The 288,358-nt window shown below is 35.0% G+C and overlaps 1 protein-coding gene across 1 annotated transcript; it reads right to left on the bottom strand.

Annotated features, from left to right (window-relative positions):
* Positions 1-53,415: 53,415 nt before the first annotated feature.
* Positions 53,416-286,875, bottom strand: Top3beta (DNA topoisomerase 3-beta). Its single transcript, XM_090414786.1, has 16 exons — positions 286,390-286,875; positions 276,591-276,668; positions 274,647-274,769; positions 255,510-255,677; positions 227,239-227,373; positions 208,719-208,831; positions 191,221-191,421; positions 174,691-174,774; positions 156,098-156,218; positions 129,089-129,271; positions 122,367-122,576; positions 89,095-89,312; positions 79,531-79,711; positions 69,569-69,765; positions 58,398-58,503; positions 53,416-53,743 (listed from the first exon to the last, which is right to left on the bottom strand). The coding sequence occupies exons 1-16, from the start codon at positions 286,612-286,614 to the stop codon at positions 53,504-53,506; spliced, it is 2,583 nt and encodes an 860-aa protein (XP_090270912.1). The 5' UTR covers positions 286,615-286,875; the 3' UTR covers positions 53,416-53,503.
* Positions 286,876-288,358: the final 1,483 nt, after the last annotated feature.

The raw sequence follows: 288,358 nt of genomic DNA, 5'->3' as shown, positions 1-288,358 counted from the left end.
CATTCGAGTTCTTACCTCCTGTTCTTTTTTCTTCTTTTTAAAGACTGGCACTTCTCTGGATCAAGTGAATCCCTTTGTAAAATAGGCATAATATTTCTTTGAGAAAAGATTTATCTAATTTTACAGTGCATATTTTAGGTACTTATAAAAATAATATTGGGATCTAACATAATAGATAACAATGGAAAATAGACTGCGCATTTTTGAAGATCTACATATTCTTGTCAATTCCATGAAAATATGAATATTGTCAACACTACTAATGTGCATATTATTTTCTCGGTCAACTTCATGGCAATTTACATATCACGTGTCAATCTCGTCTTAAAAAAAGTTCACTTGATATAAACAATTTGCCTCCTCATGCGCAGTACGAGAAGAGCAGGTGGACATTATTGTGGACTTCACATCTGTGGCCTATCTGATTACTACATCGACTTCTGTACGATGCATTGGCGTGGAAATAAGTCAAAACAGCAAAAGCCAGAGTAATTCTACCGAAGATCAAAGATGAATCTCAGAAATTATGCAAACTGTCTTCCAATGGGAGTACTGCAGATATTGTCATCACTCTTCGACCGAGGGTGCTGAAGAGTCCTATCACGTGTAACAATTGCCGATATTTGCACTGTGGTAAGTCTGTTTATTTGAATCTCTCACTCTCATCATTCCAAAAATGAATCTTCTGCGAGATTTTTGAAAGAGTTTATCCTATCCTTATAAACTAACTACCGTTTGTGAAATGAAAGTGCTAATGATGCAACATAGTCCACCTTGACCTATGAGCATTTCACTCAGCTCGCTATTGTGTTATTCTTCGCATGCAGATCGTACCGGATGCCAACAACGACCTTCTGTGATATGTAATTATGAATTACAATAATTTCAATGGCAAGAAGTGTTTTGAATACGATGTACACACCGAATGCGAATAAGCATTATGTTGCCCTTCCGTCCAATTGTGGTCTTTTCAGGAAAAGGGAGGAGAAACATTGAGAGAATATTGTACTGTGAGTGTGGACCGATTATGTAACACAGCGAAGGTGAAAGAATTGATGCACTCAAAAATAACTATGACAAAAATCATCTTTCCAAGCCAGAGACCTCATCTTATTAGGCCTATTTTTAGATTACCTCATGAATGAGGGATGCCAAGGTCCCTGGAAATGAAGAGAATTGTTGGATTCGGTTCCAATGTTGGATTCAGGAGGGATTCCAAGGTCCCTGGAAATGAAGAGAATTGTTGAATTCAGTTCCAATGTTCATTGCAGAGGATTTGTTTTAGTATTCTATGTAAGCTATGAGTCGGCTCCAAATGAATCAAATGAATATGGTCATCCAAAGTACAAACATTAGAACTGTGTTGAATTACTGCTGAAGCAAGATTATTATATCTGTTTTCGAGCTGAATACCAGTTTTGTTGGATGAAAACCCTGAGTATCCAGTAAGAAAAAATCCTGCTATCTCTGCATGAGACCTACTAACTCACTTTCAATTGAGAAGTCCTTAGTAAGGTTTTGTTTTCTAGAAGAGATTCGAACCAGGTGTTTCAAGCGGAGGTCGTCGTGATTACAGGCTGAACTATTGCCCAAAGGATCCCTGATATGTAACCCGGAAGAGTAGAAAGGACTCAGTTAATTAAAAAAAAAAAAAAGCGGTTACATAATATGAAGAGACAATTTAGAAGAAGAATAAAGACATTCATATTTGATTCTATCAAATATTTATTCAGACAATGCATGTTATGTAGCTACATAGGATTGTAGTATGGTTAACTTGGATGGTTATCAGAAATTAATTCATTGCAAACAAAATATTTCTTTGCAATATCATTATAGAATTAATCCATTAGGATTCATTGAAATTAAATAAATTTAATATACTGTATTCTATATCGGTGTTTCTCAACCTGTGGTCCGCGACGATGGAACAGGTGGTCCGCAGGCAGACTTAAATAAATAAATATATATATATATATATATATATATTAATTATCCAACAAAACAAATTAAAATTGAATAAAGAAGTAAAATTACTGAAATAAAATGGATACTTAAAAAACTAACAAATAGCGACAGAATGTTCATTCCATGACCAGTAATAAAAGAGGGGTGAAGTGAACAACAATATGGTTTTATTGCTTCCGCTTTCCCTTGCTGTTTTGTCAGATTTCAAGTGAACATGTGTTATCCACATTTCAACCAATGGCTTGTTGTTTATTGATTTTTATTATTGAAGGTTTCCCCTCCTTCAACCAAGGCTCAGTATATCTTCAGAAGTACTAAGTGATACTTGTACAAAGTGTGTCCTGAGGTAACCCCAGTATTATATATATTTTTCGGAAACGTTTTTTTAATAATGGAAAAGTGGCTTAGAACTAGGACTTTGAAAAGAAGGGCAAATGAAACAGGTGATGCTAACCCTAATTGTGATAGAAGTGTTGTAACGGCGAGTAAATCTGATGCTATTAAAGTAGAAGAAACAAGCAGTTCAAAGAAAAAATACAGTAGGAAATATAACAGTTCATATTTGAAATTTGATGAAAGTCAACAGAAACCTCAATGTGTTTTGTGTTATGAAGTGTTGTCGAACGAGTGCATGAAACCTGCGAAACTCCGATGAGATTTAGAAACTAAACATTGCGATGTGAAAAATAAGCCAATAGAATTTTTTCAGCGACGCTTAGGGACATTAAATCATGGGAAAGATATAATTTCAGCCATGGGTTCCATTAATAGCAAAGCACTGCTGGAAGCATCCTATCTTTTAAATTTGCTCATAGCGAAAACAATGAAACCTCATTCTATCAAGGAAAATTTACTACTTCCAGCTATAAAGATGTGGTAAATCTATGTTTGGCAACAAGTTAGTAAAAGATGTTGTGATTCCTCTTTCAAATGATATTTCTGGTCGCAGAATTAATGATATTGCAGGTGACGTAGAATCTCAGTTAATCGAAAGAGTTAAGAGGAGGCCTTACAGTATTATGCGTTAAAAATGGACGAGACTACTGATGTTACAAATGATGCGCAGTTAATATGCTACGTAAGATATGTGCATGATAACAACATTCATGATGATATTCTGTTTTGTAGAACTTTGTCATCTCGAACAACTGGAGAAAAAAATATTTCATACTTTCAATAATTACATAATACACAAAGGGATCCAGTGTGAAAATTGTGTAGGCGTCTGTTCGGATGGAACTCGCGCACTTAGGCAGGCATAGCGGGGTTGTTTCTAAGGTCAAGGAAGTAACTCCGGATATAATTGGGTGCATTGTTTGATACATAGGGGAGCGTTAGCCTCCAAAGGAATGCCACCAGAATTTAAAACTGTGCTATACAACGCTGTAAAGATAGTTAATTTTATTAAGGTTCGACCTTTAAATAACAGGTTATTTTCTGTACTCTGCGACGAAATGGGCAGCGAATATATACAACTTTTGCTTCATTCTGAAATTAGCTGGCTTTCCAGGGGCAAAGTACTAACAAGCTTATTTCAATTAAGGCATGAAATTTTATTGTTTGTAAATGAACGAAATTCTGATTTTCTTTCACTCCTTGTTGACGAAGCATGGTTATCAACACTATCCTATCTTTCGTATATTTTTTCACAATTAAATGAACTAAATTTCTTTCTTCAGGGAAATTCTTTAACTGTTCTTGATGCCTACGACAAAATAAAGGCATTCGAGAGAAAAACTGGTGTTATGGATTAGTTATGTAAAAGACAGACAATTTGCACCTTTTCCAACATTGGAATCCTTTTTGGTGGAAAATGATATTTGTGTTGATTCTGAGTTTCTGGAAAGGGTTTGTGACCACCTCAAAAATCTGAAACGGAATTTTAAAAAATATTTTCCGAATAACTTTTATAAGAAATTTCTGTGGATTCGCGATCCATTTCAGTCTTGCGGTCATGAGAACGACCTTTCGTTATCGAAAAAAGAACAGCTAATTGAGCTTTCAAGTGACAGTGGGCTTAAAATGCAATTCCGTGATCTTGGTTTGACTCGATTCTGGATCTCGTCTTCAGTGAGAAGTGAATTTCCCGAATTATCTGAAGAAGCACTGAAAATCGTCATGCAGTTTTCTACAACCTATCTCTGTGGGAAAGGATTTTCATCCTCCTCCTTTTTATTCTTAGAATAAAAAAAAAATACAGAAATCGTCTTAGTGTGTGCCGATCTTCGACTGAAGTTGACCAATATTAAGCCAGATATCCAAGCAACTCTGCAAGGGCCGAGAAGCTCAACCATCTCATTAAAAGTAAGTAGTAACATAATTACATCATATTATGGGCACAGTTTTTCCCAAAACAAAACCCATAGGTTTTGTTTTAAAAAAATTACATAATTTAGTGGTCCGTAGAATTGTTTTAGCCATTTTTAGGGTCCTTGGGCTTAGAAAGGTTGATAAACGCTGTTCTATTATGATAAGACTCCATTGCTTAGAAGCATTTGAAATACTTCTTCGTACTCTTTTATGACTGGCTACGAGAATATATTACTGGAGAATTTAAACACTCAATTTTAAATGTTTCAATTTTATTTTATTCATTTCATGTTCTATAAACACGAAAGCTGTTATAAACATGACATTGATTTTATTTCTAGTGGTTTATAATATTAAATAATATGATTTGTGAACAGGATGAAAACTGAGTGGAAAAAATAAAAAAATGTCAAAATTTAAAACTCATAAATTTTCTATCACGCTTAAAATAAATAATAAAACAAAAGGTTTATTAATAATACATCCTTTCCTTTAGAACCCGGATTTCCAACCTGTGGGTCACGACCCCAAGAGGTCTCAAAGTGTTTTCTGGGGGGGGGGGGGTTGCCGCGGTTATTTTTAGCTGCAATTATTTTAATAGGAAATTTCGAAACGAAGGTTTCAACACCTATTTATTTCAATTTGGCTCCACCGCAATATTCTACTAGTAGTTATAACACTGACTGATTTTTTGATAAATGAAGGGAAGTGACTTAAGGTCCACAGCGCTCGATACTTAAAAAATATCAGAAGCCCGCCGTGTTCATACATATTAAACGTTTTATATTATTTTAATTATTTGCTATGGCATGCCATTAAATGTTTTCAAACTATTGAAAAACATAAAGTAATACGTGCAACAAAAACCCACTCTAACGTAATCCTTAGCTATTTTTAACATTTCTGAGTAGGATTATACACTAAAAGTGAGAATATTGAGTGAATGGTACACTATAGTTTATAAGAATGCTCTTGATATTCTGAAAATTCTCAACTATAAATTCATTTGTAAAATATACAGTACTCCTACTGTATATTTTACTATACATTCTCGCTAGGGCGTTGTTGTTGTTATTATTGGGGGGGGGGATATTATTTTTCATCGTGAAAAATAATTCCGACTATAAATTTGAACACTGAATGTAGAAAAATGTCTTCTTGTATTATAATACAGGAGAAAATTATATTTAAATAAAATTTTGTCTACACTATGCCGAGAATACTTATAATGCAAATATTAAGAGTCTATTTTCTGAATAAGAATGTAAACTCCAGTAAAGTTTTATCAAGTTTAATTGCCAATTTTAAGAATATATATTATAATGCTAGTCTTGGTAGCGTGCAGTCACTTCTATCCGTGCAGTTATTTTGATTCAGTTTCCTTCCGCTTGCACGCGCTTCATTAATATTTCCCCATATGGGAAACTTTACTTCTGATGTTGCTAAAAGTGTTAATATAAAAGAAAAAGATAACGATTTCGCTAGGGCGGTGTTCACTTTCTAATTTTTTGTCGTCGTTTTCGTGTGTTGTGATTTGTTCCGTTTTCTTGAAAGGTCAATTGTTATATCCAACTTGTCCAAACTACACGTGGTAGAGTAGTTCCACTTGTACATTGTCATTTCACTTTGTAGTCTCGTGCCAAAGAGAAAATTGATATCACTGAATTGACAAAAAAAAAAAAAAAAAATAATAAACCAATCTAAAATTTACATTGTATTTTATAATGATTTACACTGAGTGAGGGAGAATGTAACTCTTTAAAGTTTCATATTATTATTTATCAACAACCAAAATTTCATTTGACGGCAATAATCATCGCTATTAGATAAATAGTTTTTGACATCAAAGTTTCGTTCACTCTCACAGTATATCCTTTGGTATCACTTCAGGTTCTGTGGTACACCGATGAGGTATGGGAGAAACTCCTGAAAGTAGTGTATCTCGTCGAAAAGGACAGTAGACCAATTCCTGCATCGATTGCCAGCTCCTTCTTGCAGCGTCTAAGACACAACGAACTGTATGACACCTTGGGATATCATGTGCTAGTCGTGGCTGAACGTAAGTAAACCAGACATACAAAAACTAGTACAGTCGCTTTTATCAGAAAATCTAATCTTGTCATTCGTTAGATTCCAGGTATCATGTCCTTCCTAACCTTTTCAGATTCCAGCAGATATCCTGGCCGAAGTGCTCATCTTTAGTGATGCGATAATCGCATCGTATTACAATTAATTTAAACCTTTGTGTAAAAACCTACATCATGTTCATAAATCTTCTGACATGAAATCATCACAGATTTCCAATAAAACATTTCTAAAGAATTTCCTCAAGACTCTTTCGTTCCATATTGCGCCGAGTTCCTCCCACCATCTTTTTCTTTGTTGTTTATTTAGCACATTATTTTTGTTGGTATTATGACTGTTTAAGAGCTGTTTCAGAATTTTGCTGTATATAGGATATTCTTAGTTCTATTACTGTCTGATATTAAATCACTGCATTCAGAATCTTCGTAAAACGAACTGATGTATGGGTGGATCCCAACTGGAGTATATCTACACGACTTGTAAAGAAGCCAATGGACACCATAGTGTCAGGAACAAACAGCCATGGCACTCTCCTCAATAAGATGTAGTACCACCTTTCGTTGCGATGATTGCAGCAATGCTAAGGGACATGCTTTCCACAAGCGTACGATTGCGATCAATGGGAATTTTGAACCATTCTTCCTGTAGGCTCATCCCACAGATGTTCAATAGGGCGGACAGGGGTTTGTGGTGGCAGGTCAAGTGCGGTGAAGTTTGTCCACAAACCACTCAGTTACAGCAGCAGCCGTATGACACTGTGCATTGTCTTGCTGAAAGAGACAATGGTCACTTCCCTAAAAACTCCACAAAGCAGGAAGAATTGCATTGTCCAGAATGTTCAGATACTTCTCGTAGTTCAGTGTTCGTGGCACTACCAACAGAGATCTGAAGCCAAACCAGAAAAAACAGGACCATACCATTACACTGTCACCTCCAAATTTTATAGTTGGGAGATTACGCGCTTTGGTATGGCACGTTCAACAGGCATGCGTCACACCCTCGTGTGACGCATGCCTGCTGAAAGTGCTTCCATCTGCTCGGTAAGGTGGGTAGCGTGATTCGTGTTATGGAGAAAAGAACATTTAAGGTTTAAATGAATTGTAATACGATGGGATTATTGAATCACTAAAGATGAACACTTCACTCAGGATGTACACGCTCTTTGCACCACTGAAGATGACGCTGTTTTAGTTCGGGTAATGTGGGGCTTGCATATTGCGGTACCATTGAAACCCATGTTGTGACCCTCGGTGCTGAATTTTTTTTTTTTTTTTTGTGTGTGTAGATTCGTGTTTCAGTCGATGCCCGAAACGCTGCATTCAATGTATCGGCCGATGAATGGCAGTTTTCACATATTATCCTTTGTAGTATCCTTCCATCTGGGTATGTGATCACTGATTGTTTACCTGGGATGGCCCAGTTTGTCAACAATTTGTCGAACAGATAGGCCTGTAACATGGCATTTTATCACAACGCCTCTTTCAAACTCCGTCAGTTGCTTTCTCGCAGCGATTTCACCCGGACACAGCTGCACTGACTTGGGAACATCATATTCCTACAATTTATACCGGCTACAAACACGTGACTAGTTACGTGGCATGATGCACCTTTCCCATAGGGATGTCGTTGACTTCTTTGTAAGCAGTGTATTTGTTTGGTTCTCTTCACAGATACAATTTCTGTGTTTCAAGATAGTTTCTCGGCATAACGGATCCTAATAAAGTGCATTTAGAAAAACAGTGCGATATCAAGTTCTTTCAGATCTGAAATTAGAAAATCATGTTTCTTCAGAAACTCAAAATCATCGCGACTGGTCACAGAAGGTCTACAGGATGAAAAATTCGCTTCCTGGTATTTTCGATGCCTGTTATGGCAAGCTTTTCTGTTCCACTTCCTGGTAGGAATTCTTTATAAGGTTTTTCCATATAAAGGTGAGTTAGCCAATCTCATAAGGAATGGCAGAGTTTGTCCCACAAAGAGAAAAAACACTAGGAAGAAAAACAGAACATGTACAGTTATAAGCATAGTCTTGATTATGATTTCAAATAAATACAACTCCCTCCCTTTAGTTTATCGTGCAATTATCTTGATATTCAACCGGTTTGGAGGTTGCGATTTGACCATAAAAGACTATTGAACCTTAAACATAAGGGGAAGATTAGATGAACTTGACATATTGAATTCAATCCAGCGTGTTCGTTTAATTACCTCAAAAGATGTGGGTTCGAATCCTCCCACTGTAGCATGAAAATTTGCGGATAGCTTTACAAAGTAAATGATTTTCATCACTCGATGTGAGACCACTGCCCCGCTTATCAAAGACGTGAAGTAATAACTGCAAGTTAGTCTGCCCAAAGTGGACTAATGGTTAGATAAATAAACAGTAGTCATCAGAACCTAATGGAAATTAAGTGGGGGAGGAGGATCGCTCTTTTTTCATGTGTTATGTTTTCATGTATTCGTTAATGAGAAAAGAAATACTGCTCTCCTTAACTAACTTTCATGTCATCTCCCTTCCACCCGCAAGTCTCTGAAGACATACATTGGCATAACAGGTAAGCCCTTGGCAAATAGTGATAAAGAGAACCTTGCTCTGTAGATAAAATATTATTTTCTTTTATTCATTATATCATTATTAACGTGAGAGTAACTTATTAAAACTAACAAGCTGAGCATATCAAATGATTCAGTTTTAATCTCATTCAGTAATTCAATTTTAACTTTTTATTATGATATATATATTCGAAGTGGTTTATGTAAATATTTACGATATTTCTGAAAGTTTTACTAAAATCATATTGTATTATCATTCGCAATTTAGCTTACTTTCAAGAGGAGAAGGCGGCGTGGATTACGTATGCCATTGTGTTTGGCGTTGTGGAAGGAATCTTGCTAATCTTCTGTTGTTCCTTGTGGATTTACTGCATCAAGTGCCACAGAAGAAGGGCGCAGGCTGATGAAGAAAACCAACAGAATCAACAGCAGCAGCAATATACTTACGGACAGCAGAATAGGCGACAGGTGAGATATTATCTCGATAGTAATCAACCACATGAAAATTGAAGTACACGCCAACAATAATCAGAATAAATTGCTTTTTGTTTTTGATGATACATAAACTATAAAACGTTTTAAACGTTTTTTTAATTTAATTTTAATTTTTTAATTTTGATTGTTATTTTAATTTATAATCAACATAAAAATACACACGAAACACTAAACAAGTTCACAATTTCTACATCGTTCCACAAGTGGACTGCGTGCAAGCAATGGACCACCATTGATTTGAACATTACGGTGACACACTTACAGAACAATTCAGCCTATGATGGTTATCATAATTATTCCTCTAAGTGGTGATTTATTCCGAACAGTGCTATTTAATGAAGTGTTTCGTTTTGCATACGCCTCTGCGAAAAAAAGACTGCATAGTTGGTTATCGTGTTTCAGGATATTTATATAAACAGATTCAGGTATTATCTGCTTGAATGAAATTATTTAGCAGCCATTCTTATATGTACTTTTCGAATTGTTAGGTTGGCCTACATCCACTTATCTACCTTGCGAAGCTTTAATTCGCTACACCTAACTGATAGACAGAATGTATTTTGATTTCTGTTAATGAGTGATAAACTTACACCAAACACCATTTTCCCCTGGCGTTCTTTTTTCTGCATTTGTATAATCAAGTCACCTTATTTTTAATGCAATAATTATTTGTTGGTCGAAATTAAGCTCAACTTTTGTATGTTATTGGATTAATTTGTAATTATTGAAATCGTTATTATTAATAATGCGGGGCATGCAAATGAATTTAGTTTGAGAATGGGCACAGAACAATTGACTGACCAAACGACTGAACAAGTATAAAACAAATTATAGAATAAAACTGCCTTTCAAGGACAAAAATTTGTAAATATATCCATGACAACTAGTAGAAAATACAAATACGAAACAATCATATACATCGCATTTTATGCCTAATTCTGATCCGAGTTTGACCTTGCTCTGCAGAAGATCTGGGTTCAAAAACCTGGTATGGCATGGAAAAGAAACACAACTGATGCTAAAACCACCATTCACATATAACTTATTTTCAACTCGTTTTCTCATAACGTGAAGATGATATTAATCTAAATCTTCTACTCAATATGCAGAGAGTGCTCTGTATACTCTCCGTCATGTGCTAGCTGTTGTGTTCTATACACTTGTAGTGGCGTATGTGTATTTCTTAGCCAATAAGAGGAATATTTCTGAGCGAGACTAGATGTTCTATAATCGCATAAAGTAGCAAGATTATAAGAAACATAATTCTAAAGTGTATTCAAAAGTACTATTTTGGATATCGATATTGAATAATCATATCTGTTTAATGTATAATAATAAATTTGCTGTACTAAGAGGTCTTTCAGGGCCCATGACTTGCGCACGTTAGATTTCATAACCATAGTTTTTAGATAAAGTTTATTCTTATGCCTAAATATAGTCATTCCTGAATTTACGACATATGTGACTTACGACAGCTATCCAATTAACAAAGAGTTATCTCTACCTTCAAGGCATACTATTTAAGAAATGCTTTTATTCAGGCCATTGCTGCTAATGAGGATGAGAATACTATGAGACTTCTGAAAGAATACGATATCTTGCAGATGCAGCATCGAGTAAGGTGATAGCAGAGTGCATGATTGGCGTTTGGAAGAAGCTGCTGAAAATACATGTTCATACTTTTACAGTTTGACAAAAACAATCCCTTGTAGGGGATTGGTTACGAAATAGCTAAACAGTTGGAGGTTGACAATGAAGATGTAGAGCATTTGTTGGAAGCTTGTATTCTAATTAATACATCACCTTTGAAGAAGCACGCTTTCTCCTTATTTTCCCAGTTGATTATTTTACTGGTGTGCATAGACTGTACACTCATAGCTTATTATTTACTGCAGTACAGTACCGCATATGGAAATTTTATTTCTTACGCTGTATTATTACACAATAAACGGAGTAAAATTATTTAAAAATATAATAAAACAGACTTACACATTTTAGTATTCAGGTTTTCTCCAAACAGTGATTTCCGCTTACGATGGGATCGTCGGAAAGGCACCCTGTTGTAAGTCGAGAACTGCGTGCGTACGTAAGGGGGGGGGGGATGAAAAACACGAAGTTTCAGTAGGAAAACCTTCCCACCACCCCGTATAAGATCAGCTAACTTATCTTCAATTGAAAAGCAATTTCATTTTGACAAAGAGCGATACTTCTCTGCGTCATATTCACTATGGCATACATGTAACACAAAGTCCAATAAACTAATATTGACTTCAACCCTTTGTTCGCAGATTCACAGAAACTTAAATGATTTAAACTTTATTTCAGATATTTGAAGAGGGTCAACTCTCTCTTAATGTAGAAGGTGGCCTTGAAGGAAAAGGAATAAAATCTGCTTCTTCATTGCCAAGAAGACGTGAGGATTCTGGATTCCATCGTCCTTTGCCTGAAATTCAAAAACTTGATCTTCCGCAAAAAAGGGAGGCCAAGAGAACTTCGAAACGAACGAAGCGGAAATACATGAAACAAGAGTAAGTTCAGAAAATGTTTTGTTCGTAACAGCATGTTGAAAACGTTGTTTTCCTCCTTGTACACTCTGAATTTTATTTTGAGGCTGTTTTGTTGTATATTTTGCTTCTGCTAACACTTTCCCAATATTAATTCAGCTTTATTTCCTTGTCTGATAAGGTTCTTCCTCTTCAAGAATCTAAAATGTTCATTCACATTAATTCCTCTTTAATCTCGTCAAAGTTTGATACTTTTTAGCATAAAAAAAAAACACGAAAGATTTTTTTTTTATTTATTAACTGAGTAACTGCACATCGAAACAAGACCTCGTATTATTAACTAAAAATACTGTTTTTCAACTATGTCTACAGGATACTCATTACACAACTCCTTAGTGTGGTTTAAGCAAAGATATTCATCGAAATCTTTTTCTTTTTTTTTTTGTATTTAATGTTTCCGTTAAAATAACTAAAGAGTACTAAAGGTGTATGCATGAGTAAATGCCCATCGATACTTTTAATTATTAGTTGATTCTAAATTAGAATATTCTTCTGCAATGTGTACGTACTATTTCCTAGTGAGATTGAAGATTCATTCTTCGGCGTTGAGCCCAATTTAATATGTATGAACAGAACGTGAGAAGTACTCTTGTAAAAAGTTGGCATTTATTCAATGCGGCTGGAAATGCATTCACTTTGGCATATTTATTTTTTCTTGCGATGATCCCAATGTGCTGACCACTGCTATTTATAAATGTATTACTTAGTCATAATCTTTTTCTTACAGTTCCATCATATTGTAGGTCTCAGTCATTTATTTAATGAAACTACCTTTCAGTTAATTTTTTCAGAGAATTTTTAAATCTTGCAGACTCACATCTCCGGTATATCGCTTTTTTATATCTGTCAGTCAGCCATCCTCTTATCCACGCTAATATTCCATAATCCAAACCCATATTTTTCAATAATTATGCAACAGTCCGCCATACTGTATTCTGTCAAAAGCTTTAGCAAAATCCAACAGTATCATGGTATACCCATTCCCTTTGTCTAGTTCAATGGTAACATTTTCATAGAATGTAAGTTGATAAAACATGACTTTCCCTTAGTAAATGGTGTTCATTGCAAAGTAGATATTCGCTGTTAATCCATTTCTGAATGCAAGCCCTTACCAATTTTTCGAAAATCTTCACCATCACTTTTGAGGTACTAATCGGCGAATAATTGGATACATGGAATTATCATACATTCCTTCCATTCCTGCGAAATCTTCCCTGTTCTGAGACTCATATTAGACAATATCAGTCTCTATTGCTGAATTCTTATTGAGTTTGTGCAACAGCTCTAATATCTCGTCCTCATACACCTGCGTTTCTTCATTCAGTGAAGTGGTAGCAGTGAGCTCAATGTTGCGTACACCAGGATGATTTTTAACAAAATGGGCACTCATTAGCTGAACAACCCCTTTTGCATCTGTAATTAATCTCACGCCATCTGGATTTAGAAGAGTTATTCTTTCATATTCATTCTTTCTTTGGCTTGCAGCATATCGATAGAATTCTCGTGGGTTGTCTTTAGCATGCAGTTTCTTTTCATGCTCAGACTTTGCTTTCTGTACAACAATTGTGCCTATTTCTAGCCTGCTGCTTATAACGTTCATAACGGACGTCATCCATATGCAAACGGTATTCCTTCCACATCGTCCTTTTCTTGCTTAATCTCTTGCTTAATAAGATTACACATACATTTGACCCCTACTCTATTTATTCTTCGAACTCTCTTGACACATTCTAACATCACACCATTTAAGTATTGTTTAAATGCTTCCCATGCACTGTCGATATTCTTTCCATCCAGCAACCGATCCCATTCCACTAAACTCAGTATATTCCTCAGTTGGTCCTAATTTCCTGCTTTGTAGTTCAGCATGTAACCTTTTCTGAATGGAACATTCATAAACTTAGTCAGTTCCCAAGTGAGTACCGCATGACCACTGTCACCAAGAGAAGACAGAATAGTTACATCTGTAACTGAAACGCCCTCTGACACTATAACCAAATCACTCTTTGACCTCGAGTTCCTTATGTCACATGCTGCTTGAGGAAGTTGTCCCACAGCAGCTCAATAAATGCATTTTTATTCTTCTCATGAGATTCTACTGCTACCAATCAATTATTATTATTATTATCATATCATTCTTAACATAGTGTTAAGAAAAAAAATTCAGGAACACTATGTTAATTTTGGGCAACAAAAAAAAAAAAAAAAAAACGAAAAGGAAGAAAGAATATCTTAGCATTTTAAAGAGATTTTTGTTTTTCAAAATACTTCGAAAACTGCAGCTATAGCCGACATATATTGGTTGCAAAATCAGTTATAAACGCTTTGAATACTTAAAAAGTATTTAAAGTGTTTATAATGGATAATGACAATAAAAAAAACATATTCAAAACAACAAAGGAAAAAAAAAACAGTAATTCGTAAAAATTGTCATAAATTGTGAAATAAATGAGTCATTTCCTCTACATTCAAAAGTAAGAAGAAATAATCTGTTTAAAACTTCCGGTAAGATAGAACAACAGTTGCGGATGGCAACAGATAATTCCATTTCCTCAAATCGAAACATACCAATTGCTCTCTCTCGAACCTAATAAAAATATCTGAGATAAATGATCACTTTTCTAATTCCGTTGTACTGTTATTCTTCAGGGATCAGTTAGTGACGGCCGAAACGCAGACAGAAGGCGTTGACAATCAGGGATTTGACGGTCACCTTGCTGTTCCTGGAACTTCCAAGTTATCGACAGAGTCGAAAGGGAAATGTTCGAAGCGCAAAAGTCCACGAAAACCATTAGGGGAACTAACAGACGATATGGGTAAGATTGATAAACATCTACTGTAGTTGTTTGTGTTTTGGCAAGAAAGATTATCGTATAGTGTACAATGAGCATTATAAAGTAAGTATTACATCTAAAATGAAAGAGATCGTTGTATTCTTTATGCTTTGGAATAAAAGAGTGAGAAATATCCGTTGGGTTCTGAGGAAATTAAAAATTGTACATTCGCCATGCAGAAGTATTCCAAGTATGCCGAGTGATTATTAGCCTTCCCTCCATGATTTAAATTAATTCTAATACCGAAAACGAAATCTTTCTTCCTACCATAGTAATTTTACGATCAATTGGATGAAACTTTCTCCGACAAGCTCAGTTTAATGGTTTATGTATTTTACCTCATTTTACAAATAGGCATTTTTCAATGACCTTACAGCGCATCGTAAATGACTGCCGAACATGAAGACAGATAGCCGAATCATTTGAACCCGTGGATATGGACTCAGGCTCCTCTAATTTATTTTTTAAATCTTTGGATTTTATTAATCCGATAATTTATTAAGGTGTATTAATATTAGAATAGAAATGATTAATACTGTTGTTTTCTATTGCTCATTTAGAACTTTAAATATTATTTTTTTCGATTCCTCGATCCAATTTACTCAAATATTCACAAACAGAAATAGTTGCCGCGCAGCTGTTGGTTTAGTTTTAATTTTCTACACGAAGCTATGTAGAAATGACGATGGATGTAAAAATGTCCCGTAGTCGGGCAGGTTTAAAACATATTAAAAATAGAGCGTTAGTGTTTCAATATGATACTGAACGTTTTATTTTTATAATAAAAACCTTAAATTCTTCTAAAATTACAAAATATGACTGAAACTAACATATTTCCATAGAAAATGCGGATCTTCAGAATTCACCAGAAGATTTTTTCGATTATGTTCCCTCTTCTCCAATACTACCTCCTCCTCGTCCTCTAGTGGACAAAGGCATCTGCACAGCAATTTCCGGTAGAACAGATGATCCGGTTATGTTGCCAGTACATCCACCAGGAACTGGGTAATGATAACAAATTTACCTCAAAAAAATTTTTTTCGAATTTATATTTTTACTATTAAGAGCACAAATCCATATTTTATTATTTATTGCTCGGCTATCATCACATCTAGAGCCTCCGTAACTGGGTGTGTTTCGAAGAAGCCCTTTGGTTTCGAATCCCCCCTTTAGAATGCGAAGAACTCTTATGTGGGCTTTTCAGCTGAAGGTAGGTAAACGGTTTCATTAATGGGCTTTCCTTCCCACCCAGGTTTAAAAAAAAAATCCATCTTAATTTAACGCAATTTACCATTTCACCCTAAAAGTGTTGATTATGGATCTTAAAGGCCTATGAGTACTGCGGATTATTATTATTTTCATGACATCTCCACCAAGTATTAAATAGGCACAATTATAAATAATCATGTTTCCTAATTGCCTCTTGTAATTAAGGACGGCAAACAGCAATATCCAGTTCGGCCATTGTAGCCATACACCTGAGCTCAAGAGAACCGGTTTTGGTCCACATTTCTCATGGTTGAATAAGGCCTTGTTACTTTCTTATGTTTTTTGTATTAAGGTAAAATTTGGAATGATTTCTGACATAATACTGATGAAGAGTGGGATATCAGAACGTGTTCATCGTGTATATTGGCAAAGCGATGGATAGCGTGTTTAGTTCGCAGTTCATCTTGGAAAACAGTAGTAATAGGTGGAGATAATCTTTAGAGTTGAGTGTTTTTTATATCACACCGAGAATTTTTTTTTTAATAATTTAAAGTGAGTTATAGTACGTGCTTCAATATATCAGTTATTCGCATAGTCAACTCTTCGGTCTCCTAAACCGGAAAATTTGTAATTTCTACAAAAAAACGCCGATGTGCTATAGGCTTTACAACCTTTTGTGTGTGTGTGGGGGAGGGGGTATATAAAGTTTTAAACAGGCTATGGATTTGAATTCTACCTTAGAAGAGCGGAATTTGAACCCACAGCCTGTTAGGTGGGAGAGATTGCATCTTCTGTTATTAAGACCATTCTTCTTGTTGTGGGTTATTATGGTCTCCCACTTTTCGCCTCTGACTGAGTAACTATCCTTTTCTAGGAGAGTCAGCTCTTGTCTATCAATATTTTAGGTCATAAAACTGAACCAAGTAGTCTAAAAGGTGACTCTAGGCTTAATGTTACCCGTGAATGCTTTAGCATGTTCACACCTGTGAATTTGGGAAAGTATAATTGCTGCGCAACCATTTTCATCAAATGACATCCGACTACAGTAACCCCTCCTCCCTGTGAAGTTCTATTAATTCTTCCCTTTTGTTCATTGTCGAGCGAACCGCTGATTGGCTTCATCAGCGCCAAAATGCATAACACGTAGTTGCATCAATTTTCCTGCAATTCAGAGATGTCTCGTGTATGTTGAATTAAGCTGGATATTTCTAGCTTTTTATGAGAAAGTATGTATCTAGTGAGCACGCGTGAATGCCATCTCGTTGCTAGTTTGTTTTCGGTTAGGTTTTCAGTTGAATACAATGCGTCTTTCTCTCTCTCACAGCCCACTCATCACGCTATGCACTATTATAGCTATTCTTTACAACTCGCCACTGGCGTAACTGGGGCAGCATGACCGCCCTTCCTTTCCCACTGTTCTTCAAAGGAAGTTTTGAAGGTCATATGCGGAAAATTATTCCGGTTAATTAAGTTTATTTCATTGAAAAATGAAAACAATAACGACAAGAATCACCATAAAAAGTTATTAAGAAATTTTTAAATTTAATGTAGTTATTTTTTTTTCCCATCTTAGTCCAGATTTTTTATAACTTTAAATTGTCAGTGCTTTCATATAAGATCAATGCAATGCTTATAATACTAGGCCGAATATGGTAATAAAAGAAACAATTAACCTTTTTTTTGTTCCATCTCTGTAGCCGATCATCATCACCGGCAGTGTCTAGAGCTGAAACTGTGAATAGTGACAGTTCTAAAGTGGCCCTTCTGGGAGGTGATAATGATTTTATGGTAAGTTTCTTATATAGAAAACTATTACAACTTCCAAATGTACTTTTAAAGTGTTGGACTAATAAAATGTTATTTCTCAGAATAGTCTTTCTTGAATTATACTTCAACCATTGACTGAACCTACTTTTTATTGTTTGATGTCGCAGAAGCAGTGTATATACAGGGTGTCCCAAAATTCACGCAAGATTTAAATTTAGCGCCATTTGTGCGGTAAAGTGTTGCCAACGAGAAAAAAAAAAGCGTGACAGCTGAAAGTTCAGGGTTATTAAAAATGACCACACACACAGCGAAGAGAGTTCGTTGAATGGATTATGGAACAACAACAAGTGGGTGCTTATTTTTCGAACAAAATCATCTTCAGCGATGAGGCTCATTTTCATCTTGATGGCTTCGTTAATCGACAAAATTGTCGCATTTGGGGTTCAGAAAATCCACGAGTGATTGTTGAGAAACAAATGCATCCACGTCGTGTCACTGTTTGGTGCGGATTTTGGGCTGGAGGCATCATCGGTCCTTTCTTCTTCGAAAATGCGGCTGGTAAGGCAATAACAGTTAATGGTGCTCGCTATCGCGACATGAGAATCCAGTTTTTTGTGCCTAAATTGCAAGATATGGATGTGGACGACACGTGGTTTCAACAAGACGGTGCCACATGCCATACAGCCAGAGAAACAATTCAATTACTGCACGAGTCATTTCCTGGTCGTGTAATTTCCCGTTTTGGTGATCAGAATTGGCCGCCCAGATCATGTGACTTAACGCCGTTGGACTTTTTTCTTTGGAGTTTTTTGAAGTCTAAGGTGTATGCTAACAAGCCCACGACCACCCACGCCTTGGAGGTAATTGAGCGCTGTATCAACGAAATTCAGCCACATTTATGCAAAACAGTCGTGGAAAATTTCGACAAAAGAGTGCGTATGTGCCAGCAAAGCCGCGGAGGCCATTTACCCGATATGCTATTCCATGCATAACCCTATACTGTATACTTTATGAATCAATAAGAAATTACAATTTTTAATTAAAAACCCGTGTTTTCTATCAAAATTACTTCTTGCGTGAATTTTGGGACACCCTGTATATAATCTTTAAGGAGAGCGTGAAAAGAAAAGAAAAAAAAAAACTGCATGCTTCTTAGGAAATAACTTGGAAACATTCCCCCCCCCTCCCCACTCAGGAAGAGTTTTTGTAAATGTTTGTCCTTATATAAAGATAATTACGCAAAATTATAATGCACAACCGTACACAGTGCAATAGTATAGTGATGAACATGCAGTACCGTCGACAGGGTGTAGCATAGAGGCAGCCTGCCTCACGGGGCGACTTAATAAGGGCGCTCGTTCAGCCATATTGCGGTAAGCGCCGTCGCCACGCTACCAATTCCTGTTAGCGTAGCAAGTGCGTAAAGAAGTTTTTTCAAGCTTAAAGTGATTAAAAATTATTTGTGAGCAGCAATGACCCAAGAGAGATTGGTTGGTTTAGCAACTATATCGATAGAGGAGGACATAGCTTATAATCTAAATTTAGAAGGGCTTATAAATAGTTTTATTGTGCGATATCCCCGTTAGCAAACATTTAATTAATATTATTATGTAATCGTTTTGCATTAATGTTTCTTTTGTAATAAAAACAAAATAACAATTAGAGATTTTCTTATATTTTTCAAAATCTCTAATTGCTTATAATCTTATAATCCATCAGGGGCGATATTTAATTGTTTGCCTCAGGGTGCGATCTAATCTGGCGACGGCCCTGTGAACATGCATTTTAAAATAGAATAAACGTCAATACTAATTAGTAAGATATAGAATTACAAACATTTTTAACAGTGTGACATTCGTTTTAGGTAGGTGATACCATGTCTGATACTGATGCAGAAGCTGCCGAAACTGAAATGCAGTTAGGAAAAATGAGAAGAAGAATCAGTGCACTTCTAGATGATGCATTTGCTCTTGCTGGACCACGGCGGATCTACAGCAGGTGAGTCATATTACATGTTGTACCAGGAAAAAAAAAAAAAAAGATAAAAATATAAACTGAAAATCGTATCTATACATACAAACTCTAAATTTTATTTCATCTGGATGATGGTATTTTACTGTTTTCTTATGGTCGAGGCTGCTTATTTCTTTTCTTTCTTCAAGAATGCAATCTTTCCAGTGTTTGCTCGTACTGCGTGGCGGTTGTGAAAGTCTCTCCCATTAGAACGTTCCGGTCCTCGATAAACAGAACTGATGTTAGCTGACGTCGCTGGGATTGCAATAGCTGCGTCTAGTATCAGTGGCGCCTTCTTAGTGCGTTCGGGAAAATTATACATGCTTTTTGGTCGGAGGACTTTTCAAACGAAGGCGAATTAGCCAGTCTGAAACGGAAATGGTAGAGTTTAAATCCCACTTTTCGGAAGGATTAATCTTTGGCAGCTAACAGACTCAATTCACTCCCTCTTACGGCTTTAAGTTGCCTTTTTATGATCATTTCTTTTTTTACATATTCTTCTGAGTATACCACTAATCCTTAGTCATTATTAAATTGTAGTCACTACTTATATCCCCGATTTATCGCTGATGTGTTCTTTCGACTGAATATTGTCCTCTATCGTGTAATTGACAATAAGCATATGCTATTAATAATGAATGAGCCACGAGCTTCTTTTTTTTTTCCCTGAGAATAATTGCAGTTTTGTGTGTTTTTTTACTTTTTTCACACCTAGAACAATAAACAGTGTTAGACCATCGCAGGATATGTTTTAAGTGATTTGAAAACGATATTTTTTTATATTTATGAAATATAACATTAAACTGAGATTAGTCTGACAAAGCTAGGTTAATTATCCAAAGACGTTAAGAAATTTTATATCTTCAGCTCTGTGACCGAAGATTTCACGTAGTACTGGTAACTGCTGCTGAAGTTTAAAATGATACTTTTAAATTGTATAAATCGTTAACGTTATATAATTTTTTTTAAGTATCTCCATATCATATTTTACACTGACTACTGTCGTTTTTTTTTTTAATTATAGCTTACGGAACAAAAAAGTAACTCCTGCTGTCAGTGCCTTCCCCCGTTGGACCAGTTTACGGGCACCAGGTGCCCAAAGACCACAAACAGCTCATTCCAGTGGAAGCATACCAAGAAGGTGATACTGTAATACATCATTGAAGATAGCTACAACTAACCGGAGTTGCAAAGTTATAAATATTTACTAAATATTGTGTCAAATAATTATTAATGCCTATTAATAAACAGCCATTTTTCCTTTATTATGAATTAAAAGTTCTGATGCCATTTCCACCATTAGGGAAGAAACCCATTAGTTTTCCATTAGGGGAAAAAAACAAGCTCGAGTTTGGTAGACGCACTTCAGCAATCATAAGGTCTACACACAATTCTTAAAGAATTCAACATTGTTGATTCTTGACCACAAGGATTAATGAGAATAAACTATTATTTAGATATCGGTCAAGTGCAGGTGAATAACTATTTTAATTACCAACTAGTTTCGCCGGCTTATGCTGTCGGCTTCATCAGGGTACAATCAGGAAAGCAAAGAAAAATTAATATCTTATTTAATTAATTAATTAATATATTAATTTTTCTTTGCTTTCCTGATTGTACCCTGATGAAGCCGACAGCATAAGCCGGCGAAACTAGTTGGGAATTAAAATAGTTATTCACCTACACTTGACCAATATCTAAATAATAGTTTATTCTCATTAATTCTTAAAGAATGTTTATTTCATTCTTTAAGGATTGCACGTACAGTTATGGAAGCATTCCATCTAGTAATTTTCATCCATCGTCTAGTAATGATAATTCTATTTTGGGTCTTTCGCATATCCATAAGGGCTTGTCAGATTAGTAATATAAATCTTTAAAATTCCATAGAATTACTGTAGTAAAGAATATACTTAATCACTCGAATAAACTTCTGGAAATTATTGCAAGAATATATATATATATATATATATATATATATATATACGTAAAATAAATTTAAGGAGAGACCCGATGTGTTTGCAAGACAGTAACATGGAATGTCTATATCTCCTGTAGATGGCAGTTCCTTTTTTTTGGGGGGGGGGATATTTTACTCTCTGGAGTCATTAAAACCGTGTACTATTTAAATGCTTGATGTGCTTTACCGCTCATATTCTAATTAATAATAAGCATATGGCAGAATGCCAAGGTATCAAATGCTGAAGATATAAATATGAAGGTGTGAGGCCATTATGGTCACACTTTACATATCAAATTCTTGACAGGTACTCTCAACAAGTGTATCTCAACAAGTACGATCGTACTACATAATTAAGTTTACTCCATTATCAGTTTATCAAAAATTTTCTTCCAATCAATCACTGTGTTAATTGTTAGGATTCTAACAGTATCAGCTCTTTTATTTCAACCTGCTAAAGCATCGCAAATGCACTATTAACTCAATTCACCTAGATCATGATCTTCTTTTAAGTATTTTTTCTGTTATCAAACTTTTCTTTGCTGACTTGACATTGCTAATTTTCAAGAATATGATCTCAGCTCAATGAGCTAATATCTTCATTTTTCGCGTGATTCTTTCTAATAGCTTCATTTTTACATTATTTAAATTAAGTGGATATTGAATCCAACATTATTTCAAAGCCGAATAAGAAACTCTAAGATAGGAAATCTAAGAGTTTCATGCCGAATATAGAAACTATAAAGTTTCGGCGAATCCAAGCGTAAGCCAACACGTGGTTCATGCTGGAGCAACTCGTAGTAAAGGTAGAATAAGCTCCGAGCACTGTCCTTGTGTTTTACATTATGGGAAAATACTATCTCCTAAGAGATGCATGATATTATACATTATGGGGGGGGGAGGTCATTACCCAGACCGGTTTCGACCCTTCTTGAGGTCTCATCAGTGAGTAAGTAGACCCAGATGTAAATGCAGAGGTTATTCTTTACCATACGAGTTGCCAAAACTCGTATGGTAAAGAATTGTTTGGCAATTTTTTAAAGGGAAAACCTAATGGGTTTCTTCCCTAATGGTGCAAATGGCATCATCAATAACAGAATTTACTAAGGATTTAAGAAAATCATTACTAGCGAACAGAACTTTTAATTAAAGAATTTTTGGCAACTCGTACGCATCACTTCAACCTCAGTATTTACATCTGGGTCTACCTACTCCCTGATGAGACCTCAACAAGGGTCGAAACCGGTCTGGGTAGTGACCTCCCCCCATAATGTATAACATGATACATCTCCTAGGAGATGTGTTTTACATTATGGGAAAATACTAAGGACAGTTATCGGAGCTTACTCCACCTTTACTACGAGTTGCCCCAGCATGAACCACGTGTTGGCTTATGCTTGGATTCACCGAAACTTTATAGTTTCTATATTCGGCATGAAACTCTTAGATTTCTTATTCGGCTTTGAAATAATGTTGGACTCAATATCCACTTAATTTAAATAATTTTGCATCGCCGAAGTTAAGCCTTTTTGGCTCTTTATCTCAATCATTTTAACACGATTCTGCTGCTGATGCCATTTGTTCACTTCCCTAATATTTCTTAGAACTTTCGTATGCGTGTTGTCTAATTTGGATAAGAATGTTTTATTTCTAACCCAATTCTCATATCCGTAAGTTAAAATTGATTTGAAAATGATTCTGTATCCTGCTAGTTTAGTATTTCGGCTAATTTCTCTATAACAGCTATATGATAACATGTATTATTTAAATAAGAAAAAAATAAAGGAACTTAACAGTGCACCTTGCTTGCAGTGCGGAAACGCTGCCAGATACCTCAACTCCAGAAGCGCATATCCGTGCTTTTACTGCCACTGGCCATCATCAACCATCTATAAATAATGTCCCACCTGAAAGAAAACTTCCTGTTCATCCCAAAATGGTTTGGTCTATTCATCAAGCAGGAGACGAAATCCGACAGTTACCTATTAGCTCAACCTTTCAGGTAAGGCTTTACTGCTGCTACTAATAACATTAAAATCAATAGTTATGGCACGATGGTATCAAAAAATAAAGCTAAGTTCTTTAATTAAATCTTGAATGATAAAAAGCTTTTAGTTTTTCCTAGTATTACGTGAAGTAGTATTATTATGCTAAATCGGCCCATGCCGTCTCAGAATAAAGTTTTCATTTATTGCTGCAGTTAAGTAAAACACTTCTTCGACTTAATGTTTTTCAGACCAACAAAATGGCGATAATTCTATGGAACGTGGTCTAGACCAGTGCTTCCCAAACTTCTGGATGTCAGGGCCCCCTTTGCAAAAATTAAAATATTTCACGGCCCCCCTCAAAAAAAATTCGTAATAGAGAGATATATTATTATAATATTTATTGTATTTATATTCAATACAAAACATACACAGCGAATATTGCAAAAATCAAATGCATATATTACATTTTTTGCCTCTTACCGTTTGGTTCTGAAGATGATGCGGGCTGTTCTGGTAAAATATGAAATACTGTCCTTTTTTTGAGTCTGTTTCTGATTGTTCGCGGGAATTTTTTATCAGCCACTTATCCATCTCAGGGTTAAATTTTTTAACGTAAAATAGATCAAATAATATCACCGCTTACCGATGCTGGCACACCACAGACTGATAACATGAAATTAGTGAATATTATCTGAATAAGGGAATCCCCGGACCAGGAACATTTTTCTCTTTTGTGACTTTTCTCCCTTTAAGGTAATTAAGCCTAACGCGAAACAGACAGCAAAGGCAGGTTATTAAAACGTGCATATGATTGGTGCGGTATTAACAAAAGATCGCGCAACCGAAAGATAAAAGCATAGCTGACAATTGAGTTGAAATGCTAACTCTCTTCAACCGAATTCCATATGTGAGCCTGCCATAACATTCATTATATATATGTATTACTTAGTTTTAACACTTTTACGAATTTTAACACGTTCGGTTGAATTTTATTACTGCCTTGGGAAATCGAACTCACACACATCTAATTAATAACAATAGTTTTTAGTTAGATACTGTGTTTGCCCATGCAACATATGGTTTTGTTTCAGTCTATACAGCATAGTTTCTGTATGAGGGGACATGTGATTCATTAATTAGTGTGTTTTTATCCCAGTTGTCTCTAATTGCACTATTTGTTGAGAAATATATTACACAGACTCCTCATGCCTTATTCACTGGCATAATAAAAGTACTTGTTTTTATTGCCTCTGCAGTATAGTGGCTGTTAGGGAGGGCTGTTGTTTACCACTGCAAGCGAGTTACTATCTCCCCACATGAACTTGTTTAAGCTTTTTTTCATGTGTGGTATATGCGAAACTTTTATTGGTAACAGAAAACTATCTCGGATGACAGTGATAATATAAAATGAGTTTTGATATGTATATAAAGTCAATATCAAGAGTCCCTGATTAGGAACGCGTGATGAAAGGGACAGGAAGATTTGGAACTTCCCTGGAGAGCATTCGAAGTAAATACAATTAATCACTGCTTTGAAATGAAACATATGAATAAGCAATATTTACTAATATTCATTAAGCGCCGAAATACGCAGGAAGCAAAGTTTGTGAGCCAACACCAATGTGTGAATTTTTCCATTAAAATATAAAAAATAACAAAAAAATAAATAATAAATAATAAAAGTTAAATACGTTTCTTTTAAAGTAAAAAAAAAATCTACTTAGTCTTAAAACATTTTAAATTTGTTTTCATTATTTCACGGCCCCCCTTAACAAAACCTACGGCCCCCAGTTTGGGAAGCGCTGCTCTAGACTATTGTGAGGATGAGGAAAAATTTCCAGTTTAGTTAAATTGTTTCAATGGTTGTATCAGCTGATGAGTTCGAGCATTGTCATTATGCAAATAAACATCTTTTACTGTAAATGAAGTTTTGAATCCTTCTGCCAGTTTCTATACATTTTTTTCGGATTGTACGCTTTTCCATACCATGTTGACATTTTCCTAAAAATCTGGATGGCATTACCAATTCTGATCTCAAGTTTGATAACGCATTGTTCAATGACGATAACATTGGAAATCGAAGCTGACATGTTTCCCTCTCAACAGTACAAGGCTCAATGAGCACATGAAGACTTTAATCTAAATGCATAGCAAATATGATGACTTCGAGAGTCTGTTCTCAATGCTGTGTTCACACAAATTGTTTCTATCTTCTTATTTCTCATTCTATTTCCCGCTTTAATTTTAAAAACTAACTTTGTAATAAAATATTAGTCGAATATTACATTAGAAACAAAAATATTAGCCAAATCAACATACACCTGGTTGGAGTATGCTACTTTTACAGATACTCCAGAGTATCTGTCAAGGTAATATTAACAATTATTTATAATAATGGATTAGTTGCCTTGTAATATCTGTTTTACTAGTATTATCTAGTTACACTACATTAAATTTTTATACTGCGGTTGTGTGTGCAATACATTCTAAAAGTTCTCAGCACTGAAATTTTGAAGAAAACTTCTTAGCCTGTAATTATAAACTTACAGCATTCTGGAAATGTTTCAAAATTTTCTTGTGACTTTCACGAACACACCCAGACATTAAGACACCAGAATCTGTAATGTTTTTCTTCCTCTCTTCATTTCTGAAATTGCTAGTAATTGAAAAAAAAAAATCCCGTCTACAGGAATACTAGATTGTTTTGTATACCATTTAGCAATCAGTTGTTATAGTCTTAAGAACTAAAATATCAATAATGGAAATTACTATGCGTCAGAGTGGGTTATTACAAAAAAAAAAAAAAAAAAAAAAACATATTCTTACTTACTCTTAAAGGAGTGTCCACTGCTCAGCAATTGCTTTGTAATCCCTTCTCCATCGTGCACATTCATCTCAGGAACCTTCTTACTTGCATCGCCTCCAGAATTCCCCAATCTCCATGAAAGTCTAGGCTTTGTATCTCCAGTTTTCTTAATGGTGGCCAATTCATCACTCTCTTGGGCAATCTCTCCTATGGTATCCGTTGAACTGGGATTCCTGTAGAATGTCCGGATCATAATGCACAATACTCAGCTTAATAGCATTTCGGATTTGGTTGACGCGATCATTTGCATCTTTTTCCCATGTTCCAGGCTTATGAATAATGCATCCCGAGTACCTGAAATGATTTACTGCCTTAGCTTTACCGACTAGGAGGTCTAAGTCTCTGCCTTCTTCACAACTACCAAATATTTTGTAGTTGGTGAAGTAAAATTCTGTAAAATGGACTTTTAAGACTTTCCATGCTGTAAACATCGACCAGTTTCCTCATCATAAAATCAATGTCATCCCGATCTTGAGCAATTATCCCTTCATTGTCTGTGAATGATAGTGAATTAGTGACACCGTCTCCAATCTCAGTTCCCAAAACTCTACATTAAGCATGGCAACATTGAATCAAGGCAGGTCTTAATCAGCATCATTGACATTCCACATCCTTATCTCAGGCCTTGGATGTTACAAACTGAGCTGATACCAGTTCCACACACACTTAACGGCTACTCTACATCTAAAAGTATCACACTAATGATTGAATCACTCAGATTCATCTTCGTCGATCTCTAGTCTGCTAATGGGAACTGAATCATAGGCTTATTCGAGATTCACAAATATCAACTGCGTATCCTCCTCTTTGGCGATTCTTTTTTCTCTCTTTATTTTATGATGGAGTATATCATCGATATAAGACTTTCCAGCCTGTTCATTTCACATAAAGCAGGCAATATTCTTCTGTAATCTGTATTTATAATTTTATTTAATAACCCACTAATGGTATCACGCGAATGCTTCTGTAATTTTGAAGGATCGTTTTTATTACTCTAATGATTTATATATGATAATAATGATAAAAGTATCAACTACCTTCATTCGCAAAGAATAAATGGAAAACTAGAGCAAATAAAAGAAAATGATGATATAGAGGATAGAATGTAATAATTCAAAAAACATATTAATCAATGCAGCAACAAAATGCCAAAAAGTAAATGGAAGAGGAGAAAGGGAATAAGAAACTGGGAAAAAACATCGAAGCAATAATCAAAGATAAGAAAGAAGCATATAAACAATGGATAAACATAAAATGACTTAAGTCAAAATTAATTATAAATACAAAAGAGCAATAGCAAAGAAACATGGGATAACTTCATAACAAAATTGGAAAGAGATCTTACAGTGAAGAGACCAAATACATGCAAAATTCTATTTTGCATGCAACTTGAAATAATCAAAGAGAAAACCTGGATAGTAAAGAATCTAAAACTGACAAGATATACAACAAAGCAAATCAGGAAAATCCCTTGGAGAAGATGGAATAAATATAGAACTTATAAAATATGCAGGCATCCTATTCATCAAACGACTTTTAAAATTATGTAACAATATCTAGCAGCAAGAAAAAACCACAAAGTTAGAATAAGGCAATTATCATCCTACTATATATAAAAAAGGCGATGGAGATGTGCAACTGTGAAAACTACAGAGGAATAAGTCTTCTAAATGCTAGTTATAAGTTACAAGCACGAATATTAACTTCAAAACTTAAATCATAAGTAGAAGCAGGGCCGAACCGTGCGGTTGCGCACCGCACAAGGGCGCTTGAAGATAGGGGCGCCATTTCACCACGAGAAATAATAAAAAAAAATATAAATTTTCTTATTCTTAAATTATATCGTTTGAAGTGAAACGTTATTAATATTACCACAGATTTTATTTCACAGAGTAAGCATCAACTCAGTGAAAATTTTATAAATATTCTATTTTTTTAATTATATTTTTAGTGGAAACTGTTAGTTTAAGACAAATCGTGAATTCATTCTTATACTGTGCTTTGCCCAGTACCATCGACGGGATGTAGCATAGAGGGAGGCAGCCTGCCTCACGGCGCTGCTTAATAAGGGTGCACGCTCGTTCAGCCCTATTACGGCAACATGATATTTTACAAAAATACAGCGTTTAGTTTACCAAATAAAAAAGGCGCCATTTCCCATTGACAGTTAAATATGTGCTTATTATATTTTATTAATAAAAAAATTATAGTCATACATACTAAAACTAAACACTTTAGAACCCAATTATTAGATACTTAGGAAACAACCCATAAAGTATCATACGATGTGAATTTCATAAACTTTTATGGTCTCTCTCTCAATATATATATATATATATATATATATATATATATATATATATATTAAATTATATTATGCATGAATTCTCCTACTCAAATTGCGAGTCTCTATCGTCCCGAATTTCACATTTGAGCGATAACTCGCTCCCTGCAGTAAACAATAGCCATCCCCAACACCCATTATACTGCAGAAACACGAAAACTAATTAGTTTTATCATGTCACTGGATAAGGTTCACAGACATCATTTGCAGACTGTAATATATTTCTCAACAAATAGTGCAATTATAGACAACTGGGAATATAAACACTAACTAATGAATCACATCTTTCGTTCAACAGAAACTGTTATATACAGCAGGTGCAACATATGGCACTATTTTGCTTGACACTAATCCCGTCATGAACGTGTTAAAACTAAGAAATATATAGTGAATGCATTTCAGATATTATGGAAATCGGTTTAAGAGAATTAGCATTTCAATTCAATTGTCAGCTTGTTTTGTTTGGGTCGAGCGATCTTTTGTTAATATCGCGCCAATCATATGCACTTCTTAATAGTGGCTTTTTCTCTATTATACTGGCCTACAATCGCGCACATCTTTCACTTCTCATTAGTAATTTGTCAAGGATTGTTCATTACGTATCTCAATTTTTGCTTGATATAATGGGAAAGAAGATGACTCCATTTGGGTAGATAACTTTGATTGCACACAAGGAAACCGCTCTTGAGGACAGAAGAAGTGATGAAGAATAGAAACTTCTTGGTAAGTCATACCCATTTTCAGTTTTTTTTCCTGAAAACTTTAGTTTCCGAAAATCTCCACATATATCTCGCAGCACGATTTTTTAATCTTTAATTTTGGGAAAAAAGTGCGAGATATAGTCGAGTAAATACGCTAATTTTTTTAGCTTTCAAATTGTTAAGTATGGATCATTGGTTAAAGACTGGATTTATAAAACGCACAAAAGAGATCAATATAACATATATAGAAATAAGCAATTTCACTCCTCTCATTGATGATAAATTATTTATATTAAGTAAAAATGTATAATATCTTTCTAAATTTTTTTCTATTAAAAATAAATCATATTTTTTTTGTTTAAATGTATATCTAAAATCAAATAAAACAGACATTTACAATGAAATATATTTTTATTTATTATTATTATTTTGAAAAGGTACTTGTTAATAATGGAAATTAAAGAAGGGGTACACGGATATCTGAAGTTTCAGAAACACTGATCTCTCCAAAAATATTTAGTCTGAAACATAGGTGTATATTACGATGTTCGTTTTCTTAAATTCCGCTTCGAATTTGGATAGACAATATAGCGTCTATCGAAATATGCACTTCATACATTTTTTTTTCTGCGTCATTTCAATTTTGAATTCTGTGTTTAAGTGAGTGTATTCTGTGTTTAAGTGACTTTGGACAATTTGACTTCGATTTTAATTGTGTACTTATTTTTGGATTTTTGATAGACAAATAAAATTTTAAAGATAATAGTTTATAAATTCTAAACATATTAATCAGTTAAAGGACCATAGCTAAAAATCCCGTATGTCAGGCTGACGCGGCTCGAATTAAATTAATAAACATAGGTTATTTATGCTATAAAACTCTTTAGATGATTTTTGTTTACACATACTGCAATTGGACCTTGATACTTTTTTGGTGTATATTTGCATCATTTCATTTTGTGCGTTACAGTAACAGTGTTACTGTGCAGTTGCCTTTTGTTTTATAAAATATATTTATTGTTGTTTAGTAAATTTTTTTGTGAATTTGGATTATTATTCAGGTAAAGTAAGTACATGTATTATATTTTTGCTAAGTTTGAAAATCAGTTAAATTGTTTCATTTTAGTTATCTTATTTTGAAAACAAAAGATTTTTATGTTATGTTGGGTAGATGTCTAGAAAATAAATAATTTTCAATAAGAGATATATTTATATATTTGTTCTTGTTCTGGTTGGAAGACATTGGGGTTGGGGTCTTTTTACCAATTTTTTTAATATTCTAGAAATTTCTTAATTATTAAACAATTATCAGAATGTAAAAAATATTAAATAAATATCACTGAGAAATCAATCAGTGACTAATATCTCTACATGTTAATTTTCAAAAAATATTTTGAAAATTAACATGTAAATACCTAAAATTAACATTTTAGGTATTTATGTTATACCTAAAATGTAAGCATATTTATTATTCAAAACATTTTGAAAAATCAAATTCTGTAATAAAAAAAAAAGTCAGTCTTGGGCCATTCACCTTAAAAATAATAGTCTGTTAAAAAATAAGTTTAAGGGAAAATTTCAAAAATTATTTATTTTGGTGGACAACTTTTAACGCTCTTCTCATTTTAAAGTTTAACCAAGTGTGTTAACATCTAGATGTCGGAAAAAAAGCCAAAGAAGTTATCTGGTGCACAAAACAGGAAAAGACAATTGCAGCGAGTACAACTGGAACATAAATTGGCTGGATCGCTGAATAAATTTTTAACTTCAGGATCACATAAAAAACGAAGAACAGAAAATTCTGACGAAGCAAGTACTCCATGTAGCTCTACTACAGAAAAAGAGAGGACTCAAGATAACTATGAAGAAACAAATGCTAGATGTGAAAATGAAACTGGCCTGTCTACAGAAGTTGCAGCAGAAGAAATATTGGATTCCGATTCAGCGAAACACGAAACTTCAAATTTTACTTTAAATTTTAATGTTAATGATCCAGCTACTTGGCCGAATCATATAACTACCAAAGTTAAATATTGTTTAGTTGAGCATTGCCTGCGTCAAGTAGTTGATAAAGAATTTCCCCAAAAATGAATCTGGCCGCAAGTTTCCCGATTCATACTATTATCGAACTTTAGCAAATGGAGAAAAACTTTTAAGAAGTTATTCAGTTTATTCAGAATCGCGAAATTCGGTTTTCTGTTATTATTGCAAAATATTTGGTAGTCAAAATTCCCAACTTACTAACGAATTGGTTGTAACGATTGGCAACATTTCAGTCATATACTAAAAATACACGAGACAAGTTCCGCGCACATTAAAAACTGTTCAAAATACAGCGAACTTAAAATGTCATTGATTAAGAAATGCATTATTGATTGTACACAACAAAGATTATAACGAAACTGAGAAAAAATATTGACAATCTGTTATAGAAGGTTAATCTACATAATACAATATTTATCAAGGCAGTGTATAGCTTTTAGAGGTTCTTCACAAAAACTTTTTGAAAATGATAACGGCAATTTTTTAAAGTTAGAGAAACTGTCGCTAAATTTGATTCGATAATGGCAGAACACTTGCATCGCATCCAAACATCACAAAAAAGGAACATTGCTCATTATTTAGGTGATAAAATACAAAATGAAATCATCCATATAATTTCTGAAGCTATAAAATAAAAAAAAATTAGAAATGGTTAAAGAGGCGAAATATTATTCATTAATTCTTGACACTACTCCGGATATAAGCCACACAGAACAATTATCTATTGTTATTAGATTTGTTAATCAAAATAAAGATACAAATATAGCAGAAATTCATGAACTTTTTTTGGTTTTCAATCTGTAGATACGACTGGGCAAGGACTATTTCAATTTATAAAAAATCATTTAAAATTATTGAATATTAACATTTCGGATTTACGCCGCCAAGCTTATGATAACGGTTCAAATATGGGAGGCAAACAATAATGGACTGCAGAAAAAAAATCCTTGAAATAAATTCAAGGGCTTTTTTTTTATTCCGTGTGCTGTTCATTCATTAAATTTGGTAGTTAATGATGCAGCTAAGATATCCTGTGACACTGTAAATTTTTTGGGGGTAATACAGGAATTATATAATTATTTTTCAATGTCTGTGAAGCGTTGGGCTATATTAAAAAAACATATTCGTGTTTTAAATTTGAAACCGCTTTTTGCTACAAGATGGGAAAGTAGAGTAGAAGTAATAAAGCCACTTAAAAATAATAGCAAGGAAATTTACCAGGCTCTTTTTGATATTACGGAAGATGAAAATAAAGATATCGATTCTAGAGTTTAGGCAGACAACTTATTTTCAAAGATTTATTCGTTTAAATTTATTTGCTCTGTTCATGTTTGGTACGAAATCTTAAGTCTCGTAAATGTTACAAGCAAAATAATGCAGAATCCGACATTTGATATAGGAAAAATTACAGAAAATCTTGATTATGTTATACAAGAATTAAATACTCGCCAAACAGACTAATATTTTGAAAATATTATTAGAACTGCAAAAAAAAGTAGCAAACGATCTTAATATTGATCCTATTTTTCAAGACATTCGCAAAAGAACAAAAACAACAATGTTTGGTTATGAAGCATCAGATGAGACAACGCAACTCAAGTATACTTGCATAAATCTCGCCAGGAACACTTCTGAGTGTTCCTGGCGAGATTTATGCAAGTATACTTGAGAAACGGTTGAGAAGAATTGTGAAAGAAAAGCTGGATTCAGGCCAAATAGAGGCTGTCAGGATCAGATCTTCACTTTACGATAGATAATGTGATCCATATAGATAATGTATTCATTATCTATATGGATCACATTATGAAGGAAAGTGTATTAAATCTGATATCAAAATTGGAGATGTTAACGTCGGCTCTTTTTGCTTTATGCAGACGATGTTATACTTCTAAATAAATCCGCTACAAGTCTGCAAGATTCCCTGACTAAATTGAATAACTGTCGTAATAGATATGGTATGAAGGTCAGCAATAACAAGATAATGAAAATAGGCAGAAGCATTGAAAATGTCAACTGCGTTGTGAATGGAAAGCCTGTGGAACGAGTAAAACATTTCGGCTACTTAGGCACGATTTTTAGTGAAATGGTAAATTAAATATGGAAATGGAAAACAGAATCAACAAAGCTGGTATGGTAGGAAGTCAATTGAATAAATCCTTATGGAATAAGAGAGAAATCAGTTGTAAACACTAAATTAGCTGTATACAAGACAGTGTTCAAACCAGTTTTAACTTATGGATCTGAGAGCTGGGTCAAAAGTAAAACATTTGACCAAAGACTACAGATATGAGAGGCATGAACAGATGGCATCAATGGCAATATCATATTAAAAATGAGGATATTAGGAAAGAACTTGACAATTTCAGCATCCAGGAATGCATTAGCAGAGCTAATCTCAGGTGGTATGGTCACCTAAACAGAATGGGACAGGAAAGATTAGCAAAACAAGTGTTCTCTGTGAGGTTGGTAGGAAAAAGACCCAGAGGAAGACTAAGATATAGGTGGATTGATACAGTGAAAAGTGCCTTAGACGATAGAAATATAAGATCTGATAATGTTTTAGTCTTGAGAAGTAACAGACTGATTTGGAGGAAAATTGTAGATAGGAAGTTAGTAATGATGTAAATATTTCATGTAGTACTATCATATCCTATACACCCCTTGAGGGTACATGGCAGGAATTTGATGCTGATAAATGAAATAGTAAAGAAATAGAAGGAAAATATAAAACGTACATTTTATATTTTCGTGGAACTATACTTTATAACCTTTTGTTTGCAGATGACCAAATAATCATATCAAGTAATGAAGATGAACTCTAAAAATCAATATACTTGTTTAAATAAGTGCAAAAAAAAAAAAAATGGAATGCAAGTATCAACAGACAAAACAAAAATCATGGCTTTTAAAGGACCCCTTCTAGTTAGAAGTAAAATAATGATTGAAAATAAAACTTTAGAATAAATTATCTGTTTCAAATACCTTGGATGTGCTATATCCCATTCAAAAGCTGACATTAACATCAAAATTTCAAATTTTCTAAAGATAACAGGAATTATAAAATATTATCAATAATATTTTCAAACCTAACTTTCAAAAGCATACAAGAATAAGAGTTTATAAAGTTTTGCAGAACCTTCTGTACTGTACAGAAATGAATTATGACCATAAAAACTGGAGAAATGAAATGTCTGCAAAGGACAGCAGGCTATACTCTCTGGGACAAAAGCACAGCAATGTGTAAAGAACTAAAAATAGACTCAGTATTGGACAAAATATATGAATACTGAAAGAAGTGGACTGAACATATTGAAAGAATGGACAGTTCAAGACAACCCAAACAAAATACTCGGACACCACCCAGTTGGAGAATAGAGAAGTCAGGGACGACCAAGAATCAAAACTTCTTCTAGAACATGATTTAATATTCTTATCAGCTGATTACCTCCATACTTCCTCAGGGACACCTGCTTTCTCATTACATGTTCTTTCCGAGGCATCTCGCACATCAAAAATGGATCACTAACTCCTGTACCCTCAAATCACCATCTGTCTCTCCTTGGATGTATTCAGAAGATCCTTAAAGTGTTTCATCCAGGCTGTCATAAGTATTAACCTCATTAGATGTGATCTATGGTTTGTTCTCATGGGCCTTACCTTAAGGTCCTTCATGACTATCAGCTGCCTCTGTGTCAAACTATCATGCCACATTTATCTTAAAAGATCAATCGTGTCTCTAGCAGTTTAATAGTAGTAAATTATATTTAGTTTTCTCTTACATGTGTGAAGCCATTATTTAAAATTATATTAATTCGTGTCTCTAAGAGACAAGATTTGTTTACGTTATGTAAAATAAACATGAATATTCATCATCTCTTTAAATAAGGTTTTAATGTCAAGTTCAAGCCTTGTTTAAAGTTCTTTTCTTCATTGATTATAATCTACACTCATCAAGAGTTCAATTACAATAAAGAACTATCAAAGAATTTTCATGAACTGTTTTTGGACTTAGATCTTCAGAGAGGACCAGAGTTCGAAACAGCTCATAAGCCACTGAAGCCATTAATCAAAAGCACTAAAACAAAAGGAAATTTATGGGCTTTTGTTTATCAAATGCATTGTGGAGCAAGTAATGCAATTTTTTTTTACCGCATTTCGTAAATTATCAATGACTTAAAAAATTTTTTTTTCACTTTCTTACTTAGCTATAAAATAATGAATGCACATTATTCTTTCTTTGAATATCAAGCTGAAACATCTTAGGTTATTTTACTTCATAAAATTGGATAATTTATTGAAATATGTATCATTATTCTATAATTTTATTCTGTCATAATAGACCCAAGACTATCCATATCGTCCATTTTCTGCACCGCCTATTCAAACTTCAAGCAACTCTTCACCAAATCCCAGTGAACCGATGCCACCAGGTAGTTCAAAACACAGAGCAAGACCAAGAACTGCATTTGCCGTTTCATCTTCATTACCCATGCTTGATACTCTTCATGAGATTCCACCATCACGTGCAATGCACACAGGCGGTTTTACCTCAGAACTGGATTTGTTTCGCCATGGAAACCGAGGATTAACTCTCCCAGAAGATGACTTTGATGAAATCGATGTCATCAGTGCACTGAAAACAAGGGAACCTGTGGAAACAGTGATTCAGGCTATCAAGGATGAGTTGAGAAAGTTTAATAGTACGCTACCAGGAACAAACCAAGAGAGTTATGCGTGAGAGACTATTACATCCTCAAAGCGAATTTTTATAGCTGTTGTGAAGTAACTTAGGATATTTTAATTAATGCAGAAGATTTTTATAATGATAAAAAAAAAACTCAATATATTTGTACATATCAAAATGTTATAAGAGTTGGTGCAACAGGAGTAAAACTCAAAGGTGTAACTTAGTTATAACTAATTTATATATTTAAATTACGCAATGCTGTAAATCATAATTTCCTTTTTTTTTTTTATCATAAATCATTATAATTTTATTTAACTGTATTGGAAAAAAATATGAGCATTTTACACATACATTTTATGAAACAAAAGAATCATATTTATTTTAAAACAAGGTAAGAAGTGTTAAAAATGTTTCGAATTGATCTCTAAATGAAGCCGAGATTTCCCAAGCAGAGGTACTTTATACATGTCATATAAAGCTTAGGCTCACTGCGTTAGAATCTGCTGGTTAATTCGCACCTTTTTAGTAATTTTCAATGGCCGGAATTAATTCTCAACGGTAATTTTAGCAAGGAAACCTTTTTTTGGCAATTAAGTAGCATATACTTTAAAATATTACATGAGACTGAATGATTTCATTAAACGTGTCCAAATGTCGTTTCTGTACAAACCACCATTCATGTTTAATGCTTAGGATTAGTTGCTATTAATGGCTGCTTTGAAAGGTTGGATGAAAGGCATGATTACCTCATTCCTAATCACATTTTTCTTTTTTATATCTAGCTAAAACAAGCATTCCCAAATATTAAACATTTCAAGTTTTATATAAATTAGTTCTAATCATGAGGGATTTTTTTTTTTTTTTTAAGGAGGCGAAGGAATCGCACACAATGATGTGGTTTGCGTTGTGCAGAGAATTTCAAGTTATCAGCCAGATGTTAACCTGGAAAGAAATGAGAGACAAAATTGTTCATTTAGGTTTTTTTAAAAAAAAAAACATTTAATTTTAACACCCATCAACGATTTGCTGTAGTATCCTTGGGATGATAATGCTATATTAACTTTATTTAACAATTTAACTATAATCTTAGGTATACAAGTGGATGAGAAAAAGCGGGGACAGTTTTATAAACTGTTAACGAAGGCGAATCTTTGCTCAAGTCTTACTCAAATCTTTGATAACTGCATACATTCAACCTTTGTTTAATTCCATGAAGCATTGTTTTCGTTAATTCCTTGATTTGTTTCTTACTTTTGTATCTGCAACAATGTTTTATATCAGTTCATGATCGGCCTAAGAATTGGTAAATTATGGAAATAGTTAATTCACAGAATTCAAAGGAATTCTGTGAATTAATTTTTCTTTCGATAAATTAAGAATTTTACTTCAGAGATTATGAGAGGGGTGGGGAGTAACTCTTCAACATCCATAATATTATGTTACAGGCAGATGTATTTCCCTTATAGTTTTGAGTCAGTCGATGAACTACAGAAACTTTTTTGAGGTCTTTTTTTTGTTTTTTAGCACAGATACGTGACGCTTTACCCCTCCAGGAAACATTTTTTAATTTTAATATATATATATTATGCTGTTGCCTGCATAATTATTCCTCAAAGTTTTAAAAAATCTGCGGTATCCAGAACTCGATCAAGAGAACTCGGTCGCCTGCTGATTATCACATCAAGTTAGTGCTCAAGAGTTCCACTTGGTGGGAAAAATTTGCACTAGCTCTGATTACAGAATAAACTGAGTGCTAGTAATTTAGGATGAGTAACACACACACACACAGGGTGTTTCAAAAGGGGACGATATGCAACTTTGAATGACAATAGAAGGTAAATAGCAATAGATGAACAATTTTTATTACCGTGCAAATGTAACGTAACACTTGAAGTTTCAACACAGACAGTTAAAGCCAATATGAGGGCCTCCAATAATTCTGCAGACGTCCCATCTGTAATCAACTTCCTACACATGTGGCAGAGCACATCTGGCGAAATTTCAGCAATGTCGGCAGTAATTCTGAAACGCAGCTCATCCAAATTGGCTGGTAGTGGTGGTACAAACACTCGATCTTTCGCAAAGTCCCACAAGAAAAAAATCTACCAATCCATCTGCCTGGAAAACGGGTGTTCTGTCAGGTAATGAGGATGTCTCCGTCTTGCTGGAAATGTAAGCATCTATTGTCTAATTGTGGTATTAGGTACCCTTGTAGCATATCCAGATATGCACCACCAGTAATGGTAGACTCCGGAAAAAAAAAAAAAAGAAGGGTCCATACACATTCTTCTTGCTTATGGTGCAAAAAACGTTAGCCTTCGGGAGGCCTGAACATGTTCTACGATGGCGTGTAGATTTTTGCTTCCCCAAATTCTGTAGTTGTGTTTACTTGCCCACTTATGTGAAAAGTGTACTCCACTGAAAACAATCGTGTCCAAAAAAAATCATTTTGTTCTATCCTATTGTTCATTTCCATACAAAAATCCTGGCATATCTTCTCATCATCTTTCTTCAAATGTCTTAAATGCAGATACTATCGTAAAACACGACAGTCACGTGTGGAACTCCAATTTGACGAGATGCCAGTCTGGTTGACTTTCCAGGACAACACTAGATGGCGTGATGTATCACGCCATCTGGTGTTTTCATTTGGTAATAAAGTTACATGACCAAAAATTGATTTCACTATATTATGACTTTCACTCAGCTTTTATACATCTTCCAAGTTATTTTCTGTTCCCCTGCAAAGTTGTATAATATAATACACCCTTTTGAAACACTGTGTGTGTGCGTGTGCGTGTGCGTATATATACACCTTTCATTTTCACATATTTATCTATTGTCACTTCTTTTCAAAAGGCTGTAAACCTAGATAAATTAATTAGTACTATGGGTGGAGTAGAATATTTTTTCATCCTTTTACAAATGTTTATTTTTTTTCACATATTCTGGATACCCTGCTCAACAGGCAAAAACATAAAACTTTTTCAAGCCACTTCAGGCCTCTAATAAGCTGAGCAGGGATCTCACACAAGGCAATGAAATTCATCTTCCAACAAACATCCATGGCAGAATTCGAAGCACTGCTTATTTGCTAAGAATGGGCACATTAACTACTCAGAGAACCAGGCTAACAATGGATAAGCTGCATTTAAAACATCTTAAATTTCTCAATTTGTCACATTTGCTATGTGACAAATCATGAAACTGGGTTTGCATGCTCGTATATGGAGCCAAAGCTCATTCAAATAGCCCTATTAGCACATTTTCATTTAATATAAAAAATTGCAATACTAAAATCAAGAAATATTCATTCATTGTTATACACATTGCAAAATGAGGTTTTATAACAACTATTTGACCTCCATAGAATACTGTTTAGCCATGGTTGGATGTCCACTCTTGCTAATAAGAAATCCAGGAAATATCCTGCACTTATGCTATATGACCTTGTCAGTTTATGCCTTTGTCATATTCTACCTCCACATCTTTTTTCCCCAGGCTTTCCCCATTACTAATATTCCATAATTTTGATTTTCCCATAATTACTTGCTTCTCAATCATTTACTGCTTCATCATCAGCCTGAAGTGTGGAAAGGCAGCAGGAGTAGATGATATTATTACGACACCACCTCGAGGGAGGGCACCTACCCTACAACTCTCCATCTCCACCAACTACAACGAACCACACAATTTATACCAATGCCATCTACTTCCCACCAATGCCACTAGTATTTTCAGATAATCACAACATCTATATTCGACCAAAAATGCTCAAGTATCGAGGTATAAAAGTCTTGCAGTGGTTGTACTGCATAGTTCAGAAGGACGAAATCCAGATGATTAGAGTAGAGCTTTCATAGTAGTACCCATATATAAAAAGGGAAATAAAACAATATGATAATTACAGAGCTATTTCCCTACTGAGTATTCCTGGTAAGATTTATGCAAGTATACTTGAGAAATGGTTGAGAAGGATCGTGGAAGGGAAGCTTAATGAAGAACAAGCTGGATTCAAGCCAAATTTTCACTTTATGACAAATAGTTGAGAAAGATAGTTGTTGAAAGTTATACCACCTTTACGAGTTGCCACAGTCCTGAAAATACTTCAGGCACAAACTTTGTTTGCTTACACTTGGATAAAGGATTAAACCAAGTATATAATTTCTTGGTATCTTTAATTAATAGTTGATAAATCATGGGAATACAACAAAGATCTGTATTTAAGTTCAGAAGACTTGCAAAAGGCATATGACAAGGTTCCAAACACTTCAGTTATAGGGTGCCAATGGGGCATTATATCAAGGAGTAATTAGTCTTTATTTGAGTTGTAAGTCAGCAGTTAGAATTGAAGGAAGTACCGGAAGATGATCTGATGTTAAATCTGGTGTCAGACAAGGATGTACATTATCTCCTCTGTTATTCATTATCTATATGGATCACAGCATGAAGGAATGTGGTATTAAACTTGATATCAAAATTGGAGATGTTAATCTGAGCTCTTTACTTTATGCAGATGATGTTATACTATTAAATAAATCCAGTACAAGTCTGCATGACTAAATTGAATAACTGTTACAATCAAATTGCAATTGATAAAATTGTGAAAGTACCAGTGGTGGTGGGCCGTAGGTATCATTGGTGTAGTTGCGATTCATCGTAGAGTAGGTACCCTCCCTTGATGAGTCTTTGAACTCCCTGGAAGTGTCACATAATAATAATAACAAAATCAGCAATAACAAGACATAGACAATGAAAATAGGCAGAAACAATGAAAATATCAGCTGCATTGTGAATGGAGTACAACCTATAGAACAAGTAAAACATTTCAGCTACTGAGACATGATTTTTAAAGAAGGTGGTAAATTAAATATGGAAATAGACAACAGAAAAAAAAAACAAAGTTGGTATGGTAGGAAGTCAACCGAATAAATTTATATGGAATAACAGAGAAATTAGTCAAACCACTAAATTAGCTGTATACAAGACAGTATTGAAATCAATTTTAACTTATGGATCTGAGAGCCGAGTCAGAAGTAAACACTTGACCAAAGACAGATATGAGAGTCCTACGAAAGATTAGGGGCATGAAGAGATGGCATCAATGGCAATATCATATTAAAAATGAGGATATTAGGAAAAAACTTGATGTTAGCAGAGCTAATCTAAGGTGGTATGGTAACTTAAACAGAATGGGACAGGAAAGATTAGAAACAAGTGTTCTCTGCCCAGTCGGCAGGAAAAAGACCAAGATATAGGTGGATTGATACAGTAAAAAGTGCCTTAGAAGACAGAATTATAAGACTTGATAATGTTGGAGTCTTGACACATAACAGATTGATTTGGAAAAAAATTGTGGATAAGAAGTTAGTAATGATGTAAATTTTTCATGCCGTACTGTCATAATATCCTGTACACCCCTTGAGGGTACATGTCAGGAATTTGATGATGATGACGACAATCTTGTGATAGTTATTAGTAGCATAGTAAGAGCAGAAATTCAAATATATTTGAACCATACTTTCTGCAATGTTAACATTCACCTGATACCTATTCAAAAATAAGAACAATCTTCATTCCATTAGTATTGATAAAAAGCTACTGATGCTATTCCTGAACAGTTGCACACTGGAGGAGAAAGTGACTGTTGTTGCTTTAAATTAAAGCAGTAGCCTTAATTTTATTTAGCTGGTTTGCTTGTTGTGGGATGAAAAACCCATCTCCAAGATGGTATTCAAACTCAGATCTTTCCAACAAAGAGCATCAAAGTTACTGAATTATGGATTCTCCACACTATATAAGAAAGGATCTTTCAAACAATAAGGTAAGGAAAAGGGAGAAGGGAAGCTGATTGCAGCTGGAATAAACATGAATGTGGAAATTGTTGTGGTTCACATCATTGTCTTTAAAGGAAATGAGAATTATTGATACTAGTTAAGTAGAATATCCCACCAGAAGAAAAGGTATAAGACAAAAACAGATAGTGCGTAATAGATTGCAGAGAGTCAGGCCAAACTGGTCTCTTCAAAACAGAATCTATGATTTCATTGAGGTGAATTTTATTGATGATCCATCCATAAATGTGGCAAAAGTATTTTAAGATAACAAAAGTTTGGACAAATGATTTGCAAAACATAAAATGAATCAGTGATTTTGTAGAAGACAAAGCTATGATCTAAACACTAGAGCCTAAAGGCCACTAGAACAATTGCCTATTCCATCTGAATATTATCAGAGATTATAAGACAAGTGCATTTTGAAGATCCCCCCCCCCCCCCCGCGGATAATTTATGGCATTCAAATATATCTGATTTAACTTTGTTGTCAGCTTTACAAACTGTATTCAATTTGTCCTTGTATATTACATTTGTTAGTCCTTTAACATTCTCCAAAGTTTTTTCATTTGTTCCAAACTAGATAACCAATTTGTTTCGATGTGATCTATCAAATAAAACCATTATATTCTTTACTCAACTTATCAGCATATTGTTCATGACTGATTAAAGAAATCATGTTGTCTTTCTCAGTTTCCAAATGTGCCCCTAAATTTCAACTTTTTGCCATATCTAGACTCTTTACTTCTCATAATACAACCTTCTGTTTCTAAACTCAGTTTAAACTTAGTCTCAGTTTTGCTAGCAATAGAATGTGGGTTTGAATTCCACTGTGAAATGGATGTTTAGAAAGAATTTCTAATGGTAAGGTATTAACATATGCAAAACCACCAATTACTTAATGGAGGCCTGGGAAGTGTCTTGAAATGCAACATTGTCTGGGCAGGATTCCCACAGCTAGTACTAATATGTACCATAGGTTTTACCTCTTTATAAGTATCATAAGTACAAGGTACCATAATTCCCCACTTATCTATCCACATTGCCAAATTAATCCTCCTTTAGATCAAAATCATTCCTTTTTCAATCTTCCCAACTTCATATCATCTGCACATAGCTGAATATTTCTCTCTCTAACCAAACAACAGAGTATCATCATTACATAGGCTGAATAGCAGAGCTGTGTAGAAGTTCACATCACTTCCTCATGTTATAAGTTGCTCTGTACCAATCTCATTATAAGCCACCATTCCCTCATGATAACCCATATGTTAAGGGCGCACGCGCACACACACACATATGAAAAACAGTAAAGACTTCACTGACTGCCCAATCTGGCAATCAGTAGTCTATAAACATAACCCCACTCTAACTTTTGGCATTTTTGAATCAAATGTGATGTATCCAAGATAAAAGAAGCATATATTTTTTTTAGTTTCATTATTTTCCTTCCTTTTCTTTGATTCATTATGAAAATACAGAAAATAAACTGTGACAATAAAACTACTTCTCATACTTCTTCATTTGTTCTATTTTATCTTATCCATGTAATAAAACTAAAATAATATTTAATGTTCTTCAAACAATACATGGTACATTACCACATAGGACTGAATAGCAAAGGGCGAAAAGAATTTAACCCACCTTGAGATCAACTGAACTTTTTTGAATAGATGAAAATATAATTATTTGGTATGTGATAAGGATTTTCAGAACCCATTTTATTGTACTTTCAATAATGTGTTTGTAATATATTGCTATATGGCATTGAATTATAATGAAATATTAATTATAGTTTGCTTTTTTTTAAAAAAAAATGTTTTATAAATTTCTACAACTTGAAAATTAAATTTTGCTAGCTGATACTTATAAAAGCCTTAAATTTAATATTTGAATTTAAATGGTTTTGTAATAAAAGTTTTGTATACTAGAATCTTTGAAAGATATCTTGTATAGAAATAAAATAGATTGAATAAATGTACTGAAGTATATATAGCTTAATTGTAATACAGAAAAAACTGTCTTCTGATTTGAAAATATACTGTGAATTAAAAAAAAAATTTTATCCATACAAATAAAGGGAATATACAAAGTGCCACTTCATAAATACTAGAAATATGTGCAGTAATGCAATTTACAAGCATCTCTCTGTAGTGCACCCAATAGTGATAACAGTTGCAAAAAACCAAAGTTCAAATTTTGCCTAAGAAGTTTTTTCAATTGAAGGTGAATTAGCTAGTCTCAGAAAAAGATGACTAGATTTCTCTCTCTCTTAAACTCAGTTTAAAGAGTCCTCCCTCTACCAAAGACAGGTTTATAGAAAACAGTGTTTTCTTGGGTGACATGACACTGAGCGTAATACATGAAGAAAGATGGGATGACATAAAAATATGGTTTTTAAATAAAATAAAAATTTAGATACAAGAAGTAATTTGGGATGGATATTGTTGAAGAATTGTAAAAGGTTGGAAAGAGCATGCAGAAAACTGTCTATATACCTCAGCCATACTTTGAGCTTTGATGTAAATTAAGTGCCGACATTTCAAAAGATTCCATATAAGTCAGCAATGGGAAGCCCATTGGTACACCTTCAAATTTGTTTAAAGCTGGTTATTCCAGCTAAAATATATCCTGGTTTAAGGATAAAAGTGTAAGTGCAAAAACTTTACCTTGTAGGGCAAAGCAAATTTCATCCTCAGGACCTGCAATGCATCTGGAACAACCAGGTTTACTTACATGTTTTGAAGGGAATGGTTACAGCACAAAAAAAAAAAAAAACTCCTTAAAAAAAAAAAAAAACAATCCTCCCTTTCCCTAACGACATACACACCATATCCCTACCTCTACATTAAAGGCACAACAGATAAAGCGAACTTACTCCTAAAACAAAGTCTCCACTTTCCTTAGGCAAATTAAGGGATGCCAGGATCCTCTCACCTACCCAGGTGTCTACAGTATCCCCTTGTTAATGTGTGATCTAGTATAGACAAACAGGACACACCATAGTAAGAAGAAATGAACATAAAAAATATATTCAGTAAGGACAACCCAAAAGCAGACTTCTGGGTTGTCCTTTGCATTCAAAGCATGTAACTCAACATGCTTTGGATGACCTTTTCATGGTGGGAAAAAAAAAACAAGCTATTACACAGATCTCAGTTTAACTTGCACTGTCCATGGAAGAAGTTCATATGCTATAGAACTGAACTATATGATGGCTTAATTCTACATAAAGTTTGGTGCACCACCTTATCCATCTATCATAATCACAGAACATCACTGCAGAGAGCCACTGTTGCCCCTCCATACATGTGACTTGTTGTTGTTCTGAAGGTCATCTGAATTTTAGTCCTTGCTTGAGTATCTTTAAATTTGCTTTTGATAATGCTAGCTTGAGTTAGTAAAATGTCAGGTTCTAAATATTTAGTTTATTTAGTAAGTTATCTGTTTTATTCCTTTCCTAAGTATTTTTAATTTCAGAAACTTGAACATGAATCACTACAACTTCAGAAATCTGAATAATGAAATGTTGTGAACATATTGCTTAAAATGACAGATAGGAACATTTATCTCTCTTACCATCTCTCTGGAGAAGATGGCAAAAGAGATAAATGTTAGAAATATTTGGAATGAGGACAAACTTGGTGATATCGAAATTGAAAGTTTATTTTTCGCTTGGTTAGGCTATAATAAATTTAGTTTAATCCATTATCCAAGTGCAAGCAAACAAAGTTTGCGCCTGAAAATATCTTAAGGACTGGGGTGAGGTAATACAAAACACCAGGCAACTTGTAGCAAAGGTGGCACAAGCTAACATCACTCCTATCCCAGTATCTCCATAATGCAAAACACATCTCCTTGCATATATGTATAATGTTATGCATTAAGGGAAGGGCCACTACCCAGACTAGTTTAGACTTTTATTGAGGTCTCTTCAGTGGGAGCTGAGTATCTTCAAATTTGCTTTTGATAATGCTAGCTTGAGTTAGTAAAATCACCTCTGGGCCTGGCTCAAACTGAAGAGACCTCAATAAAGGTCAAACTAGTCTGGGTAGTGGCCCTTCCCTTAATGCATAACATTATACATATCTTCAAGGAGATGTTTTGCATTATGGGAGATACTGGGATAGGAGTGATATTAGCTGGCTCCACCTTTGCTATGAGTTGCCTGGTGTTTTGTACTACCTAACGCCAGTCCTGAAGATATTTTCAGGCTTTATCTAAGTGTAAGCAAACTTTGTTTGCTTACACTTAGATAAAGGATTAAACTAAATTTATTATTGGTGATATCATGAGCTACTCCCATTGAATGGGAAGGGCATCTAGATGTTTCCAGTATATGTGTGTCTAGAAAAACTTCTCTGGGACATGGCAAGCAACAAAAACACTTTCTCTTTCTATATGTGAAGAGCAACAATATATTACCACCTCTCACCCCTGTGATCAACAGGGGTGAGAGGTGGTAATATATATCCCCTTGCCCCATAGATTTTATCATTTAACAAAGGTGCTTTGCGTAATCAAGGTATATACATATACCACTAGTGCAGTCACAAGGATGATATGTCGTTATCCCTTTGGCTCTAAAGATCCGTATTCAATGTCTGAGATGCATGAAACCTCTATTTCACTTTAAATAAATGTGAGTTAGCTGTGGAATTTTGGAAGACTTGGTGTTCGGCGATTTGTTGAATAGCTCAACACCAAGACTGAGTCTAAAAAGTTCACAAAAATCATTTTATTTGATAAACTAAAAAATATTTATCATCATCATCAATTTCTTGATATGTACCTGCAAGCTACTCTGACAGCACTACATTAATAAGTTTATATTATTATTAATCTTTCAACAATTTTCCTCCAAATTAATCTATTGCTTGTGAGCATTCCAATATTGTTGTATCTAACATATTTTGTTAGATACAACAATATAAAGCTAACAGTCAGAGACCTGTCTAAAATCTGGAAGGATGGATCACCATGGAAACAAAGTTGAGGATTTTAGATGCAGTTGTTTTTCTAACAGCGACTTATGGATGCAAGACTTGGAACCTAAAGAAGTCAGATAAGAAATGGATATCTGCTTTTGAGATGTGGTGTTACAGAAGGCTGTTGAGGATATCATATACTGAAAGGCATACAAATGAATGGGTGTTAGAAAAGATTAGTAGAACTTTAAGGATATTGACAGAAGAAAGTTAAAATATTTTGGACACATAGAAAGGATGGAAGGAGGACTTCTCAGAACAGTAATAGAAGGTAAAGTTCCAGGAAAAAGAGGCAGAGGTAGACCGTCAATGAGATGGATGGATAGCGTGTGTGGAGTGACTGATCTTCAGAGAGTTGAGGCTGCCAGAAAAGCAAACAACAGGACTACATGACGAGGCCTGGTGGAACATCATCGAGCATCGGAGTGACCATATGGTATCTGTAGATGCCCAGTGAACATAGAGAGAGAGAGAAACATTTTGTTCTTCTAAGGCACTTCTGACACACATAAAAGGCCACAAATATCACAGTAGTGCCATGTGAATAAATGGAGAAATCTGTTCATGTTTTGCTTGAACAGCTGAAAGTTGTAATCTTTAGGGAAAGCAGAGTGTACAGAGACTGTTCCAAAGAACAGAAGAAGATGGATGAAAGAGGAGGAAGTGAAGTTGGTGTGGTGAGTTTCAAGATGAACTGTAAAGGGGTGTTGGTTAGCAGTGGCTCATGTTCTAATGATTTTGGAGAAATAGTAGTGGCCAACTGAGCAGAGTCCATGAAAGCATCTATAGAAGAGGCACAAGGCAGAAACTGAACATCTGTGAGAGAAGGATTGAAGTGCATATATGTGAGAAGGATCATTAATTATAATTAACTGGATTGCCTCTTCTGGATAGAATCAAGCAATCTTAGAAAGGATTTTGGTGTAACACCCCAAATATGGGAGCAATATTCCATAGTTGGGCAGACCTGGGATTTGTATAGAGCAAGCAGGTGTGAAGTAGTTTCTTGTGCAGAAAAGTACAAGTTTTTTTTGCAGCTGAAGAAGCTATGCGAGGATGGTCTGAAAAGGTCTTGGCCTCAACCATAGATGGCAACACTATCGGCAAGATTTTTTTTTTCTAAGGTACATCTGTCATAAGCATCCATGTGAAATTGCAAGTCATTCGATCAAGTAGTTTGTTTTATATAGCTGTCCGAAGCAAAAGTGTTGTCTGTATCCCTTGAAAAGGATAAAATTGAGGTATCATGTGGTTATAATCGTGCTGTTCTCCTTCGTTTTCGACAATTAAGAAATGAGCTGCCAAGTTTAAACGTGGCCACACCAGCCTTGAAGATGATCTACATGAAGGACATCCAAAAAGTGTAACACCACCAGAAATCATTGAGCGAGTGCATGATATGGTATTGGATGAATGGCGAGTCAAAGTGGGTGAAATTGCTGAGACTATAGGCATTTCAAAAGAACATGTAGGATATATTTTGCATGAAGAGCAGATCAAAAACACACTCAGATGAACATCTCTGAACAATGTTTAGAGTGTTTTAACAAGAACAAAACTGATTTTGTGTGTCGATTTATTACTATGGGTGAGACTTGGATTCACCATTACACACCAGAATCCAAACAGCATCAAAACAGTGGACAGAAGCCAGTTGTTCAGTGCCAAAGAAGACAAAGTCGGTTCCATCAGCAGGAAAGGTCATGGCATTGGTGTTTTGGGATGCTAAAGTTTTGTTTATTAATTATCTTGAAAAGGGTAAAACAATAACTGAGGAATATTATTCCAATCTTTAAACAGCTAGAAGAAAAAATTCGTGAGAAAAGACCCAGTTTGCAGAAGAAAAAAAAATCAAATTTCATCAGTACAATGCACAAAAGTGTTTTGGCAATGGGAAAATTAAGGGATCTGCACTATGAATTGTTGAAACATCCACCCTATTCCCAATATTTGGCTACCTCTGACTTCTATCTCCTCCCAAAACTAAAATTCTTCCTTGCTGGTCAGCGTTTTTCTTCGAATCAAGAAGCCCTTAATTCGAAGTTTTTATTCGAATCAAAATACCCCTCTACAGATTACAGCTGTAGATGGGTATTTTGCAGATCGTACTGAGAACCACTACAGGGATGGAATAATGGCACTGAAGCATCACTGGAATAAATGTATTATTCTTAAGGAATATTATGTTGAAAAATAAAAATAATTTCGAAATTATAAATTCGTTTTTTCATTGTTAGGCCAAGAACTTTTCAGACCACAGTCGTAATTGAAATATGATTGTGCCAGGAAAGATCAGAGATGCAGGTCAGTCCAAGAAAAATCTATCATGTTTGAATATCTCAGTATTATTGAAGGTAAAGGGGGGGGGGGTATACGAGCTCTTTCTTGTGACATTGAAGTCTACAATGCTATCCTTGTCCCAATGGGATATAGTAAGGAGATCAGAGTTCAGGTAACAAATCACGGTGGATCATGAGAATTCTAATACTTGAGTACTATAAGGTTTGTCAAGTGAAAAGGAGGAATGGAGTGTATCGTCATCAGCAAAGCTATGGATAGGATTGGAAGCCTGTGAGAGCAGGTCATTTATATACAGGAGAAAGAGAGTGGTGAAAGAACAGAACCCTGTGATACTCCCACATTGGCAGGGAAATCTGAAGAGAGGAAACCATCTACCATGACAAATAGTGAACAACATGTGAGAAAGTTGGCAATCCAGTTGCAGTGTGTGTGGAAGGAAGACCATAGGATGGCAGTTTAAGTAGGCTGCTGTGTCAAACCTGATCAGATGCCTTTGAAATGTCAAGGGCAACCACATGAGTTTCTCCAAATTTTTCCGTGGCTTGAGTGTGGGGTGGTGAAATCAAGATCAGCTGTAGATTGCGAGTGGCAGCATGCATACTGCATCGATCCTCTGGGTCTTCTTCTCGGTCTTTTCCCTGCCATTTTGGCATTATACACCTGTCTTGCTAATCTTTCGTCTCCTGTTCTGTTTAAGTGACCATATCACCTTAGATTAGCCCTGCTCACACTTTCTTGAATGCCAACAATGTCAAGTTCTTTCTTAATGTCTTCATTTATAAAATATAAAGTCATCTGTTTACCCACTCCCCTAATTTTTTTTCAGAACTCTTATATCTATGGTTTCTAATCTTTGATGAAGTGCTTTATTTCTAACCCAACTCTCATATTCATAACATAAAACTGGTTTGAACACTGTCTTGTATACTGCTAGTTTAGCATTTGGCAAAAATATTTGTTTTGAATATAATTTGATCAAAAGTAATTTAAATAAATTTTAATGAAACTGTTCTAGTGTATTCCTCCCCTCCACTGAGGAACTCAAGAAGCTCAACAGGGGAGAGGAATATACACCTGAACAGGTTTTCAATGCTGATGAGATGGCATTATTCTGGAAGAAGATATCTCAGCAAACCTATATAGCCATCAAACAGAATAAGGCTGAACTTCTGTGTTTAGAATACAAAAAGTTAATGTTATAGTTTGAAATAATGCACCATGCCATACTGCAAAGTGTGGGAAAATCCAAATTCAATATCATGTGTCAGAAGTGTAGAAAAGTGTAAAAGTAGTAAACATTAAATCAAGGAAATTCAAATTTCTTGTGATTATTAACATATACAAAATTCAGATTCAGACTTGTCAAGTTTTAGTTCAAGTAGTGAGTCAGAGTAAAAATTAAAACACACAGTGAACCTAAGTGCTCAGATCCGAAAAAAAACCCTAGTTAACTGGTCTCATATGGAACATAATATACTAACCTCATACAAATATGAAGTAACCGAATCCTTGAAGATTAAAGAAACATACCATCATCAATAAGTTAAAGCAATATTAGAATCCTAATAACTGTTAATTTTTCTAGTGTTTCTGCATTAAAAAAGCAGATGGCATTATACAGATAAGTTATGATTGATTTTCAAAACAAGGATCTACCAAAATTATGTATCTCCACATTCTTCTTAAATACAACATAGCAGGCAAAAGCTGTGTCAGAGGGAAGGATAAGAAAGGGTGGCTAAATGACTGTAGTCATGTTATGACATGTGGTTGCAGGGTTTCTTGTTAATGGACTTTAGTCAGGTTGTCGCCATGAAATGTCACGTTAGTCATTAATCAAGTGGTATGACTGCAGCATAATTAGAGCACCCAAATGTGAAAGATTTTTTTTAATTAAAAAAAAAAAAAAAGATTCTAGTAGAGTACACTGTATAACTACTGAAGGAAAGAGACAGGGGTGTTAAGAGTTGTACATCTCTCCCATCATGTATCAGTGAATTCTCTTAACCAAAAATTCAGAATATCCATAGTCAGAGAACTCATGCCCTAACATTAGCTTCCATAGACTTTGTGGAAGGTCTGCTACACAGTTTGAGGCAATTTTTGCTAAAGTCAAAAATCACCTCAAACAATGACCAGATCCATGTTAGACAATAAGCTCATAAAGCTGTGGTAGAAGTGATAATTCACAATATACACTGTTTAAATAAATAAAATAATATAGTGTTTCATCCCATTTAAGTGTGGTATTCAAGCATGTGGATGAACACCAAATGTTATATTGACATTCTGCATTATCTATAGTCGTTGTGCTGTGAAATCACAAAGGCTTGAAATGATAATTATTATTATTATTTGACACCTCCAGGGAGTCAAGGACTCATCGAGGGAGGGCCCCCTGCTCTACGACTCTGTCTCCACTGCTCAATCCACCAACTGACTGCAACTACACCAACGCAACCTACTGCTGACCACCACCACTAGTATTTCCACAGACACTAACAAACATCCATGCCCACGGCGGGATTCAAACCCGTAGCCTTTTGGCTGGAGAGCGGATACGCTAACCACTCGGCCAGCCAGGTCGGCTGGCCGAGTGGTTAATGCACCTTGATATGTTGCAAAATGTGTGGCAGAATGGTTACAACTGTGAGTGCAAAGGTTAGTTTGTAATATCTGGAGAGTACCTTTGTAAATTAAAACCCTTGCTGTAAGCAGGAGGACCAATACTTCCACTCTGCTATTCCAAGAAACGACTATGCTTTGAATTAACACTAAAATACTTTTGCAGTATAACATGGTCTATTACATTTCAAAACTCACTGAGTCATTTCAAAAAATCCAAAACTCAAATTAACATTCTGCACAATTTTGTATTTGATGTTCCTTTTACCAAGCACTACAACAAGGAGGGTTTAGTCTAAAACAGGAGAACATCCCCCCACTCACCCACTGTAACATTATACTAAATTATACAGCTATCAAAATTATTTGATAATATAACACAAACCAAAAAAGTTATCTTCTTGGTTACATCAATATTTCTTTGTCATGGTGCTGTCTGGGTATGTAGAATAACATAATACTGAAAAAATACACTGTAGATGAAAAGTTAAAAGCATTTCATGCTATTTTTTAAAGAAGTACTAGGTAATGTTAATAGTTATCAAGATAAAGAATTTGATAAGAGAAAATTTGCATTTCTCAAGACAAAATGTTAATCTTTGTACAACTTTTTAAAGCTCTTGTCAAAAGGTTTGTTCAAACCTCAAATTAAAAACATTCATGAAAATGACTGCTTAGTAATCACTCAAATGATTCTAAACCTGTTTCTGAATAGCAGATCAATGTGCTCAGATATATGCATAAGTTTTGCAAGGATAGTAGAGATTGGTACAAGCAAAGTTTTTACTATAGCTCAAGTGCCATAGTATGTTCAACAGACCTTGAATACTTTATTTGAAGCAATTTTTACATAATGTTTACTAGTGTTAATGAAGTCAGATTTGAATGAATGTACCTTTCCTGAAGATAAAGGAATGAGTGATGTACAGCCATGTCTCAAGCCTCTTTCATGTCTGAATGTTGATGAATTTTCAAGCATGAAAATTCATCAACATTTTAGCATGATTTCTTTGCTTGTTCAGATACACAGATTGCATATTTTGAACTCTGACACTGTCACCATCCCAGCTGACTATTATTTTGTGTTCCTTCAAAAATCATTTGAGTTTAGATATATCCTTGAATTTACCAGGATGGCTAAGAGACGTCAAGGCCAAACTGCAGTGGATATGCTGAATGCTTTACTATTTAAAAAAAAAAAATTACAAATTGATCAATAAATGCGAAGTGAAACATATGAATAAACAAAGGTAGTTCTGCATGAAAAATGAAACTTTGCAATGTAAAAAAAGTAATTTATTGTACATATTTATACAAAGAAGGATCCTATAAAACAGTTTATGACAAGTAGTTCTCATCAAAGAGAAATCAGACAAAATAAGCAGCTAACTGAGCCATTTTATCTTTAGGTTTACTTCTTCCTCTTCCTCTTGATCTACCTCCTCTTCCTCGACCTCTTCCTCTGGCTACTCCTCTACCTCTGTTAGGTGCTGCAGGATTAGGTCTCATCCTTAATGCCTGCTGATGATCAACAAGTGTGGCAAACTGTGCTTCACAGAAAATACAACCTGTTGTTTCGCTACTTCCATTTGCTAGTTTAGTCTTTTCCTATCAAAAAGAAATTTAAGATTCTGAATTGACTATTTCATTCATTATAACAAATTAAGATGATTTTTGGTCAAAAAAAACAGCTAATGCCTTTCATAAGTAAGGCACCCTATCTAGCTTTTGGAAACTGAGTGGGCAGTTCAATCTCCACCAGTAGTCAATCAGAGATAGCTGGCCAAAGATTATCACCAATTATAAGTGGCAACTGACAAAGAGGTGCTGCCATCTCTGTGCCTAACCCTAGCAGGATATGTCCAATATAGTGTGAGATCTACAGTCAATTTTCTTGAGTTTGTGGACCGAAAAACCCACTTGCCCATGTCAGAAATCAACTAACTTGGAAGCCAGTCAAAGAAAGGGCTTAGAAAAGTCCAAAAGTCTACCTTTGGACCTCACAGCACTTCCACTGAGCTACACAGGCCTTGATGGTTTGGTTGATATATATACCATCTGAGAACAGTATATTTGAACAAATAAAGGCAATGAAAATCTTCAGATATAAATAAAGTAAAGAATACTTCTGTATGTTTTTTCCCTTTAATATTAATCAGGATGTGTGCTTTCTATTAATAGTTCATTAATAGTTCACATAATAATTAAAATCATTTCAAATAAAACCAAGTGTTAGATAATTTTCATATATATTTTCTCATAGTAATTTATACAGTATAATATTGTTGTGGAATTAATGATATCAACAAATGAAGGGTGCAGGGGAAACACAACTTCAGTCCACGATATTGACTTCCAAAAAAATTGTAATTAAATTAACCTTGTTGTCAAAATGCAACATAGCATAACAAAATAAAAAAATAATAGATATGGTACAGTCATGTATATTAAGCATAATTAATTTAAATAGTACTTAAAAATTAAAAAAACAAATGGCAATAGGTTGAATTCACAAAAACTGGACTGAAGTTGTTTTTCCCCTGTACCATTCAAACGTATGGACAGGTTATCAATAAAAACTGAACTTACCATTTTTATTTTATATTGCAATACACATTCAACTGAAAGTGCACTGTTTAATACACAAAATGAACAGAAGATCTACCCTACATACCATACACTTCTTCAATGCGTTCATCATCATCAAATTCCTGACATGTACCCTCAAGGAGTGTACAGGATATGACAGTACTACATGAAAAATTTACATAATTACTAACTTCCTATCTACAATTTTAATCCAAATCAGTCTATTACTTGTCAAGACTCCAATATTATCATTATCAGATCTTATATTTCTATCGTCTAAGGCACACTGTACCGTATCAATCCACCTATATCTTGGTCTTCCTCTGGGTCGTTTTCTTGCCAACCTGGCAAAGAACACTTGTTTCGCTAATCTTTTCTCGCCCATTCTGTTCAAGTGACCATACCAACTGAGATTAGCTCTGCTAAAGCATTCCTGGATGCTGACAATGTCAAGTTCTTTTCTAATATCCTCCTTTTAAATATGATATTGCCATTGATGCCTCTAATCTTTCTCAGGAGTCTCATATCTGCGGTCTCTAGTCTTTGGTCAAGTGTTTTACTTCTGACCTAGCTCTCAGATCCATAAGTTAAAACTGGTTTGAACACTGTCTTGTATACAAGCTAATTTAGTGTTCTGACTAATTTCTCTCTTATTCCATATGAATTTATTCAATTGACTTCCTACTACCAGCTTTGCTGCTTCTGTTGTCTATTTCTATATTTAATTTACCATCTTCAGTAAAAATCGTGCCCACGTAGCTCAAATGTTTAACTTGTTCCACAGGTTCCCTGTTCAACAATTCTACCTATTTTCATTGTCTTTGTCTTTTTAATGCTGACCTTCATACCATATCTATTACAACAGTTATTCAATTTAGTCAGGGAATCTTGCAAACTTGTAGCGGATTTATTTAGAAGTATACCATCATCCGCATAAAGCAAAGAGCTGACATTAACATCTCCAATTTTGATATGTTTAATACCACTTTCCTTCATAATGTGATCCATATAGATAATGAATAACAGAGGGGATAATGTACATCCTAGTCTCACAACAGATTTAACATTAAACCATTTTCCTATACTTCCTTCAATTCTAACTGCCAACGTACAACTCAAATACAGACTAAATATTGCTCCATTCACACCATATAACTGTAGCGTATTGAATAGCTTCTCTCTTCGCATCTTGTCATATGCCTTTTGCAGATCAACAAAACTTAAATACAGATCTTTGTTATATTCCCATGCTTTCTTGACTATTTGTTGTAAAGTGAAGATCTGATCCTGACAGCCTCTATTTGGCCTGAATACAGCTTGTTCTACACCAAGCTTTTCTTCCACGATTCTTCTCAACCATTTCTCGAGTATACTTGCATAGATCTTGCCAGGAACACTCAGTAGGGAAATACCTCTTTAATTCTTGCATTCAGTTTCATTTCCTTTTTATATATGGGCACTATTAGAGCTCTACTCCAATCATCGGGAATTCGTCCCTCTGTCCAGGCTTTTTGAACTATGCAGTGCAGCCACTGTAAGACTTTTATACCACCATACTTCAGATTTCTGATTGAATATCATCTACTCCTGCTGCCTTTCTACTTCAAGTATGGATACGTATTCCTGACTGTATGCCTGTTGAGTGTTTTTTACCGCTGTGCTATCACTGCTTGTTTCATTTAGCAATTTTTTGAAGTAATTACTCCATACTTCAAGGATATCTTTTTCTAATGTTTTCATGTCACCTTTATCATCCCTAACTCCTTTTAGAGCACACTTTCTCCATTTCTAAGCTTCTTCAACAACCTCCAGAATATTTTGTCACCTTCTTGATATTTATTTTCTATGTTCTTGCCAAAGTCCTCCCATGACTTTTGTTTAGCTAGTTTTACACAGCGTTTAGTTTTCTTACATTTGTCTCTGTATTCTTTAAGAGCAAAAGCTGACTTATTTGCCAGGAACTTTTCATACGATTTCTTCTTTTCCTTCACTGCCTCTTTAACTTCCTGTTTCCCTATCCTTGCAGACAACCTCACCACATGCCTCTCTGGCTGAATCAATCAGAGTTTTCTTCAAGGTTTGCCACCTGTTCTCAAACTCTTTCATTTTTTCTTCAATAATCTTTGTATATGTTAGTCTACAGTTCACATCTGAGAGCTCCTCAACTTTTATTTGCTTTAAAACTTTCTTACATGTTATTCTTTTCAATATAAAATTCAATTTTATCCTGCTCAAGAAATCGCTTCCAATTTCAAATCCTCTGTACACTCTGGTGTCGTGAACCAGGGAGAAAAAATCACTATCAACAATAACATAGTCAATGAGACTTTTTTTATTCCTTGCCTCTTCTCTCAATGTGAATTTGTGCATAATTTTATGTTGGAACATGGTGTTAGTAATAACAAGTCCATGTCCTGAGCAGAAATCCAACAGGTATTTGCCGTTATTATTAGCTTTGCTCTTTTCTCCAAATTTTCCCAAAATATTTTTGTATGTCTGACAATCATTTCCTACTCTGCTATTTAGATCCCCAACAAGGACTAACTTTTCCTTTTTTATTGTGTCAGTTGCTTTTTCTAAAGCCTCAAAAAATTCCTCCACTTCTACCTTAGTAGAACCTTCTGTGGGATCATAGGCACAAATATGGCTCATTGTCCAGTTCCCCATTCTGATATTTGCCCACATCACTCTACTTGAGACTGCCTACCATTCAAGAAGATTAGCCTCGTATTTTGTGTTGAATACTATGGCTGCTACTCCTTTTCCTTGATTGTCATTGCCTGAATATAACATTTTGTATTTATTGCTCAGGAAGATCTCACCAGTTTTTGTCTTTTTTGTTTCAGTCACCCCTATTATGTCGATCTGGTACTTATCTAATTCCTCAGCAAGCTCCATTTCTTTGCCATTCAGGCTTCTTATATTGATAGTACCGATCTTTAACTCTGGTGATGTCGAGTTGGGGTGTGTTTTCAGATTTGTTCCAGTAGCTGACTTTTCACTGTTCGCCCTGGTTCCCTGGCGAAAACAACAGGGATCCTTGTTTAACCAGGCGACGCCCCAGCCGGCATGAATATTTGTCATGTTGTACCATCATTTTTTATTTTGGTTTAACGAATAAGAATACAATTTGTTCGGCTAAATCCCATGCTTTATGCATCAATTTTCCCAAAAATTGTTGCTGTGTTTATTTCTTGCACCCCTCACTGTCTAGGTCTCTAGACAAAAAAAATTTCTCTTGTTGGAATAATATTAACCTCCAGCTACCTTTTTATGGGCATAAACATATAACATAGAGATAGCTTTTCAAATGCAGAGGAATATCTGTACTAAAGTTGTTTCACCCTAATGTTACTTCTTTCCTATACCATGCCAGGCATAATTGGTTTGAGGCAGTGAAGTAATTTCACAGACAGTGGTTAATCCTGTTTATATACTATGCTACATTTGTCAATTATATTCTTTAGAATAATGTATGTTCTAATGAAAAAAACATGTTTCTGGGAGGAAATCCCCACCACTGTATTAGACCAACTAACTCGCTTTCAGCTGAAAGGGCACTGTTGTTTAGCAAACTATATTAGTTTTCTGATGAAATCCATGATCTAGTATCTATATAAAAATTAAAATGAACAGAAGCACCTAAAAAAATCTTTTTAATATATTTACTTGCCTTTTTGTATTCAACTGTGACTAACTGACTTCCGCATTCATTACAAGTATCCTCTTCTACTACTACTCTTGATGCATCTTCAAAAAGATGAACAATTGAGTCACATCTATTTCAAAAATAAAATGACATGAAACAAATGCAATACAGTTATCCTCAACTAATGAAATATATTAAAAAGTCTATTTCATATAAAATATAAATAAAGAATTATATTTAATACAAAGAAATTAAATCTCAAGTCTTCATTAAATAAGATTTATTAGGAGTATTTTTTCATCAATCATTGTCAAATCATCAAAATATAGTTATACATAGCACAAAAAACAGTAGTGAGACTAAATTCAAAAAAGCCAAAAATATGGACAAGGAAAATATTATTTTACTCATCTTCCTCAAAATAACTGAGTGCTGAGTAAACAGACGCAATGTACTAAAACAGTCCCTAATTAGTTCCAAATCTGGTGGTGCAAGCCTGTAGTTTCGGTTGGTAGGACTTCCAAGGTCACACTTAATTTTTTTTTTGACTGAATATACATGTTAAAGCCTTCCTGACTTAAAAAAAAACAAAAAAACTCACCTGCTGTGTGAAGTTTTCTGAATGTCAGAAAACACTATAAAATTAGCATCCTTTCAACTGTGATCTCTCAAGATGTCTAAATCTTTTCACCATACACTGTTCATAACATTTTATGTGTTTCAGTTGGACTTTTCCCTAACTTTATTATAGAAAACTTGATACTAACCATTAGTCCATATTTTTTTTGTAGTTTCTAGCAGAGCAAACATCCATACAAAAAAAAAAAAGGCAAGTTAGGCTAACTAGTTTGGGTTTGCAGAACTGACAATGTTCCACTTCTCTGTTCTTATAGCAATATGGTGTCATCCCTCAACTTACGTCCATGATCCCATAAGGGAATAAATAACATTTTTGACTATACTGGGTAAGAGCCCATCCTCATTCAATGTCTACACTGAAGCCCAAAACAAATGCAAGAAATCTGTTTTGGTAGTATCAATACTTCCAAAACAGATTTTGAATGGGCAAAAAGCAGGAAGCTTGCAGCCTGTCCAAATGGCAGCCGTGCGTTTTGGTCCCCTGCCAAGGGAATTGGCCGTAATTTTTGCCCTACACTATTACCACCTCTATCATACCCAGATGGCTCATTTGCAACATCATCCATAGAAAAAAGCTAACCTCCTGGCATTACACTTTGGCTCCAATGCACACATAACTAACAATGGCAAATGCCCTCCAGTCATTACAACTGCCCAACATACAATGCCCCCTATATCCTTTTGCCAAAAAGACATCACAAACCTGCTGTCTAAATTAGGCATAAAAAGTCTCCTGGCCCAGAGGGAATTCCTCCAGTTATCCTGAAGGTCTGCATCTGAACTGACTCCTATCCTATGTCACCTATACACACTCACTTACTCCACTGGTATATATATCCCAAAACCTGGAAACTGGCCTATATTCAACCCATTCCTAAAAAGGGTGACAAATCACTTCCATCTAACTACTGCCCTATCTCACTCACTTCAGTTCTATCTAAAGTAATGGAGAAAATCTTCAACTCCTAATCTACCTTGAAGGTACTCAGCTATTAAGCGACCACCAGTACGGATTCTGCCAAAGCTGTTCAACAGGAGATCTACTCTCATACATCATCCATCACTGGACAAATACTATGGAGAAATTCGGCAAATCCCAAGTAGTTGCACTTGATATCTCCAAAGCCTTTGATCGAGTATGGCACAAAGGCTTACTAAGCAAACTCCCATCATTTGGACTGCCTCAGGACTTCTGCAGATGGATTACCAGCTTCCTGTATTTATGCACATTATGTGTGATGGTAGATGACTCCCTATCCTCTCACCATCCAACTAATGCTGGGGTCCCTCAAGGCTCAGTTCTCTCACCAACCCTCTAACCAATATACAACTCACTTCAACCCACAGAACATCAACCACCACTGCTCTTAATTCCAACCTCCAAGCCATCCTCTGATGGGGCTCAGACAACCTTGTCAACTTCAACGCTAGTAAAACTCAGTTCTGACTTTTATTTCTCACAAAAATAGAACCATTTTCCCCCAGCATTGTTTTTGATAACACTCAAATTCACAGACAAGAACGAAATTTCTCTTCTTGGAATTACCTTGACATCAAGCCTCTCCTGGCATAAACACGTCACAACCATTGCATCCTCAGCTTCCAAAAAACTAGGTTTTCTCTTTCGCTCAAGACGCTACTTCACCTCTAAACAGCTGTTAACACTATACAAGTGGGACTCCAAAAAGCTCCCTCAAAATGCTTGACTCAATACAGAGGAGGAGAGCAATTACACTAATAAATGACCCATTCCTCACCAACTCGCTCCCCCCACTTTCCCATAGATGCTTGGGCTCTGCATCTGAATATTCTATAAACACTTTCACTGAAAAGGTTCATCTGAAACAGCATCAATAATTCCCCCACCCTGTACTAAGCCCATTAGAACACGTACAGCTGCCGCCCAACATCCTTTTACAGCACACCTCAAAACCCACAGAATAAGTTTCTTCTCCTCCTCATTCATCCCTGCTACTGCAGTACTGTGGAAGTCTTCCCTTGACATATTTCCCAAGGAATACAATATACAGGCGTTCAAATCAAATGTAAACAAGTTTCTCCTTTCACAACCCATCACCAAAAACCTCAACAGGAAGAAGTGTGCAAGATGCCTATGATGTATACAGAGCCAAGCAAGAACAAACTGTGTACACTAGAATGCCATAATTTAATTTCAGGCTTGATTCCATAGAGCTTATTATTGGTTACTATTCAATGATGACTGCCACTGAGATAACAGTTTGTGTCTGATCTGCTGATAATCAGCGTATGGGACAGGCATATGGTGGAAGCTAAAGAAAAGCTGACTTAGCTGCAGTATTTGCAGTCTCGTTTCTCTTCATCTCAATGTGGTTTGGAATCCAGCAAAAGCATACATCCAAAAGTAGCTTCCATAACTGATACAGGATGTGTTGAATCTAGAGTCCTAGATGTTTCTGCAGCACTAGACATTCTTTCAAACTTGGTGGGGAATAGATTTTGACCATGTAAACAAAATTAGTTCAAAAATGACCAACAAGGGGATTATGGCACTGTGAGCAGGAGAAAATTACGTTAATGTAAACTGAATGGTATATGATTGTGAAATGATTCAGAGTCGATGAGCAGACATGTTGCAAGGAGTTATCAGGAAGATCAATGATGATGGCCTTTGTGCATGACCAATAGCTGATGCTGACACACAGCACTGTCTGCAGCAGAACACAACTTATTTGTTGAAAGGTCTCAAACATGATATGCAATTTTGTGTTTCAAATCTGCTGGTGAAGAACTTTGTCTTGATATACCATGCTTTTGAGGTAACCCCAAAGCCAAAAGTCATCACAGGGGTTAAGGTCAGGTGAATGCAGTGATTATTTCATAGAAAACGAGTAAGTGATTATTCTATCTTCTGCAAAATGTTCATCTAATAATTGTTGAACTTCATGTCCTATGTGGAGAGGTGCTTCATCTTGCATTAACAATGTTGTGTTCAGACACCCTCTTTGTTGCAGTTGAGGGATGACAAAACTGCTCAACATATCCAGATAATATGAGCCATGATAGTGCAGGTCACAAGTCCAGTTCAATGGATTTCTTTGAGGAAAAAAAAAGCCAAATAACAAACTTGGCCATAAATCTTATCCATACTGTGACCTTCAGTGAATATAAAGGAACTTGATGAAATGCACAGGGATTCTCTGTAGCAAGACAGCAGTTTTGAGTGCTTATTGTTGAAAATGAAAATGTCTTCACTCCAGAGGATGTTCCAAAGTCAATCCTTGTCCCTCTCCATGCATGCCAGAAATGTCAATGCAAATGATTCTCATATGCTGGCATCTCCTGTTTGAAATTCTTGGCTGTGGCTGAGTTTATATGGTTAGCACTGCAATGCTCTGTGCAAAGGTCTCCATACACTGTGCATGGCAAATCTAATTGTCTTACTATGGCACATGTAACTCAAGTGATGTAGAGTTAGTCTCATTTCTTCATTTATACTGCCTTACGACTCAAGTGGTAGGCAAAATTAACTATCTTTTCTCATTCACAGTGCCATATTTCCCCAATCAGTCATTTTTTAAAGCTAATTTTTGTTATCCCATGATCTGGTTAGGGTGCCGGCCAAATTAGGGGGCATTTTGTTTATTGGTTCTCTCTCTCTACAGATTGCTCTGAATAAGGGAAACAGTATTTTAATGCAAGCTCTATCACATACAGCTCAGAAGCAAAGTTGTTGCATTCTGGTGGGATCAAAGTAGATATTATACTGTCTGGGAAGACAGCAGAAGATCCCAAGGCCTCAGATTTTGAACCATCAGCATAATAGTCACAAAATCAAATTATTCATTTCTATAAGCTGGAAAGAGGTGCTGGTAATGAACATGAGAGGTGGAAAATTTGGGTAGCCTGGAGAAATGAAAGCTGCAGGGTGGTATGTATGAATGCTATGGTGATAGTGTATTTAGTGGCATCTGTGCTATGTTGTCTAACACAATATCTAGAGATAATAAGAGAGCTTTCATTCACCAAAAAAAAAAAGGGGGGGGGGGCTTGTTCAATGGCTTGTTGTATAGCAGTTCGATGGATGTTGTACAGGTTCTCCTGATGGGGGCAGAAAATAGTTGACCAGGTGTGATGGTCTGACAGGAAGTTTATTTTTATAGAATAATAGGCACAGCTAATGATGTTGAAGACGAAGGTGGTTCGTTTGCCACAATGTACAAACTAGGGATCAGTAAAGTTCAATATGCTCCAGATGCAGTTCTTATGGTTTGGGACCTATAATCAAGTTTGGATCTAATCCCATGTACAGCCAAAGCAAATAACATCTATCAGAACCCCAAGAGGTGGAAGATAAGGTGTAAAGAATGTTCGCTGCTTTATGGCATTTATCTCGCAACTGATATACGTGAGGGAGGAAACTGAGTTTGTCAAATAAGACCCCCAAAATAATTCGCTTCTGGTGCAACTGGAATTAAAGTTTCTCCTAGTCTGATGTCTGGGTCAAGATGATTATGTTTGCAGCAAAAATGCATACATACTATCTTCTGCTGTGAAAAATTTAACTTAGCTGCAAGTGCCCAGTTCATCAATGGCTTGCTGCAGCTTTCTTTCTATGACCCTCATATTATAAATGACAGAAGACAGTAAAGTCATCCACATAAAAGACATTATTCACAGCTGGTGAAAGCTGTTTGGTTATCAAGAAGATTCCCTCTAAGACTAGAACTGTGTAGGTCTTTTGATATTCTAAATCCCAAGTGGTGGCATATGTTTTTTTCCATATCAAAGAAAATAAGTGCTCATGTTTTAGGAAGACATCTCTGAAGGATGCTTCCAGCCAGACTAGATGATCAGTTGTTGAATGATATGTTGAGAAGCCTGATTGTGTTTTGGAAAAAAAGTGGTTTCGTTACAGAAACCATGAAAGACGAGAGTTAATCATTTTTTCCCAGAGTCTTCACATGCAGCTGGTCAGTTTACTAGGGATTCTGGATTCTTTCCTGGCTTAGTTATTATTGTTGCCTGGAAAGACAACAATAATAGCTTTTTGTCAGGTATTTGGAAATTAATTCTCAAGAAAATGCTGTTGAAATTTGGTCCATGGCCGATGCGATAGATGTTTCACCATTTCATCATGAATGTAATCTGATCCTATGAGCAATGGGCAACATTTAAGCAAAGCAGCTTTTCATTTCTTCTTTCATGAACGACCTGTTGTATTCTTCAGTACTGTTCAAAATACTGTACTGAAGAATACAACAGTACTGTTCTAAGTATTAGAAAAGAAAACAGAATGCTGTTTTCTACTTTGCATTTTTGGGCAAGGACTTTGAGGAGATAAGAAGATACTGATGTTTTAGCAAATATCTCTTCAACTGCATTGGCAAATGCTGTTTGATTGGCAACTGTGCATTCATTATGTTCAAGGATAGAGAGCTGGTGGGTGGTGCACCTGCCTTTATCCCATACTTCTTTGCTCTTGATTGATATTGTTATAGAAAATGTATATTGAATCCAGGAATCCTTCTAGCACTGACAACAAATATCTTGCTCAGGCTCGTTTGAAAGCAATGAGGTTTGCTGTTGTGGGATATTTGCAGAAGATATTCCATACTTTTCTCTGAGCTTCCCTGGCTACTGTGCAACAATCATTCCACCATATGCATTACTGATTTAGTAATGTAGTGAACCAGGCCCCTCTATGCTGACTGTCGCAGAAATGAATTCGGCTAAAGTATAGAAGGTGAGCTAGTTGGTTTGCTCAATTTTCCATTGTGAAATCTGTGATGTAGTACATGGTTACCCATGTAAAAGGTCAATGTTATGGTGGAACTGTCAGTCCCTATAAAGTCCCCTATATTTTATGAATGTTTGCCTTGAGTAGAATAAGTGATTGAAATACAACAGTACTGTTGTATTTCAATCACTATATGTACAATTTCAAGCTATATGTACAGAAAATGGAAATTGAGGTGTTTATACCCAAATGATATAGCAACTTCTGATAATACCTTGTTGAAGTATAAAGCTAAACTGTCCCAATTTCCAGTATCATAAACAACCACAATTATAGTGTGTGTGTAGCTGCTATGAATGAAGTAACTCTTAATTCTTATAGATAACTTATATGTTGGTTATACACAGCTTTTAATTTTTTTTTCAGGAAATGACAAAGTATACTAGAATATTAATCGATACCTTCCTATAATTCTACAATGTGATATTGCCATTTTCAGGTATCGCAAAACAATGATATGTGCATGAAGGCTAACACTAAGCAAATGAGGCTGAAGAAAGGCAACTGAAGTTGGTCCTAGAAATTGCTTGAAGTATAAAGCAATTTATACTTCAAGCAATTAAAGGTGCACCCTACTAGGCTAAATTTGGTTGCCTTGGCCATTGGGCTGATGTTCTTAGAATGCAAGCTTCCAAATTTGGGGCAGTCTCATGTATCCAAATTTGTTGAGGTTTGGGAAGTTTTTTTAGAGCTGAGGCTGATTCAAGGAATAATCTTTCATATTTGTATAATAAATTTAGTTTAATCCTTTATCCAAGTGTAAGCAAACAAAGTTTGTGCCTGAAAATATCTTTAGGACTGGGGTAAGGTGGTACATACATAGGCAACTCATAGCAAAGGTGAACCAAGTTTTCATCACTCCTTGTCCCAGTATTTCCCACAATGCAAAGCACATCTCCTTGCAGACATATGATGCTATGCATTTAGGAAAGGGCTGCTACCCAGACCGGTTTTTGACCTTTATTGAGGTCTCGTCAGTGGGAGGCAGACCCAGAAGTGGTGATACTAAGTAGGAAGCAATGGAGAGGTCATATTTACTTATATGAGTTGTAATTTAATAATAAGTACCACCTTATTATTAAATTACTTCTGGATTTAGAGAAAGATGTTGGAAGCTTATTTTGCACTTGGTTAGACTATAATAAATTTAGTTTAATCCTTTATCCATGTGTAAGCAAACAAAGTTTGCGCCTGAAAATATCTTCAAATATACAGATGTACCACTTTGCCCCAGTCCTGAAGATATTTTCAGGCACAAACTTTGTTTGCTTACACTTGGATAAAGGATTACACTAAATTTATTATAGTCTAACCAGGTGCAAAATAAACTTCCAGCATCTTTCATATTTGTACTTGCTGCAGTGTAATAAAGTGGCCTTCTTCCAGTATATTCTGTGGTGGGTGTCCAATGCATGGTCAGCAAGTCCTGAGTGGCTGTATTGGTGAAACTGGATGTAGTCCCTGTGTTCGGATAACCTGATATTGGCTGTCCTGCCTGTATGGCCATAGTAGGACAGTTTGCAACTGCAAACTGTCCTACCATGTCCTACTGTCCCTTGCAGTTGCAAACTGCAACTGCAAGGGACCTGATATATTTCAGGTAGGTCTAGGGGAAGTGGTCTTCAGTGGAGTGGATAAGAGATGCTAATTTCTTATGTGGTTTGTAACTAGTTGTGAGGTAATTTTTTTTTAGGATTTTTATTAGTTTTTCGGATGTATCCGATGTTTTTCAGATGTAAGGAATGGTGATAGATTTAAAGTAATCTCTGTTATGAAGAGGGAGGTGGGTTGTGGCTAACTAGTTTTAATTATTTTTTGGCTGTTGTAGCCATTGGCTAAGAAGGTGTTAAGGATACAGTTAAGTTCAGTAGTTAAGGCACTGTTATCTGAACTGATTCATTTTGCCCTGTTATACAGGGTTTTTATGATCTCATATTGGTGGGAAGGGAGGGGTGACTGCTAGTACCTGTATGTGTAGGTTTTCTGTATACAGAGAAAGCTAGGGATCCATCAGGCTGGTATGTAATCAGAGTGTCTGGGAAAAGGAGACTGTTGTTGTTTTCCTTTTCCAAGGTAAACTGGATCCTGGGATGTTGACTGTTTAAGTGTTGAGAAATTGTGGAGTGTATCAGACCATGCAGCCAAATTGCAAATACATCATCTATGTAGCATATCCAAACAGCGGGTATATGTCGGGCAGAGTTTAAGGCTTTTTTCTTCAAAAGTCTCCATAAAGATGTTGGTCAGGGATGGAGACAGTGGAGAACCCATGGCTGTCCCGTCCCCGCTATCTGTTTGTAGAATTTTGCTTGCCAAATGAAATAGCCTGGGTTCATGGTGAATTGAAATAGGGCTGAGATATTGGGAGGAAATTTGGATGGGATGAGGTCTAAGGTATCTTTGAGTGGGACATTGATTAAGGAGGAGACATTAAAATTGACCATTATCTCAGTGTGTTGGAGTGAGAGGTTTTCTATACTTGCTTTATGCCTTCCTATATTTCAGCAATGTGTCATTGTCATCTTCAGGGATCACAAACCAATGATGTGTGCAGCCAGGCTAAGCAAATGAGGTAACTGAAGTCGGTCCTAGAGCCCTAAAGGTGTCCCCCTAATAGGCTAAATGGGCTGTCTTGGCCATTAAGCTGATGTTCTTAGAATACAAACTTCCCAAATTTGGGGCAGTCTCATGCACCCAAATATCTTGAGGTATAAGAAATTGGCATCGCTTATCCGCTCCACCAAAGACCGTTTCACCAAAAACCGCTCCACCAAAAACTACCTGGAGTATACCAGGTCTCTTGGAGTTACAAACTGTCCTACTATGGCCAAACAGGCAGGACAGCCAATATCAGGATATCTGAACTAAGGACATCTGGTTTCACCAATACAGCCACTCAGGACTTGCTGACCATGCACTGGACACCCAGCACAGAATATGCTGGAAGAAGGCCACTTTATTACACCACAGTAAATACAAATATCAAAGATTATTCCTTGAATCAGCTTCAGTTCTAAAAAACTTCCCAAACCTCAACAAATTTGCATTCTAAGAACATCAGCCCAATGGCCAAGACAACCCAATTTAGCTTGTTAGGGGGTACCTTTAGGACTCTAGACCGACTTCAATTGCCTTTCTTCAAACTCATTTGCTTAGTGTTAGTGCCTGCATGCACATCTGTATGCCCACAGATGCGAGACCCTTCATCACTTCTGCGCATGTCAGAAGAAGGAGAATCCATTCTGATATTAGGGTAATCAATGCGTTTTGTGGGATGAGGGTTTATTGTTATACGTTGGAAAATTAGCTTTTCTTTTATGAAAATTCTAGATCTTAAAGTGGTAACTATTTTGCTTGTAAAAGAATTGGAAAATTTATGTATAAAGCATGTGATTTTGAGTTTTGATGACCAATTCGTACATCCTTTATTTCTTTCTCCACTTCAGCATGAATTGACTATTCTTGGTACATTGTCAAGTTCAGTTCTATGAAGTGTGGGCATGCAATATCATTGTTTTGTGATCCCTGAAGATGGCCGAAATATAGAAAGGTAATTGATTAAAGTTTTTAATTAATATTATAGTATACAGGTATCCCTCGATTTTATTGTGTATATCAAAACCGCATTAATCAAATCTAATAATCAATGGTAAAAATTACAATTCATTCATGATCGATTACTATATTATAATTCATAGAAGGAATGACATCATCATCATGCTCATGCCACGAGGCTTGCATGTTTTTGCATGGTATACGTAACCCTGCAGAGCTCGTGGCGGTAAAAATTGCAGCGCAGGTCGCGGTACATCTGAGAGATACATTCATTACTAGTATGTGCTAAAATGCAATAAAACATAAAGAAAAAACACTGCAAATATAATACATGATGGTAAAAATTAAGTGGATATTGAATCCAACATTATTTCATAGCCGAATATAGAAACAACAATTCGTTGCCCATAAGGTTGCTTATGCTTGCCAGATGCAAGCATAAGCAACCTTATGGGCAATGAATTGTTGTTTCTATATTATGGGCAACAAGTAGTAAAGGTGGAGTAAGCTGCAGATCACTTTCCTTAGTATTTTCCATAATGTAAAGAACATCTCTTAGAGGGCATGTATGATAAATAAGCCTTTGGCTCTCTATTTCAGTAATACATGATGGTGTATTTATTTTTTGTTACAATCTAGAAATTATTGAACAAAGAATTAAAAAAAAAACACAACTAAACCATACTATACTGACATCGGAGGTCGCGGTATCCCTCAGATACAATTTATTGTCAAATATCACAAACCTTTACATAACATGTGTTAAACCAAACTGACAGCAAAAAACAGTGTGGAATATCACTTATAACATATGAATGCACAGCTACACATGACCTCCAAGCTATACACTGAATTGTGCAAGAATATTTATATTAAAAATTTTGCATGTATCTGTCAGATCATCTGCAAACTCCGCAGGAGTTAAAGGCGCATTAATCAAAACACTTGCCACGTATATCAATGGATTTCCACAATTAATTTCGTTGCATTAATCAAATCCTGCGTTAAGCAAGGGATACTTGTACTTTGTCATTTCCTGAAAAAATTGAAATTGAAGTAACTCTTATTACCGAAAATTACATAAAAGTTTAAGAATGAATTATGAAATTATTGGCATGCAGTTTTTGTGCGGTGAGTAAAAAGTTAAAAGTTTTAGATAGGGATGGCACCATGGTAAATTAAGAATTACTTTCTTCTTAAAATACACTATGTCAGAATTCACCTGTTACATGAAAGTTTCCACTTGGGTCCAGAGCCAGGATCTAATACTAGTACGCCTTCACATCGAGAACAAGAAGATATCCCATTAGACTGAAGAGAGTGAGGACAAGCGGGATGTGTACAGAAGTTGCAACCAGATAGTTTTCGCATGTCACGGAATGGTGGATAATTATAGCAATAAGGACAAAAGATATAGCTCTGAAAATAAAATTATTTAACAACACTTAAATATATATATGTAATTATGGATTTCTACTCAGTTGTTGTGATACATTTTAAAAAATATAGATTTAATGACTTAAAAACCGAGGTAACTTATAAAGTTTTTTATGAGAATAATACAACTAGTTTTGGCTTATAACAGCCTTCATCAGGTATTCATTAAAGGAATAGAATAGTAATAAACATTGAAGCATCTAAAAAACTGGGAATTACAGGTAAAAAATTGCAACACATAATTGTAACAAAAAACGTATTTTTTAAGTTGTTCTAACTGGCTCGCTATTGTTTATTGCGTGTGCGCGTTCAGGCTCTCGTGAACGCCAATATTGAATAACAGTATGGCTATCTGGGATGTTATAATTCAAATTGCTGTTTAAGTGTTCAGGATTCAGGATGATTTCCCTGGATTCCACGATTTTTCTTTCGAACTCATCACCACAGTGAAAAATATTTTCTGATTTATCCCAGCAAATGGAGTGACTTTGGAGATTATCATTAGGATTATTTGAGAAAAGAACATGATTTGACAATGCAGTTGCACGTGATCTTTTATAGGAGATGTCTCTCTTATGCTCCTCGATACGTTGTTCAATAGATTTGTTGGTTTGTCCAAAATAAGGGATATTGCAATCACACCATAATTTATATACACCTGGATATTTTAGGTTGTGATGAATAGGTTTTAGAAGGCTGATAAGAGAACGGATTTTCAGAAGTGTGGTGAAGAACGTCCTGATGCTGTATTTTTTAAGGACCTTGGCCAATTTGTTAGAGACTGTGCTAATGTATGAATGGAGATGCTACCTTTAAAATTATTATTAGTTTCTGTGGTGCACTGTCTAGGAGGATCCAGAAGAAATTTCTTAATCATTTTTTCGAAGTATCCATTTTGTTTAAAGATAAGAGAGAGGTGATTTATTTCTTTCTGGAGTTCATCCGGTTCAATCAAAAGAGAGCGTGCTCTGTGTCCTAAGGTAGATATAGTTCCAAGCTTCTGTGGTGGGAAATGATGAGAATGACTATGTAGATATCTATTGGTATGAATAGGTTTCCTGTATATAGAATTTTAATCTTTCAGAGCATCGTGTAATCATTACATCCAGGAAAGGCAAGGAGTTATTTTGTTCTAGTTCAGCAGTAAATTTTATGTTAGGATGTTGGTTGTTAAGATGACGAAGAAAATCTATGACAGATGTGTGTCCATGACTCCACATAATGAAAATATCATCAACATAACATTTCCAAAGTTTTGGTTTAAACGAGAAGGAAGATATAGCTTTCATTTCAAAATCTTCTAGGAAAATGTTTGTAGAACTGGGAACAATGGGTTTCCCACTGCCAGGCCTTGTTTTTGTTGGTAAATGGAGTCCCGATATCTAAAGTAACCAGAATGAATGCAATGTTTTAATAAAGCAAACAATTTTTTGGATAATTTTTCCTTTAGTAATGTAAGTACTTCATCTGTAGGAACGTTAGTAAATAAAGAGACAATGTCAAAACTTGCTATAATGCCATTTTCATTAATGGAAATATCTTTGATATGAGAAACAAAGTCTGTAGTGTTTTTGATGAATGATGAAAATTTATTGGAGAAACATTTGAGGTGCTTTGCTAGATATTTTGAAAGATTGTAAGTAGGTGAATCAATTCCTTTCACGATTGGGCGAAGAGGGGTGTTTTCCTTATGTATCTTAGGAACTCCATAGATATAAGAGGATGTAGTGAGCGTAAAGAAAGGTGAACATTATGAGGAAGTTCACTCATAGTCTTTAACGAGTTGTTTGCATGGGTTTTGTAATTCTCTTGTAGGACCTTCCTGAAGAATTGAATAAGTAATGTTGTTGTCTTCAAGTAATTGAAGCATTTTTCTGTGAGAGTTGAGTACGACCGTGGAATTGCCTTTATCTGCAGGTAAAATAACAATGTTATTATTCTTTTAAAGTTTTTTTAGGGCTTGTCTCTCAGCAGGAGAAATATTATCTGTTGGAGGTTTAGCATTATCGATAATGAAAATCGATTCAATATGGGAAGTTTTGCTAAATGATTAGGAATAAGTGAACTTGTTTTTCTCTTTTTGTAAGAAGAGATTCTTTAATAAACCACCTATCTCTTATCTTTAAACAAAATGGATACTTCGAAAAACAATTAAGAAATTTCTTCTGGATCCTCCTAGACAGTGCACCACAGAAACTAATAATAATTTTAAAGGTAGCATCTGGCTAAGGTCCTTAAAAAATACATCAGGACCACCACACTTCTGAAAATTCGTTCTCTTATCAGCCATCCAAAACCTATTCATCACAACCTAAAATATCCATCATCATCATCATCAAATTCCTGCCATGTACCCTCAAGGGGTGTACAGGATATGACAGTACTACATGAAAAAATTATATCATTACTAACTTCCTATCTACAATTTTCCTCCAAATCAGTCTGTTACTTGTCAAGACTCCAACATTATCAGATCTTATATTTCTATCGTCTAAGGCACTTTGTACCATATCAATCCACCTATATTTTGGTCTTCCTCTGGGTCATTTTCCTGCCAACCTGGCAGAGAACACTTGTTTTGCTAATCCTTCCTCTCCCATTCTATTTAAGTGACCATACCACCTGAGAGCTCTGCTAACACATTCCTGGATGCTGACAATGTCAAGTTCTTTCCTAATATCCTCATTTTTAATATGATATTGCCATTGATGCCATCTGTTCACGCCTCTAATCTTTCTCAGGACTCTCATATCTGCGGTCTCTAGTCTTTGGTCAAGTGTTTTACTTCTGACCCAGCTCTCAGATCCATAAGTTAAAACTGGTTTGAACACTGTCTTGTATACACTAATTTAGTGTTCCGACTAATTTCTCTCTTATTCCATATGAATCTATTCAATTGACTTCCCACCATACCAGCTTTGCTGATTCTGTTGTCTATTTCTATATTTAATTTACCATCTTCAGTAAAAATCGTGCCTAAGTAGCTGAAATGTTTCACTTGTTCCACAGGTTCTCCATTCACAACACAGTTGACATTTTCAATGATTCTGCCTATTTTCATTGTCTTTGTCTTTTTATTGCTGACCTTCCTACCATATGTCCCTCCAGGACAACCTCTTCACATTGGCGATTTGAATGAAAATATAAATGTGATGTATCTATCATTATTATTATTATTTGACACCTCCAGGGAGTCCAAAGACTCATCGAGGGAGAGTGTGCCAACAGCATCGAACGATTGGTCCCCTTCCAACTACTAACCGCGCTCAAACTTACTTAACTGAGCTATTAGTAGCAGAGGCTCTACCAATCAACCAACCTTTGCCGGCTAGCTCCATCCAATACAACAGCTGTGATTCAATCTATGGATCATGGTTCGATTGCTACATTCAAGACATTATCTGAAAACTACATTTTCTCAAGCAATAACAGCAATGGACAACGATGCTATAACATGACGTGATTTTTGGAAAAAAATTTCGATATTAACCAAACCAATATATCCAGAACATTAGAACTTCATGGAAGGAAGTATCGAGACAATGTATGCAAGGAATTTGGAAGAAGGTACTACTGCAGGAGACACTCAAAGAGTACAATGAGCATAGTATGTTAGAACAAACTCATTATTCCTTTCTGAACATAGTATGTTAGAAAGGAATAATGAGGAAGATGAAGAGCAGAAATCATTAAAAAATTTACTGTAAAAGCATTAGCTGAAGTATTTTCTAAACTGAATCAAGGAATTCAGCTACTCGAAAATATGTATCAAGATACTGATCGCTTCGCCAAAGTAGAAAAGTAAATTCGAGAAGCAGTCAGATGTTATCGCGAAATATATAAAGAAAAAAAAAGAAAAAAAAAAGAAAAACTCAACAGACAAACAACATTAACCAATTTTCTGATTAAAAACAGCTACTCTTGATCATGAGAAATAACCATATCGTCCAAATGAGAGACTGTTACTCACCTGTTTAATTAAAGACACTGTTAATAAGTTTTTTGTTTATGTTAACTAATATTTAAAGGAATTTCAAATTAAAGTAAGTGCACCATTTTTGATATGTGTTTATGTATTTTTTCCTTAAATTTTTCTTTCCTAATTTTGTATTTATATGTATATGAGCTAATAAATAATTTATAAATGTTTATGTAAGTTTATATTTACTATTTTAAGTTAAACAGAAACCTAATTTATGAAAATATTATAACAAAAATCAAACAAATCAAGAATTAAAACAAGTCCTCGACTTACAATGGAGACGTTGGAATGGAACCCTGTCGTAAGTCGAGGACTATCTGTACACCTGGAGGGAAACTATATAGCAATATGTGAAAACACTGCTGAGGACACAATTTGTAGAAGGGGTGAATGAGGTTCTTCATGTGTAAGACTAGCCAAGAAGCCAGTACATATTCCATGCCTTTTTCAGCTTATTTCAAACAACTGCCATGAAAAGTCTCTCAGGGGACCCTGTAACCCCTAGAGAGCACGTCCCCTGGGTGGCGGATAGGGGAGCCCACCATGTGTGTGTGTACATGCGCGTGCGTGTGTGTATAAATATATATGGTGGGGTGGTCCGAATATACTGAATAAGGACTCGTGGACCAACAGAGCCATAAGGGGGCAATCATCTTGATTGCAAGGGAAGCGGCACTCCCATGGACCCCTAGCTGGATCTATCCTCTCCTTCTTCTACTTTGAGGAAGACCCACTTACTTTAATCTTTCCTATAAGGCCTTATCAGCCAACTCTTCTTACTTTATGACCCTTGTGCTATTAGAGTACTCGAGGGCCATGGGGTCTTTTCATTTCTGGCCATACAACTATGTCCTCTCTATAAACCTTACTATATTTCTTCTATAATCTACCCTTTCCCCTTCAATATACCCTATTTCTCCTATGGGTTTAAATTCGGAAGAAGGCGAGTTCAGAAGCCTTAAGGTAGCAGCCCTACCACTGAACTATTCCATCGTCAGGCTAGTCCCTTGACATGGAGAACATAACCATACTTGTAAGCTGACAGAAAAAGATAATCGGATTGAATCTATGGGAAACGACCCTGGAATGGAAAAGTGAAAACGAAAATGGAAACGACAAAATATAATACACATAGCAAACTGGAATGTAAGAGGAATAGCATATAAAGAAATAGAATTAGACCAGTTATTAAATGAAAGAAATTTTAAAATAGTAGAAATCACTGAAACAAAAAAGAAATTAAAAGGAACTATAAGAACTGAAAATTTTAATGTGATATACAGTGGAGTTGACAGAGACCAAAGAGCACAAGCAGGAGTCATGATTTGGATTCATAACTCACTTTCAAAACAGTTAAAACATTATACATTATGGAATGAAAGAATAATAGAAGCTAGAATAAAAATAGATAGAGGCTATTTAACAATAATTGGTTTATATGCCCCAGAAGAAGGAAGAGAACAGGATAATATTGATTTTTATAATCAGCTACAAAACATATATAATAAAATAAATAAAAATGATTACATAATTTTAGCAGGAGACTTAAATGCAAGAATTGGAAACACGAAAATTAATAATAATATAGGAATACATGGAGAACACACTCTAAATAGAAGTGGTAAAAAATTGATAGACTTTGTAGTTTATAATAACCTAAAAATAATGAATTCCTTCTATAAACATAAAGACATACATAAATATACTTGGGCAGCAAGAGGATGGAAATCAATATTAGATTACTTCATATTAAATGAAAAGACATCAAAATTTTCACTAGATGTTAGAGTTCACAGAGGATATGAAATAAGCAGTGACCACTTCCTTGTTAAAATAAAATTAAGATTACCACCTAAATGGCTACAGGTAACAAGAACAGAAAGAAAAATTGAAACATTTGTTTATAAAACTAGACTATTGAATGACACAAATGTACAATGGCTATATGAACAAAGAATTAACCAGTATCTAGATAAAATAAAACAAAATGAAGAAATAGAAATAGAATGGCTTAATATAAAAAGATACTAAATGCAGTAGCAAATGAAAGCTTAGGAAAGACCAAAAAATTCAATAAAAGAAAAAAACTGAAGATCTGGGATGATACAATCAAAGAAATAATCAAAAAGAAAAAAGAAGCCTATCACAAATGGTTAAGCAGTAAAAGATTAGAAGATGAAATAGAATATAAAAGAATAAGAGCCATAGCTAAAAGAGAAATCAGAAAAAGACATAGAGAATCATGGAATAAATTTGTTTCTAATTTAGAACATGATTTATATAAAATAAGACCCAATGTATATAAGATTTTGAAACACCTAAATGCAGATACCAAAGAAAACATAAAATTAAACACTGAATTGAAATTAAAAGAATTTCTAAATTACTACACAGAACTGTGGACAGACAAATATTTTAAAAAAGACAACTGGCAAACAATTAACGAAAATGAAAAGGAAATAACTGAAGAAGAATTAGAAATCAGCCTGAAAGAAACAAGAAACGGAAAATCACCTGGAGAAGATAAGCTAGGTTCAGAACTATATAAATACGCAGGAACAAGATTCAAAGGAAGACTCTTATTATTTTTAAATAAAATTTACTCAACTGGTATCCCCCCAATAGAATGGAAAAAAGCAATCGTGATTCCTATCTTTAAGAAAGGTAATTGAGATGACCCTAAAAACTATAGAGGTATCAGTATACTAAATTCATGTTACAAAATATACAGCAGAATCTTAAATAACAAACTAATGAAATATTCCGAAAACTTTATTCTAGAGGTACAAAATGGATTTAGAAAAGGACGATCATGTATAGACCCAGCCTTCTGCCAAAAATTAATAATAGAGAAAAGAAGAGAATATAATTTAGAAACACATATTGCATTTATTGACTTTAAAAAAGCATTTGACAAAGTTAAAAGAAACATATTATTTAACATATTAAAAGAAAGACAAATACCAAATAATATCCTAAAAGCTGTCACAAGTATATATGAAAATAATCAAATACAAATAAGATTAAATCATGAGCTATCATATACAAGAGAGATAAACCAAGGGGTCCGACAGGGATGTCCCCTCTCAGCAACTCTCTTTAATATCTATTTAAATGAAATAATAATAAAATGGAGTAAAAATTTACATCAAGGAATTAAACTTTCACATACAGTTAACTTAAACACTCTCCTCTTTGCAGACGACCAAATAATAATTACAAATTCTGAAGATAACTTACAGAAAGCTATTTTAAATCTAAATGAGATATCCAAAGATTAAGGTAAGATAATATCAACGGAAAAATTAAAAACTATGGCCTTTAAAGGACAAGATCCAAGAACTAAAATAGTATCAGATAACAAGATCTTAGAACAGGTGAATTCATTTAACTACCTAGGATGTATGATCACTTATGAAAATGAAAAAGATATAAACATAAAAATTGCAAAATATTTAAAAATAACAGGAGTAATTAACTCTATATTTAAACCAAACCTAGTTCAAAAACAAACCAGGCTAAAAGTATACAATACATTAGCCCTACCGGTCTTAATGTATGGAAGCGAAATTTGGACAATAAAACAAAAAGACAAACAAAGATTAGCAACAGCAGAAATGAAGTTTATGAGAAAAACTGCAAAGTATACCCTATTTGATCACAAAAGAAACGAAGATATTATGAAAGAATTAAACCAAGAACCAGTAATTGAAAAAAATTAAAAAATATAAACATAGATGGATGGAACACGTTCAAAGAATGAAAATAGAAAGATTACCAAAACAAGCCTTAAAGTACAAGCCATTAGGAAAAAGAAAACCAGGACGTCCTCTTAAACGATTCAACGATGACTTCTAAGGCCGGAACAGGCCATACCAGGCCTAATTCCTTGATATGTATGATGATGATGATGATGACCATGAAAAGTTAAACAAAGGAAACAATGAATGCACCACTGAAAACCTTTCAGATTCACTTCAGAAACATGCATGGACTTGGTTCAAGATTCAGTAATGTTAATGTCCATTTTCATCTATAATCTGCCAAAACTATGCTTACTTTTCCTTGCAGAAATTCAACTTTCAGCTTCTTCAATCAGTCTGGCTCTTTTCATCCAAAAGGTAATACGTGTGCATACCATTGCCATGATGTTCTATGTTAGGCAATATCCAACCTATAATCTCCTCTTTTACTCTTTTTTAGCTAAAATTCTCTATCTCATTCTATTAAATTCATTTATAAAGCTCATGCATAAATACCAACTATTTATTGTAAAAACTGTTTTGAATTACATGAATGAGCTTTATAAATAACATTAAAATAAAAATACCTGCTTTCTGCTTAATTTTACTCCACACATTTACCACAGTAAAAGTTTTCATAGTATGTGAACCTGACTAAGAGGAGAATCCACTTTGGGGAACTTGTCACAATCTGAAGAGTATTTTTATTTAATTGATTTCATTTAATTTTTTTACTCTTGTGATTTACAGAAATTATTTCACTGAAATAATTTCTGTAAATTACAAGAAACGCAGGTTAGGTCTAGTGTCAGCATGACAGAAGGGTTCCCCATTGTTGTAGGGCTACACCAAGGTTCAGCTCTGAGCCCCTACCTCTTTGATCTGGTCATGGATGTACTAGTGGAGGATGTCAAGGAGGCACCATGAAGCATGCTGTTTGCCGACAACACTGTTCTATGCGAATCATCCCAAGAGAAGCTTGAAAATACCCTGGAAGAGTGGAGAAAGGCATTGGAGGAGAGCAGCATGAGAATTAACCGGGTGAAGACTGAATATATGTCAACGGGGAGTGACGAGGATATCGTCATATGACTCCAGGGTGAAAGGCTAATTTCAGGGAAGAAATTCAAGTACCTTGGGTCGGTTGTCGAGAGGAATGGTGACCTGGATGAGGAAATACAGCACCGAATAACATGTGGTTGGATGAATTGGAGGAAGATGAGCGGGGTCCTGTGTGACAAGAGAGTGAGTTGTAAGAGGAAAGCTCTATAAGATGGTGGTGAGGCCGGCGATGCTCCACGGTGCAGAGATGTGGCCTATAATCAAGGCACAGGAGAGGAAGATGGAGGTAGCAGAGATGCGGATGTTGAGATGGATGAGTGATGTGACAAAGAAGGACAGGATAAGGAATGACTATATTAGAGGGGATGGTTAAGGTGGGACCAATTGGCAAGAAGATACAAGAAAGTAGGCTGGGGTGGTTTGGACATGTAGAGAGGAAGGGTGAGGAGTATGTTGGTAAACGAGTGGAGTATATGGAGTTGGAGTGGAGGAGGAAAAGAGGCAGGCCCAAGCTCAGGTGAAGGGATAAGATGACAGAGGATCTTAGGGAGAAAGGATAGAGTCCGAAAGGATGCCCTGGACCGGAGAACTTGGAAGAGGAAGGTTAAAGATTGGTGCGCCGACCCTGTTTAACATGGGATAAGGCATAGTGAAAGAAAAAGAAGAATTTCACTGAATGATACACATTGTATTATGTTTCATCAAAATTCATGAAGCAGATTAAAAATGAGAGGCACATCACAACAAATGAAGGCCATTTCACATGTGCTGGAAACAAACTAATAATGATATAATAAGAAAACCATAATATACCGCAAGCAACAACATTTCCAGCAGATGAAAACTTTGTATGTATATCAGTACATACACTTATTTACATGCAACAGAGCTGAATGTTAGTGTTTATGTGCAAATATGCACAAATGAATACCTGAAACCTGAACTGCCAAAAATACTTACCTTTCCTTTACTTCCACCTGACCACTGAAGAAGTTCAAAATCATCCAAGGGACATTTCAATTCCCGATATACCTTAACACCTCCATTCTGTGGAATAGAATATGTTTTATCACACTGTGGGCAATGAAGTCTGCATGGTTTTGTAGCAATTAACTTCATATAGCGACGGCACATTCCACACCTGTTCTAGCAATAAAAGAAAAAGTATGTTATATACAACAGAAATAAAAAATTTTAACATAGCGAGATTAATAAAACTTATTCTGATATGTGCTATCTAGGAGAAAAAGTTTCCCAGAGAGGGGGAACCCTGTCATCTCCATATAAGATTACCTATCTCAGATTCAGCTGTAAAACCTGATGAATTCCTCATATCCTCAACAGAACTCAAACCTAGGTTAGGTCTTTCCAACTAAAGGATATTGTCATTACCAACTGTGTCAGATATATAGCTTCCAATGTTTGTAAAAATTTCTAAACATATTTTTTTAAATTACATTGCTAGTTTTTTACTACCAATGTTGTTTCCAACATAGTCTGAAATAAAATATAAAACAAGCTCATAAAAAATCAGAGAACTGACCATTTGTCAGTTCTCTGATAGAACAACATCTTGTATTTTGTATGTTTATTTTTGGTATTCCTCTGGCTTTTTTTCACACAGCTATTTTTGCTTTGAACAACTGGCCCCTTCTAATCTCATTTCTCAATATATTTAAGACAACCTATAATACCTAACTGATTTGAAGGGAAATTTTTGATACACAGCTCAGTTTACATGTTATTGAATATTATCACCATTGTTCACAATTGTTGATAGACTAACTGTGTATCAAAAATTTCCCTTCAAATCAGTTAGATATTATAGGAGAGAATGACTACTATTTGGTTTTTTTTGGTCAAATACATTTATTTTAAACTAAGTTATGCCAACTAGTTTCGCCAACTGTGGCTGTTGGCTTCATCAGGGTTAAAATTATATAAATGTAAGAACATCATCATCAAATTCCTGACATATACCCTCAAGGGGTGTACAGTATATGATAGTACTACATGAAAAATTTACATCATTACTAACTTCCTATCTACAATTTTCCTCCAAATCAGTCTGTTACTTGTCAAGACTCCAACATTATCAGATCTTATATTTCTATCGTCTAAGGAACTTTGTACCGTATAAATCCACCTATATCTTGGTTTTCCTCTGGGTCGTTTACCTGCCAACCTGGCAGAGAACACTTGTTTTGCTAATCTTTCCTCTCCCATAATTTTTTAGTGACCATACCACCTGAAATTAGCTCTGCTAACGCATTCCTGGATGCTGACAATGTCAAGTTCTTTCCTAACATTCTCGTTTTTAATATGATATTGCCATCAATGCCATCTGTTCATGCCTATAATCTTTCTCAGGACTCTCATATCTGCGGTCTCTAGTCTTTGGTCAAGTGTTTTACTTCTGATCTAGCTCTCAGATTCATAAGTTAAAACTGGTTTGAACAATATCTTATCACACTGGATATAGTATACAGCTAATTTAGTGTTCTGACTAATTTCTCTCTTATTCCATATGAATTTATTCAATTGACTATACCTACTATACCAGCTTTGTTGATTCTGTTGTCTATTTCCATATTTAATTTACCATCTTCAGTAAAAATCGTGCCTAAGTAGCTGAAATATTTTACTTGTTCCACAGGTTCACGTTCACAACACAGTTGACATTTTCAACAATTCTACCTATTTTCATTGTCTTTGTTTTTTTAATGCTCACCTTCATACCATATCTATTACAACAGTTATTCAATTTAGTCAGGGAATCTTGCAAACTTGTAGCGGATTTATTCAGAAGTATAACATTATCTGCATAAAGCAAAGAGCTGACATTAACATCTCCAATTCTGATATCATGTTTAACACCACTTTCCTTCATAATGTGATCCATATTGATAATGAATAAAAGAGGGGATAATGTACATCCTTGTCTCACACCAGATTTAACATTAAACCATCTTCCTGTAATTCCTTCAATTCTAACTGCTGACTTACAACTCAAATAAAGACTAAGTATTGCTTGATATAATGTCCCATTGACACCATATAACTGTAACGTATTGAACAGCTTCTCTCTTGGCACCTTGTCATATGACTTTTCCAGATCGACAAAACTTAAATACAGATCTTTGTTATATTCCCATGCTTTCTTGACCATTTGTCGTAAAGTGAAGATCTGATCCTGACAGCCTCTATTTGGCCTGAATGCAGCTTGTTCTTCACCAAGCTTTCCATCCACAATTCTTCTCAACTGTTTCTCAAGTATACTTGCATAGATCTTGCAATAACAGGAATACTCAGTAGGGAAATACTTCTATAATTCTCACAATTTTTTAATTTTTTAAATGTAAGAATGTTTAAACGCTAAAAAAAACTGTTTGCACTGAAACCATAAATGGACTGAATACAACTGTATTTTTATAAAAGCAGAAGAATGCGTACATCACACATATAGCGCATGTATGATCTTCTAGTTATTATGTAGGAACGTTCTGTAGTTGGCAGTAAAATTTAATTCTGGCATGTTAAAAGATCAAACGAGGGTCTTCAAGATCTTCCAGGTTTTCTTCTGAACGGAGAAGTGTTGTGGCTTCTTTTATCATTTGGGAGCGGATATCCTCCTCTAAGTAGGGCATGGAGCTTTTATCCCATTCTATAACATGGTTAGTCCTAGCAAAATGAAAGGCCAACCCTTACATTTTGCTAGGACTAACCATGTTATAGAATGCCAAAACCATGTTGGATTTCTGCTGAGGACATGGACTGGTTATTACTAACACCATGTTCCAACATAAAAATGTGCACAAATTCACATGGAGAGAAGAGGCAAGGAATAAGAAAAGTCTCATTGACTATGTTATTGTTGATAGTGATATTTTCTCCCTGGTGCAGGACAGCAGAGTGTACAGAGGATTTGAAATTGGAAGTGATCACTATTTAGTCTTGAGCAGGATAAAATTGAAATTTGCATTGAAAAGAATAACATGTAAGAAAGTTTTAAAGTGGATAAAAGTTGAGCAGCTCACAGATGTGGACTGTAGACTAAAATACACAAAGATTATTGAAAAAAAATGAAAGAGTTTGAGAACAGCAACCAAACTTTTAGATTCAGTGGCAAGCCTTGAAGAAAACACTGATTCAGCCAGAGAGGCATGTGGTGAGATTGTCTGCAAGGACAGAAAATTCAGAAATCCATGGCGGGCACAGGAAGTAAAACAAGCAGTGAAGAAAAAGAAGCATATCAAAAGCTACTGCCAAATAAGTCAGCTCTTAGAGAATACAGAGACAAATGTAAGAAAGCTAAACAATGTGTAAAACTAGTTAAACAAAAGTCAAAAGACTTTGCAAGAACATAGAAAATAAATATCAAGAAGTGGTAAGATATTCTGGAGGTTGTTGAAGAAGCTTAGAAATGGAGGAAAGAGTGCTGTAAAAGTTGTTAGAGATGATAAAGGTGACATGAAAACAGGAGAAAAAGATAGCCTTGAAATATGGAGTAATTACTTCAAAAAATTGCTAAATGAAACAATCAGTGACAGCATAATGATAAAAAACATTCAATAGGCATGCCGTCAGGAATACATATCCATACTTGAAGTAGAAAAAGCCATCAAAAGCCTGAAATGTGGAAAGGCAGCAGGAGTAGATGATATTCGACCAGAAATACTCAAGTATGGGAGTAAAAGTCTTACAGTGGCTGCACTGCATAGTTCAGAAGGCCTGAACAGAGGGACAAATTCCAGGTGATTGGAGTAGAGCTCTCATAGTATCCATATATAAAAAGGGAAATAAAATTGAATGTGAGAATTACAGTGGTATTTCTCTACTGAGTGTTCCTGGTAAGATTTATGCAGGTATACTTGAGAAATGGTTGAGAAGGAGTGTGGACGAGAAGCTTGGTGAAGAATAAGCTGGATTCAGGACAAATAGAGGCTGTCAGGATCAGATTTTCACTTAATGACAAATTGTTGAGAAGTCATGGGAATATAACAAAGATCTGTATTTAAGTTTTGTAGATCTGGAAAAGCATATGACAAGGTGCCAAGAGAGAAGCTATTCATAATGCTACAGTTGTATGGTTGAAATGGGCAATTATATTGTTGTGTCCCAATTTACTATTATTAGGCTTTCAACTATCCTTACATGTGAAACTCTACTTGTCTTTATCCAAATCTTTTCTATATACGAGATATCACCCAAATACAAATATTCAAGTTTCTTCTCCCTTTAGTGTCCCTAAATATTTATTTTGTACTGCACCTTTCAGGACATTTAGTTTAAGATATAAAATTCAAAAACAAGGAGTAATCACCAAAATATGTGTGAGTGTGAAACTAATATGAAGTCGTGACCTTTATCTCGTAACTCAACAAAATCTCCCCCCCCCCCACATGATTAGGTTCATACGTTGTTACAAGTGGTGCATTGAGCGGCAATCTCAGACAACTGTATTTTCAATGAACAAAAGTTTATTGACATCTTAAACATGGTACAATTCATTCTTTATCAAATAAAACTCAATTCAATACTAAGAATATATAATACAAATTTTCACTAGTTAAACACAAGTATTAGGTTAAGATCCTACATGAAAATTGTGATCATATTGCCATAACAGATTCTATACATACAAACATGTATAATCCTAGAACTAGTTGATCCTTTGTCTAACCCTTTACTGGTCTGATCACGCTATAATTCTGTATTTTCTAGGACATATATAGTCAGTTACTCTAATTTTCTCACTAAGACAATATGGATTAAAATTATTCTTTTGCTGAGCTAATACACACTTTTTAGCTCTAAACTCTCTTAATTAAAATACAATGTACATGGATAAATCTCTAGGCACATGAATACTTATTAATTAATAGTAACAAGCTCATTTTCATTCTAGTTTGACATGTACTAAAGCCCTAGTATATTTCTCATTAATTCCTTCAACTGTTCAGTAATTCAACAATGACTACAGTTACATATGATTTGAATTGACATGAGATTTTACAGTACCTTTTGACTTGGGTATACTACACTGGTCTCTACCTTTTTCCGATATTTTACCTTCCTAGGACAAACTCTTCTATAACTTATCACTCCTAAGTTCTTTTGGCACTAAGATGGGCTTTCACAATCTTTACCTTACATTCTTCAATCAAGGACATACACAGGATCATCTATACTATGGCTGTGAAATTCACCACGTAGGCACTGACTTCTTTATAGAATTTTCTTTTGCTCGTTGCAATCACTGGACGATGAAACATACTGACATTATCTTCTTTCTTTTTAACTAAACGGCATCCCTCATTTCTTACAATAGGAACACAGAATCGAAATCCCGCATGCTTTGTTTCCTTATTGTGTCGGACAGAGAAAACCCCTAACCCGTCACTAAGGAAAACCGCATGTGACCTATACGAAGACTCGTGAAGAAAACTCTGAGGAAAAAGCCTCGTGGGGGGTTCTAACCCTTTTATACGATGCCCCTACCGGCACCCTCTTCAATTTCTTTTCTCCCCCCCTTACTGGAGTCGATTTCACTGACCAATTAGAGTGGCGTTTTTCTGCCAAAACATCATGCGGTCCATGTGCACGCGACTGACACGTGACGAAGTCTCAATTCGAGAATTATGACCTTGAGCCCCAGTTTTTGTTTAAGCTAACCTTTATGTCATCTATACTAAATTAATCCCTTTCCAAAATTTTCTAAGAATTAACTCGAATCTTTAATCTCTTATTTCAAGTGTAAAAACTAGCCTCTCACATACAAAATCCTATGACTAATCTTCTTTGCTTTACTTAACCTTATTTCATCATATCACAACTGTAATAAAATTCCCTTCCTTTTTTATTTAGTTCAACAAACAATTTTAGCTATGTTTTTCACTTGGATGCAAGCATATTTTTCTTTCTTTTAATTTTTTGTGATCGTTACTTTCAAAGGCTCTTAACGATATCTACTTAGGAACAAGCTTGCTTACTTAGTTATCTATACAGGGTTTTTATTTCTTCTTTTCTTGTTACATCATGATAACTGAAATTTTCACATTCTTAAGTTATCAGGGTGTAACAATAACAAGTAATACTTAGTCTTTATTCGAGTTGTAAGTCAGCAGTTAGAACTGAAGTACAGGAAGATGGTTTAATGTTAAATCTGATATCAGACAAGGGTGTACATTATCCTCTCTGTTATTCATTATCTGTATGGATCACATTATGAAGGAAAGGGGTATTAAACCTGATATAAAAGAAACATGCTTGAAAATATACAATACTGAAAATATGGCAGTGAAATTTGGGCAATAAACAAACAAGATAAACAAAGAATAAAAACAAGTGAAATGAGATTTATGAGAAGAATTGCAAAATACACATTGTTAGATCAAAAAAGGAACGAAGACATTTTAAAAGAACTAAAAACAAAATCAATAGAAGAAAAACTAAACAATTATAAACAAAAATGGATTGAACATGTAAACCGAATGGCCAACACCCGATATCCTAAACAAATACTAAAATATAAGCCCATCGGAAAGAGAAGGCAGGGTAGACCTCAAAAGAATATTCGATGGATAATGAGACAGGAACAGACCAATATGGTCTATAGTGTTATGATAATGATATCAAAATTGGAGATATTAATGTAAGCCCTTTGCGGATGATGTTATAATTCTAAATAAATCTGCTACAAGTCTGCAAGATTCCCTGACTAAATTGAATAACTGTTGTAATAGATATGGTATGAAGGTCAGCAAGACAAAGAATAATGAAAATAGGCAGAAGTTTTGAAAATATCAACTGCATTGTGATTGAAGAACCTATAGAACAGTGTTTCCCAACCTTTTTGATGTCACAGACCCCCTGTAGTGAATGTTAATATACTACGGCCCCATAAAAACCAAAATAGAAATTTTTTATATTTTACATATCATAAAGGTGAAGTAATAAATTACAATTTTACAACACTAAATGTATCATTTATGACAATGCAATACTGTTTTAAATGGAGGTATTCGGAAGAATATGAACATATCAATTAGGCCTAATATTATGAATTTAACATTCACCTAATGTGATAGCTGGTGCTGTTTTTCAGACGTCAACTTTCGCATGTCAGGATCAAAACTGGATAATTTCAGATGTAGATCTGGCTCCACGTTAACTCTGTTCCTGTATTTGTTTTTCATATATACAAGATGAGAAAATGTTGTCTTCCACAGATATGTAGTGGCAAATGGCAACAGATGTCTTACAGCATTTTGGGAAATTTCAGGGTAACAGACTTAGCTTGGAACCAAAACTCCAATAACAATAATGAAGGAAACAGCATTTTGAACGTCGAATCACAGGACAACTCAATAAGTTGTTCTCCTTCGACAGAAGGAAGTTCACATTCCGAGTCTAGAAAGAGAGTTTTCATCCAGTTGTTTTTTTCATTGCGGCGTATACAATGTGTCCATTTCACAAGAGGTGCAACTTTCTGGATATGTGTTCCTTTATGTATTCACGACATTGACTGAGCACCATCTGTGCTGATACCTACACATTTTTTTCCACTGAAGTTTATTTGTAGTTATGAAGTCATTGACAACTTTGAAAAGGGTTTCAGCAGTTGTATGAAGAGGTAACAATTCACAGAACAAAAAGTCTTCACAAACTTTATTTTCGTGTTCATATCGCACAAAAGCCAGCAAATTAGCATTATTTGAAATATCGTGGCTTTCATCCAACTGCAACACAAAATATTCACTATGACGTAACCATTCTAGCAAAATATATTTCACATTTTTAACCATCTCGTCGATTCTTCTTTTCACAGTATTATCAGATAACGATATTCGAGACACCTCGTTGACACGTTTTTCACTAAGCAAGTTCTTTGTTATTGCTTTTGTCGCAGGCAAAATTAAATCTTCCCCAATTGTATGGGGTTGTCCATTTCATTTTTTATTCCACACACAATGTCCTTAACTAAATTCTGTGAACCACAAAGTTGCAATTTTTTATTTTGAAAATATTCTTTTGACTTATTATAATTAACTGATTTGCCATGTTTTGTTTCAAGGTGGCATCTCAACTTTGACAGTTTCATAGATTCATTCGATAACACTTCATAACAAAGAACACACTGTGGTCTGTCTTCACTGTCTTTATCTGAACGGAAAATCCCATTTGCAAATAGGATGGACAATATTTGCATGATTTTGTGATGGAAGGAACTTTATCTGCACTAGTAATGTTTTTGGCAACACTAGATCCACTCGGATTATCGTCTGTCTTGCATTTCAACGATCCACACTTTAACCACCGATCCATATCTAATCGTGAACAAATTGAAAATTAGAAGGTTCGTCGTGAACTTAATTATTTGACCAAAAGCAGAAAAACTGAATATTAAACTGAGAAAAACACTTGTATAATATTATAAAATTTATTTATAATATAAATTATAATATTATAAATCTCAAACCCAATATAATATTATAAATTATAATTTATTATATTAAATTAAATTTATAATAATTTATTAAATTAAATTACAAAGGGTTGGTTATTCACCTCTGCTTTACAAAGGGAAGAAGTAATGGTACAAACATTCGTGTTAAGTTTAAGTTTAAGTTAAAGTTTACTTAAACCATGGGCCTCAGAGCCAGAGATATATTGCAAATATCCTAGGTGTGAGCAACACGATAAGATAAAGTTTAATGAAATAAATTATCATGCGAACCACAGGTTGGGAAAACTGCTATAGAACATGTAAAACATTTCATCTACTAAGGCATGATTTTTAGTGAAAATGGTAAATTAAATACGGAAATAGACAAAAGAATCAACAAAGCTGGTATGGTAGGAAGTCAAATGAATAAATTTATATGGAAAAAGAGAGAAATTAGTCAAAACACAAAGTTACCTGTATACAAGACAGTGTTCAAACCGACTTTAATTTATGGATCTGAGAGCTGGGTAAGAAGTAAAACACTTGACCAAAGACTAGAGACCGCAGATATGAGAGTCCTGAGAAAGATTAGGGGTGTGAATAGACGGCAGCAATGGCAATATCATATTAAAAACGAGGATATTAGGAAAGAACTTGATGTTGTTAACAGAGCTAATCTCAGGTGGTATGGCCACTAAAAAATTATGGGAAAGGAAAGATTAGCAAAACAATTGTTCTCTGCCAGGCTGGCAGGAAAAAGCCCAAGATATAGGTGGATTGGTACAGTAAAAAGCTCCTTAGAAGATAGAAATATAAGATCTGATAACGTCGGAGTCTTGATAGGCAACAGATTGATTTGGAGCAAAATTGTAGATAGGAAGTTAGTAATGATGCATTGTTTTCATGTAGTACTATCATATCTGTATACCCCCCTTGAGGGTACATGTCAGGAATTAGATGATGATGATGATGAATAAAATTAATTGTTTACAATTTAAAAGCCATATCGACTGTGTTATATAGGTTGTAACTATATGTTATATAATTACAAAAAATAAGTAAAACATATAGCTCACCTTGATAATGGTTTTCCAGTGGCTGAAAGAGGACTGAAAGAGACTTCAAAAAGTTCATCCATTCCAAGGATATTAGTAACAAAATAATGGAACTTAAGCTGAAATACAGTGAGTGTGTGTTGTAGGATAGAATGATATTCAGCCTTCCCATGAGCAATAAGATTCAGTTGTTTCTCTACTGCAGCTCTCATTGTTGGAAGAACTAAATCTGGATCAATCTATATAAAGAGAAGTAAAACATTAGGAGGATGGAATATTTTAAAAGTTCAAAATAAGTTAATGAACTTGCTAATTAAAAATACCCATTCTTAACTACCTGATACAATTACTATGACATTACTTTTTAATTACCTGTTTATTCAGTTCATAATCCAGCTTAGTTATGACTAGCAAATGAAACACCTACATTTGAGACCTCCTGCAACAAATTAACATTGCAATCAAATAATGTTTAACCTGGCGTTAGTGAGGTGAGATGTTAGTTATTTCTTTCTATATCTTTTGGGTCTGTGACACCCCACCTTACTAACGGTGGGTTAATTATAATGTGTTTTGTGAGAATTTTGAGAACAAAAAAATAAAACAAATTTGTAAGTTCCACTCATGATTTTGTATTTATTTAAATTTGGATAATTTTTTTACTTAAGTTATTTTTTTAAATTGGGTTTGTGTATAAATAAAAAGATTTATTTCTTTTCTATGACATTAAGACAAAGTGCTTGTTACTGTGGGTTCACTCATGCATTAAGTACAATACAATATTCTCTTTTTATTGCATTTGATAAGTAAGTAACAAAGATGTACAAGTAATTTAATAGTTTTTCATTATGAGCTTAAGAATTTTTCGACCCACATATAGGGGGATACTATTCAAAAGAATTAAACATCTGCTTATAAAGTGAATTTTAAATTTGTCATCTAACATACATGTTATTTCATACAACTTATCAGAAAAAAAAAATCTTTTTTTAAACTATATTCTAAATAGAATATAGAATTTGAAAGTAACTGCATTCACAAATGACAAAATTCACATACAGTAAAACCCCTTTTTTTACATTTTTCAAGGGACTGATGGAAACAGCAGGAAATGTAAAAAAACATTAAAACAAAGGCTAAAAGATGACTTACTGCTAGTATGTGAGTCTACATACTAGATTACAAAATTTAATAACTGAAAATAAATGAATTTACAATGTACTTACATTTATCTATTTAAAAAAATCTTTAATCGTTGATCGTTTTTGCTTTTTTTTTTTTTTTTTTGACTTAGAACCAGATTGCTTGGCATCGAGTTCAATGCTTGACCTGTTTTTTTACTATCATGTTCAAAGTGGACTCCAAGATCTTATGCTAAATGCACACGTGTTCTGGCATGCCAATTCACACGTCACAGAATTGCCATCTTTTTTTCTACCGAAATACATTTTCTGTGTTTTTTCTCCATGTTACTAACATGGATAATCCATCACTGCAACTTGAAAGCAACTTTCACACACTAAATGATACTGCAGAAATTCTGCAATATCAATTCGTACTGTGATTGAAAAATCACGGTTTCGCTCATCACTACAGTACTGCTGCATGCACACAAGTCACCGTGATGGCGGAAACGAAACTACAGCCGAAAGCAACGCCACCTGAAACACAGAAATGCGCAGGTTTCCGCTGAAATCGATTCGAAAATCGGTATCGTCACCGAGAAAAAAAAATCACAGGGAAATAACGTCCACATCAAGTTGTTAATGGTGGGAAAACTACAGCCAAAAGCAACGCCATCTGAGAACAGAAATGCACAGATATCCGCTGAAATCGATTCGAAAATCAGTACTGCCACCGAGAAAAAAAAATGCAAATCACGGGAAATAACATCCACATCAAGTTGTTAATGGTGGGAAAACAATACGTCATGAGAATAGGCCTTAAGACAGGACCAACAGAAAATGACGTAAATGGCAGGAAAATGTAAATTGTGGGAACGTTTTACTGTATCTATGGATTCTAACTGCAATTTTCACTGCTATTCTCATTATGAGTGTCTTGGACTCTCATATTTCTCATTTTGTATAAACAAGATGAGAAATATTCTCATCTTGTTTATACAAAACTGAAATAATAATAATATTTTAGCTAGTTGTCTGCCAATCTGCAGGTTTAAGTGCTAGCAAGCAGAAGATTTAAAGTTTAAAATACAAATAACATTTGTAAATTTTTCATTAAGAATTTACTACTTACAAATATCAATCTTTGATTGCGTTATGCAACTGCCTTAAAATGCTATTACTTTTTCACCATAATTAGCAACCAAAACTAGACTAAACCAGCAACTAGCTAAATGAGACTACATCTGAGACAATCATCTGAATAACATGTAACACAAGTAATAACCAAGTACAGCTGGCACTCTTTATAGAAAACTTGTATGGAGCACAAATGGCTTATAATGAATAGCTTGCTACAGCAAATTTCTTATAGCATAACATTATACCAATGAGGCTTTGGTCAGTAGTTCTCGGTGGTTTGCTATAATGAGCAAGTTATAGCAATGTTTCCTATAGTGAGTCAACGGAAGTATTCTTGAATGCAGTAACTGATAAGTAACATTTTATAGATGCTAAATTATAAAGCTTTACTGCTGTACTAATAATTAATTTTAAATCATAATTTAAAATAAAGCGTTTGTTATATTTTTGAATGCCTCCATTACTTAGTCAATGATTATGTCTTTTAGCTGAAAAGATCTGAATTTAAATCCCATTTAGGATGTGCAGAAACATTTACAAATTATTTTCAAATGAAGGGGAGTCTCATATGATGGTGGCAGGATTTGGAATTTTCCTCCCCAAGAAATTAGCATAAAACCCTATGAAGAGAGGATTAACTGCATTACCAGAGCAGTGCTTATGTTCTAAAAGCCAAGCTACTGAGCCTAACATCAGAGGAAGATGAGATTATGTTTTTGTTGCTGTTTATAATGCATGCCTTTTACTTTTTAAGAAATGTATTTTCCTTATAAAACTATATTTATTGTTTGTTTTATCTGAAAACTTATTTCATTATGAACCTAGATTTCCTAAAATTTTAATTGTGAAATCAATATTCAATCTCTCTATCAATCTATGGAAGCTTTACTTTTTTTAAATGTTTACTTCATCATCATCATCAAATTCCTGTAATGTACCCTCAAGGGGTGTACAGGATATGATAGTACTACATGAAAAATTTCCATCATTACTAACTTCCTATCTACAATTTTCCTCCAAATCAGTCTGTTACTTCTCAAGACTCCAACATTATCAGATCTTATACTACTATCGTCTAAGGCACTTTATACCATATCAATCCACCTATATCTTGGTCTTCCTCTGGGTCGTTTTCCTGCCAACCTACCAGAGAACACTGTTTTGCTAATCTTTCCTTGTCCATTCTATTTAAGTGACCATACCACCTGAGATTAGCTCTGCAAATGCATCCCTGGATGCTGACAATGTTAAGTTCTTTTCTAATATCCTCGTTTTTAATATGATATTGCCATTGATGCCATCTGTTCATGCCTCTAATCTTTCTCAGGACTCTCATATCTGCGGTCTCTAGTCTTTGGTCAGGTGTTCTACTTCTGACCCAGCTCTCAGATTCATAAGTTAAAACTGGTTGGAACACCGTCCTGTATAGAGCTAATTTAGTGTTCCGACTAATTTCTCTCTTATTCGATATGAATTTATTCAATTGACTTCCCACCATACCAGCTTTGCTGATTCTGTTGTCTATTTCTATATTTAATTTACCATCTTCAGTAAAAATCGTGCCTAAGTAGCTGAAATGTTTTACTTGTTCCACAGGTTCTACATTCAAACACAGTTGACATTTTCAATGATTCTGTCTATTTTCATTGTCTTTGTATTTTTATTGTTGACCTTCATACCATATCTATTACAAGAGCTATTCAATTTAGTCAGGGAATCTTGCAGACTTCTAGCAGATTTATTTAGAAGTATAACGTCATCCGTATAAAGCAAAGAGCTGACATTAACATCTCCAATTTTGATATCATGTTTAATACCACTTTCCTTCATAATGTGATCCATATAGATAATGAATAACAGAGGGGATAATGTACAGCCTTGTCTCACACCAGATTTAACATTAAACCATCTTCCAGTTCTTCCTTCAATTCTAACTGCCAACTTACAACTCAAATAAGGACTAAGTATTGCTTGATATAATGCCCCATTGACACCATATAACTGTAGCGTATTGAATGGCTTCTCTCTTGGCACCTTGTCATATGCCTTTTCCAGATCGACAAAACTTAAATACAGATCTTTGTGATATTCCCATGCTTTCTCAACTATTTGTCGTAAGGTGAAAATCTGATCCTGACAGCCTCTCTTTGGCCTGAATCCAGCTTGTTCTTCACCAAGCTTTTCTTCCACAATTCTTCTCAACCTTTTCTCAAGTATACTTGCATAGATCTTGCAGAAACACTCAGTAGGAAATACCTCTGTAATTCTCACATTCAGTTTTATTTCCTTTTTTATATATGAGTACTATTAGAGCTCTACTAGGAATAGTAAGAAAGTTGTTGTGGTTTAAATTTGGTCTGTGTAGCAGGGCTTCAGAACTTTCTTCATATAAACGTTCATGTTTACATAAAGATTGTAAAAGTTTAGACTTTTCCCAATGGATCCTATGGCTTGGATTTTCAATTATGTGTTGGGAGAGACCAGATTTCTGTGGTTTTAAAAGACGAATGTGGTCTTGATGTTCCGAGATGCATTTTTGAACAGACTTACCTGTCTGTCCAAAGTAAGACAATTTGCATGAGCATGAAATCTCATAAACGCCATGCAACATCAAAGGTGAGAGTTTGTCTTAGGAGAAGGTAATAAGTTGTAAATTTGGTTGATAGGTTTGTTTATAGGTTTGTTTGTTTATTTTATTAGCTTTTTTTTCCTTTAACTTCTGTAACACGTTACGCATGTTTAATGAGATTCTATTGTAATCATGCGCCCAAACTGTAGGTTATTCCTATTATTGTTTAAACTACTGTACTGATGATGTTCTAAGATATTTAAGATGAAAAACTTACAATTAAATAATTTTCACTGTGGTTAATACATGTGTTTCTTTTAATTATAACATTAAACCATCTTCCTGTACTTCCTTCAATTCTAACTGCTGATTTACAACTCAAATAAAGAATAAGTATTGCTTGATATAATGCCCCATTAACACCATATAACGGTAGCATATTGAATAGCTTCTCTCTTGGCACCTGGTCTATTATGCCTTTTCCAGATCGACAAAATTTAAATACAGATCTTTGTTATATTCCTATGTGTTCTCAACTATTTGTCATAAAGTGAAGATCTGATCCTGACAGCCTCTATTTGGCCTGAATCCAGCTTGTTCTTCACCAAGCTTTTCTTTCACAATTCTTCTCAACCGTTTCTCAAGTACACTTGCATAAATCTCGCCAGGAACACTCAGTAGGGAAATACCTCCACAATTCTCATATTCAGTTTTATTTCCCTTTTTATATATGGGTACTATGACAGCTCTACTCCAATCATCGGGAATTTGTCCCTCTGTCCAGGTTTTCTGAACTATGCAGTGCAGCCACTGTAAGACTTTTATACCACCATACTTTAGCATTTCTGGTCAAATATTATCTACTCCTGCTGCCTTTCCACATTTCAAGCCTTTGATGGATTTTTCTACTTCAAGTATGGATATGTATTCTTGACTGTATACCTGTTGAGTATTTTTTACCACTGTGCAATCACTGCTTGTTTCATTTAGCAATTTTTTGAAGTAATTATTCCATACTTCAAAGATATCTTTTTCTCCCATTTTCAAGTCACCTTTATCATCTCTAACTCCTTTTAAAGCACTCTTTCCTCCATTTCTAAGCTTCTTCAACAACCTCCAGAATATCTTACCACCTGCTTGATATTTATTTTCTATGTTCTTGCAAAGTCTTCCCATGACTTTTGTTTAGCTAGTTTTACACAGTGTTTAGCTTTCTTACATTTGTCTCTGTATTCTTTAAGACCACAAGCTGACTTATTTACCAGGAACTTTTGATATGCTTTCTTCTATTCCTTCACTGCTTCTTTAACTTTTTGTGTCCAACATTGATTTCTGATTTTTCTATCCTTGCAGACAACCTCACCACATGCCTCTCTGGTTGAATCAATCAATGTTTTCATAATCTTTTCAATACAAAATTCAATTTTATCCTGCTCAAGACTAAATAGTGATCACTTCCAATTTCAAATCCTCTGTACACTCTGGTGTCCTGCACCAGGGAGAAAATATCACTATCAACAATAACATAGTCAATGAGACTTTTCTTATTCCTTGCCTCTTCTCTCCATGTGAATTTGTGCACATTTTTATGTTGGAACATGGTGTTATCACAATAACCAGTCCATGTCCTGAGCAGAAATCCAACTTAAATGTTTACTTAACAGGTATATATGTGTCAAGAAAATGTTTTCACTGCACATCAGGATAAGCTGCTCAAACACTGAATGAATGACTGGAATTCGTTTCTTCTACTAAAACCAGTTTAATTTTCAAATGCAGATTAGATTTGAAAGCGTTTAAATAAAATATGCAAATGTAGTTTACCATCTATAATTACATATTTGTACTCTGCTGCACAGTCAGACAGATGATGCAACGTGAAAGACATTTATTCAGCCAGTAGGACCCGAGTTCAATTCTAATCGCAGGGATGAGGAACTTTATCTCAGAATAAAAGAGCTTTGCAATCAATAAATAATGTGATAGTTTCATCCTGAGATAAACTGGCCTGAGAACACAATGGTCAACCAATAACATTAAGGTGTACAGTAAACTCACTATAGGGTAGGCTGAATGCAGGGTGATGGATGGGAATAGTTTAATGAATAAGGTACCTGGGGTATGCCAGAGAAGATGCCTAAGATGGAGCAGAACCAAGATTTAAAGTATCAATCTAAAGAAAAATCAAAAGAAAAATTAGGAACCTAGATTAAGGACCATGATAAGAACCCAAAATAAGAATATGCCTAAATGAGTGATCAGGACGGACAACCAAAGAACTGTTTCTGTGCCAGCAATCCCTATACAATAACCAATCAAACTGAAGTGTTAACACACATGCACGCACTTTTTTTTTGCATGTGCGATTGGAAATCTCATTTTCAAAGTTCATCTTCCAGAATACAGAGCACATTTCAATCTTGAATTGAATTCCCCCCCCCCCCCCCCCGATAAAATATAATTTATTCACATTAACTCAATTACAAATGAAGCAATTTATATATCCAATGTCTGTATGCAAGAAGTATTATTATATATGTGACTGGCATGCAATTATTTTAAAAAGCTTCTGCTATGCAAGATTTTGAATCTTATTTAAGTTAAGGGATATTATATCCCATAATATGAAGCTTTAATACAGACTGAAGTTACTGGGAACATAAAAATGGAGTAATGCGATGGAAACAGAAACAAGTAGATTCTCAGAAGAATGCTGAATTCCTTATGTGACTCCTACAAACTGAACACACAATTTTCTCACTGTTAGTGAAATCTCAACTGTTTCTTCTTATTAAGTAAAGCAATCAGATTTATCTAAAGCACAAATATAGGAAAGCATAACATCATTAATGGTATGCAAATAATTGATCCATTTACTACTAAAAGGAAAATATTTTATTGAAGTGGTAAAGAACCTTGTTTGCTAGAATCCTTCATTGGTCTTTCCAGTTATTACAGCTTACAAGTCACAATTCCAATTGCAAACTATATTCTTATTACTTCTGATAGTCACTTAACTAATACAAAATTGCTAGCTGACATTAAATATTCATCACCGTAATCAATTCCCTGACATATATCCTCAAGGGTGTACAGAATATTAACATAGTACTACATGAAAAAAAAAAAAAAAAAAAAGTCAAAAATTTTCCAAAAATTAATCTGTTAACTATCAAGATTCCAATATCATCAGATCTTATATTTTTTCTTCTAAGGCACTTATTTACTGTATCAAGCCACCTAGATCTGTTTTGTTAACCTTTCATTTACTATTCTAGTTAATGAGCCATACCACCTGATATTGGCTCTGCTAACAATGTCAAGTTCTTTCTTAGTATCCTCATTTTTAATATCATACTGCCATTGATGCCATCTGTTCCTTCCTCTAATCTTTCTCAAAACTTTCATATGTTGTCTCCAGTCTTTGTTCAAGTGTTTCTAACCCAGCTTTCAGATCCATAAGGTAAAACTGGTTTGTACACTGTCTTGTACATTATATAGCTATTTTAGTGTTTTGACTAATTTATTCCTTATTCCATATAAATTTATTCCCATTGACTTCTTCCTACCATACAAACTTTGCTCATCTTGTTGTTTATTTCATATTTGATTGCCATCTTCATTAAAAATTGTGCCTAAATATCTGAAATAAATAACAAATTACACGATAACCACAATAATTAACTTTAATGAAAGTACAGATACAGGTTTCCAGTAAGATCCACTATGAACTGTACTGACTCTACCATCTATAAAATTGCTAAATTTCTTTCACATCTATTAACTGTCCATATTGGACAATCCATATCATTGATCAAGAATTCCACCCATTTTTCTTAAATGTTGTGAAGATTTTTGAATTCGTTACACAATCAGAATATTTCTGCTGAAAAAACAAGATCTATAGACAGGTTGAAGGTATGGGTAGGAATCTGTCTCCACCTTTGGCAAACTAGTTTTTGAACCATCCAGAAGATACCTTCTCTCATCCATTCCATCCCCAACCCACTGTTTGGTTGCATTATGTGAATGTTTTGCTGTTTGGCCTCATTCTGAAAATGAATTTACCAATTTCCTACAATGGATCAATAACCTTAAGCTGGTAGTTTACATCCTTCTTACTTGTAGAGACTTCAGTACTTTGTCAACCAGTGTTTATTGAAAACCTACCTTTACTGGCAGATACATTGATCAAAAGTTTGTTCATCACACCTCTCAAAAAATTGGTATTCGTGGAAAAAAGAATATCAATAAATATTACATAAGTGAAACCTCAAAAGTTTGATCTGGCAGAGCATAACTGACACTAAACACAGTATCCAGTGGGATGAAGCTCTTCTTTGCAGAAGCAGTTTTAAAGCACCCTTTCTTTGAAAAAGCATTCATATAGGTTAGCTTGCAGCAACGTTTTTAATTGGTTTGTTGTTATGTACTTTGTATTCCTGTTATTTGATTTGCTTGTTTCTACACATTGATGATGTATTATTATTTTCAGTAAGAAATATTTGTACTTTCATTAAAATTAATTACTATGGTTATCATGCAGTTTGTTGTTTATAGTTATGCCACAGGTATATTTAAAGATTAAATAGCCAAAATGTTTTACTTGTTCCATAGGCTCTCCATTCAGGATGTAGTTGATGTTTTTAATGTTTCTACCTATTTTTACTGTCTTCATCCTTTTATTCCTGATTTTCATATCAAATTAATCACAGCATTTATTTAGATATATAACTGATCTGCATAAAGTAAAGTGTCGAGAAAAGCTGTTCAAAGTATTCAAGTGCTTTGAACAGCTTTCCTCTTTGCACGTTGACATATGCCTTTCCCAAATCTACAAAACATAAATACAGATCCTTGTTACATTCCCATGATTTCTCAACTAATTGTCTTAAAGTGAAAATCTGATCCTGACAACCTCTGTGGCCTGATCCATCTTGTTTTCCAAGCTTACCTTCCGAATTTTCTTAACTTTTTCTCGAGTATACTTGTATAAATCTTACTAGGAATACTCAGTAGGGAAATTCCTCTGTAATTCTCACATTCAATTTTATTTATACTGTTATAGATGAGTATTATGAGAGCTCTATTCCAATCATCTGGAATTCCTCCCTCTCAATTGTGAAGTGTAGCCACTGTAAAATTTTTATACCTCCATATTTGAGTATTTCTGCTCAAATATCATCTACTCCAGCTGCCTTTCCACATTTCAGGTTTTTGATAGCTTTTTCTACTTCAAGTATTTATATTTATTCATGATTGAATTCCTATTGAGTGTTTTCTACAACCTTGTTTTTCTAGCACTGCTTGTTTCATTTAGTAATCTCTCAAAGTAATAAGTGAATGAATAACAATATATGACAGGAGTTGCATAAAAAGAAATCATTTTGGAAGGAATATAACCAACAAGGTGATCAGTATGCCCATGAGCAGCATAAAGCACAAGCAAAAAGGATAACTATTACGGTAAGGAAGGCTAAATCACATTTCAAGAAAAAAGCCAAGAAGGCCAAAGTAAATCCAAAAGATTTTTTTGCTATGTAGCAAGTAAGAGAAAGAACGATTATGGAAAGATAACTTTACTCAGTTCTGATGGCAGGAGATGTTACAGATACAGAAGAAATAGTTTAGTTACTAAGTGATCATGATTCAAGGGTATATCATCCAGGTGATGACTTACAGTTACTGAAGTAACAGAGACTGATGTGAGCATTGAGATAGATGAACTGAAAATACTCAGTATATTGAAAAATATCAATGTGAATACAGCAGTGGGCCTAGATGGCAGGTCAGCTTGCATGCTATGAAAATGCGCAAGTGAACTGGCAGTGCCTTCTCTGATGCAGTTGTTTAATTTAGGTCTCAAGTCTGGCAAGGTTCCCAGGGAGTGGAAAGAGGGCAAGATACTTCCATTACATAAAGATGGCTTCAAGACAGAAGTAGCAAATTACAGACGAATTCGTATCTCTGGAGTGGTGGTTAAAGTATTAGAAAAGTTGGTTGAGTAAAATTCAGGAATGGGTGGATAGGAATATGATACTCTATAGGGGGCAGTATGGTTTTGTAAAAGGTAGGTCCTGCCTCAGTAATTTATTCACATTTTATAAGGTGACAGCAAAATTGGATAAAGGAAATAGCTACACCATGATAGCTGCTGGACTTGGAAAAGGCATTTAACAGAATACTGCACAGATAATTATTACATAAGTTGGAGCAAATAGGAATGGATATATGGCCAGTAGCATAGATAGGGGATGGCTGGTAGACAGACATCAGAGGGTGATGTGTGGTGGAGTGGAATCAAGGCAAATGAGGATGACTAGTGTAGTGCCCCAGGGCTCTGTACTAGGACCACTACTCTTTAATTTGTACATTAATGATATAGCAGAAGATTTGAAAGGAGAAATTCAGTTGTTTGCCAATAATGCAAAACTGGGAGGCAGGGCAATAGTTGATAAAGATGATGCGGATATTTTACAGGATGATTTAAATAATTGGCAGTGTGGGAAAGGGACAATGATTATCAATTCAATGTTGTAAAATGTAAGGTAATGAGATGAAAAAATTACACATTTTGTATCATATTGATGGTAGGAGTTTACAGGAAATTGATACGGCTAGGAATCTGGGGATGATGGTGGATAGAGATTTGAAGTTTAGAGGACATGCAAGAGTTGGCAAAATAGCTCAGAGAATTACTTGGAAGCTGAAGAACACAATGACACGTAAAGGAGATTACTATCCCTCCTTACTTTGATTTTGCCACATGTTGACTACTGTGCACAGAGATGGTCACCTGCATTTCTTGGGGATCAGGAAATGGTGGGGATGATTTAAATTTCAGGATTCAGAGACGACTGACCAAGCTGGTGACAAGTCTGTGGAATGTTCCCTATGAGGATAGATAGAGGGTATGTGGGTTGTAGAGTTCAGCTGATAAGCAGAGGAGAGGGGATATGATAGAAGGTTATAAGGTAATAAAGGATACTATAAGACTGACACAGAAGAAATTTTTCAATACGTAGTAGGGAAAAAAAACAAGGGGTCAGAGACTAGGTTCTTTACTTAGAGAGCAATCAATGAGCGAAATGGATTGCCAGATTAAGGAGATGTATGATAGATATCGTGTTAATGGATAGAGTAAGTCCCCTGGAATGAATCTTTTGACTCCATGGAGTAGTAATATAAATAATAATAATCTCCAGACATCTAGAATATCTCAGTATTTTCAGTTTTCATGTCATCTTTATCAACTCTGATTGCTTTTACAGCATTCTTTCCTCCATTTTTGAGCTTCCTTCAACAGCCTGCAGAACATTTTACCACATTCCTGATATTTATTTTCTATGTTCTTACCAAAGTCATTCCATGACTTTTGTTTAGCTAGTTTTACACAGTTCTTCATTTTCTTACATTTTTCTCTGTATACACTAAGAGCACAAGCTGACAGGAACTCTTTTTATTATTATTATTAGTAGTAGTATGAGCAACTCCAAGGAGCCCTTAAACTCGTCGAGGGAACATCATGTCAAGAACAACTATTCAACATTCACACAGTATCTATCATACTTTGCCTTGAACTCATTTACAGTCATGGCACCCACAACTCTGGCAGCTTATTGCACTCATTCACCACTCTCCAAGTAAAAAACCTAGCTCTAACACCCTTGCTAACCACACTCGTGCCCAGCTTCCATGGATGGCCCCTATTCCTCACACCACCAGTTCTATTCTCAAAAATATCTTCTGAATTATTCTTATAGAAACCCTTCAGTAATTTGAATGTCTCAATCATATCACCCCTTTTCTGCCTATCAATCAATTTCAGCCACCCACAAATCTTCAACCTGTAATCATAAGGTTCATTTCATAGACCTGTTATCATCTTGGTCACTCGTCTCTGGATCCTCTCCACCTCCTCCCCATCAAGAAGAAACCTTGGCACCCAAATTTGGGCACAGTAGTCTAGGTGGGGTCTTATCAAGGCTCGATACAGGAACAATAATCTGTTTGTCTCTGTTCGTCAAAGTATTTTTCCACAACCAAGTGATTTGATGAGCTGATTTAGCCACTTTTGCGATGTGCCCCCTAACCTTCAACTCTCTATCCACCAACACTCCCAAATTCCTAACCTCGTCAATCTTCTGGAGAACAGTTCCACCAATGTGGTGGTATGCTGCTACTAATCTTTTCACCTCAAAATGTATAACCTTACATTTTGCCACATTAAATTGACATCCATTCTCCTTAGCCCAGCCCTCCAAACTATCCAAATCATCCTGCAAAATTTCGACATCCTGTGCATTCACTATTGCCCTACCCAACTTTGCATCATCAGCAAACAAATGAACAGTTCCTCTCAGATCATTTCCTATATCGTTAATGAACAAATTAAACAGTAGTGGTCCAAGAATAAAACCCTATGGCACACCACTAGTCACAGGCCATCTATTGGACTCTACTCCTGAATAAACCACTCTCTGATATCTCTCCATCAACCACCCTCCTATCCATCTCACCAACCCTATATCCATTCCCATATGCTGCAGTTTACTGATTAGAATTCCATGTGGTAACCTGTCAAAAGGCCTTAGCAAGGTCCAGTAGGATTACTGCAAACCCATTATCCTTATTCAGTTCATCAGTCACTGTGGTATAAAACGTGAGCAAGTTACTGAGGCATGATCTATCCTTCACAAAACCATGCTGTTCCCTATACATTATCCCTTTTCATCTATTCATTCCTGTATTCTCCTTTTGACTATTTTCTCTAGGACCTTGACAACAATTCCTGATATGCTGATCAGTTGGTAATTTACAACAGCAGTCTTGGAACCACCTTTATGCAGTGGAACTATTTTCCCCTCTTTCCACCACCTCGGGACTAACCCAGACCCGAGACTCAAATTAAACAAAATAGTCAAGGGCACTGACAATTCTTTAGCAGCTTCACGTACGACATGAGCTGGTATACCATCCAATCCCACAGATGTATTGACATTGAGGTTTTGTAATAGACTATTCACCACCATTTCCGTATTTTTCAAAGTATTCCTTCATTCCTGCAATGTCACCACCTGGATGATATACTCTTGCAAAGTGCTCGCTCAGTAATTCCACTATATCAACTGATTCAGTTACCTCCCTACCATCAGCATTCTTTAAAATCATTCTGCCGTATACATTTTTTCTTTTACTTGCAACATATCAAAAAAACTGTTTGGGATTCTCTTTAGTCTGCATGGCTAATGTCTTTCATAATCTGCTTTTGCTTTTCTTACCACACTTTACCCTTCTGGCCTGCAAGTCACCTTTCTCCTTAAATTACCTCCACAGTTTTTTTTTTTTTTTTTTTTTTGCAGCTCAAGATTAATGGTGGTATTCATCCATTTAACCATTACTTGATTTATTATTATTCGGTCTCTAGGTATACAGTCAGCCTTTGCCTCATGCAAATACTTCCTAACTGTCTCCCATGCACTATCAACATCTAGCCTTTGCAGTTTTACATGCCATGGCACTGAACCAATCAAACTCTTAAGCTTGTCATACTTACCAGCTCGATAATTCCACATGAACCCTGTCTTAATTGTAAATTCCACTCCTTTAGCCACCTCCCAAGTCAACACCCTATGATCACTCTCACCAATTGGTGGCAACGTGGTCATATTTGTTACAGCCAAATTCTTAGATGCAATTACTAGGTCAAGCACTCTCTGACCCCTAGTATTTTCCATTACATGCTGTTGCAGATAGTTATCCCTTAATAATCGCATAAAATCCAATTCCTTCCTCCCATGTGTCCTCTCCTCCTTCCAATCAATGTTACCATAGTTGAAATTCACATTAATAATTACCTTCCTTCCATTCATTGCTTCTATTTGCTTATGCAGACCATCTCCACCATATATTCCATCATCTGGTCTATAGCAGCACCCAATTGTATATTTTGTTCTACTAGCCTCAATCCCACACCAAATAGCCTCAAATGTGCTCTTTTCTCTATTCTGCAGTGCAACGTCTATTCTCCTTGGCTGCAGTTCATCAGCTCTCATCAATAACACTCCTCACCCATTTTATTCTCCCTTAGTGTCCCTCCTGAACAAACTATATCCCTGACATTCAATCCCACTAGCTATATCATCTTCTGTCAGCCATGTTTCACTAATGCCAATGTGGTCAGGAAGCGCCAACCAAGTCCAAAAATTCTTCCTTCTTGTTCCTAATACTCCTGGCATTGTCTGTCTGTGTTCACTGGGCATCTACAGATGCCGTATATTCACTCCGATGCTCGATGATGTTCCACACTAGGTCTCGCCATATAGTCATGTTGTTTGCCCTTCTGGCAGCCTCAACTTTCTGAAGATCAGTCACTCCACACACGCCATCCATCCATCTCATTGATGGTCTGCGCCTGCCTCTTTTTCCAGGAACTTTACCTTCTATTACTGTTCTGAGAAGTCCTCCTTCCATCCTTTCTATTTGTCCAAAATATTTTAACTTTCTTTTGTCAATATCCTTAAGGAGCCTTAAAGTTCTACTAATTTTTTCTAACACCCATTCATTTGTACGCCTTTCAGTGCATGATATCCTCAACAGCCTTCTGTAACACCACATCTCAAAAGCAGATATCCGTTTCTTATCTGACCTCTTTAGGTTCCAAGTCTCACATCCATAAATCGCTGTTGGAAAAACAACTGCATCCAAAATCCTCAACTTTGTTCCCATGGAGATAGATCCATCCTTCCAGATTTTAGACAGGTCTCTAACTGTTGTTTTAGCCATTTCTAACCTTTTTCTGACATCTTCTGAACAGCAATTCTTCACATTAATAATGGATCCCAGGTACTCAAACTTGCTGACTTCCTCAATTCTTTCTCCATTAAGATACGTTTGTTTCTCAAGAGCTTTTCTGTTTGTTTTTCCTTTGAGAACCATGATCTTTGTCTTGTTAGAATTGAGTTGAAGTCCTCTGTTATTACTGATCTTGTTAACTTTGTCAAGAATTAGTCCTAGTTCTTCCATGTCACTTCCATGTCATTACAAAGGAGTACTGTATCATCAGCGTACCTCAGATTACTGATCAATCTACCTCCTATCCTAATTCCTGTCCTGAGCTCATCTAATGCTTCATGCATGATGTCCTCTGCATATATACTAAACAAGTGAGGAGAAAGTAAACATCCTTGTCTAACTCCTTTTCCAACTTGAAGCCAGTTAGTCAATCCAACACCTGTTCTTACTGTGGCTTCTTGCTCCTTATACAAGTTGGCTATCAACCTGATAGTGTGTTGAGGAAAACCCATTCTTTTCATTACTTCCCACAGTTTCACATGCTCAACACAGTCAAAAGCTTTAGAGTAGTCTAAGAAACACATTACCAGAGGAAGTCTGAATTCTTTATATTTTTCTATGATCTGTCTAAGGCAAAGGATCTGATCTCTGGTGCCCCTATCTTTCCTAAAACCTGCTTGTTCCTCGGGCATCTCTGCCTCAACTTTGGCCTCAATTCTATTTAGCATGATCTTTAATAAAATTTTGCTTGCATGAGATATCAAACTAATAGTTCTATAATTCTTGCATGCTTTCATATCACCTTTCTTGTGTAGTGGTATGAAAACTAACATCTTCCAGTCTCTAGGCCATGATCCTGTCTCCCATATCCTTGTAATCAATCTGTGAAACACTCTTATCCCTCCATCGCCTGTGGCCTTAATTAACTCTGCTGGGATTTCATCTGCACCTGGGGCCTTATTGCTGTTGAGCTGCTTAACTGCTCTTTCAACTTCATGCCTAAGTGGAGGAGGTTCCAAATCAAATTTTCTTGGTTGGAGGACTCCACATTTTCTTTATCCACTCTGCTGTACAGTTCCTCACAGCATTCTTTCCATCTGTTTTTGATTTCCAACTCTTCTGTTAGTAATGATCCATTCCTGTCTTTGATGACAGTCTCCTGGCATTAGTATACATGAAATGCAGAAGCCTGTTAGTCCCACCCCTATTTTGATGCCTTACACTAACTATCTCATTCTGATTTGTTGTCCTTCGTACTTGCTCAGGAATATTAGACACATTCATACACTCTGCCTCCCTAGAATCTGCATATCTACTCCCCCCCCCCCCTTAATAACTCTAGTCTCCCTGATTCTGCACTTCCACTTCATTCAACAACACTTTTTCAAGTCTCTGCACACCAAATCCATTCAAATGCAAACCATCCATCTTATATAAATCCATTTACCCATCAAACTCACTCCACACCACTCCTCCTGCATAACCTGTGCACAGATTCATTTGCAATTATGGCCCTCCTTCTCATCTCTTCTCTGTCATACTGTGGGAACAGACTCACTATCCTAACTCTCTCACTCTTTTCTTTTACTACCACTAGTAAATCCTTCAAGGCCTTTCTCATAATCATTTTATCTCCATTTAAGTCATTCATTCCCACCACTACTATCATTTCTTTCACCCTCTGTTTTTGCGCTCTGATAGACTCACTTACATCCTTAATTTTCACGCCTGGTAAGTACGATTTTAACACACCCTCAACTATTACACCTCTTACTAAAAAATCTCCATACAACACTTGCTCCTTCATTTTTCTTACACTCACGATCATCATCATCATCATCATGCGTATCAAGGATTTAGGCCTAGCATGGCCTATTCTGGCCTGGTCATCGTTGAATCGTTTAAGAGGACATCCTGGTTTTCTTTTTCCTAATGGCTTGTACTTTAAGGCTTGTTTTGGTAATCTTTCTGTTTTCATTCTTTGAACGTGTTCCATCCATTTATGTTTATATTTTTTAATTTTTTCTATTACTGGTTTTTGATTTAATTCTTTCATAATTTCTTCGTTTCTTCTGTGATCAAATAGCATATACGTTGCAGTTTTTCTCATAAACTTCATTTCTGCTGTTGTTAATCTTTGTCCTTTTGTTTTATTGCCCAGATTTCGCTTCCATACATTAAAACTGCTAGGGCTAATGTATTGTATACTTTTAGTCTGGTTTGTTTTTGAACTAGGTTTGGTTTAAATATAGAATTAATTACACCTGTTATTTTTAAATATTTTGCAATTTTTACGTTTATATCTTTTTCCTTTACATATGTGATCTAAACATCCTAGGTAGTTAAATGAATTCACCTGTTCTAAGATCTTGTTATCCATTACTATTTTGGTTCTTGCTAGATCATGTCCTTTAAAGGCCATAGTTTTTGATTTTTCTGTTGATATTATCATACCATAATCTTTGGATATCTCATTTAGATCTAGCAATTTGGGATTTAGCCAACCAAATTGTATTCCTATTGGTTAAATAAAAAATGATGGTAAAACATGACAAAATTTCCTGCTGGATGGGGCATCACCCAGTTAAACAAGGCTCCTGTTGTTTTCGTCATGGAACCAGGGCGAACAATGAAAAGTCAGCTACTGGAACAAATCTGAAAACACACCCCAACTCAACATCACCAGAGTTAAAGATCGGTACTATCAACATAAGTCTGAATGGCAAAGAAATGAAGCTAGCTGATGAATTAGATAAGTACCAATCGACATAATAGGGTTGACTGAAACAAAAACGACAAAAACTGGTGAGATCTTTCTGACCAATAAATACAAAATGTTATATTCAAGCAATGACAATCAAGGAAAAGAAGGAGTAGCCATAGTATTTAACACAAAATATGAGACTAATCTTCTTGAATGGCAGGCAGTCTCAAGTAGAGTGATGTGGGCAAATATGAAAATGGGGAACTGGGCAATGAGACTTATTTGTGCCTATGGTCCCACAGAAGGTTCTACTAAGGTAGAAGCGGAGGAATTTTTTGAGGCTTTAGAAAAAGCAACTGAGACAATGAAAAAGAAAAAGTTGTCCTTGTTGGGGATGTAATTAGCAGAGTAGGAATTGAGTGTGAGACATACAAAAATATTTTGGGAAAATTTGGAGAAAAGAGAAAAGCTAATAATAATGGCAAATATCTGTTGGATTTCTGCTGAGGACATGGACTGGTTATTACTAACACCATGTTCCAACATAAAAATGTGCACAAATTCACATGGAGAGAAGAGGCAAGGAATAAGAAAAGTCTCATTGACTATGTTATTGTTGATAGTGATGTTTTCTCCCTGGTGCAGGGCACACCAGAGTGTACAGAGGATTTGAAATTGGAAGTGATCACTATTTAGTCTTGAGCAGGATAAAATTGAATTTCATATTGAAAAGAATGACATGTAAGAAAGTTTTAAAACGAATAAAAGTTGAGCAGCTCTCAGATGTGAACTGTAGACTAAAATACACAAAGATTATTGAAGAAAAAATGAAAGAGTTTGAGAACAGGAATCAAACCTTGGAGATTCAGTGGCAAGCGTTGAAGAAAGACCTGATTGATTCAGCTAGAGAGGCATGTGATGAAGTTATCTGCAAGAATAGAAAAATCAGCACTCCTGGACACAGGAAATTAAAGAGGCAGCGAAGGAAAAGAAGAAAGCATATCAAATGTTCCAGGCAAATAAGTCAGCTCCTGCTCTTAGAGAATACAGACACAAATGTAAGAATATAGAAAACAAATATCAAGAAGGTGGCAAAATATTCTGGAGATTGTTGAAGAAGTTTAGAAATGGAGGAAAGAGTGCTGTAAAAAGGAGTTAGAGATGATAAAGGTGACATGAAAACAGGAGAAAAATATATCCTATAAGTATGGAGTAATTACTTCGAAAAACTACTAAATGAAACAAGCAGTGATGACAGCACAGTGGTTAAAAAAATATTCAATAGGCATGCAGTCAGGAATACATATCCATATTTGAAGTAGAAAAAGCCATCAAAAGGCTTGAAATGTGGAAAGGCAGCAGGACTAGATGATATTCGACAAGAAATGCTGAAGTATGGTGGTATAAGAGTCTTAGAGTGGCTGCAATGCATAGTTCAGAAAACCTGGACAGAGGGACGAATTCCTGATGATTGGAGTAGAGCTCTCATAGTACCCATATATAAAATGGGAAATAAAACTGAATGTGAGAATTACAAGATCTATGCAAGTATACTTGAGAAACGGTTGAGAAGAATTGTGGAAGGAAAGCTTGGTGAAGAACAAGCTGGATTCAGGCCAAATAGAGGCTGTCAGGATCAGATCTTTACTTTACGACAAATAGTCGTGAAAGCATGGGAATATAATAAAGATCTGTATTTAAGATTTGTCGATTTGGAAAAGGCATATGACAAGGTGCCAAGAGAGAAGCTTTTCAATACGCTATATTTATATGGTGTCAATGGGGCATTATATCAAGCAATACTTAGTCTTTATTTGAGTTGTAAGTCAGCAGTTAGAATTGAAGGAAGTACAGGAAGATGGTTTAATGTTAAATCTGGTGTGAGACAAGGATGTATATTATCCTCTGTGTTATTCATTATCTATATGGATCACATTATGAAGGAAAGTGGTATTAAACATGATATCAAAATTGGAGATGTTAATGTCAGCTCTTTGCTTTATGCAGATGACGTTATACTTCTAAATAAATCTGCTAGAAGTCTGCAAGATTCCCTGACTAAATTGAATAGCTCTTGTAATAGATATGGTATGAAGGTCAGCAATAAAAAGACAAAGATAATGAAAATAGGCAGAATCAATGAAAATATCAACTGTGTTGTGAATGGAGAACCTGTGGAACAAGTAAAACATTTAAGCTACTTAGGCATGATTTTTACTGAAGATGGTAAATTAAATATAGAAATAGACAATAGATTCAGCAAAGCTGGTATGGTAGGAAGTCAATTGAATAAATTCATGGGAATGGAGAACATGTGGAACAAGTGAAACATTTCAGCTACTTAGGCATGATTTTTACTGACGATGGTAAATTAAATATAGAAATAGACAACAGAATCTGGTATGGTAGAAAGTCAACTGAATAAATTCATGTGGAATAAGAGAGAAATTAGTCGGAACACTAAATTAGCTGTATACTATCCAGTGTGATAAGACAGTGTTCAAACCAGTTTTAACTTATGGATCTGAGAGCTGGGTGAGAAGCAAAACACTTGACCAAAGACTAGACCCCGCAGATATGAGAGTCCTGAGAAAGATTAGAGGCATGAACAGATGGCATCAATGGCAATATCATATTAAAAACGAGGATATTAGGAAAGAACTTGACATTGTCAACATCCAGGAATGCATTAGCAGAGCTAATCTCAGGTGGTACAGTCACTTAAACAGAATGGGTGAAGAAAGATTAGCAAATCAAGTGTTCTCTGCCAAGTTGGCTGCAAAACGACCCAGAGGAAGACCAAGATATAGGTGGATTGATACGGTACAAAGTGCCTTAGACAATAGAAATATAAGGTCTGATAATGTTGGAGTCTTGACACGTAACAGACTGATTTGGAGTCAAATTGTAGATAGGAAGTTAGTAATGATGTAATTTTTTTCGTGTAGTACTATCATATCCTGTACACCCCTTGAGGGTACATGGCAGGAATTTGATGATGATGAGGAGGATTATACAAGGGGGGGATAAAAACAGACATAACAAATGGCACAGCCAACAGGATATGTTTGATCCAATAAAAAGGGAATAAATTAATCAAACGCAGTGAAGTGGTGTCAGTCACATGAGAATAAAAGAAAGGATTTTAATTTTGGAAGGGGAAGTTTGAAATTTGGAAAACTTTGTAAGCAAAAAGGATAAGTATGTCGCTACCAACCAGCACAGAGCTTAGTTTTGATACTCCTGAAAAACTCCCAGAGTTTTTCAGGAGTATCAAACCCCAGCAAATTTTCTCTCAGTTTTCTGGTGAGGAGATCGACGACGTGAGGGCTTTCTTTGACTTCATCGAAGAACTCAGAAGGATAGGGTGATGGGGTGACTTTCAGTTGCTTATACTGCTTTGCAGTAAGTTAACTGGAAGAGCCAAGAGTTTTTTCTACTCCTCGCCCCTCCTGCAGGAGACAATGGATTACCAGAGATTCAAATCGATCCTTATCTCTCAATTTGCCAAGGCTAAGAGCATAGGACCGAATCTCTGGAAACTCCAGAAGATCATTCAGAAGGAAAAGGAAGGTGTCCCAGACTACTATAACAGGTTGCTCAGTTTTGAGAACTCGTTGAGCGTACATGAGGATGAAAAACGGCATTTAGAGTGGGCTGTTTTTCAGCATTTCCGAGTTGGTCTGAGACAAAAGCTGAGGGAGGCAGCATATGCAAAGGGAATAGTAGATCTAATGGAATGTTATGACGCCGTGACTGAGAAGGAACAACTCTTTGGGGATATATATCCATCTGCAACTGCGAACCAAGTGAATGCTATAAGGAGCAGTGGAGAAGAGAGTAAATACCAGAATCTAGCTAAGAAGGAGAATTGTCAGAAGATGCAAGGGAGTACGGAAAGAAATAAAATCCAAGCAGTTTGCAGTGTCACTACTGATACCTGCAAACCAGGCAAAATCTGCTCCCTAATTGAAAAGGAGGTAGAGAGATTACAGCAACCTCTTATGCAATGGCTCGATCAAGTAGTCAGCATGTTGATGATAGATCGCTCCAATGAACAGAAACCTCTGGAGTCACAAGAAAACAAGATCACTGACCTAATACATGAGGAAGTTCAGAGATTACAAAAACTGTTATTAGATAGAATGGAGAAGATAATGGAAAAACGTAATGAATTGTCAGCCAAATGTGGGTCGAACTCTTTGTCTTCAGATGGAGAGGGTAAAAGAGGTTATAGTTGTAACAGACTAGGGCATTTGGCCTGAGATTGCTTTATAACATCAGACTCCTCAAGACACAGGTATCAGCCCAAAGCCACATCCGATATCTGTGCTAGACCCTTTGATGGTGAGGCAAGATAAGTTGGGGAACGATTCAAAGGAATAACAGCAGAAGTGAGGGTTGGCAGGAGGAATTTCAGAGCACTCCTCGATACAAGTTTTCAGGTCTCCCTGATCTCTGAAAATTAACTTAGGAAACTGGGGGGGGGTGATGTGAGTAGGAGAGCTATGAAGATAAAGAACCCACTCAAGCTTTTGGGCATATCTACCTCCACGATTTATGTCATAAGATACATAAGACTGAGATTAGAGATACTGGGGTTTGGTCTACACGTTTGACACAACTTCCTGCTCCTTCCTGGGAACTCATTGTCTAGTGTGAGGGATTGATATTAGGAGAAGATTTTCTAAGAAAGCATGAGTTTGTATGTGACTAACCCAGAGAGCATTCGATTCAGAGGAAGAGAAAAGAACACTATAGGAAACTAGAAACCAAAGGAAAAGGGGGAGGGGCACGTAACTGACACTTAGCTGGAATCAAACATCGCAGAGTCAGGAAGGGGAAAGAGGAAACAGAGATAAGTCAAAGGGGAGAAATGGAAGAAATTAGTATAATCAAAGATAGATGCTCCAATCTGAATGAACTTTGTGAGGGATGTAACCAATCATGATCATCAAGCCTCAATTGAAGCTCCAAACGCTGATAATGAAATTGCACTAAGGAGGGAGACTGAGGAGGAAAATTTTCTCAGGAACATAATTTTTTTAGGAGGGGGCCTTTGTTAGATCTGAAACGGGCGACCTCACTCTAAATGAGGTCACCTTTCCAGTCTAACAGAAGATATCCAAAATGAGCATACTTATCATCTGGCACAATTTAACTATGTTTTAAAAGAAATAACAACTGGCAAATTAGAATAAGAACTGTTTGTATTGTAGTTAGTGTGTTTATACTTTAATGTAACTGTAAGTCAACAAAAAGGGCTCACATGAGAGTAATTATCAGTGAATTTCTACACGTGAAAGAATGGAAACAATTTGGTAAGAAGGGGCAAAGGTCGCCCAATACTACAATAGCAGCGTAAGCATCCATGAGTGCTACCTCTAAGAAAACATCAAGACGCATACATTCCTGGAATTGGAAAGCCTCGTATGAAGAATGGTGAAGTCACCCAGTCGGGGACGAATCAGAAGGGCGAAAGGAGAGGTCAAACGCGGAAAGGTGGCTGTCTTGGGGAGCATATAAAACCTGCAACACAGAATTGAACCCCCCCTCGTTTTGTTTGTTCCTGTATTCTCACCGTGTGCTTCAAGTAGTCATTGTGATTCAGTTCTTATCTTTAAGAGCTGATCTCTGAGAAAACCCAGTATGGCACTGCAAATTTTGAATGCAGGTAAGGAATAACATCGACGTAAATCCTTAGTAAAGAAACCGAGCACCCTATCCAGGAAGAGCAGGTGATTCTCACGTGGCAACAGAACAAAGGCAGCCAGAACTTCGTAAGAAGGAAGGACGGACAAAATCCCGAGAGAACCTGAGATAGTGTACATAAGTACTTTTACATATTCTAACCCTTTAGAGAATTTGACTAACAGAAACGGAAGAAAGTGTAACTCGAAATTTATGATAAGGATAAGAATGAAGAATTATTATATGTGTGAATGACTCTATACCATTAGACTGAATTCTGATAACTATTAACTTATTGGAGATTCTGTCGTAACCTACTCGAGGGAGATTAATAATGTGCCAAATGCCTAGCTGGTTCCTATTAAGCTGTAAACTAAATATTTGATAAATTGAAGGAATATTGTTGTAGAGATTAAGAAATCCATGTTTATCTAAGAATGAGAAAGTGAGAGAAACGTAAGAGTTTTAATCTAGCATTATTATCAATTTTGTCTTTGTATTTTAATTAGTTATGAATTCATTAAATTTGTATGTTACCATTCATGCTTGTTTTTCTAACCATGTTGACTGACCTAGATCCTTCAGAAAAATATGAACCTGGTGATCATATACGTGTGCAGGGATATCCTAAGTAAGAAGGGAAAGGGGGCACGACTGCAAACAGACTAGAAAACCTACGGCTTATGATTTCAAGCGAATCATATTAGTAGCATCTGATATTCTATAACCATCCTTAGGTTGAGTTTGACTCTGTCCTTAAAGAGCAGGCTGGTGCAGGAAATAAATTTGTCTGAGAGAATGTGGATGACTTATAGAGATCAGGGAATAGGTATTTTCTGGGGACCCAAAATTTAGAGATTGTCAGATTAGCAGTAAGATCACATACTCAAATGTAAGGCAGACGATTTAAGGATACATAAGGTCAAAGATAGCAGACAGAGGCCAACTTATATATGTTAAGGTAAAGGAAAGAGTAGTGACCACTAAATTAAATAGCATTATACAAGGAGGAGATAAAAACAGTCATAACAAGGGGATAATGTACATCCTTGTCTCACACCAGATTTAACATTAAACCACCTTCCTGTACTTCCTTCAATTCTAACTGCTGACTTATAACTCAAATAAAGACTAGGTATTGCATGATATAATGTCCCATTGAAACCATAAAACTGTAGCATTTTGAATAGCTTTTCTCTTGGCACCTTGTCATATGCCTTTCCAAGATATCTTCTTCTTCTTGAGCTTCACGAACCCTTAAGGATCTTAGCTGCAAGCACCACAGTTCTCCATATTTTCCTATCTTTAGTCAACTCCTTCCAGTTTTGCAGCTTCAGCTCTTTCATGTGCTTTTGATGTTGTCCATCAATCTCCAAGATATACAAAACTTAAATATAGATCTTTGTTATATTTCCATGATTACTCAACAATTTGTCATAAATTGAAAATCTGATCCTGACAGCCTCTATTTGACCTGAATCCAGCTTGTTCTTCATGAAGTTTCTCTTCCACAATCCTGCTCAACCGTTTATCAAGTATACTTGCATAAATCTTGCCAGGAACACTCAGTAGAGAAATATCACTGTAATTCTCAGATTATGTTTTATTTCCCTTTTTTGTATATGGGTACTATGAGAGCTCTATTCCAATCATCTGGAATTTGTTCCTCTGTCCAGGTCTTCTTAACTATGTAGTGTAGCCACTGTAAGACTTTTATTCCTCCTTACTTGAGCATTTCTGGTCAAATATCATCTACTTCTGCTGAAATTATCATCAGTTTATGATATATGCCTCAAGGGGTATACAAGATACCATAATAGTACTAAATAACAGTTTACTTTACCACTAGCTCATATCACAATTTTCTACCAACTTTATTTGTCAGGTTTCATATGTTGTCGGATCTTACATTTTGATTTTCAATGACAGGGATCGGCAAACTTTTCAGACTCCTGGGCCACATTCAACTTTTATTTTTAATAATTGGACTGCAAGCGTTTAATTAAGAGAAAATAGCGTTCGAAAAAATGCTTAAGTAATCAATTTTTATTGTATCAATCTTAAAAAACACAGAAATATTTAAAGTATGATTCTCGTAATGACGTCTGATGTTATATTCTTTCATAATAGCAACACCTTTAATTCAAATAAAACAAAGGGGCTTACCCCCATTTTCAATAAAGAAGTAGTTGCTGTTCCATTCATCATAAACCTTTTCCCTTCATCTGCAATTTTACGCTTTCTTGAACTCATTTTTGAAACTTTGAAATTTTTGAAGACCAAAAAATTCAATAAAAGAAAAAAACTGAAGATCTGGGATGATACAATCAAAGAAATAATCAAAAAGAAAAAAAGAAGCCTATCACAAATGGTTAAGCAGTAAAAGATTAGAAGATGAAATAGAATATAAAAGAATAAGAGCCATAGCTAAAAGAGAAGTCAGGAAAAGACATAGAGAATCATGGAATAAATTTGTTTCTAATTTAGAACATGATTTATATAAAATAAGACCCAATGTATATAAGATTTTGAAACACCTAAATGCAGATACCAAAGAAAACATAAAATTAAACACTGAATTGAAATTAAAAGAATTTCTAAATTACTACACAGAACTGTGGACAGACAAATATTTTAAAAAAGACAACTGGCAAACAATTAACGAAAATGAAAAGGAAATAACTGAAGAATTAGAAATTAGCCTTAAAGAAACAAGAAACGGAAAATCACCTGGAGAAGATAAGCTAGGTTCAGAACTATATAAATACGCAGGAACAAGATTCAAAGGAAGACTCTTATTATTTTTAAATAAAATTTACTCAACTGGTATCCCCCCAATAGAATGGAAAAAAGCAATTGTGATTCCTATCTTTAAGAAAGGTAATAGAGATGACCCTAAAATCTATAGAGGTGTCAGTATACTAAATTCATGTTACAAAATATACAGCAGAATCTTAAATAACAAACTAATGAAATATTCCGAAAACTTTATTCTAGAGGTACAAAATGGATTTAGAAAAGGACGATCATGTATAGACCCAGCCTTCTGCCAAAAATTAATAATAGAGAAAAGAAGAGAATATAATTTAGAAACACATATTGCATTTAATGACTTTAAAAAAGCATTTGACAAAGTTAAAAGAAACATATTATTTAACATATTAAAAGAAAGACAAATACCAAATAATATCCTAAAAGCTGTCACAAGTATATGTGAAAATAATCAAATACAAATAAGATTAAATCATGAGCTATCATATACAAGAGAGATAAACCAAGGCGTCCGACAGGGATGTTCCCTCTCAGCAACTCTTTTTAATATCTACTTAAATGAAATAATAATAAAATGGAGTAAAAATTTACATCAAGGAATTAAACTTTCACCTACAGTTAACTTAAACACTCTCCTCTTTGCAGACAACCAAATAATAATTACAAATTCTGAAGATAACTTACAGAAAGCTATTTTAAATCTAAATGAGATATCCAAAGATTATGGTATGATAATATCAACAGAAAAATCAAAAACTATGGCCTTTAAAGGACAAGATCCAGCAAGAACTAAAATAGTATTAGATAACAAGATCTTAGAACAGGTGAATTCATTTAACTACCTAGGATGTATGAACACACATGAAAATGAAAAAGATATAAACGTAAAAATTGCAAAATATTTAAAAATAACAGGTGTAATTAACTCTATATTTAAACCAAATCTAGTTCAAAAACAAACCAGACTAAAACTATACAATACATTAGCCCTATCAGTTTTATTGTATGGAAGTGAAATCTGGGCAATAAAACAAAAAGACAAACAAAAATTAATAACAGCAGAAATGAAGTTATGAGAAAAACTACAAAATATACTCTATTTGATCACAAAAGAAACAAAGAAATTATGAAAGAATTGAATCAAGAATCAGTAATAGAAAAAATTAAAAAATATAAACATAAATGGATGAAACACGTTCAAAGAAGAATGAAAATAGAAAGATTACCAAAACAAGCCTTAAAGTACAAGCCATTAGGAAAAAGAAAATCAGGACATCCTCTTAAAAGATTCATACTAGGCCTAAATCCTTGATACGTATGATGATGATGATTTTTGAAACTTTTTTAACAAATATATTATATTAAAAATGCATCTAGGAAGGCGACTGGAAAAGTGTGCCAAAATCTCGGTTGTTGTCAGATGAAGTCGCCTTTGTTATCCCTACTCGTGATGACTCACAAGTTGATTCGTGCCAAGTTGCACGGTGATATCACAAAGTATAGGTATAAAATTATTTTTAATTTATTATTCATATTATAAAATATATTATTTAAATAATTTAACAATGGGCCACATGCCATGTAAGTATTGCCAACCTTTTATGGGCTACCAAAAATGTAAGCTTGGGCTGCATGCGGCCTGCTGACCCCTGTTCTAGGACACTAATAACTGCATCAACATATTTAGGTCTTGGTTTTACTCCAGTTTTTTTTTCAATTTGGATCAATTATTTATTTCTAGCTGAATTCAGATCCTTAAGACAAAACTAGTTTCAACACTATCTTGCATGCTGATAGTTTAGTACACTGACTCTATAATTCCACATGCAGTAATACCCTGCATTATGATGCTTCACTTTGCAATGATCTACTCATATGATGCTCTTCAATTATGACCAATGCCCATTTATACAACACTACGTTTTCACTCATACAACACTTTTAACAGCATGATACTCCCATGAACAACCAATGCAAGTTTTCTATTTATGTAATTCTGCCTCCAGTTGGTGACAGTGATCATGTGGTATTGACTTGAGGAATAGCTTACTTTATAAATATTCCATTCAAAAAAGGTTACATGCTCAACTACAAAGCAGGAAATTATTACCAACTGAGGACTATGCTGGGTTCTGGTGCAATGGTATTGGTTGTTGAAAGGCAAGGACATCAACAGTGCATGGGAAGTGTTAAAAAATACTTAATTGATGCAATATCAGAATGTGTCCCTCAAGTTTGAAGAATAAATAGGGTAGGAGTGAAATGGATGTGTAATCTTACTAAGATTTGTAAGAAAAAGATTATGTGGAGAAGGAATACCGTGCACATAAGGATAATATCAGTTATCAAATTTATAAGGAACAGGCTAGAAGAGTTACAACTGTTGTACGGAAAGCAAAATCTGAGTATGAAAGAAACTGGCTCTGCAAGCTAAAAAGATAATCCAAAAAGAATTCTATTGTTATGCTGCAAGCAAAAGAAAGAATGAATATGAAAGAATAATTCTGTCGAATGCAGATGGTATATGGGTGTTGGATGCAGAAGAAACTGTTCAACTAATGAGCGCCCATTTCACTAAAAGCCATCAACCTCAGGAATATAACAATGAGCTCGCTGCCATCTGTTCAATGGATGAAGTGATACTAGAGCAATTGCACATACTGAATAAGAATTTGGCAATACAGACCGATGGAACATCAACACGGATGCTTAAAAGGTGTTCATCTGAATTAGCTATTCCACAGAATTGGGAATAGCTAATTCAGATGAACAAATAAAGAATGTAGGCAATCCTATTGCACAAGAGCGGTGAAAAGACTGATGTATTCAACTGTTGGTCTATTGGTATCACCAGAATGGTGGTGAAGATTTTGGAGAAGTTGGTTAAGGTTTGCATACAGAAATGGGTTTTACTGAGGGAAGGTAATGTTTGAGCAACTTGCTCTCATTTTTAATAAAGTTACCATTGTTTTGGCCTTTGCTAAAGCTTTTGACAGAATATACACGTTGTATAAATTGGAGAATATGTGATTGGATTATAAAATATTAACAAAGTTGGATGACTGACTGACTGACAGATATTAAAAAGTGGTATATAGGGGATGTGAATCTGCAAGATTTAAGGTAACTAGTGGTTAATCACAATTTGCTCTCTTCCTAACCACATTGGTTACTCTCTAGGTGCCTCTTTCTTTAATGCCATATGGCCTTTGCTGATGACTCTCACAGCCTCTACTAAAGTAGGTTTGCAGGAACTCCTCGACCGGGCAGTTGACTTCTTTCATGTTCGAGACCTTACTATTAATGCAGAGCAGTCCTGCTCATTAGCCCTTGTCCCTTCTGTGTGTGACAAGAAGCTAAAGGTTGAGAGTATTGAGTTTTCCTTGCATGCTAGGCCATTTTACATTCTTTGACCATCCTGGAGGAGCGGAGATACCTTGGGGTTATGATAACTCCGAAGGGAAGGTTTTCTGCATTGGAGTTTGGGCTTACTTCTTTGAGGAAAGCTCCTCTTAAGCCCTAGCAAAGGCTTTTATTCTGTCCTATTATCTTCTACCTCGTTACTATCATAAGTTGATCCTTAGGAAGACCTATGTCTCGGTACTGTCCCGAATGGACAGGGCAGTCTGCTCTTATCCTCTTTGGCTGTTAGATCGTGGCTCTGGCTTCCACCAGACACTCCAGTTGTGTACTTTCATGTGTGGGTGAAGGATGGCAGGCTTGGAGTTCCATCACTAAGGTGGCTAATCCCATGACTTCAAAAGCTTGAAATTATCCTCCCCAATCTGCAGTGAGGCCTTTCTTAGCCTTATCATTCAAGAACACTACAGACGTGCCAAAGGCTGGTCCCAATATCAGGGCTCCCAGATTGAGACTGCATCAGCAGAGCATAAGAGATGGGCGTTGTTACTTCATGGCTATGTAGATGGTGCTTGCTTCAAGGAATCACATCTGGTTCCTCCCCAGCACCAGCGGGTAAGGGATGGCATCAGATTACTCCTGGGTTATGAATACATTGATTTAATTAGAAAAAGAATAAATGCCCTGCCCACTAGGGCCCGTACAGCCAGATGGGGGCAGAGATGACAGTTACAAAGATTTATATCCATTAGGCTTATTCAAGAAAGCCTTTCAAGTGATTTCCTTGAGGACCCTGCAAGGCACACTGGTGGTGTGGCATTACCACCAATGTATAACTAATATAACATGAACTGTAGAGCTGGCTGTGACTACAGTGAAACTTTGTCTCATATATCTCAATCGCTCTCACGGTGTTCGAGTGCAGACATGATGCCGTGGTCTCCATACTTAATAATCGTTTTAAGAACAAAGGTCGGGAGACCATGGTTGAACCTCATTACAGAACCAATACTGGCGTTAGAAAGGCAGATATTATAATGAGAAAAGATGGCGATGTTTGGGTAATTGATGCTCGGGTAGTGGGTACTGGGTGCTCACTTACCTATTGCCATAAAAACAAGGCATGGAGTGCCACTAGTTACAAAGATTTATATCCATTAGACTTATCCAAGAAAGACTTTCAAGCGATTTCCTTGAGGGCCCTGCAAGGTACACTGGTGGCATTGTGTTACCACCAATGTATGACTAATATGATAACACGAACTGGCATCAGGTAATACTCTTGAAAATTCTTTCGTACAGGCTTCGGCCTTCTTCAGAGTCCTTTTTAAGACTATGTAAAAGTAGTACTGCTCACTCAGTACAAAGTTAAATAAATAAATAAATAACTAGTGGTTTATCACAATTATCGGTCCTTTGTCCATTGTTATTCAATCTATACATTAATGACATTGGGAAGGATTTCACAGGAGATATACAGCAATTTGCTAATGATACAAAGACTGGTAGAAGATCAGAAATGTGACATATGCGATATTTGCAGAATGATTTGAATAGACTGGAACTGTGAGCATGTAAAATGGCTGTTGGTTGAATGTTAATAAATTCAAAATCATGTGTGAAGAAATATCCAACTTCATATTATATTGGTGGGATTATGCAAGAAGAAACTGATCATGCCAAGGATCTTGGAGCTTTAGTAGATAAGAAGTTCAAGGGCTATATAACAAAGATTGCAAATATAACTCAGATGATAACTAGAATGCTGAAACAAACCTTGACATGTAAAGATAAGGAAGCTATTTTACCTCTTTACAAGGCCTTGATAAGATCTCACTTGGACTATTGTGCACATGCCTGATCTGTTTTCTGTGATGATTCTGATAAAGTGAAGAGTGTTAAAATTGATATCAGGTTGAGGAACACAGATTATGAAGACAGAGAATTTGTGGACTGCAGCCACTAGCAAATAGGAGAAAGAGGGCTGATATGATTGACACTTACAAACTTCTGAAAAGGTCATACATATCAGTGGATGGAATTTTTCATTTTATGAATTATGGGGAAAGGAAGAGGGGTATCCTTGGAAGGTGAGAATAATGGTGTCAAGAAGGGGATAAGAGCTAGATTTTTCTCTCAGAGTGTTGTGTGATTGGAATGAATTGTCATTGGAGGTGGTAAATGCAGGTAGTGTGAATGAATCCTGAAAAGGTATGAGAGCTGGAGAAGTTAACATGTGGCCTCTGTCGATGATTTTCTGACCTCCCGGAGGTCTCTTTTAATAACAACAACAATAATGTCTTAATAAGGCATGATCACTATTCGGGCTGAACCCAGATTCTTCTTTCACAAGTTTCTGTTCTAAAAAATAGCCACTTCTAGAGTATGTTTGCATAAATCCTAGAGCACTCAGGGAAATCCATCTGTAATTCTAACATTCAGTTTCACTATCTTTGTTTTTATTGAGTACTACAAAGAGATAAACAGGAAATACTGATCATAAATATTATATTAAACCACAGTAATCAAAATTTGATAGTAATCATATTTCTGATGTTTATTACTTAGGTAATCTTATCTACAAATTAGAAGCAAAGTTATATGACCATGACTAGCCAATTAGCAATGAATACCAATTCCTTTGCTAATTGGCTAGTCATGGTCATACTAAATACTAATAATAATTAGTTTACTACTTTAGTAATAAACTGTGTAGATAGGATTAACAATCCTAATTGGTTAATCCTACCTACAGGGTCTGTTTATCTGCCAATTACATGTATTCTACAGCCAATATGTCTGGCTTGGGATTGAAAAACTTGGCATGAAACAAAAATACTTTTCTACTCTGTATGAGGCCAGCTAACTCAACTATCAGTTGAAAAGATCTCATAAAGGCTCTCTATATATCCCAGACTGGTTCCAAAAGCAGTCTTTCTGACCTAAAGGCATCATCATCTCTATTGAACTAGGAGGCTTCTGTTCAAAATGTTTATGTAAGTGAAAATTATTCTATTGCATTAAAAATGACAAGATAAATGAAATCAAAATATGAACTTGCCTACAGAATAAATGTTTTAGGATGAACTATTATCATTGTCAATGATTATAAAATATAACAAACAATCATCATAATTACCTTTTGATATCCATGAACAAGTATTATTCCTAATGGTGTAGGTATAAGCCTTCGGCCACTCCCAACAGTGACATAATTCCGAAGACAAATGTTATTTATGTGTACAGGGATAGATGCATCTGTTCCAATACCATGTTTTTCCATTAGGGTAATCAGTTCAGCTTCTGTTAAGTAATCAGGTGGACATGTCTGCTTCTCTAAGAATTTTACCTAAAACAAAAAATGGTTATAATAAACTTCTGAAGAAATTGATTTAATACCTTTACTGATTTTTTTCCTGTTCACACACACACACACTTTCCCATTCACACTCCACTCAAAACAGGTTGGAATCCTATAGTTCATGGGTGGACTAAGGATCACATAATCTGGAAACCCAGCTGTAAATCATTTTCCATATGATTTTGGGAAAATCATATGGGAAATGTGCAATGAAAATCATCTACCACCTAAAGACTTTCACAAACATCTATCAATGGGGATCATGCATGATGCAGCTCATCATTGTCAGCATGCTAATATTTTTTGTATATATTATAAAAACAAACACTACTAAGTCACATACCAATATGCTGTGATTTACAAAATCATATACCAAGAGCAATACTTATGCATAAAAACAAACAAACACAGAAATGTGATTGCATGATTTCCAAAAGAATCACATAAGGATATGCTATGCCTAATTCTTGTTTTGATCTGTCCAGTTTAAAATCTACCAGCCAGAAGAGCAAAAAAGACTAAATGATTCCAAACAATATCTCAACTGATTTCATCAGCTTCAAGCATGTAACTTACCTTTTGTTCCACTCCGCACATTATTTTGTAATATATTCCTTTCTATATATATATTTTTTTTTATTTATAATAAATACTTTTCTATTTCATTCTCAATGTACATTTTTTATTGCATCATATAGTTTTAACATGTGCAATGTTATGTGTTACTTAGATATGATGTGCATCTAACATTTTTACTTACCTGTGGTCACGATTCCATACGTGATCTTCAAAATGGTGCTTCAGAACCAACCAAATTAATAAGTGTTCAGAGCAAACAGAATTCGGGCAGTGGGATGCTACCATCCATCTTCACTACGAGCAGATCGATTGTGTTCAATGAACTGTATTTAATATGTGTTTATCACATATTAGCTGTTTTATTACATTTTGGCTTATTCAGAAACCTTATCATTAAGTTTTCTCATCATCATCATCATCAAATTCCTGACATGTACCCTCAAGGGGTGTACAGGATATGATAGTACTACATGAAAAACTTACATCATTACTAACTTCCTATCTACAATTTTTCTCCAAATCAGTCTGTTACTTGTCAAGACTCCAACATTATCAGATCAACATTTTCCAGAATAATCCCGTTTCATCAACGTTAAATATTTGTTCATCTTTGTAGCCACCTTTTTGTATGATTTCACTCTCCTTCGGATATCTTAAAGCAGCCTCTTCATCTGCACTGGCAGATTCGCCAACAATACGAACATTTTGAATACCAGTTCGTTGCTTAAAACAAAAACCCACCCATGACTTGCCATAAAACTTAGTCACCATCAAAATGATGGTGACTAAGTTTTCTTAACAACATAATTTGCTTGCATAGTGAAGAATTTTTTTTTGGAGAACAAAAACAAGTGTTGGAGTAATTACTTATAATTCAAAAATAATACTCAACCTCTTAATTATAAGTAAAGTAATTACTTCACCATGTGTTTTTGTCTGCATGAATTCTTCATTATGAACTGACCACCGTGTAACTTTAAAAGAAATAATTTGCTTGTGTTTTCTTGAAAAATTAACATAACGAATTTTAATTGTATGGAATATAATGATATTTAGTTTTTTTGTTTGTTTTTTTTAAATCTGACACCCAAAACAAAATATCACAACATCTATAACATATCAGTGCTGAAGGTAAGGTGAAAGAAGAAATTTGTTGATGTTTATTGAATAGATGAAGGTTGTAGTCTTTGAGCAGTCTGTTTTGCAAGATGAAAAACCAGAATTTCTAAGAGGAAAAAATCTTGCCATTCCATGTGGGACTGGCTCACTTTCAATTGAAAAACTGTTATATATGTTCTTTGCAACTAAAAGGCATCTTAGATTTTAAAAAAAATGAAGAGTTCTGATGGAAAATCCTGTCATTTCCATAAAAAATCATCTAAAACATTTACTTAAAAAGTCCTAGTGTTTGTCACATCCTAAACAGGATACAAATTGGTCTTTCCAACCACAGAACATATGCTATCCTACTACCATTATAAGGATACTGAAAATTTATATATACACTATCTGATTAAAAGTATCTGGACACCTACTCGAAACTATAATCAGACTTTCCCTGTGATACACTTTCCAGTAGTGGACATTAATACGGGGTGGGTCCACCCATTGCTTCCACCCAGAGCTCTAACTCTGCCAGGGAGACTTTTTACCAGGTGTCAGAATGTCTCTGGAAGAATGGCAGCCCATTCTTCCTGAAGAGCTGTAGCGAGCAGTTCATGATGTGGGTGTTTGGGGTCTGGAGCAAAGTTAGGCATTCTAATTCATCCCAAAGGTGTTCTATAAGATTCAGGTCAAGGCTCTGGGCTGGCCAGTCCATTTCTGGAACATTATTGTCCACAAACCATTCCATCACAGACCTTGCTTTATGGCAGGTAACATTATCAAGCTGATACAGACAATAGTCATCGTTGAATTGATCTTCTACCGTAGACAGCACGCAACGGGTCAAAATGTTCTTGTACCCTTCTGAATTTAGATTTCCATGTAGTGTTATAGAGGGCCAAGTCCATTCCATGAAAAACACCCCCACACTGTAATGCCACCATCTGCAAATTTCACTGTTGGCACTAAATGCGCTTGCAGGAATTGTTCTCCAGGCATTCGCCACACCCAGACCCTCCCATCAGCCTGCCACATGGTAAAGCATGATTCATCACTCCAAATCACACAGTTCCAGTTGTTCACTGTCCAGTGGCATCACTCTTTACACTACTGCAGGTGACGGTTAGCGTTCACAGGAGAAATGTTTGGTATATGGGCAGCTGCTCGACCATGGAACCCCATTCCTCTTAACTCTCGATGCACAGTCGTGGTGCTGGCTGGACAGTTAGTAGCAGTGCAGAACTCCCGGGCGAGTGAAACAATTGCCCGGGAGTTCTGCAATTTCCACGAACCACCTTCTTCAACGCTCGACAGTTCCTGTCTGTCATTAAACACGGCCTACTTGACCATGGTTTTGTTGTGGTTGTGCCTTCACGTTTCCACTTCACAATCACGTCATCAACTGTTGACTTGGGCAACTTGAGGAGGGTTGAAATGTCTCTGACAGTTTCTTACTGATGTGGTAACCAATAACTAGTCCATGTTCGAAGTCACTGAACTCTCTTGACCTACCTATTCTGCTCGTACTTCTTATCACTGAACAACACATAGCTCTGTGCCTCCTTTTATACCGGTAAGTGAGGTCATGGTGACATCTCGATGTCAGTTTACAAATTACAGAGGGGTAACCAGATGTCGTAGTTTCATTACTTATCATTATCATTGATTCTTGTATATCCTCAAAGGTTGTATAAGATTTCATGATAGTATAACAAAGTTTAGTAACAACTTCTTTTCAAAACAAATTTGCTCATTATTTATCTGCTATTTGTCATGTCTCCAATACTGTCAAGTATAATGTCTTGGCCTTTTAAGGCACTTCTAACTACATCAATCCACCTAAAAATCTATCTTCTTCTTGGACTTTTTCTTGCCATCTTAGCATCACCTGTTTTGCTAACTTTTCCTGTCCCATTCTTAGTTTAGCTCACTCACACATTCTTAAATGCTAATAATGTCATATTCTTTTCTAGTATCTTCATTTTTCATATGATTCTACCACTGATGTATTCTGTTCACTCCCTCAGTGTTTTCTAAGAATTCTCAATCTGTCGGTCTCTAGTATCAATCATCTTTTTATTGCTAATACTCATATCAAATTTTTTACATAAGTTATCCACTATAGTTAACAAGTTCATGCTGAAGGCTTGTAGTGGGTTGACTGGGATGTGACAACAATATATCATCTACATAAAGTAAAGAACTGAATTTAATACCTCATATTTCAATATTAAATTTAATGTCATTTTCCATCATAATTTGGTGTGATCTAGATAGATGATGAATAAGAGTGGAGATAATATGCAACCTTGTCTTATACCCAAATTTAGATGAAACCATCTTCTTGTAGCTCCTTCAATAATTCTAACAGCTGGTTTATAACTTAAGTATATGATACATATCACTGTGGGTGTGCATGCATGTGTCCCTTTCTCTTAAATATAAATCCCAAAACACACAGTATGTTGCAGAATCTATAACATAATGGAGGAGAATCTATTGATCTCTTTTTTCGAGGAGGAGGCTGCAGTTGGCAAGAAATACTTCATGGGGAAGGCTGTACTGCATAATAGAGACAAGTGGAATGAAAAAGAAAGAAAAAAAGCAAGTTGGATGTAAACAGATGCTTAGCAGCTGCTGCTCAAGTTTTAACAGAATTAGTGAAAAGCAGGGGAAAGATCGATGCCAGTTTGGTGAAGCAGTACTCATGAGAATACATGAAGAAATATAAGACTGAAATGTGCTCTGTAAGACAGTGGAAGAAGTGAGTCAGTGAGGACTGGCCTTTTCTGCACAGCATAAAAAATTTTTAGAGAAATCCTAGTGCACTACCAAATTAAGCTGGGCAGACCTGAAATTTGTATATTTAATAGACAGGCAGAAGAAAAGTAACATCTGGAGCAGAAAAGGATACACATTTTTACGAAGTTGAGGCATCAAATGATGTGATGTGTATATGCCATAAAAGATTACACGTAAATGTCAGTCTGAGAATAGAAATTTGAATCTATCTTGTAATCTGTGTATTATCAAAGGTAAGGAAAGAATTTTGGTGAATTAAGATCCTTAATCACCAAATGTCTAGCAGAATCCATACTGGTGATTGATTAAGCATGTCTGCAGGTAATGGAGGTGACTGTTATGACTTTTCTCCACTATTTTATAAAGAAGTGAAGTGAGAGCAATGGGTCAGTAGTTAGCCGACTTTTTCTCTCTCTCTCTCTCTCTTTCTTTTTAAATGGGTTGAATATAGGCTTCCTTATACAAATTGGGATAGACGATTTTGCAATTACAATGGTAATTATAAAAAAAATAAATAATCAGAACTAATCAAGCACAAGTAATGAAATTATATCTAGGAATAAATGAACAGTGAAAATATACTACAGGATGAAGTAAAATTATGACTTGACACCTTTGATATGAGTGTTCTGAAAAAGATTACTGAAGTGAACAGATTACATTAAAAATGAGGATATTAGGAAAGAACTTGACATTGTTAGCATTGAGGAATGTGTTAGTAGAGCTAACCTCAGGTGGGATGGTCACTTAAATAGAATGGGAGAGGAAAGATTAGCAAAACCGGCATGGTTTGCTGAGTGGTTAGCGTATCCACTCTCCAGTCAAAAGGCTGGAGAGCCCTTCGAATCCCACCATGGGCATGGATGTTTGTAATTGTCAGTGGAAATGCTAGTGGTGGGCAGTAGATGCCGTTGGTGGAGACAAGAGAGCTGTAGAGCAGATGCCCTCCCTCGATGAGTCTTTGGACTCCCTGGAGGTGTCATGTAATAATAATAATAAAAAACAAGTGTTCTTTGCCAGATTGACAAGAAAAAGACCCATAGGAAGACCAAGATATAGATGAATTGATACAGTAAAAAGTACCTTAGAATAGAGAAATATAAGATCTGATGATAATATTGGAGTCATGAAAGATAACAACTGGGAGAAAAATTATTGATTGGAAGTTAGTAATGGTGTAACTTTTTCATGCAGTACTATCAGTACTGCATGAAAAAGTATCCTGTACAAAACAAAATTTGTTAATTATTTTAATTGTTAAATATATATGTTAATTTGTTAATTATCAGAGTAACAAATGAAAATGAAAAAAAAAAAGGAAAAATGAAATTTGATTTATGAAGAATACTGATTACAGTCCATAAATGCATGGATAAAAAAGAGATCAGAATGGAATCAACATGTTAACAGAATGAACACAAAAAGAAAGTTAAACTAGCAAGAGTGGAAAATAAATATGAAAAGACCAGTTGGGACCAAAAAAAAAGAGATGGACAGACTGCCAACACTGAAATATTGGAGATGCGACAAGCTGAAGCTTGAAACAAGAAAAAGAATAACCTTTCTATCCTATCCTATTCTTGATTTCCATAAGAAATTAAGATGAGAAAAGTGCATCCACATGCCTGTATGGTATTATGAGAACAAGTCAGTTTCTTCATCATGCTTTATTTTTAAAATAATGAAAAACCAATTTAGTTATTGGATAATTATAAATTGTATCTGATTTATTCTTAAGTATAATGTACAGTATATTATAAGATTATCTAATATTCATTTATATGAAAAAGAAAATTTTCATATAAATTTGAGTCATTATTTCTTTCAATTTAAATATTTATATTATACTAAGCAATTCGTGGCAATTTTGTAACACAAATTCTGAGAAAAAAAAAAACTAGAGCTGTTTGTTCAACTTCCCATTAATTTAAACATGAAAAGAAAACAGCAAAAAATTCTTTTATATAATAATACCCTAAACATTAGAAATTACTCTATAAATACTACATACTCACCTCTGTCACAGATACTTTATCACCCTTCTTTATATCTGGAAGTTTTTCATCATCTTCAATTTTATGCCAAGTCATTACATTTGAATAACCAGGATCCAAAAGAGTTTTTCCACAAGCAGTAAAAATTTCCTCTCCTATCTGAAAAGTGACCACGGTCTGAAGAAAATGCAGGTCACTGCTAAGCTGTAAAATATAGATCATACTTCAAATTCTTCATTCAAAATGTGCAGGTTTAATAAAATGAAATAAAAAATAATAATAACTCTTAAAATGATTTTTTTCAAATTTTTCCATTAAATACAAGATATACTGTATCAAGTACAGTAGTCGTCCCCCCCCCCCATTTGTGGGAGATACGTTCGAAGACACTCCGTGGATACCTGAAACCGCAGATAATACCAAACCCTATATATACTATGTTTCTTCCTATACATACATAGCTATGATAAAGTTTAATTTATAAATTAGGCACAGTAAGAGATTAACAAAAATAACTAATAACAAAATAGAACAATTATAACAACATACTATAATAAAAGTTATCTGAACATGAATGGAATCTTGGCAACCTCAGCATAAGTTTTATTATTATTATTATTTATTTATTATTTTATGAAGTCGAGAACTTTCACCTTTTTCACTTAAAAGGAAGCACTTAACAGCTTCTCTTTGCAATTCTATTTGAACTGCTAACATCACTACTCTTGTGCTTTCGGGCATTAAGCAAAATAATAGTTACTTGAACACAAGCACTGTGATGCCACGACAGTCGATCCAAAATAACAGCCAAAAATATTAAATTTTACATTTAATATTTTTGGATTCTAACAGGCTAATTCCTTTGATCCCCACAAGTTCACTACAGTGAGAATTAAATGTATCCGTCAGATCTTACATTTCAGTCTTCCAAGGCACTACAACTAAATGCATCAATTGACCTAGATACTGATCTTCCTCTGGATTTTTTCCATAACATCAAACACTATCCTATTCAATTCTGTTTAACTTCTTTTCCTATCCAATTCTGTTTAACACATTCACTGCCACGCTCCTCGGGTGTAGTTTGTTACCACACACCAAGTGCTTTAACTCCTTCAAGGTCCGTACGAATAATCTCGAAGCTGGCAGTAATCACCATACGAGTATATTCGTAGTTGGCTTGTGAAGCTCATATACCAACTACGAGTATACTCGTAGTTGGCAGCAAACGTATTAATTATCTACTAGATTAGTTCTACTCACACATGCTTGAATGCTAATAATATCAAATTATTTTCTTATATCTTCTTTTTTAATAAGATTCTGCCATTGGCCATTAGTTTGCTCCCCTTTCCTAATTTTCCAATCAGTTGGTCTGTACTCTTCAATCAAATGCTTTAATATCTAACCCAACTTCTTCCTCCTTTCACAAGTCAAGGCCAGGTGGCCTGTTTACGTCTCAATCCAGATTCCAGATGTGCCTCTGTTTCTTCAACCTTTTAGTTTGTAGTTCATCATCTTCCTGGGTAGTATATCATATGCCATTCATTCTAGATGCTCTTTCTATTTGGTTCTGTATTTTTCTATAGTTTTCATTATTGGTGTTTGATTTAGTTCTTTCAGTATATCTTCATTGCTCTTTTTATCTACTCCTGTATAATCTTTTATTCTTCTCATATTTTCATTTCTGCTGCAATGATTCTTTTCTTATCTCTTTCACTTATTGCCCATGCAGAACTGTCATATTGTCATATAATAGTGTTGGTTTTGATAAAACATTATACATTCTTGGGGTGCTTTTTTTTGGGGGGGGGGGATGATTACTATTTGCCTTAATGTTTTCTTTATTATTCTATTTACAAGGGTTGTCCTTGGCCTCGACCATAGATGGCAACAATATCAGTAAGATTTTTTTTCCCCTAAGTTGGTATATCTGTCATAAGCATCCACATGAAATTGGAAGTCATTCTATCAAGTAGTTTGTTTTATACAGCTGTGTGAAGCAAAAGTGTTGTCTGTATCCCTTAAAATGGATAAAATTGAGTATTGTGGGTTATAAAATTCTTTGTAAAAAGGTTTAATGTCAAAAGAAATTCATTCAAAGTTCATAAAGGTTTATGGTCATTCTTCCCCTTTGTTTTTTCCTTCTCCTTCGTTCGATTAAGAAATGGACTGCTGAGTTTAACCATGGCCATACCAGCCTTGAAGATGATCCACTTGAAGGACGTCCAAAAAGTGTAACACCACCAGAAATCATTGATGAAGTGCACGATATGGTATTGGATGACCGGCGAGCCAAAGTGCGTGAAATTGCTGAGACTATAGGCATTTCAAAAGAACATGTAGGATATATTTTGCATGAAGAATTGCAAATGAAAAAGCTTGGTGCAAGATGGGTGCTGCTCTTTCTCACGGCAGATAAAAAATGCACTAGCTGAACTTGGAGCGTTTTAACAAAAATAAAACAGATTTCATGTGTCGATTTATTAATATGGACGAGACTTGGATTCACCATTACACACCAGAATTCAAACAGCAGTCAAATCAGTGTACAGAAGCCAGTTGTTCAGCGCCAAAGAAGACAAATTTGGTTCCATCAGCAGGAAAGGTCATGACATCAGTGTTTTGGGATGCTAAAGGCATTTTGTTTATTAATTATCTTGAAAAGGGTAAAACAATAACTGGGGAATATTATTCTGATCTTTTAACCAGACTAGACGAAAAAATTCGTGAGAAAAGACCCGGTTTGCAGAAGAAAAAAATCATCTTTCATCAGGACAATGCACCTGCCCACAAAGGTGTTTTGGCAATGGGAAAATTAAGTGATCTGCAATATGAATTGTTGGAACATCCACCCTCTTATCTAGATTTGGCTCCCTCTGACTTCTGTCTCTTCCCAAAATGAAAACTCTATCTCGCTGGTTGGCATTTTTCTTCAAATAAACAGGCAATTGCAGCTGTAAAGGGGTATTTTGCAAATCTTACTGAGAACCACTACAGGGACAGGATAATGGCACTGGAGCATTGCCGGAATAAATGTATTAGTCTTAAGCAAGATTATGTTGAAAAATAAAAAATAATTTTGAAATTATAAATTCATTTTTTCATTCTCAGGCTGAGAACTTTTCAGACCACCCTCATCCTTTGGAGAATCTGTTAATTTTGTTAGAAATATCCATGGCTTCATTATAATTTGATTTATAGCCCAAATAATTAAAAGTGTTGACTTGTTCAATTATTTATTGTCTATTACTACTATTTTAGTTCAGATCAGCATTTCTGCTTTGAATGCAATAGTTTCTTTTTTTTTTTTTTTTGAGAGAGAGAGAGACTGACTCATCATGGTCATCTTCTTTTTCCCTCTTTTTACCTTGCAGTGCAGAGGGTTAATTAATCATCGGACCTCAAACCGCTCACAGGATAAGGTGGTCAAGCCTTAAGTCCCCATATATCCTATGTCCGTAATGTTGAGTTCTCAAGGCTGGTTTGCCTGCTTTGCAGGATGAAAAACCCCAGGATAAACTGGGGAAAAAACTCTACTGTCCATGTCCAAGACCAGCTAACTTGGCTATGGCTGAAGAAGATCCTTCAGCTCCTCACGTCACCTACGGGAATCGAACCAAGGACACTTCTTCCCCAGGCATATGGTTGCGAAGCGCACAGCCATTAGGCTAACCGCATGGACTGAGAGATTGACATATTGTTTTATTATTAAATTCAGTTTATATACAGCTTTTTGTAGACTATAGTTGTTCCGATATCACTGTCATCTACAAAACAGCAAGGTATCTAAGATAAAATTATTTTCTATTTGAATTCCTTCTTTGTTGATTAACCTCCATTCTTTGATTAATTCATTCACATACTGTAATAGGTTTCACGGTATAATAAGAACACAGATGGTTAAGAAAATAACTATTTATTAACTTAAAAGCTAATATTTCACTGGTATTATATCCAGCATCTTCAGAGCACACAACACAAAGTTTGTTACAAAGGCAAGACAACCACAATCCGGTGTAACAGTGGGGCTAGTATAAGTGATTGCAGCGTGCAACACAAGACTAAAGTCCTAATATGATGCCATCTAGGTTAAAAAAAAAAAAATTCAAAGTTTTGAAATAGTAGTCCAAATGATAGTCTTAGAAAGTTTGAAAAAATATAAATTAAAAAATAAAAGTAATAAATATTAATTTGGTCTTAGGATAACTGTCTCCCAAATCTTTGGTAGATTTATACAGCCATATCTGTTAAGGTTTGGAGTATGTTTTAAGGTTTCTGTTGATCCCAGGAACAACATTGAATTCCAGGAACAGGGCACTTCATAGACACCATGGTGTCTATGAAGTGCGCTGTTCTTGCTATCAAGCCTACTACGGACAGACAGGAAGAAATGTGGACATCCGCCTCAGTGAACAAAAAAAATATATCCGACACTTTCGCTATGGTAAGTCGGGTCTGGCAGACCATGCTTTGGATACCACTGCACACAGGATCAATTGGAAAGAAACAAAAGTAATGCACAGAAGCTACTACAAGTCAGAGAGGTTGTTTCTGGAATCAACAGAAGCCTTAAAACATACTCCAAACCTTAACAAGTATGGCTGTATAAATCTACTAAAGATTTGGGAGACAGTTATCCTAAGACCAAATTAATATTTATTACTTTTATTTTTTAATTTATATTTTTTCAAACTTTCTAAGACTATCATTTGGACTACTATTTCAAAACTTTGAATTTTTTTTTTTTAACCTAGATGGCGCCATATTAGGACTTTAGTCTTGTGTTGCATGCTACAATCACTTATACTAGCCCCACTGTTACACCAGATTGTGGTTGTCTTGCCTTTGTAACAAACTTTGTGTTGTGTGCTCTGAAGATGCTGGATATAATACCAGCAAAATATTAGCTTTTAAGTTAATAAATAGTTATTTTCTTAACCATCTGTGTTCATACTATACCGTGAAACCTATTACAACATGTCTGACGAACACATAAGCGTATCCAAGTGTATCATTCATATACTGTATATTCCAAACAATATTGAAGAAAGAAGACACCCTTGTCTAAGACCCCCCCCCCTCCCCAAAAGACTTATGTTTTGGTTCTGTTCTTGTCTTTTTTTTGCTTATTATTATTATTTTTTTTTTTTTCATATAGGCTTTGGTATATCAAAAAGTTTATATCTATCTTATCAAAAGCATTTTTATAATCTATGATTATAAAAATGCTTTTGATTAAAAGCTAGATGCATTTCTAAGTTGAATTCTCTTCTTTTCTCAATTATTAGTTTGAAGCTGAACATAGGATCTATGAGGATCTTCCTTTTCTAAAGCCATTCTGTTCTTTATTTATAATTTTTTTCTAGTATAGAGTTGATACTGTTCTTCAGTATTTTAGTATATATCTTATAACATGCATTTAATCAACTTATTCCTCTGCAAGTTTTCACAGACGTTCACAATTCCTTTTTCTTTAAAGATGGGAATCACAGTTGCATGGTTCCAGTCAATGGGCATTCTTTGTGTGTTATTTTGTTTATTAAAATAAGAAATTGTTGGTCTAATTTATTTCCTGCATATTTTATAAGTTCAAATGAGATTTTATCTTCTCCTGGTGATTTCCCATATTTCTTTTAATGGTTCATTTCATTCTTCTGCTGTAATATTATTTGAGAGACTATTATCAATTACATTTTCTAAAAATCTTTTAAATAATAATTCTGATGTTTATTTCCTTTCTAGAGTTTATAATAATAATCTATCTCTCCAATATCTATCGTTTCTTTCTGTAAGAACGTTATTGCTTTATAGATTTTGGGTTGCAGTTTATACATTTCTTTTTCTAATTTACAAATACAATTATCCCAACCCTTTCTGTGTAGTTTTCTTCTCTCTCTTTTTGCTATTGCTCTTTTCCTCTTATATTCGATTTTGTTTTCAAGTTTTCTTGAGGTAAGCTACCGGTTTGAACACTGCCTTATATACTGCTAGTTTAGTGTTTTGGCTAATTTCTCTTTTACTCCAAAAACCAGATCCTCACTGTACCAGATCAGCTATTATTTGCTGCATTTAATTTGTAAACCTCACTAAAAGCTGTGAATGAATAACTGGGACATTCACCACTGAGAATGCAGTTGATGTTTGCCATATTCTGATATTTCTGTAATTGCATTTTTATTATTGATATTTATACCAAATTTATTACAGCACAGCAGTTATTCATGGTAGTGTAGTTAAAGAGTTCTGAAGACCTATAGTGGATTTACAGATATATAACATCACCTACATAAAATAAAGAAAACCAAATTTAACATCTCAGATTCTGATATTAGGTTTAATGTCATGTTCTTTCATTAATGTGATTCAGAAAATAATAGTGAAAATATTCATCCTTGCCTTACAACTCCTGATTTTACATCAGATCATCTTCCTATAAACTGTTCAATTCTAACTGCTGACTTACAGCTAAGATTAGGCTACAATATTGCTCTGCATAATGGAAACCAATCACACCGTATAATCATCGCGTTCTGAACAGCTCTTTTCCAGGTGTATAAATGTTAAATACAGATTCTTGTTTCATTCCAATGACTTCTCTTAAATAAGCTTTATAGCAAAAACGTGGTCCTGGAGACCCCATTTGGCTTAAAATTTTGCTTTTCAACTTTTCAATAATTAGGAATTCATCCTCTGGCCAAGCTTTCTGAATTATGCATATATGGGCATTTTTATTTTCCAGATTACAGACAGCTTTTTCTACCTCTAATACTGAAATATATCCATGACAATATTGCTCCTGAATATCTTTTACTATAGTACTAATGCTAATCACATTTAAACATTTTTCAAAGTAATTATTCCAGACCTCCAGAATATCTTTTTCTAGATATTGTTAAGCATTTTCAATAGCCTCCACAATATTTTGCCACTTTCATATTTATCTTCTATACCCATTCCTAATTTGTCTCTAATCACATTTTCTTGGTTCAATCAGTCATACTTAGTTCCGATTTTTCTATTGAACCTTTGAGATTTGGTTCTTGTTTTATAATATTTGTATATTTAAGCTTACAATTCACATCTGGACAATGCTTGACTTTGATTCTTTTAAAACTTTTATATGCACTTTTTTTTTCTCTCAATGTGACCATTTGTATCCTGCTGAAACAAATGGTGATAATTTTCAATTTCAAATCCTATGAATAATCTTGTACCCTGAACTAGTATGAGGATGTTAAAATTGGCAATAACACAGCTTGTTCCCTCCATTTTTGACTGTACCCATCTTCATATTAAATTAATCGTTACTAACGGTATTAGTAATGATTAATTTATGTTCTAAAAGGGGAACACTTTTAAGTTAACGTATTAGAGAGGGAGATATTGGTGAATAAGGAAATGTCAAAACAAACCATGATATCAGTACTGTTTAAAACTAAATTTTGGATTAAAGATTTGAAGTGAGTAAAATTTTTTTTTATGTAAGATGAGATATAGCTAGTATGAGGTGGGAGAGGAGAGATTTATAGCTAACTGTTTGGCAATTTTAAAGAGGTTGATAACATGATGACACTAACTCGGTGGTTGAGAAAAAGATCTGCATAGGTTGCCACACCTTTTAAAAGTGCTTTTATTTTATTTTTTCAAAGTCCTTATGGGCAGATTTATCTGAAATATCAGAGAGAATATTCTAAAGTTCTGGGATGAGAATAGAAGAGAGCTCCCTTCAAAGACAAGTATAATTCCTGTGTCTAAGCAACATTTTAAGGAAGGCTAGCTGGATAAGTTCCCAAGATAAACAGTTTCCACTTACCATGCTGTTCAGCTTTGCATGCTATGCTTACTCCATGAAGAATTAGAAAACGTATTAAGGCTTAAAGGCTAGTTTAAGTTCATAATTAGGTTTAATGGAATGAAAACAGCACAAAGAAATAATTAAACACATTTTTTTTTTTTTTTTTTTTTAATCAGCAGCAGATTTAACAAACCAATCAAATTTAAATAAATATCTTAGTTAGACTGCTTATACAATAGCCAAGGCTAATTACCAGCATCTACCAATAATACTCCTCTCAAGACTTTAGCTTTTAGACTAACATCATCTTTCAATTATTGTTTGTTTTTTTTGTGTGTAGTGCAATTTATATATTGCATCTCAAAAGATGTCTCTGTGACAGATACAAAATATTAGAACTTTTAAACCAGTGCTGAGTTGTTTCTTTGTGATGTTTTCATTCCATTAAACCTAATTATAAGAATCTTACAAATATTTATTACCAAGCTATTTGTATGGATGTTTTGGTGTGGTTTGGAAAAATCAAGAGCAACTGGAGACATTTCTCCAAACCTTTCCTTGACACGCCTAGAGGTTACTGAGAACAGAGGAGATCACAGTGAATCAAAAACAGTGACACTCATACTGACAATGATGATTTTGTAAGCATACATATATATACATATATTAAATGACACAAATATAGAATGGCTATATGAACAAAGAATTAACCAATATCTAGATAAAATAAAACAAAATGAAGAAATAGAAATAGAATGGCTTAATATAAAAACGATACTAAATGCAGCAGCAAATGAAAGCTTAGGAAAGGCCAAAAAGTTCAATAAAAGGAAACAACTGAAGATATGGGATGATATAATCAAAGAAAATCAAAATGAAAAAAGAAGCCTATCATAAATGGTTAAACAGTAAAAGATTAGAAGATAAAATAGAATATAAAAGAATAAGAGCCATAGCTAAACGAGAAGTCAGAAAAAGACAGAGAATCATGGAACAAATTCATTTCTAATTTAGAACATGATTTATATAAAATAAGACCCAATGTATATAAGATTTTGAAACACCTAAATGCAGATACCAAAGAAAACATAAAATTAAACACTGAATTGAAATTAGAAGAATTTCTAAATTACTACACAGAACTGTGGACAGACAAATATTTTAAAAAAGACAACTGGCAAACAATTAACGAAAATGAAAAGGAAATAACTGAAGAAGAATTAGAAATCAGCCTGAAAGAAACAAGAAAAGGAAAATCACCTGGAGAAGATAAACTAGGTTCAGAACTATATATATATGCAGGAACAAGATTCAAAGAAAGACTCCTGTTATTTTTAAATAAAATCTATTCAACTGCTAATGCCCCAATAGAATGGAAAAAAGCAATTATGATTCCCATCTTTAAAAAAGGTAGTAGAGATGACCCTAAAAACTATAGAGGTATAAGTATACTAAATTCCTGTTACAAAATATGTAGCAGAAATAGCAAACTAATGAAATATTCTGAAAATTTTATTTTAGAAGTATAGAATGGATTTAGAAGAGGACGATCATGTATAGACCTGGCCTTTTTCCTAAAATTAATAATAATAATAAAGAAGAGAATACAATTTAGAAACACATACTGCATTTATTGATTTTGAAAAAGCATTTTATTTAACATATTAAAAGAAACACAAACACCAAATAGTATCCTAAAAGCTACCATAAGTATATATGAAAATAATCAAATACAAATAAGATTAAATCATGAGCTATCATATACGAGAGAGATAAACCAAGGGGTCCGACAGGGATGTCCCTTCTCAGCAACTCTTTTTAATATTTACCTAAATGAAATAATAATAAAATGGAATAAAATTTTCCATCAAGGTATTAAGCTTTCTTCTACTGTGAACTTAAACACTCTCCTCTTTGCAGATGACCAAATAATAATTACAAATTCTGAAGATAACTTACAGAAAGCTATTTTAAATCTAAATGAGATATCCAAAGATTATGGTATGATAATATCAATGGAAAAATCAAAAACTATGGCCTTTAAAGGACACGATCCAGCAAGAACTAAGGTAGTAATAGATAAAAAGATCTTAGAACAGGTGAATTCATTTAACTACCTAGGATGTATGATCACACATGAAAACAATATAAACGTAAAAATTGCAAAATATTTAAAAATAACAGGTGTAATTAACTCTATATTTAAACCAAACCTAGTTCAAAAACAAACCAAACTAAAACTATACAATACATTAGCCCTACCAGTTTTATTGTATGGAAGTGAAATCTGGGCAATAAAACAAAAAGACAAACAAAGATTAATAACAGCAGAAATGAAGTTTATGAGAAAAACTACAAAATATACTCTATTTGATCACAAAAGAAACAAAGAAATTATGAAAGAATTAAATCAAGAATCAGTAATAGAAAAAATTAAAAAATATAAACATAAATGGATGAAACACGTTCAAAGAAGAATGAAAATAGAAAGATTACCAAAACAAGCCTTAAAGTACAAGCCATTAGGAAAAAGAAAATCAGGACATCCTCTTAAAAGATTCAACGATGACTTCTAAGGCTGGAACAGGCCATGCTAGCCCTAAATACTTGATATGCATGATGATGATGACATATATACTATGATGAAAGAGTAGATGATATTATGCTAACTAAGCAGTTTAATCAAAATTTTACTATTTTCATGATAACGTATAATAGAAAGCAGCACAAGAGTTTATCATATAATAATAATTTCATTCACAAGTTTAATTTTCAGTATAAAGCATAATTATTTTTCTTAGCAGATGAAATTTTCACTTGTTAAACATACTGAACTCTCACTATAATAAAATTTGTAATCAGTATGTTTTAATTTGCTGTTTTTTGAACATTTGAAATGAATGATATGAAAGAGTTGTTGGATGAGGTGAAAAAAGAAGAGTAAAGACAGAGAGAGAGTCTGTTGCCATGGTGGTAAGAGTAAGCTGAGGAGGAGATTAGTGGTTGCTAATAAATCAGTAAGTAGATTAAGTAGGAGAAATGGTATGTAGCAAGTGGATGCACGGAGCGACTTTGATAGTGAAAATGATTTGTAAAAAAAAGACGGACTTTCACTTGAATAGTTTTGGTATCAAGTACGTGGAGAAATTGTTGTACAGTGAAAGCATGAATGTGAATTGTTAGAGAAGCAATGTCTGGATGGATGCATGAAAACAGGATGTGTGCATCAAATTAAGTGGTAGAAACTGTGAGTATATAAAGCTCGCACATGCACGCACGCACGCATGCACGCACGCACGCGCGCACACACACACACACACACACACACACACACACAGAAAGAGAGAGAGAGGCTTGTTACGAATGATTTCAGGAAATGCAGGACTAGTTTTTTCAGGAAAGAAAAGTGTCAACTTTGGAATTAGAAGAAGAAGAAGATATAGTTCAAGATTCACCTCATCAACCTAGTAGTTAGCTGTCATGTATATACACAAATGCCAGAAGCATCAAAAATAAAGGAGATCCTAGTATTGGCAGATATAGTGAAACTAAAATTTACAGGCATCAGAGAGACTTTGCTGACAGTGAAGAATACTGTCATAGGAATAGAATGTTATAATTCAGTGAGAAAAGATGAGATAAAACACAGGATAACAAATATTACCAATGATTGCATAGGAATTAAATCCAATCACAGTAACAATCTCCAATAGTGGTGATAGATGAGTAATACAGGAAATGATTACTTTGAGGCTGTTTAGTGTGTGATAGAGATTAACAGGAGAAAATACACCATCAGGTGTATTTTCATATAGTACAGAGAAAACATGCAAGATGATAGAAAATGAATTTATAGAATTACTAAGGGATAACTATCTTACACAGCATGTGATGGGAAGGACTAGCAGCGCTAGAATTACTTAAGGATAACTGATAGTGCCAGAAGACTGGATCTAGTGGTATCCAGAGTTTTCACCGAAAACAGTTTATCGAAAAAACAATTCATTGAATAAATAATTCACTGAAAATCATTTCATTGAACAACAGTTAATTGAAAAAGCAATTCATCGAAAAGCAATTCCCTGAAAAAGCAATTCACCGATCAGCAGTTAATCGAAAACACAATTCGTTGAAATGCAACTGATCGAAAAACAACAATTCATCGAAAATACAGTTCACCAAAAAATGATTTATAAGGCATGTGAAGTGAAGATGTGTGTGCAATTTTTTTTGTTTTGAATTGTTTTGAGAGAGATATATCTTTCAGGTCACTTATATGCAGTAATCTACTGTTTAGTCAACTTCGTTGTGAAAGTTATTTTTTGTGGGGCGATATGAAGGATCGTTAACTAGTACTGGTTGTAGGGAAAGATATCAACCAAGGCAGATATAGTAAAGATGTTAAATGAACATTTCATAAAGGTATTTCATCCTCTTGAAAATAACATTCTGCAGAACTTGAGGTCAGTGGGGAGGGAAGAGGAGGAACACTGTTGGTGAGTGAGTTGGAGATATACATGAGGAATTGAGCAAACTCGATATCAATCACCATCAAAGACTTGTTGATATATCACCATGGGTCTCGAGGTATTCTCTTTGATGAACAGCATGGGCTTACTAAAGGAAAATCATGTTTTAGCAATATAGTTATTTAATATAACAGCCAGTCAGGTGAAGTGGGAAAATGGGATGCATACGTTGTGGTATATTTAGATTTTGCTAAATCCTTTGATAGATTGCTAAATAACAACTTGACATTTAAAGTGGAACAGATGGGATTGAATAATACATTAGTGCACTCAATTGGAGATTGGATATCCGATACATATCGGCAAGTTGGGTATGGGGCACGATATCCCAGAAGACGAAGTCACTAGTGGTGTGGTCCAAGAACCAGATGAACATAAGCTGCACGAGGGGAGAGAACTGAAAAGTTCTGATAAACATCTAGAACAAAAATATTAAAGCAACTGATATAAACCAAAAGGAAGTACATATCTTAAAATTCTTTAATGCCCACGTTTCATCAAATCGTCATAATTTATTCTTTTTCATTTAGGATATGTTAGAAGACATGTTAGAGATTTTGAAGAAATTTGAAGACACAGAGGTGCGGGCCATCATGTTTTTTGTGCTGCAAGAAAAGTCCGCAACTGAGATTCACCAAACTTTGTGTGAGACTTTAGGGAACTGTGCCCCCAGTATAACCAACAATTGCTAAATGGGTGGCCATTTAACAATTACTACACTGAAATGTAGGCATAAAGATGTAATGATTCCATTGTATAAAGCTTCTTTATTCAGACCACATATGGATCCAAGATTTCGTTACTTGATTTTCAAATAGATGAAGATATGTTGTAAAAGATTCAAAGACGATTGACTAAGGTGGTTTCTAGTCTCTGGAATGTTCAACATGAAGACGGATTGAGGGAATGTCATTGTAGAGTCTAATGGATAGAAGAACAATGAGGGTAATGTCATCAAGACATATTCAACCATAATTATTAAGGGATAATTATTGGATTAATGAGTATCAATTTTTCATAGAATGGGTGGATACAGGAGAGAACAAGAGGCCATCCCTGGACGCTGCATAAAAAGGTCGTAAGCAAATGGGCAAGAACTGTTTTTTTTGCATGGCGAGTTGAGGGTGGTTGGAATGCGTTGCCTGCAAGTGTAGAGGGTGCGAAGATGGTTAGTACATTCAATTCACTGTATGATGAGCTGTGTGTGTAATGGAGAGCCTCCCGATATGAGTTGTGGACTCCAGGGGATCTAATAATAATAATACATGCATGCCCGGTCGTACAACACATTAGGTTACAGACCACTGCTGCATATTGAATATTCATATAGTGAATCACTGCCATTTTTATCACTTGCAGAATGCATGTAATGGCTAAATAATGTTTTAAGTAGTCATATATGTGTGTGTAAATGAAGTAAATAAAACACTCATTTATGTCAGGTATGCAAAATATAGAATAATTTTCGTAAATGTAAAGATTGTTCTGAATCGCATGGCTTAAAAGAAGACCTGTTCAGTCATGTTTCATCCAATTGTAAAAATTTGTTCTTTTATATTCTAAAAGAATATATAAGAAGACATAAAATTAACTGATTTTTGTTCTGGATGTTCATCAGAAACCCCCCCCCCCCCTCGTATAAATGTGAGCTACTTGTAATTGAAAAGTGTCATATAAGTGAATTGTCGTAAAGCAAAATGTCATAAGACTGGTATTACTGTAATGATAATAACTTGAAGGATTATTGGCCTTAAGGCACTAGTCTCTGGACCTATAAATGCTCCTTGCATTATTGTTAAATTAAAACATAATCACTAAAGCGTTTTGGTTACATCAGTTAAAAAACAATACAAATAATAAATAAAAAGTAATAAATAACATTTTCGGCATAATGTTTTTCTCACAGGCAAACAAAAGAAGTTAGCTGCTAGAATCCCAAAGCAGGGAGAAATATTTATCAGAACAAACTATAAACAAAAATGGTAGTTTGACTTGCTGCATTTAGTCTGCTTCTAATGGAAAGACGTTTTCCTGTACTGTATATAACTTACATCATTTCAATCAAATGGAAAATTCTAAATCCCCTCTCATTCAAAAAAATATAAAATAAAAAAAATCATTTTTGTACTGTTTCAGAAAAAAAAAAAGCAATAACATTTAAAAAATGCATTTCAAATTTTAAAAGACAATGCAATTCAAAATGTTCAAAATTAAAATATATTGTCTCTCTTTCTCTCTCTCTCTCTCTCTCTGTGTGTGTGTGTGTGTGTGTGTGTGTGTGTGTGTGTGTGTGTGTGTGTGTGTGTGTGTGTGTGTGTGTGTGTGTGTGTGTGTGTGTGTGTGTGTTTAGTAAGTACATGATAGTGCCTACTCTGCTAGGTTCTAGAGTTAGAGGAAAAAATAAAAAAAAAAGATACCATATAATTTTAAAAGTAACTAAAATCATAAATTATGGTAAATGAATCGCAGGAGTATTGGCAGTTGTTACATTAGACCTACCTAACTTCTTGCTCACTTTATTTCTGTGATGTTTTCTTTTTTTTCTGGCTATCTCATCAAGAAGTTATTTGGTGTTCTTCCCCCCCCCCCCAAGCTCTCTCTCAGTATAAACAAATGTTTCTTTGAGCATTCCACTTTTATAAAAGCACCATGGCACTTCAAATTGTAAAACCACATTCCTTCATACTGGTTATTAATTTCTTTGCAATGTATTCGCTATGCTGACTTAAGCAGTTTTTTCTGCCGATTTCTTTTTACAAACGAAGTGCTAGTTTAACAATAATTAAACATGTTTGTTATTAATACGTAGTGTACAGTTTAACTGCATATAAACTTTTCAAGTCAAGTTACTGCAAACGAAAGTTGCTTGGCAAATAAATCAATGTTCATCCTTCCTAACTAAATTATTTTGTTAACTTGTGTTATATCACACGTAATATCTTGAGAAACTTCGACTGTTGTAACAGTAATGTTTTCCCATCAAGGCTAAGAGATATATCGTTATCCAGGAACATTATGGTTGAACTGGTGTTAAGAAGGGTGCTGATATTTTATTGAAAATGGGACACTGAAAGAAGGCACGCAGCTACGAATTTTTCAAGGGTACCAATAATCAAGCTATGCTTCCGATACACTTCATTTCTAAAAATCTTAATTTTTATAATCTCTATATGTCATGCTACAGATGAAAAAAAATGGCTTATCAATAATTGCTGATTTTTAGAGTATACTGCTTAAAAGCATGTCAATGGATACATAAATGACACAAGTTATTTACAGTAATCACTATAGGAAAATAGATCTTTTACTTCTCCTTTCCTGTAGGTGAAATAGTTATGCAATTTCTCTGGATTGTTGGTACTTGAATGAATCCATATGATTTATCATATGCTGGGAGAAGAGAAAAATGAAAACTTTAAAATATGGTGCCATATGGAAAATGAAAAATCTCATAAGCCAAGAAATTGTATAATAAATTACATAGAAATAATGGATATTAAAGATCCGATATTATTTCAAAGCCGAATGTTTGAAGAAACCATGAAAGTCTCCAAAATCTGACCTAAGAGCTTATGATAATACAATCCTCGTCAGCTCTCAGGTTATTTTAATTGTTATTTTAAGTAGTGCAAGCTAAGGCATTGGGGTTGAGTTAGCTTGTACTACTTAAAATAACATGACCACTGCCAAGAGTCCTTAAATAAATAAATATATATATATATATATATATATAATTCCAATTGTTCTTTTTTGCATATTATCAAAAAGTTAGGCGAATACAAGGTGAATATAAGGACTCTTAGCAGTGGTCGTGTTATTTTAAGTAGTGCAAGCTAATTCAACCCTGATGCTTTAGCTTGCACTACTTAAAATAACAATTAAAATAACCTGAGAGCTGACGAGGATTCATAACTTGCTACCTTCTCCAAAAGACAAACTCTCACCAATGATGCTACCTGGCATATACGAAGTACCATGTTCTTGTAATTTGTCATACTATGGACAAACAGGAAGATCTGTAAATAAACACATCTCTGAATGTCAAGACCACATCTGCCTTATCAAACTTCACCAATCTGGCCTTGCACAACATGGAGTTGAAAACGTTAACCACAGAATCCAATGGCAAACACTCTGCTACACATAGATCCATATATAAACATGAACGTTTGTATGTGGTCTAGCCTTACCGCCACAAACCCAATCTTAACCGTAACAACTGTCTCACTGTCCCAAAAGTCTTGGAAATTTTTATCCTCAATTGTATAAAATAAATGTATCAATTATATTTTAATTTAATTTCAGTCTAATAGTTTTTAATCTTTAAACACGCTATTGTATACATAGAGGGATTCCAATGTTAAGCATGTACACTAATGTTTTTTTTTAATATAATATCCTATTGTTGTTTAATAACTGTACTGATGATGTCTTATGATACTTAAGATGAAATATTTGCATATTATCAAAAAGTTAATTACTGGGACATACATATGAAATTTTAATTATCGGAATTATCGACACTTTCGGGAATCTTACATTCATTAGTTTTTTTGTTTTTTTTTAGCGTCAGCAGCTTATCAATAATAGATATCTCACAGATGCTAGTATTTTGCTGCACATCAAAAACCTCTCATAATACACAATTCAGGAATTGGTAAATTTTTACTAGTTCTGTTGTTTCCGAAGACAGAATGAAAATGTCCCTATACCATTAAAAAAACTTTCCTATTTCAACAGAGGCTGTACTGCACAAGCCAGAAAAATAAGTGGCTTTTTTATCACTAAATACAGTAGACATTTTAAAAATTTATGGACTTTACAATCGTATTAAAAAAATTTTTTTATTATCCCGACATTTCGATCTTCACATCAAGATCAAAACATCGGGATAATAAAAAAGTTTTTTTAACACGGTTGTAAATTCCATAAATTTTTAAAATGAATACTGATCACCATGTAACTCTAAAAGGAAAGAAATACAGTAGACGTTTGCGTACTATATTTAGGAACAATTAGTGTAATTAAAGACAACTCGAATGACATTTAATGGAATGCTCCGTTTCTGCAGATGTGACAATAAATAGAAAAACTAACTAAAGACATTTGTCTAACAGTTGTTTTCAAATTTTCAGTTCCAGAAATATGTGTAACAGCTGTTTATAATGGTCACTGGATACAGAAAGCACTCAATTTATGAAAAACAAAATGAATATATATATATAAAACTTGAAATCAGTTTGATATCATCCAGACACTTAAATGCATTTAAGTATTTGGATGGAACTAAAGCTTTATGAAAATGGGACCACTCGACCTAGAGGCCATATACATATGCTAAAAGCTAGTACCTGCCAGAAAATAAGGGAATGGCAGACATCAAGGTGCGAATGAGACATGTTAATACAATTTTAAATATGGAACGCATAAAGGTCAAGTGAACAATAACTATGCTTCACGCATGCAGTTTTTGCAAGACACTCAAAGGATTTACACTTCGTGGTGAGATTAGATTATCACTGGCAAATACTAGAGTGAGACAGACACGGATAATCTTAATTTTGATAAGATTTTTAAATACACCATTTTTTTCTGATTTCTGTGCATATGCACAGAAATCAGAAAAAAACTAATCACTTGGAAAATTATTAATTTTTACAGAATGAATCAAAGAAAGGCTGAAATAACACATTTTATTTACTTATTTATACACAAGTCCCAATCTCCTGTTTTTCCTTAGGAATTGTGTTAGCACATCATCATAAAAGGAAGTTTTTTCCTTCAGTTTCATCATCAATGTCTTGTCAATCACGATTAAGCTGAGGCCACACAGCCTTTCCTGTGATTGTCTTTTCTATAATGTATATATTCTCTTCATGGCCAAAAAAGAATGCTCGACTCTAGCAATAGAGCTCGTGCTAGATTGTATATAGTTATTGGTTTGTTTGGTACCTTTTTCCTTTTTCTTTGTTTCTGTTATTATGTATACATATCTTTACAGTGACTTAGTTTAGTTGTTCATCAAGTTCCTCTTCTTTATGTGCAATGCTCCTTACATTCCAAGTTGCGATTTTCATTATATATTCCTTCTTCCAGTTTCATTTACCTTTTTCTTGAATCATGGTCATTTCCCCTGACAGTCTGGCTTTTCTTTGGCTGAAACTTGAAAGTAAATGAAATTCCCCAAGGACAGGTTACTAGCCTTTTGCTGGAAAAGTCTAGTGCTACAAAATAGCTCTGGACAGGCAGTTCTAACAGTATTTGCTCTATTAGAGTTATAGCTCCCATACCCGGTTGCCAGAATGGACCAGAAGGTGAGGTTAGCATTTCAGTGTGTGAGGTTATATACTGAGCTTCACCACTCTTCACTTCCCCTTGAATGTATATATATATTCACATGGAGTATTTGGAAACTACTCTGAAATCCATTAGTGTTTAGTATTTCTCATCGTCATCATCATCAAATTCCTGCCATGTACCCTCAAGGGGTGTACAGGATATGATAGTACTACATGAAAAAAATTACATCATTATTAATTTCCTATCTACAATTTTCCTCCAAATCAGTCTGTTACTTGTCAAGACTCCAACATTATCAGATCTTATATTTCTATCGTCTAAAGCACTTTGTATCGTATCAATCCACCTATATCTTGGCCTTCCTCTGGGTCGTTTTGCTGCCACCCTGGCAGAGAACATTTGTTTTGCTAATCTTTCCTCGCCCATTCTATTTAAGTGACCATACCACCTGAGATTAGCTCTGCTAACGCATTCCTGGATGCTGACAATGTCAAGTTCTTTCCTAATATCCTCGTTTTTAATATGATATTGCCATTGATGCCATCTGTTCACGCCTATAATCTTTCTCAGGACTCTCATATCTGTGGTCTCTAGTCTTTGGTCAAGTGTTTTACTTCTGACCCAGCTCTCAGATCCATAAGTTAAAACTGGTTTGAACACTGTCTTGTATACAGCTAATTTAGTGTTCCGACTAATTTCTCTCTTATTCCATATGAATTTATTCAATTGACTTCCCACCATACCAGCTTTACTGATTCTGTTGTCTATTTCTATATTTAATTTACCATCTTCAGTAAAAATCGTGCCTAAATAGCTGAAATGTTTTACTTGTTGCACAGGTTCTCCATTCACAACAGAGTTGACATTTTCAATGATTCTGCCTATTTTCATTGTCTTTGTCTTTTTATTGCTGACCTTCATACCATATCTATTACAACAGCTATTCAATTTAGTCAGAGAATCTTGCAGACTTGTAGCAGATTTATTTAGAAGTATAACATCATCCGCATAAAGCAAAGAGCTGACATTAACATCTCCAATTTTGATATCATGTTTAATACCACTTTCCTTCATAATGTGATCCATATAGATAATGAATAACAGAGGGGATAATGTACATCCTTGTCTCACACCAGATTTAACATTAAACCATCTTCCTGTACTTCCTTCAATTCTGACTGCTGACTTACAACTCAAATAAAGACTAAGTATTGCTTGGTATAATGCCCCATTCACACCATATAACTGCAGCGTATTGAATAGCTTCTCTCTTGGCACCTTGTCATATGCCTTTTCCAGATCGACAAAACTTAAATACAGATCTTTGTTATATTCCCATGCTTTCTCGACTATTTGTCGTAAAGTGAAGATCTGATCCTGACAGCCTCTATTTGGCCTGAATCCAGCTTGTTCTTCACCAAGCTTTTCTTCCACAATTCTTCTCAACCGTTTCTCAAGTATACTTGCATAGATCTTGCCAGGAACACTCAGTAGGGAAATACCTCTGTAATTCTCACATGCAGTTTTATTTCCCTTTTTATATATGGGTACTATGAGAGCTCTACTCCAATCATCGGGAATTCGTCCCTCTGTCCAGGCTTTCTGAACTATGCAGTGCAGCCACTGTAATACTCTTATAGCACCATACTTCAGCATTTCTGGTCGAATATCATCTACTCCTGCTGCCTTTCCACATTTCAAGCCTTTGATGGCTTTTTCTACTTCAAGTATGGATATGTATTCCTGACTGCATGCCTGGTCAGTGTTTTTTACCACTGTACTGTCATCACTGCTTGTTTCATTTAGCAGTTTTTCAAAGTAATTACTCGATACTTCAAGGATATCTTTTTCTCCCGTTTTCATGTCACCTTTATCATCTCTAATTCCTTTTACAGCACTCTTTCCTCCATTCTTAAGTTTCTTCAACAACCTCCAGAATATTTTGCCACCTTCTTGATATTTATTTTCTATATTCTTGCCAAAGTCCTCCCATGACTTTTGTTTAGCTAGTTTTACACAGTGTTTAGCATTCTTGCATTTGTCTCTATATTCTCTAAGAGCACAAGCTGACCTATTTGCCAGGAACTTTTGGTATGCTTTCTTCTTTTCCTTCACTGCCTCTTTAACTTCTTGTGTCCACCAGGGAGTTCTGATTTTTTTATCCTTACAAACAACCTCAGCACATGCCTCTCTGGCAGAATCAATCAATGTTTTCTTCAGAGTTTGCCACTGAATCCCCCAAGGTTTGATTCCTGTTCTCAAACTCTTTCATTTTTTCTTCAATAATCTTTGTGTATTTTAGTCTACAGTTCACATCTGAGAGCTGCTCAACTTTTATTCGCTTTAAAACTTTCTTACATGTTATTCTTTTCAATATGAAATTCAATTTTATCCTGCTCAAGACTAAATAGTGATCACTTCCAATTTCAAATCCTCTGTACACTCTGGTGTCCTGCACCAGGGAGAAAACATCACTATCAACAATAACATAGTCAATGAGACTTTTCTTATTCCTAGCCTCTTCTCTCCATGTGAATTTGTGCACATTTTTATGTTGGAACATGGTGTTAGTAATGACCAGTCCATGTCCTGAGCAGAAATCCAACAGATATTTGCCATTATTATTAGCTTTGCTCTTTTCTCCAAATTTTCCCAAAATATTTTTGTATGTCTCACAATCATTTCCTACTCTGCTATTTAGATCCCCAACAAGGACCAACTTTTCATTTTTCATTGTGTCAGTTCCTTTTTCTAAAGCCTCAAAAAATTCCTCCACTTCTACCTTAGTAGAACCTTCTGTGAGACCATAGGCACAAATAAGTCTCATTGTCCAGTTCCCCATTCTCATATTTGCCCACATTACTCTACTTGAGACTGCCTGCCATTCAAGAAGATTAGCCTTGTATTTATTTCTTAAATCGTATAGTATTCCTCGTATAGTATTTCTTTAATATTTCATTAATATTTCTTTTATCTAGATAAAAGAAAGCAATGTTTCAGTGTCATTTATAAATCCAAGAAATAGTCTTAATCCTGTCTTTCTTAAAGGTTGCTTCCAACTTCTCATTCCGAGTTAAGAGAATTAAAGAATATTGTGCAAGGAATGTGAAATGTCGCTCCAGGTTACTTTTTTCCTGAGGTATTTGGAAAATTAGACCATCTTGCCTGAGGGTACGTTGCAGGTCAATGAGGTCAGTTAACTGCAGTGTAATTAAACATGAAGATATTCTTTAGTATTCTGTTGTGTAGATTACTAAATTTCCTTCAATAGATTACTAATTTCCTTGGCAATTTGCCAAGGAAATTTTTGTATGCTCCTCTCAGGTACAAATTCCACACCAAATTCTTTAGTATACCAGTGCATAATATTGTGTGTAAAAATGTGAGATACTATGCATTTAATATTACGCCTTCTATACAATGTACCTTAATTCAGTTGTAACAGCCTATATTTATATTATGATCTACATGTATGCCCAGATACTGGTAACTGTAGACCCCACTGAGTAGCTTCGCAGTCACTTCTGGGGTCAAAGGAAGTGGTATAATATTTAATTGACAGGACTAATTCTCTACCCTTCAGTTCAAATAGAATAAATTTAGTTTTCTGAATGCTAATTTTGATTTTGTTTTTACTGAATCATGTATGCAGGCTTAATAAATCAGATTCCTCATTAAGCCTTTTAAGGTCAGCATGTCGCTTGATGAGAAAATTATTGCCGTATTATCAGTATATTAGGTTTCCTTTTAGTTCCATTCAACAGAGGTCATTTATATATACAGATAATAAAAAAAAAAACCTCAAGACTCTTTACTTTTATCTAGACCTGAGCCTTGAGGAACACCAGTTTTGATGAGTTGGTATTCATTCAAGCTGCCATTTCTTTGAACTGCTTGCCATCGGTTTTCTAAATAAGACTGAAACTATAGGCAGAGGAAATTTTTCTTTCCAAATTAATGACTTGAAAGTAATCTAATCAAGAATAATCAGTTTTATTTTTAAGAAACAAAAACTGCGATAGAGATAAATGATTCAAACACGTACATTCCTCTTACGTTACTGGGAGTATTTAATAAAAAAAAAACTTTAAATTTGGTCATAGTGACGAGTTCCTTTATGACCTTATAAGTACACAGCATAACACCACAATATAACATTATGGTATCAGAATGGGAATAAGCCTTTTATCCCATGTTTGAAGGTCTGTAAAATCCAAGGGCAGAGCACATCGTTTATTTCCTTCAAGGACGGTTGCAGCTCAGAAATGAATTATAAACGTGTGCACACAAGATATCCACATGGTTTATATAAGGCGAACCACAGGAGATGGTAGAGAAGTAAATCCAGTGTGAAAAATGACTAATTTGTCCATAATCCACCACGAGACTAATAATACATTATTAGTCACTAACACTTTCAGCTAAGAGGCATTCAGGTTTCACCTGAATCTCTTGGCTGAAAGTGTTAGAAGCACACATTTCAAAACATGGAATGAGTAAAAACGATTCTAATATTAAGCTTTTAAAATTCAACTGTTTGATGGATGGGCAATGTTTCCTTGTAGAAGTCTGAACTTGATATAAGTGGACTGTAATTAATATTGGCACAACCTGTAGGAAAACTGCATCAATTATCACCAATATATTTCTGAAGGCTTGTATTTCGCACTTAATAATCGCATTTGCCAGAATTCACAGTGCTTGTGCTTGCATTTAAACAAATACAGTATATCAAGAGTAAATCTATTCAGTTTCACAAAAGGCAACCACTTTTGTGAAATTTTATGTTAGTGTTGATTGGCATATGTCAGCAACTAATTGATGTTACCCAGAAGTGGGGAAAATGTACTTTTTGAAATATTTTATCCACAAACTCATGATTTCTTCCATTATAGTTCATAATAGATGTTCTTTTAGATATTAGCAATGAAGCTTTCACTTCCCTTGTTTATATATAATACTTAAACACCATTTATTAAGTTGAAATGTTTGAATTTCAACCCAAATGCTATTGTTGAAAAGAAGGTATGAAATACAAAAATGTCGATTTGGTCAAAGCATATTCACTTGGCAGATATTTACATGTGAAAAGACATTGAACTTCTGGTAACATGTTATAAAACCACATTGTCAACTCAAAAACTCCAAAACAGAAAAATCACCTTTAAGAAACATCTCATGTGGAAAATAGAAAATGACAAAAAATCTGGGTACGAATGTATAAAAAAAAAAGATCATCGATTCTAAACTTATCTACAAAACTACAGAAACTGAGAATAGAAAAATTCTACACGTCATTTAATGAAACTGCTGAAAAGGACTTCAGCATCCTACTTTTATCAAGGCTGCCAAGAGCCTTTATCAGGGCATTTCACCTGAATGTGAATTAGCCTGTCTCACACGAGGACAAAAGGATTTTTTCATCCCTGAAACTTGGGTTTTTCTTGCCACAGAATAAGCGACCCACATAGAAAAACACACACAGTGATTTATGGCCAGTTGCATTGGCCATAATTAAAAATAACTCAACCCAATCCTATTTTCCTTTAGCGCTGTGTTTTCTAACTGTGGTCGACTACTGGTATCCTTCAGAAGTTCAAATGCTACTTTCAACTGCTACCCATCTAAATATAATAACAACAGATAAGCATGCTTCACAAAGCTTTGTAAGTTTTTTTTTTTTTTTCTGATTCTTTATATTCATTATTCCCATTTTATTATTTTTTGAGAGAACATTTTAAGTTTTTTTTTTTTAAAAAAAAAGGTGCATCGATCACCTCCTCAAAACCCAGAAATGTACCCACATGTATACTCATCAGTGTACTTAGCTTAATTCTCCCCTTATTAACTGCAATTACTTGCCTACAAGGACCTTTGTGAGATAAGTGCATATGGCCCTTCTCTTCGTTTGGGAATAACAGAAACAAAAGTGAATAAGTGACAGGACTGTAAAATCTTCAGGAATGATTTCTTTTTAAAGTTTTCCAATATTTTTACTCTGAATTCCTATATATTTTATTATTATACTTTGAGAAATCCTTTAATTCAAAGGATTAATTAATAATAATATTATTATTAACAATAGACGTAGGTGGCCATTAAATAACTTTCCCTCTTCGGAGGTGTCTATAGCTAAAACCAATAAATGGAATGAGACCAAATTTTATATTGAGACGTTCGAAGGCATGGGGAGATGATTTCTGCAAAAAAAAAAGATTAAGTACCAAAAGTCACCGATAGGGGAAATTTTGGCGCTGGCAGAGCCAAAAACAAGTGGATAATTATATTAAAGGCAGATAAAATGGAATAAAAACATTTCGATGGTGTAAGCGACAGCCACGTCACTCATTCCAGCTGGATATGTGGCGCGTTACAATGATAATAATAATAATTAAATGAAAACAACAACTTGCGAGAGACACATTCATCAGAATCAGGGTCTCCTGAACCACATACACGATTTTCAATGTGCTGACCTTTCCTGCGTACAACAAATTTTGTTGTACACAGGAAATTTTGGCGCTGGCAGAGCCAAAAACAAGTGGATAATTATATTAAAGGCAGATAAAATGGAATAAAAACATTTCGATGGTGTAAGTGACAGCCACGTCACTCATTCCAGCTGGATATGTGGCGCGTTACAATGATAATAATAATAATTAAATGAAAACAACTTGCGAGAGACACATTCATCAGAATCAGGGTCTCCTGAACCACATACACGATTTTCAATGTGCTGACCTTTCCTGTGTACAACAAATTGCATCCGATGTGCAACATGCTCTACAGCTGAGCGTAAGGAGTCGGATTGGATGTTCATAACAACCCGTTTTATGTTCTCTTTCAAGACATGCAAGTTGGGAACTAGCTGGAATGAGTGACACAGCAGTTGCTTACACCGTTGAAATGTTATTATTCCATTTTATCTGTCTTTAATGTAATTATCTGCTTGTTTTCGGGTCCACCATCGCCAAAATTTCCCCCATTGGCGACTTTTGGTACCAAATCTTTTTTTCGTGAAAATCATCTCCCCATGCCTTCAAAAGTCTCAATATAAAATTTGATCTCGTTCCGTTTATTGGTTTTAGCTACAGATGTCTCCAAAGAGGGAAAGTTATTTTATGGCCACCCTGTATTATTATTATTATTAATAGTAGTAGTAGTGGTGGTGGTAATAGTAATAGTACTACTAATGATTAATGCTATTCATCCCTCATCCTCCTCAACCTAATTATTGGTGAGATAGAAATGCTACTTTAATAGGGAATAAATATAGAACATATGGTTTCTTATTGTCTTTTGTGTCTGATAACTGTCTCATATCTATATTATTTTGTGTTTATGGAACTTAGAGGAAAAGCCCAGCCATCTCCGTATTAGGCCTGCTAACTCACCTTCAGTTGAAGAGGACTGATAAAAATTATGCTCATCGTGCATGGGATTCCAACCCAGGTCTTTCTAATTAAAGGGCTTCATTTATACCGACCGAACTATGCAGGCTCTATTTGGAGCTACAAAGACACGATGTTAGTAATGATGTAAATTTTTCATGTAGTACTATTATATCCTGTACACCCCTTGAGGGTACATGTCAGGAATTTGATGATGATGAAGAAGAAACGACGTGTCGAAATTATGTATTATAATAACTCTCTGACAGCGTAATTTGCAGAAATCGTCAGTACAAGAAGCTGTAAAGAAGTTTCAAAATGGTATTAGTAATTCCGCTCTGGCTGGATGAAATTTAACGAAATTTTACAGTTAAGATATATATTAACCACCTTACCGGCCATTAAAGCTCAAATACACATCCTAAAAAGCTTCATATCCATCATAAATTTCAATGTAATATCAATGGTATTACAATTTTTATATGCACTTTGCATCCATGGAAATGCAGACGATATATACGTCCTGGCCAGTAGCATGGTTAAAGTTGTAATTTCAATCTATCTAGTGTTATTATCGCTATTTGCACAATGAAGCAGGATCTACACTTACATAAAATGTTATAAAATGCAAGAAAATAAATATTACGTTTCAATGATCACTTCCATATGTTGTCTGAATCCTGAGTAACGTTAGGTATTGTTACCGAATGCTTTTAAACAGTAGTCTGCAAGAAAAATGACTTTTCGATGAATTATGAAAGAATTCATGTTTAGCATAAATATGAACCAAAAAATAAAGCTATCTATATATTGCTACATAACATACAGCAATGAGTACCAAAATTTTATTTCACCTGTTTTCTAAAGTGGATACACCTGAGTGACAGACAATTTTTTTTCCCATTAACTTAAACTGAAGTACTTTGTAATGGGAAATAGCCCAATGAAAATAAATTCTATTAAAATGTACATATATTCAATTAAATTAAAAATAAAAAGATATAATACTTGCTGTAGCAATAAAATGCCTTGTTATGTAGTCATATAATCTCCATGCATCTCCATCTAACTCTCCTTTTGAAGCAGTTTTCATAGGAGTAATAGGAGGGTGATCACCAGCATCATGACCTTTTCTAGTAAATGGGAATCATTTTGAAAATCAATTTTGGCAAATTACTGAGAAATGAAGATAAAGTGTTTAATCATCTTAATAATATTCAGTGGGCCATACGCTAAATAAATAATATTCAATTAATTCTACGTCTATTCACCATGACAGTTTTATTCATTTTATATAGTATATCATAAAGTTAGGTTTAAAATGTACTGGATTTGTGAGAAATCTGCATGTGAAGACACATTATGTAACTAACAGGTGTTTCAGAAGTTTTATACAAAAATAAAGCTTGCATTTCAGCATGAAGTATGATACTCAAATTAATAATGCTCAATTCATTTCTAATTATTAGGTGATACACTAGTTCTTATTTTCCTTCAAACAAGAATATCGTAACTAATAATATTTGGTTAACCGATCAAGTGTTGATCAATATTTTAATTAATTAACTGGACCAACTTCCCCTACTTAGAGGAAGATTACCATTCAAGAATGTTCAAAGAAGCAGCCACAGTCGCCCGTTCTACTGTGAACCTTAACAGAAATCAAGGCCTAATACTGCCAGAGATATGGAAAACCCTAATCAGAGCCTTAAAAACGGAAGAAATGAACTTTAATACAAACTACAGAAGGTTCCTCAGCAACAGCTAGCTGATCTTGTACACGCGATACGTGTTTCACTCACATTCGATACTATTTCATTTGTAATTATTCGAGTCAGTTTTTATTCTTGTCAGTTTTGCAGTTATGCATAATTGTGAGAGTGTTTAAACCTATATGTTAGTGCCCTGAAGAAGCCAACAGATAAGTGTGGCGAAACTAGTTGGTCCAGTTAATTAATTAAAATATTGATCAACACTTGATCGGTTAACCAAATATTATTATTTACTATTTATGATCAAGAAAATAACCTTCATGAAGAATATCGTAACTTTTTCCCCACAAAAAGTGGTACCCCAACTGGCTATGAAGCACAGATAGAATCTTGTCCTAATACTATTTCACCAAAAAAAAAAAAAAAAAATCCATGATAAGATACTATTGAAAATATATAATACACATACAAAATTAAAAAAAATAGTCAAAAATAATTTAGATTGTTAAAATGTAAATAATTAAGCAATGTGCTGAGTGAAACCCAAAAATAAATTGAACTACAAAAATATCTTGTTCAGAATGCTTATAAAGTAACACTGCAAATAGCAATTCTCCTTCACAGCCAAGAAAAAAAAAACAAGTATGTACTATATTCCAACATAAGTTAAAATAATGCATGCTGCAAAATGGTCAAAACGCTCAGGTTTAAATATTTCACAAATTAAGGAATGGATTTAACATTTCTTAAATCTGACTGGCTGTTGAACAATAGTTTCAATGATTTCTAGGTAGTAATATAATATTAATAGCTTTGCTATAATATATGCTCTTTAAGTGCTATTTCCTAATGGAGTTCAGCAACACCTTTGCAAATTTACTTTTGTCTTTAGCGGCTCTGATTAAGAGTTCTGTGTTTTTTATATTGTTTAGCCATGATTTTTTTTCTTCTTCCAGGTTTTCTCTTCTAGTATTACCTAGAGAATGTTATATTTATGGTTTCTTATTCGATGTCCTAAATAGACAGTTTTTCTTCTTTTCACAATATTGATTAATTCTTGATTTTTATTTATTCTTCTAAGTACCTCTTCATTCTTCACCTTCCTTTTCTGTCCAATGGGATCTTGAGCATCCTTCTAAATATCCATATTTCAAATAAGGCTTCCAGTTTTTTTATTGTATTTGCCTTTAACGTACATGTTTCAACTCCATATAGTAAACTTGACCCTACATAGCACTTCATCATTCATACTCAAATTTCAATGTTTAAGTCATTACATAAAATGGGATTCATGTTGATAAAGGACTGACTTGCAATTTCAATTCTTGGCATTATTTCCATCTCACAGTCTGAACTTTCATTTAGCCAGGATCCCAGGTATTTGAATTTGTTCACCTGTTCGATTTTATTTCCATTTAGAATCAAGTCAACTGTTATCGAAGGATTATTGGTTATTATCATAAGTTTTGTTTTTTGGTGTTAATTTTTAGGCCCATTTCTGTGCTTTCTTTGTTGACACACTCTACGAGTAGATGAAGATCATGAATATTTGTTGTAATTAAAGCAGTATCATCTGTATAGTTTAAGTTATTTATTAATTGGCCATTTATAATTACTCCTTCCTTTCTTCCTTTTAAGGCCTTGAGAAATAAGACTTCTGAGTAGATGTTAAACAGAAGTGAAGATAGTACACATCCTTGTCTCACTCCTCCTTCAATTTTGATATTACTTGTCCTGATGTTGTCTGTTAGGACAGATGCAGTTTGGCCCCAATAGAGGTTTTTAATTATTCTAACATCCTTATCATCTATGCCTAGCTGTTCTAAGATTTAAGAGTTTATTATGCTAGATCTGATAAAAAAAAATTTTCGAAATCAATAAAACAAATATAAAAGCCAGTTAGTTGTTCTCCACATCTTTGTGCTTGGTTACGCCAACAGAAAAGTCCTTCTCTTATTTCTAGGCCATTTCTGAAACCAAATTGAATTTCACTAATGAGATCATCATATTTTTGTTCTGTTATGAATAACTTTTAGAAATAGTTTGAGAGTTTGGCCCATTAGGCTAATCAATCTAAAATCATCACAAGTTTGTTTAGGTTTTTTAGGCGATGCAATGAAGATTTAGTTTGTCCAGTCAGAGGGTAGTTTACCAGTATCAAATTCTGTTGAATAATTTTACAATGTAATCAATATAACTGTCATTGATTAGTTTAATAATTTCTGCTATTAGTTCATCGAGTTCACACACTTTATCATATCTTAATAATTTGCTCATCTTTACTACTGACTTCAAAATAGGTGGGCCTGTGACTATATTCCTTGAATTGGTTGAGTCTTATCTATTATCAGAAAATAGTGCCTTAATTCAGTCAAAAGTTTTTTCTTAGATGTTTCTAGGATTATCTCTCCTTCATTAGTGCCATCTTGATATGATTCTTCCATTGCATCTGTTTTGTGCAAGATGACTCAATTTGTGTATAGAGTTTCCACACCATTTGACGATGTCATCGCCCACGTTCTCTGTTCTTCCTCTTTCTTTCAATTCCAAACAGCAATGTTTTTAATTTTCTCTCATCATTCATTCTACAGATATGGCCAAATAGAAGTAGTTTCCTTTTGATTATTTTCTGGATCAGGTTTTCTTTTGGTTGTATTCGTCTGTAGATTTGTTCACTTTCTGTATCCAGCTTATTCTCAAGATCTTTCTATAGCACTTCCTCTCAAATATCCTCCTTTCAGATTCTCTCAGGAGTACCCAGGCCTCACATCCATAGAGCATGCTGCTAAAGATACAGGTTTCTACAATGCACAGTTTAGTTTGCATCTTTATAGCTCGGCTCTTCCATATTTTGCCATAGCTTTTAAAATAGTTGTTGCTCTGGCTATTCTAATTTTTATCTCTTTTTTGGGGTCTAAGTCATGCGTCATGTGGCATCCAAGATATCTGAAGTGTTCCACATTTTCCAGTTGAAATCTGTCTATCGTAACTCTGTTCAGCAACTCCTGTTGTCCGAATATCATTGTTTCAGTTTTTTCAAAGTTGACATTTAGTCCATATCTTTTTCCTTCTATGTATAGTGTTTGTAATGTCTGTTCCAGCCTTGCTGCGTCTTCTTCAATCAAGACGATGTCATCTGCAAAGCAGAGGTAGTTTATTCTCATGCCATTTATTGAAATACCTCCACCTTCTTCTTTGATCTTATCTAGTGTTCTTCCCAGATGTGTGATGAGGATGATTGGTGATATTGGGTCCCCTTGTCTGATAGTATGATAGTATTACATGAAAAATTTACATCATTACTAACTTCCTATCTACAATTTTCCTCCAAAATCAGTCTGTTACTTGTCAAGACTCCAACATTATCAGATCTTATATTTCTATCGTCTAAGGCACTTTGTACCGTATCAATCCACCTATATCTTGGTCTTCCTCTGGGTCGTTTTGTAATCTTTCCTCACCCATTCTGTTTACGTGACCATACCACCTGAGATTAGCTCTGCTAATGCATTCCTAGATGATGACAATATCAAGTTCTTTCCTAATAACCTAATATGATATTGCCATTGATGCCATCTGTTCACGCCTCTAATCTTTCTCAGGACTCTCATATCTGCGGACTCTAGTCTTTGGTCAAGTGTTTTACTTCTGACCCAGCTCTCAGATCCATAAGTTAAAGCTGGTTTGAACACTGTCTTGTATACAGCTAATTTAGTGTTCTGACTAATTTCTCTCTTATTCGTTTTGTAATCTATGAATTTATTCAATTGACTTCCTACCATACCAGCTTTGTTGATTCTGTTGTCTATTTCTATATTTAATCTACCATCTTCAGTAAAAATTGTGCTTAAGTAGCTGAAATGTTTTACTTATTCCACAGGTTCTCCATTCACAACACAGTTGACATTTTCAATGATTCTGCCTATTTTCGTTGTCTTTGTCTTTTTATTGCTGACCTTCATACTATAAGTTTCAGTAAGGAAATACCGTGAGTAGACATATTACTAACTATTATAACAACGGAATTAGCTCACGTAAATTATTCTTTATTCGTAGAATTTTCACCTGAGTATCACAGGCATCATCAGTACAGGTACAAGGCTAATTAAACAATAATTGTTATATGATACCATATCTATTACAACAGTTGTTCAATTTAGTCAGTGAATCTTGCAGACTAGTAGCGCATTTATTTAGAAGTATAATATTGTCTACAAAAATAAAAATCAGAACTCCATGGTGGACTAAGGAAGTTAAAAAGGCAGTGAAGGAAAAGAAGAAAGCATATCGAAAGTTCTTGGAAAGTTTGTGCTCTTAGAGAATACAGAGAGAAATGTAAGAAAGTGAAGTACAATATAAAAGGAGCTAAACAAAAGTTATGGGAAAACATTGGTAAGAACATAGAAAATAAATATCAGGAAGCTGGCAAAAGATTCCGAAGCTATTGAAAAAGCTTAGAAATAGAGGAAAGATTACTGTAAAAGGAATCAGAGATGATAAAGGTGACGTGAAAACTGAAGATAAAGATATTCTAGATGTCTGGAGTAATTACTTGGACTGTTAAATGAAACAAGTAGTGTCGGCATGATATCGGCTTTTTTCAAAAGTAGAAAACTACCAACAGGATCCATACTCGAAGTTGAAAAGCCATCAAAAATCAGAAATGTGGAATGGCAGCTGGAGTAGATGAAATTTGACCAGAAATGTTCAAATATGGAGGTATAAAAGTTTTACACTAGCTGTATTGCATAATTCAGAAGGCCTGTACAGAGGGTCGAATCCAAATGATTGGAGCAGAGCTCTCATAGTACCCATTAATAAAAAAGTAAAAGAAAAATTAAAAAGCAAAGTAAAATGAGAATTACAGAAGTATTTCTATACTGAGTGTTCCTGGTTTATGCAAGTATATTAGAAATGGATAAAAAAAATTGTGGAAGGGAAGTTTTGTGAAAAACAAGCTGGATTCTCATCCTGATAACCTCAAATAGAGGTTATCAGGATGAGGTTTTCACTTTAAAACAAATAGTTGAGAAATATTGGGAATACAACAAGGATTTGTATTTAAGTTTTGTTGATCTGAAAAAAGCATACGACAAGGTGCCAAGAGGAAAGCTCTTCAAAATGATATAGTTATATATCATTTAACTGAAAGAGCAAAACAGCAGCTAGAGTGCATGAACAAAAGTAGACTGAATGAACCAACCAATAATAAAAGGTATGACAGGAAAAATAGACATGAATGTGAACATGAACAAAATGAAGGATAGAGTGCTGTATGGAGACTCGTTAGTACGAGGTGTGTTAGTAGAGGATTTGACAAAATCGTACCAACCTGGTGCGACCATAAAGGACGTAACTGCGTCTATTAGAGAGCAAAAGGAAAGGGTGAAAGAAATGATTGTTGTGGCAGGTATGAATGATTTGAAAGGAGATAAAATGGAAATGATAGAAGACCTGAATGAATAGTGTGAGGTAGCAAAAGAAAAGAGTGAGAGAGTTAGAATGATTAGTCTTTTGCCACGGTATGACAGTGAAATGTTTAAAAGGAGGGCTATAATTGCGAATGACTTTATACGTGGGTTATGTATGACGAGTTGTGTGGAATTTGTAGATGTGTGGAGTGAGTTTGATGGGCGAAAGGATCTATATAAGATGGATGGCTTGCATTTGAATGGTTACGGTGTAAGAAGACTTGAGAAAGTGTTGCTGAATGTAGTGGATGTGCAAATTCAGGGAAACTAGATTTGTTAGGGGGGGGGAGTAGAGATACAGTCCTTATGGAGGCAGTTGAATGTAAGAATGAATATAATATGCCAGAGCTAATAAGGACAACAAATCAGAGTGGGATAGTTAATATAAGGCATCAAGGTAGGGTTGGGGCTAATGGGGGTCTTAAATTCATGTACACTAATGCTAGGAGTATTAGGAACAAGACGGAAGAGTTTTTGGCCATGGTTGGCACTTCCAGACCACAGGTTATAGGTATTAGTGAAACATGGCTGACTGTAGATGATATAACTAGTGGAATTGAATGTGATGGGTATAGTATGTTCAGGAATGACAGAGAGAATAAAATGGGGGGAGGAGTATTGTTGATGATAGCTGATGAGCTCCAGCCAAGGAGAATAGAAGTTGAATTGCAGGATAGAGAAAAGAGCACATTTAAGGCCATTTGGTGTGAGATTGTGGCTAGCAGAACTAAATATACAATTGGGTGCTGCTATAGACCAGGTGATGGAAAAGATGGTGGTGACAGTATGCACAAGCAAATAGAAGAAATGGGTGGAAGGAGGGTGATTATTATGGGAGATTTCAACTATGGTTGCATTGATTGGAGTGAGGAGAGGACACACGGGAGGAAGGAACTGGATTTTATGCGGTTATTAAGGGATAACTATCTGCGACAGCATGTAATGGAAAATACTAGGGGTCAGAGAGTGCTTGACCTGGTAATTACATCTGAGGATTTGGCTGTAACAAATATGACCACATTGCCACCAATCGGTGAGAGTGATCATAGGGTCTTAACTTGGGAGGTGGCTAAAGGTGTAGAATTTTCAATTAAGACAGGGTACATGTGGAATTATCGGGCTGGAAAGTATGACAAGCTTAGGAGTTTGATTGGTTCAGTGCCATGGCATGTACAACTGCAAGGACTAGAAGTTGATAGTGCATGGGAGGTAGTTAAGAAGTGCTTGCATGAAGCAATGGCTGACTGTATACCTAGAGTCCGAATAATAAATCAAGTAGGGGTTAAATGGATGAATAACACCATTAAGCTTGAGTTGCAAAAAAAGAAACAACTATGGAGGGAATTTAAGGAGAAGGGTGACCGGCAGGCACATGAACGGTATAAAGCGCAGGCCAGAAGGGTGACGAGTGTGGTAAGAAAAGCAAAAAAGGATTACGAAAGAACATTGGCCATGCAGGCTAAAGAGAATCCTAAACAGTTTTTTAGATATGTAGCAAGTAAAAGGAAAAATGTACATGGCAGATTGATTTTAAAGAATGCCGATGGTAGGGAGGTAACTGAATCAGTTGAGATAGTTGAGTTACTGAGTGAACACTTTGCAAACGTATATCATCCAGGTGGTGACATTGCAGAAATGAATAAACCAGTAGATTATACGGGAATTGTGGTTAATGAAGTGGAGGTGAGTAGTCTATTGCATAACCTCAATGTCAATACATCTGTGGGATTGGATGGTATACCAGCTCGTGTTGTACGAGAAGCAGCTAAAGAATTGTCAGTACCCTTGACCATTTTGTTTAATTTGAGTCTCGGGTCTGGGTTAGTCCCGAGTGGGTGGAAAGAGGGGAAAATAGTTCCACTGCATAAAGGTGGTTCCAAGACTGCTGTTGTAAATTACCGACCGATTAGCATATCAGGAATCATTGTCAAGGTCTTAGAGAAATTAGTCAAGAAAAGAATACAGGATTGGATAGATGAAAATGGGATATTGTATGGGGGACAACATGGTTTTGTGAAGGGTAGATCATGCCTCAGTAACTTGCTCACGTTTTATAACACAGTGACGGCTGAACTGGATAGGGGTAATGGGTTTACAGTGATACTACTGGACCTTGCCAAGGCCTTTGATAGGATACCACATGTAACCCTAATCAGTAAACTGGAGCAGATGGGTATAGATATAGGGTTGGTGAGATGGATAAGAGGGTGGTTGAAGGAGAGATATCAAAGAGTGGTTTATTCAGGAGTGGAGTCTAAAAGACGTCTTGTGACTAGTGGAGTGCCACAGGGCTCTGTTCTTGGACCACTGCTTTTCAATTTGTTCATCAATGATATTGGAAAGGATCTGAGAGGAAGTGTTCACTTGTTTGCTGATGATGCAAAGTTGGGTAGAGCAATTGTGAGTGCACAAGATGTCAAAATTTTACAGGATGATTTGGATAGTTTGGAGGACTGGGCTAGGAAAAATGGATGTCAATTTAATGTGGCAAAGTGTAAGGTTATGCACTTTGGGGTGAAAAGAATAGCAGCAGTATATCGCATTGGTGGAATCATACTCCAGGAGATTGATGAGGCCAGGGATTTGGGAGTGTTGGTGGATAGGGAGTTGAAGTTTTGGGGGCACATTGCAAAAGTAACTAAAACAGCTCACCAAATCACTTGGCTTCTGAAAAATACTTTAACATGCAGGGACGAACAAGTTGTTGTTCCTCTGTATCGAGCCTTGATAAGACCCCATCTGGACTTCTGCCCAGCTATGGGCACCAGGGTTTCTTCGTGATGGGGAGGAAGTGGAGAGGGTCCAGAGACGAGTGACCAAGATGATAGCAGGTCTGTGGAATGAACCTTATGAGAATAGGTTGAAGATTTGTGGGTTGCAGAAATTGGATGATAGGCGAAGGAGGGGTGATATGATTGAGACATTCAAATTACTGAAAGGTTTTTATAAGATTGATCCAGAAGATATTTTTGAAAATATGACTGGTGGTGGGAGGACTAGGAGTCATGCATGGAAGCTGGGCAAGAGCATGGTGGACAAGGGTGTTAGAGCTAGGTTCTTTACTTGGAGAGTGGTAAATGAGTGGAATAAGCTTCCAGAGTCTGTTGTGGGTGCTACGACCGTGAATGAGTTCAAGGCAAGGTATGATAGATACTGTGTGAATGTTAAATAGTTGTTCTTGACATGATGTTAGGGCCTCCCTCGATGAGTCTGTCGACTCCTTGGAGTTTCCCGGAACAATAATAATAATAATAATAACTATATCATTTTGAAGAGCTAAATGATATAGTTATATAGTTATATGGTGTAAATGGGGCATTTGCACCATATAACTGTAGCGTTTTATTACTTCTGCTGATGTTTGTTCAGTTACAACCAATACATAGTCTTTATTTAAGTTTCAAGTCAGGAAGATGGTCTGAGGTAAAATCAGGTGTGCAACAAAGATGCACATTATCTCCACTATTATTATCTATATGGATCACATTATGAAGGAAAGTGGTATTAAATTGATCAAAATTGATGTTAATCTTGGATCTTTACTTTATGCAGATAATGTTATACTCCTGAATAAATCTGGTACAAGTCTGCAAAATTTGTTGACTAAATTGAATAACTGTTGTAATAAATTTGGAAAATCATCAATAAAAAGACAAAGACAATGAATAGGCAGAAATATTGAAAACATCAAATGTATCCTGAATGGTGAACCTATAGAACAAGTAAAATATTTCAGCTATTTAGGCATAATATTTAGTAAAGATGGTAAATTAAATATGGAAATAGACAATAGAATTAGTAAAGTCAGTATGGTAGGAAGTCAGCTGAATAAATTTATATGGAATAAGAAATTAGACAAAATTGTAAATTAGCTGTATACAAGACAGTGTTCAAACCAATTTTAACTTATGGATCCAAGAGGTGGGTTAGAGATAAAACACTTGATCAAAAACTAGAGATCTCTGATATGAGAGTTCTGAGAACACTTAGTGGAATGAACAGATGGCATCAATGGCAATATTACATTAAAAATAGGATATTAGGAAAGAATTTACCATTGTCAGCATTCAGGTTAGTAGAGCTAATCTCAGGTGATATGGTCACTTAAACAGAATGGGAGAGGAAAGATTAGCAAAACAAGTATTCTTTGCCAGGCTGGCAGGAAAAAGACCCAGAGGAAGCCCAAGATGTAGATTGATTAATACAGTAAAAAAGAACATTAAAAGACGAAAATGTAAGATCTGATAATACTCTAGTCTTCACAGATAACAGATTAATTCAGAGGAAAATTGTTAATCAGAAGTTAAATGGTGTAACTTTTTCATGGAGTACTATCATAATTGTCCTGTACTACCCCCCCCTAAAATATATGTTCTCTAGACATTCTATTTTTTTGGAAAGAAAAGCTAGGCTTAAAGAAGAAAATCAAGAAAATCCACGTGTCACAAGTACTAATGTTGGATCGTCCTTCCATAGTAATAATAGTACATCCTGTCTTTTGATCCGCCATCTTGTTTTAACATTGTTCTTATTAAAGTTAATTAATTGTATGTTGATTACTAAGCCAAATATAGGGAAATTTCTATTATACTGCATCACCCTATAATCAGATTAGTCTATGTAAAATAGTGGAATCAATTATTAATTAACTTTAGCAGTCTAATTTTTTTTTATATATAGGCCGAGTTTAACATCAACATTTAAGGTTCCCGCTAGGTCCGATAATTTTATGAACGGTGCAGTGAAAAAGAATTAGGCTAACAACAAATTGAAATCAATAAAACAAAACATTCAATGCAGGGTTATATAATATAAACATAAGCATACGTTGGATACAAGATATTACAAAATTAACTCTGTTTAACAACTCATAACATGCACTCAACTCTTGTTATCAAACATTGAGTCTTTAAAATCTAATTTCTCCCTAATAAACAAAGATAGTTCTAAAGTTCAATATCGCTGAAATTCACAGCAAATATTTTAACAATTGTATTCTCTAGTTATCCTTTGGTCAGAAATTTGGTCACACAGTTCAGTCAAGAGGTAGTTATCACTTTAAGGGGGGAAGACTATAAATCGTCTAGCTTCGGTTAATTTCAGCATAAGCACCACAGTTAATGTTAGGATTTAACAGGAGGAGTTAATTCTTATAACTTCACTCTAAAATGCTATAAAGTACAACTGTTCTTACCGGAATAAATCCTTGCACATATTATTCATTGAGGCACACTTAAAACTTTACTTAACTATCACACTGGAGCAACATATTTCAAAAGTAATCTTTTTTAAAATAACTTAATCATTAATCTCAGCACATCACAAATGTAGACACACTTTCACTAGAAAATTCACTTGTTCCTCATTTACTACTTTGCAATAAAATCAGCTTTTCACTAATCTTCCTTAAAAGCTCTGAAATTCGTCATAACTTTAGAATTCCTTATCAATATTCTGAGTTGCCAATTTATATCCTGATCCTATGTAATCTAATTAGAGCACTTAATTCCTATTATTACAGCCTCTTACTTTCTCCATGCTGCTAAATAGCTATCTCCTCATCTCTTCTTAATCTAATTACAACACTTAATTCCCATTACTACAGCCTCTTACTTTACTCAGTGTTGCTAATAAGCTATCTCCTCATCTCTTCTTAATCTAATTACAGCACTTAATTCCTATTATTACAGCCTCTTACTTTACTCAGTGTTGCTAATAAGTAATCTCCTCATCTCTTCTTAATCTAAATTACAGCACCTAATTCCTATTACTACAGTCTCTTACTTTACTCCGTGCTACCATGAGTGCTCCCTGCCTCTCCGCACTGTTGTGAGTGCTCCCCCCTCCTCTCTTCAATGCATAATCGTGAATGCTTCTGGTCTGCTCATCCCACGTATACTCTTGCTTTTCACTTATGTACCTTCAGTTTCTTTCCCGCCAAAACTTGTTCACACGGTCTCTCTCGTATCAATTCCATCTCCCTTTGAATACCATAGCTCATGCACCACTACGTTCGCATTATCTAGTTTTAACTCCATCTCCATGACAACAATTAGAGCAGTATATAAGCATAAGTACAGTAAACCCTCCTATAATGCGGTACTCTTATAACACGGTTTCCATATAACACGGAGCCAAAATTGCGACAGCCCTCCTATAATGCGGTTTCCGTTCAACAACATTCCATCAACTTAATTTGTTTAAGAAGATTCTCTATAGCGTGAATTTATCTATGTGTTAAATTTTTACAGTTGAAATTAATGGGGAATTCCCTTCTTTTTGGTGAAGGTACATCACCATTTTCCAATTTCAGTTATCATGGAATTCCCCTATAAGCGAAGAAACGATGCGAGATTGTTCACAGTGCTCTGTTTTAATGCTTAAAATAGACCGGCAGCTGTTGCTGATTGGCTGTTGCATATTTGCAACAGCCAATCAGCAACAGTGTATGATTGGCTGTTGCATATTTGCGTGAATTTTTTTATCCAATAGCGCTGCCGAACTTTCGCTGTTGCAACCACCCACTTTGTCATCAATTTTAAGTGCAACTTAGTAGGAAACTGTCTGTAAATCTGTGCAGACGTACATATCACAATTAGTGTTCAATAAAGTGCCTTTTGCTCGCTTAATTAGTGTTATCGTAATTGGACAACATTACACAATACTGTAGGTAATATTTTTTATTTGTTGTAAAATAATTGTTAACCCCAGGTTTGCATAATGTCAGACACAAAAGAAACAAGAAAACAGTTAAAAAGAAAGTTTATATCTCTTGAGGACAAAATCCAAATTTTAAATCGTTTAAAGGGTGGAGAAAAAATATCGTCTGTTGCAAAAGTGATAAATTTGAATGAATCTACAATTTGAAACGTAAAGAAAAATGCGGAAAAGATAAGGAAAACTATGGTAGATGGCTGTCAATCCATTAGGTGTGAAACGTGTCACCCGCGTGCGAAACATTAATATGGTTGAAATGGAACGAGCATTGATGATCTGGTTGGAAGACTGTATAGCCAAAAAGATTCCAATAAGTGGAAATCTTATCAAATCTTACGCAGAACGAATCAAACTGATTAACAAGTGATTTTACTTACTTCCGAGTTTCACTCCACGCGGTTCCGATATAATGCAGTACGAATCAATCTGATTCGTACTAATTCTGAGTTTCTTATAACACGGTTTCCATATAACGCAGTACGAATTAATTGCGTTATAGCAGGATTGACTGTATTACATAACATTTTACCTTTACTACATACAGAAATTTAAAAAAATAATATTTTTCAATTCAAATAATATACAATTAAATAAGATGAACACAAATTCTTCTACTATTAATATAGGAATAAATAAAATAATCCGAATGTTATTTTTATACAGAGTTCTTTCCATTATTTATACATATCTTAGATTAAATAATTAAAAAAAACCTCAAAGGTAATTATATGAATAACAGTTTAAGCAAGAGACAAACAATATTTACAAGTCTTGCTTATGTTATGGAAGATCATGTTGGATTCTGAAAGAAATACCAATAACTTTAATTTCTCTTCATTCAGAATCCAACACTAACACTAGTTAACTTAGCTTCAGCCATTAAGCTTTATATAAAATGTTCATTTATTTTTGATAGGATTTCAACCCATGTCTTTCTGAGGGTTATTTTTTATCATTGTTACACAGAATCATTACCAGAAAGAGGAGTGCTGCCAGGTCATTGGAAGAGATAGAGAAAAAAAAAGATGTAATTGAAGCTGGTCTAACTTTTTTATGACCCATTCTATCAAATACCTTGAGAAATGTTATGAGGCACCATCCAAAATGTAAGGTACGTTCAGAATTTACTGCCAAATAAGATATGGAGGATGGGTTGTGCATGCGTGGTAGCATAGAATGACTCTTCAGCTAGCTGTTGACAATTTTACTTTCATCACATTATCGTTTGTTGTCTTCTACGAAGGGGGTGCCTAAGGGTCAAAGCTGTATAACTGAGAGGAGACCTCCACATAGCCTTTAAAGGAATGCAGAGAACCGACCAGGGTGTCTGACCTAATGTCCAATCCTCACCTTCTCGTGGTGCACCCTGTTGGGTATCTACTTGTACTGAACAAACGAGAATGGGATGGCAATTTGGGATTTAGCCAACCAAATTGTGTTCTTATTGGCTTAAACCAGTATACAAAATGATGGTACAACATGACAAAATTTCATGCCCGCTGGGGCGTCGCCCGGTTAAACAAGGCCCCCGTTGTTTTCACCAGGGAACCAGGGCGAACAGCGAAAAGTCAGCTACTGGAACAAATCTGTAAACAAACCCCAACTAAACATCACCAGAGTTAAAGATCGGTACTATCAACATAAGAAGCCTGAATGGCAAAGAAATGGAGCTAGCTGAGGAATTAGATAAGTACCAGATAGACATTATAGGGGTGGACTAAAACAAAAAAGACCAAAGCTGGTGAGATCTTTCTGAGCAATCAATACAAAATGTTATATTCAGGCAATGACAATCAAGGAAAAGAAGGAGTAGCCATAGTATTCAACACTAAATACGAAGGTAATCTTCTTGAATGGCAGGCAGTCTCAAGTAGAGTGATGTGAGCAAATATCAGAATAGGGGAACTGGACAATGAGACTTATTTGTGCCTATGGTCTCAGAAGGTTCTACTAAGGTAGAAGTGGAGGAATTTTTTGAGGCTCTAGAGAAAGCTACTGAGACAATGAAAAAGGAAAAGTTGGTCTTTGCTGGGGATCTAAATAGCAGAGTAGGAATTGATTGCGAGACATACAAAAATATTTTGGGAAAATTTGAAGAAAAGAGCAAAGCTAATAATAATGGAAAATACCTGTTGAATTTCTGCTCAGGACATGGACTGGTTATTACTAACATCATGTTCCAACATAAAAATGTCCACAAATTCACATGGAGAGAAGAGACAAGGAATAGGAAAAGTCTCAATGTTATTGTTGATAGTGATGTTTTCTACGTTGGTGCAGGACACCAGAGTGTACAGAGGATTTGAAATTGGAAGTGATCACTATTTAGTCTTGAGCAGGATAAAATTGAATTTCATATTGAAAAGAATGACATGTAAGAAAGTCTTAAAGCGAATAAAAGTTCAGCAGTTCTCAGATGTGAACTGTAGACTAAAATACACAAAGACTATTGAAGAAAAAATGAAAGAGTTTGAGAACAAGAACCAAACCGTGGAGATTCAGTGGCAAACCTTGAAGAAAACCCTGATTGATTCAGCCAGAGGCCTGTGGTGAGGTTGTCTGCAAGAATAGAAAAATTAGAGCTCCATGGTGGACACAGGAAGTTAAAGAGGCAGTGAAGGAAAAGAAGAAAGCATATCAAAAGTTCCTGGCAAATAAGTCAGCTTGTGCTCTTAGATAGAATACAGAGACAAATGTATGAAAGACAAATCTACTAAACACTGTGTAAAACTAGCTAAACAAAAGTCATGGGAGGACTTTGGCAAGAACATAAAAATAAATATCAAGATGGTGCTAAGATATTCTGGAAGTTGTTGAAGAATCTTAGAAATGGAGGAAAGAGTGCTGTAAAAGGAGTTAGAGATGATAAAGGTGACATGAAAACAGGAGAAAAAGATATTCTTGAAGTATGGAGTAATTACATCAAAAAATTGCTAAATGAAACAAGCAGTGATAGCACAGTAGTAAAAAACACTAAACAGCATACAGTGAGGAATACATATCCATATAGAAGTAGAAAAAGACATCAAAGGCTTGATATGTGAAAAGGCAGAAGGAGTAGATGATATTCGATGAGAAATGCTGAAGTATGGTGGTCTTACAGTGGCTGCACTGCATAGTTCAGAAAGCCTAGACACAGGGACAAATTCCTGATGGAGTAGAGCTCTCATAGTACCCATATATAAAAAGGGAAATAAAACTGAATGTGAGAATTACAGAGGTATTTCCCTACTGAGTGTTCCTGGCAAGATCTATGCAAGTATACTTGAGAAACGGTTGGGAAGAATTGTGGAAGTAAAGCTTGGTGAAGAAAAGCTGGATTCAGGCCAAATAGAGGCTGTCAGGATCAGATCTTCACTTTACGACAAATATTGAGAAAGCATGGGAATAAAACAAAGATCTGTATTTCATGTGATTTTCTTTCTCGACTACTTGTATGATAAGTAGCAATACTTGGTCTTTATTTGAGTTGCAAGTCAGCAGTTAGAATTGAAGTACAAAAAGATGGTTTAATGTTAAATCCGGTGTGAGACAAGGATGTACATTATCCCCTCTGTTATTCATTATCTATATGGATCACATTATGAAGGAAAGTGGTATTAAACATGATATCAGAATTGGAGATGTTAATGTCAGCTCTTTGCTTTATGCAGACGATGTTATACTTCTAAATACATCCGCTACAAGTTTGTAAGATTCTCTAACTAAATTGAATAACTATTGTAATAGATATGGTATGAAGGTCAGCAATAAAAAGACAAAGACAATGAAAATAGGTAGAATTGTTGAAAATGTCAACTGTGTTTTGAACAGAGAACCTGTGGAACAAGTAAAACATTTCAGCTATTTAGGCACGATTTTTACTGAAGATGGTAAATTAAATATAGAAATAGACAACAGAATCAGTAAAGCTGGTATGGTGGGAAGTCAATTGAACAAATTCATATGGAATAAGAGAGAAATTAGTCGGAACACTAAATTAGCTGAATATAAGCAGTGTTCAAAGCAATTTTAACTTATGGATCTGAGAGCTGGGTCAGAAGTAAAACACTTGACCAAAGACTAGAGACTGCAGATATGAGAGTCCTGCGAAAGATTATAGGCGTGAACAGATGGCATCAATGGCAATATCATATTAAAAATGAGGATATTAGGAAAGAACTTAACATTGTCGGCATCCAGGAATGCGTTAGCAGAGCTAATCTCAGGTGGTATGGTCACTTAAACAGAATTGGCGAAGAAAGATTAGCAAAACAAGTGTTCTCTGCCAGGTTGGCAGCAAAACGACCCAGGGGAAGACCAAGATATAGGTGGATTGATACAGTACAAAGTGCCTTAGACAATAGAAATGTAAGATCTGATGGAAAATTGTAGATAGGAAGTTAGTAATGATGTAAATTTTTCATGTAGTACTATCATATCCTGTAAACCCCTTGAGGGTACATGTCAGGAATGTAATGATCATGATGATGTCCTCTACGAAGAATTTTTAATAAGCGGTGTAATAAAAAATCCCGCCAGTTGCACGATTTGTGGTGTGATATGGTTTTTGTTGGCAGAAAATAACAGTGCTGCAGAAATTCACTGACATCTGTGTAAGGTTTGCAGGCCTAATATAATGTGCTAACATTATTACATAATGAGTGAGAGTAGGGTTAAGCAATGGTGTCATTTCTTTAAAGAAGGGAGCATCAGTGTTCACAATGAAGAGCACAGTGGCCGGCCAAGAATGGTGACAGACAATTTGATGGAAAGATAAATGAAAATTAGTAAGAATCATTGTTTCATAATTACAGAACTTTCTTTTGAATTTCCAAAAATTTCACACTCAGTCATTCATAAAATTGTGACAGAAAAAGCTAGGGTATAAGAAATTGTGTGCCAGATGGGTTCCAAAAATGTCGAGCGATGCGCAATCAGCACAAACATTTTGGAGCATCACGAAAATAAAAGAGATGAAGTTTTTTTCTCATATCATGACTGGTGACAAAATGTGGATGGATTTCGTACACAAATATTGAGTCAAAACAATAATAAGTGCAGTGTCACTATTCATCATCTCCAAAAGGGAAAAAATTGTGGACACTGTCTTCTGGGACTGAAAAGGGATCTTACTCATTGGTTTTTTTTCAGTGAGGAACTACAATAATGTTGATGCATATTGTGAAATGCAGAAGAAACTCAGACGAGCAATTCAGAACAAAAGACAAGGAATGCTGTCATCACAGATCATGCTTTTGCATGACAATGCAGGAGTAAACCCTGCAGCTCAAACTGTCCAGTAAATTCAGAAGTGTGGGTGGGAATTTTTAACCACATACCCTACAGCCCTCACCCCCAGTAACTACCTCGTTCCTGCATTTGACTCCCATCTCAGGGGTTTGAAGATGATGAGGAACTGAAGAACAGCATGACTTAGTGGTTGAACTCACTGGCGGCAGACTTTTTGACATAGGTATGAAGAAGCTAGTGCCATGATACCAAAAATGACTGGAAGTCAATGACAACTATGTGGAAAAATAAAGTACACATGTCCTGACCCAAACTTACTTTCTGGACATGCCTCATAATAATAATAAAATTTCTCCAAACCTTTTCAGTGTAACTTTTGTTTAATTGTATGGATCAAGTTAAGCATACTTAATCATGATTTTGAATTCTTGAATTTTTAAAAATTTTTATAACCTTTATATAGAAAAACATACCTGGGACGATTTATTCCGTCAGCTAATAACTGCCTTACTTCTCCACCCCAATCTGAGCTACTGGTCTGTTGCTGTAATGTACCTCTAAAAATTTCAAATAAACAAGTTAATGATCAGCTTTACAGTGAATTCAGAATTAACATTTAAAATTGACTAATGACTGAACTGCAGTATATTCTGCTCACATCATCAAATATGAAACTGTGAAACATGTCAGATAAAATGTTATTTTTCCTTGGCTAATTGTTATCACACATCGGTTATTATCAATTTTTATTTTATTTTATTTACAAACAACAAAAGATTATTATGGTTACCAAATCAGCAAGTGGTCTTGGCATACACTGTTTATTAAAAATAAGATACAAAGCATATGGTCAATCAATTCTCTATGTAGTATCTGAAGATTATCTTATATTCTTACTATTTTGAACAACTAAAAACATCTCCCAAAAATACTATGAAGTGCTTGAGAACTCAAATGAGAGTATGGCAATTACTATGAAATATTTTACTCTTTACAGCGACAAACCTAAAAATCTAAAAATATTTTAAGTGACAAAAATTAATATTTTAAAAAATTAATAAATTAAACATTAAAATGAAAACCAAAATAAGTCTGCAGCATTTGAACCCTGACTAAATTTAATAACTGCTGTAATAAATTTGCTATGAAAATTAGCAATAAAAAAACACTGACAGTGAAAATAGGCAAAATAAAAATATCAAATGCATCCTGAATGGAGAACTTAACAAGTTAAATATTTCAGATATTTAGACACAATTTTTAGTGAAAATGGTAAAATAAATATGGAAATATCCAATAAAAGTAGAAAAGCTGGTGTGGTAGGAAGTCAAATGAAGAAATTCATATGTAATCAGGAATAAATTGGTCAAAACACAAACCTAGCTGCATACAAGGCAGTGTTCCGACCAATTTTAACTTGCTGATCTGAGAACTAGATTAGAAATGTGTACACGTCAGGAATTTCATGATAACAATGAAGACTTGTACTGGATTTATTTATAACTTTAACACCTATATAAAGTAAAGAGCTGAGATTAATATCTCTTTTTTAATATCAAGTCTAATGCCGCTTTCCTTCATAATTTGATCCATAATAGATAACAGTGGAGACAGTGTGAACCCTTGTTTTACCTGATTTTACATGAAAGCATCTTGTATCTTGTTCTAACTTATGACTTCCAACTCAAACACAGACTATATATTGCTTGATATAATGTCTCTCTTATTATTTTTTTTTATGTTGCTCCCATCCAAAAAAAGGTTATTTTTCCTTTTTTTGTACTTTTGATTCATTTTTTTTTTATCTGGTCCCAGAAAATCCACTTTGATTTTCCTCCGAGTCTTTTCCTGCCATCCTAACTTGTTTAGCTAATCTTTCTTATCCCATTCTGTTTAAGTGGCCATACCATCTGGGATTAACTCTGCTAATGCATTCCTGAATGTTAACAATGTCAAGTTCTTTCCTAATATTCTTGTTTTTAATATATTGCCACTGATACCATCTGCTAATCTTTCTCAGGACTCTCATATCTGTGGTCTCCAGTTTTTGATCAAGAGTTTTATTTCTAACCCAGCTCTCAGATCCATAGGTTAAAATTGCTTTGAACACTGTCTTGTGTGCAGCTGGTTTAGTGTTTTGACTACACTCTCTCTCTCTCTCTCTTATTCCATATAAATTTATTCAGTCGACTGGCTAATCCTGCTGCTATTTCCAAATTTAATTTGCCATCTTAACTAAAAAGTGTGCCTAAACAGCTGAAATGCTTTACTTGTTCTATAGATTCTCCATTCAGGATGCAGTTGATGTTTTCAATGTTTCTGTCTACTGTCATTGCCTTTGTCTTTTTGGTCTGATATTTTTGTTATTACCATTATTATCTGATAATTCCAGGGAGTCAAGGACTCATCGAGGGAGGCTATAAACACCCAAACCAGCTGTCATACCTTCACTTAAATTCATTCACACTAGATACACTCACATCCCTAAAGGCAAGCAATTCTACACACTCATTGCTCTGTGAGAGAAAAGCTTAGCTCTTATCCCTTTCTTGACTGTGAACAAACTTAACTTCCATGGATGTCCCTGTGTTTGTTCTCTCCCCACCTTACATATAACAAAAAATTTCATCAAATGATATTTTATAACACCCATTCAAAAGTTTACAGACCACTATCACATCACCCCCTCTTTCTTTAACCAGAGTCTGTAATCCACATACTCACAATCTGCCCTCATAATTTCAATCCCACAATCCATACATATAATCTTTGTAACTCTTCTTTACATCCTTTCCACGGCTTCTTTATCTCCCTGAAACCCAGGAGACCAAATCTGCACACAATAATGCAGGTGTGGTCTAATCAAGACTTTATAAAGAGGCAAAATGACTTCCTTATATGTTAAGGTTCACTTCAACACTGCAATCATCCTCTGAGTTGTGTGTTGAAACTTTTGCTATATATGACCTTTGAACATCAAATTCCTATCCACCACGATGCCAAGATCCCTAGCCTAATCAGTTTCTTGTAGTATAACCCCACTTATAATATACTGCTGAAAATCTCATCACACCAAAGTACATAACTTTACACTTACTAACATTAAACTGATAGCCATTTTCGTTTGCCCAAATTTCCAGCCTACTCAAATCATTTTGTAAATGCTGGATATAAGTAGCATCCCTGATTTTTTCATCCAAATTTATTACAGCACTTATTTAATTTGGTCAGTGAATCCTGGACACCTGTCCAGAATTTATTTAGCAATATAACATCATCTGCATAAAGTAAAGAGCTCAGATTGACATCTCCAATTTTGATATCAGGTTTAATACCCCCTTTCCTTCATAATGTGATCCATATAGATGATGAATAATAGTGGAGATAATGTACACCCTTGTTGCACATCAAACTTAAAATCAAATATCTTCCTGTACCTCCTTCAATTCTGATGATTTACAACTCAAATACAGACTATTTATTGCTTGATATAATGTCACATTTACACCAATATAACAGGAGTGTTTTAAACAGCTTTCCTCTTGGCACTTAGTCATATGCCTTTTCCAGATTTACAAAACTTAAATACAGATCCTTGTTCTATTCCCATGATTTCTCAACTATTTGTCTTCAAGTGAAAATCTGATCCTGACAACCTCTACTTGTCCTGAACTCAGCTTGTTCTTCTTCTCTTCCAGAATTGTTCTTAGCTGTTTCACAACAATACTTGCATATACAGGGAGTCCCAAAATTCACACAAGATTTAAATTTAGCGCCATTTGTGCGGTAAAGTGTTGCCAACAACAAAAAAAAGACAGCGTGACAGCTGACAATTCAGGGTTATTAAAAATGGAGCACTACAAGAAAGAACAACGCATTTTCATTGTTGAGCAATATTTTAAAAATAATGAAGGTCTGGCAGCTACAGTTCGCAATTTTCCTACAAAATATGGTCAGAATAGTGATTTAACTTCATCAACTGTGAAAAGATTAATTAAAAAATTCAAGGAAACTGCATGAATTAGTGATCTTATACACTCTGGCTGTCATTCAACAGAAAACATCGAAGCAGTTCGTGAGAGTGTTGCTGAGAGTCCAGGAACATCAATTCGGCACCATGGTCTTGAATTGGGCATTTCGAGAAGCTCTCTACAGCGTATTCTCACGAAAGATTTGCATCTTTATGCTTACAAAGTTCAATTGACTCAAGAACTAAAGCCTACTGACCACACACAGCGAAGAGAGTTTGTTGAATGGATTATGGAACAACAACAAGTGGATGCTTAATTTTCGAACAAAATCATCTTCAGCGATGAGGCTCATTTTCATCTTGATGGCTTTGTTAATAGACAAAATTGTCGCATTTGGGGTTCAGAAAATCCACGAGTGATTGTTGAGAAACAAATGCACCCACAGCATGTGTCACTGTTTGGTGCAGATTTTGGGCTGGAGGCATCATCGGTCCATTCTTCTTCGAAAATGCGGCTGGTAAGGCAATAACAGTTAATGGTGCTCGCTATCGTGACATGATAATCCAGTTTTTTGTGCCTAAATTGCAAGATATGGATGTGGATGACATGTGGTTTCAACAAGACGGTGCCACATGCCATACAGCCCGAGAAACAATTCAATTACTGCATGAGTCATTTCCTGGTCGTGTAATTTCCCGTTTTGGTGATCAGAATTGGCCGCCCAGATCATGTGACTTAACGCCGTTGGACTTTTTTCTTTGGGGTTTTTTGAAGTCTAAGGTGTATGCCAACAAGCCCACGACCACCCACGCCTTGAAGGAGGAAATTGAGTGCTGTATCAACGAAATTCAGCCACATTTATGCAAAACGGTCGTGGAAAATTTCGACAAACGAGTGCGTATGTGCCAGCAAAGCCGTGGAGGCCATTTACTCGATATGCTATTCCATGCATAACCCTATACTGTATACTTTATGAATCAATAAGAAATTACAATTTTTAATTAAAAACCTGTGTTTTCTATCAAAATTACTTCTTGCATGAATTTTGGGACACCCTGTATATATACATAGTGGTTCCAGAACCAAAGGATAAACACTATTTCTGCAGATTACAACCGCAAATTTAGATGAATCAGATTCTGACAATTTGTATAACTGATGATTATGAATAGAAGTGGGTACATATTCAAATTTTCGAGTTGTGCATAAAGGGATGACATGGTGGCATTCAAGAGGATATGAGGCAAAAAGCTGTGCTAAGCAAATTGTGTTTGAAGGAAGCTTATTTCGTTATGGAATAAAGTTGCAAACTTGGATGTCTTGTAATGTCTCAGTGACATCATCTAGATGATTTCCTGTGGGGAAGAATTGTTTGAAAGTGTGAAGAAGGCCACACAATTACTGATACTGCCAGGGAGTTTAGAATCTTAGCGTTGTATCCAGGCTCTGGGCAGTGTTTCAAACCATGTTTTTTTTTCAGACATTTACTAGCATGAACACAGAATTTTGGTTATAATGGTAAAAAATAATCGACGCACCAATAATTGGTCAGCTTGCAAGTCAGCTCCATTCAAGCACAGGTACATGAATATTTTGACAAAGTATGGCAAAGTGTCTGTGACAAATAGGCCTATATGCCAAAAGTCTGTAGTCTGCATCCCTTTATCCACAGCTCATCGTAGAGCACATTTTCGGTGGTGTTGTATGCATAAAAATTGGACATGACACCAATGGACTAATGTATTCTTTACAGATGAAAGTCATTTTAGTCTTTCCTCCAATTCTAGATGACACTTGATCTGCAGTGAAAGTGGTACCACTTACCATTGCAAGAATGTTCTTGGAAAGGATAGATATGGCAATGGCAGCGTCATGCTGGAAAAAAAAGGCACCATGAAGGGTGAACAATATTGCAACAAAGTTCTTCAACATCATGTTCAACTATTCCATGGTGCTGTAGGCAAAGAATTCATTTTTATGGATGACAATGCCACACCACATCATACACAAACAGTGGAGATACTTCTGAAGACCAAGGATATTAATCGAATCTAGTGACCAGCCAACACACTATCTTGATCTCAACCCCACAGAATATGTTTGGGACACAATAGAGAAATGCATTGTTGCTCAAAAATTCGCCTCCAGAAAAAAACAATGTCTTATCCTTGCTATGAAAGAGGAGTGGACCAGTTTGCCTCAAGAATTCCTGAATCACTTGGTGCTAAGCATGGTATGACATTGTGAGAGCTACATCACAGTTCACGGTGGACATATTCCATACTGAAATGTCTCAGTGCATACTTTTCTGTAAGCACTGTACATTAATTCCTTAACAACATCCTTAGGAAATTTGTAACTTTTGCCAAAAACACGTTGCAATTTAATTTGTATGAGATTTATAAAACATTTTTGTGTAATATAATTTATTTGTATCCTGGCAATAAATTTATGTCCACATTTGTCTGTAGTCATAAAATTTTTTTCATATACAGGTAAAAATGTAGTTCTTTTGGACACCAGTGTGTGCATGTGTGTATGTGTGAATTGAAGTTAATTGGGCCACATTGAGAATAGCATAATTTGGTCCAATTAAGCTGCTAGCTCAATTAAGCAAAGTTGTATGTCAAGAGGTTTAAAGTGTATTGTGTCCCAAGCGTGTCCTATGGGGTTGAGATCAGGGTAGTGTGCTGGCCACTCATTTTGATTAACATCCTTGGTCTCCAGAAGTCTCTCTACTGTTTGTGTATGATGTGGTATGGCACTGTCATCCATAAAAATGAATTCTTCGCCTACAGCACCACAGAACAGTCGAACATGACAATGAACAACTTTGCCGCAATATCACTGCAACATTTTAGACATGTGTTTCATTTACTGAATAGCAAAATTACTGACTTATAAACAATTGGCTTTAATTAAATTAAAATATTTGCTATAAAAATAATTTCACTGATATTCATATTAAACAGGCATGCAACTGTTAACAGTTAATAAAGTAGGAATCGATTGTAGCTTTTTTTTTTTTTATCGACTGCAATTAAACAAAAGTGGCACAGCTATCTAGTGCAGATATAGCACTGTGGCTACATGAAACAGTCACAATCCAGTGATAACTTTTCTAGCATCCTGAACAGTCAATTGTTCAAGCTTGGAGGGTCATCCTCATCACTTTCTTGTTCTTCGAATGGTCTCCGATGTTTTGCTACAATTTCCTCCTCAAAACCTTAATTTTTATTATAGTATTGAAGACCGACATCAATGGATGTAAACTCTTCATACTTTCTGATGTAGTTCACATCTAATGGGACATAATTTTCACTGCTTTCAGAACTTTGTTGCAATATCGTTCAGCAGTCATAGTCTCTTTTTCCAGCACTTGTAGTTCAATGTGTTCATTAATCATGACTCCCCACACCATGATCCCCAGTACTGCCTTATCTATCCCTTTCAAGACCATTCTTCAGATGGTAAGCTGTACCACTTTCACATCCCCCAGAACAGGCAAACTGACCCATGAACACATGCATCTAAAGACATAGAACACACTGGGAGGCATAGGGCTAACAAGTCATAGTCCCTTTTTCCAGCACTTGTAGCTCGATGTGTCCATTAATCATAATGCCTCCCCATACCATGATTCCAGCACTGCCTTATCTATCTCTTTCAAAAATATTCTTGAGATGGTAAGCAGTACCACTTTCATGGCAGATCAAGTGTCGCCTGGAATCAGAAGAAAGACTAAAATGACTCATCTGTTAAAGACTACATTAGCCCAATTTTTATGGATACAAGAACACTGAAAACATGCTCTACAATGGACTGTGGATAAAGAGAAGCAGACTACAAGTCTTCAGGCATATAGGCCTACTTATTGCAGACATCTTGCTACAGTTTGTTGAGATAACTGCATATCTGTGCTGGAATGGAGCCAACTTGCAAGCTGACCTACCATGCATCGATTATATTTTACTGTTATAACCAAAATCTGTCTTCATGCTGTGATAGAGTAAGGGCGACCTCAGCAAACGTCTGAAAAAAAAAAAGCATTAGACTGGTTTGAAATGCTGCCAAGAGCATGAATACAATGCTAAGTGAAATTCTAAACTCTTTCTGGCAATATGTGATTGTCTGTGAAAATACTATTAGTGGTGAGCGGTAGATAGCATTGATGTAGTTGTGGTTGGTTGTAGAGTAAATGCCCTCCCTCGATGAGTCTCTGGACTCCTTGGAGGTGTCACATAACAATAATAATAATAATATTATCAGTAATTGTGTGGCCCTCTTCAAGATTTCCAATAATTCTTCCTCACATGAACTCATCTAGATGATGTCATTGAAACAGTAAGAATCCAAGTTTGCAACTTTATTTCTTCACGAAAAGAGCTTCATTCAAACAAAATTCGCCTTTTGCTTTTATCCTGTTGAGTGCTACCACATGATCCCTTTGCCTGCAATTTGAAAATCTGAATGTATACCTGATTTCTACTCAAAATCATGTTATATAAACTGCCCAGCCTCCATAGCTCAATCAGTACCCTTTGATTGGAAAGACCTGGGTTCGATTCCCCAGAACAGGCAAATTGGCCCACGAGCACAAGCATCTACAGAAATAGGACACACTGGGAGGCATAGGGCTAACTACCTTATCCTCGATATGGTAGCGGCTAAATGAACAGAAAATTCTCAACACTGTAAGGTAAAAGAGGAGGGAAGGAATAAGGATATAAACATTCAGAAGGTGATTCTTCTGAACTTGTGGTTGTAATATTCAAAAAGTGTGTTCATCCTTAGGTTTTGGACACCAGTGTATATAAATCCACTCTCCAACCTCGCTAAGAGTGAATTTTTCTGATTGTCCTCAGATGAGAGGACAAATTTCATCCAGGAAAAACATTTCGTGTTTGATCTATATAGAGCAAGCTTATCGATCATATAAAAAAAAGATGAATATACAAAAAATACAAAAATAAATAATAAAAATCTTTTTATTGTATTAGGCCTATTGGACTGTTACAGAGCTATCCTAAGCCCTTTCAAGCCGTACCTGTCCTGAGGATAAGGTGGTAGGCCCTATGCCTCCTGGCATGTCCTATGTCTGTAGATGTGCGTGTTCACAAGGCTGGTTTGCCTGCTTGCAGAAGGAAAAACCCCAGATAAACTGGGGAGAAAAACCCTGCAATCCATGCCCAAGACTGGCTAACTTGGCAATGTCTTAGAAAGCTCCTAAGCTTCTCACGTCAATGATGGGAATTGAACCCAGGACACTCCTTTCCCAGGCATACTGTTGTGAAGCGCATAGCCACTCGGCTAACCGCGCAGGCGGACTAATCATAAAAACAGAAAATATCATGAATCCAACCACAGTACTAATGTACGAAAATACTTTTCATGAGTAAACAAAACAACAACTAGGAAGGAAAAAACTCTTGGCAAAAATCACACTAAGAGATTTAGTTCAAATGAAGAGCTAGAGAATTTATAATCAACAACCTGTAATGTTACATTTATCCTGAGACAAAAATCCAAACAATATTAAAAAAAAAAAAAAAAAAAAAAAAAAAAAAAAAAAAAAAAAGGTATGCATGCTTCACTGATCTAAAAAAAACCTTTCTATGAAATTCAGATATCACCTGAAACTATTAGAAAAAATTCCTGCCACAGAAAAGAATTTGAATTTATTTTTTATCTTTAAAGGTAGCTATGGCAATTATAAAACTAACAGTAATAAACTTCAATGAAATTACAAATACAGTCATACCCCAACTTACGTGGTTTCTTATATGTACGTATTTCCATCCCGCTTCATGCCTCACCACTAGTCGTATCTTTCTGGCACCAGCCACATTCGCCAGTGTTCCACATGCTGTGAACAAGCGCTGATGTGTTTCGCGCGGTCTCCATTCATACACGATTTTTATAGTCTACAAACCTTGCAATTGTTTAATGTTATGTTCTTGATAAAAATTTTATCACAAAAAATAATAATGTCATCTAAAAGAAGCAAGTCCGATTCTTCTACAGCTAGCAAGAAAAGAAAACCAATGATTTTGGAAACAAAACTCAACATTAGTAAGGATTTTGAAGGCGGAATGAAAATTTGTGAGCTAGCAAAGAAGTTCGATCTAGGAATCCACAGTAAGAACAATCATAAAAGAAAGGTTTGCAGATTTTGGAGGACATAGATTCTAACGAGAAACAAATTGTAGCCACAAGGCAAGGAATAAAAAAATCATTAGCTTGCTATGAAGAAATTTTGCATGACAAGAAAAAGAAATTATGCCGTCAGACGAATCTATTAGATTTTATGAAACCATCGGCATCGAAATAACTTTTTTTATGTACGAAAAACTACAATTATGATTATATTTCTTAAAAAATATAGGTGTTTTTGTAAACCTTTGGTCCCAATTGTATGTTTGTATATATAAATTACATGCAAAATTATACCCCGAGTTACGTGAATTCGACTTACACACTTTTTGTTGGTCCCACCTACCGCGTAATTTCAGGGTTTTAGTGTATTGCATATACTGAAAATACCAGCAAATATCATCAGTGTATGGAAACAAAGCAAATCAAAGAACAGGAATACTACCAGGAATGTATAACAATCAGTTTATTGATTAAAAATGTTGCTGCATGCTAGAAATTAACATTAATAAAGAAAATTTAAAACTGTTTTTGATGTTTACATAAGATCAGAATCTTAAGTGGTTACAATTTAAATGCTTAAATGAAATCTTAAATGGTTACAATTCTCATCACATCCAACAGACTCCCACATTCCAACATCTAAGGATTCTTTAACAGATCCCAAGGCAAAAGTTACAAATTTTCTAAGGAAAAAACAGCCTGGTATATAAAGAGAAAGGTGACCAGCAAATTCATGAACAGTACAAGGCAAGAAATGCAAAATCAGATTATGAGTAGAATCTAGCCAAGCAGGCCAAAGGAAATCCCAAAGAGTTCTTTCGTTATGTGGAAAGTAAGAGGAAGAATGACTATGGAAGAGTAACCTTAATGAGTGATGATGATAATGAGGAGACAGAAGCAGATAAAATAGTTGTGTTAATGAGTGACCACTTTGCAAGGGTATATCATCCTAGTGAGGTTACTGCTTTAACCTTTGTAGCATACACTAATGTGGGAAGAGAGGTGGATAAATTGAAGGTTCTCAGGATATTGCAGAATCTCAATGTAAATACAGCTGTGGGATTAGATGGGATATTAGCTAAGCTATAATGCGAGAATCTTCAAGTGAGGCAATGCCTTTGACTAGACTATTTAATTTGAAACTCAGCTCTGGTAGAGTTCCAAGGGAGTGGGAAGAGGGTAAAATAATTCCTTTGCATAAGGGAAGTTCTAAGACTGCAGTAGCAAATTATAGACTAATCGGTATCTCAGGCATGGTGGTAAAAGAACTAGTAAAATTGGTGAAAAAGAGAATTCAAGAACGGGTAGATAAAAATATGATACCATATGAGGATCAACATGACTTTGTGAAGGGTCGGTCATGCCTTAGTAATTTACTAACTTTCTATAATAGAGTAACAGCTGAGTTGGATAAAGGAAATGGCTACACGATAGATTTTGCTGAATTTTGCAAAAGCATTTGGCAGAATACCACACGAAACTCTATAAAGCAAATTAGAACAAATGGGAATGGATATGACACTGGCTAAGTGGATAAGAGGGTAGCTGATATCAAAGAGTGGTATATGGAGAGGAAGAATTGAGGCAAAAAAACAGGTGACTAGTGGTGTGCAGCAAGGCTCAGTGCTGGGACCATTGCTGTTTAATCTGTACATAAATGATATAAGAAATAATCTCAAAGGAAATATTCAGTTGTTTGCTGACAATGCAAAATTAAGTAGAGTAATAGTTAATCAAGGCAATGTGGAGAGATTATAGGACCATTTAAATAGGCTGTCAGTATGGGCAAAAGTTAATGGGTATCAGTTTAAAGTAGAGAAATGTAAAGTTATGCATTTTGGGATAAACAGATTAAGCTGGGTACAGCCTTGATGGCACTGTACTCCAGGAAATAGATGCAGCTAGAAATTTAGGAGTGATGGTAGATAGAGAGTTAAAGTTTAGAGGACATATTGCTAAGGTAGTGCATAAGATTACTTGGGTATTAAAGAACACATTAACAAATAGAGATAAGGAAGCTATTATTCCTCTTTATAAGGCCTTGATATGCCCACATCTGGATTACTGTGCACAAATCTGGTCCCCCTGGGTTTCTTGATGAGGAAGTGGTGGGGAGGATTCAGAGGTGAGTGACCAAGATGGTGAGTGGCCTGTGGAATATTCCCTATGAGGATAGATTGAAGGTGTGTGGATTGCAGAAGTTGGTTGATAGGAGAAAAAGAGAGGATAAACAGATTAATAAACACGTTACTTAAAAGGTTTTATAGGAGAGATGCAGGAAAATGTTGCAGCACTTGGCTAGAGGGACCAGAACAAGAGGTCATCCCTGGAAATTGAATTAAAGTGTGGTTAGTAGGGGTGTGATTACTAGATTTTTTGCTTGGAGAGTTGTAAATGAGTCTGATGGGTTGCCAGAGTCAGTTGGGAGTGCTTTGTCTGTTAATGGGTTCAAGGAGATGTATGATAGATTGTGTGGATAGACTGGGTCTCCCGCAACGAGTCTTCAAACTCCATGGAGGTGCCCTTAGAATAATAACAACTAAACTTCTCATCTGTTACCACTTACAAAACACAAACTGTCACCTCTCTCTTTAGCTGGTGTTTACCAGATTCCTTGTGAATGTAATTTGATGTACTTTGGGCAGACAAGCCCATTCTGTGAAAAAAGAATTAATGAATATCAGGACTACACTGAATTCTTGAAATCTCAAAAGTCTGGTATGCACAGCATAGTACTGACACAAAAAACAGTATCTTGTGAGATGAAGCTCAACTTCTCCACAGAACAGAGAGAAGATGTAAAACTTTTACATCAGCCTAACCTGAACTGGAATGATTCTCTCTCTCCCAAAGGCTTGAGAGATTCTCATCTTATGTAAACATCAAAAAGTTTTTAATATTATTTATTAATATTAATTTCTAGCACGTTGCAACTGTTTTTAATTGGTAACCCAACTGCTTTATGTACCTTGTATTCCTGTTCTTTGATTTGTTTGTTGCTTCCATATACTAATGATGCAGTTATTTTCAGTATGAAATATTTGTACTTTCATTAAAGTTTATTACCGTGGTTATTGTATAATTTTTTTTTTTTTTATTATAATAAGACATGGGGTGTCAGGCACATATTCAGAGCAATGACATTTGAAAGTAGTGGCTCATATCTCAAAGAGACATCATGATATTCACTGGACATCTGGTGCCGCAAGGTCACTGTTGCTCAGTGATGTGCCACACCAGTCCTCACCAGGTGATACTGTTGTATTCATTTCTGGAGGTTTCAACTCGCTGAGGATCGGTCACTCCAGACACACCATCCATTCATCTCAATGATGGTCTACCCCTTCCTGTTTTTCAAGGAACTTCTTCCTGTTTTTTCAAGTCCTCCTTCCATCCTTTGCATCAAAGTATTTCAACTTTCTTCTGTCAATCCTTTCTAGCACCTAGCTGTTTGTCCACATTTTAGTATATGTTATTCTCAACAGCCTTCTATAACACCACATCTTAAATGCAGCTATCCATTTGCTATCAGACTTCTTTAGGGTCCAAGTCTCACATATGTCACTGTCGGAAAAAGAACTACATCCAGACTCCTTAACTTTGTTCCTGTGGAGATAGATCCATCCTTCCAGATTTTAGACAAATCTCCGATTGTTTTAGCCATTCCTTATCTTCTTCTGACATCTTCTGAACAGAAATTCTTCACAATAATGGATCCCAGGTACTCGAACTTGCTGACTTCCTTGATTCTTTCTCCATTAAGGTACTGTATCATCAGCATACCTCAGATTACTGATCAACCTACCATCTATCCTAATTCCTGTCTTAAGATCATCTAATGCTACACACATACCACCCTCAGCATAGATACTAAACAGTCGTTCTTGCCCGACTCCCTTTCCAATATTAAACAAATCAGTTAATCCAACACCTGTTCTTACTGTGGCTTCTTGCTCATTGTATGAGTTAGTTATCAACCTGATAAAATGTTGAGGGGAAACAAATTATTTTCATTACTTCCCAGAGTTTCAAATTCTAAACACAGTCAAAAGCTTTGGAGTAGTCTATGAAATCTATTACCATAGAGAGTCTAAATTCTTTATATTTTTTAATGATCTGTCTAAGTCAAAGTATCTCATCTCTGGTACCTTTACCTTTCCTAAAACCTGCTTGTTCCTCAGGCATCTCTGGCCTCATCTCATTTAGAATAATCTTTAATAAAATCAATCTCACTTGTGTGAAAGATCAATAGTTCTATAGTTCTTGCAACACTTCATATTTCTTTCTTGTGTTGTGATATGAAAACCGACTTCTTCAAGTCTCTAGGCCATGATCCTGTCTCCCATATTCTTGTAATCAATCTATGAAACATTCTTATCCCTCCATCCCCTGTGGCCTCAATTAACTCTGCTAGGATTCCAAATGAACCTAGGGTCTTATTGTTGTTAAGCTGTTTTAACTACTCTTTCAATCTCATGCCTAAGTGGAGGTAGTTGCAAATTGAAATGTTACTGGGTGAGAGGGTTCCCCAAATTTTCCTAATCCTATCTGCTGTACAGTTCCTCACAGTATTCTTTTCATTTATTTTTGATTTCCCGTTCTTCTGTTAGTACTTCCATTCCTGTCTTTGATGACATTTAGGCTTTAGACCATGAACTAAACAAGGCATCCTTTTATAACTGTGCCTCTTCATCTGGAACAATACCTCTTCACATTTATTCAGCATAAAAATTTTTCCTTGTCCTGCCTCATGGTTCTTCTGACAAAGAACCATGTAATCTGTTACATTCTTCAGTTTCTATGTCTCTTTGTTTCTCCAACTGCCTCCGTTCAATTAGATCCCATAATCCATGGGTCTCATGGTCTTCTAATTGGGCTTAGATACTTCTTTACTGTATCCTGCATTATAACCCTGACTCCTTCCCAGACAAGTAAGTTCTCCTCACTTGTCTCAGAGAGACATGACAGCATAAATTATCCATCTCAGTTAAGTCAAGTAAGTCAGCTAAGTCAACCCTTTTCTCTTCTTTCTTAATTAATGGTTTTTATTTTAGTGCTTAGTCTTAGTGCCGTAAGCCACTGCTAGTCATCAAATAATATGTTACACAAGTGATAGTTATTACTAGTAGAACATAAAGATGAATTACAAAATTTAATGTTTAACTGCTTGTACCAAATATTTATACAACATGAAAATATTAAAATGGGTGGCAACAATCTTTCTAAAACCAGAAAGGATGCAAATTAGAAGTGATCTAATCACACTTCAGTATAATACTTGGATGGCTGGAACATCGAAAAAGAAGCAAGACAATAAGTAATAAAATTAATAAAAACATTAGTCTGTTTATATTATCTCATATCAAGAAACACAAATATACTTACTGAAACTAAAGTTCAAAATATGTAACTTGCTTATCAGATCAATTAGGACAAACTCAGTGGAAACAATACCTAATATTATGTGTGTTCAGGCTTAAGTGCTGTGAAGAATTCATGTTAGAGGTTTAATGGAATATTAACAGCACTGAGAAAGGATTAAAACTAATTTTAATACTTCCAATATTTTGTCTCCGTCACAGAGACATCTTTGGGGGATTACAAAAACTTTTTGTAACAACACATGCACAAATACAATACAGAGTGAAACTCAAGTCCTATTTGCAGGTGACCTGGGATGTAAAGAGAGATCTCTGATAATTAAAGTTTCCCAAATTTTGGGAAGTTTAATGCAACCGTATTTGTTTAAATTAGGTTGATTCCTAAGTGCAGATGCAGATTCAAAGAATAGTCTTTCTTTTTTGAATTTACTATGGTGGAGCATGGTAGTTTTTTCCAGGAGATCATGTGGGACGTATCCAAAACATGGTCTGCAAGGCCAGATTGACCATAATCGTGTGTGCAGATGTAATAACTGTGTTCTTCTAACTGGATGGATGCTGACCTGCCTGTTTGTCCAAAGTAGGCAAGTTTACAGGAACAAGGTACTCTATATACACCAGGCACTGAAAGAGGAGGGAGCTGGTCTTTAATGGAGCGGATAAGGGTAGCAAGTTTACGGTGGGGCTTAAAAGCTGTATGGAGGTTGTACTTTTTTAATGTTCTGGCTATTTTTTCTGAAGTACCACGGATGTAAGGAATGATGATCCTAGATAGGACTTTAGTTTCACTCTGTATTGTATTTGTGTGTGTGTTGTTACAAAAAGTTTTTGTAATCCCCGAAGATGTCTCTGTGACGGAGATGAAATATTGGAAGTATTAAAATTAGTTTTAATCCTTTCTCAGTGCTGTTAATCCATTAAACCTCTAACATGAATACCTAATATTATAGCATTACAGATAATGCAGACATGTCAGATGGAAAAACAGATGCCTACACCTGACTAGATAGTCAAGTTTTACTATAACAAACTTGTAGGGACTGAGGAAATAACATCTTGAACTATATTTGCTTAGTGTGAAATTTCTTCATAACATTAACGATGCTAGTATATAATACATTCATTCATCTTATTAACTCTTCATTAAATTGTGAGATGAAAGTGAAATAAAGAATAAAGGCAATTGGAAGAAATGCGATATAATATAAATAAAAGATGGGCTGAAAAAAGAAAAGAATAGAAGAAGCATATTGAAAGAACAAAACATAATAGAAGTAATGTATATATGTATCATACACGAATGTACAGATGCACACAACGCATATGTATTAACATATATATATATATATATATATATAAAGAAGGGGAAAAAAACAACTAATATCTATAGGTCTATTGACTCATGATATTTTATTTTATAATTTACATTTTATATTATGCAATTTACAATACATAAATCAGTAAATACTAATCAAGAAATAATAAATTATCTTACATAAGATCAAAATTTTCTGGGTAGTGAGTAGTCTCTGTTCGAGGATAGCTAATATATCCCTGAGTATAGAGTGTTTCTGCTATCTGCATAGCATTATGAGGTCCCATTCCTAATCCTGAACTTGCAATTCTCATTAATTCTACAGTATTCAGTGCTAGTGGACGTGAACGAGACTTTTCTTTCTGAGATACTCCTGTTACCCTTAAAAGAGTCAAAATCATAATTTTGAGAAAGAATGTATTAACTCATGCATATATTGATTTGCAACAAAATAAAGAAATTTGCATTTTATATATTCAAACAAATCCTTAAAAAAAGAATAAAAAACTTGTTTCAGAGAGAGAGAGAGAGAAAATAAAATTTTTCCTTGTATATATAAACCATATCTTACACAAAATTACATTTAGTTAATTCTGATTTCTAAATTTCTTTCCCACTAATAAATTATTTCCACTCAGATGCAGACAAAATATCCATTTAAACTGGAGGAAGTGGAGGGGTATTACACTCAGTTCTTAATAATTTGTGGCTGCTTAATAATAACATCCCTAATATACAAAAAACTAAATTATCTGTCAAAAGTAAAAACCTAAGTAATAATAAAAATACAGACAAATTGGCCATGAGAGAACACACAACTTACAAACAAAAATACTATTGTTGTCGTTGGTGGTGGTGGTGGTGGAACCCGTTGATGGTAGTAGTATTGCTGTGAATAGTTGGATAATTAAGTAGGAGTAGAGTAGAGTAGAATGCAGGGTAAGTAGTGCATGGGAGATAGTTAAGGGTCATCTAGAGGAAGCAATATTAAATTATATACCTAAGGCAGTGTTTCTTAATGTGGGGCATATGCCCCACAGGAGGGCAATTTGAATATTTTGGGAGGGGGGGGCAATTAGAAAATATATTGCATTTGTCACCTCATATACTGATATACTCAACTATCAACTATCAGCATTGAGGTGGGGCATCAAAATCTTTGAGGCGTTGAGGTGGGGCATGATCCAAAAAACACTGACCAGGTAAGGAGGGTTGATCAGGTAGGAGTTAGATGGATGAGTAATATCATTAAGCGTGAGCTGCAGAAGAAGAAAATGCTGTGGAGGATATATCAGAAGAAAGGTGATCAGCAAACTCTTGAATAGTACAAGACTCAGGCAAGAAAGGTGACCAGCATGGCATGGAAGGCAAAATCAGATTATGAGAAGAATCTAACTGAACAGGCCAAAAGAGATCCCAAAGAGTTTTTTCATTATGTAGCAAGTAAGAGGAAGAATGACTATGGAAGATTAACCTTAATGAGTGGTGATAGTGACAGAAGCAGATAAAATAGTTGAGTTACTGAGCAACCACTTTGGCAACGGTATATCATCCAAGTAAGATTACTGCTTTAACATATGTGGACACTAATCTGGGAACAAAATTGGAGGTTCTTAGGATATTGAAGAATCTTGATGTAAATAAAACTGTGGGATTAGATGGGATATCAGCTAAGAATGTGCAAGGGAACTGGCATCACTAAGATCTTTAATTTAAGTCTCAGCTCTGGTAGAGTTCCGAGGGAGTGGAAAGAGAGCAAAGTAATTCCCTTGCATAAGGGAGGTTTCTAAGACTACAGAAGTAAATTATAGATCAATCAGTATCTCAGGTGTGGTGGTAAAAGTATTGGAAAAATTTCTCAAAAAGAGAATGGGTGAATAAAAATATGATACTGTATGATGGGCAACAAGGCTTTGTGAAGGATAAGCCATGCCTTAGTAATTTACTAACTTTTTATAATAGAGTAACAGCCGAGTTGGAAAATGGAAATGGCTACACAATGATTCTAGATTTTGCAAAGGCATGTGACAGAATATCACATGGAACTCTGTCATGCAATTTACAACAAATAAGGATGGATATGATACTGATTAATAATGGGTAAGAGGAGGGTTGCTGGGCAGATATCAAAAGTGGTATGAGGATGGTCTGAAAAGTTCTGGGCCTAACAATGAAAAAACGAATTTATAATTTCAAAATTATTTTTATTTTTCAACATAATCTCCCTTAAGACTATTACATTTATTCCAGAGATGATCCAGTGCCATTATCGTGTCCCTGTAGTGGTTCTCAGCAAGATCTGCAGAATACTCCTCTACAGCTGCAATCACCTTTTGATTCGAAGAAAAATGCTGACCAGCAAGGAAGAGTTTAGTTTTGGAAATACGAGGGTTGTTTGAAAAGTTTGGTAAAAAAATAAGTTAAATGCATTTTTTTGGAAAAAAAAATCACCTTTATTTCTCAACATAGTCTCCATCGAGGTCTACACATTTAGTCCAGCGAGTTTCCAATTGTTTCATCCCATCTAAAAAGTAGGATTTGTCAAATTGGGCAAAATAGTCATTGACAGCCTTGATGACATCCTCGTTCAAAGAAAATTTTTTTCCCACCAAGCCAAGTTTTTAAATTTGGGAACAAGAAGAAGTCACGTGGGCCCAACTCTGGAGAATATGGTGGATGTGGAACCAATTCAAATCTCAATTTGAATAATTTTGCCATTGCGATGGCCAATGTGTGGGACGGTGCATTGTTTTGATGAAAGAGCACTTTTTTGTGCATCAATCTAGGGCGTTTTTTCCTTCATTTCTTCTTTTAAACGGTCCAACAATAACACATAATAAACTTCTGTTATTGTCTTACCCTTTTCAAAGTAGTCTATCAATAATTCCTTGGGAATCCCAAAAAACAGTGGCCTTCACCTTCCCAGCTGAAAAAACAGTCTTCGCTTTTTTCGGTGCACTTTCACTGGGCACTGTCCACTGTTTTGACTGCTGCTTGAACTTAAGTGTGTAGTGGTGGATCCAAGTTTTGCCTACAGTCATGAATCGATGCAAAAAATCCTGCAAATTGCAATTAAACATGCCAAACACTGCATTGAAATGTCTTTTCGCATGCGTTTTTGATGCGACAGTCAACAATCGTGGCACCCATCGTGCACACAGCTTTTTCATTTGCGATTTTTCATTGCAAATGAAATTGATATTATAATAGATGCCTACAATCTCAGCAATCTCATACACTTTCACTCGGCGGTCTTCCATAACGATATCATGGATTTTGTCGATTATTTCCTTTGTAGTGACCCCAGTCACTACAAAGGAAATAATCGAATCAGCATCTGGAGCATGCTTCATCTTCGATGGACTTACGACCACGTTTAAACTCACTTATCCAAAAATAAAGTCTTTACTGCTGGTGCAGAGTCCCCATGAACTGCATTTAACTCGGTTTTGATCGATCTACGTGGCAGTCCACTTCTTCAAATAAAAGTGTTTTATCACTGCATGAAACTTGTTTTTCTACATTTTTATGAAAAATGTGAACACAGTCATTTTAAATGTTTGCCAAACGAGAACTACATGTCAAGCATGGATAAAATTTTGGCAAGGTTCGTGAAAAAGATGATATGTGCCAACACTGGTATGAATGAACGAATTATGTCGCTGTCTATGGAAATTTACCAAACTTTTCAAACAACCCTCGTAGTTTTGGGAAACATCCACCCTATTCCCCAAATCTCAGGAATAGTCTTTGTTCCGACAATTCATGGCGCAGATCCCTTAATTTTCCCATTGCCAAAACATCTTTGTGGGCAGGTGCATTGTCATGATGAAAGATTATTTTTTTTCTTCTGCAAACAACCGGTCTTTTCTCGCGAATTTTGTCATCTTCGTCTAGTCTGGTTAAAAGATGGGAATAATATACCCCGGTTATTGCTTTACCCTTTTCAAGATAATTAATATACAAAATGCCTTTAGCATCCCAAAACACCAAAGTCATGGCCTTTCCTGTCCACTGTTTGGACTCTGGTGTGTAATGGTGAATCCAAGTCGCATCCATAGTAATAAACTGACACAAAATCAGTTTCATTTTTGTTCAAATGCTCCAAGCACTGTTCAGAGATTTTCACGTGGGTGCATTTTTGATATGCTGTGAGCAAGCGTGGCACCCATCTTGCACAAAGCTTTTTCATTTGCAATTCTTCATACAAAATATATCCTTCGTGTTCTTTTGAAATGCCTATAGTATCAGCAATTTCATGCACTTTCACTTGCCGGTTATCCAATACCATATCGTGCACTTGATCAATGATTTCTGGCGTTGTTACACTTTTTGGACATCCTTCACGTGGATCATCTTCAAGGCTGGTACGGCCACATTTAAACTCAGCAGCTCATTTCTTAATTGTCGAAAATGAAGAAGAGTGACCCTAAACATTTATGAACTTCAAATGAATTTCTTTTGGCATGAAACCATCTTTTACAAAGAATTTTATAACCGCACAATACTCAATTTTATCCATTTCAAAGGATACAGACAACACTTTTGCTTCAGACAGCTGTATAAAACAAACTACTTGATAGAATGACTTGCAATTTCACATGGATGCTTATGACAGATGTACCAACTTAGAAAAAAAAAAAAAACGTGTAGATAGTGTTGCCATCTATGGTCGAGGCTGAGAACTTTTCAGACCACCCTTGTATGCGAAGGTGCAGAATCAAGGCGAAACAGGTGACGAGTTTTGTGCAATGAGGTTCAGAGCTGAGACCACTGGTGTTTAATTTGTGCATAAACAATTAGGAAATAACTTGAAAGGAAATATTCAGTTGTTTGCTGATGATGCAAAATTAGGTAAAGTAATAGTTAATAAAGGCAATGTGGAGAGCTTGCAGGAGAATTTAAGTAGGCAGTCAGTATGGGCAAAAGATAATGGGTATCAGTTTAATGTGGAGAAATGTAAAGTCATGCATTTTGGAATAAACAGATTACAAGCTGTGTTCCACATTGATGGAACTGTATTCCATAAAACAGATGAAGCTAGAGATTTAGGGATGGTGATATACAGGGTGTAGAGGACATATTGCTAAGTTAACCCATAAGCTTACTTGGCTACTGAAAAACACATTAACAAGTAGAGATAAAGTTGTTATTCCTTGAAGGATCCACACCTGGATTACTGTGCTCAAGTCTGGTCTTTTGGGTTTCTTGGGGATGAGGAAGCAGTGGAGAAGATTCAGAAGTGAGTAACCAATACAGTGATTAGTCTGTGGAATGTTCCCTATGAAGGCAGATTGAGGGTGTGTGAATTGCAGAAGTTGGTTGATAGAAGAAAAGAATGGATAGATATGATAGAAACATTTAAGTTGCTTAAAAGGTTTTATAGGATAGATGCAGGAGAAAATGTTTCAACACTTGGCTAGAGAGGGCAGAATAAGAGGTTATCCTAGGAAGATGAATAAAGGTGAGGTTAGCAGAGGTGTGAGGACTAGATTTTTTGACTGGAGAGCTGAAAATGAGTGGAATCGGTTGCTAGAGTCAGTTGCGAGTACTTTGTCTATTAATGGGTTCAAGGAGAGATATGATAAATTGTGTGATAGTTTGGATCTCCTGTGATGAGTCCTTGAAAGAGTCATGTAATAATACATTAATAACCAATGTCCAACGTAAAGCAGAGAAAATGCTTAGTGTTATTAGACATACTCAGCATCCATGCCACATCCACAGCACTTTGCAGATGTCATTTATAGTTCATCTTTAATTTCTAATCTACTAATTTGCAAACTGTGAATCCTTCTTTTTTCAGGATTACATGAATCAAAAAGATGTTTCATAAGCTGAAGGCGAGTTCTACATCATTTAAAAGCAAGTCCTTGATAAAATAAAAGATTCGTGTATAACAATAATTAATCTGTATATTAGTGACAACAATTGCATGTGTTACTGTTCATCAAGATCACATACTCATTTTCATACTTTTTCTCTGGTTGAAATGCTTTATGAAACATCCATGTGACTGACTTTTTACCAAGAGAGATTTTTGCACTACATTGGCATGGAAATCAGTTCAGACATCCTTGAACTATCTTTTAATATATGAAATGAGATGCAAGGCATCTTAGTCTGCTGCCACACATTATGTTTTTCTCTCACTGTGTGACAGAATTTGTTATCTGAGAGAGGCTATAAATCATCCAAACCATCTGTCATACCTTATCCAGGTTATGCAATAGCTCTTCAACCTCATTTTCATGCACTTTTAACTCTTCATCCAGCATAGCAGTAGCACTGTGCACCATGTGACATACAACTGGTTGATATATCTTAGCAAAGTGAGATACTCATTACGAGGGTGGTCTGAAGAGTTCTCGATCATAGATGGCAACACTATTCGCAACATTTTTTTTTTTCTAAGTTGGTACATCTGTCATAAGCATCCATGTGAAATTGCAAGTCATTCTATCGAGTAGTTTGCTTTATACAGCTGTCTGAAGCAAAAGTGTTGTCTGTATCCCTCGAAATGGATAAAACTGAGAATCGTGCACTTATAAAATTCTTTGTGAAAGAAGTTTAACTGCAAAAGAAATTCATTCGAAGTTAATAAAAGTTTATAGCCACTCTTCTCATTCATTTCCGACAATTAAGAAATGGGCTGCCAAGTTTAAACTGAGTTCAAGGCTGCCGTACCAGCCTTGAAGATGATCCACATGAAGGATGTCCAAAAAGTGTAAGAACACCAGAAATCAGTGATCAAGTGAACGATATGGTACTGGATGACTGCGAGTCAAAGTGCGTGAAATTGCTGAGACTATAGGTATTTTAAAAGAACATGTAGGATATATTTTGCATGAAGAATTGCAAATGAAAAAGCTTTGGCAAGAGATGGGTGCCGTGCTTATTCATAGCAGATCAAAAACATACTCGCATGAAAATCTCTGAGCAATGCTTGGAGCATTTTAACAAGAATGAAACTAATTTTGTGCATCGATTTATTACTATGGATAAATCTTGGATTCACCATTACATACCAGAATCCAAACAGCAGTCAAAACAGTGAACAGAAGCAGGTTGTTCTGCACCTACTTTGTCTTCTCCATCAGCAGGAAAGGCCATGACATTAATGTTTTTGGATGCTAAAGGCATTTTGTTTATTAATTATCTTGAAAAGGATAAAACAATAACCGCGGAATATTATTCTGATCTTTTAACCAGACTAGACGAAAAAATTTGTGAGAAAAGATCCGGTTTACAGAAGAAAAAAAATCATCCTTCATCAGGACAATGCACCTGCCCACAAAGCGGTTTTGGCAATGGGAAAATTAAGGGATCTGCACTATGAATTGTTGGAACATCCACCCTCTTCCCCAGATTTGGCTCCCTCTGACTTTTGTCTCTTCCTCACTGGTTGGCATTTTTCTTTGAATAAAGAGGCAATTGCAGCTGCAGAGGGGGTATTTTACAAATCTTACTGAGAACCACTACAGGGACGGGATTATGGCACTGGAGCATTGCTGGAATAAACGTATTAGTCTTAAGTGAGATTATGTTAAAAATTAAAAATAATTTTGAAATTATAAATTCGTTTTTTTAATTGTTAGGACGAGAACTTTTCAGACCACCCTTGTAATTGAACAATCTCATTAGCTTCTGACACTAGAGTACCACCTGCATTCAGCAAAGTTATTCTTCTACATTCACTCTTTCTTTTGCTTGCGGCATAACAATAAAATTCTTTTGGATTGCCTCCAGCATGCGTAGCCAATTTCATTTCATACTCCGATTTAGCTTTCCGCACAATAACTGTTACTTTTCTGGCTAGTGTTTCATATATTTCATAACTCCTCTCACTCTTATTTTCATGATATTCCTTCCACATCATGTTCTGTGGATCCAAGTTTTACAGCATTAAAGGCATTATGGCATTACTTTATGTCACAGGGGTCAGTTTTGGACCCACTGTTGTTCAATTTGTATATTAATGATATTGAAATAGTTTTAACTGGTGATATGCAGCTGTTTGCAGAGGATGCAAAAACTGAGGAGAGTAATGCAGAGTCAAGCAGATTTTATAGCTTTACAGGTGGACTTGAATAAATTACATGAATGGGCAAGTAAGCGGAACTGTCAGTACGATTTTGCAAAGTGTATGGTTTTGAAATTCGGTAAGCTAGTATGGGATGCAAAGTATGTATACACTTGGTGGGAAAACTTTAAAGGAGGTAGAGTAAATGAGCAAACTGGAAGAGGTGGTGGACAAGTACCTGAAATTCATTCAGAGGCCACATTGCATAAGATGTGAAGATATCAAATCGGATAATGGCAATGATACAGAGGACCCTGACGTGCAGAAATAAAGAGGTTATAATATCACTGTATAAGGCCTTGATCAGGCCTCATATGGATTACTGTTCACAATTTCGTCATCAGGTTTTCATGGTGGCAGTGATATATTAGAAAGGGTTCAGAGAAGACTCACAAAAGTGGTAAGTGGTCATTGGAATGTGGAATATGAGGACAGATTAAGAGAATGTAAATTGCAAAGCCTTGTTGAATAGGAGGAGGGAGGATATGATTAAGACATATAAGTTAGTGAGGGTTTGTTATAAGGGTGACATGGAAGAGATTTTTCATAAAATGGGAGATGGGAGTGAACTATAAAAGAAGGGTGTGAGCAGAGAAGTAAGGAGCATGTTCTTTACATGGAGAGTGGAATGCATTGCCTGAGGGTGTTATGTACATAGACACATTGAATCAATTTAAGGCACAGTGGGATGAGCTTTGTATATGATATCATGTACCTCCCACGATGAGTCTCTGACTCCATGTAGGTCAGATATTAATAATGATAATTATTATTATCATGAATTTTGAATTAATGGTAAAAAAAATTAGGTGTTGTGGCCCAGTGGAAGTGGTGTTTGTATCCATAGTGCTTAGTCACTTAGAAAAGTCTCACTGACTATGTTATTGTTGATAGTGATGTTTTCTCCCTGGTGCAGGACACCAGAGTGCACAGAGGATTTGAAATTAGAAGTGATCACTATTTAGTCTTGAGCAGGATAAAATTGAATTTCATATTGAAAAGAATAACAAATAAGAAAGTTTTAAAGCGAATAAGAGTTGAGCAGCTCTCAGATGTGAACTGTAGACTAAAATACAGAAAGATTATTGAAAAGAAAATGAAAGAGTTTGACAACAGGAAACAAACCTTGGAGATTCAGTGGCAAGCCTTGAAAAAAACCCTGATTGATTCAGCCAGAAAGGCATGTGGTGAGGCAGTCTGCAAGGATAGAAAAATTAGAACTCCATGGTGGATACAGGAAGTTAAAGAGGTAGTGAAGGAAAAGAAGAAAGCATATCAAAAGTTCCTGGCAAATAAGTCAGCTTTTGCTCTTAGAGAATACAGAGACAAATGTAAGAAAGCGAAACACTGTGTAAAACTAGCTAAACAAAAGTCATGGAAGGACTTTGGTAAAAACAGAAAATAAATATCAAGAAGGTGGTAAGATATTCTGAAGGTTGTTGAAAAAGCTTAGAAATGGAGGAAAGAGTGCTGTAAAAGGAGTTAGAGATGATAAAGTTGACATGAAAACAGGAGAAAAAGATATCCTTGAAGTATGGAGTAATTACTTCAAAAAATTGCTAAATGAAACAAGCAGTGATAGCACAGTGGTAAAAAACATTCAACTGGCATACAGTCAGGAATACATATCCATACTTTAAGTAGTAAAAGCCATTCAAAGGCTTGAAATGTGGGAAGGCAGCAGGAGTAGATGATATTCAACCAAAAAAGGCTGAAGTACGTGGGATAAAAGTCTTACAGTGGCTGCACTGCATAGTCCAGAAAGCCTGGAAGGGACGAATTCCCGATGATTGGAGTAGAGCACTAATGGTACCCATATATAAAAAGGGAAATAAAACTGAATGTGAGAATTACAGAGGTATTTCCCTACTCAGTGTTCCTGGCAAGATGTATGCAAGTATACTTGAGAAATGGTTGAGAAGAATTGTGGAAGAAAAGCTTGGTGTAGAACAAGCTTTATTCAGGCCAAATAGAGGCTGTCAGGATCAGATCTTCACTTTACGACAAATAGTTGAAAAAGCATGGGAATATAACAAAGATCTGTATTTAAGTTTTGTCGATCTGGAAAAGGCATATTACAAAGTGCCAAGAGAGGGAGAGAGCTCTTACAAACGCTACAGTTATATGGTGTCAATGGGACATTATATCAAGCAATACTTAGTCTTTATTTGAGTTGTAAGTCAGCAGTTAGAATTGAAGGAAGTACAGGAAGATGGTTTAACGTTAAATCTGGTGTGAGACAAGTATGTACATGATCCCCTCTGTTATTCATTATATATATGGGTCACATTATGAAGGAAAGTGGTATTAAACATGATATCAGAATTGGAGATGTTAATGTCAGCTCTTTGCTTTATGCGGACAATGTTATACTTCTAAATAAATCAAGTTTGCAAGATTCCCTGACTAAATTGAATAACTGCTGTAATAGATATGGTATGAAGGTGAGCATTAAAAAGACAAAGACAATGAAAATAGGTAGAACTGTTGAAAATGTAAACTGTGTTGTGAACGGGGAACCTTTGGAACAAGTAAAACATTTCAGCTACTTAGGCATGATTTTTAGTGAAGATGGTAAATTAAATATTGAAATAGACAACAGAATCAACAAAGCTGGTATGGTAGGAAGTCAATTGAATAAATTCACATGGAATAAGAGAGAAATTAGTCGGAACACTAAATTAGCTGTATACAGTGCTCAAACTAGTTTTAACTTATGGATCTGACAGCTGGATCAGAAGTAAAACACTGGACCAAAGACTAGAGACCGCAGATATGAGAGTCCTGAGAAAGATTAGAGGCGTGAACAGATGGCATCAATGGCAATATCATATTAAAAACGAGGATATTAGGAAAGAGATTGACATTGTCAGTATCCAGGAATGCGTTAGCAGAGCTAATCTCAGGTGGCTAATCTAATATCATCACTTAAACGGAATAGGCAAGGAAAGATTAGCAAAACAAGTGTTTTCTGCCAGGTTGGCAGGAAAACAACCCAGAGGAAGACCAAGATATAGGTGGATTGATACGGTACAATGTGCCTTAGATGATAGTAATATAAGATCTGATAATGTTGGAGTCTTGACAAGTAACAGACTGATTTGGAGGAAAATTGTAGATAGGAAGTTAGTAATGATGTAAATTTTTCATGTAGTACTATCATATCCTGTACACCCCTTGATGGTACATGTCAGGAATTTGATGATGTGCTTAGCCACCCGAAGAAAGCTGTCCTCAGGTTGAATCCAGTCACTGACCACAGGAACTTTTTCTAACCCTTTCTTCAACTGGTTCCCAAGTTATTCGATCTCTAGAATGGGAAAGCAGGGTTTTTTTCTCCCAGAGCAACTTGGAAAGAATCTTGAAAACTGAACATAGATCCTTAACTATTTCAGACAATAAACCTTTTATTGTCTGAAATTTTAGACTCCCAACTATTATTAGGTCTTGGAGGGGCCTGAAACCTGTAAGTGCATGTCCCTATACGAATGGTAAGAAGGAAATGAAAAGCTTCCTGTGGACCAACAGGCAACAGCAGCATCTGATCCAGAATAGTGCAAACAGTGTCTGTTCCCCATGTTAGGGGTAGCTGAATAAACCATTAAAATTGGTCAGATGAGTGTCAATGTGCTGACTGTACCACAAAACAACTGAAATTTGCTGTAATATGGATGTGGAAACATCCAGATAGGACATCACCCAGATAAACAAGATCCAAGTCCCCAACTGAGTGATCGGTGAACAAGTTAGCTACCAAAAGAAGTGCAATAAAATTAAAACTAGCAAGAGACAAGCTATCAGTAGGAACATGGAATGTCCATACCTTATGGGCTCTGGGAAAGCTAGACTTACTTTGCAAGGAGATGAAGCAATACCGGTGTGACATCCTTATATTAGCAGAGATGCACTGGACAGTCAGGGGAAATGAGAGGTGGAAGAATCGTGTGGTCTGGCAATAGTATAAAAACATGAGGTAGGAGTTGAATTTTTTTTTTAAGTAACAGAGGAGGAGAAACATTATTAGGATACAAACCAGTAAATCACAGAATAATAATGACAAGATTTTCAGCAAGACTATTTAACATCACAGCAATCATATATCTGCTCTGACATACCCTGTCAGAGAGCACCTAACCTAGAATCGCCCAACTTCGACCTTCTTTGACTAAAGCTCCCCCTCCCCCACTCAGTCAAATTCATCTGCTGTCTCTGTTACTCTCCTAATACCATCAATCATTCTGAGCTCTTTCATTTCCTCTCCCTAAAAGTTAATTTTCTCCAGTCCCACTCTCCTAATAGCGAAATCATCCTCTTGTGTGATTTTAACATAACACCAATTGGCTATCCTCTTCCAGTTGTTACAGATCCTGCAGGCAGAGATGCTGAAACATTTGCCATCACTAATGACCTTACACAAATTGTTCAAAAGCCAACCAGAATACCAGATAACCCGAACCACTCTCCAAATATCCTAGATCTTTTCCTTACTAATGATCCCTCCAAATATGTAGTGAATATAGTGAGCCCCTGGGTAATTCTGACCACAACCTAGTGCTTATCTCCTCCCCCATGCAACAATGCTTACACAGTCACTCCCACACAAGAGTAGTTAGGCATTATATCAGTACCAAATGGGACTGTCTCCGAGACTATTATGCTACATTCCCATGGTTGGATTATCCGGTCTTCCAGTCGAAACATGTCACCAAAGTAATCTTCACTGGCACGAAAACATACATTCCCCACACTACTCTGAACTGCTGTACCCTAACTAAACTCTGGTTCTCCAAAAGATGTGCCAAGACGGTACAAATGAAAAATCAGGCATACCATAACTGGCACAAATCAAGAACTCCATCTTCCTTCAGTGCCTATACTGAAGCCCCCGAAACAGATGCAAGAAAATTATCAATACTTTTAAAACGGAATTTGAATGGGCAAAAAGCAGGAAGCGTGCAGCCTGTCCAAATGGCAGCCATGTCTTTTGGTCTCTTGTCAAGGCAATTGGTTGTAATTTTTGCTCTACACTACTCCCACCTCTATCATACCCAGATGGCTCAATTGCAACATCACTCACAGAAAAAACTAACCTAATGGCTTCACACTTTGCCTCCAATGCACACATAACTGACAATGGCAAATGCCCTCCAGTCATTCCACCTGCCCAACATGCAATGTTGGCCAGGTTAAGGGAATATTGGTAAACAAAGAGGAGATATCAAAGCTTACCAATATGTCTGTCTTCTTCAAGGTTAAATTTTCTGTGAGGGCTTTAACCCAACTCCCCACTCAGGCCTATAGTAGATGCTACCAATGCACCTTGCTATAGACTATCTAAACAGCTGGCCAACTCTCTGATCCCCCTCACCGGAAGGTCCCCTTCCTATATAAAAAACTCGACCCACTTTAAAGCCCTCACAGAAAATTTAACCTTGAAGAAGACAGACATATTGGTAAGCTTTGATATCTCCTCTTTGTTTACCAATATTCCCTTAATTGACACCTCATCTCTCTTAGAAAAGGTTTTTCCCTCTGACATCTTAGATCTCTTTTCCTTTGCCATTAACTCTGGATATTTCTCTTTGAACAACAAAATCTACAAGCAGATAGAGGGAACTGCCATGGGTTCCCCCCTCTCGCCCCCCCTTGCCAATTTCTATATGGAAGATTTCGAAAAACGAGCCATAGACTCAGCCCCACTCAAACCTTCTATCTGGCTAAGATATGTAGATGATGTGTTCTCTATTTGGCCTCATGGCCCAGACACATTAGACTCCTTCCTCAGTCATCTCAATAGTCTACATCCAAGAATCCAGTTCACTATGGAAAAGGAAAAGAACAATTGTTTACCCTTCCTAGACACCTTAGTCACACGCTTGCCTAATGATACACTTACCTTCACCGTATACAGAAAACCCACACACACAGGCAGATACATTCACAAACTCTCCCACCACCACCCCTCTCAACAATATGGCATTATTAAAACTCTTACCAAGAGAGCCCACAATCTTTGTTCCAGTGGAACCGCCCTCACTAATGAGCTTAACCACATACACAGCACTTTCCTCTCCAATGGCTACAGCGATCACAGTATCAAAAAAATAATCAACTCCTCCCCCATTCCCCTTCCTTCTCGTCAACAAGATTTTAAAAATGCCATCACCATACCCTACATCCGTGGCACATCTGAAAAAATAGCCAAGATACTAAAACAATACAATCTACACACAGCATACAAGCCCCACCGCAAACTGGCTACCCTTATCCGTTCTACGAAAGATCAACTCCCTCCTCTCTCTCTGCCTGGAGTTTACAAAGTACCCTGTTCCTGTAAGCTGGCGTACTTTGGACAGACAGGCAGATCAGCATCCATCCGTCTAGAGGAACACAAGTCTTACATCTTCAAACACAACTATGGCCATTCAGGCTTGGCTGACCATGTTTTGGACACCACCCACAGAGTATCATGGAAGAAAACCACCATGCTCCACCACAGCAAATTCAAGAAAGAGAGACTTTTCTTAGAAGCAGCAGCAGCTCTCAAAAACCAACCAAATCTCAATAAATATGGGTGCATTAAGCTTCCGAAGATTTGGGAAACACTCATCACCAGAGTTCCCACCTTACATTCCAGGCCACCTACTACTGCCCTTAGAGGGCGCTCTACCTAGATAGGACTTTAGTGTCACCCACGTGGTTGGGCTTAGTATTGTTTGTTATTTGTGCATATGTTACATTAATTTTTTTGTAATCCCCGTAGATGTCCTAGTGACTAGGACGAAATATAGGAAGCATTAAAGTCTATTTTAATTCTTTTTAAGTGTTGTAAAAATGTTGTAAAAATATCCATTAAGCCTCCAACATGATGTCCTCACAGCACTTAAGCCTCTACACACGTGTACTAAGCCCATTGAAACACATACAGCTGCCGTCCTACATCCTTTTACAGTACACCTTGAAACCCACAGAACCAGTTTCTTTTCCCCCTCCTCCATCTCTGCTACTGCAGTATTGTGGAATAGTCTTCTCCCTGATGTATTTCCCAAGGAATACAACATACAGGCTTTTAAATCAAATGCAAACAGGTTTCTCCTTTCCCAACCAACTACCCATATACGGTATTATAGGTTGACCACTCAACCTCTCGTATATGGGCCCAACATAAAAAAAAAAAAATCAGGCCTATTCACCCACTTCAGAAAGTACTGAAGAAGAAATACAGTTATTCTACAGCAACTTGGAAAGAACCTTGAAATCAGTACCAAAGATATACTAATTATTGGAATGCAAAGATTAGAAAGAAAAATTTATGGGACTTAATGGGAAAATATGGAGAAAGTAATGAAAAAGAAGAAAGAATGCTTGAATTTGCCCTGAAGTATGACAGTAATTTGTAACATGCATTTCCAGCAGCAAGATCGCAGGAAGTATGATACTCATAAACAAGAGATAGGATACATCAGTTCAGCAGTGTTGAACGTTTCAAAGAGCAGACATGGAATTGGATCATAGCTTAGTGATTGCCAATATCAAGTTGAAACTCAAGCAAGTAAAGGCACAATTTCAGAATCAGAGGAATATGAAGACACTGAGTGAGGAAATTATAGACAAAGTGCTTGAGGAAGAACTGAAATCCATTATGGAAAAGGAACTGGAGGAGAGAAATAACAAAGTGGTGTCTGCAATCAAGAAAGCAGTGGAACAAACAGTAAACAGTGCCAGAGACAGAAATGCCAAAGAAGAGGTGGTTCTCAAAGGAAAAAACATTAAAGATAATTCAAGAAAAAAAAAAGAGCTTTAAAGATTAGGAGAGAGAGAGAGATCTCTGCAGAAATGGAAGAACAATATGGAGTAAAATGTAGTGAAGTAAAGAAGGCAGTTAGGAGACATATCAAAATGGCTAGCGGAACAGTGCAAGGAAATCAATAAATACTTTGATGAATACAGAACAAGAGAAGTATATAACATGATCAGAAACATCAACAAGAAATGGAGTCCAAAGCTGAGAGCCATAAATAATGAAAATGGTCAAATCTTGATGAACACAGAAGATATAGAAGAGAGAGATAGACAAAATACCTCTCAGAGTTATATAAAACAAGGGGAGTGTTGAGGTCCAAAAGAATTGATGAATTAAGAAAAATACTACCACCACCAAGCACAGCTGGAGAAACAGATATAATGAGGGATGAGGTAGTAAAGGCAGTAAAACATTTAAAAAACTATAAAAGCCCTGGGAATGATGAGATAACTGGAGAGATCTTGAAACATGGTGGCAAGGTTGATAAGAGATGAACTGTACCTGTTGCATACATGGCATGGGAGGAAAGCAAAACACTAAAAGAATGGACAAGATCAATCTTAATACTTATTCACAAAAAAGAAGCAAAAGTTCAAAAATTACAGAACAATAGCTCTAATGAGTCAGTGGGAAAAGTACTTATGATGTTCTGTTAATATATTAACATGAGAAGAGACAGAAGCACTGTGCATCAAATACTAATGGTAAGATTAATTGTGGAGAAAGCCTACATAAAAATAAAAATGTTTATACCTATTTTGTTGACTTTCAGAAAGCATTTGACAATATAGATCAGAAAATGGCATGGACTGTACTCAAATCTTATGGAGTGGACAAGAAAGTGATATGTCTCTTGCAGAACATTAATGACAATGCAGAGGCTGCTATGAGAAATGGGAAGATGGTTCCAGACAACAAGAGGCACGAAACAAGGAGACCCAATATCTCCAAGCATCTTTATCCTGCTTTTAGAAAGAACAATGGATGTCATAAAGGATAATATAAGGGGAATTTCAATTTAAGGTACTAAGATAAACTTGTGATTTGCAGATGACAGTCATTATTGAAGAAGATGAACTAAAAAAAAAACAGTGCTGAAGTTAAATGAAGAAGGAAAGAGATATGGTCTGATAATGAACATAAATAAAAAAAGAAAATCAATGATATTCGTAGAGAAGAGGATGAAAAAGCAATTAAAGGTCAATGGACAAGTGCCAGAAGAGGTTAGCAACTACCTAGGGAGCAATATGATGATTTAGACTGTAAGAGAGAAATAAGATCCTAAATAACAAACGCTAAAGCTAACAAAAGCTTGGCTATAGGCAAAGCCAAGATGTGGAAAAGTAAATTAGTGAGTCTTCCCATAAAGGATTTGAGTCATCTGGCAGTGGACAGAGTAAAATAGCAAAGGATGATGAAACAGGAAGTGGACACCAACAAGCATTGGATCCATGGGCAATGATGATGATGAACTGTTGTTGTTAGATAGCAGACAAGTTCTTCCAAGAGTTGGAAACACTTGTCTGCTGTCTTTTTATCAGATGACATTCATAATTAGTGATAGTCTTGGGCCAGCTATCTCTGATTGGCTGCCAATGGAGATAGATACCCTCCCCATATCTCTAAAAATTGGTTAAAACAGCCTTGTCTACTTCCTATAGGGCAATAAAAGTCATTATTTGAATTTTTTGGTAAACAAATAAATTATTTTATCCAAGCATTGCAGTAAAAAAGCTTACACTTTTCCTATTAGTTAGGAGAAAGAGAATTAAAACATTATAATAAACTTACATAGCTTCTTTTTTATCTTTTACTGTTTGTAAAAACATAGATGCAACATCATTATCAAATATCCTTATTCTGTTCCAGTCCAGAGTAAGAGTCTCACCAGATGATGTGGTAACCTATAGATGTATGAAGAGAGATTGAGACTTACGATTATTGAAAAAAAAATACTGTCTTTAAATAATTTTGAAGCAGTTCATTCAGGTCTAAAAGAGCAATATATTTAAAATTTATTCTTAAAACTAGAATCATGTCTACATAAATAACAAAATCGAATAATCACATGGTATTGCATATAAAGTATTTTTCTCAACAGAGTAAAATCTGGCTGACATGATACTGAATCAAAAGCTTTGCTTTGTATTAGTAAATTCATAATAGACATCAATCATTATGGGACAGCTTCTGCCCTGAAAGTCCATTACCTATTGTTTCCTCAACTTATCACCTCAAAATTAAAATTTAAAAAGAAATAATTTAAAAAATAATGACCCGCACATGCATGAAGAACAAAAACTAGCCTTCCAGTGATGGAAGAACAGTTATGTTGGTGAAAACACATAACTCGGATTAATTTAACATCTTCAAATTGTCAGAATGCAATTTAGAAATCATGTTTTGTTTTCCAATATGAAAAGTAAATTAAGTGGTCCTTAAACAATCTTAGACTGTGACCAGTTCCTAAAGATCTTTCAACTCTCTACAACAATCTCAGCCTTCTTGCACAGTACATTTTTCTACTGCATTCTTTATTTCAACTTTCTTCATTATCTTACTGGTTCCAGAAGACATCAACAGGAAATTCAAAGAACTTGCCATTCAGAATATTTCTTAACAGTGAACTTTTTCTTCTTGCCTACTGATTCCAAACTGGCTCGTGTATCTTCTGCACAACTGGCAGATTCATATTATACTTAATGGATACTGTTTCATTCATTCACAGGATTCTATACTTGGGTCATTGCAGTTTAAATTGTATATTAAGGTCTAGAGCAGTGCTTCCCGAACTTATGGATGTAAAGGCTCCCTTGGAAAAATTAAAATAATTCATGGCCTCCATCGAAAAAAAAATCATAATACACACATATATTATTATAATATGTACTGTATTTATATACAATACAAAACATACACAGCGAATACTGCAAAAAATTAAATGCAAATATTATATTTTTAGCATCTTACACACACATTTAACATGGCACACTTAGTCTTAAAACATTTTAAATTTGTTTTCATTATTTCACGGCCTCCCTCAACAACAAAACTAACGGCCCAAAGTTTGGGAAGCACTGGTCTAGGACAGTGTTTCTTAACTAGGGGTGCGTGCAACTCTGGAAGTGCGAGCTGGAAAATTTATTCCAGCATATATGGACTAATTATTTAAATCACATTTGCTTTTTTCACAAGAGGAAAAAGTAATGCAAACTAAATTATATTTAAGATACATAATCTTTTAACCCATACAGAATTATTCTATTTCACCAAGAATCATTAAATATAAGTTATACATATTTTTTTATTTGTTACATTTTAAGAAATTAAAAACCACTATATTCACAAAATATCCCCGAATGTACTGCCGCTCACAAATGCTCACGCATGCATCCAAGTTGAACGCACGGATACTTGCTGAGCATACACTACACTCACCATTGCAAATTGGATCAAAGTGAATCAAGTGACAAATGAACGCTATCTTTTTTTTTTATCGACAGTAATCAGTAAGTAAAGAACAATTGATTAAATTTTTTCTCTCAAATTTTGAAAAGTTTAGAGTAAGAACTAAAATTAATTTCTGTTTACACATTATTTTATAATTTTCTTAAGGAACCATGGCCAAATGCATAGTTAAATAATATGTAAATATTAATTTATTATTTGAAGTCATCCTTGCCATGTCAAAAAGATGCCAATGGAAAGACGATTATGTTGCTTACAGATTTATTTATGCAACAGAGAAAGACAGTACTCAAAGACCACAACGCATTTTATGTTGCAAAATATCTTAAACTGTCAAAGTTGTTAGAACATTTCAACAATCAGCATGGTGTTAAAGCTGCAGAACATACACTTAACATCTTGAAGTCTATGAAGGCATGATTCGATACCAGTGGTACCATTACAAAATTTGACTCTGCAGTTGTTCAGAAGTCTTTCCTAGAAGCTTCTTATCAGGTGGCATATCTGTGCATAAAGAAAAAAAATGCCTCATACAATAGCTGAAGAATTAGTGAAACCATATGCATTGGAAATTGCAAAAATTGTATTGGGTTCTGATGTACATAAAAAAATTTAGCAGATTCCATTATCAAACAATGTGATTTGATCATGCATTCAAGACATCTGTCAGCATATTTTACTGCAAGTAGTACAAGATATTAAAACCAGTCCTCTGAAAGTGTGTATTCAATTGGACGAGTCAACTGACGATAACTGCTGTGAGTTATTAGTATTTATGTGATACATAAAGGAATAGGAAATTTTGGAAGAATTTTTATTTTGTGATCAACTGGAACTGGCAGCAAAAGGAATTGATGATTTTAAACACATTAAAAACTTTTTCTTCAAACATCAAATACCAATGGATGTGATTAGCTCAATATGTACTGATGGTGCACCTGTGATGCTAGGCCATAATTCCATTTTTTTTTGCCTATATCAAAAAAGAAGTACCGCAAGTTACAATAACTTGCGGTACTTCGATTCATGCGCTTGCATCAAAAACTTTGCCAGAGAACTTAAAAAAATATTTAGCTACAGCGGTAAACATAGTAAATTATATTCGAGGACAGGCACTTAATCATTTTATCATTCATGCTTTCTGCGAAGAAATCGGTGCTAACCATAGTGTGCTGCTTCTTTATCACACTGATATAAGATGGTTCTCCAAGGGACGTATGCTTAGCAGAGTTTTTGAAATGCATGAGGAGATTATTCAGTTTCTTACTAACCAGAATTGTAATTTAGTTCAAGACTGAAAGAAGATGCAGTAATTCGCTTGGCCTACTTAGCAGATATTTTTGCTCACCTAAATGAATTAAATATATCAATACAAGGGTATGATAAGAATATAATGATATCTAGTGAAAAAATTATTTGCTTTTATTGAAAAACTATAAAAATTTGGATACGTTGAGTTGAAAATGGTAATTTTGCAAACTTTCCCTTGCTTGATGAAATTGTTCTGGAAAATGAAAAAGTCACAATTTTACCTGAAATTGTAATACATTTGCAACAACTGATTGATTCTTTTCATGGATATTTTTCCACAGGAGAAATTGGCAAAGAGTAGGGATGGATACTGGATCCATTTCTTTTTGATCTTAATTGGATAAACGATGGTAATTTAATAAAAGATGATCTTATTGAAATGCGAGCCAGTGCATGTATTCAGATGGAATTTCAAAAATTGGATTTAGAACAATTCTGGTGTATTCAGTTAGAACCATTTCCACAACTAGCAAAGGCAGCATTGTAGACACTTCTACCATTTGCTACCTCCTATATTTGCGAAATGGGATTTTCATCACTTTTGCACATAAAAACAAAAACCCGAAATTGCTTAAATGCAAGTGATGATATCCATGTAGCCCTTTCAAAAAAGGAACCTTGCTTTCAAAATATTATGAAAAAGCAACAACAAATTAGTCACTAAATATTGATATGTTATCTTGATTTTATGTTGATATGTATAAGTATTTATCAATAAAATCTTTTGCAATAAATTTTCTTTTCTAACAAATAAAAAATGCATTTTTCAAGGGGTGAGAGAATGTAAATCGAAGTTCACTGGGGTGCAAACCAGTGAAAAGGTTAAGAACCACTGGTCTAGAGGGTGATAGTTATTTGCAGATGATGCCAAGTTGTGATGAGTGATAAAGGACACCGCAGATATGTTCCTTTTCATTTATTGCCTTTGCACATTTTAGAATCCCAGCAAGATGACTTAAACAGAATGGTTATATGGAAAAATGCTAACAAATTCTCAGTTCAGAATTGCTAGTGTAAGATTATTCATTCTGAATGAAAGATATTGCATATTAATGATAATATGCTGTATGCTGTCAATGACAGGGGATTTTATGATAGGAAGAGAGGAAAAAATAAAAAGAGAAAGTTTAGGGATACAATGCTAAAGTGGTTAAATCATCTCATCAGATAAGTGCACTGCTAAAGAGAACCTAACTTGTAAGAAAAAGGAAGTTATTATCTCTTGTAGACAGGCTTAGGTGTTGGACATTCATAACTTATTTAAACGGTATTACAACACCAAAGCAAACTACTAAATTAGAAAAGAATGTTTACTGACTTGGAAGAAATCATCTTAAGATCAATTTCTACACAACTATAACAACTTCTTTTATACATTAGATGGTGTCAAATTACGACTTGAGATCTTTTGTCCATTAGAATTCAAATTGTTTCACTTACTCAATGTTGTTTATAAATTGTAACATGTTGCTGTACTGTAACTGTTGGTTTGAAACCCAGCAAAATATATAAGCTAGTCAATAAACATCCTTTTATAATTTAGTGGTTTGTTTTGGTTTTATATTTCATTAAAATAAGTTATGTTATTCTCCCACTTCACAAGGCTTTGATAAGACCAGATCTGGAGTACTGTGTGCAGATATGGTCACCTGTGTTCTGAGACTTATATCATATATCATAACTTCTATAATGAATAACTGCCCCAAATTTGGGAGCCTTTCATTATGAGAACTTCAGTCCAACTACCAAGACTATCAAATTAGCCCACAAGAGGGCATCATTAGGACTTTAGGAACAATATTAGTTTCTTGCTTTCTTCCTCATTTGCTTTGTGTTAGTTCCTGAGTGCACATACCATATCTTTATGTTCCTGAAGATGGCAATGTGACGTTGCCGAAATATAGAAGTTATTCATTAAAGTTACCTTTAATTAATATACTTTATGTGTTGTTAATTCCGTAAACTAATTACCAGTTATCTTATTGTTGATAGTGATGTTTTCTGCCTGGTGCAGAACACCAGAGTGTACAGAGGATTTGAAATTGGAAGTGATCACTATTTAGTCTTGAGCAGGATAAAATTGAATTTTATATTGAAAAGAATAACATGTAAGAAAGTTTTAAAGCGAATAAAAGTTGAGCAGCTCTCAGATGTGAACTGAAAACTAAAATACAGAAAGATTATTGAAAAGAAAATGAAAGAGTTTGAGAACAGGAATCAAACCTTGGAGATTCAGTGGCAAACTCTGAAGAAAACATTGATTCTGCCAGAGAGGCATGTGGTGAGGTTGTGTGCAAGGAAAAAAAAAATCAGAACTCCCTGGTGGACACAGGAAGTTAAAGAGGCAGTGAAGGAAAAGAAGAAAGCATATCAAAAGTTCCTGGCAAATAAGTCAGCTTTTACTCTTACAGAATACAGAGACAAATGTAAGAAAGCTAAACAGTGTGTAAAACTAGCTAAACAAAAGTCATGGAAGGACTTTGGCAAGAATATAGAAAATAAATATCAAGAAGAGGCAAAATATTCTGGAAGTTGTTGAAGAAGCTTAGGAATGGAAGAAAGAGTGCTGTAAAAGGAGTTAGAGATGATAAAGGCGACATGAAAACGGGAGAAAAAGATATCCTTGAAGTATGGAGTAATTACTTTGAAAAACTGCTAAATGAAACAAGCAGTGATGACAGCGCAGTGGTAAAAAACACTGACCAGGCATGCAGTCAGGAATACATATCCATACTTGAAGTAGAAAAAGCCATCAAAGGATTGAAATGTGGAAAGGCAGCAGGAGTAGATGATATTCGACCAGAAATGCTGAAGTATGGTGTTATAAGAGTCTTACAGTGGCTACACTGCATAGTTCAGAAAGCCTGGACAGAGGGACGAATTCCCGATGATTAGAGTAGAGCTCTCATAGTACCCATATATAAAAAGGGAAATAAAACGAATGTGAGAATTACGGAGGTATTTCCCTACTGAGTGTTCCTGGCAAGATCTATGCAAGTATACTTGAGAAACGGTTGAGAAGAATTGTGGAAGAAAAGCTGGGTGAAGAACAAGCTGTATTCAGGCCAAATAGTGGCTGTCAGGATCAGATCTTCACTTTACAACAAATAGTTGAGAAAGCATGGAAATATAACAAAGATCTGTATTTAAGTTTTGTCGATTTGGAAAAGGCATATGACAAGGTGCCAAGAGAGAAGCTATTCAATACGTTGCAGTTATATGGTGTCAACGGGGCATTATATCAAGCAATACTTAGTCTTTATTTGAGTTGTAAGTCAGCAGTTAGAATTGAAGGAAGTACAGGAAGATGGTTTAATGTTAAATCTGGTGTGAGACAAGGATGTACATTATTCTCTCTGTTGTTCATTATCTATATGGATCACATTATGAAGGAAAGTGGTATTAAACCTGATATCAAAATAGGAGATGTTAATGTCAGCTCTTTGCTTTATGCAGATGATGTTATACTTCTAAATAAATCCGCTACAAGTCTGCAAGATTCTCTGACTAAATTGAATAGCTGTTGTAATAGATATGGTATGAAGGTCAGCAATAAAAAGACAAAGACAATGAAAATAGGTAGAATCATTGAAAATGTCAACTGTGTTATGAATGGAGAACCAGTGGAACTATTAAAACATTTCAGCTACTTATACACGATTTTTACTGAAGATTGTAAATAAAATATAGAAATAGACAACAGAATCAGCAAAGCTGGTATGGTGGGAAGTCAATTGAATAAATTCATATGGAATAAGAGAGAAACTAGTCGGAACACTAAATTAGCTGCATACAAGGCAGTGTTCAAACCAGTTTTAACTTATGGATCTGAGAACTATGTCAGAAGTAAAACACTTGACCAAAGACTAGAGACCGCAGATATGAGAGTCCTGAGAAAGATTAGAGGCGTGAACAGATGGCATCAATGGCAATATCATATTATTAAAAATGATGATATTAGGAAACAACTTGACATTGTCAGCATCCAGAAATGCATTAGCAGAACTAATTTCAGGTGGTATGGTCACTTAAATAGAATGGGAGAGAAAAGATTAGCAAAACAAGTGTTCTCTGTCAGGTTGGCAGGAAAACGACCCAGAGGAAGACCAAGATATAGGTGGATTGATACCGTACAAAGTGCCTTAGACGACAGAAATATAAGATCTGATAACGTTGGAGTCTTGACAAGCAGCAGACTGATTTGGAGGAAAATTGTAGATAGGAAGTTAGTAATGATGTAATTTTTTCATGTAGTACTATCATATCCTGTACACCCCTTGAGGGTACATGGCAGGAATTTGATGATGATGAGTTTTTCTTCTATTGATTTTGTTTTTAGTTCTTTTAAAATGTCTTCGTTCCTTTCTGGATCTAATAATGTGTATTTTGCAGTTCTTCTCATAAATCTCATTTCACTTGTTTTTATTCTTTGTTTATTGCCTAAATTTCACTGCCATATAATAATGTGTGGCACTGCTAAAGTATTGTATATTTTCAAGCATGTTTCTTTTTGTACTACATTTGGGTTGAGTGTTCTATTTATTAGGCCTATAATCTGTAAAAATTTTGAAGTTTTAATTTTATGTCTTTTTCTCCTTCATATGATATTTCACATCCAAGATAACTGGAAGTATTTATCTGTTCTATTATTTTATTATTAATAACTATTTTGCTTATGACTGAAGTTTCTCTGCAAAATGCAATGTTTTTGTTTTATCTATGGAAATTTTCATTCCAAACTGTTCTACTATAATGTTTAAATTATATATTGCTCTTTGTAAATTGTCTTCCTTATCTGATATTTTTACCTGATCATCTGCAAATAATAGCGTATTTATTTTGTTATTCCAGGAAATTTCTATACCTTGATTGTTTAAGGTGTTCCACTGTATTAATATTTTATTAATATTAAAATTAAATATTGAAAAGTGTTGGAGACAGAGGGCATCCCTGTCTTACTCCTTGGTTTATAGATTGTTTTTCAGACAACTTTTCATTTATTTTTATTTCATTATTTTTATTCTTTGTAATATATCAAACAGTATATATATCTTTTTACTTTGTCAGATGCTTTTTCATAATCTATAAACAAAAGATGAGTTTCCAAATTAAATTCTCTTCTTTTTTTTCTATAAATAGTTTTAAACAGAAAGCTGCATCCATTGTAGAGCATCCTTTTCCAAATCCATTTTGACATTGTAATAATATTTTTTCACTGTATATTTGTAGTTTTTCATTAAGTATTCTGCTATATATTTTGTAGCATGTATTCAAACTAATACCTCTGTAGTTAGCAGGTTTTGTTTTATCCCCTTTTGTTAAATATAGGTATTACTATGCTTGTATTCCATTCTATTGGTATTTGTCCATTTGTATATATTTTATTTAAAAATTTTAGTAATCTTTGATGAAATTTTTTTCCAGCAAATTATACAGTTCGAAGTTTATCCCATCTTCTCCTGCTGATTTGACATTTTTTATTTTATTTAGGTTGTCCTTTAATTCTTTCATTGTTATCATATCATTTAAAGTATTTTGTAAGTTTCTGGTGTAATTATTTTTGATGCTAGTGTTATCTGTCCAAAGTTCTGTAAAGTAATCGAAGAATTCTTTTACATTTATTTCACAATTTATATTTGCAGTTTATTTTATATCTGCATTCATGTGTTTTAGTATTTTGTACGCGCTGGGTCTTATTTTGTATATGTTATTTTCTAGATATGGTACAAATTTTTCCCAGCTTTCTCTGTGTCTCTTTCTTGTTTCTCTTTTGGCTATTACTTGTCTTTTTTTTTAATATTCAATTTCATCTTCTTGTTTCTCGATACTTAACCATCTTTTAAAAGCCAGCTTTTTATTTTCAATTATTGTTTTTATTTCATTGTCCCATATATGTAATTTTTTATTTTTATGATATTTTTTGTGTGTTTCTGGTCTTTCGTGTGCTGCTGATGCGATAATTTCTTTTATATTCTTCCATTCTTTTTCAATGTCTTCATTTTCTTGTATTTTTTTTCTAAGTAGTTATTAATTCTCTGTTAGTATAATTTCTTATACTTGAATCATTTAGTAGTCTTACTTTGTAATTAGATTTTGTTTCTCTAGTTCTTTATTTTTTTTTTTGTAGCAAGCTTGGTGGAAGCATGTACTAAATAGTGATCTGTGTAAATTTCTAGCCCTCTTCTAACTTTAATGTCTAGGAAGAGGTTTGCTGCTTTTTCATTTGCTATAAAGTAGTCTATCCAACATCACGCCGCTTGGCCGTGATGTGAGATAGACTACTTTATAGCAAATGTGGCGTTTGCACATCACGGCACTTGGCCACATGAAGGAAGACTTGGTTTCGAGTCTAGTCGCCGACTAGAGGAAATTTTTCTAAGCCTTTTTTTGACCGGTTCCCTAGTTAGTCGATCTCTGGCATGGGCAAGCGGGTTTTTCCTCCCAGAAACTTGGCTTTTTCGTCCTGTAAACTCAAGAAAATCGACCGTAGAACCCACATTATTTCAGACATTAAAAATATATTGTGTTAGAGTTAGGGACCACAAGATGGCGGCACATTTGAGCCATCTCTCTTCACTGTGTACTGCTTAATTAGTGATAGCCTTGGGCCATCTGTCTCTGATTGGTTCCAGTGGAGATTGAACTGCCCACTCAGTCTCCAAAAAAGTTAGATAGGGCTAAATGGCCTCGCCTACTCCCTGTATACGGGAATAAAAAAAAGGCATTAGCTTAGCTGAGCTGATAAAGTAGTCTATTATTGATTATTTTGAACAAATGAAATACATAAAGTATGAAGCAGAATGTTTTTATCCTTGAAATATTGTAAGGTGGTTCCATGCATTTGAACTTTTAATTTTTGGTTTTATTGAAAGCAGTAGTGGGATGTGTCTAAATCATCACTTAGCAAGAAGAAAAGATAATGGGTGATATTAAACATTAAAAAAAAAAATTGAAATCATAAAAAAGATCGAAAGGGAAACACCAGATCTCAGATTTTGATACTGTAGTAGATATTTTAGCAAGAAAGGAGTCTTTTTAAGTTTTTTTTTTTTTTTTTTTTTTTTTTTTTTAATTCACAGGAATCATCTATGATGCTAAGTAAGCGGAAACCACTAACAAAACCACTGATGAAGTGATGTATTAGCAGAAATGAGAAAAGGAGATTCCTATGCCAGGTTGAATAATTAGTGAAAAAGCTTTCCAAGAAATTGTTCATGATAACTAGTGCATATGATATGATATGCATGTGATAATGCAGATGAGATCGGCTTGTTTTGGTGGATGTTACCCACATCAACTATGGTGCACAGCAATGAACATGACTCATCAGCTGGATATAAACAAAGTAACGAGTGGGTTGCTATTTTGTGTTATGCCAAAGCTGCTGGAATCCACAGAAGCAGACCCCTTGTGATTTCAAAAAGCTGTCATCCAAGCATTTCTGGGAGTATCTCTCCCTGTCATCTACAGAAGCCAAAAAAATGCAAGGATTAAATAGATATTCCAGGAATAATTCATGCATCATTTTGTACCCAAAGTAATCAGACATAACAGAAAACCTGGACTTCCAGCAACCACTCCTGTGGTCTTATTATAGTAGACCAGCACATCCAGAAATCAAAAATCTTGCCAGGAGAAATATTTCTGCCATCTCTCTCTCTCTCTGCCACTGAACTGTAGTGTCGTTATTCAACCAATAGATCAAGGAATAATCAGAAGCTTGAAACATTTATACAGAAAGACTTATTTAAGAAACCTTGTCAATTTTGAATGGTCACTCTAGGAATTTCTTGCAAAATATACAATAAAAGCAGCAACAGGGAGCTCATAGAAGGGTGTAACAGTCTCTGCACCAAAGCATGCCTGGAATAGAATTTGACCCACGTTGGCAATGTTTGATTCAGAAGACAATGACGAGGAATCTGAGAAACAAAGACAAGTATTACTCATTAAGAAGGTAAGTGTTCTGGAGATAAGAGGCACTGTGATCTGGGAATATTGCCCAAGAAACAGACGACTGGATACAAAATGACATCATTGTACCTAGTGCACAAACTCTTACCAATGAAAAGTTAATTGAGTTAGTGAATAACAATAATCCACTGAACAAAGGATGGAAACAGAAGACAACAAGAATGAAGATGCTGAAGAAAAAAACTTGGGAAACAGCACAAAACCATTTGAGAAAATTCATGACTGTTATAGGAAAGAAACAGGTATTTATTCCTCAAGAGTCAATGTCTGTACAAAAGTAATGTGGTATCCTATCAAAAGCCTTAGCCAAATAATCGCACATAATGAATCATAAACAATTCTGATTAGATTAAGCTGAATATTGTGCATTTCCCCCCCACACACACAGACACATATACTAAAAAAAATATCGTTACAGTTTTGAATTTCTAAAGTCAAAGGTTAGCTCTGCTTGCAGCACATCTATCGTAAACCTATTCGCACTCTAACTCCATTTAAACATCACCCACTCTATAAGGAAAACAAAAGGAGGGGGGGATCAAAAAACAGGTCTCATTCTTATTCAGCACAACCTTACGCAACTTGTAGGAATGCTCCTAGTGCTACCTTTGAAAAATCTCTCCCATTCAATAAATAGTTAACAGCTTAAGTGCTGCAATCATATTGTTTGCTTTCACACATCTACATATCACAAATACATGAAAAATGGCACATAAAAATCGGCTATTTTTCAGAAAATTTAAATTATATTATTAGTGCTAAATTCAACTATGAATCAGTCATTTTAGGACAGTATAATAGATTTCACAAGTTGAATATGCTGTATATACAGGAGTGAGTGACCAATACTAAGGAAACAAAAATTTCCTTTTTTATTATACAATTTCCTGGCTTGTAACATATTTTCATTGTCCTTTTAAAAAAAGTGCCAAACTCTAAATTCATCATTTCTTTCCCCTTACCCAAAGTATCACAGATCACATGTATTCATTCATGTTCCACCATTCCAGAGTAATCAACAGTCATTCTGCATGGAAAAAAAATGATGCTTCTATTTTCCCTGCAATGATTCTTACAGTAATTACTGTAAATAACTTTGTGTAGTTCTCCTGATTCACTTGATGCATCCATTGGCATGCTTTTAAGCATCATACCTAAAAATCAGTAATTTTGGCTTATGTCTTTTCTTTCTTTTATTTTTATTATTTTTTTTTTTTTTATCGGTTGCAACATATAAAGAAATTATACGAATTACAATTTTTTAGAAACAAGGTACACATCAATAGTAGCATAGCTTGGTTACTGGTGCCCTTGACAAATTCATAGCTATGCACCTTCTTTCAGTGTGATAATTCCAATAAAATATCATATCACTGACACTTCTGATACTGGTACCAACTGCAGCGTTCCTACCTCTGCATATCGATACATCTTGTCTTGACAGAATGTTTCTATTATAACACTAGAAGTTTTTCATGATATTACATATGATATAATACAAGTTAACAAAATAATTTAATAAGGAAGAATAAACACTGATTTTTTTTAAAGTAATTTTCATTTGCAGTTACTTGGCTTACCAGGTATACATGCACAAAGTAAACATGATTATTGTTAAATCAGTACCATTTGTAAAAAAATAAATCAGCAAACAGCATAAAATCAGCATTAAGAATACATTGCAGCAAAATGAATAATTAGTTTGAAGTTCAGTTTTCCAATTAGAAGTTACTTGGTATAAAAATTTTACTTTTATAAAAATGGAATGCTCAACAAAAAACATGTTTGTTTATACAGAGAGATTGGGAAGGAGGGGGGAGGGAGAGAGAGAGAGAGAGAGAAAACTGCAACTAACTGCTTAATATGATAGCAAAAACAAGAAAATACCACAAAAATAATGTGAACAAGAAGTACTGCAATTCTTTGACCATACTTTATCATTTTAGTTACCTTTAAAATTATTGGCAATCTTTTATTTTATCCTCTCTCTTTGAAAGCTAGCAGATGAGTTTAGTGAAATTTTCATAACAGACTGTAATACATTATCTGCTTACTGTAATTTTATTATTATTATTTTTTTGTGTGAGGTGGGGGGTGAGTTAAAATTTCAAAAGATGCGTGAAGTATGATGTCATCATGTTCGGATGTCCATACATGACCATATAAGAAAGTTTTGAGAAATGCATGCATACAGCAGAAGTCTTACTCTTCCAATAAAAAAAAAAAAACATTTAAGTTCTATGATTCCCTTTTCGGAATCTACTATAAATCTTTCAATTAGCGTTTCCTCCAATATTCCATTTACAACGCATATAGCAATATTTTCTTTTATTTATCCACATTACTTATTCCACATTAAAACTTAATAGTTCCGCGATTCTTTTTTGGAATATACTATTAATTTTCCTCAGACTGTCACATAAAAAACTTAAGTTCCTCCGAACCTAAATATCTGCTGGCCTGTGTTCTAAATTCCTTCCGAACGCTATCCTTGTTTACTCTCCCTTTGCTTTGATACCGAACTTGTCAACTGTCAATCGCACATCAAACTTCTCGGTGAGCATGCACACTTCATGAAACTGGTAAGCAAGAAGTTAGGTATAAATAATGGCTGAGACAGTGTTAGCGACAAGAGAGAATGTCTTCATAATAAACACAAAACTTAATTTTAAATTACAATAAAATACTTGTAAGTAATAATACAAATATCAAATATAGTAAGTAGATCAATTTTTTAACTTCTTTACATATCATTTTTGACAAAACAATTTCAATAATGGGCACATTGCAAGTGCCGACAATTGGTGTTATGAAACTAAAGCTAATAAACATTTTAACATAAACAATTCGTAAAATATTCAGAATTTTAATTATGATTATTTTTACAAATGTACATCAAGTGTGTCTGTTTATGGGTACAATAAGATAATGCAGTGGTTCCCAACCTTTTTGACTCGAGGAGCCCTTTTTAGAATCAATTTCTATGGCAGAGCCCCTTAGGCCTACCCTGTCTTATTAATGAACACTTACTAACTACACAACTAAACACTCACAAAGAGGTGTCAAACGCACAGAAAACTCGCGGAAGAATCACTAAGAAATCACAATGTTATCGCTATGAAAATTCACTGTGAAGTGATTGATTCTACTTTTTGTTTCTTATTCTTTAATTTGATTCAATTTTTATTTATTTTATTTTCCTGGAGCAGCTGTGGAGCCACTGGGAAGTGCATGCAGAGCCCTTAGGGCTCTGCTGAGCACAGGTTGGGAACCACTGAGATAATGTATATTGATACTGAATTAAGATTACTCAAGGTATGTTTTATCGTCAGTTTGTGCATATTTGACTAACAAGATATTCTAGATTGCGATTTAACCTTAAGGGAAGAAACATAGAACTAAGTCTGAATCAGGAGGAATTGAAATTGACAAACACTTGTAATGGAATTGCACACATATATATATATATATACAGGGTGTCCCAAAATTCATGCAAGATTTAAATTTAGCGCCATTTGTGCGGTAAAGTGTTGCCAACGAGGAAAAAAAAGACAGCGTGACAGCTGACAGTTCAGGGTTATTAAAAATGAACCACACACAGCGAAGAGAGTTCGTTGAATGGATTATGGAACAACAACAAGTGGATGCTTATTTTTCAAACAAAATCATCTTCAGCGATGAGGCTCATTTTCATCTTGATGGCTTCGTTAATCGACAAAATTGTCGCATTTGGGGTTCAGAAAATCCATGAGTGATTGTTGAGAAACAAATGCATCCACAACATGTCACTGTTTGGTGCGGATTTTGGGCTGAAGGCATCATCGGTTCATTCTTCTTCGAAAATGCGGCTGATAAGGCAATAACAGTTAATGGTGCTCGCTATCGCGACATGATAATTCAGTTTTTTTGTGCCTAAATTGCAAGATATGGATGTGGACGACATGTGGTTTCAACAAGACGGTGCCTCATGCCATACAGCCCAAGAAACAATTCAATTATAGCATGAGTCATTTCCTGGTCGTGTAACATGTCACTGTTTGGTGCGGATTTTGGGCTGAAGGCATCATCGGTTCATTCTTCTTCGAAAATGCGGCTGGTAAGGCAATAACAGTTAATGGTGCTCGCTATCGCGACATGATAATTCAGTTTTTTTGTGCCTAAATTGCAAGATACGGATGTGGACGACATGTGGTTTCAACAAGACGGTGCCACATGCCATACAGCCCAAGAAACAATTCAATTACTGCATGAGTCATTTCCTGGTCGTGTAATTTCCCGTTTTGGTGATCAGAATTGGCCACCCAGATCATGTGACTTAACACCATTGGGCTTTTTTCTTTGGGGTTTTTTGAAGTCTAAGATTTATGCCAACAAGCCCACGACCACCTATGCCTTGAAGGAGGAAATTGAATGCTGTATCAATGAAATTCAGCCACATTTATGCAAAACGGTCGTGGAAAATTTCAACAAACGAGTGCGTATGTGCCAGCAAAGCCGTGGAGGTCATTTACCCGATATGCTATTCCATGCATAACCCTATACTGTATACTTTATGAATCAATAAGAAATTACAATTTTTAATTAAAAACCTGTGTTTTCTATCAAAATTACTTCTTGCGTGAATTTTGGGACATCCTATATATATACATGTTAACGTGGATCAGACTGTAAATATTCCTTTTTGATTTAATTAAATGGATTGTGAACAACACATTGGACTGATTCTGTGAATGCACTATCCTGAAAATTTCAAACCTGCATAAGATAAAGTTTAAGTGATCACTAATTAAGCAACAATTAATTAAAGGTAAATATTAACATAAGCAGGGAATGCTAACAATATCTGCTTTGCCTTTAGTTTAAAATCGTATAATCTTGCACTCAATACATAGTTACATAGTCTAAATGGTGCAGTCATAAAACAAATAAATTTGTTAGACTATAGAGCGTGAGAACATACGATCCAGTAGAAATAAATAAATAAACAAAGGACAAAGCAGAGTAATAGAAATACAGAATGCTTAACAGAGATACAATGATAAAAATGTTGCAGTAGTTTTGAGGTTGATAGAATGAGATATTTGGTGGGGTATTACTACAGGCCAGGGAATGTGGAGGATGGAGACCAAGGATATTAGCTTAGTAAGCATGCAAAGGATGATCATTATGGGAGATTTCATTTACTGCAATAATTGATTGGAATGAAGAGATATCATGAGGTAATAAGGAGAATGAATTTCTTGAAATCTTTAGGGACAACCAGCTTAAGCAATATATAACAGAGGACATACAAGAGTTAAGAGACTTAGATTTAGTTATATGTTCACAATCATCATGATTGTGAACGGAGTGTCTAATCATCCCTCAGTTGGCGAGAGTGACCATGAACTGATCACCTAGATTGCACCAGCCACAGGAGAAATTCTGTGCAGAAGAGATATATGTGGAACTACAAGACTGGTGATTATGAAAAACTTAGGAGACAAATGGGAGCTATAGTATGGAAAGGAGAAAGATGCTGCATGGGCACTGATCAAGAGCTATTCAACAGCAGCAATGTTTGAGTGTATTCCATGGATGAATGAAGAGATTAAGCATGAAATCTGGAAGAAGGCATTGTGGAAGCAACACAAGATGACTGGTGGTAACAATCAGGTGCATGAAGAGTACAAAGAGCAGGCAAGAAAGGTAACTTGGTAGGTAAAGACAGCAAAAGTGCAACATGAAAAGAAATTAGCCAATCAAGCCTAAGAAACCTCTCAGTCAGTTCTTTTGATATGTGGCAAGTACAAGAAAAAATAATTAAGGGAGGATGATGCTAGTTGATGACATTGGCAGATTGGTAACCAATGCAGAGGATATAGTTGAAGTATTCAATGATCAGTTTATCAGTGTATTTCATCCTCATGAAGGCAACATCATGAGAAGCTGGAGTATAGAGGATATGGTTGAGGATGGACTGATGGCGAATGAGCAGGAAGTATATGATGAATTAAGTAAATGTGATGTTAATAAGGCAATATGATTTGACAATATATCACCATGTCTTGAGGGAATGCTCTATGGAATTAAAGGCACCTTTGCCACACCTGTTTAACATGATTTTTGCAATAGAGTGAGTCCAAAAGAATGGCAGGTGGGAAAAACTGCTCTAGTTCACAAAGGTTGGGGGAGGGGGGTAAGACTGAGTCTGTGTGTGGGGTTGTTATTAAAGTGTTAGAGAAGTTGTGAGGCCTAGGATTCAGAAATGGGTTGATAATAGCAGTATTATTTATGATGATCAGTATATGGGTTTGTTGAGGGGGGGGGGGCATTTTTTAGCAATCTGCTTATGTATTAAAAGGTGACAAAATTCACTCAATAAAGGAGATGCATATACAGTAACATACATGGATTTTTCAAAGGCCTTTTGACAAACTGCTGCCACATGACAAGCTAGTAGCTAAACTGAAATAGATGGGATTAGATAACTGATCAGCTGTCAGAAGCGGTATCAGCAGGTTATGTATGGCAGAGTGATATCCCAAAGAGAAAGGTCACTAGTGGAGTACCATAGAAATCTGTTTTGAAACCATTATCATTTAACTTCTGCATTAATGACATTGGGCAGTTGTTTGCCAAGTTGGGAAAAACAATGAGGAGTAGAATTGTCAAATTGTCAAATCATATTGCCTTGTAGGAGGATATGAATAGACTATGTGAGTGGGCAAATGAGTGGAGCTATCAGTTTAATGTTGAAAAGTGCAAGGTCTTGAAATATGGTAAGCAAGGTTGGGATGCAGAGTATCCAATTAATAGAGAAATTTTGAAGTAGGTGAAAGAGATCTGGGAGTGATGGTAGACAGAGATGTGAAGTTTAGGTGCCACATTGATAAAGCTGTAATAACATCACAATGGATTATGGCAATAAAGAGGAGGACACTGACATGCAGAAGCAAAGAGGTTATGGTTCCCATGTATGAGGGTGGTCTGAATTGTTCTCGGCCTTGACCATAGATGGCAATACAATCCGCAAGTTTTTTTTTTTTTTTCCAAGTTGGTACATCTGTCATACGCATCCATGTGAAATTGCAAGTCATTCTATCAAGTAGTTTGTTTTATACAGCTGTCTGAAGCAAAAGTGTTGTCTGTATTCCTTGAAATGGATAAAATTGAGTATCGTGCAGTCATAAAATTCTTTCTAAAAGAAGGTTTAACGGCAAAAGAAATTTTAGTGCCAAAAAACATATAAGTTGGCGAGGAGTTGTCACCAATTAATGTGGAGGAGATATTTCGCAGAGCAGAGAGAGAGAGTCAAGGGTAGAACTAGAGTCCATCCCTGGAAGCTATATAAGGTGGGTGTGAGTAAGGGAGTGAAAAGTAGGTTCTTTGCATGGAGAGTGACAGTTGAGCGGAATGCATAGCCTGAATATGTGTTGAGTGCAGAAACTGTGAATAAGTTTAAGACATGGTTCAATGCTCTTTTTGAATGAGACAGTACAGACTTCCCACAGCGAGTCCTTTGACTCCGCGGTGGTCAGATGTTAATGTTAATAATGATAATAAAAACAGCACTTACCTTAACTTGAATTACCCAGAAGGGTTCAGGTTTAAAAGATTGTATTTTATCATGCCTTTCTACACAAAATCCTAAGGTAGGTGTCTGACAAGGTCCAAATGAAATTAAAGAACTATCCAGATTTCCATATTTACCCTGCACACAAAAAAGTAATCATTAATTAATGTACAAATTATCTTTACAAATAAGTAAAGATAATATTCTCAAAATTTCATTTTAAATGTACACCACATAAGTTATTTTTAAAATGCATTTATCAACAATGCACAAGAATAGTAGTACTCTATTCTCAAAAAAAGAAGAAAAATAAGGAATCTACAATATTGAAGACAAAACTTTTGCTTAACCTTTCTGATAACCATCTTATAATATCTATAAAACTGAAATTAAATTTTCCTTTAGAAAATTCATCACCATCATCATACGTATCAAGGATTTAGGCCTAGTATGGCCTGTTCCGGCCTTAGAAGTCATTGTTGAATCGTTTAAGAGGGCGTCCTGGTTTTCTTTTTCCTAATGGCTTGTACTTTAAGGCTTGTTTTGGTAATCTTTCTGTTTTCATTCTTTGAACGCGTTTAATCCATCTATGTTTATATTTTTTAATTTTTTCAATTACTGGTTCTTGGTTTAATTCTTTCATAATATCTTCGTTTCTTTTGTGATCAAATAGGGTATACTTTGCAGTTTTTCTCATAAACTTCATTTCTGCTGTTGCTAATCTTTGTTTGTCTTTTTGTTTTATTGTCTAGATTTCGCTTCCATACATTAAGACCAGTAGGGCTAATGTATTGTATACTTTTAGCCTGGTTTGTTTTTGAACTAGGTCTGGTTTAAATATAGAGTTAATTAACTCCTGTTATTTTTAAATATTTTGCAATTTTTATGTTTATATCTTTTTCATTTTCATAAGTGATCATACATCCTAGGTAGTTAAATGAATTCACCTGTTCTAAGATCTTGTTATCTAATACTATTTTAGTTCTTGCTGGATCTTGTCCTTTAAAGGCCATAGTTTTTATTTTTTTCCGTTGATATTATCATACCATAATATTTGGATATCTCATTTAGATTTAAAATAGCTTTCTGTAAGTTATCTTCAGAATTTGTAATTATTATTTGATCGTCTGCAAAGAGGAGAGTGTTTAAGTTAACTGTAGGTGAAAGTTTAATTCCTTGATGTAAATTTTTACTCCATTTTATTATTATTTCATTTAAGTAGATATTAAAAAGAGTTGCTGAGAGGGGACATCCCTGCCGGACCCTTGGTTTATCTCTCTTGTATATGATAGCTCATGCTTTAATCTTATTTGTATTTGATTATTTTCATATATACTTGTGACAGCTTTTAGGATATTATTTGGTATTTGTCTTTCTTTTAATATGTTAAATAATATGTTTCTTTTAACTTTGTCAAATGCTTTTTCAAAGTCAATAAATGCAATATGTGTTTCTAAATTATATTCTCTTCTTTTCTCTATTATTAATTTTAGGCAGAAGGCTGAGTCTATACATGATCGTCCTTTTCTAAATCCATTTTGTACCTCTAGAATAAAGTTTTCAGAATATTTCATTAGTTTGTTATTTAAGATTCTGCTGTATATTTTGTAACATGAATTTAGTATACTGATACCTCTATAGTTTTTAGGGTCATCTCAATTACCTTTCTTAAAGATAGGAATCACGATTGCTTTTTTCCATTCTATTGGGGGGATACCAGTTGAGTAAATTTTATTTAAAAATAATAAGAGTCTTCCTTTGAATCTTGTTCCTGCGTATTTATATAGTTCTGAACCTAGCTTATCTTCTCCAGGTGATTTTCCGTTTCTTGTTTCTTTCAGGCTGATTTCTAATTCTTCTTCAGTTATTTCCTTTTCATTTTCGTTAATTGTTTGCCAGTTGTCTTTTTTAAAATATTTGTCTGTCCACAGTTCTGTGTAGTAATTTAGAAATTCTTCTAATTTCAATTCAGTGTTTAATTTTATGTTTTCTTTGGTATCTGCATTTAGGTGTTTCAAAATCTTATATACATTGGGTCTTATTTTATATAAATCATGTTCTAAATTAGAAACAAATTTATTCCATGATTCTCTATGTCTTTTCCTGACTTCTCTTTTAGCTATGGCTCTTATTCTTTTATATTCTATTTCATCTTCTAATCTTTTACTGCTTAACCCTTTGTGATAGACTTCTTTTTTCTTTTTGATTATTTCTTTGATTGTATCTTCCCAGATCTTCAGTTTTTTTCTTTTATTGAATTTTTTGGTCTTTCCTAAGCTTTCATTTGCTGCTGCATTTAGTATCGTTTTTATATTAAGCCATTCTATTTCTATTTCTTCATTTTGTTTTATTTTATCTAGATACTGGTTAATTCTTTGTTCATATAGCCATTGTACATTTGTGTCATTCACTAGTCTAGTTTTATAAACAAATGTTTCAATTTTTCTTTCTGTTCTTGTTACTTGTAGCCATTTAGATGGTAATCTTAATTTTATTTTAACAAGGTTAGAAAATTCTCATGCAAAATTTCCTAGTATGTTGCCATATTTTGGACAAGCTTAAAGGTATGTCTTGGAATACATAAGTATAAAAATTAGTAAGAAACTATCAAATAAAAAAAAGAATAAATGAACCATGTTATGCATCACTTGATCAAGCACCAAATTGATGTTTTGGAGATTAGTTTGCCATCTGACGTATAATGATGTAACCTATCTATAAAAAAAAATCAATACCGAGCAGGAGTTTATATTTTCATAAAAAACACGTCCTTTTTTCCAAAAACATCAATTTGGTGTTTGGTCAAGTGATACATAAGGTCAAAATGTAAAAATATTAAAGAACAGAAAGTCATTTAAATTATACAGCTTAATAGTTCAGTGAGTAAATTTTGACAACTCTCAAATAAGTCAAAATTACACAAAAACTCTTTAATTGTATTTTCTAGCTTATGCTTTTTGAAGACTAAGGCAGTGGAATGCTACTGAAAGATTTCCAAATTAACATTTGTTTTTTTGTTATTGAGAAAATAGTTCTCTCTTCTTTCTACCATTTATGAGATTAAAACAGCTTTTCTATGTTCATGCTGAGAATATAAATTAATAAATATGTAACAAAATAATATGCATTTGCCCAAACATTTATGAAGATTACTGTATATGTCGGCATATAAGACGACTGGAGTATAAGATGAGGCCTAAATTTTAGGCTATTTTTAGGTTTCAACCTTATGTTGGTGGTATAAGATGATCCCTCAATTTCTTCTTTCTTGTATTAATGCAATGTTAGGTATTGTTGTTATATCCATTATTTTTAAATCAATGCATATCATTTATTTTTTGCATAGCATAGATTTAATATTTATGCAAATTACCTAATTAAAAGTGATTAGCCTCAATTTTAATTAATTATTAATTTTGCATTTTTTTTTAAATTTTAGGATTATTAAAATTGTTATCATTTAAAATCATGGAACCAACAACAAAACGAAGAAAGTATGAAGCTCAATTTAAAATAAGGGTAATTGAAATGGCAAAGCAAACTAATAACTGTGCTGCTGCAAGAAAGTTTGACATAACCGAGATGGTAAGAGAATGGAGGGAGAAAGAAGATGTTTTAAAAAAATTGTCCAAGAAAAAATGTGCGATGAGAACGGGGATCACCCGATGGCTGCAACTGGAAAATCATGTTGCAGAATGGGTATTCGAACAAAGGCCGAATGGTTATCTTGTTACAAGAAATATGATTAGAGCATATACACTAAAATGGTCTAGATTGAATCTGGATGAAATATAGAATTTCAAGCTACTTCAGGATGGTGGAATTGTTTTATAAACAGACAAAATCTGGTAATATGACAAAAAACGAAAATTGCTCAAAAACTACCAGAAGATCCTGACCACAGACTTACCAGTTTCCATAAATTTATCATTCAGTTGAGAAAGAACTTAAATTTCTGTTGTCAAATATTGGAAATATGGATGAAACTTTATGAGTTTTGATATGATAAGCAATAAAACAGTGGAGTCTAAAGGTAGTGAGAGTGTGCTAGTTCAATGTACAGGTCATGAAAAAACAAGGTTTATGGTTGTGTTGTCATGTTTGGCTGATGAACAGGCCCGTTTCTACATTTTGCAGAGCCCTGTGCGAAATGGAAAAGCGGGGCCCCTGAAAGTAAAATTTATGGAAATTTTAAATGGAAGAATATCTGGTTAATTAATTAATTAAATCAAATATGAAAAATATTTTATGCACATAAATAAACAAGTATGCTCTTTTAGCATCAATTTAAGGGAAAAAATTACTAAAAAAATAAATGTGTTTGTATGTACATGATATATTATTTTATTATGTAAGTACACATTATCATATAAATATGCCAGAATAATGATTTATTTAATAATATAAATAATAATATAAAAATACGAAAAAAAATATCCATTTTTACTATAAAGAATGAAATATATGTATAACAACTTATAAGATTTAAAAGAAATCTTAATATATTAAATTTTATTTAACCTAATGTGCTTATCAATAAAATCATTTATAATGCTGTCAAAATTCACATTTTTTTGCAATTTCATGCTCTATAGATATTATTGCCAGGGATGACAAACGTTCGTGAGACATAGAAGATCGCAAACAGGTTTTTATTAATTTTAATTTGGAAAATGACTTTTCTGCTGATGCAACCATAACTGGATTGGTCAATAATATTTTAAATGTCATAGTAATATTTGGATAAATATCCGACAAATTATTTGCAATTATGAATTTTAAAATATTAATGGGTGCATCTTCTGGAAAAATATTTCTAAAAATAATTAATTCATTGTAAAATTCAGATTCATCAATATCTGTATTTAATTTTTGATACAGCTGTTTTCAATAAAATTTTAATTTTATTGAAAACAGCTGTCATTTACTGTCATTTTTCTTATTAATTTCATATCATAAAGAAATCCAAATGATTTTTCATGAATTTTATACAATTCAAATCTTTGTTTGACAGATTGTAGAGCAATATCTAAAATTACAAAAAAGAAATTTATCTTAAAATTATCTTTGTTATCATCTATGTGTGATTCATCAAGCGTTTCATAATCAAAAAATATTTTTCTTCGGTATACTTTAAATTTAATTTCTATTTCTAATAGATTTGACAGTTCTTTAGTAATCTCAGTGCAGCTATCAAATCCTGATATTCTCTGCTCTTCACAGTACTGCACTAACTCTTTAATATGCTTAGTTGCTACGTCTATGGGAATTTTTGCATTTTGTAATACTTTACTTACTAAATTAACTTTTGACAAAAGCTCATACCGAATTACAAGGCTTAGTATAAACTCAAACGAATCTATTTGTTCATATATTGAAACCACTTCTACTTTGATAGTATTATTTGAGGCAGTTTTAAATAATTCTTTTATTGCATTTAAAAATTCTGGAATTTGAAAACGTACAGCTCTAACTGATTCTATTCTACATTCCCATCTTGTATCACATAACGGCTTTGGAGTTAATTGTTTAACAAATTTCTTTAATATGTCCCAACGTGAAGTTGAGGCAGCAAATAATGTATATGTTGAATGTATATATTTTTTGTATAACATTAAAAAAATGTATTGCTATAATTGATGATTTTGCGACATCCCCTAAAATCAAATTCAAATTATTACAGGTGCAAGGAGTATAAAATGCCTTTTCGTTTTCATTTAAAATGTAAGCACGGACTCGCTTATATACTCCTTTCATATTTGCTTCCTTATCATACCCTTGCCCTCTACAATCTGACAATTTAAGATTTAATTTATTCAAAAGTGATTTTATATTTTCATATATACCTTTACCAGTAGTGTCATTAGTTGTTAAAAATGTCAAAAAGTGTTCACGAATTTCAATATCTGCTACAAATATATGTAAAAATCTAAAAATTACGGAAATTTGCTCCTGATGACTAACATCAGGAGTACAATCGAGAATTATTGAATAGTACTTTGCCTGTCATATCATATTTACAATATTTTGTTGAATTTTGGTTCCCATATCAACAATTAATTCATTTTGCACAATGGGTGATAGATACGAATTTTGTTTCTTACCTATAATTTTTTTCCCCAAACATCGCATTACAGATCTTTTAAAAGTGGATCAAATTCTGCAATTAATTCTATGATTCCAAAACAATTACCATTATGGGCTGTGTACAAAGTATCAAAATTACCTCTAAAAGCTAAATTATGTTCGGATAAATAAAGAATTGCTGCTACTTTTCGTCTTAAAACATTTCTTAACTGTTCTGCTTCAAATTTTATGACATTTTGATTTGCCTGATCAATGTATTGTGATTTTTTTAAATTACATTCCATTTGTGCCCATGAATACATGCATTTCATGTGCACTGGATTTCGTTTGTGCGACTTTAATCTTTCACTTACATGTCGCCAGTCAGAAAAGCCATTATTACATAAAAAATTATCATCAGAAGAAAATAATTTGCAACAAAACAAAAAATAGAGTTGGAAGAGTTTGAATATACAAGCCATCTTCTGTTTTGCTTTTCTCCGTTTGCAATTGTCCTAACACAGTGAGCTTGGAAAAACACCTCTTGTTGTCATCTTTTGGAAAATCATTTTCAGTCGGAGGAGACAGTGGACCATGTTGTACAATTTGTGTTAGTGTTGCGTTGGTCAAAATTTTGGGCCATGTTGCTGGATCATCAATAGTAAATACTTTACCTTCCTCTGGTGTCTCAGCTTTAAGATCTTTAATACTCATTGTTTGACCAAACGCGTTATGTTCTCCGCTTCCTTTGAGTATTTCAGAACTCTCATTATTAATTAATATTGACGGTGAAGAACTGTTTGCAGTTATTTCAGAACTCCCGTTATCAACTGATATTCAACTTCATAAATTTAAACAGTGAATTTCTTTGACATTCGTCGGCCGCTTCTTTTTCTTGTTTTTGCTTTTGTTTTTCATGCCCACTTGGGTATTTTCTTCCATAATAATCTCTCTCATGACTAGTCATACTCTAGAATTAAATACGATAGATTTAATTATAAAATAAATTAATAAATTAAAACAAAATTACTTATCTGATAAATAAAATATATCTAAAATAGATAATATTAGAAAATAAATAAATCTAATATAGATTGAAAACTGCTCTTGGAGAAAAATTCTGTTGTCGGATAGCCTAAAACCACTTTACAAAATACATTTTTTAAGATGTTTTGCAAGTCATGTCACATAAAAAAATTGCCATGACAGCATGTGTATTGTTGTCGTCCGGTAGCATCCTCTAGCAAGAGGGTTGCAGCAGATGAGCAGCTCTTCTCCATTTCTGTCTGTCTGTCTGTCGCTTCCATCATTCTTAAACCAGTCCATTCCACGATGTCATTAAACCACTCTCTAGTTGGTCTTCCAGGTCTTCTCTTCACCTCAACTTTCCCTTGTAATATAGTTCTTATCAGTTGTCCCGAAGAACCCCTCAGAAGATGTCCTGCAAATCTAGTCTTTCTTTGCATAATATTCTTTAGTAGTGTTCTTTCCATTCCAACTCATCTTAAAACTTCTTGATTTGATATTCTTTCTGTATAGCTAATCTTTTCCATCTTTCTATAATATCACATTCCCAGTGCATTAATTCTTTCCATATCTCTCTTTCTTAGTGTCCATGACTCACTTCCATAACTTGCAATACTCCAAACTGTTGCTTTAACTATTCCAATTCTAATGCCTATTTTAGTGTTCTTATTTATTAAAATTCTCTTCATTTCCATAAATGCCGATTTAGCTTTGCCTATTCTATTTCTAATGTCCAACTCTGAAGTTCCTTTCTCTAAGATCCAGCTACCTAAATATTGAAATCTTTCCACTTCTTCTAAAATCTTTCCTCCACATCTTATTTTTACAATAAGTATGTGTATATACTTACTTATTCATAAAATCATAAACTAAAATAAAAAAAAACTCCTCAAAATTATTAAAAACACCTGTTTTAAAATGCACTTTTCCCTATTTAACACTAGGTTATACGATATGGTTATATATCTTAGAGTAGTTTCAAAGACTACCGCTACGATCTTATTTCGCTTACTATAACAAAAATAGATGGTTGTAAAATTATATATATTTTTCTATATAATAATTTTTTTTATATAATAATTACAATATTAATTTATATCATATTTTAAAAAAAATTAATTGATTTTCTTTTTTCAATTTTTTGCGCTTTGCAGGGCCCTGTGCCACTGCACAGTTCGCACACCCATGAATACAGCCCTGTTGATGGAACCAAGTTAAAACCAATGATCATCTTCAAATGTAAAACTAAACCTAAGATAAAATTTCCGTCAGGTGTTTTTGTACATTTTCATGAAAAAGGTATGAAATTATGGATAAATAATGTGTGGAACACGTGACCAGGAGGTATAATGAAGAAACACAGTTTATTAGTATTGGATATGTTTTGCAGTCATTTAACTGAGAATACTAAAAGTCTTCTAGAAAAAAAAAACACAAAAATTGCTGTTATACCAGGTGTTATACAACTTCTATATTGCAACCACTAGACGTCTGCTTGAACAAAAACCATTTAAAGATCACATGCAAGAGTGGAATAATTGGATGTTGACTGGTGAAAATCATTTACAAATGATGGATCTATGCATGCTGCATCACTTGATATGTTGTGCAATTTTGTGATCAAAGCATGGAATAAAATAAAAGTAGAGACTGTAATGAAATCAGTAGTTCGAAAGATTGGATGGTATGGAAGATGATCTGTTGTGGGACACTGATGACAATGAAAATGAAATCAATTCACCGGATTCGAACTGGGATCCATATGACACTCATTTAAATAATGAATCTGAAGAACTATTTTCAACAGATGATGAAGAAAATTAACATGAAAATTGAGGTTAATAATTATTATTTGTTTTTTAAGACTTACATCTATTGTAATATTTTAAATAAATTTATGTAACAAAAAATTAATCTGATTTGTTTATAAACTCTGCCTATTTTCTTATATAACGATGTATTGTAACTACCTAAATGTTCATCCAAGAAATTAAGCTTCCCTTTTTATACTCGCTGTATAAGACAACCCATGATTTTGAGGGGTTTTCTGTAGTATTTGAGAGTCATCTTATATGCCGACATATACGGTAGTTATTTCTGTAAGAGATTTTATTTCAGAGACATTATTTATCTATAGGGTTCATATATTTTTGAAAAAAAAAATACAGGACACTTTCGGTTTGAATAAACCAAAAAAATTTTTTTGCTTTTCTTACTTACGAACATCAGCAAAGGGAAAAGAATTTAATTATAGCAATCTTAAAACTGAACTTTAAACGATACTAAATCATTGATCTTTGCCTGTGATATACTTCTCAGATGACTGTATTTTCTCAAGTAAAGAATGATTATGTTTTACCAAGTTATGAAATTCCACAGTCCTTATTGAAAAACACTTTAACAATGAGCATACCTTTCACAGTTTCTACAGATAACCTATTCTTTTTGTTTGTCCATAAGGAGTTCATCCAGGAAAACAGTCTTTCAATACTACCATTTGTGCCATGAATGCAGCAGAAGAACTCAACAATCTTCTTCAAATTTATTAATTCGTTTACTCCAAACACTGTTGAATAATTCATACCAAATTTCTCCTATAGATTTTGCTTTAATTTCTTCTTTCTTCTCTGTAATTGCCTTTTTCAAGATCATTGAAAAAGGTTCATCAAACAGTTCAGTTTCATTATTTTTGTGTTTGGGCAGACCTCTTCAATAGTTGTTACACTTTTCCAATTGAGACTGGCTTTTGTATTCTTCAATAAAATCCAAGACAAACTTTCAAAAGTAAGAGTGTCAGAAGACCATTCTTGGATGTATTCTATACAGATGTTATAAAATTCATTTTTATAATTACCATATTTCTTCTCAGTGATGAGTTCATCTTCAATTAATGTCTTCAGTAAGGACTATTCTTTCCTTGTTGCAAAATCATTATCTTGTCTCTGCTGAAGTTTCTCTAAGAGGCTTGCAATAATGGATTTTGCTTCAGTAAGAGTAACTTTCTCACCTTCAATTGCACAAATTGTTCCATGAAACATTTCAGATTGGTGTTCTAGAAATGTGGCTATTAGCTCTGAAACCGGATTACTAAAGAACTTTTTAAGAAGCAATGGTGGTTTATCAAGTGAAAGAACATATGATTTGAGAACTTCGTACATCTCATTCATCCTTTTGAGAGCAGGGTACAGAGAAAAAAGTCACAAAAATCTTTGAGTGTATGCACTCTAATAGTATAGATATAAAAATGGTGATATAATTTTTCAATGACAGCTTGAACGTCCATGGGCAATGTATCAGCTGCACATTGTATAGCATTATTTATTATATGGGATGAACAACCAACTCCTATCAATGTACGATTTAATTTTGATTTCAATTTATGAAAAACATTGTTCTTTCCTATTCTGGAACTTCCACCAAAATTTGTATTAGTATTATCTGCTGAAGGCAACAACTTTCTTTTCAATATTCCACTTCGTCACTAGTTGCCATACATATTCTGTAAGTTGGTCTGCAGTTTCACATGGTAAATCTAAAAACTCTAGAACCATAGTTTTGATGGCCTCTTCTGGTATGAAGTATCAAACTAGAACTGGAACTATTTTCAAACACCATGGTTAGAAATGTCTATCATTATTGACACATGATTAGCTTTCTTAAGTTCATTTCTGAAAACAGCCATTGCATAAGGTGCTAATACACTCACAATTATAGCTTGAGTCTTTTTTGGACCACAAGTGAACTTTTTGTCACATAGTTTCCGGATTATTTTCAACGTGCAGTTCATCGAACTGAAACTCTGGTTGTACATACATACATGATATGCAAATGTAGCTTCATCAACTGCAAGATTTCTTTCCGTTTCACCCATTGTTTTTTTAGAAAAATAATCTGACACTTTACTACTTGCACTTGCATTTTCTGTTAATTTGTGTCTCTTCGTAGCACAAATTAACAGAAAATGTGCTGCTTGATGTCTGACTGACCCCCGTGTTGTATGCTGAATATTGCATTACACTGTTTACGTCTCACTTTCTCGTCGACTTTGCCATCACAATTACATGGTATAATAAAAGGGTATTCAGTCCTTAGCTTTTCTGTGAGAACACACTTTCTCTTTGGCATTTTAAAGGCATATAAAATAATAAAACTAATCACGTTTCATAATAGATCTGTGTCATATCAAATAAGTCGTGCTTAGTTAATTACAACGTCCGCTAGTTGCAATTCTCGCAACATGTCAGTATTGTCAATTGATAAGACAATTTCATGATCAATAACTAATATTGATTTCTTGGCAATTACATGTTTTATGTTTAAGAATGGGAATGTTAAACACAAATCCACAAATTACGGGAAAATTCTGCGTCCCAAAGAGTTTTATCGGGATGCCAGGACACAAACTCGTAATAAGGGACAATCCCGTAAAATACAGGACATATACAAACCCTATTTATATATCACATAGCAAATATTTAAATCTTAATTCAATTTCTCTTTTTCACATTCCATTAAAACGGATTATTATCGCTGCTTTTATGTATTTTTTTAATACTTAATTTAGCCTCTCTTTCTCTCTCTCTTTCTGAACCTTCATGAAGCAAATGCTGACTTAATGTTTTTGAATTTTTGGATTTTATACATTTAATTCCTTTTTAAAAATTAAAATAAAATAATTTTTTTTTTCATATCCTTTCATGGGCAAAAACAATTGCATTCAACAGTATTATAAACCATTCATGATTCACTGAAAAATACAGGCATACCCAGGTCATATGACATGTCAGGTTCTGGACTACCATCAAATAGTGAATTTTATTCCATAGCAAATCACTATTTGTTTTTTTAGTTGTAGATCCATGTAATGGATTGACATATATCCATATATGTGTATAAATTATATAAATAAAGCATTTATTTATGTCAGATATGCAAATAAAAAATTTAGAACAATTTTCGAACAAAAAAGTTATTTGGAATCTTTTGATTCCAAATAACTTAAGGGAGCAATACCAACCAATTTGGTCATCAATCTAGGCCAGTAAAATTTTTCCCATTTCAGCAATAAGACTATCATGTTTACGAATAACTGTGGTATTAACTGTGTAGGCACTTTTCACATCGCGTAAAATTTTATCTTTGTTTTTAATAATTGTAACAACAGTAGTGTAAGGTAAGTTTGGTCTGAGCCTCTGTTAGTGTTCAATATGCAATTGTCACTAAATTTAATAATTTAAACTTAGTATGTAATGAAACAGATTTACATTTCTTCATTTCACTGGAAGCAACAGCACACTTACTTTGAATTTTATCTGCCATTGTTAATTAAAATAAAATCAAACAATAGCATTCAATAGTATTATAAACCATTCATGATTCACTAAAAAACACAGAGATGTAGCAAGTAATGACATCATAGACCGACAGATGACATCGCTATAACCACTGTATGAGCAAATGCAGTGTTGTCTTTATGAGTGGATCATCATAAAGCAAAGCGTCGTTACGCAGGATATTACTGTATATGTTAAAATTATTTATGCAAGCCATATAAGCATAAAAGCTGAAACTGAGTCTTTCCGAATAGCACTACAAAACTGCACCAATTACCAATCAAAATGAAAAATGAAAATACAGAAGGGAATGTTTAATTGCATGATGCTGATGATAATGCTTATTTGCATAAAGTAAAATTTTCTGTATGTGGTTTTGCTGTGATTGAGATTATCAGCAAGAGCCAAATCTAAAAAGATACTATGGCTAAAGCACTATAGAAGTCATATATTTTCTATATATAAGCAGAAAAACAACATATAATTATTATTGAATACTCAGGATGAGAGATAGCTACAAAAAGTTCTGCTTGGTTATAATATATATATATTATACTTGACAATCAATTATGAGGGTGTGCTGAAAAGTTGTGATAATCACCTTGAAGAAAGTGGGATAGAACTGCAATTGAGGTGTTTATCAGAATTTTTCAGCCCACCCATGTATATTCTTGCTTTAATCCTATACTCATGCAGAAACCTAAAGTAACTTCAGTGAAGTACAGTATACATATATTCTTGCTTTAATCCTATACTCATGCAGAAACCTAAAGTAACTTCAGTGAAGTACAGTATACACCCTGAATTACAACTGTTTAATTATGATGGTTTTAATGATATGATGCTCCTGGGAATCAACCAACAAGCAGTTTTTGTGAACTGCTATTTACAATATCATTGCTCGCTGAATCTCTCATTGTTTTGGCATTTTGTCGTGAACTGTTTATTAACTATTATTTAATTTCTTTTATTGTTAATGTTAATATGAGGAGGAGATACTAGAGCTGCTGCACAAAGTGAATAAGAAATCAGCAATAGGGACTATGAGAATACCAGCACAAATACTAAAAGTGTGAGCTGAACTGGCTATTCCTTTAGCCAGGATATATGAGTCTCAGAACAGGGAAGATGCCAAGGAATGGATGGTTGTACAAAGGCTGATGTATCCAATGATCTATCTATCGTTATCTCTCTCGAGTGGTGGTGAAAATTTGAATAATCGGTTAGGACTCATAAAAGAAAATCTATATTTTCCAATTAATGGCATGGATTTACTAAGGGAAGGTCATGTTTGAGCGACCAGCTCATATTCGATAATAATGTTACCATTGTGTTAGACAAGGGGAATGGATACACCATGATACTTTTGGATTTTGCTAAAGCTTTTGATAGAATACAGCATGGAAAAGTTTTGCATAAATTAGAGAATATAGGATTGGATTATAAAATATAAGCATAAATAAGAGGATATCCTTGACTGACAGATATCAAGTAACAGTATATATAGGATGCAAGTCTGCAAGACTTAAGGTAAGTAGTGGTGTATCACAAGGATAAGTATCCTTGGTCCACTGTTATTCAATCTATATATTAATGATACTGGGAAGGCTTTGACACATCTCTGATTTGAGATATACACCTATTTGATGATGATGCTAAGTAATCAGGAATGCAGCTGATATGCAGTACTGGCACAATGATTTGAATAGATTGGAATTGCGGACAAGTGAAAATCTCTATCAGTTCAATGTTGGGTATCTCGTCACACACACTTTGGTGTGATGAGATGCCCAATGTCATATTATATTGGTGAAATTATGCTAGAAGAAACTGATCAGGCTAGGAATCTTGGAGTTTTAGTATACAGGCAGTTGAAGATCAATATAGCAAAGATTGAAAGGATGACTTAACTGATGTAACAAATTTGGTTTAAAATCAGCCAAAATGGACAATCTATAAAACAGCTAAATAGAGCACAATAAAATTGTGCTCTATTTAGCTGTTTGAAGATGGCAAATTCAATACAGAAACATATAACAGAAAAAGCAAAGCTGGTATACTAGGAGTTAATTGAATAAATTGACAGACAACTCTTACTATCTGAAATTCATAACAATCACAAGACCATATTTGATTCTATGGACTTTTGGTCACTGGAGTTTGTTACAGTGAGTCTGCTTGTTTTAGTGGTGTTTGCTTAATGAGTGTAAACTTAAAAGAGAAATTAGTCAAAACCCTGACCTAGGCATACACAAGATAGCATTTAAACCAATTTTGAGAAAAATATGAGAGAGTTGTGAGAAAAATAAAGGAAAGTGAAGAGATGACATCAATGGCAGAAACATATTAAAAATGAAGATATTAGAGAGAAACTTGACATTGTTAGCATTCAGAAACATTTGAGCAGAGCTAATCTCAACAAATACCATGGAAAAATTTTGAAAGTCCCGATTGGTCACCCTTGACATCTCGAAGGCCTTCGACCGAGTCTGGCACAAAAGCCTGTTAAGTAAACTCTCATCATCTGGTCTACCTTTTGACTTCTGCAGCTAGACTGCCACTTCCCAACTTGATGCTCACTTTGAGTGATGGTGGACTTACAGATACTTACCTTCTAAATATACAACTAATGCAAGAGGGCTCCACAAGGATGAACCTCTCACCCACCCTATTCCTTCTATATATAAATAACTTACTCTGGCAGACTACCATTCCAATACATAATTTTGCTGATGACAGCACATTGAATTCCTTCCTTTCATTTATCAAACCCGACAATGCATAAATCAATGCAATCTCCAGAACCCTAACTATTACCACATTAAATATAGATCTCCAAAACATTCAGTACTACAAATTAACAGTATTACAAATATTGCCTCCTCTGACTCCAAAAAGTTAGTTTTCCTTTTCGCTCGAAACATTACTTTAACTCCAAACATTTTGTAACTATACAAATCAGCCTGACCATTGAATATTGCTCCCATATCTTGGGTGCCCTTACCCTAAAGATACTGAACTCTGTACTGAAAAGGACTGTCATACCAATCAATGATCTCCTACTCACTGATACACTTCACTCACTCACACACACAGGTGCTCAGTTTCCACAACTTGCATCGACTACAAAAACTTTCACTGGTCATAAAAATTAGCAACAATATCCCCACTCTCTTGTCAAATCAGTTCAAATGCATGCAGTAACTAACCCCCCACCCTCTCACTATGCATCTCCAAACTCACAGAACAAATTTCTCCCATTCTTCAATCATCACTTTCAATGCTGTCCTCTGGAAAAGTCTGCCATCTTATGTGTTTCCCAAGAAATACAATCCAGTGCTTTTCAAGATAAATATAGACAAGTTCCATCTCGCTCATCCATGGTGCTAGTATACTATAGGTTGACCAACCTCTCTTGGATTTAAAAAAAAAAAAATTTTTTTAAATAGTACTATTGTAGTATCTATCCCCTTTAGAGTTCATATCAGGAATTTGATGATATTATTATTATTATTATTATTACTACATGACACCACCAAGAGGAGTCGAAGAATTCATCATTCATCATGGAAACCACTTGACAAATAAAACACTGTGAAAAAATCCAGACCATCACAGGAATGTTCAAGTTTGTTCAAAAGTGATAAGGTAAGGAGACATCACTTCCAACAAGTATCGTAAAGTCTAAACTTCTTCTTCTTCCTTTTTCATATTAAGCCTATTGGCCTGTTATGGATCTATCCTAATCCCTTTCAAGCCATACCTGCCTCAAGTATAAGGTGGCTAGCCCTCTGCCTCCTGGCGTGTCCTATATCTGTGGATGTGTGTGTTCACAGGGCTGGTTTGCCTGCTTGTGGAAGGAAAAACCCCAGATAAACTCGGGAGAAAAACCCTGCACTTCATGCTCAAGACTGGCTAACATGGCATGTCTCAGAAAGATCCTAAGCTCCTCATGTCAATGATGGGAATTGACACTCCTTTCCCAGGCATATGGTTGAAAAACGCATAGCCACTCGGCTAACCATGCAGACAAAGCAGAACAGTGGTCTCTCACCTGGCAATGAAATTTGTTTAAACTTAAAAGCTTATAAATGAAGGCATATCATATCTCTGTGACTTTCTGAAAGAATAATTTTATAGTAACTTGTATTATTTTTTTCAAAAGTTTAATACAAATCCCAACTCATTTTAGGAAAAAAAAAAACATCACTAGCGTTTTATTCTGGTTTTCAGCCCCACTTGTACCTTAATTTTATTTTTAATGTTTTCCATAATTTTTTTTTTCTTATGTATAATTTTTCCTTCTCCAATATGCAGATTTTCTCATTTCACAAGAAAGATGCCATCAGAGCACATTGTGGATAATGTCCATCTCCTTAGGTATACTTATTCAAACAGTTCAATACAGCTGATTTTCGCTACAGTGAACTCATAGACTATAAGACAAAGTTAAAGGAGATAGCTTAGTATATACAATATATAGGACTTTCCAGGAACCTGTTATAGTGAGAGAACTTGTTCACTCCCTATAGCAAACTACCATTTTTGCTCAACTTGAGCAACATATGCTATAGTGAAAGTCTACTGTAATTAAACTCATCCAGGTCTAAGGGCTATCACAGGAATTTGTCTACTTCCAAAAGTTTATCAACCATCCTCAGATTATTAAACTCATTTGGTTTCTGACTGTATTTTTTAATATTTTATTTTCAAAGTATTCTTAAAATTTTCACGGAATGCTTAAGGGTCAAGGCTCTATAACCGAGAGAGGAGACCTCCACATAGCCTTTAAAGGAATGCGGAGAACCAACCACGGCTTCTGACCTAATGTCCAATCCTCACTTTCTCTTGGTATACCCTGTTGGGTATAAACCTGGATACTGAACGAACGAGGATGTGCTGACAATTTGGGATGTAGCCGACCAAATTGTATTCTTATTGGATTAAACCAAAATATAAATTGATGGTACAACATGACAAAATTTCATGCCACTGGGGCTTTGCCTGGATAAACAAGGCCCCCTTTGTTTTCGCCAGGGAACCAGGGCAAACAGCAAAAAGTCAGCTACTGGAACAAACCCTAAAACACACCCCAACTCAATATCACCAGAGTTGAAGATTGGTACTATCAACATAAGTCTGAATGGCAAAGAAATGGAGCTAGCTGAGGAATTAGATAAATACCATTTTTGACATAATAGGGGTGACTGAAAATAAAAGACAAAAACTGGTGAGATCTTTCTGAGCAATAAATACAAAATGTTATATTCAGGCAATGACAATCAAGGAAAAGAAGGAGCAGCCATAGTATTCAACACTAAATATGAGGCTAATCTTCTTGAATGGCAAGGCAGTCTCAAGTAGAGTGATGTCGGCAAATATCAGAATGGAGAACTGGATAATGAGATTTATTTGTGCCTATGGTCCCACAGAAGGTTCTACTAAGTTAGAAGTGGAGGAATTTTTTGAGGCTTTAGAGAAAGCAATTGACACAATGAGAAAGGAAAAGTTGGTCCTTGTTGGGGATCTAAACGGCAGATTAGGAAATGATTGTTAGACATACAAAATATATTGGGAAAATTTGGAGAAAAGAGAAAAGCAAATAATAATGGCAAATACCTGTTGGATTTCTGCTCAGCACATGGACTGGTTATTACTAACACAATGTTCCAACATAAAAATGTGCACAAATTCACATGGAGAGAAAAGGTAAGGAATAAGAAAAGTTTCATTGACTATGTTATTGTTGATAGTGATGTTTTTGTCCTGCAGGACACCAGAGTGTACAGAGGATTTGAAATTGGAAGTGATCACTACTTAGTCTTGAGCAGGATAAAATTGAATTTCATATTGAAAAGAATAACATCTAAGAAAGTTTTAAAGCGAATAAAAGTTGGGCAGCTCTCAGATGTGAACTGTAGACTAAAATACACAAAGATTATTGAAGATAAAATGAAAGAGTTTGAGAACAGGAACCAAACCTTGGAGATTCAGTGGCAAACCATGAAGAAAACCCAGATTGATTCAGCCAGAGAGGCATGTGGTGAGGTTGTCTACAAGGATAGAAAAATCGGAACTCCATGGTGCACAGGAAGTAAAAGAGAAAGTGAAGGAAAAGAAGAAAGCATATCAAAAATTCCTGGCAAATAAGTCAGCTTTTGCTCTTAGAAAATACAGAGACAAATGTAAGAAAGCTAAACACTGGGTAAAACTAGCTAAACAAAAGTCATGGGAGGCCTTTGGCAAGAACATAGAAAATAAACATCAAGAAGGTGGCAAAATATTCTGGAGGTTGTTGAAGAAGCTCAGAAATAGAGGAAAGAGTGCTTTCAAAGGAATTAGAGATGATAAAGGTGACATGAAAACAGGAAAAAAAGATATCCTTGAAGTATAGAGTAATTAGTTTGAAAAATTGCTAAATGAAACAAGCATTGAGAGCACAGTGGTAAAAAACACTCAAGAGGCATACAGTCAGGAATACACATCCATACTTGAAGTAGAAAAAGCCATCAAAGGCTTGAAATATGGAAAGGCAGCAGGAGTAGATGATATTCGACCAGAAATGCTGAAGTATGGTAGTATAAAAGTCTTACAGTCGCTGCACTGATTAGTTCAGAAAGCCTGGACAGAGGGACGAAATCCCGATGACTGGAGTGGAGCTCTCATAGAACCCATATATAAAAAGGGAAATAAAACGAATGTGAGAATTACAGAGGTATTTCCTATTGAGTGTTCCTGACAAGATCTATGCAAGTATACTTGAGAAACAATTGGGAAGAATTGTGGAAGAAAAGCTTGGTGAAGATCAAGCTGGATTCAGGCCAAATAGAGGCTGTCAGGTTCAGATTTTCACTTTACGGCAAATAGTTGAGAAAGCATGGGAATATAACAAATATCTGTATTTAAGTTTTGTCGATCTGGAAAAGGCATATGACAAGGTGCCAAGAGAGAAGCTATTCAATACGCTACAGTTATATGGTGTCAATGGGGAATTATATCCAGCAATACTTAGTCTGTATTTGAGTTGTAGGTTGGCAGTTAAAATTGAGGATGTATAAGAAGATGGTTTAATGTTAAATCTGGGGTGAGACAAGGATGTACATTATCCCCTCTGTTATTCATTATCTATATGGATCACATTATGAAGGAAAGTGGTATTAAACATGAAGTCAGAATTGGAGATGTTAATGTCAGCTCTTTGCTTTATGCGGATGATGTTATACTTCTAAATAAATCTGCTTCAAGTCGGCAAGAATCCCTGACGAAATTGAATAACTGTTGTAATAGATATGTAATGAAGGTCAGCATTAAAAAGACAAAGACAATAAAAATAGTAGAATTGTTGAAAATGTCAACTGTGTTGCGAACAGGGAATCCTGGAACAAGTAAAACATTTCAGCCACTTAGGCATGATTTTTAGTGAAGATGGTAAATTAAATATGGAAATAAACAACAGAATCAACAAAGCTGGTATGGTAGGAAGTCAACTGAATAAATTCATATGGAAGAAGAGAGAAATTAGTTGGAACACTAAATTAGCTGTATAGAAGACAGTGTTCAAACCAGTTTTAACTTATGGGTCAGAAGTAAAACACTTGACCTAAGACTAGAGACTGCAGATATGAGAGTCCTAAGAAAGATTAGAGGCGTGAACAGATGGCATCAATGGCAATATCATATTTAAAATGATGATATTAGGAAACAACTTGACACTGTCAGTATCCAGGAATGCATTAGCAGAGCTAATCTCAGGTGGTATCATCACTTAAACAGAATGGGTGAGGAAAGATTAGCAAAACAAGTGTTTTGCCAATCTTTTTCCTGCCAGGTTGGCAGGAAAACAACTCAGAGGAAGACCAAGATATAGGTGGATTGATACAGTACAATGTGCATTAGACGATAGAAATATAAGATCTGATAATGATAATATTGGAGTCTTGACAAGTAACAGACTGATTTGGAGGAAAATTGTAGATAGGAAGTTAGTAATGATGTAAATTTTTCATGTAGTACTATCATATCCTGTACACCCCTTGAGGGTATATGTCAGGAATTTGATGATGATGATGATGATGTAAATAAAAATCAATTAAGTTTTTATTTAATGTCTAAACATTTGATTAAGTTTTTTTTTACATCTTTACTTAATTTCTTTTTTAAAAAAAGAAATTAAGTAAAGATGTTTGATATCCTGCTCGACTTTTTCATCTTGTCATGCAATTTGCAATAGACGGCGATCGCTTTATCAAGATTTCGGCAGACTTCGAAGCTTCATTCCATATCAGGATCAGCATCAAACAAAATTTCCTTAGCATTCTCAATGTAATTGAAAACTAGCTCAAGTTCTTTTGCAGTTAGCTTCTTGGTCGTAACATTCTCTTCTTGTTCGCACTCCTTATCTTCTTCTTCTTCAAATGCACGTTGTTCTTCTAGTTGAAGAATGGAAATCGAGCAAATTTCTCACATCTTCATTATCCAGTTCATTAAATCCAAGTTCTCTTCCAATTGTTCTGATTTCTTCAATAATGTAGATCTTGGATTTTGCACATGATAAACTAACATAGGCTTGAGTTTAAAATTGCCTTCTGCATTGCCTCCTAATAAAAGCATAAGACGATCTTAAGATACTTTGTATCCTGGTTGAGATTTCAGCTTTAGCTAGGAAAGTTTTTGTTGGCATACACTTCCAAAAGAGACCAATTGCATCAGCGTTGAATATTTGCCGATCGTCATAATCACTGTCCTGAATTATCCTTTGCAATTCTTCAGGAAACTTGGCCACAGAATCTTTTTAGCACGAGCAGATTTTGCAATTATTCTTATGTTATGCAATCCAGTTCAATTTTTAAAATGGTCAAACCATCCTAAACTCACAGTAATGCTTCCACATTCCTCTTGAAATTTGGTCTCTTTCAATGAAGTAAAAATATTGAGAGCTTTTACCTGAATATTCCCTGTATAAGAGGTATTCTTTTTTTGTTATAATCCTCAATACAGAGTGATAGAAGACACTGCATCTCAATTATTAAATGCTTAAAGAAGTAGTAGCAACTTTTCCTTGTTCTTTGTATTCTTTGCTCTTATTTAATATAGTCCAATAGACTCGCTGTATGCCAGGTCTTGCACAATCATTATATACCACAGTCATTAAAACATGAAATGCCACTTTCATTTCATGTCTTAATGACCTCCAGCTTTTCTGCTCGCTTGTAGATTGGTGACAAAAAATTTTGCATAATGTAAAAAAATTGCATTAACTGATTAATCACTCGCTTAAAGCAGGAAATGGTATCATTTCATTCAATCAGGCTAACAGATTATCGTCCATATTGAATTAAGCGAGGTTAGCTAGATGAGTAATTGGATAAGTATCAAATTGACATAATAGGGGGTGCTGAAACAAAAAAGGCAAACACTGGTGAGATCTTTCTGAGCAATAAATACAAAATGTTATATTCAGGCAATGACAATCAAGGAAAAGAAGGAGCCGCAATAGTATTCAACATTAAATATGAGGCTAATTTTCTTGAATGGCAAGGCAGCCTCAAGTAGAGTGATGTCGGCAAATATCAGAATGGGGAACTGGATAATGAGATTTATTTGTGCACAAATTCACATGGAGAGAAGAAGCAAGGAATAAGAAAAGTCTCCTTGACTATGTTATTGTTGATAGTGATGTTTTCCCACTGGTGCAGGACACCAGAGTGTACAGAGGATTTGAAATTGGAAGTGATCACTGTTTAGTCTTGAGCAGGATAAAATTGAATATCATATTGAAAAGAAGAACATATAAGAAAGTTTTAAACAGAATAAAAGTTGAGCAGCTCTCAGATGTGAACTGTAGACTAAAATACACAAATATGATTGAAGAAAAAATGAAAGAGTTTGAGAACAGCCACCAACTCTTAGAGATTCAGTGGCAAGCTCTGAAAAAAACACTGATTGATTCAGCCAGAGAGGCATGTGGTGAGGTTGTCAATAAGGATAGAAAAATCAGAACTCCATAGTGGACACAAGTTTAAAGAAAAGAAGAAAGCACATCAAAAGTTCCTGGCAAATAAGGCAGCTTGTGCTCTTAGAGAATACAGAGACAAATATAATAAAGCTAAATACCGTGTAAAACTAGCTAAACAAACGCTGTGGGGTAAGAATATAGAAAATAAATATCAAGAAGGTAGAGAGATATGGGCTGGCAATTTGGGATTTAGCCGACCAAATTGTATTCTTATTGGTTAAACCAAAATAAAAAATGATGGTACAACATGACAAAATTTCATGCCGGCTGGGGCGTCGCCCGGTTAAACAAGGCCCCCGTTGTTTTCGCCAGGGAACCAGGGCGAACAGCGAAAAGTCAGCTACTGGAACAAATCTGAAAACAAACCCCAACTCAACATCACCAGAGTTAAAGATCGGTACTATCAACGTAAGAAGCCTGAATGGCAAAGAAATGGAGCTAGCTGAGGAATTAGATAAGTACCAGATCGACATAATAGGGGTGACTGAAACAAAAAAGACCAAAACTGGTGAGATCTTTCTGAGCAATAAATACAAAATGTTATATTCAGGCAATAACAATCAAGGAAAAGAAGGAGTAGCCATAGTATTCAACACAAAATACGAGGCTAATCTTCTTGAATGGCAGTCAGTCTCAAGTAGAGTAATGTGGGCAAATATGAGAATGGGGAACTGGACAATGAGACTTATTTGTGCCTATGGTCCCACAGAAGGTTCTACTAAGGTAGAAGTGGAGGAATTTTTTGAGGCTTTAGAAAAAGCAACTGACACAATGAAAAAGGAAAAGTTGGTCCTTGTTGGGGATCTAAATAGTAGAGTAGGAAATGATTGTGAGACATACAAAAATATTTTGGGAAAATTTGGAGAAAAGAGCAAAGCTAATAATAATGGCAAATATCTGTTGGATTTCTGCTCAGGACATGGACTGGTTATTACTAACACCATGTTCCAACATAAAAATGTGCACAAATTCACATGGAGAGAAGAGGCTAGGAATAAGAAAAGTCTCATTGACTATGTTATTGTTGATAGTGATGTTTTCTCCCTGGTGCAGGACACCAGAGTGTACAGAGGATTTGAAATTGGAAGTGATCACTATTTAGTCTTGAGCAGGATAAAATTGAATTTCATATTGAAAAGAATAACATGTAAGAAAGTTTTAAAGCGAATAAAAGTTGAGCAGCTCTCAGATGTAAACTGTAGACTAAAATACAGAAATATTATTGAAAAGAAAATGAAAGAGTTTGAGAACAGGAATCAAACCTTGGAGATTCAGTGGCAAACTCTAAAGGAAACATTGATTGATTCTGCCAGAGAGGCATGTGGTGAGGTTGTGTGCAAAGATAAAAAAATCAGAACTCCCTGGTGGACACAGGAAGTTAAAGAGGCAGTGAAGGAAAAGAAGAAAGCATATCAAAAGTTCCTGGCAAATAAGTCAGCTTTTACTCTTACAGAATACAGAGACAAATGTAAGAAAGCTAAACAGTGTGTAAAACTAGCTAAACAAAAGTCATGGGAGGACTTTGGCAAGAATATAGAAAATAAATATCAAGAAGGTGGCAAAATATTCTGGAGGTTGTTGAAGAAGCTTAGGAATGGAGGAAAGACTGCTGTAAAAGGAATTAGAGATGATAAAGGTGAAATGAAAACAGGAGAAAAAGATATCCTTGAAGTATGGAGTAATTACTTTGAAAAACTGCTAAATGAAACAAGCAGTGATGACAGGACAGTGATAAAAAACACTGACCAGGCATGCAGTCAGGAATACATATCCATACTTGAAGTAGAAAAAGCCATCAAAGGCTTGAAATGTGGAAAGGCAGCAGGAGTAGATGATATTCGACCAGAAATGCTGAAGTATGGTGGTATAAGAGTCTTACAGTGGCTGCACTGCATAGTTCAGAAAGCCTGGACAGAGGGACGAATTCCCGATGATTGGAGTAGAGCTCTGATAGTACCCATATATAAAAAGGGAAATAAAACTGAATGTGAGAATTACAGAGGTATTTCCCTACTGAGTGTTCCTGGCAAGATCTATGCAAGTATACTTGAGAAACGGTTGAGAAGAATTGTGGAAGAAAAGCTTGGTGAAGAACAAGCTGGATTCAGGCCAAATAGAGGCTGTCAGGATCAGATCTTCACTTTACGACAAATAGTCGAGAAAGCATGGGAATATAACAAAGATCTGTATTTAAGTTTTGTCGATTTGGAAAAGGCATATGACAAGGTGCCAAGAGAGAAGCTATTCAATACGCTGCAGTTATATGGTGTCAATGGGGCATTATATCAAGCAATACTTAGTCTTTATTTGAGTTGTGAGTCTGCAGTTAGAATTGAAGGAAGTACAGGAAGATGGTTTAATGTTAAATCTGGTGTGAGACAAGGATGTACGTTATCCCCTCTGTTATTCATTATCTATATGGATCACATTATGAAGGAATGTGGTATTAAACCTGATATCAAAATTGGAGATGTTAATGTCAGCTCTTTGCTTTATGCGGATGATGTTATACTTCTAAATAAATCCGCTACAAGTCTGCAAGATTCTCTGACTAAATTGAATAGCTGTTGTAATAGATATGGTATGAAGGTCAGCAATAAAAAGACAAAGACAATGAAAATAGGCAGAATCATTGAAAATGTCAACTGTGTTGTGAATGGAAAACCTGTGGAACAAGTAAAACATTTCAGCTACTTAGGCACAATTTTTACTGAAGATGGTAAACTAAATATAGAAATAGACAACAGAATCAGCAAAGCTGGTATCGTGGGAAGTCAGTTGAATAAATTCATATGGAATAAGAAAGAAATTAGTCGGAACACTAAATTAGCTGTATACAAGACTGTGTTCAAACCAATTTTAACTTATGGATCTGAGAGCTGGGTCAGAAGTAAAACACTTGACCAAAGACTAGAGACCGCAGATATGAGAGTCCTGAGAAAGATTAGAGGCGTGAACAGATGGCATCAATGGCAATATCATATTAAAAATGAGGATATTAGGAAAGAACTTGACATTGTCAGCATCCAGGAATGCGTTAGCAGAGCTAATCTCAGATGGTATGGTCACTTAAATAGAATGGGAGAGGAAAGATTAGCAAAACAAGTGTTCTCTGCCAGGTTGGCAGGAAAACGACCCAGAGGAAGACCAAGATATAGGTGGATTGATACGGTACAAAGTGCCTTAGACGATAGAAATATAAGATCTGATAATGTTGGAGTCTTGACAAGTAACAGACTGATTTGGAGGAAAATTGTAGATAGGAAGTTAGTAATGATGTAATTTTTTTCATGTAGTACTGTCATATCCTGTACACCCCTTGAGGGTACATGGCAGGAATTTGATGATGATGATGATGATGATGATGATGAAGGAATTAGAGATGATATAGGTGACATGAAAACAGGAAGAAAAGATATCCTTGAAATATGGAGTAATTACTTCGAAAAATTGCTAAATGAAACAAGTCAGTGATTTTTTACCACTGACAGTACAGTGGTAAAAAACAATGACCAGGAATTCAGTTTGGAATACATATCCATACTTGAAGTAGAAAAAAGCTATCAAAAGCCTGAAATGTTGAAAGGCAGCAGAGTAGATGATATTCAACCAGAAATGCTCAAGTATAGAGGTATAAAAGTCTTACAGTGGCTGCATTGCATAGTTCAGAAGGCCAGGACAGAGGGACGAATTCCAGATGATTGCAGTAGACCTCTGATTGCAGTGGACACAATGGAGTTCTGAAAAATCAGAACTCCATTGTGTCCACTATGGAGTTCTGATTTTTCTACCCATATATAAAAAGGGAAATAAAACTGAATCTGAGAATTCTACCGAGTGTTCCTGGTAAGATATATGCAAGTATACTTGAGAAATGGTTGAGAAGGATTCCAGAAGAGAATTTTTGTGAAGAACAAGGTGAATTCAGGCCAAATAGAGGCTGTCAGAATCAGATTTTCACTTTATGACAGATAGTTGAGAAATCATGGGGATATGACAGGATCTGTACTGAAGTTTTGAAGATCTGGAAAAGGCATATGACAAGGTGCCAAGAGAAAACCTATCTGTAATGCTGCAGTCATATGGTGTCAATTGGACATTATATTAAGCAATAGTTTGTCTTTATTTAAGTTGTAAGTCAGCAGTAAAAATTGAAGGAAGTACTGGAAGGAGGTTTAATGTTAAATTTGGTGTCAGACAAGGATGCACATTATCCCCTCTGTTATTCATTATCTATATGGATCACATTATGAAGGAAAGTAGTATCAAACCTGATATCAAAATTGGAGATGTTAATATCAGCTATATGCTTTATGCAGATGATGTTATACTTCTAAATAAATTCACTTCAAGTCTGCAAGATTCCCTGACTAAAGTGAATAACTGTTGTAATATATATGGTATGAAGGTCAGCATTGAAAAGACAAGAAAATAGGCAGAAACATTGAAAATATCAACTTCATTGTGAATGGAGAACCTATAGAACAAGTAAAACATTTCAGCTACTTAGGCACATTTTTAGTGAAGATTGTAAATTAAATATGGAAATAGACAACAGAATTAGTAGGATATGGTCCACGCAGTTAGCCTAGTGGTTATACGCTTCGCAACCATATGCCTGGGGAAGGAGTGTCCTAGGTTCGATTCCTGTCAGTGAAGTGAGGAGCTGAAGGATCTTCCTCAGCCATAGCCAAGTTAGCCAGTCTTGGGCGTGGACAGCAGGGTTTTTTCCCCAGTTTATTCTGGGGTTTTTCATCCTGCAAAGCAGGCAAACTGGCCTTGAGAACTTAGCACTACAGGCCATAGGATATACTGGGGCATAGGGCTGACCACCTTATCCTGTAAACGGATTGAGGTCCGATGATCAATGGACCCTCGACACCGCAAGGTAAAAGAGGGTATAAAGAAGATGAGATGAGATGAGACAACAGAATTAACAAAACTGGTATGGCAGGAAGTCAACTGAATACAATTTTATGGAATAAGAGAGAAATTAGTCAAAACACTAAATTAGCTGTATACGAGACAGTGTTCAAACCAGGTTTAACTTAGGGATCTGAGAGCTGGGTCAGAAGTAAAATGCATGGCCAAAGAATAGAGACTGCAGATATGAGAGTCCTGAGAAAGATTAGAGGCATGAACAGATGGCATCAATGGCAATATCCTATTAAAAACAAGGATATTAGGAAAGAACTTGACATTGTCAGCATCCAGGAATGCATTAGCAGAGCTAATCTCAGGTGGCATGGTCACTTAAACAAAATGGGCGAGGAAAGATTTGCAAAATAAGTGTTCTCTGCCAGGTTGGCAGGAAAAAGACCCAGAGGAAGTCCAAGATATAGGTGGATTGATACAGTAAAAAGTGCCTTAGGAGATTGAAATATAAGATCTGATAATGTTGGAGTCTTGACAGGTAACAGACTGATTTGGAAGAAAATTTTAGATAGGAAATTAGTAATGATGTAATTTTTCATGTAGTACTATCATATCCTGTGCACCCCTTGAGGGTATATATCAGGAATTTGATGATGATGATAAAATAAACAGTTACAGTATATAATTATATTACAACTGCTATGTCCACTATGGTAATAATTATCAACACTTTAATAATTTAATATGTACAAAATACTGTTCCCTTTTCTCAGACTTGCACACACTTAACAACGTCCACTTTTCTAGAAAACCTATTTTAGTTCAGTACTGAGTGGGTTAAATGCTAATTACATATTTTATATATACTTATGCATAAAAATGTAGCATGCACTTGGTCTTTCAAATTACTGAGAAGCTGAAATAATTACGACATATCTTGCACATGCAAACACACCCACCTGAAAAAATTTTGTCTGGAATCTAGTGAAAGCACAGCCTATCCTGAGATCTAACTCCTGACGTGCATCAACAGATCGAGCCTCATTTTCATTTGGTTCTACCAAATTATTCATTGCTGTTTTAATATCTCGTTCAGTAATGGCACTAAACCGAGCTCGAAAAATCATCTGCAACAAAATAAAAGTTTTTCTTGTTTTAAGAGTAAGAGATTAATATTAAGAAAGTGACTATTTACTTTACAAGCATAAAGAAGATAATTCTTAATCAACAGCTATTATCCTCTGTGTTCCTTTTGAGTACTTCTGATGTGGGATCTTTCTACTTTCCTCAAAAAAATATTATGCCAGTACAGATTTATTGTATCCATCTATTAATTGTAACCATTTTAGTACTAGAACTAACACTGACAAGAACGCTTGATCGAAAGTTTCACTATAAATATGAAAATCCCGCGAGTTATATATTATGTGTGTTGGTGTGTGTACACCATGTTCCTACCTTATATATCCATTCATCATCAAATCTGTAATTCCCGTGGAGAGGCTCTATCTAAAAGAACATTATCAGTACTAGGAAAGCCAGTGTAATAGTCAGAAAAGCTTTGTGTATCAAAAGAATAATCTTTCTAAAATGGTGAATGGTGATGCAAGTAATTCACATTTAAATCCTACTTTAATATAATCAAAAAAGCTACATGAAACCAAAAAACCTCACAGAGCTTTGCATTCTTTAACCATGTGTGGTATTATAGCCCAATCAATCTTAGATTATATATTATGTCTGCTAATTTTGTATGTTCATCAGTAATTCTGATTGTTTTCCAGTAAAACCACTTTTATTATATGAGACCAATTAGTTCTTGTTTTGTGCTAGGGAGGAAAAAAAAAAAAAGCCCTTTTAAAGATTCTTAGCAGCTCAGATGGAACTGACACTTTCTAACTAAATGGCAAGGTTATTACATTGTCCTTTGGAATGTACCATGGAAACAGACATTGACTAACCAATGCAAACACTGATTTTGTCTATTGAAAATATTAAAGAGGAATGCAATCAGAATACTTAATACTTGAGATAAAAAAATTGCCAAAAGCCATCACTGTGGAAAGACAGCTGGAACAGATCACATTTTGAACTAGAAATGTTCAAATATCGGTAACTACCCTACATAATTCAGAAGGGTAGAACTATGGATGACAGAGAATAAAGAGTACTCAGAGTACTATAAGAGTAGTACATTTCATAGTATTCATCTCTAAAAAGGGAAATAAAACTGAATGCAGATGTTTCAGAAGAATTTCCAATTTTAGGTAAGACTAATGCAAATTTGAGAAGGTAAAAAAAAATATTAAAGAAAATGTGGAAAAAAACAAGCGGAGTTAGGACCAAACAGAAGTTGTCAGGATCTGATTTTCTCTTTAAGACAAATAGCTAAAAAAATGTGGGAATATAACAAGGACCTGATTTAAGTTTTGTAGATCTAGAAAAGGCATATGACAAAGTGACTAGAGAAATTTGTTTAAAATGTTACAATTATATGGAGGAAACAGAACATTATAATCAAGCAATACATAGTCTATATTTGAGTTGCAAGTTTACAATTAAAACTGAAGGAGGTACAAGAAGATGACTTGATGTAAAATTAGGATGAACTCTATCTCACACTCTGATTTATCATCTATATGGATCATATTATGAAAGAAAGTGGCATTAAACCTGATATCAGAATCAGAGATATGAAAATCAGCTATTTACATTATGTGGATGTACTCACAAATCCAGTACATGTTTCCAGGATTCTTAATCTAACAAACTTGGCATGAAAATTAGTAATAAACACACCAAAACTATGAAAATATTGACAAGCATGCGGAAAAATTCAATTGCATTCTCAGTTATGAGCCTACAGAACAAGTAAAATATTTCAACTACTTAGACACAATTTTTAGTGAAAGATGGAAATTAAATATGTAAACAGGTCATGCAATAAACAAAACTAGTATGGTGAAAAGCCAGCAGAATAAATTTATATGAAATAAGAAAGAAATTAGCCAGGGCTCTAAACTAGAAGTATGCAAGACATAATTCAAACTAATTTTATTTAATGGATCTGAGAGTTGAGGTGAAATAAAACAATGAGTATAACCCTCAATTTATTATAATGAAGTTAATATAGTGATGCACCATACACTGGTGCATCATTATATTAGCTGTCAAGATAAGATACTCCATACACAAACTTCTCTGAGCATGCTTAGAGAGAGGTTAAAAAAATAATATAATATCTTGTATAATTAATTTTTTTACCAAGCAAAAAACTACAACTCTCTCTCTCACACACATCTAGAGTATTTTAATAATAGTGATACATCATTTTTGCTACTTATATGAAGAAAACAGGATTTCTTTAAACTTGACTTTCAGTCTTTTCTGCTGGTCTAGCTCCCACTGAGAGCTAAATAAAGGTTGAAACCAATTTGAGTAGTGACCTTTTCCATAATGCATAACAACATCCCAAAGAGGATGTACTATGCATTATGGGATACTGATGTAATTTTATATGAAATCAATAACCTCCATATAGAAGTAACCTTGCTAGTCATAAAGATACTTCATGTGCTAACTTTTGTTTGCTCATGCTTGGATAAAGGATAGACCTAAATGACATAATTTACTTTCACCTTCTGTACACTAACTGATCCACTATTCCATACAGGAATCTATTAGATATCTTGTTTTGTTGTCTATCATATCTCAGAGCCGTAAGATAATATAAGATACTGTAGTTTGACAGACAGGTGTTGCCCATTATGTGATATCTTCCAATTATAGGATTCACTGTAACAAAATTAGTACTTATAAGTTACTTTCTGCTAGAAAGTTTTCAAAGAAATAATCAGGACTCTACCATATAAGCTAAACCAAAATAAGAATGAATGTCTTAAACTTCCCTAGAACTAGGATATAATCTTGTTATCCCCTCCCACACACAAGGTGTTTCAAATTAAAGTTTGTAAAATGGTTACAAAGTACGAAGCTGGAGTTCTTGAGAAGCTCTGTGTGAGAGAGAGAGAGAGAGAAGACTTGTATGAAAGTATTGTTTGAGTTGACCTCTACGGCATATCTGGAAGGAGAACTGGTCAAAAAGAGATCCAGAGTATTTGGAGAATGAAGATTATTATCAGGAATTTGAGTGGGTTTCAAGTCATTACTTGAAGGCTTATTACAAAGCCTTCAGTTTCTCGTCCTGTTGATTGGATGAGATAGCTGGATTGCAGGCAGTCAAGTTTCATGGAAAGGAATGTGAAGAGATCTGAGTGGTTATTAATGTTTGAAGACCAGTAAATACAACAAAAGAAAGTTACTAAATGAGGCAAGGAAACCTTGAGCCAGAGGAGGTCAAAAAGCAGGGGATTCTAAATTAGTCATTCTCTGGCAGGCTAAGGCAGATTTCACAAAGGCACAGGTATCACTCTTGTTGTGAAAAGAATTGTGAGTTTGGGCACTGGAGGTGAACAATAGTATATGTGGCCGCAATCTGGGTTTCTGTCAGTAATAATATGTCTGGTCTGGAAAACTCACCTAGATCGTATCACTTGCTAGAAAGTTTTCAAAATTACTGAGAGGGTCTCAGTAATTTTGTGAGATGGAAGACTCACCTAGACTGTATCGCTTGCTAGAAAGTTTTCAAAATTACTGAGAGGTTCTCGATAATTTTTGTGATGGTGGACGTCATTTATGTTTATGTTAATGACACAGATGTTAGTAAAGTGGATGTGAAAATGAGTTTTTAGTGAAGAGATTCTGGTATATAGTTTGTATGTTGTGGCTGGTTGTGATGTGACTTTTTTGATGGGATTAAGTTTTGAGGGAGATTCACTTTTGTAGCAGTTTCAATGTTATTTGAAAATCTACGTAGGTTTGATCATAAGTTTGAATAGTTGGAAGGATATAGTGAGGACGTGCAGTGAAAGACGATAGCCTCTTGGACATTACTTTCACACAGAGAGAAACTGGTCTCCATGCCATGACTTCAACAGTGCCACCACATACCATTGCTTGGACTCCCTCTCCAGGCATGACCTGGCAGAGTATGTAGCAGTGGGATTGTGAACAAGTTGATCGGGAAACCTCCTAACTCATTACTGACAGATTAGGGGCCGTGCACTAACTAGTGGCCAGCCTGCAGCATTTTAACTGCTGTACCCTTGAAATCGAAGAGTTTCTGGGTTTCTATGCTTGTCATGGCCTTGAATAGTATCATTCACACTACATGGAGAAGAGAAGGGGTTTTTAAGTCCCTTCTGACTGAATCAATCCAACTAGACCTTGATTTTCCTATGGGTTCACTTCCTGCCATTTTGGCATCAAACACCTATTTTGATGTAATCTTTGTAATCACCAGCTTGTAATCTTTGTATCCCAAAATGCATGACTTTATACTTTTCCACATTAAATTGACATCCATTATGTTTTGCTCATACTGTTAGCTTATTTAAATCATCCTGCAAGCTCTTACATCACCTTGATTAACTATTATCATACCCAACTTTGCATCATCAGGAAACAACTGAATATCTTCCTTCAAATTATTTCCTATATCATTTATCCAGGAGAACGTAGTGACCCACCTTCTCCTGGATTCTGCTCCTCCAGCCTTTTGGTATACATCATGAAAAATGTATCATGGACGGATACTTTTTGGTATCTGTCCATGAGTCACCCTTTTATCCATATCACCAGTTTCATATCCATCTCCATTTGTTGCAGTTTGCATGATAGAGTTCCATGTAGTATCCTGTCAAATACCTTTTCAAAATCCAGCAGTATCATTGTGTAGCCATTCCCTTTATCCAACTCAATTGTCACTGTATTATGGTGGTCTTCAAACTTGAGACACCCAAGGAACTCCTTTCGGTGTGAAAATCAGTACAAAACTCGTTAATAAATATGTTTCATGTAATATATTTAATACAATGTAAACAGAAAATATTTATAAATGCATTAATGAACCCAATTATTACTTAGTAACTAAATAATAATAAATTTACTGAATATATATATATATATAAATAAGTCCGCACGGTTAGCCTGGTGGCTGTGCACTTCGCAATCACATGCTGGGGAAGGAGTGTCCTAGGTTCGATTCCCATTGGTGACATGAAGAGCTGAAGGATCTTCCTGCGAACTCAGCCATAGCCAAGTTCGCAGGTCTTGGGCATGGACAGTAGAGTTTCCCCCCAGTTTATCCTGGGGTTTTTCATCCTGCAAAGCAGGCAAACCGGCCTTGAGAACTCAACATTACGGACATAGGATACACCGGGGCGTAGGGCTGACTACCTTATCCTGTGAACGGTTTGAGGTCCAATGATTAATTAACCCTTGACACCGCAGGGTAAAAGAGGGGAAATAGGAAGATGAGATATATAAATATATTTCATTATAACAAGATTAACAAATTATTGATTTTTTTTTTTGCCATAAAGAAAATCAATATTCAGTCATTGAATTTCAGAACCAGAAGTACACTTCTGGTTCTGCATCCATTTTATTCCTGTATTTTGCTTTTTTCACTGTATACATGGAAAAGCCTTTTAGCATAAATAAGCTTGACAAAAGGCATAATGAGCTTTATTGCATGATCAGACAGTTCAGGATATTCACTGTAAATCTGCAACCAAAAATCTAGTTTTTCCTGTTGGTGGTTAACTTTTAAGGTTGAATCTGTAGATATATCAATTGTTCTCTGTCTTTCATTGATAAATTTTCACTTTGATAATGACTAAATTTTAATTCTGTTTGTGCTGGAAAATATTCTCTAATAGTCTTTTGAAACTATTAGAGAATATTTTCAAAATGCTCTATTGTAACAGTCTTTTGAAGATTCAACAAATGCTCTATTGTGTATTCTTGAACAAAATAATACTTTTTTTTTTAATTATTTGAAGCAACAAAAATAATCTATTTATATTCCTGAATTCACATTAATCCCACAGAACCCTGTGGTTCCAGGGAACACAGTTTGAATACCACTACTCTACTATAAAAAGTCAGTAGATTACTAGGCATAACCGACCCTTCACAAAGCCATGCTGTCCCTCAGAGTATCATATTCTTATCCACCCATTCTTGGATTCTCATTTTGACCAGCTTTTCCAATACTTTTACCACCACTCCTGAGATACTAATTGATTTATAATGTGCTACCACAGACAGAGCCTTCTTTATGCAAAGGAATTATTTTGCCCTCTTTCCACTCTCTTGGGACTTTACCAGAGCTGAGATTTAAATTAGACAACCTAGTCAAGAGCACTGCCAGTTCCTCCTGCACATTTTTCTGCAAGGAGCCAGTATCCCATCCAGTCCCACAGCAGTATTTGCATTCAGATTCTACAATATACTAAGTACCTCCAATTCTTCAACCTCTGTTCTCACATCAATCCCTGTCATAACATCTTCACTTGGATGATATACACTTGCAAAATGATCACTCAGTAGCTCAATTTCATCTGCCCTCATTATCTCTCTACCATCTAAACTCATTAAAGTTATCCTTCCATGGTCATCCTTCCTTCTACTTGTCACATAACAAAAAACACTCTTTGGAATTTCCTTTTGCCTGTTTGGCTAATTTCTTCTCATAATTCTTATTTTGCCTACTTTACCATTCTCATCACTTTTTTTGTCTGATCCTCTTAATGTTCATGAGTTAGTTGGTCACTTTCCTCCTTATATACCCTCCACAGCATTTCTTCACCTTCAATCCATGCTTAATGATACTTCTCTAGCAGATCTTAACTGGGATACATCTTTTGCTACCTCCCAAGTCTGATCCTATAACTAGATCCAACACTATTGCATCCCAAGTTACTTCCATCACATTCTGCTTCAAGTAATTATCTCTCAGCAAGCGTATAAACTCCATTTCCTTCCTGCCATGTGATCTTTCCTCCTTCCAATCCATGTCTCCTAAGTTGTAGTTCCCCCCAAAATAATTACTTGACTTGCACTCATTGTACAAATCTGCTGATGCATGTCTTCCACATCATTCCTGGCCTATAGCAGCAACCTGTTTTATATTTTGTGCTAGTAGCCACCATCTCACACCAGATTGACTCAAAAGAACTGCCATCTGCAGTTGACTCCTAGTCTTGTTGGCTGCAATTCATCTATCATTAAAAGTATCCCAACCCTTGTTCTGTCTACTCCATCCCTCTTGAAAATGCTAAATCCATCACATTTTGTCCCTGTAATTACCCAAGTCTCCCTAATGCTTATAATTTTTGGCAAGGTTGCAACAACCAATGCCCCAATGCCAAATACCCCTCACTCTGATTCTTGTTCCTGACTTCTGGCATTAGTATATAGACACTGCAGCATCCCTGTAGGTCTCCAACCACCTTTACTTCCTGAAATGACTACCCTATTCAATATTTTTTCTTCAGAGACCAGAATCAGCACTTATTGGTCATTCATAGGAAACGTGCAGGGCCCCTGCAGTCAAACATATTACTCAAAGAACCCTACAAATCCACTTTACCAACATCTGTGGCCTAAACTCCAACCTTAATAGTGTCCACTACCACCTGCAGTCTACCAAATCCTACCTACTCTTTCTGACAGAAACTCAGACCTCATCACCCTCCAGCACTATTAATATGAACATTCCAAACTACACGCTCTTTAACTCCTTTCGACCCAAGGTTGGTGTCTGTGTATACATCCGCTCCGACATACCTTGCCAGAGAATACCCAACCTAGAATTGCCTAACTTTGATCTTCTCTAGATGAAAATATCCCTACCCAATTCAGTCAAATTCATATGCCATCTCTAATGCTCCCCAAATGCAACCAACCACTCTGAGCTCTTTAATTTCCTCTCCTTAAAAATTGACTTTCTCCAGCCCCACTTTCCCAACAGCAAAATCATCCTCTTAGGAGATTTTAATGTCCATAATACCAACTGGCTTTCCTCCTCCAGCTGTACAGATCTTGCAGGCAGAGATGCTGAAACATTCGCCATCACTAAATGACCTTACACAACTTGTTCAGATGCCAACCAGAATAACTGATAACTCAAACCACTCTCCAAACTCCCTGGACCTCTTCCTGACCAATGACTCTTCCAAATACACAGTGAAAGTAGAAGGCCTGCTAGGCAATTCTAACCACAACCTAGTGCTCATCTCCTCCCCATGCAACAACGATTAAACAGCCACTCTCATACAAGAATAGTTTGGCATTATAACAGTGCCAGGAGGGACAGCCTCAGCAACTTCTATGCCTCATTCCCATGGTTAGCTTATTGGTTCCAACCTTCCAATCCAAACACATGCACTGAACTCATAACCAAGTAATCCGCACTGGCATGGAATCATACATTCCCCACAGTACTCTGACCTGACATTCCCTAACTAAACTCTGGTTTTCCAAAAGATGTGCCAAGGCAGTACAAATAAAAACTAAACATACCATCACTGGCTCAGATCAAGAACCCCATCCCCCTTTAGAGCTTATACCCGAGCCTGAAATAAATGCAAAAAAAATAAAATAATAAAAAAATAAATACTTCCAAAACAGAGTTCGAAAAAGCAAAAAGCATGCACCATGCAGCTTGTCCAAATGGCAGCAGAGCCTTTTGGTCTCTCACCAAAGCAATCAGCCGCAACTTCTGCCCAACACTATTCCCACTTCTATCATATCCAGATGGCTCCATTGCATCATCTCCTACAGAAAAGGCTAATCTCTTGGCCTCACGCTTTGCTTCCAATACATGCACAATCGACAATGGCAAATGTCCTCCAACCATTCCAGATGCCCAACATACAATGCCCCTATATCCTTTTGCCAGAAAGAGATCAGCAAAACAATGTCTAAATTAGACACAAAAAAGTCTCCTGGCCCAGGTGGCATTCTTCCAATTGTCCTGAAGGTTTGCGCACCAGAACTGTCCCCTGTCCTATGTTGCTTATATATATATATATATATATATATATATATATATATATATACTGTCTTACTCCACTGGTATCTATTCCACAGCCTGGAAATTGGCCTATATTCAATCCATTCCCAAAAAGGGTGACAAGTCACTGCCGTCCAACTATCACTGCATCCAGACAGATCTTTCTGTTTGGATGCTCACTGTGTGCAGTGGTCAATGGCTCCTTATCCTCTCACCATGCAACTAATGCTGGGAGTTCCTCAAGGTTCTGTCCTTTCACCAACCCTCTTCCTACTATATATCAATGACCTACTTCAGCTTACCATCAACCCAATACACAGTTTTGCAGATGACAGCACATTGCACTCCTCCCTTTCTCTTGATAAACCTTACTCCATACAACTCACCTCAAGCTACAGATCAGCAACTACCACTGCCCTTAATTCAGACCTCTAAGCCATCCTCTAATGGGATTCAGATAACTTAGTCAATTTCAATGCCAATAAAATCCAGTACTGTCTCATTTCTCATAAACAAGAACCAGTTTCTCCAAGTATTATTTCTGACAATACCCAAATTTCCAGACAATCTAAGATTTCTCTTCTTGGAATTACCCTGACATCAAGCCTCTCCTGGCACAAACACATAACAACCATTGCATCCTCAGCTTCTAAAAAACTAGGATTTCTCTTTCGCTCAAGACGTTACTTTACCCCTGAACAGCTATTAACCTTATACAAATCACAAATCATCCCAACCATTGAATACTGCTCCACATATGGGATGGGACCCCGAAAGCTCCCTCAAATTGCTCAACTCCATACAGAGGAGAGCAATCAGACTTATTAATGATCCATCTCTTACCAACTCACTCTCCCCACTTTCACACAGATGGTTGGTCTCTGCACTATGTGTCTTCTACAAATATTTCCATGGAAAATGTTCATCCGAAATAGCATTTTGGATGAACATTTTCTTTGTTTTAGAATCCAGGTTTCACTTCCAAATTTGAGAGATGGTTTAGAGGTCATATTATGTAATCTTAATTGAGTTTCTTTAGTCAGACTTATTAATGACCCATCTCTTACCAACTCACTCCCCCTGCTTAGTACTAAACTCATTGCAACACATGCAACTGCTGCTCAACACCCTACACAGTGCACCTTGAAACCCACAGAACAAGTTTCTTCTACTCCTCCTTCATCCCTGCAACCACTATACTATGGAGCAGTCTTCCACTTGATGTGATCCCTGGGGAATACAATCTAGTCATTCAAATGTAATGTGAACAAGTACCTTCTTTCCCAACCCATACACGGTACTAATGGTACTATAGGTTGATCTACCAACCTCTCGTGTATAGGCTCAACATAAACTTACACTCGCACTTGTTTCATGGGTGCCTTCAAGCACACTCATCTGCATCCGCCAGAATTTCTTTAATTTACTATACTACAGTATATCTATATTACATTAGCTCTGTGGATGAACCAAGTCTTTTTTGTCATCATCATCTGAGCAATTCAGGTATAGGCTTTTTATGTCCTGTTCCTGCTCTGCAGATGAAGTTGGGCTTTTCATCTTAGTCTTGGATGTCCGCAGTCTCTTCTTCCTGTAGGTTTATATTTAAAAGCAAGTTTGGGAATCTTATTGTTATTCATCCTTTCTATGTGGTGTAGCCAATTTTGCTGATATTCTTCTATTGTACAATGTTCTTTGTATCTAATCGTCCTCTTATTTCTGTGTTTTTCTTTTTATCTAATCTAGTGAGTCCCAGGAGAGGTCTTAGAAACTTTGTCTGTGCTGCTCCCATTCTTTGTTTTAGAATCCAGGTTTCACTTCCAAATTTGAGAGATGGTTTAAAAGAATAACATGTAAGAAAGTTTTAAAGCGAATAAAAGTTGAGCAGCTCTCAGATGTAAACTGTAGACTAAAATACAGAAATATTATTGAAAAGAAAATGAAAGAGTTTGAGAACAGGAATCAAACCTTGGAGATTCAGTGGCAAACTCTGAAGGAAACATTAATTGATTCTGCCAGAGAGGCATGTGGTGAGGTTGTGTGCAAAGATAAAAAAATCAGAACTCCCTGGTGGACACAGGAAGTTAAAGAGGCAGTGAAGGAAAAGAAGAAAGCATATCAAAAGTTCCTGGCAAATAAGTCAGCTTTTACTCTTACAGAATACAGAGACAAATGTAAGAAAGCTAAACAGTGTGTAAAACTAGCTAAACAAAAGTCATGGGAGGACTTTGGCAAGAATATAGAAAATAAATATCAAGAAGGTGGCAAAATATTCTGGAGGTTGTTGAAGAAGCTTAGGAATGGAGGAAAGACTGCTGTAAAAGGAATTAGAGATGATAAAGGTGAAATGAAAACAGGAGAAAAAGATATCCTTGAAGTATGGAGTAATTACTTTGAAAAACTGCTAAATGAAACAAGCAGTGATGACAGCACAGTGATAAAAAACACTGACCAGGCATGCAGTCAGGAATACATATCCATACTTGAAGCAGAAAAAGCCATCAAAGGCTTGAAATGTGGAAAGGCAGCAGGAGTAGATGATATTCGACCAGAAATGCTGAAGTATGGTGGTATAAGAGTCTTACAGTGGCTGCACTGCATAGTTCAGAAAGCCTGGACAGAGGGACGAATTCCTGATGATTGGAGTAGAGCTCTCATAGTACCCATATATAAAAAGGGAAATAAAACTGAATGTGAGAATTACAGAGGTATTTCCCTACTGAGTGTTCCTGGCAAGATCTATGCAAGTATACTTGAGAAACGGTTGAGAAGAATTGTGGAAGAAAAGCTTGGTGAAGAACAAGCTGGATTCAGGCCAAATAGAGGCTGTCAGGATCAGATCTTCACTTTACGACAAATAGTCGAGAAAGCATGGGAATATAACAAAGACCTGTATTTAAGTTTTGTCGATTTGGAAAAGGCATATGACAAGGTGCCAAGAGAGAAGCTATTCAATACGCTGCAGTTATATGGTGTCAATGGGGCATTATATCAAGCAATACTTAGTCTTTATTTGAGTTGTGAGTCAGCAGTTAGAAAATTGAAGGAAGTACAGGAAGATGGTTTAATGTTAAATCTGGTGTGAGACAAGGATGTACATTATCCCCTCTGTTATTCATTATCTATATGGATCACATTATGAAGGAAAGTGGTATTAAACATGATATCAAAATTGGAGATGTTAATGTCAGCTCTTTGCTTTATGCGGATGATGTTATACTTCTAAATAAATCCGCTACAAGTCTGCAAGATTCTCTGACTAAATTGAATAGCTGTTGTAATAGATATGGTATGAAGGTCAGCAATAAAAAGACAAAGACAATGAAAATAGGCAGAATCATTGAAAATGTCAACTGTGTTGTGAATGGAGAACCTGTGGAACAAGTAAAATATTTCAGCTACTTAGGCACAATTTTTACTGAAGATGGTAAATTAAATATAGAAATAGACAACAGAATCAGCAAAGCTGGTATCGTGGGAAGTCAATTGAATAAATTCATATGGAATAAGAAAGAAATTAGTCGGAACACTAAATTAGCTGTATACAAGACTGTGTTCAAACCAATTTTAACTTATGGATCTGAGAGCTGGGTCAGAAGTAAAACACTTGACCAAAGACTAGAGACCGCAGATATGACAGTCCTGAGAAAGATTAGAGGCGTGAACAGATGGCATCAATGGCAATATCATATTAAAAATGAGGATATTAGGAAAGAACTTGACATTGTCAGCATCCAGGAATGCGTTAGCAGAGCTAATCTCAGATGGTATGGTCACTTAAATAGAATGGGAGAGGAAAGATTAGCAAAACAAGTGTTCTCTTCCAGGTTGGCAGGAAAACGACCCAGAGGAAGACCAAGATATAGGTGGATTGATACGGTACAAAGTGCCTTAGACGATAGAAATATAAGATCTGATAATGTTGGAGTCTTGACAAGTAACAGACTGATTTGGAGGAAAATTGTAGATAGGAAGTTAGTAATGATGTAATTTTTTCATGTAGTACTGTCATATCCTGTACACCCCTTGAGGGTACATGGCAGGAATTTGATGATGATGATGATGATGATTATGTAATCTTAATCAAGTTTCTTTAGTTATTTGTTTTCCAAAATTTCTTTTAATTATGCCATTCATTTTATTGTAAATTTGTAGTCTTGCTTCCAATTGTGAATCAGTGCAGTATTCATCATCATCAAATTCCTGACATTCACCCTCAAAGGGGTATACAGGATATGATAGTACTACATAAAAAATTTACATCATTACTAATTTCATATCTAAAATTTTCCTCCAAATCAGTCTGTTACTTGTCAAAACTCCAATATTATCATTATCAGATCTTATGTTTCTATTGTCAAAGGCACATTGTACCATATCAATCCACCTATTTCTTGGTCTTCCTCTGGGTCGTTTTCCTGCCAACCTGGCAGAGAACACTTGTTTTGCTAATCTTTCCTCGCCCATTCTGTTTAAGTGATCATACCAGCTGAGATTAGCTCTGCTAACACATTCCTGGATGCCGACAATGTCAATCTCTTTCCAAATATCCTCGATTTTAATATGATATTGTCATTGATGCCATCTGTTCAAGCCTCTAATCATTCTCAAGACTCTCATATCTGCAGTCTCTAGTCTTTGGTCAAGTGTTTTACTTCTGACCCAGCTCTCAGATCCATAAGTTAAAACTGGTTTGAACACTGCCCTGTATACAGCTAATTTAGTGTTCTGACTAATTTCTCTCCTCTTCTTCCATATGAATTTATTCAATTGACTTCCTACCATACCAGCTTTGTTGATTCTGTTGTCTATTTCCATATTTAATTTACCATCTTCACTAAAAATCGTACCTAAGTGACTGAAATGTTTTACTTGTTCCACAGGTTCCCCGTTCACAACACAGTTGACATTTTCAACAATTCTACCGATTTTTATTGTCTTTGTCTTTTTAATGCTGACCTTTATACCATATCTATTACAACAGTTATTCAATTTAGTCAGGGATTCTTGCAAACTTGTAGCGGATTCATTTAGAAGTATAACATCTTCTGCATAAAGCAAAGAGCTGACATTACCATCTCCAATTCTGATATCATGTTTAATACCACTTTCCTTCATAATGTGATCCATATTATTGGGAAATACCTCTGTAAATCTCACATTCAGTTTTATTTCCCTTTTTATATATGGGTACTATGAGTGCTCTACTCCAATCATCTGGAATTCGTCCCTCTGTCCAGGCTTTCTGAACTATGCAGTGCAGCCACTGTAAGACTTTTATACCACCATACTTCAGCATTTCTGGTCGAATATCATCTACTCCTGCTGCCTTTCCACATTTGATGAAATTGAATGGATATGTATTCCCGACTGTATGCCTTTTGAATGTTTTTTACCACTATGCTATCAATGCTTGTTTCATTTAGCAATTTTTCGAAGTAATTACTCCGTACTTCAAGGATATCTTTTTCTAATGTTTTCATGTCACCTTTATCATCTCTAATTCTTTTGACAGCACTCTTTCCTCCATTTCTGAGCTTATTCAACAACCTCAAGAATATTTTGCCACCTTCTTGATATTTATTTTCTGTGTTCTTGCCAAAGTCCTTCCATGACTTTTGTTTGGTTTTGTTTCACAAGGTGTTTAGTTTTCTTACATTTGTCTCTGTATTCTCTAAGAGCACAAGCTGACTTATTTGCCAGGAATTTTGATATGCTTTCTTCTTTTCCTTCACTGCCTCTTTTACTTCCTGTGTCCACCATGGAGTTCTGAATTTTCTATCTTTGCAGACAATCTCACCACATGCCTCTCTGGCTCAATCAATCAGGGTTTTCTGCAAGGTTTGCCACTAAATCTCCAAAGTATGGTTCCTGTCCTCAAACTCTTTCATTTTATCTTCAATAAACTTTGTGTATTTTAGTCTATAGTTCACATCTGAGAGCTGCTCAACTTTTATTCGCTTTCAAACTTTCTTATATGTTATTCTTTTCAGTATTAAATTCAATTTTATCCTGCTCAAGACTAAGTAGTGATCACTTCCAATTTCAAATCCTCTGTACACTCTGGTGTCCTGCACCAGGGAGAAAACATCACTATCAACAATAACATAGTCAATGAGACTTTTCTTATTCCTTGCTTTTTCTCTCCATGTGAATTTGTGCACATTTTTATGTTGGAACATGGAGTTAGTAATTACCAGTCCATGTCCTGAGCAGAAATCCAACAGGTATTTGCCATTATTATTAGTTTTGCTCTTTTCTCCAAATTTTCCCAATATATTTTTGTATGTCTGACAATCACTTCCTACTCTGCTACGTAGATCTCCAACAAGGACCAACTTTTCCTTTTTCATTGTGTCAGTTGCTTCCTTTAAAGCCTCAAAAAATTCCTCCAATTCTACTTTAATAGAACCTTCTGTGCGACCATAGGCACAAATAAGTCTTATTGCATTGGCAGCTCATACATAAGCACGGCGACACTGCAGCACCCACCCCCAAGGAAAAAATGAAAAAAATTAAATTTTGTCTTTGTTTATAAATAATAACAATGCTTACAACATTATATAAATGCAATGCAACCTGTTACAGCTTATGTTTTGACATTGATTGAATAGTTAATAATTATGATTTAGATTATGAAACAAATGCACTGCGATCTAACGTTGATATTCGTTTGTGCATGTCATTGCACGTTACATCATTAGATACACTGCCACTTGGGCAGTGTATCATAAGCTGGCGCGTATTATTTTTGTGAGATATTAAACGTTTATTATTGGTGGGCGTTCCTGGTGAACTATTTTTTGTAAATCTTATTTTATTTTGTTAAATAACATATAATTATTTATTTATTATAGATACATGGCTGAATTATGATGAGCGTCACTGTTGAAAATATGAAAATAATTATATTTTTTCAATTATCGTTACATGAAGCAAATGCACTGTAATCTAATGCCGATAATCGTTTGCACTTGTTATTGCTATTGATACAAAACTTTTATTATTAGTATTTGTTCGTAGTGAGAATGAAATATTTTTAATAAAGCAATTTTTTAATATGTAAATTTATTTATTAATAAATTCGTTACTGATTAAGAAAAAAAAAGGTTTTTGTTTTGTTTTTGTATATGCTGCACCCCAACTTAAAATTTTCACTGGCCACCACTGTCTCATTGTCATTCTCATATTTGTCCACATCACTCTACTTGAGACTGCCTGCCATTCAAGATGATTAGCCTGGTATTTAGTGTTGAATACTATGGATGTCCATTGCCTGAATATAACATTTTTTATTTATTGCTCAGAAAGATCTCACCAGTTTTTGTCTTTTTTGTTTCAGTCACCCCTATTGCGAGATTATATTTCCTAAGTATTTCAATTCTGTGACTTGTTCTATTATTTTATTGTTAAGCATAATTTTGACATTTTGAATGGCGTTTCCACACACTGCCATAGCGTTTGTTTTTGTTTCAGATATTTTCATTAAAATTTTTTTTTGCTATTTCATTTAGATGGTTAGTTGCAATTTGGAGTTTATCTTCTGAATTTGAAATTAATACTTGATCATCTGCATAAAGTATTGTATTTAATTATTTATTATTTGTTAGTTTAATTCCATCTTAGACAGTTTTCCATTCTTTTAGGATTCTGTTTATATAAATGTTGAATAGGATTGGGGATAAGCCACAACCTTGTCTTACTCCTTTATTTATATTTATAGGTTCTGCTAATGTTCCATCTGCAAATTTGATGCAAATTTTTTTCTCTATAGACGTTTTATTGCTTTAATTAATTTAGGAGGTATTTTATCCTCTTGTAATATTTTCCAGAGTAGATTTCTGTTCAAGTTATCATATGCTTATTCTTAGTCAATAAATAGAAGAAAAGTAGGCAGGTTAAATTCTTTTCTTTTTTCTATGATCTGTTGCATTGTGAAAAAAGCATCTGTGCATCCTCTCCCTCTTCTAAAACCACACTGTTCTTCTTCTAAATAATTTTCTGTATTTTTAATTAGTCTGTTCTTTAAGATGTTTGCATATAGTTTAGATGCTGTTATTAAGAGTAATGCCTCTGTAATTTCCACATTTGTCACTGGGACCCTTTTTTGTGAATATTTATTACTACTCCAGTTTCCCATTCTTGTGGGAGCTTTTGATATGTCCAGATATTATTGAAGAGTTTAAGTAGGTTTTCTTTTAAGCTACTGTCTGCATATTTAAAGAGTTCAATGCATATTCCATCCAGGCCTGGGCTTTTTCTATTTCTTGAGTTTTTTTTAATTCTTCCATTACTATTTCTTCTATACTTTCCTACATATTAGTATCTTCAATTTTGTGAGTTTTGTCATTGTTTTGTATTTCTTGTTTTTCATTCCACAATAGTTTATAGTGTTCTATCCAATCCTCTTTGGAAATTAGATCATTTCTTAATTGGTCATTTTCTACTGTTGGTAGTTGCCTGAAAATTTTAAAACCTATTCTTTGGGGTCCAGTGATATCCTGCTCTAATGATTTAACATATTTACTCTAATCTTCTCTGCATATACTTCTGAAAAGCTTTCCAACTTCAGCCCGTAACATCTTATATTGTATATAGTCAGCAGTGTTTTTATTTTGCAGATATGTTTTAAAAGCTTGTTTTTTCCTTTCGATTAATTCCTTTAAGTCATCATTCCAAGTTCTGAGTTCCATTATTTGTTTTTCCTTGATTTGTATCCTAAACTTTCTTCTGCTGCTTTTAGTATGGTTTCCTTTATATTTTTCCAGTCAGTTTCCATATTGTTTGTGGTTGGTTTTATTTTATCTCTTATTCTACTTTTATATAAGTTTCTAATACTCTCCTGTTCTAGGAGGTGAATTTTAAATTGTTTATTTAGATGTTGGTTCGTTATCTTTTTTTCTTTTGAAGTATGTGGTTCTTTTTATGAATTCGAATCTGCTTTCAACTAACATGCGATCACTATCAATTTCACTCCCTCTTGTATCAATGATATTATTATTTAGTTTGTTGTTAATAATAGTGTAATCTATTATTGATTTTGTTCCTCTTGCTTCCCATGTGTATTTATATATATTTTTATGCCTGAAGAAAGTATTGCTGATTTTTAGATTGTTAAATATGCACTCTGAATAAAATTCCATTGTTATTGATTACTGACTCTTCCTTTGATCCAATGCATCCTGTTATTGGGTTACTTCCCACTCTAGCATTGAAATCTCCCATCAAGATTGTTGCTTCATATTTATTTGTTTCATCAATACATTCCTGAAGTTTTTCGTAAATTTCTTATGTCTCCCCCTCTTTTCCATCTACTGGTGCATACATTCTGAAAATATTGAATGTTTGATTCATTATTTTCATTTGCTTTACCTGATTATTCTGTCTGATACCCAAGTAAATTTAAAATTTTGTTTTTCCATTTTTTATTAATCCAAATTGCAACCCCAGATGAAGCCCATTTGTCTTTTGAAGCTCCTGAGAAGATCATGACATAATCTTCCAGAATTTGAGATCCCTTCTTTTTTTTTTCATCTCAGTTATTGCTGCTATATCAATGTTTCTATTTTTTAGTTCTCTGCTTAGCTCATCAATTTTGTGTGTGATTCCACAGACATTCCCAGTAGCTGTTTTTAATTTTTCAAAGAAGTCCCTGTACATTAGCTGGGTCAATTCCAATTAAATCCATCCTATTTTTTTCTTCAGAGCTTCGCGAGTAATTTGAAATCCCCCCCCCCAGATAGGCTACCAACCTTTCGTAGGGCGAGTTCGGTGGTGGGGCTGCCACCTTAAGGCCTCCGAACCTGCCTTTTGGGAGAAAAAGCAGACTCCCACTGCTTTCAAAATTGATTTCAAAACACTTAAAAATGTTTAAGAATATTTTTCTTTTCTTTTTTTTTTTTTGTATATAATCCAAAAAAGATAGAATAGGGAATATTTTATTTTCAAGCCATTTCAGGCCTCCAATAAAAGGGGTTGTGGTCTCACATGAAGTGTTGAAATTCAGCTCCCATCTAAAGACAATCACAAACACACATGGCCAGATTTGAATCCATAGCCTGTAGGTTTAAGAGCAGCTGCATTAATCACTCAGTCAATTATGCTGCTGGCAAATATAATAAATATAAAAAACATAACACAATAAATATTTCTGATTTCTTTTAAAATGATTTACCTGATCATAATGATTAGCTGGTTTTTTAAGCAAGTGTTTAACTGCATCAATAACTTCAAAACATATATTTTCTCCTTCCTTATCACAATCTAGCCAAAGGATAAGATAGTCACATCCACGAGCCTGCAACACAGAAACATTTTATTTATTTATTTTTTTTTTATGCGACTCCTACCCATGAAAGATTTTTGCAAACCTATAGCATATTAGTAATGTGGGTGGGCTAAGAATTTGTTTCTATTTTTTTATTAATTTTATATAGATTTTTATTTATTTTTACATAAGTCCAGAAACTGCTCCAGAGACCAAATGTGAAACTTTTTCAGGCCACTTCAGTTCTCCAATTTATATATATGTGTGTACAGGAAAAATGTAAGTTTTTCTGAGGTGAAACTTTTTAACTGTATTAATTTTAGGTTAAACATGAAACTGCTTTATGTAGATTATAAAGAAAGTGCTTCCATATGCTATCAGTAATGATGACATCCTTTAGTTGGAAAGTTCTAGATCTGAACCCATCTAGGATGCAAAAAATTTTTATAATGGCTTTTCAAATGAGCTAGCCAGTCTCATTGAGATGGCTGAGTTTACCTTGTGGAAACAGACTAATTATTCAGAGAAAAAGTGTCCTTATGCTAAAATAAACATTGGGACAGCACTATATTTCAGAAAAATCGAAACTGTACACACCTCAATAGAATATAGGTACTCCTTTTACCCTGAGCCAATTTGCCAACCTTTAAGGCAAATATTCCACCAATTCATGATGAATCAGATATTTGAGCCATTTTTCTTTCAACATGGCTATCATTTTCAAGTTTTTCACTATCATTTTCTTTCAATAATTCATGTCACACTAGCACTCACTGTAGGTCATAGTGCATGGTCATATAGTATAATAGATATAGGTGTATACTGTAAACTGTCACAATGTAGAAAGCATTACGTTATCTGAGAGTGCATATCTGTTAGCATTTATCTTTCTGCACTACAAACCAATCAAAGGTCTGAGTGGACATCAAGAGAAACAACTTTAGATGATTATACCTCTAACACTAAACTTCAGTTGTTCATGCAGAAAATTGTGAAAAACCATACAGTCAATTTGTTCCTGCACACTTTCTACATTACCTTCATTACAATTAACCTATCCTATCAAATTTTGCATCATCAGCAAACTGAATATTTCCCTTCAAATTATTTCCAATATCATTTATGAACAAATTAAATAGTAATGGTTCAAGCATAGAGCCTTGGGGCACATTATTAGTCACCTGTTTTCTCCTTGATTCTGCCCCTCCATATACTAGTTTTTGGTATCTGCCCATCAACCACAGCCATATTCATATCGCCCAGTTTCATATCCATCCCCATTCATTCCAATTTGAGTAACAGAGTCCCAAGTGCTATCCTGTAGATTATAAAGCCTGCCTTCACAAAATTCAGCAGTAGCATTTGTAACCATTCCCTTTATCCAACCTTGTCAGTCTCTTATAAAGTTAGTAAATTACTATGTGTGTGTATATATATATTGCATACATAGACTGCAAACTACTCAAGAATGAATACACACACACACAAAATATACAGTGATTCAAAAGTCTTCATACATGGGAAATACAGTTTCTTTTTCTTTTTTTCTGTTTCAGGTATTCTAAAATGCCTTTGTGTAAAGAAGAGTTTATAAAAATAATTCTCATGACCAGATCAGGAAACTGTCACAAGGTTGTAATGGAATTTTGTGAATAAAGTGAGTGTGTTAAAATAAAATAAAAAAGTGACCAATTTCATTTGTATAGAGACTTTTGAATCACACTATATATCAACATATGCGCACACACACATATATACACACACAAAGATACATTTTGATTTAATTATATTTATATTTAATTACCTCATTTTGCATTGTTAATTAAGTAATGAGGCAATTAATTTAATTACCTCATTCTGCAAAAGTTTTGGAATTTGCAACTTTGGATTAGCTTCCTTCTTTTCTGTAGGTGCATGGAACAATTCTGCCTGAAAGAAAATATAAATAAATAAATTTTGAGGGGGAAATAAACTGAATGGCTAATAGTAACAGCATAATCTATATTTGAGGTAGAATTTTAAAGATGGGCCAAATGTGGATTTATATTAAAATATAGTTAAGGTAATATTAAAGTTACATTTATATATCCATAATGAACAAAAGTCTTCAGGTAATATTTCTTTGGAGAAACTGCAACAGTTCTCTATAAGTTAGAACAGACTATGTCAACCAAACTCAATTCTGAACCATGAAATCAAATATAAAGAGACAAAATGAAATTTTTAGGAAAGGAAAATATATATGTACACAATCAATCCTCAACTTATAATGTGCATAACAACCACTTGTACTTATAACATTCCATTAACACATCCACCGAATACCACCTCACTCCTGCAACCTGTGAACCAATGTTATTGCAGCATTCAGGGCATATTATTTAAGGAAGAACACTGCTGCTACTGAGAGTGAGAAAACTCTCAGAAACTTTTGGAAGTAATATAATATCTTGCATAGTACAAAGAATGTAATGCAGCATGGAGTGAGGTGGCAGCAGAATGTGAAAGGTGTCTAGAAGCTGCTGCTAAAAACAAATATTCATACATTCACAAAATTTGACATAGTATTACAAGAGATTGTGACAAGATAGTGCTGTAAGCTAAAGAGTTGGAGGTTGATAATGAACATGCAAAGCAGATGGTGGAAGCTGTGCAACTATCAAACGAAGGACCGCATGAGCTAAGCACAGAAAGTTGTAGAACAAGAGAGAGGGGGGAGAAGGAAGCAGAACAAGAAGCTGAGTCCCAAAAAAGTTTAAGGTAAAAAAATTGCCAACAGCATCTGCCTTTATTAATAAGGTAATTTGGCTGTTCGAAGAAATGAACCCCAATATGGGGAAATTTAGCAAAGTATGAAGGAGATCATCTCTATTGCTATCTTGACACCCAATAATCTTAAAGCCATTACACATGGTCTTCTTTAACTTTATTCATATGGTCTTCTTTAAGTTTAAGCTGGCATAATTCTTCAGCTTGTCATCAATGGTACTCCTTCCTATTTTGTCATTCATTTCTCCTCTCAGAAGATTCTGTACCCTTCATTTCTATTGCCATTTTTATATCATTTCCAGTTAGCCATTAAACAATTGATGCATATACCAATGATACTTAAGCAATTCAACCCGATCAAAAATCACCACGTCCTCATTACCCTCACTTTGTAATTACTCCCTGAAATTAGTTAAGAGACGTGACAACTCATCTGAAGATTGACAAGCAATTAAGCTTGTGTCTCTTGTATTACCTTACTAATCCATAACCTTAATAACATTTTCAGCACTAATTCTTTTCAATTATAATGATGGAAAGGAACATAATGAAAATATTAAATATAAACAGAATCTAATTATTTTGTCTTATGATATGGTAAAATAGTATTATATATCTGAAATTATTAAATTTAGAAAAGCAGCAATAGATTCTGCCATTCACATTCCACAGTAGATCTCCTTGCCAACCTCACCTACCTTTTGGACACAGGTAAAGCTCAGAGAAACTCAAGTGGTCACTCTTGATATTCCATGCCACTGAGTGCGTCTGGCACTGTAACCTTCTTGCCAAGCTACCATTTTACAGTATGCCTCTTTCCCTTTGCAAATGGACTGCTAGCTTCCTCTCTGATTATTCATTGTGGACGATAGTATAAAGTTTCCTTTCATCAGATTTTTCAACTAATGCTGATGTACTCCAGGACTCAGTGCCATCACCTACATGCTTCCTCCTATGCATCTTCTCTCACATTCAATCCTATTCATAGCTATCCTAATGACAGTACTCTCCACTCCTCTTTTTTCATTTTCAAAACTTTGTAGTGCTCAAGTAACTCAATGCTTCAAGATTTCCTTTAATCAACATCTTAAACACTGATCTCCTTGCCATTCTCAAGTGAAATTTAATGTCACTAAAATGCGACCCTGTCTCGATTCCAGGAAGAAAGACCATGCCACTCTCTCCCTCACTTCTGACAATATTTGTCTTGCCAACCAAAACCAGTTTTCTCTTTCTTAACTCTTACATTTAACCTATCCTAACTCCAAAAAGCTTGGTATTATTTCCTGTTCCAAACATTAGTTCTCTCCTGCTCAACTCCTGATACTTTATAAAATTAAAATCTGCTGAAACCTAGAATACTGTTACCATATTTGGGGTGGTGCACCTAAACCTTTCCTCAGAATGCTTGATTATATACAGAAGTGAGCAATTGGTTTATTGATGACCACTACCTCCAGTTGCTTTCCCATAGATGTTCTGATGCTGCATTATGTCTATTCTATAGATATTTCCATGAGGACAGCTCCACTGAACTGGCCAGTACTATCCCTCAAATTTCCCATAATCAACCCTGAGCAGTTGTTAGTCAATACTCGTATACAGTTCAACTCCAAATTCATCCAATCAACTACTCTGCTTTCATTTCCCACACTTCTGCTCTTTGGAAGAGTCTTCCCCATTGACTACAGCCATGAGGTCTTCAAAAAATAAACCAACAAATTCCTTTTGTCTTTTTAACCACTTACCCACACACACACAGTACTGTCATGTCATAAAGCTCAAATAATAGAGAGGTCTTGAGACCTCTCAAGAAAAAAATTAAATAAAAATTAATCTGTACATAAAAAATTAAAAAATAGAAAAAAAATTAATTAATCCACACAAAACAGAATTTTCAGGATTGCTGATTTAGATTCAATTTAAAATATACTAACACTTAAATTTATTTCAGTTCCAAAAAAGTTTAAATCTGTTGACCGATGTTACATAAATCTATCCACTGCAACATAAATACATTTAATGACAGAAGGGAGCTGTATGCAAGAGATGAACACATGAGGACATACACATCTGAAGAGACTGTTGTTTTCTAGGCAAGTATGTTAGGTAGGAAACTGGAGTTGCCAGGGTAGAAGATAGCAGGGATACACTCGTGGGGATAATGGCTTGGAAAATGAGAAGATATATGGTATATCGGAGAGTCAAGTTACCAATGGAGAGGAATAACAGTTATGGGAATACTTACAATGAATTGGCTTTTTTATATACAAATGAGTTTGTAACAATGACAACTTAATCCCTCAGTTCAAAGATTATAGATATCAGTGAAATTTGATTGGCAGAGAAGGCTGTCCTAAAAATTATGGAAATTGAAGGTTATAGCATATTTCAGCAGGTCAGGAAAAAGTAAACAGAGTAACAAGATACTGCTTATGGTAAGTGTTAGCTGTGCTCTCTCACAGTAGAATTGGGAATGTAGAGTATTGGTTATGGGGGGGGAGAGATCGAGAACACGTAATCTGCAATCTCATGGAAAGGAGATAAAGGGATGATATGATTGAGGCATTTAAGCTGTATAAGATGAATTGACACTAGGAGGATTTTTGATGTGGTAAAACAAGGGAAAAGAATAAGGATAAGATATCATCCCTGAAAGTTGCAAAAGGAATTAGTAGGAGGGTATGGATTAAGTTTTTTGTATGAAGAGTGGGATAGGAGGTTGGAATGCATTGCTGGAGAGATGACGAGAGTGTAGACAGTGAAGTAGTAAGGAGTGGCATGATACTGTGTGATGTCAAAAGTGGATCCATGAGGCATACAACTCCATGGAATTCTGGAATAATAATATAATTATGTGACAAAGAAATTCAGAAAAAAAAATCCCTATATGAATGATCTGCTCTTCAAATAATTATTACAGAATGTAACAAGATTACTAAAACAACTAAAAAGTCATTATGAAATCCATGTCATTTCTATAAAGAATCTCAACTTATTTGCTTTTGCTATATATGGATGAACACTTACTCATTTTTCCAAAATCTTATCTACCACCAGTGAAGAATTATAAACTGAATATACAGTGGCATGACTTTCCTTTAAACCATAATGCAAAGGCAGTTAATCTTAGCTCCTTCTTATTTTGATGTGGTTCCCCATCATCTCCCATACAATCTTTTTACTGGTTTGTTATCTATTCTTGCATTTAGATTACCTAACATAAGTATGCAATCATTTCTGTGTTTGTTAATTATCTGTTTGAAGTTGTTTATAAAATTCCTCAGCTTCTTTATTTTCTATGCAGCAATAAACATAGGTTGTTGTGCCTCCCCTCTTTGTATTTTTACTTTTTCATTTACTTTTTACCTTTTCCAGTATTTATATATAATTATTATATTTCTCCAATTCTTGAGACATTAGTATTTCTTGGTTTTACTCTTTCAAATTTCTTTGCTCCACTGTATGTTTGAATATAATCATGTAATTTTTATTCTTATACAATTTTCAGGATGACACCTTGTTTCTCTCCCTTCCGAACATGTACTGAAAACTTTTAGATGTTAATCCTACAGTATAAAACCCTTTAATAACTTCTGTCATGTCTCCTCTTTTTCACCTAAAGTGTTTTAAGCCTACAGACCAGTCTAATCTTATAGGGAGCATCCCATAGACCTGCCAATCTGTGTTACTAATTTCTGGATCCTCTCCACCACTTTTTCATCTCCATAGAATCCAGACAAGATGTGATCTTATTAAAACCTTATGAATGGGAACAATCCCTGCTTGTCAGTGTGTTCTTCGACCACCACAAAATATGATGTGCTGTTTTGGCTACCTTTGCAATTCCCTCTAAACTTCAACTCCCTATCCACAATACCCCCCCTCCAAAGTCCCTGGCCTCATCAGTTTGCTGCAGGTCCATCAATATAGTACACAGCTTGTAATCTCTTCTTCCCAAAGTGTATCACCATACACTTAGCCACATTAAACTGGGAGTCATTTACCTTTGCCAATACTGCTAGTCTGGGACGAATGCTGGTCTTGAAATTCACGCTTGCTCTTGTTATCATTCAGGGAGTGAGAGATGTGATTGAAGTCTGATTAGTGGAATAACGAGAGCGCCATTTAAAACTATATATTTAGAAATTTATGTATATTTAATTATACAAATACAACATTTATTTTACAAATGATATTCTATCCTTTTCAATTTAGCTACTTGAATACAAATTCTACTACGGTTTTTCTTTATGAACTGGTCAATAACATCGTTATAAAAAGTTGGTTTTAAGATAATTTTCCCAAGCAACACGCACACTTATAAAGGCTGGCTGAAGCTCACTGCTAGAGTTACTTTGACTGCGTATGGCCTGTGCCTAAAACGACGTGAAGGGAACAAAAATGGCTATGCGCGCGCATGAAATCACAGTGCTGCAGTGAGGACCTGGATGCTCCTACACCGAGCAAGACGACAGCTTTGACTAGACGAGCAAGCATCGGCCTTTGATACATAATACAAAGCTCAATTATTGCCGCGCAAGCTTAAGACATTCTCTGTCTACAAAAATAAAAGCCTAAATGGAATGCATTTATTAAGAAATAAATATTACTTCTTCCTCAACTCCAAGCTTGCACAGCAAGCATGGAGAATTTGCCCCTGCTGCTGTCTATTTAAGTCATCCTGCAGGATCTCTACAACACCTACTACCACTCTTCCCAGTTTTGTATCATCTGGAAACAACTGAATATTTACCATCAAATCATTTCCTATATCATGTACAAATTAAACAACAGAGAGTCAGGCACTGAGCCCTGTGGTACGCTAGTCAACTGCTTTCTCCTTGAGTCAATTCCTCCATAAACCACTCTTTAATATCTATCCATCAGCCAGCCTCTATCAAATCACCAGATTCATATCCATTCCCATTTGCCACAATTTATGCAATAAAGTTGTACAAAAAATGCATTTTTGGAAATTATGGAGACAACTACCGTGTTTGAATAAAAACTTTAGTTTACTATTACTAAAAATTTTTTTTTTTTTTAATTTAAAAAAAAAAAATTTTTTAATAAAAAAATAAATAAAATAAAATTTTAGTAATAGTAAACTAAAGTTTTTATTCAAACACGGTAGTTGTCTCCATAATTTCCAAAAATGCATTCGGATCACCAAGCCTAAAAGAAAGGATTGTACAAAAAATCTTGTCTAGCAATATCACTGAGTAGCCATTTCCCTAATCCAACTCCATTGTCACTTTTATTTGTTTTTATTATCATAAAAAGTAAGCAAATAACTAATCCAAGACCCACCTTCCACAAAATTATGTCCATTACTGAATATCATACTCCTATCCATCCAGTTCTGAATTCTGTCTTTCACTACTTTCTATAATACCTTAACCACCACTCGTGAGATGCTAACTGGCCTATAATTTGCTATTTCTGTCTTGGAGCCTTCTTTATGCAGCAGGACTATTCTGAACTCTTTCTGTTCCAGTAGCATTTTCTCAGTAATGAGGTTTAATTTTAATAATTCCAATGCTGTGTTCGCATTGTGGTTCTACAATATTTTAAGTACTTCCATTTCTTCAACCTCTAATTTCCTATCAGTCAATGTCACATCTGGCATTGCAATATTACCACCTAGACAGCACACCCTTGCAAAATAATCACTCAGCAACTCAACTATTTGGTTTACTTCCCATCCATTAGCACTCCTAAAACCTAACCTTCCATAGTCATTCTTTGTTTTATTTGCCATATAACAAAAGAACTCTTCAGGATTTCATAATCAGCTTTGGCCTTCTTTACCATATAGATCACCTTGTACTGCTCATGGGCATGCTGATTACTGATGCCTATAACTTTTTGGTCATGTTGAACTAATCAATGCCACAAATGCCTTGGCCTTATTCCGAATATGTATAGCAATATACAGAAACTTCAATCTCACAACCTTCCATACACCTTGTGTTGCTTAGCTCACTAAAGTTAAGAACCTAGGGAGTTACATTCAGCATCATGTGACCATTCTCACACTTTCTAATCCCAAGGTTGCCTGGACCCACATTCCCCTGCATCCTGCATACCCTAAACATACTAGTTTCCCTGACTCTGCACTTCCATGCTCACTGAACAATACTTTCGACTTGTGACCCTAAATAGATTCAAATGCAAGTTATCCATCTTACATGAATCCCTCCTACCACACATCCACTAACTCTAAACCATTCTGCCTGCACAATATGCATATTGATTCATTTGTGATCGTAGCTCTGTGTTAGGTTGCCTTTATCATACTGTGGCAACAGACAACTTTCACTTTCTCACTCTTCTTTTTGACTTGTACTAGCAACTTTTTCCTATATTCTTGGATATCAAAATTGTCATGTCTATTACTGCTAGATCATTCGTACCAGCCAAATAAACATTTCCTTCACCTTTACTCTCTGCATCCTTACAGCATCACTAACATCCTTAATCTTGACTTCAACGAAACATGATTTCATCACATTCTTTAATCTGTTTTTGTTTTTGCTATGCAACTATTTTCTTATTTTCATTTCATCTTTATGTGCCATTCCTCTAACATTCCATATTAAAATTTTGGTGTCTTAACTGTATCTTTTTTTTTCTGGTTTTGGATACTTTATCTTTTTTGGTTCGGCATATAATTCCAATTTGTTCATCTCATTTCTACTTGTGCGTGATTACAAGTAATAGATGAACCCTTTGATATGGTTCTATAACAAAGCAGATTTGCTGTCTGTAGCCCTCAGACCATGAATATATATTTGTCATCTATTGTTATTGGTGATAATACAGAGTTCAGTATTATCTGACATGGTCACCTGCTTCCACACATACACACAAGCTGTCTATATAAAAAAAGTTCAGATGTTCTGAAAAACAAATCATATTCATTTACAGTTTTTCATTGATTTTAATTGGTATGAATGAATAAGTACATAAAGTAATACAGTGCTGCATGTACATGCATTTCAACACCCAGTAATTTGCTGGCATAGATGGTTGAGTGAACAGCATCTCTGCACTCCAGCCTATAGGCTGTTGGCTCATATCCAATTGTAGATCAGATGCTTTTGAACAACCATCAGTGGTAACTAGTGCATGATCACACCATCCAGCTTATTGGAGGACAGTAGTTTATTAAACTTTCATGTCTGGTCTCTAGAGTAGTGTTCCCAGATTATCTAAACCTTTAACCAACCATTCTGTGGATTTATAACCTTGTGTGGATAGAAATCATATTAATAAAAAAATTAATTTAAAACTGCAAATGCAGTACAAAGGATTTGCTTCACCTATTCAGTGATAATGTATAATTATGTTTGGTTTCTGCTAATCTTTTGGATGCCACTTTGCCTTAACATATTCCACAGTTAAAATTATATCAAAATATTTAAAAAAAAAATGTGCTACTGATGTTTCATCCACCCTAACTAAGTAAAACTACAATGCTGAAGCCTTCCTATTATGAGTAATTAATTCTTGATAGCAAATCTACAAATGAAGCAGTTCATGACACTTTTCTCTAAAACATAACATGATAAGTATAACATGTTGGAGGTTTAATGGAACATTTTCAGCACTGGGAAAGGATTAATACTAATTTTAATGCTTCCAATATTTCGTTTCAGTCAAAGAGACATCTTCAGGGATTACAAATAACTTTTGTAACAACACACTCAAATACAATACAATACTAAGTGAAACACGTTATAAAGTCCTATCTAGGTGGTGCACACTCTATGGGCATTTCTAGGTGGCCTAGGATGTAACGTGAGATCTCTGATAATTAATGTTTCCCAAATTTTGGGAAGATTTATGCAACAGTATTTATTTAAATTTGGTTGATTTTTGAGTGCCGCTGCATATTCTAAAACAGTCTTTCCTTTTTGAATTTGCTATAGTGGAAAATGGATCTCCTGGAGAAAAACCACCATGCTCCATCATAGTAAAATCAGGACCTTTCTTAAGCTTTGGTAACATCTAAGCTTACTCAGTCTAACAGTGCCATTCTCACCTGTTGGATTGATGGATAAAGCTTTTATCATCATCTTCCTCCTACTAATTAAAATGCATTTTAGGTGTAGAAGTTAATATCACAATGATTTTTCAAGAGCAAGCTATACATAGCAAGCCCAAAAGCAAAGCAGGATTTAAGAAACCAAATCCTGCTTTGCTTTTGGTTCATATATAATTTTTAAAGACCCCCCCCCCCAAGCACTCACTGTAACTTTCAGCACTTCTTTAAGAAATGTAATATACAATATGGTAATTCTCCATCTGCTTCGCTAATACAGTCCATGCCATTTTATTATGACACGGTCACCGCTTCAAACAAAATACCTACACAGAGAAACAAATCGAATGCTGGTTAACTTTGTGTCGAAGTCTTTATAAATAGCTTTTTCTTATGGTAATACACATAAGAAAGAGATGGTTGGGAAAGTGAAGAATTTAGCGCAAGGAAATCAACTTCGCTTGTTCTTTAATATTTAATCACAAAGAAAAATGCATGCAGAAAAGATTTTGAACGATTGGGTTGGGTTGTTCTGATTTACGACCGAAACAGATTCGGCTACGAAATCAGTATATCTGAAAACTATGTTTTGGCTAGCTTGTCTATTTTGGAGTTTATAATAAATAAAAATTCTTCCACAACCACATTAGATCGGCTAGCTCATCTCGCAATAAAAAAACTCCCTATAAAAGTTCTAAAAGAAAATTTCACTCCCGAACCCATGTCATTCCAAACAAAGGGCATCGTTCGATACCTACTGCGCTACGGAGGCGCAGTTTTAAAGGGAATTATTCTTTAAATCACATATAGCTACTTAAAGACAAACCTTACCGGATCAACTCGGTCCCAGTTATTGTATTTGCCTCTAAAATCCGTAGTCATAACGTGACCCCGTACAGAGGTCATCTTGAATTTCACACTATCGGACCGAAAAACACCGACATACTCATGTACAGCACATACACCTTTACGTGACTTCATGTTACCGTTAGACAATATCTGTGCAAGTGACTGTGCCAAAGATGGCTTTTCGGCAACCATTAAAGCTGTCTTCATTATGTTTGGTTTATTAAGAACAAAAATACATGTAAAAAGAAAACAGTCATCGAAGTCTACCACTACAACTGCAAACAGCCACGAATTATATCCGCATGAAATTCATTGCAGCTTCACACACAACTCTGAGGCATGTAATTCAGAAAAGGAATATTTCAACTGCTATAACGATGGATAAATTGCATCCGAATGCAATTCATTTGTTTTCATTAATAAGTAAGAAATTAAATATCGTTACAAACTACGATTACCATACTACAACTGCTCAAACACTTTCAAGTGGCGCCGCCTTGCAAAGGTCTCTTAAGTTTCCCGCTCCAATCACTTCAATAATAGCGAAAATTCCTAATTATAAGATTTTCGAAATTAAAATAAATAAATACATATTCTAGCTGTTTTCATTCCACCAAAATGAATATGCTTGGAAATCTTTTAGTCGTGATTTCGTTGAGGATAAGGGAGTTAGGACAGGAGTTTCTCATGAAGAGTGATTGATGAGCGGAACGCATTACCTGAAAGCGTGATCAGCGTGGAAAATGTGAACAAGTTCTAAAATTTTTTATAAATAAAATCAGATAAAAAAATCAGATAACGCCTGTTATTCCAAATTTGAGAGGCCTTTTAACCCTATCTAGCTTTTGAAGACTGAGGGGGAAGTTTAATCTCCACTGCTAGCCAATCAGAGATAGCTAGTCAAAGACTATCACTTATTAAAAGCGGCAGCCGATAAAGACATGGACAACAATTGAATGCTTTCATTCCCATTTAGTGAGCGGGAGAGGCCGTTTTTAGTCCTATCTAACGTTTGGAGATTGGGGGAGGCAGCAAATTCAATCTCTACCGGTAGCCAATCAGAGATAGGTGGCTTGTTATTATTATTACGCTATACCGCCAAGGAGTTCAAAGACTCATCGACGGAGGGGACCTACTCTACAACTCTTCATTTCCTCCACTAAACCCATCGATACAGTGAACCGCGTCATCTACTGTCGACCACCATCACTAGTATTTTCACAGACAATCTCAAACATCCATGCCCACAGAGGGATTCGAAATCCCAGCCTTTTGGCTGGAGAGCAGATACACTGACCACTCGGCCAACCAGGCCAGCAAAAACAATAAGCTGGGTGGTGGTCCACACTGGACAATGAAATACATAACATCCATGTCCACGGCAGAATTCGAACCTCCAGCCTATTGGTTGACCAGCAGGTATGCTAACCACTTGGCCAACCAGTCAGCAATTATACATGGCATCTGGCTAAGAGTGTCTGATGCAGTGGCACACCCAGAGGGGGACCAAGGGGCCCTGGCATCCCCCAAAGAAAAGGAAGAAACCCTAGAAAATTTTCCAAAAATCTTTCCTAATTAAAATTCATTTTTTTTAATTTATGTCGTGTTGGGTCTTCTATTTTTATACTACTTATGAATTAGCGATCACTGCAGATACTCAGTCATAGGTCGTATGCGATGCGTAGTGTGTATTTGCAAATCGTCTACTCACCCCTCCAGGTTAAATCCTGAGCGTCCGGCCTCCCCTCCAAGATTAAATCCTGAGTGCTCCACTGATTGAAGGAAGTCGTCCTCTTTTTAGTCATTTGTTGTGAACTATTGTTATGAATTCGGGGAATTCGAGAAACGCTGTTAAGAGTATGTCGCTGCTTATTCCGTCTTCTGCAGGAGTTTTTCTTGGATTCATCGATCTTAATATTGACTCGATTTCATTAGTTGAGAATGAATCGCC

The sequence above is a fragment of the Typopeltis vanoorti genome, chromosome 25, assembly GCF_054136105.1.
Source record: "Typopeltis vanoorti isolate ZY-2024b chromosome 25, IOZ_Tvanoo_1.0, whole genome shotgun sequence".
In the NCBI taxonomy this organism is placed as follows: Eukaryota; Metazoa; Arthropoda; class Arachnida; order Uropygi; family Thelyphonidae; genus Typopeltis; species Typopeltis vanoorti.
The sequence above is the reverse complement of the archived record's forward strand: the minus strand, read 5'-3'. Positions and strand labels throughout refer to the sequence as shown.

Excerpts from the sequence above, each read along its gene's own strand:
- Top3beta (XM_090414786.1), bottom strand. The coding sequence starts at position 286,614 with ATGAAGACAGCTTTAATGGTTGCCGAAAAGCCATCTTTGGCACAGTCA. Across the intron at positions 274,770-276,590 it reads CAAAACTTTTGCAGAATGAG|GCTCGTGGATGTGACTATCT; the intron begins GTAATTAAATTA and ends TCTGTGTTGCAG. Across the intron at positions 208,832-227,238 it reads TCTGGGTAATTCAAGTTAAG|GTTACCACATCATCTGGTGA; the intron begins GTAAGTGCTGTT and ends ATACATCTATAG.